The sequence below is a fragment of the Brienomyrus brachyistius genome, chromosome 18, assembly GCF_023856365.1.
Source record: "Brienomyrus brachyistius isolate T26 chromosome 18, BBRACH_0.4, whole genome shotgun sequence".
In the NCBI taxonomy this organism is placed as follows: Eukaryota; Metazoa; Chordata; class Actinopteri; order Osteoglossiformes; family Mormyridae; genus Brienomyrus; species Brienomyrus brachyistius.
Window position 1 is genome coordinate 8,508,449 of NC_064550.1, and position 259,248 is coordinate 8,767,696.

A 259,248-nucleotide genomic window follows, 5' to 3' on the forward strand; every position below is an offset into this window, starting at 1 on the left:
TTTGAGAATTTGAACACTTTCACAAATTGATATGACTGGAATTGATCTTATTCAGTTAAATGGTAATATGCTATGGCTTATTTTCTCAATTGCTCCATCTTCTAATGTGATCCAAGGACCGTTCATATTACTTTATTATTTGCAAATATAACTCTGAGGGTTTATCTGGGGAGGGGGTACAGCCTGCACCCAAGGTATTTTGTAAGGAATTGTTATAGCCGACTTTGACATTTTTAAGGTACAGGTATTTGCAATCATAATGGAGACACAAAACATGCAGCAGCAGCATATCTCAAGTACATTGAACAGTGATTTATAATGACAATAATGGGAGGAGCTACGTCCATCCTTGGAAAGGGAGTCAAGTGACCTGGTTCATTTCAGTTAATTTATTCCGCCTGTTCCTTGCTATTGACTTGCTGTTTAAATTAGTACATTCTATAAATCCAACCAGACTCCCGGTGACAGTTTGAAATGCTGTGTTACTTTTTTATCTTCTAGACACCCACAGTTGTGTTTTTCATTCTATCCTGCCCACCAAAACAGGTGCTTTGTTTTCATGCTATCTTTCTGTGTTGTGTTCATTCTGTCAAGCCCCAAAAACACTAAAAAAAAGGGAAAATATGTCCCCAATAAGCTCGTTATTTGTTGCCTAATTTCCATGTCACGTAATTCTCGTTTCTGTCGTGGCTGCGGTGATTCTCATACAGACATTGCAGATCAGAACCCAAACTGAGAAAATAACAGCTGTCAAACTGTGATAATACATTTTTATTTCAGACTGCTGTTCTCAAATCACAGTTTTGTGGTATAAGATATTAATCAATGGCTCAAATGGTGTAAAATCAGCAATATGTTGATTGGCTTTTAAATGGAGCCTTTTACGAAATTAGTGTGAATGAAGACTTTTGAAAATGGTAGCATCACTGCTGGGGCAGACGACCACACTTTTCTTAATTATGAAATCATCCTCTAAATGCAAAATGCGATGCCGTCTGAAGCATGAAGGATCAGGAACTTGGAGAAATAACTTCGGGCTTTGAAGAAAAAGAAAACAGAGAAGATGAAAAGACAGAGACATACTCACTGATGGCGAAATTGGGTTTTCACCAAGATGTCCGTGAACAGTGTAGTTATAATGAATGTCTTCACTTCAAAACAAGATTTGAGTCCCATTTTGTGATTAGCCATTAGCGGCTGGCATGACATTCATTTACTTTGGCTGAGTAAGTCTGTGTACATCAACACCTCATCACTTTAGTATTAGAAACCAAGTCATAATTTACTGTATGTTTCCAGATATTTATTACCCACTCAAGACATTTATTTTATTTAATGAAAATTAAATTCAGCCCCCAGAGGACTGATTTATATAACGTTAGGGCTGTTAGATTTAAATAAAAAAGCAAATAGTTCTACACAGTAAAGATCATAATGCAGTTTCTTTTCTCCAGAAAACACAATCTTCAGTTGTATCACAGTAATACGGTTATGTAGACAATAGTGTATTTTCAGTGAGGGGTTTAATAATCCTTCACATACAGTATTTAAAGGTATAAAAAGTGTTAAGATTAGTGGGTGGGTTACATTATTTTTTTTTTAAGTATGAAAGAAAAGATGTCATTATCTAAAATCTTTATGAACATAATTATAAATGAGAATAGACTAACCTTATTTAACTGGATGTGTTCATTTTAATGTTTTTTCATCTAATTGGTAAAGGAAACAAATGTATAGACTGTTTGTTTCACTGTCCAGGTACCTAATGACCCTGGAAGTACTTCCCCTTGGGCTGTTCAGAGCAATTATATATATATTTTTTATAATGTAATCATATATTTTCTGTGAAATCTTTATAACCATGCAGTAAAGAACCATAAAGTAATAAGAAATTGCCCTTGAAATGATAATTTGATGTAGTCTTCCTTATTAAAAAGTGTAACCCAAAACATTGACCCATTTTCTAGTTATAAATTGATAATACTGCATACAATTGTATAACCTGATAATAGTACAGCTGTAAAATTGACAAAAGCTTTTGAATCATCCATTCTCTGTACCCATTTATCCTGTTCTGGGTCGTGGGGGGGTGCGGAGCCTATCCTGGAGGCTACAGGCACGCGGCAGGGAACAACCCAGGATGGGGGGCCAGCCCGTCACTGGGCACACACTCACTTTTGGTAACACCTATTAACCTCAGCATGTTTTTGGACTTTGGAGGGAAACCAGAGTACCTAGAGGAAACTCCACAACGGCACAGGGAGAACACACAAATCCCACACACAGAGCCATGGCGCAGGCTCGAACTCAGACCCCAACGATGCCTCACTTTTAAACCGTCTTCGTTTTTTAGATTTACTTAAATTTGCTTGGCTGAAGAAATGTTTGTTGAGATAATCCTGTAAAAATTTGAGCATCTGAGCAAAGTCCTTAACCCCACTTACATTATGGGCACTGGATGGCAGCCAGCCCTGAATTCTAACCCTAAGGCTTGTTTGCACCTGTCAGTGTGTCTCATGGAGGGCAGGATGGGTTAGGCGAAGAGACAATTTCCCCACGGTGATGTGTGAAATATCACTATTCTCATTATCTTGAGTCATTCAAGAAAAGGAATATCTCCATGGAGAAAGAATGCAGTCTGAAAAGGAACGGATCTAAGCCTAATGAAATGTGTAATGAATTAACAAAATGTGCTTTTTTTTAGACAGAGAGCAAGATGAATGAGAATTAAAGGAATTGCTACAGAAAATCATCTTTTAATAATGTCAGTTAAAGGATTAGACCCCATGTGATATCCAAATCTGTCAGCTTGTTATACTAATAAATTTATACATTTAGGGAAAATTTAATGAATTTAAATTTAAATAGATAAATGCAAAACCTGTTAGGAAATGTATAAAAAATGTATCAACTGTCAAAAAATGTAACTTTATTTTTGATATGGCTAAATCTCATTTAATAGCCTATTCATAGAATTTGACCTTAAATTCTGAGATTTCTTTGGGTCTGTGCAGTGCAACAGTAAAATCAGCATATAATCCTGTTATCACAGTTAAACATTGCTCTCGCTATCTCCACTATTCACAAGGCACTTGACCCCATTGGTGCGGCCTGTTTGATGTTTGTGCATACCGATTTTGAAATAAATCTGGAATTTGTTTGATTCTTTTTTCTGGCTTATTTTGGATGTTTGTTCACGAGGAGCTCCATTTGGAAGAGGTGACCATCTTCACTGATTACCTGGAATATAGTGTAAAAAACTTTGTGAGATGGATGATAATGTTGGCAATAAACTAATATAAAGGTAACAGCAATTAATTTCTTATGGTGTAGTGGGATAGGAGAGACTGGCATCTTGCTATATGGGTGACCCAAGCCCCAAGTCCTACCTATCTGGAGCATGGCTTGAAGCTGACGCTGGGAAAACCAGCACAGACCTGCATAGCTGGTTAACAGCATGAAAAGCATAAAACATCCTGGTTAACCAGTATTTGTTGTGTTTTGGTGCTGGTGAACCAGCATCGGTACCAAACCAGCATAGACCGGCTTAGAAAGCATGCTGGGTAATGCTGTTTTTCTGAGCGGGGAGGATACCTTTATACTGTTTCAAAAATAGTTTTTCCTCTTGTAACAGGACCTGTAAGACATTTTCTTACCAAGCTCTGAAGTTGCATCAGTCCGTTGTGTAATGTAGATGATGGTAGCGTGTAATCTTTTGAGCTCTATCTGTAGTGTTAAAAAGAGAGTACAGAGAATTTTTAATAAGTAGTTGCTTTTTACTGGGGAAAACAGACCACAGAAAAATATAGTTCTAGGGTTTTACGAACATTTTATAGCCCAGAGGACCAGGAACAGAGCCCAGACAAGAATTAGCCAGCAAATACTAGGTTGACTGACTAACACAATTGTGTCTTCACAGCAGGATATGTTTTGCTATGAGTCATCGCTATCAAACAGCAATATGCCACAGCCTTACCCTACCACACCTGATGATAAACCTTCTTTTAATGTCATGTATAGACTAGTGTTTCTCAACCCAGTACTCCTGAACCCGCAGACAGTCCATGTTTTTGCTTCCTTTCAGCTCCCTAAAAGTGTGGACTGTCTGGCAGGGAGCTGGGAGGGAGCAAAAACATGGACTGTCTGCGGGTCACCGAAGACCGAGTTGGGAAACACCAGCATAAACCCACAATTATTCTTCCAGGGGCAATACTACATATAACTGTGTGCCAAAAGAGATGTGTTTGTTGCAGTTCTGTTTATGCATAGTTTTATGCATCACTTATGATAGAGAATACCCTATTAACTGAATTTAAAGTATACTGAGAATTTTTTTTATCCAGAATCAGAAGTCTGAGTAGTTTTCAGTCACTGTAATTATGAAATAAAGGAAACTTTTAGTTGAATTGCATCAGATCTACAAGGAGTATTTGTTTTCTGTATGAGTGACCAATCTATCTTTACGTAGTTATTCTCTGACATTTTGTAAGTAGGATCTTGCTGTACTATAAATTTTAAATGACTTTTAAAAAGTTTTTCTGTGAGCCTTCTCCTATCCTACCCCGTTCGGCCCCATTGTGTCACAAAGCTTTAATTAATACCATTCTCTCTGGTTCTAACAGGCCTCATTAGTCTATTAGCTAAAAACGGTGCCAAGATTACAAAGCAACAGTTTGTCCACCATTGATGATGTCAAGTTTTACTTTATCTGCAAGTACTTTGCAAGTGTTTATCTGAAAGACACTTTGAATTAAATGTTATATCTTTTGCATCTTTTTGTGTCTTTGCATTCTTCTGTAGCAGTCAATCATATTCCATGCAAGTGTGTATACAGCAGGCAAATTATACCACCAGGTTTCTCCTTTTATAGTTTGCTTTACCTAAGCAATATCCGGCTTCATAGAGCTATTCAGCTAAAGGAAGAATATCGTTAACATGTTCCTTAATTGTAGAGTAGTGGGGCAGATTATTCCAGAAGTTGCTCTGGAGTCAGCCCTGGTTTTGCTGGTGTTTGTTCTGTGGATGTGTTTCTGTGGCACGTCCTGAATGCGGTGCAATGCAGAGCCCGTCATGCCACTGGGCCAAGTTCATTCTGCATTTCTGTTCTTCATAAAGTCCTGCGTTTCAAAAAGGACTTTGTATCTAATTGATGTCAATAATTCATGATCACAGGCTGCCAATTCTCTCCTCAGCAGACACCTTCAACTTCCACAATAACAACACTCTCAATATGACGTTTTACCCCAAATGGGCCTCCAATCAAAAATGTGGACTGAATTATTAATGGCTGTTCTGTAGATCGACAAACTACACCACCCCACTGAGAGTGCAGCAATTAAGTTTCCTTTTGAATTATATCTGCCATTTCTGGATATGAATTTATGCATTATACATTACTTTTTATAAAATACTTCTGGTAAGGTAAAACATACATTTCCTAGCATTTTGATTAACTTTCTTTGTTCCAGTACAGAAATTATCCATCCATTTTCCATAACTCCTGATCCAATACAGTAAGTCTGCACCTTGTCTCAGGCAGCACAAGGCAAGGGACACCCTGGGTAGGATGCTCATCCATTGCAAGGCAGACATTCACACACCGTGCGAAACGTAGGCACACCAGTTTACCTTGCTGCATTTTTCGGACTGCTGGGGAGAATTCCCAGAAGTAAACCCCCACAGAGGGATATCACACAAACTCTACACGAGGAGTGTGATCCAAACCCACGAACCGGGAGGCGTTAGGCTGTAGTGCTACCCGCTAAGCCCCCGTAGCACCGAAGTTGGAATCGGAATAGCAAAATTGTTTCTGTCTTTCTTGGTTTTCTCTGAAATAACTCAAAGAAAGAGACATGAAAGACATGAATTCAATTAAATAGTGAGTGGGAGTCCTGAAGACTCCACAGCTGACATCCACTTGTTTCCTCCAAGCCATGACAGTAATGAACAGCGTTTTGAAAAGATTGCTGCTATATCTGTAATGCCATCTATTTCCGTCTGTGAGCCTGTGGGCGAGTATGACTGGTACAATGGCGTAGAGCGTGGTGCCGTGACTATTCCCAACTGGGAGCCACGTTTCCCATGTACGAAGTCCCATCCGTCCCTGCCCACTGCCTTACAACTGCCAACTACATGCGTTTGTCTATATGTCGTCTGGGCAGTTTACAGTCGTCTTGATCAGTCTTGGCCTTTTTTTGCTAGTGATTCTTCTTCTTAGTGGATGTGCACAATCCGACATGTTTCGTTCAAGGAGCACATTGGAATGTTATTTCCTAAGAACAATAACATTCTGTCTCATTTATTTATTGGCGTGATGTCCTTTGTCCAGCTGGGCTGGTAGGTCCAGCTTTGGGAAGTCCAAGTTATATTTCCTTGTGGGGACAATAAAGTGCACACACACACATTTTATATATATATATATATATATATATATATATATATATATATATATATATATATATATATGATGCCTTATACCAGGGGCAGGACATCTTATCTTCAAAGGGTTAGTGTGTAAGCCAGCTTTTGGGATAACCTTTTTCCAGTTATTTAAACCCAGGTGTCAGGAAATCCTCTAATTAGTAATCTAATTAAGGAGTTGCAGCGAAAATCCATACACACGATGGTCCACTCTGGATATGGTTGCCTAGCCCTGCTTTATAGTTTTACTAGGTCACTTTCACTATTAAGTCACTAATAGGCTGAAGCGATTCTCTCTTTGCCTCTTGGATACCACTTGATGTAGAATTTTTACCCAGTCTCTCTTTTCAGATCCGGTTTTTTGCATTTTTCATCAATTTTCCACTATGAAATCCTGCTTCACCATCCTATCAAGTTACCATTTTTTCCATATTTTTTGAGTGATCACTGCCATTCGATAGTTTTTCAAAAGCCCCGGTGTACTGTTACACATTCTACCTGTAAGGATTTGTCATCAATCCTAATTGAAAACAACCAGTTACAATTTTGCAGTAACGGTATTTGTTCTTTTAAAAAGAGATCTCATTCATGTGTGAATTCCCAGTTATTGTTACGGTGAGGAGTGGGTGCGGAAAATGCTCCATCCACAGCATGTCCTGTCTGCTGGGATCATTATTAATTTCATCAACATGCATGCCCAAGATTTTTAAGACTACTATTTATTTATTATTTAGGCTGAACTGAGGGACGCACTATTTACTCTTTGCCTCCTGATCTGCAATTCCATAAACCTCATCCCAAAGGTTCCAGTACATAATTTTATGTCAAATATCAACTTCGTTACACTGTTCTGCAGAGTAATTCCTTGGGACGTGGATCGCCTTTACATTCTTTAAACCTCATCCCTGAAGTTCCAGTTCTTAATTTTATGCAAAATGTCAACTTTGTTGCACTGCTCTTCAGATTAATTCCTTGGGACGTGAATCACATTAAAACACAGATGTGGAATAAAGATTTCTGCTGTAAATGACTGCTGCAACAGAATCTATGAGCCTCGCACGAGCAACAGGAAGCATGAGAATGCATTTTGTATACTACTCTCAGCGCAGCCCAGACTTCAGTTTATGAACATCTGGGGAAAATTCCCAGATGATTAAAAAATGTGGTTATGCAAGAGGCTTTTTCAAGCTATGGGGACAAAATCAGCAAAATAATTAAGTTGAAAGACAGTTGTGAGAGGGCTGTTTAATACAGAACTCAAAACTTGGTTGTGATGAAAGAGAATTAAACATCTTAATCTTCAGAAGTGGAATGGCAATGACATTTTGTTCGTGGTGTTTATCTAGACGTAACATAAACAAATTATTTGAAAGCTTACCAGTTTTTCCCAAATCCACAAAGCAATAAAGACCAAAATTCTTATATAACCGTGTTTACAGGTTGTTTAAAAAATTATTAGGCAATGACAATGAAGCATACGAAGAAAAATATCAAACGCTCAAACGCTTCATTATACTCCATAAGTAAGTTACGTTATAATGCACAGATCAGAACCAGATAACGCAGCTGCAGAGTATATCACACGAAACCTGAAACAGATCCAAGGTCAGTCCTTAAACGAGGCCCTACACTTAATGCGCAAAGTTGGGCGTGGCTTCCATTGTACTCCTCGGGCGTGACTTTTGAGAGGTACCAATATGACGTAACTTCCGGTCAGGCTTTGACGAGACGATCAGCGGCGCAACGAATAGGCTTAGATTAGAAGGAGGAGGAGGAGAAGGAGGCGAGGAGTAAATAGTGCGTCCCTCAGTTCAGCCTAAAGCAGAGTAACGAGGTTCACGTGCAGTTATCTTATCCGTATAAAAATCCTTGATACGTTTTTTCCTCCCGGAGCTTTATTTTTTTCGACAATTCGCGGGGACTGACCGTTTCATTTCGTAACAGTCGGTCGGCTCTGAACGATGCATTCCCTCTCAGTGATATCTGTCCTAATTTTGGGCATCGCCGTTCCAGCTTTAGCGAACTACGTTGAGGTAAGCATGTTGTCGCTTTGATTTATTAACGTCTGCTTTTAAAACGTCGTCTGTGCGCGTTTTGCGCAGCCTTACCTGCGTTCGTTTAAAATAGGATGTAGGGACCATATAGAAAGAATCCCCTACGATGTTCATTATATCGTTAGGTAATGATGTTCACCTGCGTGACTGACTAATACGAAGCCCGCCAATGTGCTTCAAAGGTCATTTTTTATCATTTATTTGTATGCAAAGTACATGCACCTATTGAAAAGGTGTAGTCTAAATGGTGGCTGAAAATTAACTGCTGATTAGTAGTCTGTGTTGTTGGTGTCATGGTGTCTGTCGGGCGTGTGAGGCTTTAAATAGGCAATAATCCCTTGACTAGTCAGGCTTTGAAAAACGCGTTTTGCATAGGTTTTTGCATGTCCTCCGCCAATTGTGCATAATGTCCATTGTTTTACTTAGATTGAATAATACCCATCGAAGAGGAGAATTGGATGACATATCAATCTGTGTTTGTTACTTACAGATGTCGTATGCAATGTGCCGGGTGGGCCGACACTGTATTGCGGTAATATAATTAACAACCCAGCCGCAGAGATCAAATGGAAGACGGCGGATCCGGCGCCTTATTGCTTATAATAGCTTGATGGGCATTGTAATGTGTGCGTATATTATTTCCATAAAATACGTCACTGAAATGGTTATAGCAGTATTTAATGCACCAGTCCGTAATATGTATCCCCCGAAGACTCACTGAACCGTCGCATATTTTGTTTTTCTTTTTGTCAAGTATTTTCATCTTGCTTTAAGTATGTGTGTGCACGTAACTTTTCTCGTTTTTTAAGCAGTAGGTTGCTGCATTCGTTGACATAAATCGACCGGTCCTTTAATATTTAGGTGGATTAAAGAGTACTGACAAAGCGGTCTCCCCATATTTGCATTTGTAATCTGGGGGTGTCCCACGCATAAGGGCCGAGGTCTCCGTGAATCTCATTATGTTGGGTGGGGGAACGGGTTAACATGCACGGACCTGGGCTCGTTTTATTGCTGCTTTTTGGTCACGGATAACCCGGTACTACATATGTTCTAGTAAACCGAAATCAACGAATCATTGAAGGCATCGAAACGCTAACGGTAGGTTACTTTCAGCTGTCAGTATGATGGTCAACCATTTCTTAACAGTCTGAGAGGGCTGATTGGCGGGTATGCATTAGCTCTAAGTTAAAATCATGTACTTCTTTATTAAAAATGTGTGTCTGTTTATAGAAAGGAAGAAGCCAGGTAAGAATTATAGGGTACCATGGGGTAAATATCAGTGCTGATCAGTATAGTGCACCATCAGTTTAATTCTATCCAGTCATAATATTAGACCGTAAAATTCCCATCTTGGAATGAAGCCAGCCTTTCGACTAGCCAGTTTTTTTTGTCCTAATCAGGTGGCATACTGCGGGTATTTCTCTGTGATGGTGACTGACATTCAAACTGTTTTTTCCTTGCTAGAATTTGAATTTAATCTTGCAGCCTTATGCGCCAAGTATGCAAGTGAGTTAACTGCACCCTTTTGGGGGGAGGTGAGAATTGCCCAGCTGTTAAAATCACAGGTCGCAATATGTTCTTCCAGCAAAGGAGAGATCTTCTTTGATTTGATGCTGTTTTAAAATATTTTTTTACAGCTTTCAGAGCTCCTCCATACTTTTATCCATTATCCATTTTAGATCATAAGAAAAGTTGAATTTGACACATTCAGTTACCTTTGTAAGTCGGCATAATCAAATCATATACTTTGTGTTCATAAAACAGAATTCAAGTTTTATATAAATGCTTAAGAACCCCGTTTGAGCTTGACTTGCCTCCAAGGCTTAAACTTTACCTTGAATCTGTAATGTGTAATAATTTTAAATACATTGTTAAATTAGTTCATGCATTATGCAACATGTCAAAGGTCTTATAATTCTTGCTCACGAAACAGATATTTAAGAACCGTTTTAGAAATATGTGCTTAAAATTGCAAAGTCTTTGGGAAGTTTATTTGATTGTAATATTTCTAATGAAATATGAGACTGGGATTTTCACTGTGGGAGAAGTATTTTTAAACAGGATTTTAAAATATTTTTACATATGGATTAAGTTCAGCCTTATTCTGAATTGGTAAATGCATAAATGGAGGCAGAGGTATTAACCTGAGAACTTTTGTAGCTATATGGATGAATGTCATATTACAAGTGTGGTACAAAATGTTTTATTGATTTAAGGCTTAATTTTTTCCATTTTTTTTAATTTTAACTAAGACTACAACACTCAACCCATCAGTAACAGCTGTTAAAAAGGCATTACATGACTCTCAGTGGCTTATTGTAGACATTAGTCATTGTAGTCTTACAATATCAAACTATAACCGTAAGTAGTGCTTGATTGACAAACCTTTCCCCCATGTTTTTTCCTCCCAACTATAGCATTAACTTTGTTTTTCCGTCCAAGATTTGAGATTGGGATGTTTTCTCATTCTTCATAGTCTCCTTAACCACTTCTTAAGAAATGTTTATCTGCAGTAGATAATAACAAGGAGAAATTGTTCTGGGTTACTTCCCTTTTACTGGAATATCAGTGTTTTCTCTTAACATGTGAGGTCATGTGTTTGGGCCTGGTATTTTCCCAAACCTTGAAATAGAGAACTTCACTGAACTTTATATTTCATAAAAAAAAAATTCTTGGTTCCAGACTAAACTGTAGTAATATTTCACTTGCCTTTTTAGTTTTCTACTTCTTTCATGTAAATTGATTTTGTTGAATGTAAAATAACATTCAACCTTTAATTAGCAGATTAAAAACTAGTGCAATACATGTATAACTAATGGTTCTGCCTGCAATTTGAGTATAAATATATTGAATAATTGTAAGCATCTGAGAATTCATTGTAGTGATTTCAATTACGATTTGAAAGAATTTTTGGCTTTACAATAAGTAAAAAACCAATAAATTTGTAGCTAGTAGAAAGTTTGGTGGCATGAGTTTGGTGTTTGCTGTGGAGACGTATAAATGAAGTTCTTTTGGTAAATAAGAACATTCATGTCTAACTCCTAAGTATCAACCAATCAAATCCACTGTTTTCACCAATATAGACTGATTTTTTTTTTCGTTCATGAAAATACAAATTTACAAAAAATTATAATCTATGTTTAAAAATCCTGGAGTGTCAAACCTGCTTTCCTTCAAATTCATCAACAACAATAATAATCATCAGCAGATACTGCTCACAGCCTGTTCTACTTGCTAGCTATTCAGGTCATTTAATGAAAACTGAGGTACATTTAATCTTCTGAAATAGTTCTGTTTCTTACTCATGTAATCATTGTATTTATTTACTCATTATTTACCAGTTAGATTTAAGTCTATTTAAAAATAGAAGTTCCTATTTTTTGTATATTCCTTACATTTAGGAAATACTTCTGCTAATATATGGTAGTTCAGGGTAAATACTGAGGTTATATATATATATATATATATAAAAAAAAAAATTGTAGTATGTAATCATTTATTTGGCTTTTATCTAAACTGATAGTACATCTGTTTGTCTGGTAACGTAAATGTGCTTTTGTTATTTGGACGTTAAACTATTCTGGGGTTTTACAATCTGAGACTTCAAGTGAAATATTGAAATTGTAACTATTAACGTGTTAACTGTAGCATTCACTAAGCCATCTAAGCACTGCAATATACAGGCATGTATAGTGTGTAGAACTTAAAATGTAGCCTTCTTGAAATCTCTGACATCCAATTTATTGCCTTAGACCTCATGTTTTTCGATTGTTGGAGGAACCCAGAAACGAGAGACCCAGATCGAACCCACAGTAGCGCAGTCACACCTCGGAAACCTCACTCGTGCATGGAGCCTGGGGCAGCAATGAAACGCAACCTTGGAGGTGTGAAGCTATGATTCTCCCCACTGAGTCACTACAATAGGGATACAGTATTTAAATAAAAACAGAAAAATTGGTAATGGAAGAGGTGGGGGGGATTGCTGCGCCACCACGAACCTATAATAGGGATTGAGTTGTACCGATGAAGACGGACGTTGGCATTGTTGTCATGCAATCAAAGGTGTGGGTGAGCAGAAGCTGCAGTGCAGGCCTCTAGGAATGAGGACACAAAATACTGTATAGCTGTGCTTGATGAAATGCTTAATGACACAAATAACGAGTGATTGCAGTCAGACTTTTCTAATGGTCATAGCATTTTTTTTACGCTGAGATAAACATTCTCTGTGGTAGTAGAAATGTACCGTATGCACCGTTTGAAATGCTGCCACATTATCGGCCTTGAGGAACGTTTTAATACTAAGCGCTTTAACTTTCATTTGTTTTGCAGTAAATCCGCCACAAATCTCCTGAGTGATCTGTGGTCAGTTCAGATGGGTAGACTGAGAATGTCCTTAACCCCTCCCCTCCCCCAACACATGGTAATGCAAGGGGCTTTCTGTCAGGAAGCAAGGGGGTTTTTATTTATTTATTTTGTTTATGGCTAGCAATATTGCCTGCAGTAAATTTTGATGCCCAGGCTTTCCAGTATGGACCTTCATAAAAACTTGACTGAGTTGTAGAATCCCATTTCTTGTCTAGCTACCTCATAATTCTCCTTCACTCTGCCCTTTCCTGTTGCCACAATGCTGGTGTCCTGGTGATTTTAATTATCGGAATTTTATCTGACAGCTTCCCTTGAGTAACGCAATGATCTCTAGCTATGCCAATTTCGGTGTATACAGCATTATGTCATAGACTCTTTTTCAAGGTAGTTCAAATTGCAGCACACACACACACACACACACAAGATTGTTAGTCATGGGAAATGTTCTGTAAGCCTGTTGACAAACTCCTAAAGCATGATAGATTGCAATTGTGCAAGTCTGTTCATGGCGGGGCCATTCTGAATATGTTTGTGTTAGTAAGGTTCTGCCTACCCTTACAGGAAACTTTCACAGAGCAAGACATTCCATGGACTGGACCCGAGATTAGTTTATTTCAGGTGGTTTTCTCTCTGAACTTTTGTAGTGCAAATCCTATCAAACGTTAACTACATCAGTGAAGATACTAAATTGAACTGTACACTGCGTCATATCACATCTCGTTTGAAAATGAGGATAGATGCATCATAGTATAGGGACATAAACAATAGCAATGCCCTCCTACTAGGTAATTTGTGATGGCGATGTTAGGATGATGATAGGCTTCTGCTGGGTATCGCTTGCCATTGGTCCATCTTTGGAGGTTCACTGAATGAAGCTGACGCTGCTAATGCTTGCTTTCAGTCCACTTTAATTTTCCTGCTTGGGGAGCAGAGTGTTGTGGGCTCAGCTTGGACCCTTTATTGTCATAAGCCAAAACACATGGTGTTGAGTTTTTTTGGCTCGTGTTGAATATGCTGCGTATTACCTTTAACGGCCCTGGAATGTATTTTTTCACACTTGAACTGAAGCACTAGCATTGATGAATATATTTCAATTGTGTTGTTGCTGAGCTGAACTATGCTTCTGTTAGACGTGATAGGACTGCACCATCGTGCCAAAAACACACTATCTACATGGCAGTTAGCCTGTGTGGTTATTTTATTGCTGCTGTTCAGTTATCCATGTGCATAAAATTTGGTTTTTAGGATATTGTCCCATTTTCTTTAAATTAGATAAGCAATGTAGGTCTTTTTAGGATATTTACTTTTCAGCAAGTAGGTCTATTTAGGACTTAATTGTACCCACTGTCTGTAACACTGGCTAAAGCTAATCAGGCTAGAGTAGCATAATCTGTTGTTTTTGTTGTAATACCAACTGAGAGCTCTTTTATTCTGTAGGTATAGTTACTCTTTTCTGGATCGAAATTGTGAAAAATTCATCAAATACACCAGGGATCTTTTACCCACCAGAGATCATTTACCAGTCAGCTAAGTAATGACTTTGAAAAGGTATGTGAAACACTGTATGTTAGTGTTAAATAACGTTCATTCTTGTAATGGCAGTTATATCATTTCAACTTTTCCATAAAAGCATTAATAATGCATGAGCTCACTCAGTGTGGCCAGTGACAGCATGTAATTTGAGTTTTTATGTTGCGCTGATGTCTTCATATCGAGACCGACTTGGTATTCAATGTTCATTGCAAGAGCCAACTGGACTGCCTATGTGAATAAACGATGACTTGCAATTCTGGACGTAACTCCTAATTAATGTCTAGATTTTTTTTCTTTGATTTCCTTTGTTACATTTCATAAAAACAAAATGAACCTCCACCTTATAGGAGAAAGGTAAATGAATTTTTGTGCAACTTGCTAACTCTCACACAGAGCTGCCACATATTCATGAATTTTATATCCTAGTTTTTGTTTAAAGCTGCACGTACAAATATTCCCCCCCCCCCCCCCCCCCCTAATGGATCCAGCTCACCTTTTTCTCTGTGCTTGAAATGAATCCAACGCTACTGCAAGGAACAAGGAATGTGTGAGATTAGTCATTTATTAGCACGCTGCTTGTTTTAAACAGTCGTGGAGAGATCAGATGACCCTTGGGGGGGCCATGTGCGTCATGTGTGAGGCTTCCCCACCCTTAAAGGAAATGCTTCTGCTTCCTTTTCCATTTGTATTTGTGATCTGGCCTATGAAGAGAGTCATTTGCATTTGCTGGTTCCTGCTAGCGACGTGCTTGCTAATCTGATAGCCCTGCCCCTGTTTCCTTGTTTCTGCCGGTGGCGTGTGCAGACCTGTCGTCGCTGCTCTCGCACAGATGTATTTGGACAGGTGCGCCCAAGGTGATGTCAGTCTACTTTACAATTGCAATGCCGGGGGGTGGGGGTGGGGGGATGGAAGAGTTTAAAAACAGGTGAGGGAGGTCTGCTCCCCCACACCTAAACACACCAGGCGCTGCCAAACAAATCAAGGCAGTGTTTGTTTTTTTTTTTACAGCTTTGAAACAAAAGTAGGGTCTTTGCACCAGAACTGAGGGACAGGAAGTGATGAACGACAGCGTCCTGCAGTTTCGTTTCTCTTGTAGCCCGTGATCCCTTGTTTTGTCCTTATTTCTTAGCTGGTAATATAAGTAGAATCTAATGATTGTCCATAAATCAAGTCAGTCATGGGAAATAGAAAATGGATCTTTAGATAATAGGTGAAAAGAAGCTGAAGGAATATCCTGTTTATTAGTGGAACATTTTTAAACATAAATATTTCACGAAAAATATATTTGGATGATGGGACAAACAGCAACTCAGTTTATATTATAAATGACTACATTGTAAAACGTTTATCTCCAACCCTTTTTACAATGAGCGGTACTTCTACAAAGAAAATTGAGAGCAACCAAGTTTATAGATATTGTCCACAGGAGGGGGTTTGGGTGGGTGGTAGCCCTCACGATCCTTATCCGTTTGATTGGTAATGTCTTGAGGATCATCCTGCCAATCGCAATCGACCACTGTTTCTGTGTTACTAATTAACATCACCTCTAGTCTGCTGTTTATGAGTGAAGGAGTGTCGAACAAATAAACGGTGTAAGTGAAATGTACTGCTGTTCAAACTGGTGCGCTTGCGCAATCTTACAACTATAATGCAATAGAAATAGCTGCTCTTTAAATGTTTGTCTTTCGGGGAGGTGAGTGGCTCTTCACAGATGTACGTTTTCACTCGCTGTGTCAGTAAGAGAAGGCAAGCAGTGTGTTCGCTGTCACATCCTACCCATGATGGGAGAGGTCAGCTGTGGGACAAGGTCGAAAAATATTTGCAGCAGCCAGACATTGAGTTAGAAAGTATGCGGTAAAAGTCAGCCTTGCCTGAAATAAAAAGAACTATGATTTAAAAATGTTTTTAGGCTTGAAAGGGCTGAAGGAATTTTCATCTTGATGGACAGTTGGTCTCAAATCTGTTTGTCTCGGGGTGGTTCTGGACTAACCTGCTCACTCCCTGCCTAGTCCTTGCCAAGCCCTCTTCTGCATCTTTTAGAAAATCTCTACAAATCGCATTTCTCCCATCCATGAGCACCTGTCAATTATATGCATATGTCTCTGGTTCAAAATGTGGCATCAAAGATTGCCTGTTTTCAGCTGCCCAAGAAGATACGCCGCCGCCCCTGGGGCTTCCAGCACTTTCATCTGCCCCGATTCTGCTCTTTACTCTCTATATCCAGTAGAATAAATGCCTTTGAATTTTTTTTTCATTCAGTGAAGGTGCTTGGCACCATAAGCTTGTTTTGAATGACATTGAAATACATAAAGTCTTTAGCTTCTGGGTATCTGTAGTTAAACTAAATGAGGTGAAAGAAGCAAGTTTGTCTCTATTTTTATTATTTAAGGTGCAGCTGTAGCCCGATTTATTTGATGATATTCATTGCCCTCTTTGTTTTTATTTTCCCCAAAAAGTGTGTAATGCAAACTTGATGCTTCATGTAAGCCATTACATGCCATTGCTATGAGGCATTTTGTGACCTGAGTAAGCATTATTACTGGAAGTCTGATTAGTTTGGGTGGAGTCTTGCATCATTGTGCAGCAGCTGAGTAGTTTTGTCATGTGTGTTTAACATTTGCAAGCAAGTGAAGAGCATTATGTGTTAATGACCGTCTGAGGAGTTGCCAGCATGTCTGTACAAGATTTTTATCATAAACGGTGTTGTAATAGACCTTGGTCACAGGTATGGCTGCTTGGTGTAGAGCTCTGTGCCTTTCAGCAGAATGTCATCGGTTTGAACCCCGCCACCTTCCATTGTAAAGCATGCTGTTCTGGGTCGGGCACGGCAGCCGCTGACGATGACTGGCGTTTGCTCCGTTTCCTCTTTCATCCAGTCAAATGGCTGCAGTCACATGGCCACTGCTGTGGATTTACTGCCCCTTTTTCCAGGTGTGTTGTATGTATTGGTGCGTTCCGTTCTTGTTCCAAGTGACCCGCACCAGATGCTCTTTTCTGTTGTTCACAAAGCCAGCTCAGTGACACACACACACACACACACACACCCACTGCCCAAATGGCGAGTTTGAGTTTGCTTGCTCTGAAGGTCTTTTATTGTCTGTGTCCTACCCTGCTCCCATCTATTCTGGAAAGGGGGTTCTTGCAAATGGCCTCTTACACTCTGGCCTATTGTAATCACTTCTATGTGAGCTTCTGTTTGAGCTAGGCAGGCTTTTCCACAACTTTACTGTTGAAACACTTAGATTTATCACTACAGAAGAACAATTTTTTTATTTCGTTTTATGTCTGTCTATGTTATTAGATACCTATAATGGCTCTTCAGTTCCTCTCCAGTACTCTGACCAGCACTAAGGCTCCTTGTTTTCTTCCTGTTTGAGATCTGTTTAGACAGTCGGAAGTTGGTGCCAAATGTTTCGTTTAACTAGGTCCCAAGGCACAAAGCGAGGGGAGTGGCTGTAGGCTGCTAGCACAAGCCTGGCGGACTTAAAAGTTGCATAACAAATCCAGTATAATGGGTGTGCGCCTGTGTGTGAGAGGCTTGTTGAATTTCTGTATTTGTTTTAATGCCTCGTGACTCCAGGGCTGCACCTCCACGCTTGCGTGAGTCAGTTAGGGATCTGGCTCTGAGTCTGTGTACTGGATCAGTCTGACTGCTCTACCCCCCCCAGGGACAAGAGAACTCCAGGAGAAGCCTCAGAGTCCGATAGCTTTGCTTACAAGTCCCCCCGCTACCTCGTCGGTCACACCCACATTCCTCTTGCTCCCCGCTGACTTGCAGATAACACTCTCCTGTTACTTCTATCCTCCGTGGTACACCGCCACTGCTGGGAGAGCGGTCTGTTAACACTCTGCTTCCTGTCCACGCAATCTAATGAAAACCTCTCACTGCTGCTTCAGAACCACATGCAGATGTTGAAATTTCACTTGACTTATCCGGTTTGCTCCTTGTTCCCCCCCCCTCGTTCTTTAAGTTCCAAATGCAGCAGGCTTTATTGCTTGACAGATGTTTGCGCGCCTAAAAAAAGATGATTTATTTTTCCACTTTCTGACAAACACGTCCATTTGGTCTGCTAGAGCTTCTGTATATAATGAACCATTGACCAGGAGATGCTGGAACTGAACTGGAGTTTCCGACTATTCTGCAATTACTACAAGCGTAAAGTATTTTAACAAGGTAAATTTGGAAGGGGATGTCTGTAATTTTAGTATTATAGGGTTTGAAACCAAATGAAGGCTTGGAATCTACAGAACTTGTTGCAGATGGGTTATTGCCTTGTTTGTGCTGTATCACTGCTGCTTTGCTGGGAATGTTTGTAGAAGGAGCCTCTGGAGCGGGTAGATAAGCAGCGGGAATGTGATTACAAGGCGGGAGTGGTGCTCATGGCAGGAATGGACAGTGTCTGTGTCTGTCTCCATCCGTCTGTCCGTCCCTCACATATGCCCTCCTGCCATTAAGGAGGACAGGCACAGATGATATCTGACCTCTTAGAGAACTGACAGACAACATACCGGTCACCACAACGTGAGGCTCTGTCCACGTAAATGTGCCAAGAGCTGTAGATGGGTTTTTGGCTGCTATGGCAGTAAAGAGTTGTAATAGTGTCTGTACATTTGATGTAATATTTCTGTGTTCCTGCTTATTGTGGGATAGAGTGAAAAAAGATGAGGAGGTGGAAGAAAAAGCGGAGGCCGGAATTTTGCGAAGGAATAAAAGGGACAGACAGTGTTTTAGCGTGGCGAGTGATGGAGGTTGTGGGATGTGTTTTTGGCAGTACTGCAGTTTTAATCTTTAATCTGTTTTCACAGTAAACATCTGGACTGGTGTTGTCAGGAAAACAACGTGAGCTCAGATAGGCCTAGGAATTTGGCTTGGAAAAAGGGACAGCGACGATGGATGTAAGAGCTTCAGATCTTCCGTGTTGCCTTTTTCAACATGAGCAGGTGGCGTGATCATTATGGATCAGAGAGGTTTTTGAATCCAGGTGGGAGATTGGGGGGTGTATCTTTTAACAACAACGGTTGCATAACAGGGCACACCTTAACGTTATTTAACTAAGGTATGGTATTCTAATGCGAATCTGTGTGGGGCGATTACAGATAAAGTGAGAATGTTCTGTGGCTGGCCAGGAGGAATTGTAGCTATCAGTCCCGTCTCCAGGAAGATAACACCAGCCTAATTTGGCCACTCCCTCCTCCATTCCTCATTTTCAGGTCTGCCCTCCATTTCTCACGGTTCTCATGTCTACCCTCCCTCCCTCCTTCTCTCGCTTCCCTCACATCAGTCCCTGACAGCCATCACGCTAACAAGGTCACTGAACCCCCCCCTGCCACAGCACCAGCTTCGCTGCCTTCTGAGGCTGATCTGTATCAAAGCGCTCTGGGGCCCAAATTGTTTGCCTCATTGCACCAAATTTTACTGCAGCTTCCACTCCTTCATCTCCCTACATAGAACGCCGCGGTTACTTGTCAGGTCTCTGTGAGACACAGGCAGGGAAATGGTAAGCCGCGCCGTTGTGGTTGGTGTAGGCCTGCTGGACAGAGAGTCACTTGAGATCCACTTCCCGTGTTCAGCCTTGTGTCTCTCAGAAGCATCTTAAGGGAACTGAGATCCATTCAGTAGCCATTGTCCATGTATTGCTGGGAAGATAAGCCCCTTGGCAAGCTTATAACTGTTTATGAAGTCACAATATTTTTTTTTATTATTTATTTATTTTTTAAATAAAATATGAAGCATACGTTATGGGGTTTTTTCTGCTATGCACATTTAATAATTATGGGCAGGTAGGTTTGAGCTTGAGTAACAACATCAAATCTGTCATGAACAGTCATGGGGAGTCGGTTTTTTAAGGAAATTTATTCTAACTGAGGGTAACTGGCATGGAAGGGAGAAGCTGTATATAGAACTCATTGACAGGACCTTGGGCAGGTGAGTACAGTAAACAGGATTAGTTGCTGACTTATGATGTCTACCAAGCATCGTCCCTTGCTAAATGGTGGCGTCAACTTTGGAAACGACATAAAATAGCTGAGGTGAACAGATCCTGGGAAGGTCCTGGCGTGAGGTGGAGTTTCTGCCATCTGGATGGCAGCCGGCATGTGCTGCGGCTCCATTGGGGTGACGGGATCAAGAAATGAAGAACGATGTGGAGCCAGGCTGGTGCCAGGGTTATAGGAGGGGAAAGACATGAGCCTCTGTATATTTGCGACATCCTCATCTGTTTGCGTAAACCATAAGGGAAAACCCCAGGTACTATTGGTTTGGAAGAACTGGTACCTTGAAGACCTTAATAGTAGAATAGAGACTTTATTAGCTCACATGGGCACTAATTGGGCTGCCCCCATACACGCATAGAGATGAGCGCTTGCTTGGGAGGTTACAACATGCGGCACTCGGGGAGCTGGGGGTTAAAGGTCTTGCATCAAGGCCAACAGACGTGTGACTATTCAGCCGGGGCTCGACCCGGCAACCTTCCGATCATTGGCACAGAGGATTAGCCCTCTGAGCAACACGCTGCCCACATGAAAGGCTCAAAAGACTTCATGGAGTTTGGCTTCTGGTCTTTCTTGCATAGGTTTTCATAGGCTGCGCACAGGCTAAACACAGAAAGTTACTTTTAATGTCTGCCGCCATTTCTGCTGTTACTCTACTCACATTTCATGAATGGTTCAGTTTAGTGTTGTTCACATGACTTTAGCATCAGAGGAATATGCCCGTTTTAAAAATTGAAATGCAAGTCCAAAAAGCAATGTTTTGTAGAAGTTAAATAATGAAATCTTTCCTAAGAGAGCCATTTAGCTAAATTATTTACTTGGCTTTCGTCACTTTTCCATGTACAGTAGAAGACCCTGCTCTAGATTCAGACAGCAAATGTATAGTTCAGACTATTCCCAGAATGCAAAGCTGTACGGTTTGGTGTTCAGCCAAGGGTTTCTAAGGTGCAGTCATTCCTCCAAAGCTGCGCAACCTCACTCTTGCTTTCTTTGCCTCATTCACTCTGTCCCTTTTCTTCTTTTTCAGCGGGAATAGCAGAGATTCTTTTGGGGTAGGTCGCCATGACGACAGGGGTATTCGAACGAGTCGTCATTCAAGTTTGCATAATCCACACTGGTGCGAAGCCAGTTTGTCACCACTGGATGCAAAAAGACACCTGCCAGGACTTGAGTGCTCAGAAAGTGGCAGATTACCCGACATTTAAAGAAAAGGCACTGAAACTGAGTGTGTGAGGAGGTTACAAATGAAGGCGACAGTGGCATAGTGTGTAATTTTAGAGGATACTCAAACCTTCGCAAAAGATAAGGAGTGACCGGGAAACCAAGGGGTCTGTAAATGGCTTTTTTTTTTTTTTTTTTTTTTGCGAAAGCTTGACCGCGAGCTCTTCAGGGTAGCGCAGCCTTGGCGACGGATTGCTCCGTGACCGAGTTCTCTGGGACAAAAAGGCGTGACCTAACCCTCTGGCACGGCCCGTCCGTATGTTTGTCGCACACCACGCGAAGTCACGCTGCTCTGAGTCTCTCTGCAGCTCGCTGCTTCCTCTGATGTTGGAGGCTGCAAGATGGCGGGTGAGACCAGGGCATGCTGGAAGGCTTGTTCCGAATATCCACAAAAATAAAACGCCGTCTGTCAGTCCTGGCACGACACGTAATCCTTATTTTCCTACGTGGTGAAATTCAGTCGGCACTTTGAACTGTGAACTGCAAGCCGAGCTCGCGAACATGAGCACTCGTTTAATTGCCCTGGCGTAGATCCGATTATCGAAAGGTTAATCATCTTCCTGTTCTTCACCTATAGGCATGCTTCTAAACATTGCTGAAAATAGTATTAATTATATTTCTACCCCATATCATATTAAAAATAATCAGGTCCAAGCTTGACTGGCCTATTCATTCTTTATTTATAGTCCAGCATGAGTGTAACGCAGACGTTTTGGCACTAGGTCTTCAACAGTATGTGCTTTTTGCTTAACAGTACAAACAGCTGGTTAAAACAGCCAATATAATTAACATAACTAGGTAATAATAGCTGCTAGGTTGTTAAAATAGCAGCCAATCAGTGCTTATCATAAATTAATGGCCACACCCCTGATTACATAATATAACATGATGCCAATGTGTTTTTATAGATCATAGATAGGCTCAGAAGACCACTCAAGGAATTAAACATTGGGGCATCCTCTCTGAGCTTTCGTTTTATTGTTCATCAATCTTCGAGTTGGCTTCTCCCCCCCCCCCCGCCCCTTCAAACTGAATAAGTGTCATGAGGCTTTGAGCAATGCGCAATGGAGCAGAACGTGGTCCATCCTCGGGCTTTTGTAGAATGACAGCAGTCGCACAACAGAACCTCCGGGGGCGCCAGACACTTGTGAGGCGCAGTGAGGAAATTCCTGCACTGCGTGTTTCGCTGTTCAGCGCTGCTACAAGCTGTTGCATGGGCCTGAGGATGAGCCTGGACTGTACTTTGGTTTTTCAATGTCTTGTGCTTGGCGATGGCAGACTTGTGTCTGATGAGGGAGGGGAAGGCTGATGTTCCTCACTATCTCTGTTCTCTGCCTGCCCTGCCGCATTTTCACATCGCACCCTAGACCCATGATGGGAATAAGCGCACAAGCCTCCATCATCACGTTCATCTTTGACGGACTTGAAGTTCTGTGGTATCAGTCTAGTATTTTTCCCATGTTCTTCCGCTTCCTCTTGGGGAGGAACCAATTAATAGTGTCGCTGGGGGCGGGGCGTCAGCGTTGAAGTCAGAAACTGAAGCATTTGAAACTTAACCGGAGTGAGGAAGGCTTTTTTAAATTTATTTATTTTGTTTTAATTTTATTTTTTTTAACCGAGCTGCTCGTGCTGGAGGGTGACAGTGGACTCTTGTCGGGGGAAGTCTGGTTCCGCTCTGTCCTAACGATCTCCACATAAAACAAAGGCCCGCTTTGTGAGCAGATCACAATTTGCATGACGGTAAAGAGTCCCTTGTCCTGGAGTCCATCAGCAAACATTCCAGCCAGCTCTATTTACCTGTTTCTCACTATATGAGTTAGGGCTGCAAAATTTATGGCAGAAAATCTTCATCATGATTACTCATTCGCTTTGGCAGCGTCATGCATTTGTTCAGCCTTTTAAAAAAAACTTTCTTGAACTCAATATAATTCAGCTGAGGAACAAATAAGTGGCAAAGAAGGGGTTTACAGGACTGATGACACAAAATGGGAGCATCACTGCGAAACGAAATGCAGCAAAATAATCATTTTTGTGTCTAATCGTTGGAAACCAAAATTGTAATTGAAATTTAAAATTTGATTAATTGCCTTTGAGTTTTTTTGTTTTTAGAAGGTCACATGCTGCCGTTTCCTTTCCGTTTGAAGTTGTTTGGGTTGTCTGTTTTCATCCACATTTGGCCGTCTGACTTCCACATTTTGATTTAGTCTGTTGCTCTGCCTAAACATCCATTTCGGCTCCAGGAAAACTTGTGAAAGTGGGCGGGGCAGAGACTGTGGATTAAAAGGGCTTAGTCTGAGGCCTTAAGCAGACCTCCACGCAGTGGGTCATGCCACCGGCCGTCCCTAAGCCCTCGAGATGCCGGCTCTGGCTGGGTTCACTCGCATCTCTGCGGATTTGTGCATAATGTCTGTCAAGTCGCAAGCAGTGGACTTCATTCACTGCATGAATCGCTGCGCCTCACTTGCCTCTGGCCGTCCAGGGAGGCGCTGCTTGTTACCAGGAGCTACTAATTGTTTTTTGAAATGATTATTATATGCAGAAATTTTTATTTAATGCAATGTTTCCCATCCCAGTCCTTGGGGACCCACAGACGGTCCAATTTTTGCTCCCTCCCAGCACCCTGTAGGGAGCAAAAATGTGGACTGTCAGACTGGGAGCTGGGGAGGAGCAAAAACATGAACCGTCTGTAGGTCCCTGAGGACCGGGTTGGGAAACCAGTCCTTTTAATGTTGCATTTGAACAACTTCACCTAGTTCTGTGGCATAATGCTAGAGCCCGTAATCTGTGCTACCACTGCAGTTTTGTAATTATTTGTTTATCCTTGTATAACTAGTTTCTAACACTGCCAAGTCATCACAGTAAGAGAAGAGCTGTTGTTACTCTAGTATTATTGTCATCTTGGTCGATCAGCGAGCTGTTGAGGAGTAGGATCCAGCATGTATACGCGGTCCTGAGATGGCATCCCCACAGGAGGCCCTGTGTGGATGCCAGCTACCATCCGGCGAAGCTTTTAATAGCAAACCACAGGCCGGGCAGATAATAGCTGGCTGGCAAACGTTTGTTTGTATGCTGGAAGGCCGGGTGGACAACCGCAGGGTCCCCCGCTTGCGATGAAGAAGAGCCCCGTGTGAGAAACAAAAAGCACGGTGTGTTATTTCTGTCGTCATGCTTTCCTAGCGACTTTGGTAGGCGAGAGAAGGCTGTGTGTGAAGATGGTGTGATAAGTAGCTCGCTAAAGCGACGGCTAGGAGATTTGTTTCCACTATATTTGCTGACTTAATTTTTTGCGGCTCTCTTATTATTCCTGGTGAAGTAGAAATCGCCTCAAAGCGCTCTACTTGATAACAACCTTGACAGGATAATTTTTGCTGTAATTGTGTAAACTCCTTGAACGGGCTTTAAAATGCAGCACCCTCCCCCCCCTTGTATTTTTATGTGTAACATTCTTGAATTTTTAATGAGGTTTCTTAAGTGTTTTCTCATTGGGTTTTGAGGTTGAATCCAAATTGAAAACCATCCCAATTCATTTCCATTTAAATTTCTGCCCATATCCTGCCTGGCCTGGAGAGTATAAAATGATCAATGCTATGGAAAGAACAGCTAACACAAATGTCTTATTTTTTCCTCTTGGGCTTACTGTTTTGCGGCGTTGGTGGTACAGCTTGCTAGCAAGTAACGGCATACAAAGCGCTTTCCAAACTGTGTCCTTTGATGATCGTGTTTAGGGAGAGAGTCTACCCAAGCTAAAGGTCATGAGCGCAGAGTCCTCACCCCGGTGCCACTTCACAGGCATTCCTCGCTTCCTGTGTGGCCAGGGCAAACTCTGCCCCCTCCCTTTCTCCAGTGATTTGGAGACGTCGTTGAGATGGTTATATAATAATGACATTTTCATGATTGCGTTTTCTCTCTTGCCTTGTAAAAGCACGTCTGAAGATTCCCTGAATAGGAATGACATCCTTGTATTTTTGTCAGCACCCTACACTAGTGGTTTTCTGTAGATGCTATTTCTGTATTAATAGACCTACTGGGTTCCTGTTACATTAAGTATATTTGATATAAGCCTTGCAGTGGCTTGACGGCCACTTCTCTGGCACCATATAGTCTATCTTCTGCTTTTGTATCCATGAATAATTTTGGATTTCCTTAATGTTTTGCATGTTTTTGTCCCCTCCCTATAAGTTCTTTGCTGCTGGGTCTTTATAAATGTCTTCCATTGTTCAAGCTTAGGTCCATCTTCTAACCACCTTTCCCAGTCGGGATCTTGATGGGGAGACCTGGAGCCTATCCCAGGCAGCATACACTGCAGAGCTGGGATACACTCTGAGTAGGATGCTAATCCTTTGCAGGGCTCACACAATATGGGTTATTGAGGGATGCCAATTTGCCTAACTGTGTCTTTGGACTGTACGAGGAAGACCTGAGACGCCCAGAGGAAACCTGCATGACACAGCTAAAACATGCTACCTCAACACACACAGAACACAGTGCATGTCTCACCCCTAGCGCTGGAGAGGTGAGACCGTGTGTCACACTGAACCATCGTGCCACCCCATTTAGACATTTTGGAAACGGCTTCTGCTCTGAATCATGAGTATGATTCACTTTTAATATGATTATGTCCTTCAGCAAACAACAGTTAATCTGTTATTCATGACAGAAAACCATGTGGTTTGATGTTACCATGGTTCTTTGCGGTAGCTAAGCAGAGGAGAAGCCTTCACTGAAAGGTACAGACAAGGCATATCTTGGTAGATCTGTGTGCTGCAAGCTGATGAGGTGAACAGTTTCAGTCCAAGGATCATTTCAAACATGGAATACACATATACTACAGTGCTTAGCTGGGTCAGTATGTGGTGTAATGTTGTGTTTCATGTAAAGGTGGTGTAAGGACAGCAGGAGCTGACAGACAACTGAACATTTAGCCTGTACAACAGACCCTAGCTGACCAATACAGACTTTAATGTAGACCATTACGCACGCACACACACACACACACACACACGCATCTCAAGCTCTCCCAACATGCCCTCTGGTTCCCACTGCACCCTCCTCCGCTCTGTGACACTGTAATTAGGACACCCCTGGGGAGAAGCTCCGTCACAATATTCCTGCATTATGCTAGATGCCAGTCAGGCAGCCCCCCCCCCACTTCCCTATTTCCCGCTCAGCAGTTTGCTGACCTTTCAGAGGAGTGGGCCTTGGAAAGAGCGTCGCAGAAAAGCGAGAGCCAAGCAGAGGGTGAGGGTGGGGGGCGCGATTGAGATCATTGGGCCTGTGCCTCGCTGCCCTGGCCTGTCTCCCCAGTCAGCGACTCGCCATCCTGCCGTTCTTGTCCTTATCTCCCCCGCCTTCCATGCTTTCATCTCTCTATAGAGGACTGTGCAGCCCTGCCAAATGGTCAGAGCTCTGGACGGGAGCCCGCGGGAAACGGTCTCTCGTAGCACGAGCATAAACCCTCCCAATCCGAGTGTGAACCAGCAGGCAGCTGCAGGGCCAGCTCTGTGCTTTTGTCTTTTGGGTTTTGCTCTAAAACCAACCCTCAAAGCAACGAGTGAAAGAGACATTTAATGATGGCTAGGAAACATGATGGTGTGTAGAGGTGCTGTGTGGTTCTGTGCGCCTATGATCCGGGGGGTTGCTGGTTCAAATCCATTGATTGGCAGAGTAATGTCACAGTTTGGCCCCCAAGCGAGACCAACAGACATCTAGATAGTTTGTGTGTGTGTGTATATATATTTATGTAAGTAATGCATTTGATGTAAGTTATACATTACAGTGACATTATCATAAAACTGTGCTAAGGTGGGCCAGAATATTTGATCTATATGAGAGAATAAAAATGAAACATATTACAATGATCTAAGGAAATCCAGTAAAATCTGTTCTCAGCTAAATCAAAGACCTGGCTTAAGAGATCACAGCTTCATATTTTTAAATCTGTAACATTGGGGCATCTTCTTATAGCTCCGATTTAATGGCGTGTGGTCTCTGTATGGAAGTCCGTGCCGGAAAGGGAGGGGGAAGCTGGACATTTACAGGAAACCATGCTGAATGTTCTCTACCGTCCCAGTGGGAGGGAGGCACAGGGAGGACAGTGAAAAGTGGCAGCTAGCTTGATGTTAAAATAATTCTAACAGTTACACAGATTTACAATGCCCAGCAGTGTTGCCGGTACACTATCAATCTGGGCAGAATTAGTTTGAAACTGCATGTTTTGTTGCATTGTCTCTTGCCCTTTTTGGAAATGCTTCAATGTGAGTGTATTTGCGACCCTGCCGTCTGTCTCCACGTCTGTCGGCAGGCTCGCCGCTGCGCTCACCCGCGTCTGTTTACGCCGCCAGCGGTACCGGCGTGCACGTTTTTTAATTGAATTTCATCAGTGGCAGCCGGAGTTTATGAGGTGGGGGAAGGTAGGAGATAATGAACAGAAAATGGGAGAATCGGGCAGAGGTAACTTGGCGGAGATAGGTGACGGCTCAGCCGTGATTGTGTTTGTGTAGCTGCATGCGTTGCGATCCACTGCTCGCTGCCCCGCCAGTCACTCCGGGTTGTCCATCTGGAAATTCCATGGAATGTCCTGAGTTTCCTGAATCATTCTTCTGATTCCCCATGCAGATGGTACACTGATTCAGGTAGGACAGGGGTACACAGACACAGATTGGCACTCATCAGGAGACAACTTCAGGCGTCCGTGTACATTTAAGCATCCAGAAATGAACATAAAGTTTATTGCCCAAAATGATTAATCATTTTCTCCTGACATAATGTCCTATAATGTCAGGGTTTTAAAGAAGATTACTCTATTTCCTGTCTCTGCAAGTGCACACTGCACTGATCTGGCTTGCCGGGATTTATTTCTGTACATTTAACTGGTTAAAGGTCTGCAGAAGGGCTGTAGGCCTACTGTCTGTGGGGAACAACAGTGTTATTGGCCCCAGCCCAATAAACCTCAGATACAGTGATCCTATGGGTGTGAGTCTTGCTAGTTCAGCTAGTAAATTGGCCGATGTGTTCAGTTTTTCTTCTGCTGCTTCCGGGGGGACTGACTGCCACAGGAGGCATGCGGTTCCAGGGCTTGGTATGAGCTCCTAAACAAACGGCCTGCACCCGCCCAGGGGGAAAAAAGATGTAACCATTGTTTGTTTCTTTCGCAGGCGTTGGCTGCCAATGCCGGCACTGGCTTCGCTGTGGCCGAACCGCAGGTCGCCATGTTCTGCGGGAAGCTCAACATGCACGTGAACATCCAGACAGGCCGCTGGGAACCCGACCCGTCCGGCACCAAGACGTGCATGGGCAACAAGGAGGCCTTACTGCAGTACTGCCAGGAGGTGAGGGATCTCTGCCGTCTGTGTGTATCGTCCAGATATACCTTACCTTGTGGGGACCAAATGTCCCCACAATGTAACGAATACCCTTATTTTGACCTTATAGGGACCAGGGCTGGACATGGGTTAAGGTTGTCATAGTTACCATCTGTGTGTGTGTGTCTGTGACCAGTTGGCAGGCACCTCAACTCTAATATGATCCCAGCACTGTCTGTTTAGGTGCAAAAGTCCCCTTTCCTGCATATTACGTATGAAATATGAATGTCCAGCTATGTCAAATTTATTACTTTGTTCATGTTTTTTGTCTCTTGCTCTTTTCTAAAGTGTTTTAGAAACCCATTCAGAAATGCACTGCGTTTTTCAAGTCGCCAGTTTATTTGCAGTTATTACAATGCTAGAAAGCTGCAGTGTTCCTGAGTGAAAGCTTGCTAAATCCAAACGCGCCGTATCTTTTTTTTTTTTATATATATATAAATAAAGCCGTATTTTGTGTTCAGCAAATCCCGGGACATGGGTTTATCCCGGGTTCAGGGACTCTGTTCTTCCAGGGCTGTTCTAACAGAGTCTGGCTTTACAGTCGCGCTTCGGTTCAATAGACAGGAATGTCGTTTGTCGCATGTCGGGGTGCTGTGGCCAGTAATCTGTGCCAGCTTGTTGGTCAATCTGAATATTGAATGGCATTAGCCTGACAATGCACCCCTGCCTCTGTGAATTATAATTCTACAAAGAATATTACAGTATTATTCCTCTCTCTCCTTACTGATTTGTTCATATTTTCTGGACTTGTCTTTTTGATTAAATGCCACTAATGTCGGCAATGTCCAAGTTAATAAACGCATGTGTCCGACTGACAGGTTAATTCCCTTTGTCTGCTTTTATCGTGGGTTTTCAATCTTTTTGTGTGTGTTTTTGCCGGTCAATAAAATGCATCAAATTCTTGTGCATAAAAGAGAGTTTTGTAATTGTGTTGCTGCCACATTGAAAAGGTACAGCTTGGGTAAAGTAAGGGTGCCGGAGGATTCCCCGACGTTGCTCACCGTTTCTTTTTCTCCTTTCCTGTAAATCAGATGTACCCCGAGCTTCAGATCACAAACGTGGTGGAGGCCAATGAACCAGTGAAGATTGAAAACTGGTGCAAGAAGGATAAAAAGCAGTGCAAGGGCCACACACACATCGTGGTGCCTTTCAAGTGCCTGGGTGAGAGGGCCTCATACTCACTAAAATGTGTGTTCTTTAACTCTTGTCTGATTCTCTTTATTTCTTTTTTCCTAATTCTGTATGTATATGTATATATGTGTGTGTGTGTGTGTGTTTGTGTGTGGGTGGCTCTTTGGTGGTCTTTATGGTGCCGTGCACATATTTCAGCTTGATGAGAATGCAGGGCCCACATCTGAATTGATGGGTTGCTCTACCTCACACCTGCTGTCCCTCTCCCTACTCTGGATGGAGGTAGCATCTCCACCCCATGCAGAGTTTGACAGTCCCTGGTTCAACAAGGGAGGGGCTTGCGTTTCACTTCTTTAACCAATCACATTCATCATACGACCTCACCACTTTAATTAAAACCTGTGTTTTCTGTTGAGCGGCAAGATGCACAGATGTCTAAAGTACCTGTTCTGTTGTGCAATCTTTTCGTTAAGGGTCTTGGTATAGGTGGACGGCTGCAATGCAAGGGTGTGTATTTCGTGATGCATCAATAAGACTCGAACCAGCACCCTTCCGATTACAGGCAGCAAGCCTTAGCCTACTGAGCCACACGCTGCCCTCAGCCTGACAGGTAGAGGGTTCGATGCCTCGAGTGTGAAAATGAGGTGGGAAATAAACAGACCGATGCAATGATGTCATACAGTGAAGACTGTGATTGGTTACAGAATTGAAACACAAGCCCCTCCTTGATTAAGCCAGGGACACGTTGAGCTCAGCGAAATCAGGAAATCCTCCCCGTGTTCATATGAGTTTCCTTTCCTCGGCCGAAAACATTCTATGAAGTAAAACGGCATCTCTAAATGACCCGCGGTGTGCAAGCGTGTGCTCTGAGATGGATTGGCACCCGGGGCTGGGTGTCCTTTGCCTTATGTCGTGTTTCCTGGGATGCATTCCAGGTTAGTCCCAATCCTTTACTGGATAAGCAGTAACGGAAGATGGATGGATTAGGATTAACTTTCTCAAGGGTGCACAAGAAAGGCCTTTGTGGTAGCAAGCAAAATTCCTTAAGCATTTTGCAAGTGCCTCGTGAGTTTGTCAATGTGGTGGTGCTGATCTTCCTGAGGGCTCAGAATGGTGCTGCTGCTGTTTCAGCCTTAGGTAATTGCAGAACAACTGAAGGGATAGTTTTCCTATGAAAAACTCAAGGCAGTAAAGCTGTTCTTTACTTGTTTCTCTCCCAAAACTCTGTATGACGTCAGTTAACCGTTTCATTCCTTTCAACAGTCTCTTGACACATCAGTGTAAATTCCTTCTATTGCCTCCTCATGCTTAAAGAAATCCATTGTTCTTGCCCTGCTGGGTAATTTCATAAGATACACAGTGTAAATCTCCTGTGCTCCCTTCTGACCGCGCTCCTCTCCAACTGGCAGTGCAGCCCACTTTATAAGATGAGAGAAGCCATTAGCACCTTCAGTGAGCTGTGAAATGGGCTTGACAGGCCAAGGTTAGAAGTCTGCCGGTTTGTCTGGGAAGGAACTGGGTATTGAACACAGAACCACTGGTATTCGGCTTGGAAACACGAAATCACTGCGTGCTTGGCTGTAAGAAACTTTTGATATCCATAATTGATGTGTTCAGTGCAGAGGGAAAATGAGCAGGGTAAAGACCCGAGTGAGTCTGGTAAGGGCCAGATCATTAGGGCCAGATCAGAGCATCTCCAGAATGGTCCCAGAAAGACTTGTGCGAGTGCACTGATAGTGGCCCAAGGAGGGAGATTCCACAATACACCAACCGTGGGTTGGGCAGCCAAGACTCTGCAATGCAAGATGTGAACAAAGGCGTGCTGTCTGGTGCAAACCAAAGGAAGAATTACCGTGGCACAATTCGCAGGTAATCTTAGTGATGGTTTTGGGAGGAACGTGACGAGACATCAAGCCATGTTGCATATGGGGCTGGGGGTGGAAAGTACTCGGGGGGGCCCAAATAACTGTTGCGTGGTCCTCGGCAATTCCTCTAAGCAGAGAAATATAATCTTCACAAAAATATATTGGATTTCAGTACGTTACATTTAGTAGCCAGGTGTTCCTAATCAAATGCACAAGATTAGTTTATCATCAGGAAGTGTGACTGGCTCTGTAAACACAGCCCAGAGTGCTTTTACAATCTGCCAAGTACCGCGGACATCAGCCACGACCTCAGAGAAGCCATTTGTTGTTGCTCATCAGTCTGGGAAGGCTTGTAAGGTCAACTCCTAACAATTAGAGATTTCCCATTCTGCACTTAGAAAAAGAGTGTTAAATCAAGGAAAACCCAATAGCTACATCAGTGAGCATGTTAAATATTCAAGCTCATGACTGCATAATTAGAAAAACAGTGAACAAGTACAACTGCCATTAAAGGGTAGCCAGGCAAGAATGCCGTCTCTCCAAAGGAACATGCCGGTACAATGTGGGTTTGCAAAATTTGCGTATGAATTGATTCATAAAGGTCATAGAACAATATCCTTTGGACCAGTGGACCAAGATGGAGATATTTGGTTTTTAGTGAACACGGCACCATGTACAGTGACCAAACGCAGTGTGCCACCACAAACACTTCACTTTTGGTGGTGGAGGGATAATATTGGCTTGTTTTGCAGCCACATGACTCAAGAAGACTGTGAACTTCACTTTCATACCAAAATATTCTATAGACAAATGTGAGGCCATCTGTCCAACAGTTTAAGCTGGGTCACGCAGTAGGACAATGATCCTACAACTGCAAATCAACAATGGTATGGCTGAAGAAAAAAATTAAGGTGTCGGAATGGCCAAGTCAAAATCAAGATCACAACCCCACTGAGAACCTGTGCGTGAACATCAAACATTAATGAACTGAAGCAATGCTGTAAAAGAACAGTGTCCCAGAATTTCTCAAACAGTGTGAGACACTGACATTCTTATTTTGTAGGACGACTTTCACTATAGCTAATGGAAAATCCTGTTGGCTTACTGGAATCTTTTTCTTTTTTTGCGACTAACAAGGATCCTATCCAATGACAGCCGCATTTGCCTCCTTTTGGATTTCGCGGAAATGTGGACACTGCATTGTCATTAAACAGATTCATTGCTCGCACTGCAACACCCTTATTCAGATGGTGCTTTTCTACAAAATTTTGACTACACGAGTGAGGCACGCTGACTGAGACCGACATGGGAGACGATTACCTACAATCCCGCAGCGAGAGAGAGAGAGAGAGAGAGAAAAAGCATGAGCTCAGTTGTGATTATGTGACACTCGGCAGGCAGAGTATACATAACTCGTATTGCAGGACCTCTCTTTTATCAAGTTAATTTATAAAAAAAATTTGCTCGTCTTGCAAAACACTCGTAAACCAAGTTACTCACAATCCGAGGTTTGACTGTATAACCTCAATAGGTCAATACATTGTCCTTTTTGTTCAGAAAGCAATCCAAAATAAGTATAACTCACTAATATGTAGAACCAACTTTAGCAACAACAACTTGAAGTAAATATTTCACTTAATCCTCCTTCTCCTCTCTCATCTCCCTCACACCATCCATGATTCTTTTCAAGGGTAAAGTGCAGGTTAATTTGTTTTATGTGTATTTACTTTGTATTAATTTTTATATGAATATTTTTGGGTTGTGGGTTGGGTTTGGGTTGTGGAACGAATCATCCAAGTATCCATTATTTCTAATGAGGAAAATTCGCTTTGATATACAAGTGCTTTGGATTACAAGCATGTTTCCGGAACGAATTATGCTCGCAATCTGAGGTTTTACTGTAATTGTTCAGTTGAAGTTAGTGAGGGACGCTCAACTGTCATTTATGCCCTAATAAATACAAGCATATTGTAGGAGTATGTCTGTATAAGTATGCAAGTTTGTATGCAATTGATACATGTTAAAATATGTTGATTCCTATCGCCTTGGTAGTGCTTCCTCTTTTTTTCAAAGAGTTCCCATCCGTATTACTTTTATCTCTTTGCCCCTTTTTCTTTCACTCTCCCCTTCCCGCCCCAGGGACTGGCATCTTAAATAAAGCAGCACTTCAATCCAGCCCCCACCTATCTGGCATTTTTTGAAAAATGTATTTAATTTCGACAGGGGTGAGCTTTCTCCCGTTTTATTGCGTTTTATTGCACTTTTGACTGCAGCTGTGTGAAGTGAAGTGGCCTGGCCTCTTCTCTTTGTTTACGTTTCGTTGAGTGGGCAGAAAAAAGCTAATTTCTGTATTTGGGAAAATGACGTATTTCTGTATGCGGGTGATCTGATTACTCGCAATGCGTTAATCAGAGATTAAATGCTAAAGACCCAAGCAAGTATTCGATCCATGAGAATTCTGTCTATCTGACCTAATTTTCCAAGATGACCTGATGCCAGAGATGTGGCAGAAGAGAGGGCCAGCAGAGGGGGGGGTGCCTTGGCAGTAAAGTAAGCAGTGCGGTAATTGAGAATGTTTCCACTAGGGGGGAGAGAGATGGGTCTGGTGGGAAGTGGACCTCACTGGATGTGGGGCAAAGTATAGCATATGATTTTATTAGTTTTTTATTTTTTTTTCCCCCCATTCTCCTCTTCCCAGTGGTGCATATTAAAACTGTGGTGTACTGGAGCAGGAAAGAGGGCTGACATTGAGTGTCTCTTCTCCTGCTGTACTTGTTCCTGTTAGGTACGTATCCCAAGCGGTGCAAAAGCTCTCACGGTTGCAGGCTCCTTGAGGATGGCCATAAAAGCAGATAAATATTTGACACCCTTTGCCACAACTGTCACTGGTAGAAGAGGCAGATTTATTTATTTATTTAGCCAGTGGCCTCTTTAATTGCATCGGGATTCGCCAGTTATCTCAGAGGGATTTCTGCTAGTTGCGTCAGTCAATATTAACAGGAACTGTCAAGATGTTTATTGAGCGTTCCGCATGCAGTCGATTTCTTGCAGATGACTAAATCTTTCATAAATGCATTTTGTTACATAAGTGATAAACAAACCATATGAGAAGTAAAGTGTAGGGAAGGTTTTGAAATGTAACCCCATTCTTAAATCTTTTCTTATTTGAATGCATTGTGGCCTTGTTGGACAGCAGTGCGCTAATAGTTTGATCAGGTGCACTAAAACGCATTTTAATTACGCAAACGTCCATTAGTCTGTTTGTTTTTTATTATTAAAATGGGAAGAATAAAATATGAGGTCTGAAAGTCATCCCATTGGCTGCATTTCGCTGCATTTTAATGGGTGTAGTTAAATTTAGCCAATCGGGTTTTTTTATTTTTTTTGTGTGTGTTGGAATAATATTGCATAGGCCAAACAGCAGGTGGCTAGTGGTAAAACAGCACGAATGCCTCAACCCATTACCTTCTCTGGATGTGGTACGTAGCAATGACCCTGCCCCACAGTCAGGGGGCGCATGTGGATCATGTCCCAGAAAGTTTTATTTCCGGCATGAAACGTTGCGCGTCGATTTTGGAATGTTGTGGATGTACGCCCATGTCAGAGGAACACGCGGGGGGACTGCTCGCGCATGCGCCAGGGGCAGCAGATTACAGTCCTAGTCTGGCTCCCCGTCTCTGCCATCCATTTCCTAATGCCGCCCAGTGTCCTTGTCAGGTGCTGGTGGATTATGTTGGAGATTATATGCTAGGGCCCGTGTGTGCGAAGCGAGGCTCAGGAAGCTTTTTCACAGCTATACCAAATGGGCTAAGAGATTAAAATGAAACTTTGAGAAGTAGAAAATTCTTATTTTCAATGACTGGTTGTCCTAGTTTGACTAGGATTCCTAGCTTCAACCTGTCCACCTGCCGCCCTGGGAGAATCCCTTAATCCTGTGACACCAGCCACACACTTGCTCTGTCCGAGTCTAGGATTCTCTGCCTTTTTCTCTTGGCCGTGAGCTGCGGTGACTTGGAGGGCAGGCAGACATGTTTCAAAATAGCAAAAAGAAAGCTGACATATCTCTGGATGCCGTTCAGGGAGGGCTGATGGTTCTTGTTAAAACAAATTTGGAGCAATTGTGTCCAAGGAAGTCTTTTTTTTCCCAGTGTTCATTTCCAGCAGCGGCGCTATCTGTTGGCAGTGATGCACATTTGTTTGGAAACGCTAATTGAGTAATCACTGTGTCTCCATTTGCTGTCTCTTTGATTGTATACACTGTTTGTCTCTTCTGCTTTTTCTTATGTACATTTATTTATCAAATAGGCTGAACCCTCTGGGGTCTAGGGGTAGGGAACACACTCACTGACTGGGGCATGGTTACACATTTCATTCAATAGCATAAACTTAATTCATGGCAAATTATTTCTTATTTGTTTTGGTATTAAACTCATCTTAATCTTAGTGTACTTTGTAAATATGAGATTTATGTGAAGGTTGTAATTTGACATCAAAGTATAGACATTGCAAAATGCAGTTTAGAACACTTGCAGAAAGATTTATAAAAGTACATTATTTAGCAATGGTGGAAGTTTGTTTTGATCCCACATATCTGATTGCCAAAGTCTTGGCTGCATGAAGACGACTAAATGGTGTAGGTGCAACATTCACTCATTACTATTTCTGGCTCCTTTCATTGAATCTGTAGCAACTTTCATGTGTGTCTATGAGCCATTCCCACCTGGCCACATCCCCCCCCCCCCCCCCTTTATGGCGCTGATGGGGATGTATCTGGATCGCGTTTCACCATTGCATTGTTCATCAAATTACCATGCGATTGCAATTAGAACACGCCGTAATGCGACTATAATGCGAATAGCGATCTTCAGGTGAGGGCGGCACTACACAGCCCCAAGGCAGGTAAAACAAAGTAAGGTGGCATGGTTTCATTTTTGCCGATTTTAACCTAATTTTAAAAACTTTAATACTTCCGACAATGGACGTTTTGAAAAGACGACAGATTACAGATTTAGTCAGCGTTTTTTTTTTTTTTTGTTTTTTTTTTTCATGTTTCTGTAAGATTTGAGCGAGTTATGAACTGAAATACACCAGAAAGATACGCTGCATCACCGATGATACCGCCGACCCCAGAGGGCTAAGGGTGTCTCTCAGGGACCCAGTGATGCAATCGTGGGAGTTGAACCAGTAACTTTCTGAATATGGAGTCCAAACCCTAACCCATCCTCCCTCCTCCACTCCTGTACTCCTGTTTCACTTAATCGGTAGCAAACACTAGTCTTCAACAAAATGCCCCCAGCCCCCACCTGCCCCCTACCCATTCCTGCTTGCCTTTGGTTCCATATCCTCTCCTGTGATTTATATACACTGGTCTGGGCTCCAGGTCTCAGCTGGCCTGCTCCTGCTTCCTTTCAGTGGGCGAGTTTGTGAGCGACGTCTTGCTGGTACCAGAGAAGTGCCGATTCTTCCACAAGGAAGGCATGGATGTCTGTGTGAGCCATCAGCAGTGGCACGGAGTCTCCAAAGAGGTAAGGCTCTGATTCAGACACGTCACACGTTCTGTTAGGTCTCCAATTCCATGGTTACCGTTAATTAGCATGGAAAGGCGTCCGTGATCATTTTCCCATTTTTATTTATCTCACAAGGGTGCTATTGGACATTTTTACTAATGGTTATTTGACTGATTTTATTTGGCATATAACATTTTTTCTTGCCTTTTCTAGTTTCTAGACATTTCTTCCACAGATTTCCGTGATTCACATCGGTGTACCACAAAATGTCTCTTGGCGTGTCACGAAACTCACCTCCAGGCCCGATAGACCTAGCAATCTAATTAAGGCCCCACTATTAAAAATGCTCGACTACGTTGGAAAATGTCTGTACCCTATAAAAACCCTCTTCCCGCAGTTGCTACGTGACATTTTGGCAGCTATGGTCTTGCCTTTCCCAGCCGCCGTGACAGAGTTGTCCGGGACTAGTCCTGTGTGTTGACGCCATAGGCAAGATTCTGCTGAAAACAAGTTTTGACAGTTCGTTTATATTGAAAATATTTCAGTAGCACGGAGTATCTGGCTGCTAACTAGCTAGTTTGTGTCTTTGAAAAGTAGTGAAATATTAATACAAATGTAAATATCTAACATCATAGAATGCAGCCAGAGGTATTTTTTCTGATTTAAAAAAAAATATAATAATAATAAATTCTCCTCTCTTCACTTGCACCCCCTAATCAAATTGCACCCTGGGCCTGTAGGGCAGGCAGGCCCTGCAGTTGTCGTTATTTCAGTTCTGAAAAAGCCGTATCGGGATGCAAACTATTCTGCTATAAACCTACCAGCTGAACTAAAATTACCATCACAAAGAATAAATTTGGGAACATTGCTGGTAGGTGTCAGAGAAAGACGTGACGCTCTCCGCACGTTAACGCCTGCTGAGTTACGAATTAGTCTCAATCAGCAAAAGTTTGGGGAACACCTTCTAGATACCAATGCCCCAAGGAGAAACGGGGAGATTGGGGAGTGAATGCTTAATAGTGTGTGAATGTCGGTATTCCTGACCACCCACCCCTCCCCCCCATCTTTCCGCCATTCAGGCTTGCGCCAAGAGCGGCATGGTCCTGCATAGCTACGGCATGTTGCTCCCCTGCGGCGTCGACAAATTCCACGGCACGGAGTACGTGTGCTGCCCCCCCTCCCACGTCGAGAGGCCCGGCCAACAGCCGCAGCCCTCTCAAGAGGAGGAAGACGAGGAGGGCAACAAGGATGACGATGAAGAGGACCTGATGGAGCTGGACGAGGATGAGGACGAAGATGAAGACGAGGAGAGGTGAGCTTAGGTCAACCCGCAGTTGTTCAAGCAGATTGTAAAAATGTCTGCGGCTCGAAATTGTAATTCCTTATGTTCCAGTGACTTAATTAGTCTGCTAGGTTACTGGCTTTTTTAAAAAAAATATATATATTTTTTTTTACATTTGCCCAGTGTTGAGTCTAATCAGAGTGAGAAATGAGCAGCTTCACCGGAGCATAAAACACAAACCGCGTTCACTCTAATGAAGGGAAGGGGTGACATTGTACCAAATTGGCTATCAAAACAATCGAGCCAGACTGAATAATGATGTATGTTACACCCAAAGCTGTGCATGCTGTTACACTAGAATGCTCTGTCTTTTTTTTTTATTATTATTTTTTCCCATTCCCAGTGAGGCCCCAGCTCAGGAGCAACCAACTCGGAAGATCGAGGTCGTAGAGGAAGTGGAGGACGACGAAGATGAGGGAGACGAAGAGGAGGAAGCAGAGGAGGAAGAGACGGACTACGCAGACTACGAGGGAGACAACGAAGAGGAGACTGAGTCGAAGGAAAAGAACAGAGGGAGCCGACCCGCTGACTCATCTCTGCAGGAGGTCAAAGGTCAGTGTCACGTTCGGCCTCATTTCGTCCCTGCATGTGCCCATGTGTCATTCTGTAATGCACCCACATCATAAACATTCAGTCATTCAATTTCAGCTTATTTTGCTCCATGTTTTAAAGGGGAATTCCTGCAAAATGTAATGATTCTATGCGTCAGTTTTTCAGTATTGAAATCAGCATAAAATAGCGCTTCTGGCCTTTTTATTGTAAGTAGTAAGTTAGCACAGTTTTATGTTTTATTTCCTGGTGTGCGAATGACAATACGTGCTTGGTAATCGCACACAATAGGCAGTGAGAATTCTGCCACTGTGGACGGCCCCTTACCTTTTATTGCACTGAGGGTGATGACAAACCAAACATGGGAAGTCAGTTTAGCACCAACATGAAATGAATCAGAACAAACATTACTGGCACAACTGGAAGCACATTTATTTTAGTCATAACATACTTCTGATAGAAACGCAAATGGAAATGCTAGTTATCCCTCTGCCTATTTCCGTTTACGATGCATGTAATAGTTTGCTGTGGATGTGTATTATCATCTGGTGAATAATAAAATGAATTTTATTTTTGGTTGAGGTTTTCCTTTAAGAATTGATTTTTGTATCACTATTCATGAATCTCTGTGTAGGAATACCTCCAATGACCGTTTTATATTCAGCAGTGTGGGGCGTAGTCAGTCAAACAGAGAGGCTATTGGTCAGTCAGGTACTTGCTGGCTCTCTGTCGCCCCCGAGTGGCGGGATGCTCTAACCGCTGTCCCCTGGCAGCCGTGTGCTCCCTCCCTGCCGAGACGGGGCCGTGCCGCGCCTCCATGCCACGCTGGCACTTCGACTTGAGTCGGAAGAGATGCGTGCGCTTTGTGTACGGGGGCTGTGCTGGCAACCGGAACAATTTCGACTCTGAGGAGTACTGCATGGAGGTCTGCAGGCTGATGAGTAAGTCACACGCACCTGTGCTCTCTCACACAAACGTACAGTATCATTTGGCCCATCCGAATGACCCAAACAACCAATCAGCATACAGCCCCATCACAACCTCTTATACACATGCATACAGAATCCCCGCCCCCCAAACTAGAGGCTACACTCCCATTCGTTCTAGCTGTGTGTCAGCCCCCACACTCGGTCACACCTCACACTCAATCAGCACTGCAGCACTGTCCGTCACGTCTGCCTGCTTCCCGCTGAAGTCTCAGATCCTCCAGTTCAGTCTTTTGCTGTCAATCCTTTCAGCTTGTCTGTGTGTTTGTCTGCAAAAAGGCAACAGAGATTTGAGATGTTTATAAGATTGTACCGTTTCCTGTGCAGGCTTGTGAGCTCCTTGCGAAGTGGTCTTTATGAAAATCTTTTTATACCAATATATTAAAATCCTCAAATTTTCAAAGTTTTATCATGTGCACAGCGCAGTAAAATTACATACATGTATCCTTCAGACTAGACGGATCAGAATACAAGAACGACAGATGATGATGCATAACACCACTGCAATGCAAAAATCCGCATTCTCATTCAAAAAAGTTTTTTTATTTAGGAAGGGAGGGGTATGAAGTCAGGTTAGTAGCAGCAGAAATTTATTGTACTGCATGATCTTAGTACCTCTTGAAGTTGAGGACATTTTTTGGGCAGCAGTATTTTAACGTAATCATTCTCATTCCTGTAGTCATACCAGCCATGTCAGTATCAGCTTAGCAGCCTCATTCTCCATTATTCCACTTCAAACTGAACATCTCTCATACCTGATTTGCTGCCTATCTGGTGCGAGTGTGGGCCAGCAGTACTAGACAGCCGCCCCTTTCTGGATTCCCCCTGCCCTCGAACGCCCGCTAGTGCGCGGACCTGCCCACTGCCGACGGGGCTCCTCGGCCTCCTGAGCCCGTTTGCAGGCGACGGGAAGCTAATTGGAGGATAAAGGTGACGGGCGTGAGACTGCCGGTCGTCCCGATTTAACGGCCTCGGTTCTGAACGCTCCTCTGCTCCTCTGCTCCTCTGCTCCTCTCGCACGGCTTTTTCCTCCCTCCCCTGTTTCTCGCGTATGTGTCTGCCAGTTCGGCCCGGCCTGGCCTAATTGCTGACTGCTTCTTTCTCCTCGGACACCCCGCAGTCCCGCCCACCCCTCAGCCCACCGACGAGGTGGATGTGTATTTCGAGACGCCGGCGGACGACAAGGAGCACAGCCGCTTCCAGAGGGCCAAGGAGCAGCTGGAGATCCGGCACCGCAACCGCATGGAGAGGGTGGGCAGACGTCTGGGTCCCTCCGAGCCTGTATCTCCGTGCCTCGCAATTTAGACTGATGCTTCTCCATGTCTGACTCTTTCTGGGCATGTAGCTAAGGAAGGAATGGGAGGACGCTGAACTGCAAGCCAAGAATCTTCCCAAGACGGAGAGGCAAACTCTGCTCCAGGTAGTGTGTCGGCTCGGGTGCCCCCAGTCCACCTGCGCCCGAGTGTCTCACCTGCGTGTCGACCAGGTGGCCCCGCGAAACACCAAAGCACCTGCTGCCTTTGTGCTCCGACCCACAGCACTTCCAAGCCATGGTGGAGTCCCTGGAGGAGGAAGCAGCCAGTGAGAAGCAGCAGCTGGTGGAGACCCACCTGGCTCGGGTGGAGGCCATGCTGAATGACAGGCGCCGCATCGCACTGGAAAACTACCTGGCTTTTCTGCAAGCCGACCCCCCCAGGGTGAGGGCCTGAAGCTCACGTCCACCGTCACGAAATCATTGACGCTAACTGGAAATGTCACCTTGAGGGGCCAATCACCTCCCTTATGTATATAGGGGCTGCTGTAAAGTGGGCCCTGATGGAAGAAGTCCACTGTAGTGGCATTTATCAGTGCTCATATTTTCACTCTGTTTGGCAAAAATGGCCGTTTTTACTATGAAGGGTTGCTTTGTTATTCCTAGATCGTTGTTTGGGGGACTAATAGCTCCCATCTTTTAGGGATGGTAAATGAACGCAGTTAAAATATGCGGCCTGTTTGACCCGAGTCTCTCCACAGCCCCATCGCATCCTTCAGGCCCTCCGGAGGTACGTCCGGGCCGAGAATAAAGACCGCCAGCACACCATCCGCCACTACCAGCATGTCCTCGCCGTCGACCCCGACAAGGCTGCCCAGATGAAGTCCCAGGTCGGCCCCTCCGCCTGCGCCTCTGCTGCCCTGCCTCTCCGCTGCATGGTGGTTGGATGACGCAAACAATCGTGGGAGTTCTAGGGCAGGCTTGGAAGTTTGCCTTAGATGAGCAGAGTGGGGCTATAAAAATCGAGATGGCCAAGTCAGTGTATGCAGCTGGCATGAGACTGTTAGCGTAGGAAGTTCAGAAGACATTCACTGATTGGCTGGCTGGGACTCCTCTGCTGACAGAATGCTCCTGTTCTGCTAAACACCGAAGGCTTTAAGTTCTCCACCAGGCTGAGTCACGAGTAGCTAGCAGGAATGCATTCGACGCCTGAATGTTGGCATCTCCTCGCACTGAATACATTTCCTTTCCTTTCACTTGGTTCACACGTGTTCGTAAGTCCTTGTCAGGCGGCGCTCTGCTTGTCCAAACACTCCTGCTTTGTGAAATTGGCATGTAAAATGCCCCCCAGTTCATATCTCTGTCGTCTCGCAGGTGTTCAGGATAATTCAGGCTTGTTTGGCTGGAGGGAAGTGGCAGGTGGTGATCTAATCTTCAAGGCTTGATTTCAGGGTGGGTGGATGGGTGGGGGGGGGGCAGTTTAACGTTCTTCCACGTTCGGCGTGATTCATCACCTGCTGCTGTGAGATACCATCACCATGCAAACAGATGTTTTCCGAGTTTTTGAAAGCTTAAGCGGTCTGTGACCTCACCACAGAAGCTGTAACGCGTAGAAGTGCCCAGAGTGTGTTTGTGCAGCTGGAATCCATAGTTTACATATAATCTGCTGCTTATGCATTCTACATGGGCTGAGACATTCTTGGATATGACTTCTGAGAAAACACCTTAATGCAAAAATACGCCCTGTCATCCATGGAGCTGCCGGGTAGCTGGGATACACAGGAACAGCTTCTTCGCTTTTACGGTCTCATTTGTCAAGAAATTAAATTGCATTTTAGTGCTTTTAAGTGCATTTAATAAAATGTTAAATAGAAGTGCTGCATACTGTGCTGTTTATGGGGTCTCTAGTGCCCCCTGCAGTTGGTTCATCAGTACTGCTCTTGTTTTGTTCATACTCCTGTCAACATCTCTTTTTGCAGGTGATGACCCACTTGCACGTGATTGAGGAGAGAATGAACCAGAGCTTGTCACTGCTGTACAAGGTCCCGTATGTGGCTGAGGAGATCCAGGATGAAATCGGTGAGTGCATTTATAACAGGAGGGGGGGGGGGGGGTGAAACAATCAGTTCGTTATGATGTATTTTACAGGCAGTAGACTTGCAGATCATGCAGCGATATAGTCCTGTTCTCTTCATGTGGGGATGCCTGTAAAAATTCAGGCCTACATAACTGGTCTAAGTAGTTTAATTCTGCTGGTACATTTTAAGAAGTGCTTCTATGTGATTATACCTAAATTTGTAGTCAGGCTTGTATGTTCCTGTAGCACTGCATGTTAGTAACGGCAGTATTGCTGACGCCAAAGGAAATTTATTATGTAGCTGAGGCAGTAAGTCAAGTGGCTCATTACGTCTCTCGTCTTGTGTTTTGGGCATCACTTTTCAGTGCCTCCCCTCATGCATTCAGGAATGGCCTCCAGTAGGTCTGTTGTAACGTTCCACCGCCAACCTCACAAAAGCTGCGTTTTAGGTGCTTTTGTCCTCCCTGTTCTTTAACTTATTTTCCACAAACTGCATATCAGTGCTGATTAAAGAGAGCTTGAGTGACAGAACTGGGTCGAAGCGTTGTTTGTGTGCCTGGCGGTCGGGAGACCTGCAGATCTCTGGAGGGCAGCCACCCATATGTGCCTGACGCCGTAGGTGGAGAAAGCAGCATCTTTTCATTGATAACTTGTGCATCTTGGTCCCACTCTTGCGTAGATGAGCTCCTACAGGAGCAGAAGGCAGACATGGACCAGTTCCTGTCCTCTATCTCCGAGTCCCAGCCCGATGTGACGGTGTCTTCCGAGGTGACTGTGGCTCGGGCCGGCTCGGAAGGAGAACCTTACCGTCCCTTCCAGGTCGACACGCTGGGTTCTCGGCAGGTGATCGAGGGTGAGTGATATCCAGCGTGTGCGTCGGGGCCAGGGGGGCATTCTGAGTGGCCCAAAGCAAGGACTGAAGACAACCTGAGTCTCCCTTTTGACCCCCCACTCGCTGTGTGATATTCTGAGCAAATCACTGGAGTGTAAGAGGTCTAGGAGAACTCATGGAGGCATAAATGTCTTTTGTAGTATAGGAGCAGACCATCCAAATGCTTTTGGTCCACAGTCTAGTATGATTTAGTGCAGAGGTATTGCGTCTAGACTGGGGTTCCCCATTTCCAGTCCTGGAGGGCCAGTCTCAGACGTAATAGGTGTGTTTGAGCAGGGAAATCTGCAAACTGTGTTGTAGCCTGGCCATCCAGGACCAGAATTGTGGAACCCTGGTTTAGACTCTGGTTTCTGGTTCTGATGGGTTTCAGACTTGCAGTCAAATTTATTTGATTTAAAAACCTAGTTGGTTCAGTTTGGGAATTGATGAGTTCAGGGTAATGACATGCGTAATATTTGCATGGGCCACCTCTAGCAGTCTTAACCTCTATGTACTCCTGCATCTCCACACTTGCCTGCATAATTTTTCCCCCGCAGTCTCACCTCAGCCCATTGGACCCCTTTTTGAGTCCACCCTTTTGATTCAGAGCTACCTAGCTCTGGTCCTGAAGGTGCACCTTGTACGTGGGCTCATTAGCCAATCGGATCCTTCACAAAAACCTGTTTGTTTTTATTGTAAAAGCGAAAGTGCGGCCCTCTCAGGAAATGACAGGAAGTCATCGGCAGCACCTTTGCGTTTTTTTTTTTTTTGGTGAGAAAATTGGCTGATCCATATCTAATGCGGAAATTGGCTGGAACAAATGTCTGCGTAGACTCTCATAGGAGTTTTTCTTATTTCCCCCCCCACATACAAACAAATTGTTACCCATTTTTACAGGGTGTTTGAATAATATTGGCGTTTCTGCCAAGCCTCACTTGACGATAGGGTGACCTTCCATCCTTTCTGCTTTCCTGAGTTTCCTTTCTCCCTCTTTCCTGCCCTCTCTTTTGAATTATTATTATTATTTTTCTATTTCGCTGTCCCAATGGCTAGGTCCACTTCCCGATTCCCCACGCGCCATCAAGAAAGGTTGGTGTTTCTGCTCTTCCTGTCACTCTCCTCCCACATCTGCTCCCAAGGCCTCCCCTCCCTCCCTTCGGAGAGCCTTCCTTCCATTGCTAGTTTCCCTGTCATTTCCACCCCTCTGCACCCGCCTCACTTCAGTGTGTTCTTTTGGTCCATTTCTTCCCTCTCAAGCCTTTGTGTTTATTGATCAGAACCACAGAGCAGATCGTCCCAGTCGCTTCCTGTGTTTCCCATCCAGTCTCACTGTAATGTGCCGTCTGGCAGTGAGAGCAGTTCTGTCAGTCGACTCGTATGTAAACGTCAGGATTTAATCTGAAGCAGTGATTTAGCTTTATTGATTTATTGTTTCTGTTGATATCTATATTTCCACTTCTGTCATCTCACATGCACGTCTTCATGTGATCATGACAACATTATGCAACATCACCCGTCAATCTTCAGTGTATCAATTTTGTACTGGATCTGTAGGTTCTGACCACGATGACGAGTCCATGATTTTGAATCGCGATCATCCACCTGTTTTCTGTTGTATTTAAACTGCGTAAATAAAAGCAGGTGAAACTATGTACAAGACAGGAGTACAAATTTTAGAATTTAGAGTTAACTTCCAGAGTTTGCACTTGTGATATAAATGTAATAGTCGCTGACTACTTCGATTCCCTCACTTCCCCAAGAGTCACGTTGTGTGTAGAGTGTCAGAAAAATCACAAGTGCAGCGCATGGCCTTTGTGCTGATAAAGGCCTGACGGGGTGGCATGACGTCCATCCAGCATGTCCTTACTGGGTTTGTGGCTTTCGCAGGGTCAGGGATCTCGGGCCTCGACGGGCTGATCGGTGCCGAGGAGAGAGTCATTAACAGCAAGGGGAAGATGAACGAGGACGTGGTAAGCGCCTCGCTCCCAGACCCGAGTGCTCCAAAGGGTCCCACCCCACACGCGGGTCGAGTGACAGCTTCAGTAACCAGCCCCCCAGCTTCCGGCTCCTCTCTAATGCCGCTCCCAGGACCGATGGTTGCTAATTTTTGTCAAAACTGTTGCTCCAGTATTTGGTTGGTTGATTGCTTGCTTGCTTGTTTTTGTTTTGGTTGGTTGGTTGTTTTTATTTATTTCCCCCCCGAAAAATGTTTTATGAATCAAGTTCAGTATCAAACCACATACTTGCTGCATGCTGCCTGAGATCAAGCATGGGAACGCTCGTTAATGTGCCGCCCTTGGATGTTATCTTTTTTCTTTTTTTTTCTCCCCACATCTCCTGGTGTGTGTTTTATCTGTCCACGAGAATCCACAAGAAGGGGAGCCACATTCTGTTATTTGTCCTGTTATACTATAGTTTAGTGAAGTGTCCCTTTTCACCACCAGCTGACTCATGGTCACTGTTTTACTCTGATTCCAAAGCACAGAGGTAGCTTTCTTCCACCCTAAGCGTAGTGATGCTCTTTTTAGCTACATTAGTTGGTTGGTATATTTGTTTATTTTTAATAATGTTCTTTATATGTTTGTTTTAAACAATTACGTGTATGGAAGCAATATAGTACATGTGCTGCTTCATGTTCCTGTGCCCTGTGCACCTTCCCATCATTCCCAGTGTTGCGTATATTCGCTAAGTCATCGGTGCCCTTTGACAGTCCTCGCGCTTCCTTAAAAGAACGCACGGAACGTGGTATCGCTCTGCTGTAGGACGACCAAGAAAAGTCTGTGGACATTGCTGAAGCAAGCACTACGAATTGCGAGGAGCAGAAGCTGCAGTTCTCGCTCGATACATCATCCTCCCGCCTGCACCCCTGTAAACGTGTGCCTAAGCGTGCGAGGTCTCAGAGAGTGTAACGTGGGCCTGCCTGTCTGTGTTGACAGGTGATTGATGAGTCTCTGGATGTTAAAGAGGTGATTTACAGTGCAGAGAGAGTCAACAGTGTGCATGATGATGAGCTGGTGAGTACAGCGCCCCCCCAGGCGGCAGCCTGAGGAAGTGTGGCTTGGGCTTGGAGACGTCGGGGTGGAGGATAATCATAGCTAGTAGAATATGAATTATTAAAATTTAATTCCCACTTCTCCGCTTTAGACTTAGAGCTTGGTTGGATTTGGTCAGATTCTCACTGCATGTATGCACGTTTTGTTTCATCGCCTGTCATTGTGTTCTTGCATATCTAGGTATCTAATTAATGAAGACATCCCAACGGCTGTTTTGTAATTCTCATGTCTTCTGCCAAAGGAAAAATGGTCCTATATGAGCAATTTTAATTGTTGGCTTATCTAAATCATGTAAGCAGTAGGGTTAGGTACCTGTACTATATGCAGTGCACATTGTCATCAGTGATTTACTTTGAATAGCAATGATTCTGTCTTGCTGTTCTGTTGTACCTGCACTTTCCTGTTTTTCTCCTTGGCAAGTTAATATCCTGGGCATTTTGCACAGGGTTTAGCTTCTGCTGCCTTTTTTCATTCCCATCTATGTCCGTCCGTCTTGGTCTCCTTTTCTTTCCATCCTGTATCTTTGGCTACACTTAGTACATGTCTGTCTCCCTCCTCTCTTGAATACTATGAAACGAAGGCTATCGGCCGTGATTCTCTTATTGTCACTCATTTATCGCTCTCTACAATAGGAATCATACCGGCCCCTGGGGGAGGAGTTTAGCTTTGGGAGCAGTGCTCTGATTGGTCTGCTGGTAATTGTTGTGGCCATAGCGACAGTGATTGTGATCAGCCTCGTCATGCTACGGAAGAGGCAGTATGGCACCATCAGTCATGGTATCGTGGAGGTGAGTTCACACTGTTTGCTATAAGCTTTACAATTTGTCTAAAAAGCAAATCAGTAATTGTACAGATACTTGGAAATTAACAAGAAAAGTGAAATCTAATAGATTTATGTTGATCCCAACTGTTAGTTTTTGTAAACCACAAGTACTCAGCTTCCAAACTTGCACAATACTATACAGAATATCAGCGAGCATCATCACCTGCATTGACTGTTAATTGATAAAATTAAGTTGGTAATGGCGCGAATAGACCATAAGCCAGAGCAACATTCTAGAAGCTTAACATGATGTTCTAGCAGTTCAGTGAAATTAGGATATGTCATGCATGACTGTCGATTTTCTGTAAATGTCTTTGGCTACTGCGGTCTGATACTGTCTTGTCTGACCCAGATTGATCCCATGCTGAGCCCAGAGGAGCGCCACCTGAGTAAGATGCAGAACCACGGCTATGAGAACCCCACCTACAAATACCTGGAGCAGATGCAGATCTAGCTCAGGGGGCGCTGTGGAGCAGAGAAAAGAGCAGTCGAGGGCAAACATACCACTAAACAATAACAATACTGTCCAAAAAATATTCTTCCAACATGACAATTGCGAATCGTGTCACATTATAAACCTTTATAATAAAATCTTTAAGTAATGCTACTATGGTTTTATTGTAGAACAGGTTACTTTTGTCCTCCCCCCTCTAAAAAGGCAGCGTAACAATTTAAAACTCCTGCGGAATGTGATTTGACAAATTATTCAACAGTGAATGTTTCCAGAATAAGGAAAATTACTCCACTTGGATTCATTCGGCATGTAGGGGTTTTTAAATTGCCAGACCAAGTGTGCAATTGGTTCACATCAACTAAATGTAATTTAATAAGTTGTTTAAAATTGTCAAAATGTCTAAACCTAGATTCTAAGGTTTTTTTTTTTCTTTTCATTTTAATAGATTGCTTGTATATGAAGGTTCTTTTTACTGATTTTAATGTATAGTGAAACAAAAAGGGTTTTATTTTTTCCATTCTTTGCTATTAACTACAAACTAATGTATTTCTTAATACAAATAGGTGTTACTTCATTCCTCCTTTCCCCCTCACTAAAAGCTGATGTGTAGGATGTGATGGTATCGATAGGAACACCTCGGGGTGCGTGTGTGTGTGCGCGTGTGTGCGCGTGTGTGTGTGTGTGTGTGTGTGTGTGCGTGCGCACACACACGCGCGCGAGTTCATGGGGCCACACAGCCCTCCAACCTCAAACTCCCTTACCAAGCACAGGCAAACGGAAGCCCTGTGATATCACTCCATTTCCTATTCCGTTTGGATGGTCACAGTGGCGTCTCCCTCGAATTGCCAATTGCTCAGTTTCAGTGAAACTGATTCATAAGGACCCCGGAATAGAAGAAAACGAGGGACGTTCTCGATTTAAAAGACATTTTCTGGCCTGACAGTCTTGTGTGAATATATCAGTGTCAACGCAGCAGCAGCCATAACATTTTCAGTTCTGGTGAAAGAACGGCAAGGAAGAAGCAGCATGGCACTGCATATGTGTCACTTTTAAATTATAAGCTCGTTAATTTCTGTATAATACAGGGCAGAGCTCTAATATATAACAAATAAGACATTTACCGTTGGTTATGTCTGGCAAAGGGTCATTGAGGGCTGGAGGCCTGTACAGACCAACAATCGGGCCCAGACAGCAGGTCTAACAGAGGCACAACCCGTTTCCCATGTAAATGATGCAGAGAGAACTGAATTTCTTTTCACACATAATAATGTCTTTGTATGCCTGTATAGTTGATGTCTCTGTCGTGGCTTTTATGGAAGACAACCTGTGGTGTGCATTGTTCTTCTGACCTATATAAATATATATATATATATTTTCCAGATTTGTTTTCTTTTTGTTTCCTATTTCGGATTCTGTTCCCTTCCCGTGGCAGTACCTCCTACGTATGTGGCTGTCTCACTATGCACCAAAATGGCTTAAAATCTTGTAAGTACCTGCTTAGTTGCAGGAGGAGTAAGAATGATTACAAATATACATACATTTTAAAATAAAGCAAAATTATGTCGATTGCAGAGGTGGGGGGGCGTATCAATAAATTCACTTTCTTCCATAGATGCTGTGAATTTGTGTCGGTCTGTGTTTCATTTTCTGTTGTGTCACACAAACTCCGTACATCTTCCTCTGGTTGGAGATTTCTAATGTTTGAGCCAGTACAGGCTGCACCGTGGATTAAGAACGTCTGATTTGCGGACATAAATTTGGGTTAAATACAATCGTTGATAACTAACACGCACACTGCTTCATGATACCTTTGAGAACATTGAATAAATTCAGCAGTTTATCGGCTCAAAATGCAGTGCAACACCGTATGTGTTTACCTTTATTACACTATTTACTGTATTATTTTTCTGACTTGCCTTCGAATTAAATTTAAAGGCAGACTTAGACAACGGATCTTGTTCAAAATCATTTAAATTGTTGGAAGAAAGATGTTGCATTTTGGTGTTTTAAAATGCAATTTTAGTATTATGTAGAGCTGTTGAATTACAGTCGAACCTCGTTACTACGTACAAGTCGGGATATCAAAAACATGTTCGTTATAAGCATAGAACGTTGTAACCACTTAATGCAAGATGGATGAAAGAACTCACGAAATATCCATGTAAATGATAAAACTTTAATAGAACAGCCCCTTAAATTGACTACAAAACAAACGAACACATTATTACTTGTTAAATAATTCGACAAAGCTCATTTGAATCCTTGAAATTTTCCTTAAATTACTCACGGTTACTTAGTGCCGGCCGGCGATAAACGGCAACGAAAATACACAACGGCTGGTCAAAATGGATTTTTAAAATAAACATTCGCATCCAAATTGGCATTTGGCCTGAAAATATTAATGAAATATTGGTCAAATTAAATCATAAAATCCTTTACTTCCATTATTATTCTGAATTCACAATTACCAGCAAGACCGGTATTTCACAAGGTTTAATAAACAAAGAATACGCACACAACACTTAACAAGCCATTACTACGCAGTCCAGTAACGGTCGGTCAAGGCAACTCATTTAATGTGGGAAGTTACAACGCAATAGACAAATGTGCATTGTCGGGCGAAGATCAGGTAGATACAGGTAGATGTAGCGACACAAGTTGTGGTGGGCGGGGAGAGCGCTGTACGTTGTAACGATGGTTAGTTTTCGTATTTTCTCTAGAAATTTGGATGTTGTATCGAAGTTTACGCTGTAAGGGTGTACGCTGTAAACAATGGCTGCTATTGGAATAATATATAGGCTAAAAACGGGAATTAGAAATCTGTACGTTGAAAAGGTGAAAACGTTGTATCCGGGGTACGTAGTAACGAGGTTCGACTGTATATGTAACTCCACAGGAACTTCTGTTTGTCAAAATAAGTTCTGAATCTAGAGAGTAGCAACGTGAGAGTGCTATATTCACCTAAACCATTTTACAACCCTTTAGTACCAGTCAAAAGTCGAGACATTTTCAGAAATGTACGTAATTACTATATTGTCAGCAAGGAAAGACGTGAGTGCTGTGACAGATGACCCGCCCCCAACAATCCCCCTCCGACCGAAACCCTATAGAGTTGGGATGAGTTGGATCAGAGAGTAAGAGTAAGGTAGCCAACTGGTGCCCAGAACTTGAGGAAACTCCTTCAGGACTGCTGGAGGAAGCATTCCAGGAGGCTACATCTGGAAGCTGGTTCAGAGAATGTCAAGAGTCTCCGGTGCTGTCAAAGCAAAAGGGGGCTATTTTGAAGAATCTGGAATTTGTAAAAGGGTTGCGATGTTGAACAATTTTCTTTGTTGTTGCAGTATTAGACACATATTACTTCATTGCGACAGCATGAAGTAAATAACAGCTACAATACAAACAAAGGTATTTAAAGCAGGTGTGTAGCTGCTACTGTATATGTATGTAAAGCTCTACGTAAAACAGACAATACTGTAAGTCTTAAAGTGTGAAAGTGCAAGTGTGTAGTATCTTAAGAGTATAATGTGTGGAGTGGTACAGGGTTAACAGTTGTGTAAACAACTGTAATAAGTAATGAATACATCAGCAAATATGTATATAATAATGAAATTGTTAGTTTCAGGGTTTTTTTTTTATAGAAAACCTGAAATTACACATCAAACCAACCCTACATAGAATACTGTACACTGAAAATTTTTATGATACAATAGGAGATCACTTATGCATATTTAATATTTCATAATAAACATACATAAAGCTTCTACCTGTTTATCCTGAGCTGGGTGGCTTGTAGCCGATTCCAGACAGCACAAAGTACAAAGTCAGGTTTGGCTGTAGGAGGAAACACACGCACATACACACAAGCAACTAGCATCCTCTACAATCTGATTGGTTATCTCTCTCAACCAATCATTCTTCCTCCTGCCCTGAGGACATTTTTTTTGTAAGAAAAAATCCCACAATCCCATTGCGAGCATCCTGTATGAATTAAGCTGGGAAGAATGGTTCCACTTTTTGTGTTGAGAGTATTAATCTCTATGATACATTTGGGGAAAACAGCATGGGGCAGAATACATACTGTTACTGTTAGCATACTAAAGCTGCTGAAAGTCTGAATGCTGAGCTTTGTAGTCCAGCGGAGGTGTCTGTTTTTTGCTAGCTGGTTCAATGAAGCAGAAATAACACTGAACTTGCAAATATGCCTTTGATAAAAGTGTTCCAGTGCACTTGTACAAAGGGTAAATAAAGCATCATTTCATGTTTGTCCATAACTTTAATTTTTGGATAAATGGTACCTCTAGAGGGTCATATTGGGAAAGTGATTCAAATCACAGCCATAGCAATAGTGGTATGTTTACAGCTTCCTGTTTTTATGAATGATTCCTATGCCCTGACAGGTGGGATTATCGCTATGACAACAGACTGACAGCTGAAGGCCGACTTGGATAAGCAACTGAATTTCCAAAGTACATTACAGAGACAGAACACTTATGCCAGGCATTCTCCTGATGTCTGGAACAGCAAGGCAAGTTGCTGTGTTAGAGCTGACTATTTCCCGGCAAGACCCAATGGAGTGGATAAGGCACCGATACGAGGTTTCACAGGTGAGTTCTGGGGGGCGGGGCTTGCAGGCACTGTGTTTGCTTATCAAGGTAGGCTTCGTAGGCTTTACGGAGCAGCCGATATATGGCCCTCAAACTCCTTGGCATCATCGTAGGAGAACCATTAAGGATATTCCAGAGGGCGTATGGAGGACCTCAAAATGGTTGTGGAGATTTGATTTTTGGACCACAAAAGCTACACATAAACTGGGGTCCAGACAACCCTGGCTGAGTTTCCTGAGAGAGGATGTACGATTCTCAAAAACCTGAAACACCCTATGACCCTTTGTACAATCACTACGTCCAAATACTTCACAAGATGTGTGAATTAACTAATCCAGTACTTTCTGTGCACCTCAGCTTCTTAGATACATGGAGGCCAACGAACCTGAAGATTCCACTGGAATGTCATCAGTGGTGATTGGGAAGTGACTCTTGCTGTGTCTTCAAAATCCACGAAAATCTCTTTTCTTTCATTTCATGTTCAGGGTGAGGTTCGTTGTTGTTACATCAGACCAACAGCCCTATCATCTTGGATCCAGCCCTAATGTAGTTCCCAGTCTTTTAATGTCCACGCCTTGCATCATGCTGGGGTCCAGTGCGAGTGGTGTGTGGAAAGACGGAGATGTTTTTGTGGATCGATACAGGCCACAGCATTTTATTGCTCAATAAATTCAGTTTTTCAATATGAGGTGATGCCAGGAAGGTTGTTACTCTACCACCAATGTTCCACACCCTGCTGAAATACTACCCTGGGGAGAATTAGACTGTATGAGCCCCCCCCCCCCACCTCTTTATCACTTGAAGTTTGGAAGTTCAGGACTTGATTGCATGTGAGGTTTCAAGCCCAGTACCCTCAGTTTGTCCACTAGCTTTTCTTGCACAATAAAGCTGAAGCCTGAGCTGAGCTCAGCGGAGCCAGGAATCACCGCATGGGCAGGTTAGGGTTAGGGTTAGGGTCAGGGTTAGCCGGTTTGCCGGTCCCATAATAATTTACGTAGTGACAAAATCACACTCCGGACTTAACTACATATTTTTTGTATCAGTTTTTAAATAACCTGGGGCATTACTACTACCAAATGAACAAGGAGAAAGAACTTCTCAACAGCACTCTTCCTCCAACTGATCTAACCATGCACACAAATACCTATCAGACAATCGTTTTTACTGTACTGCATTGCTCACTGTGATCAGTGAATGGGGGCGGGGGGGGGGCAGGACCACCTGGAAACAGCAGTGCCACCAGGGTAGATTCAAAGTTGGCAAGAAGAACTAGAGGTCCTGTTGGGAATTTAGAGAGTCTGGACCGATACTGTTAGTCACCGACTTTAGCTGCACCGGCCAGTAGTCCTTCAGACATGACACCTTTGATGTTTCTGAGGGTGACAGTGGACGGTGGACGGAGATGAAAAGATGAAGATATCAGTCAAGATAGAAGACAATGCCCTCATTCTCTCTGCTCAGGCGGTAAGTACAACAAAGTTTTAGTCTCCAACTATCCCATCATGCTCTGCTGTGAGACATACTGTGGGACACAGGAAGAGATGTCATCAGGATCAGCAGCTTTAATAGCTTTCCCCTTGCTGAATCTATTTTCTGGAGCCACGTGTCCTATTCATGGTTATGAGGGCATGTGGAGCCTATGGGCTCCAGGCAGGGAATAAGCCAGGGTGGGGTGCCAACCCATTGTAAAGCCCACTCACACCCGCAGACAATTTGGTAACTGTAATCAAAAACCTGAAAATGCCCAAACTCTTGCATTTCGTTTGGTTAGTGATGGTTAAGGTTAGAGCTGGGTAGGGGGTATGAAAGGTAGGGGTAGGGGTAGAAATCTCTCTACAAGCCACCCAGTTGAAGATACAGAATTAGAAGCTTTATGACTGTTTATTATAAAATATTATTCATGTATAAGTATTCTCTTATTATATCATGAAATTTGTTCTCGATGTACGGTATTCTATGTAGGGTTTGTTCGATTTCTCATTTCAAGTTTTCTATGAAGAAACCACCTGAAACTAGCATCGTCACGTGACTATCGCCACCTTGCGTCTCGTGATCCTCAGCGCGCGAGATGCTGCGTACATTAATGCTTCTCCTCCATTTAAATTAGCATTTTTATACCAAAGAACACAAGCTTTTTTTGTTTGGTTTTTCTTGATTTATTACGCGATAGAGTAGTCAGACAATAAACTTTAAAGTGTAACTATTAGAAGGCCATAACACTGAGATGTTGTTCATTCGCAGTTAACTAAATATTGTATTTAAAATGTATTTATTTATTTCTATTAGCTGTATTCTATAAATCAGTGCAATGTTTGCCATATTTAATTAAATTAAAATATCATTTCGTTTTGTCACAGGAAGTAACTGGTTGGTATCGAGAGAGAGAGAGAGACACGCCCGACGAAAGTCAGTCTGCGGGAAGGTTTCTTTCTCCTCATCTGTTTTCGCGGATCCGACGCGGTGGACGCTGCGTTTTTGTTCTTTAGATTGATCAGTATCTTATTTCAGAATATGTTCATGAAGATCTCCTTTCTGGTTTTATTTTCTCCGGTCCGGATAATATTTTTTTGAAAATTTCATTTGTTTTCCCCCGTGGACTTTTTTTGTGTACTGTACCTGTCCTGCAAGCCACATGTAGTCGAATAAATAAACCGCAAACCTGTACCTAAACATTAGGGCCGGGACTCGGGACTTATCTACGGTTCAGTACAATTCAGAGAAAGAAAACATCGCTTCATTCAAAAAGCAAGAGGACTTCATCTATTTTCTATTTTATCTGTAATTTTCCGCTCCTTTAGTTTATACACCATTTAACATGGATCCACTGGAGTCTGGAATGCGATATAGTCCCAGGTGTCCGGTATGACTTTTAAAATCTTTATATTTTGTGTCGTTTTGTCTATTACTTAACGTTGCCAGGTCCAGTCATGTTGTGATGCGTAGTCCTAGGGGTATATTTGCTAACAGTAAGGCACCTGTAACCTCAGAGTACGATTGTTTTATTGCCTTTGCCCATTACCTTTGCGTTTGTGCAGAACTTTGAAAGTTTGGCGCACACATGTTTAGGCTTCTGAATAAACCGTGTGTTTTATTTTGCATCGATTTTTAAAAATTCTTATGGACACATTGACGATGAATTGTAACTTGTCTTTATAATAGTAAACTAACGCACCAGCCGAGTAAGTATTCAGTGTTAAATGCCTACTAACAATGATTAAACAGTTTTGGATTATAGTTTCAACGGGTGCAAAAAATATGTATGAACTACGACTTTAGTGCTCCTCTGAATGTCTTAGGGGTGTGTCACGAGGAGGTGATTGTTAGGAGACACTTATGGTTGATTTCCGATTTGTGTTCAAGGAAAATCCTTCACATTGTTTTCTCCGGCCTAGTATGAAGAGGTTACACAGTAATGAATGTCTTTCCGGCTTGGGGAGGGGGCTGTTTTCCATATTCGTATGAGCTGTTGGCTGGGACTTCCTTACCCTGTGGATGTGCAGGTGCCTTCTAGGTCCCCAAACCTGTGACGTCATGAGTGACGCGCGGCTCCTATTGTCAGTTTGTTTCACTCTTGAAATTTTCGCTGTCTGACGAATGACGCTGTTAATCTGAATAGTTACAACATATGAAAACTACCAACATCTTCACAGTTTTCTCTGGCCACCTTTTGCTCAAACTGTTTTACGTGAACTTGTGCTGAGCTTTACATGTGCGGATTTACCCTTTTAAACTTTTGATCGCCTTCCCATCTAAAGGTCATTTATTTGTGGGATTAAGTCTTTTACTGTGTTGTCTTGGTTGTTATCTAATGTGGTGCAGTTTCACACCAAGGCCATTTTAAGACATTTTGTAGTAGTTGTTCATGGAGTTTGCCGGATTTATGCTGTTCTGGATGTCGGATGAGAGACATTGTTGCCCCAGTGTCGAAAAGCTCAGAATTTCTTGTTAAATGTTTTATGACACTTGGGTTGAACCAGATGATGCTCTCTAACTTTATTTAACACATACACAGTAAACAGACAATTCTGCTATGCAATGAAAATCATACTCTGTCTTGCCTCTAAACAATATACCTCCAATGCAGATTAAGGAGGAGGGCACAGAGACATCTACCACAGTTCACACCATCTCGAACATCTTGAGTGAAGATCGACATTTTGGTGCAATCTTCACCGGGATTTTACTTCAGATGCAGTCAAGCTTTATCCTGAGTCATTTCCTCAGGAGACTATACACATTCTCCAATATATATCTAAAATTATTTCTTGATATGTCCAGAAATTTCAAGTATGGTAAGTGTAGAAGGTATTTTGCTGGACCTCAGAGTGAGTTAGATTAGATTAGATTAGATTAGGGGACCTTCTTTGTGACTCACAGCTTGTCATTGGCAGTTTCACCCAGCTCACTGCAAGTATTTTACCATCATTTGGAACAGGGGCACCACCCCCAGAAACTCTGATTAAACTATACGGCTGATCCTGAAACACAACATGTAACGGTAATGAGGTACTCTGAAGAAGTAAAAAAATAAAGGAATGCAATGCAGAGATTGGGGAACTCTTGAAATAGATTACACGCAGTTACCTTCCATAGCATTCCCGGGAAACAGAGTTAAAACACTTGAAACAGTTGTGGATTCCTCTGTTTGAGCGAAGGCTTGTAGATGGACGAATGTAGTTATAATACACGTCAACACACATTGACAGAAAAACGATGACCACAGAATGTAATAAGGTGCAGGGAAATTCTGACGGTGCATTAATTATGGTACTTTAAGTTAAAAAGAAATCATTACTATAATAAATTTTGTTTAAGGTATAAATAAGGCAATTTATGAGTCGATTTTGATGATGGTTTGCACACTCAATAGCAGTGAAGGAATATGCTTTGCTAATCTTGCACCTGTTGAATCTGAACCCTGAAACAAGCTCCTCTCATAAAGAGGCATTATCAGGGATCACTGTTGCAACTGACAGTTTCCGTGCCTTGAGCAAAGACCATAGGCTTTCCTTCCATTTGGGTCTTTGAATATATTCCTTGAAGTATCGAGATAAGCAGGAGCTGACAGTGACAACAAGACAAAATAAGGGCAATTCTGTACTGGCTTAACTGGCTTTAACCTGTGGGTGGTGGGAGAGGGAGGTATGCAGGCAGAAAAACCTGTGGCTGCACATAGAGATGAGATAATACATCTCGGCCACTCAGACTCTGTGCTGACATGTTGGTTGTTTGAAGAGCTCAGTTTAAAAACAACTGCGGTATTTTATGTAAGGTTTTCTAGGAATGGTGACGCTTATCTTTTAAGGGAAAAGGTCACATGGTGGTTTTCCACGATTATTTTAGATTTATTTTAGTTATATTAATAATTGTGAGAAGAGACGTTTTCCCCCATTCTGTACCATCCCTAAAAACGGGACCTCTTGTTAATTATAATCTCTGCTGTTTTTGTTGCGAGTCAGGTGCTTTTATTCAAAGGGAGGTGCAGAGCTTAGAGGAATATTAGGGTGTCGTGAGGTTAAGTACCTCGTTTGCTGTATCTTACAAGGTACAGGTTGGTGTGTATGTTATGCTTTCTATTCTTAAGAGAGGCCGACCCGACTGGAATTCCTGTACTGGGAGGGAACACCCGTCGTCTCCGATGGAAAACTTTTGTCAGTAAACCTGTGTGCGTAGAGAACGTACAGGTTTGCTAGAATTCTTTGCTTGCTGTACTTCAGATTTCTGCAAGCCTCAATTGCTGTGTTCTACTGTAGGTTTTGGTTTTTTCTATAGCTGTTATTCAGTACTCTCTTGTAATACTTTCCTGAGAGCGATAACAGCGTTAAGGCTTTTATGCATATTGCGTACAGTTCCCTAGCAGGAACGTGGATAAACTGGTATTCTGTACTTTGTCCCTCTGAGTCACAGGTAATTGGAAATGGCACTTTTTTTATATCCACACTGTAATAGTTATGCAATATAGGTCATGGTCTACCTGTAATGTAATTGAACACTACAACAAATTACACTGCTTGAAGTAAACATTTCCTCTGGGTTATTTTTTTATGTAAATGCTAGTTGGTTTTGTCTTATGTAAAGAAACTAGGGCTGTAATGAAGGAAACTCGGAGTCAGTAGGATTATCTTGTGTTGCGATCGTTGTTAGTTTAACCTACTTATAATCGGTTTTTTTATTTACAGCTTATTTAACTGATGCTTTCATCCAAAGGAAGGTACATTTTTTTTTGTGAAAGCAGGGTCAGATTACTGGTTTATGGTCAGGTGTATATTGCAGCTTCTTTTTCAACTATTTCTATTGATCATAAGCAGCAAGGTGACTGAGCGGGGGTTACACCACCAGGTTTTGGGGTTCAGTTCCAGTCTTGCTTTTCTATATCTAGAGTTTGCATGTTCATTTTCACCATGTAGTGCTAGTTTTTTTTTCTCTGGCTGCTTCCTTTTTCTTCCATAGCCCTTCTTTAGTGAGTCATTTATCTAAAGCAGTGTTTCTCAATCTGGTTCTCAGACAGTCCACATTTTTGCTCCCTGCCTGACGGCCCATGTTTTTTCTCCCTCCCAGCTCCCTGCCTGACGGCCCTTTTTTTTTTTTTTGCTCCCTCCCAGCTCCCTGCCTGACAGCCTATGTTTTTGCTCCCTCCCAGCTGCCTGCCTGACAGCCTATGTTTTTGCTCCCTCCCAGCTGCCTGTCTGACAGTCCACACTTTTTGCTCCCTCCCAGGTTCTGGGTAGGAAAGAAAACGTGGACTCTCTGTGGGTCCCCGAGGACCGGGATGGGAAACACTTTTCAAAAGCAACATGAGGTTGAGGCAGCAGGGTCAGCCAGTCCCTGGTGCATTTTGGGTGAAGGGTCTAAAGGGTTCAACGGTACATTGGAGTGGCAGACCATACAAGTTGTCTCTCTGTCCATGCTCGGCAATGGACTAGCATCCCCTCTGGGATGTTCCCTTTTGTTCGGTGATGCCTGCGATAAGTTTGAGAGTCAAACTTAACCTACAACATACTGGATAAGTGTCATTGACATTTAATAATATTATTGTATGTTTGTGCCCTGTGAAGAACTGGCATCCTGTAACATTTACTAAAAATACACTCGATACACTTTGATAACAAATTTACTATATGTTCAGCATTTGAGTACTGTACCTATATTAGCAAGTAAGTGCCATCTCTGATTTAAAGTAACCTCTAACAGTTGTAACAGCAGAGAAAATCCAAGGCATTCTTTCTACAAGGAATATCAAATACTGCTGTTTCATGGGACGAAACAGTTAACTAGCGCATTTAAAGTTAAAGGACGGCCGAGGATTTGTCTACGCCATCACCACACAACCAGTTAATAGGATGTCACACATGCACTCTTACATATTCTTTCCATGTTATAAAGGAAACTTGTTTTGTTTGATTTTATTTTCATTAATAGTTGTTCACTTAACTTTACACTTAACACGAATTTAAAATCTGCAGTTTTTGAAATAAATGGAAAGGGTATAAACCTGTGGTGCGCACGAACTTTTGACTGGTGGGGTATTTATTATCTGTAAAAATAACAGGCAAACCTTAAAATTACCATCTGCTTTTCACCATTGAACAACATTTTGCAGCCATTTTTGTTTTTTGTTATGCAGGTTCCGCATTTTAGAACGACTAATGCAGTCACATAATGTGCCTGTTTTGAGCCACATTCTCCCTGTCTCTTGTAGGAATTGCAGACGGAATTTTCTAGACTTCATATTCCATATTCACTACGTCATACTTTCACATCAGTCCAGTCCTTTCGTTGTATTCTGGCTCTTTTGTGTCCCTTTAAGAAGTCCCTCGCTGCCGGCCATGTGTGGGTGATGTTATCAGTCCTGTTTTTTCAGGTGACACGCTGGGGTGTGTCTGAGTCACAGTGGAGTGGGAAGCTGGCGAGCCAGTTTCTGCTGTTTGCCGTCTCCAGCATTAAACCAGAAACAGAAATAATGAATGAAGCCAAAGCAAATTTTCATGGAAAGGGGAAAAAAAAGAAAACAGTTTCTCAAGATGGAAGGGGCCCTCCTTAGTTTTAACTTCCTTTATCCTTTTAGCGTGTCTTAATTTAACCCTGTCTTTTTGAAATAAAGAACTCCGGGGATGAGTCAGCTAATGCGTATTCCTGCAAACGAGCCATTTCCAGAAGATCACCGATTGGCATTTCACACACAGGTCCCTCATGGGCTTTGTCGTGTTTGAAACATTAGGCTGGGCGTGTGTTTATGACTTATGCTGTTTTGATGATTTTCTGGCATCCAGTCGTGGTTCCCCTTGTTTGTTTGTTTTCTTAATCTCGAATTCGCTGCAACGTTGTTACGTGCTTTGTCCTCAGTGTTTCAGAATTCTTTGTTTAGTGTGATTGAAATACTTCTAAAAATAAGAGCACAGTTAATTAAACTGACTTCCTGTTTCAGTTACGGAAGCGAAATAAACCTTTACCAGGCACTAAGAACAAACTTGTAATATGTGATTCTCAACTAGTAAGGTTTTTTTCCCCCATGTATTAATTACGTAGCATAAATTTACGATATCGGCTACTCAAAATTTTAGCTCAGGATTTTGTTTAGTACTTGGTAATAAATGAAGAGCTGCGTCTCCTGCAAAGCGAGAGATGCCTCTAGAGATGTTTTCAGGTCTCATTTTGATTAATTTTTCCGTATATGAATCCAGTGGTTTATTTGGTATATGCCTGACACTTGATGAGGGCTTGCTAGGCTAGAAAACGGAAGACGCAAAGAAATATGAAAGAAATTAGCTGGATAATTTTGAGCGTGATAGCTTTAACATTTCAAGTCTTTGTACTATCACAAATTCGAATTTATTTCATGGAAGTATATGACCAAGATAATATTTGGGAGGATTTCTTTTTTTCTGAAAAACACAACAATTTTATTGTCATTTTGTGGCCATTTACAGTATATTCATGAGGGTAGTAGAGGTCTAAACAGCGCTGACATTCGTTTTGAGTGAAACAACACCTAGCTTTCTTTTCCCATTGAGTCCAGATAGGACAGTAATCATGACGGATCAATGAAATAGCGGAGCCTTTTCCTTCTCTACGGTGCATCTGAGTAGCATATCCAAAATCCACTGGCCCTCTAGGGAAAATTTTAGAAAACAGGATGTGTATATTATAACATATATTAGATAGTCTTGCATTTGGAAATATTTAGCTATTCTTGGAATTGGTCATGGGAGGTACTGCTATTACCAAATAATATAAGTGGTATTTTTGCTATGAAATACAATTGTTGAATGAGATTCCAGCTACTGAATGTACAGCAGCGTGCAGCAGGTTTCAATATGTTAATATTTGTGTTAAAACACGAACGCTCAACACAACCGCAAAGCCAGCAATATAGAAACCTCTTTAAGTCTGTTTGCATCTGAAGTTGTTTGTGTGTGAGATCGCAAGCCCTAGTGACAGTAAAAACCCAGAAGAGCTGGCAACCCCAACCCTCACATTTCACGGCTTAACTTATATATAAGGTTACAAGACATTGAAAGTGAACCATATAACAACCAAAACAACTGATTACTGCTTTAGATGAAAACATAATGCAGTTTTGTCAGTTTCTGTACTGCCATTTTCTTCAGTGTTAATGCCTCCCCCCCCCACAGGACGACTGGGACACATCCGTCCAGTTCCTGCCTGCCTCTGATTCCAAGGCCCTAGAGAAGAAGGGCTCTGCGAGGAAAGGCGTTTTTGTTGGCCTGGCTGTTTTTCTGCTGGCCGTCGGCGTTATGATAGGCGTCCTAGTGTGGCATTTTCGCTGTGAGTATCTGCCCTTTTCACCAGAGGTAGGGACTTGAGTCACTGACTCGCATCTCGACTCACTCAAGTCACAGATTTGATGAATTGTGACTTAAATCTTTCCATCAGATTTACAGAGTCATATTCCACTTGTACTTGAGGGCAGATGACCTGAGACTTGGACCTGACTTGGACCCTATGACTTAGACTTGATGTTATATGTTAATTTTATAATTTGTGTATATTAATTCTGTGCAGTCTGCATTTTTCAGTTTTTTTTCTTTTTTTTTGTATTACTCTGTCTTAATGAAGTTGTATCACAACACACCCATGTAACATGACTTGGGGAGACTCTGTTGTGGAAGGCACTATATAAAAATATATTGAATTGAACTGAATTTAACATGCAGCTCACGGACATAAAAACTTTATGAGGACAACCATAACAGTGGAGACTCTCTTTTCTCTGCCTACGAAGGACTTAACCTACAACGTACTGTGGTAGTTTTTCGCTGCAACGAATTTTAATCACTGAAAGTAAAAAACTGACATAGGAAGGGAATCAAATTACATGACTCACAGCTTGACTTAGACTTGAGTCACATTGGCTGATTTGTGATTCGACAGCAAAAAATGATGAGAAGCCTTGGGCTTGACTAGGACTTGGGGGCACATGACTTGAGACTTGGACTGCAATTTTTTGACTCGAGACTTGACTCGAACTCACCAAGGAGTGTATTTCTCATCCTTTCTTTTCATCATCCTTTTCTATTCTATTGTAGTTTAGTTTCTGTTTAACTTTCATTCTACCCTTCCAGAGCCCGCAAAATTGTAAACAAATCTGCATTCTTCTCATGAAATGCTCTCAGATTTTTTCAGTGTTTATTATTTTTTTTTATTTTCTGTATTACATGTCCTTCTGTCACCCCCCCCCCCCCCTTTTAATGTGTGAAGACCGACATGCAACAAAGACCAAGTTAATATACAGTGGCTCCATGAGGATCACCAACCGGCCGTTCCTGGACAACTATGAACTTCCTGAAAGTCAAGAGTTCCAGGATCTGGCAGATAAGGTGTTACAGCATGTAAGCAGGGGACCTGGGGCGTTTCACCATTATTATTATTATGGGATGGTCTTCATTAATGGCATAAGTTAGAATGGGCAAAATAAAGTTACTGTAAGTCGCTGGTCTTCAGCTAAGTTAGTCATGAAGCCAAAGGATGTTCTGTCCATGCAGGATATGTGATGTTTTTCATATTCATGTTCTTGTTGTTGTTATTATTATTTTTATTTTTATTATTTTTATTGTTGCTCCTGCTGCCATTGTTAAGTAATTTAGTTTTCACGCTAGGCATTTTGCTGTTAGTGATATTTAGATTAATTGTGTATTTTCTAAAATAACCTGCCCGGTCAAGCACTGGTACTTTTCTGTAAGAGTAATTAATACTGGAATTAATATTACAGTGCCCATATTGGTTTCACATATTTTATGGTACTTGCAGTTATTTTTTTTATACTTAAAAGTAAGGTAGCTGTGCGCCCTGCATGCATTCTTCCTTAATGATGCAGTCAAACTTCCACAGCGTATGTTCAGTCTTCTGTGGTCATATAATCTTCCAGATTCCCGAGCCTCAATATGTGATGTATTGTCTGAATGTCTGTTTATTTCAGCTCAGTGCCGTCTACTCCAAATCATCACAGCTCTCCCCTTATTATGTTAATTCCAAAGTACAAGCCTTCAGGTAATTGTTTTTTTAATGTATGGAATCACTCTGTCACATAGCCTATGGGTTTTTTAATTGCTGTATATCTTGTGAGAAGTTTATTTATTTGCTTCAATTAATCTTAAGTTTAATCGCTCTTCATTCACGTGTAATATTTAACAAAACTCAAGGAGAGATGATTTCAGACTCAATGAAAGGTCTTCTTATTGACTTTCACTCTCATTTTTTCCATATACAGTGATCCCCCGCCTATCGCGGAAGTTCCAGACCCATCAGCGATGGGTGAAAATCCGCAATATAGAAACACCATATAAATAACCATTTTTTTTGTAGTTTAAGGCTTAAGTTGTAGGGCTTAAAACAAAACGAAAAGTTCACAAAAAATTTGCTAACAACAGTTGGACCACAAGCTAGGTATGCGATAGGTAGAGAACTGTGATGCATTGGGGAAAAATCCGCGATATAGCGGAGGCGCAATAGCTGAACCGCGATATAGCGGGGGATCACTGTAGTAAGTAAAATTTAGCTGCTTACCATATGACTTTGTCCAAAGCAACTCGCAGATATCACCCATTTATGCTGATTGCTATCCTTGCTCGAGCAATTCTGATTATGCATATTGAATCTTGATCACATACAAGAGTGGGACCCATACTGTGACCTGAACCAATGACCTTATGGTTACTGATCAGTATGCTTCTGGTATTATGACTGTGCATGTTTTCAAAAAATGTATGAAACATAAGCAAGCACTCAAAGAGCTGCAGTCATTAAATATACTTTATTATTTAAGCGAATATTGCATTAAATTTAAATTACTGTACCAAATAAGAAATGAGTTCTTAGCTTCTTAACTATCACTTAAATATTGTATGTTTTTAAATATTGTTATGGTAAAAACAGTAGTAATTGTAGTAATTGTCTTGATTTCAGTGTTAACATCAACAAAAATCTGAAATTTGATCATAGATACATGCATACATACATTTCAAGGGTGTTTAGACATTTGATATCCACTTACATGAAGTATGCTGTGCATTCATGCCAGTTTTCCAAGTTCCCTGTAAGACTTCTGAACAAACCCTGCACTCTCTGTTGCAGTGAAGGAAATGCACAGAGCGTGATCGCCTACTATTTGTCAGAGTTCTTCGTGCCGAGTGACCAGAAATCCACATCGGATAAAGCCATGTCCAACATGACCCAGCAGGGACCCTTGTCGCGAAAAAGCAACACCCCCTCCTTATATGTTGACGACATCGTGTCCGGAGGTACTGTACTGCTTGCAGCTAGTCTGTGTCTGGGGGGAGTGTGTGATCAAGTCAGTAACGATTATTTGCTGTTGAATATATCAAAGGCTTAAAATCGGAATGGGTCCGGGTACGACTTAGTGTCATACAAAATCGAAACAATAAAAAAATTCTAACGCCGATTAACTGTCAATAGGAATCGTTGCTTGATGACACATATCACATCACATGGCATTAAAGAAATGTAGGCAAATCCAGCCAGTTATACGGTAATCTTTTAAAAACTGGCACAGCAAAGTTGATTGAGTTAGGGGGAGCATGCCGTATACTACTGTTGTGCTGATATGGAAGCGATCAGTAAAGAGAACTTCAGCTGTCGGTAAAGGAAGCGGAAGACCAGTAGCCACGACATCTGTCAAAAAGGAGATGAGGTCCAAAGACGTTTGGTGGTGTGGCAGGACTCTGGCAATTTATAGTCTGGTGCTGTGTATTGTAAACTCTGCCAACTAAACCTGGAAACTGTGAAATTATTTCACTGGAAGCGCTGCCATCCAGTGAAACACACAGAATGCAAGCACTTACACAGTCAGAGACACCAGTTACTGGGCTTTCCACTTTCAGTATGAAAAGAATATGGGTCTAATAACATCTCATATTAATTCAAGACAGGACACAACATTTTTATTTTTCACATTAGGATGGATGGCAACTCTACTACCATATCAAACCCGTTCCATGGAACTAGCAGCTAGAGAGTAAGAAAAAACTCGGCAACGAGCCGTATTGTCGGCATTTTCTAGCGTTACACCCCATGATAGAAAAATTGTCATCTTTTGTATGATTTATTTATTAATATTAGATTTGACGTGCAGTACAGTTCAATTTCCTGCTCTGAATCTGTAAGGGGAATCCTAAGGGAATTGTGAATAAATGAAGGAGTGAATGAATGAACGGTTGCATTTATATAGTGCTTTTCTCAACACCAAAAGCGCTTAACAGGAGCATTGGGGAGCTACTTCTACCACCCCCCACTGTGTAGCCCCCACCTGGATGATGTGACAGTAGCCATTCTGCACCATGACACTCACCACACTGTAGCTACGGTGGTGATGGAGAAGGAGAGAATTCACCAATTAAATATAGGGGATGATTAGGAGGACAGACCTGATAGGGCCACAGTGGGCAATTTCAGCCAGAACCCTAACCCTAAGATGGCCAGGGAACTTTTATAACCTTAGATAGTCAGGTGCTCGGTTTTACATCTCATCCAAAGGACGGCACCATTTTTATAGCAGAGTGTCCCCATCTCTGCACTGGGCCATTGGGACCCACACAGACCACAGGATGGGCTAACCTGCTGGACACACGGACACCTTACACCAGCAACTCTTTAATTGTAAGAAAAAATGGAGCCTTGAATTAAAGAAATGATCACTCGACTTATCGAAATCGATAAAATATCGGCCAGCCCTAGGTAGGGAACTTATCATCACGCTTGTATTGGCACCACCAGGTTTAAACATCTGAATCATCTCGTTTTAAAGGATACAAATTATATTTATGCTTCCTAGTAGAGTATGGTATATAGGACCCTTTTGGATTATTCTTACTTTTATGCCACATCATAATTTCATAAGAATAATATAATCAATGCGTAAATAAATTTAAAGGTGGTATAAACTATATATAACAGATATGTAGCATGTAAAAGTGACTGCTTACCATAACCACAAAGACACTTTGTTTAACCAGTGTGCTGACATTCTCTTTTAGCTGTGGACTCACGCATGTTGCGGCCATCACTAGCAGGTGAGTCCCTCGGAAATTCTCCCTCACTAGTGTAATCAGCTTTGTGGTGCCCCTGTGACATTCCTCCCCCGCCCCCTGCCTGTGTGCCCGTCGCCCAGTCCGGCAGTCCTTCGCCCTCCACTGCCGGGATGGTTCAGCAGACACCTTGCAGTCTCCAGGCTTCCCCAACTCGCCATACAGCCCCAACACCTACACCGAGTGGCTGCTACGTGCCGACCCGGGCCACCGAGTCAAGCTGCACTTCGACACCTTTAACCTGGAGAATGACTGTGGGAAGGACTTCATCCGGGTGTACGATTCCCTGGTTGCCCTCGAACAGAAGATTATGGCAGAGTGAGTCCAGCTTGCTTCCAGTGGTTTGAATTAGGGGTTACCAACGTTTTGATGTCCGCAGGCCAGTTACCAGCACAACTTTACCAGTAAAATTTGCCCAAGCAATGCTATTCTTTATTTTTTTTTATAATAGTGTTCTTCTTTATTATTATTAGTATTTTTAGGATTTTTTAAAAAATTTTTTTAGGATTTTTTTAATTTTAGTATTGTGTCGTTTAGTTGAGCGTGCCAGTTACTGATATGAGAGCTTTTACTGTAGGGTGTAAACTCCATCTCCAGCTTTCCGTGGCATGATGGAATACTGGTCACGGATTGGTATCCAGCTTTGGGAACCCTTAGTCTTTAACCCTTAGTCTCCAAGTATTTAGTGTGCAGTCAGCTGACAGATTAGTCTGTCTTATGTACTACACAGCAGTGCTTCCCAGTCTGGTCTTTGGGGATCCCCAGATAGTCCATGTTTTTGCTCCCTCCCAGTTTGTGGAAAGGAGCAAAAATGTGGGGTATCTGTCAGGAAGCTGGGAGGGAGCAAAAACATGGACTATCTGGGGGTCCCCAAGGACTGGGTTGAGAAACGCAACTTTCAACATGCAAATGTAAGATAGGCTTTCAGCTTTGTTGAAGCAAACTTTTTCTGGTTTTTATCCTTGACAAAATCTTAATGATTTACCTGTTGGCCCTATTATATGGGTACCCAAGTCTGCCCTGCAAGCCCTTAATGTTTTATCTTTTTGTTTCTGTTAGGAAATGTGGGATTTATCCACCTAATGAGCCCTTGTCCTTCGTTTCCTCGGGGAACGTCATGCTGCTTACTTTGGTCACCAACGAAGAGAAGAACTTCCCTGGATTCAGAGCACGTGTCACGCAGATACCTCAGAAAATAGGTACTGAGGCAACAGACCAGGAAACCATGTGTGTTTCCCAATATGTAGAATGCAAAGATCATATTTGAGATGTTAGCAAGAGCAGTCTTGCTAACTTGCCTTCCAAAAACAAACTTGGGCCGCAATGAATCATGGGATTTGTCTCATTGGCAAGGAAGCTATCAGAACAGTCAAGTACGGATACTGATAAACACCCCATGACTGAAGAATGGGAAGAACTGTGGGAACTCTTCAGATAGGATGTCAGTCCATTGCAGGACCTACATACGCACACAGACGGTTTTGAGATGGCAGTTTACATGACTGCATGTCATGCACTTTCGGAAGAATCCTGATCAGGAAAACCCACACAACAGAGGGTTGATGTTCAAACTCTACCCATGCAAAGCAGGGATTATTGATACAGTCTATTAGGTGTAAGATATAGTCACAGATCAGTAGTTGTATGATCCGTTTCTTTTTCTACACAGAGTGTGGTGGAGCACTGACGGGGCTTAAGGGTACCTTCACGTCTCCGGATTTCCCATCTTACTACCCACCACTGGTCCAGTGTGTGTGGAACATACAGGTGACTGTTTTGCTCTTTCCAGACAAGCTACCAGTCATAATCACGATTAAAGAAGCACCAATAACTTTCTCTGTCGTCTTCCTCAGGTCCCGACAGGGAAATTTGTCAAGGTGCAATTCAAAAAGTTCTTAATGTCTGAGCCAGGACAAAGTGCCAGTGTTTGCCGTAAGGACTACGTTCAGGCTGACACAACCAAGTAAGTCAGTCTCTCCTGCTGAAGTAATATTCTATAACCCCTGATAGTATTTAGTCATGTGCGTGAGGGAATTATTGATGAATGAATGATTCTTTTTCACATAACACATTTATTTTATATGAATTCTAAGGAGCACTACTGTTGCATATCACCATTTTAGAAGATGTCTGTGTTGTGAACTGAGGGAAATCATTCAAAAGAGAAACTGTGTGAAAGAGTTCTGAAAGAGAAGTCCTCCTGGCTTTCAGATTATGTGGAGAACGATCTCCAAGCACCGTGGTGTCCGTCAAGTCCAACAAGATGGAAGTCATCTTTAACTCGGACATGTCTTACGTGGACCGTGGCTTCTCTGCCGAGTTCCAGGCCTACGAGCCCAGTGACCGTAAGTCCGAAGCCCTGACATGAATGTTCTTGTGAAGTAATGCTAAGTACATACCAGTGGAACCTCTTTAGAGAACATGGTCTATGGCCTTCTGTGAAGTGCCGGCCCTCCCTCCTATCTGCAGCCTGCCCCGGAAATTTCCAGTGCAAAAATGACATGTGCATTAATCCCACCCTGAAATGCGATGGCTGGAATGACTGCGGCGACAACAGTGACGAGAAGAACTGTGGTAAGTATGAGTCATTTGCCTTCTGCAGGCTCATATATAGGGATGAGGCACTTAGCCAGCATCTGTCTGTCTGTCTCCATCTGTCCTGTCTATTTTTCTGTCTGTCTCTGTCTATCGCCATCCTGTCCAACTCTCTGTCTGTCTGTCTGTCTGCCAGCCATTCTCTGTCTGTCTCAGAGTTAGTCCAGTCCAGTCATTAATAGGGATTTACAACACTCAATCTGTGGCCAGTATTCCACTGGTTAGCTGTTTTGTGTGGGGGGGGAGTTGATTGATTTCCAAAAATAAACTATATTTTCAATATTCAGATTAAACGTATTGCTGACTGATCTGCCAGCACCTACCCACCCCCAGTCGCTTTACCTGTCCTTGAAATTTCCATGTGGCATAAACCGCTCCATGGACATCGAAGGGTTGGAAATTCCTAGTCTATCACACTGGCAGATAGTTATTTTTATAATGCTGCTGGAAAACAAAAATTCCCCCAAGGAGTCTCCTCAGTAGAGTTCATAATTAAAGCTGAATGCATCCCCCATCTCGTTTCATATTTTTTCACCGATCTTCTTTCGGTGTCTTTCTCTCGTCTGCTTTTTCCTTTTCCTCAATCGGTGTGTGCTGTCTGACCGGGGTCCCACTTTACAGTGGAATGCAGCGAGAAGCAAATCAAGTGTAAAAACGGTTTCTGCAAGCCCAAGTTCTGGCAGTGCGATGGCGTGGACGACTGCGGGGACATGAGCGACGAAGAATCCTGCGGTAAGGCCCAAGAGGCAGACATGAGACCGCAATCGCAATGCCCGGGCAGGATTCAGGTGAAGGTTTGGTAGCCATTTAAAGCGCTCTGCCCCTTTTCACCTCTACAGGACAGTGCAAATCTAAGACGGAATTCTTGTGCAACAATGGAAAATGCATCCCTGAGAACAAAAAATGTAACGGTCAGGATGACTGCGGCGATGGCTCGGACGAGAAGGGCTGTACCAGAGGTAAAGAATGACCTATCCGGTTAGCAAGCATGGCTTCGCGCGACTGGATCTACACATGTGTGACCCCCAGCTCTGCTCTCTGCTCTGTCCAACAACAGTGGTGGCATGCACCGACACGTCCTACAGGTGCAAGAACAGCCAGTGCCTCAGCAAGGCGAATCCCGAATGCGACGGCGAGAAGGACTGTGATGACGGCTCTGATGAAGCCGACTGTGGTAAACCTACCGGCCGCCCCGTCTCACACTGGGAACTGAACTCAGTCTGCCCGATTAACTGGCAGCTGTAACCAGGTGTGGTAAACCTCACAGCCGCCCCGTCTCACACTGGGAACTGAACTCGGTCTGTCCGATTAACTGGCAGCTGTAACCAGCTGTGGTAAACCTCACAGCCCCATCTCATGCTGGGAACTGAACTCAGTCTGCCCGATTAACTGGCAGCTGTAACCAGGTGTGGTAAACCTCACAGCCGCCCCGTCTCACACTGGGAACTGAACTCAGTCTGCCCGATTAACTGGCAGCTGTAACCAGGTGTGGTAAACCTCACAGCCGCCCCGTCTCACACTGGGAACTGAACTCGGTCTGTCCGATTAACTGGCAGCTGTAACCAGCTGTGGTAAACCTCACAGCCGCCCCGTCTCACACTGGGAACTGAACTCAGTCTGCCCGATTAACTGGCAGCTGTAACCAGGTGTGGTAAACCTCACAGTCGCCCCGTCTCACGCTGGGAACTGAACTCAGTCTGCCCGATTAACTGGCAGCTGTAACTACATTTACATTTACAGCATTTGGCAGACGCCCTTAGCCAGAGCGACTTACATAAGTGCTTTAAGACTCTGCAATGAATTTTCCGATACTAGCTCAATAAAGACCCAGGCTATGAATACCATGAATACTCAGTTGGGAAAGTGCAATTTTTTATTTATTTTTTTTTTTTAAATAAGAAAAAGAGCTCAGGGTAAGGTGCCAGAAGTACTACTTCAGATATTTCTGAAAAAGGAATGTTTTAAGTTGTCGCTTGAAGACATTAAAGGATTCAGCTGTTCGGACATCTAGGGGGAGTTCATTCCACCAACTAGGTGCCAGGACAGAGAACAGCCAAGATGTGTGTCTTCCTTGTGCCTTGAGGGGTGGTGGGACCAGTCGAGCAGTGCTGGAGGATCGGAGAGATCGTGGTGCAGTGCGGGGTGTGATGAGGTGTTTTAGGTAGGATGGTGCCAGATCATTTTTGGTTTGTATGCGAGCATCAGTGTTTTGAATCTGATGCGGGAGAGAGGAGAGTGGAGAGAGTGCAGCAAAGGAGAGGTGTGGGAGAACTTGGGAAGGTTGAAAATAAGTCGAGCAGCTGCATTCTGAATCAGTTGGAGGGGACAAATGGCGCGCAGTGGTAAAGCCGCTAGAAGCGAGTTGCAGTAGTCAAGGCGTGAGATGACGAGGGACTGGACGAGTATCTGGGTAGCCTGAGTGGAAAGAAATAGACGTATCATCCTGATGTTAAAGAGGAGAAACCGACAAGAGCGAGAAAGACTGGCGATATGTGAGGAAAAGGAAAACCGATCGTCCATGGTAACTCCAAGGTTGCGAGCGTTTTAGTTGGTGAGTTGGTGGTCGTCCAAGATGAGATGTCTGCCAAGCATGCGGAGATCTTAGAGGAGACATGAGTGTCTGAGGGAGGGAAAGAGAGGATGAGTTGAGTGTCATCAGCATAGCAGTGGTAGGAGAAGCCATGTGAGGATATGACCTCGCCAAGAGTGTATAACTGACTGTGGTAAACCTGATGGCTGCCCCATTGAAGGAGGTCACCATCATGGGCGGAGTTTGGAGGGGAGCGCAGTCACTGCACCTGCCAGTCGAAATTGCAATTAATTGGCAAGACCAGCATTACACATGTTCTGCGCTGGCACTGTGCATAAGCGTTTTTTTTGGTGCCCTATAGGTAGACAAAATAATGTGAGCATCATATATGTGCGTTGGCACTCAAGGTAAGCAGGCTGCAAGTGTAAATGTCAAACTCTGCTTATGGTCACCTCCTCCTTAATGCAGAAGCCCCTGCCCAGTTTGTATATTTGTGTGTGCCATGTATGCCTGATCGCCCTCCCGCTCCACAGAGTGTGGCGTCCGGCCCTACAAGAGCTCGCGCATCGTGGGGGGGCAGGCAGCTGTGGAGGGCGAGTGGCCCTGGCAGGTCAGTCTGCACATCAAAAATATGGGACACGTCTGTGGAGCGTCAGTCATCAACAACCGCTGGCTGGTCACTGCCGCACACTGCGTGCAGGATGACAAAGACGTCAAGTACGTACCCTGTCATTACCAGATACATGCACCCTCAGACAGAACACATGTTTACTCCCTCCCAGCTACCAGCCAGTAACACTGAATATCTAGTAAAAGTATAGTCTCTTGCTTTAACTTTTACATTATACTTCAAAGGACACTCTCACTCCAGCGTGCATTGTTGTCGGGTGTATGAAATTTGATTGTTAATACACACACTAGTTAGAAAATGAATTTTTTTATTACCGTTATTTTCGAATGCTTGCTAAAAAAGGTACTGTACCATTCAATAGTCTGGACACACCTGCTTTTAATCCATTTGTCTCTGTTTTCACTATGTTATTCATACCTTGAGGCAAATGAAGTAATATATATCACATATTGTGATCACCAAGAGAAGTGTTCAACATCTCAAGTTTTAGACTCTTGGGGACAAATTGGCTTCCTCGCTCTTACTTTTTGATCCAACTCATCCCAAACCAGCTCTATAGCGTTTAGGTCAGGGGGGGATTGTGGGGGCCAGGTCATCTGTCACAGCACTCCATCTCGTTTCCTTGTTCACAAGATATTACTTCCTACTTAACCTCGAGGTGAGTTTAAGGTGTTGAAAAGCAACTGATTTTCAGTAGGTGTGTCCAGACTATTCATTGGTAAAGCAGTCGCCAAACAAGGAGGGGCTGTTCTGCATTTCCATTAAATTAAACTAAGCACCGAAAAGACTTTAGGCCAAGTTTTAAAAGATCCAGTGGAGAGTCAGTGAGGATTTTGCTCCCGTGTGTGTGACCACAGGTACTCCCAGCCCCAGCACTGGGAGGCCTACCTGGGGCTGCACGTCCAGGGTAAGATAACTGACAAATCCGCGAAGAGGAACCTGAAGCGGATCATCCCGCACGCCTTCTACAACGAGTACACCTACGACAACGACATCGCGCTCATGGAGCTGGACAGTCCGGTGACCCTCAGCCAGAGCATCTGGCCTATCTGCCTGCCCTCGGAGACGCACGAATTCGAGGTTGGCAGCAGCGTCTGGATCACCGGCTGGGGTGCCATGAGAGAGGGGGGTGAGTTTGACCCCTGTGTGTATCTATGTGTGGGGGAATTGGCACGAAACGCAAGAGTTAGCTGATTATAATAGACTCTATTACAACATTATCCATTTGACTGCAGAAGGAATTGTTTACACCTTGCTTTTCGCAAGCAAGCCCACTGTCTCTTTTTCTATAATGTTAGCATGTCCAGGGGGCGGGGTTTGGGCAGCCAGTTGGCCTTGGACCCCCAGAGGTTTATTTTCCCTCCCTACTTGGGAGTTTTTGGTTCCTCTCCTCTGTTGTCATCTGATTTTTTCTTTCTTTCTCTCGTCCTTTTTCCCTGTTTCTGTGTTTTTCTTCATGATGTTGTAATGAATCACAACAGACCCATGTAAAGAGCCTTGTGAAAGGCGCTATATAAAAATTAATTGAATCGTTTTACCTTTTTATTACTTTATTATAAATTAAATTTATTTGCATTATTTGAGGAAGCTTATGTATTACTTGCTTTGGACAGGAATGTATGCCTCTGTTACTCTCTCCTGCTGTGATTTTTAAGGACCGCAGTCGATGTTGATTAACCTGCTGTGTGCCACTCAGCCTCCAGCGCCTCGACCTTGCAGAAGGCCGAAGTCCGGATCATCAACCAGACTGTGTGCAACCAGCTGATGAGCAACCAGATCACTTCGCGGATGCTGTGCGCCGGCGTGCTGAGCGGGGGGGTGGATGCCTGCCAGGTAGGGCTGTTCACCATCAGCGTGCGCCTCTGCCTCTAATGATTGGCTGATCTGGCCCCTGGGCTCACTAACGGGCCCACGAATCTGTGTATTAGTCCATAGTGACGCTTCCCTCCTGCCCCATTCCAGGGAGACTCGGGGGGCCCCATGTCAGCATCTGGTGGCAACAGGCGCATGTTCCTGGCAGGGGTGGTGAGCTGGGGAGACGGCTGCGCCCGCAGGAACAAGCCGGGAATATACACGCGGGTCACGAAATTCCGCAGCTGGATCAAGGAGAAATCGGGAGTATAGCACGAATGACAGACTCGAGCGCGGGGGAGGGAGGGCAGACTGGAGTACCGCCGCCCAAGTGGCTGAATGCAGAACTGCAGCACTTGCGAGGAAACACTCCACCTTTGGACTGTCCACACAACCCAGAAGCAGAGGGGCCTTCAGGAGTCAGCCGTTGCGTCCTAGCTCTACCCCCCCCCCCCCAGCATTGTACACAATAATCCCACACACCGCGATTTCCCTGTTTTTCTCCCTTCTAGTGTGTGTGTGGTGTGTGTGGTGTGTGTGTGTGTGTGTGTGTGTGTTTGTGTGTGTTTGTTTTTTTTTTATTCGAAACCTACCGCATTTGAACAGTGAACTCTTTTTAAGTACTTCACACTGTTTTGTTTATTTTTTATTACTTCATGGTGTAATCGATTAAAGTAATGAAGGTGGGTACACTGATGTACACTCAGTACACTGAGTAATGAAGGTGATCACTTTTTAAATTGTCAGCCAAGTACCCATCCCAAGAGACTTTTAATTAATCACTGATCACTGTTAATAAAGTTCAGGTTATGCAGCTGCAGTTCAGTCTTGTTTCTGAGAGAGTGAAATCAGCTCATTGTGGCAGAGAAGCAATTACCTTCCATGCATATAAGGTAGGGAGGTTCCGCTATGAAATATCATACTTCCTTAGTCATCTTAAGCCATGTTTGTGGTACCTGCCTGAATGTGTGTTTTACTAAATATGCTGGTACTCAAAATAACTTCATGGGTCAGCGCATGAAATACAATGTCTCTCTTTAAAGGAGATGAAGCTGTGACATGAGATTAATCCCTTTTTTTGAAATTCCATGGATTTCATAAATGTCAAAACAGTTTCTGGTATTAATGTTTCATTTAGCGTGCAGTGGTTAAACGTTAAGTTGGTATTTTACACCAAATTGTGCCGCCGGCCAACGTTTCTGTATGGCCAATGAAAGTATACGGTCTAGAAAGAAATAAAAGACGAGAAATAACGTCTACATTATTCAGCTGGTACTGCTACAAGGTGTGGGCCTGTCGCTATGGAAACATCCAGGAGCAGTTACGCAATAGCGGACACAACCCTCAGCCGACTATTGTTTGAGAAATTCTGCTCTCTCTGCCTGTAATTTGATCTCCACGCCAGTGCAAGAAAGGCCTAGTGAGAGAATCGGTGTAATTAAGTGCCATTGTGTCCCAACGATGTGTCCTTAGTGCTCCTTTTCAGTAGCCTGTCACCTTGCAGGCCTCTTGGAACGTCACTCTTCAAGAAAGTTAACTCAATGGCAACCTTTGGCCGAAGGAGCCTTTTTTTATGTGAGCTTTTATTTGTTAAGTAAATTCATTTGTGGATTTTAATGTTTAACTCTTACCAACTCATGTTTGCACCTTTACTGTGATCTGCCTAAGAAGTAAAATTCCTGTTTATGTCTCTTGTGCTTATATTGTATTTATTTTCCCATCTGGTTTTGTGAGTTTTTTTTTTTTTTCAGAACACGATTCACCCATTTCAGGAATATGTCTTTGACTACAGGAATAATCTAGGGTCTAGGGTATTTTTCAGTTCCTTATATTTTGAATCATTTTCTGCTGCTCGAAATTAGACTTTCATCTATAATGCTGTGTAGAGATTCCATTTTGTCGGTCAACAGTTAGTGGTTTACTGTTTAAATATGTATGTTATGTATATCGGTGTTGCTTACGCTTCGCTCTTGCTGGCTGCTTGGCGTCCTTTACAATTCCAGCTCTCCACTTTATATTTTATTTGTTTAAAATAATAACTGAATGTGTTGCTTCAGGTAAGCTTGCTTTGAAGTAGAACTATGGAAGAACGTTCATTATGTTGTGTAGTCTTTGAACACATTGATTCTTAGTGCATAAACAATTAAGCGGGATATTACCGTTTCAACTAATTTAACGTTATGATTTAGACAAAGCATAAAAATAGTTCAAATAGTTTTTAAAATGACTTATACCTAGCCTCTAATACCTCAAATAGCAACTCCATAATTTAGTGACAGCTCCCTAAAAACAGAAAAAAATGTATTATTGCTGTAAAAAAATGGTATGTTATGCAGACAGTGGTGAGGCCAAGGCTTGACAATCACTGATATATAAATGCAGGCATATGTACATCTTTCATTTTCTTTTTTCTTTTTGTGAAATATGTAAATTGTATATCTGTGTTTAATGCTACACTCTCAGTATAGGTTGTGTTTATGTGGAGATGCCTCCATGCTTCCAGAAACCACCGGACATTTGTGAACATCATATCATCAGTTTGTGACAAAAAATAATTGGACAGTAGCCGCCCCAAGTAGATTTATATTTAAAGGATGTTCAGTTTTCATATCTCTTCTTTCTTAATTGCTGTAATTCGTTTTGCATGCTCAGAAGATTAAACTTAACCAGAATGTCCATTTTCTCTGTAGGAGGTAAGTTCAGACCCTTGACTGCATTTTGGAATAAAGATCACCATGCTATGTAACTTTCGGGACAGTCGTTAAATGTCAGAACACCAATAGAGACTAGTTCTCTTCAGGATGTGTACTGCACTAAATCTCCCATGCTTTGGTTATCATAAGGTAGAGTAGGTTTTCAACTAGCACGACCTAATTTTAACACTGGAGCCTGCTATCTCTTTGGATTGTAAGGGCTGGTTTGTCTAATCTCATTCTGTTTGTTTTGTGGTTTAGGATTAAAGCTGTCAGTTCAGTTTTACGGGTACGTTTATGCATATACAGCTGTCCACAGACCTCTTTATTATAAGTGTGTGTGAGTACATATTGTAGAGTATGTCGTAGAACCTGCTACTCCTGTGCTGAGGACGAGGTTGGTGTTCCCACAATGTGCCTTATTTCAGCAGGGTTCTGCAGATGCCAAGATGGTTTGCAGCCCTCTATTTGCATTAGCATAGAGATTTTAAATAAAGATGAAGTGAACTTTCCCTTTGTGAAGTAACTTCGCGCAGTGTGTTGTGGAATATTTTATAACTCTTCCAAAAATAACATAAAACATGGCATATAGCAACCATGTCAAAATACACTGTCAATAGGATTTCGGCCTGTTTTCCATCCATCTTCAATAATTCCTTATCCATTCATCCATTTTCCAAGCCGCTTATCCTACTGGGTCGTGGGGGGTCCAAACCCTATCCCGGAAGCAATGGGCACAAGGCAGGGAACAACCCAGGACGGGGGGCCAGCCTATCGCAGCCTCAGCATGTTTTTGGACTGTGGGGGGGAAACCGGAGTACCCGGAGGAAACCCCACGACGACATGGGGAGAACATGCAAACTCCATACACATGTGACCCAGGCGGAGACTTGAACCCGGGTCCCAGAGGTGTGAGGCAACAGTGCTAACCACTGCACCACCATGCCGCCCCCTAATTCCTTATCATATCTGCTTATTCATTTGCACTCTTGATTATATACCGCAAAGAAAGGATGATGAAGGAAGTGAGTTTAAATTATATCCATAAATTTAATCTGATAAGTATTGAACAGAATAAAATCGCATCAGCTTCACCTACACCATGTCAGTTAATTTACAGGCCAATAAATAGATTTTTTTTTTTAATGTATCAACACCCAGTAGTTAAAAATGATGGAAATCTTCTAGCATTAACAGTTCGGTAGCTGCTGATGAAAATCACGAAATGGGCACTTCAAGCACTAGATGCTGTCCCAGTTAACTTTTAAGGAAGAGCCCAGCAACCACTGGATCATTCCCATTCTCATACTGTGCTGTTTATGGCTTTCTAAAAGGAGAGGAGGAAATTGCACATATACTGTACATCAAAAGTTCTGTTTGGTGGACGACTACAACGATACATGGCTCTGCATGTGAGGACTTTATGACCAGTTGATCACCAAGTCAAACCCTGTGCTTGGCAGAGTGATGGCACTATTTGTCCCTTAAGCAAAAGCCTTAACTAGGGTAGGCCCCTGATTCCAAATCCAGGCCTTGTTTTTTTCCCAGATAGTCGCTTTAATAATTACTGACCCTGATTGGCCACAGAGGCTCCACACCTGGCTCACAGGTAAAGGAAGGCTGGGAAATCAGCAGTACTCAGTGTCTGGTTTGTTTCCTTGATTGAAAGAATCATTCAGCTGTTTCACATTAACATTAGTGACACATGCATGATTATAGGAGACTGACCGATCTTTGTCTAGGAAATGAAGTCCTAGCATTTCAAGAGACAGCAGGTGGCCCTCATGGCATAAGTGCTGATAATTATTTGGCAAACAGAGATCTGATAATCTCAAACAAATTCATTATGAAATATTCTGGGCTAATTTTTAAAGGGTTCTCTTTGGATCATTTGAACAAATAAATATCTTAAAATTTAAGTGATAAAGTAGGGGATTAAGGGGATAAAGTAGACCATACAAAAAATGGTGTGTTTGTGGCTTAGGTTCATATTACATTGTGGGGACTAATAAAAACATGTTTTTTGACATTGTGGGGACCATTTTCAGGTCCCCACAAAGATCTGTGACTGCAATAAAAAAAAAAAACAAAAATGCCCAAAATCTTTTATTTATAGGTTGTTTACTTATGGTTAAAATTAGTGCTGGGTGGGGGTTAAGCCCGTCATGTTGGGATTGGAGTTTTCCCCATAGAGGTGAATGGAGAGTCCCCACAAAGATATAATTACAAACTTGTGTGTGTGCATGCATGAGTGTGTTAATTTCTTTTTAAAGAGATTCAAATAACACTTGTGTCCAGCCACAATATGGTAAAATTTAGCTGAACAACTGCCTACAAATCTCGCTTTTATTCTGCATACCAAGAACCAGGCAAACTAGCATCTCTTTTACTTAAACATTTGCGGGGTAGATAAATTTCCTCATAATATGTCGACACAAAGACGTCATCCATCCTTCTATCTACCCATCCATGCATTGTTAATAACTGCATATCAACTGTGGGCGATTGTTCATTTGTACCATTGCTTATGTGTCACTAAACGGAGGATAATGGGAACGTTTTCATGGAAACTTAGATGTAAAACGTGTTTCTAGGGGTGCTGAGTTCCGTGACGGAACGGAAATGGTCCTTTCTTGTTTTCATTCCGCGATCCTTTTTCGGTTAAATTTGTGCTCTTTTTCTTAACTTCAAGGTAATTACGTTTTATTGTATTTAGTTTAGATTTAGATGTAATTTTTGTACAATAGCAAATAATAGTCTTAGCACTATCGGTGTCACATTTATGTCGATGATTAAAAAAACTCTGCAATGGCAGGCAGCTCGAAAGCAAAGGCGATGTTTTGTAACATAATGTTTTGAAGATAGCTAGGCTTCTTTCTGAACTTTCCCAAATTGATTGTTACTTTCTACAGTTATCTGCTGTTAAAATGTTTTTAAAATAATTTAGTATTTGATAGCAAGTAAGACAATATGATGTCGTTTTCTAGATATTCAACACAGAATGCTACGTTTCCGTCGCTTTCCTATTTCTATTTTGATTACTCCTGTAGACGTATTGCTGCAGGCTTTAAAGCTAACTGTGTGTATATGTTTGCTGTGTAGTATCTGTATGTCGAAGAGATATTGTTATTATACCATTGTTATTATACCAGTCTGGCATACACGGAGTTTCGTGATTATTTGCTTATTTCGGGTACGCTTGTATTTAATTTAATGTGTACTTTTTAACCTTTCTAATAACTAGTAATACTTCGTTGCCCGTTTCACCTGGTTTCCAATAATGTATTGACCAAGTCGATCCATAAATGTATTGTTTCAGTGTGTATTTGTTGCAGCTAGAATATAGTACGGCTAAATGAGAAGTGCTTCTGATTTTGGTTGTAAAATCGCATCGGGTGTTCTTTGATTTTTAAGCACAGTATAAAAGTGTGAATTTATTTCTTTATTTTAGGTTTTGCTACACGCCCGACGTTAATGCTTGGTTATATTTCTACAGTATTTTATGTTTTAGGCGTAGTTGGGGCATGGACGCTCTTGACCACATGCTGACTGACCCCCTGGACCCCGGGTTGGGTAGCGGCGGCCGGATCATGGAGGAGTGTCTACTGGGGAACAGCCGAGTCAGTCTGCCGGAGGATCTTCTGGAAGATGTTAGTTTCTGACGGAATACTGTAATTAGAGTGTTGTTTTGGACATTTCCCCCCCAAGAACTTTAATTATTCTAGTTATGTAGCTTTAATACAAGCCAAAATAAGTTACATATATTTATTATTGCATTTGCTTTTAAAACCTTTCATCTGAAATAACTTTGTAGCTTGCAGTTTCGCCCACTTATGCAGTGAAAGAGCTAGTTATTATATCTCCATCACGTTAATTTAAAATGAATTTTCCAGTAGTTTTCTCCATTATTAGCAGTTTTTTTGTCCAACTCTAATGTGAAAACTAGTGCACCTAACTTTGTATTGTTTTCAGCATAAATGTGTTTGCACTGATTTTCTTTCTCTTCTCTAAATAGCCTGAGATTTTCTTCTCTGTCCTGAGTGAGAGCACATGGTCTAATGTGCTGACGGATCCCCAACGGCAGCGTCTTCGTCAGTTTCTTCCTCAATTCCCTGATAACTGTGCCACCCAGCAGGACAGTGTCATCAGTGACCTTTTTAATAATAAGAACTTCCGCTTTGGAAACCCATTGCACTTAGCACAGAAACTCTTCAGAGGTAACTGTCATTGTCCCTTATTGCAGTGTTTCTCAATCTGCCCCTCGGGAACCTGAGTTTGGAGGGAGCAAAAATGTGGACTGTCTGGGAGGGAGCAAAAATGTGGACTGTCTGGGAGGGAGCAAAAATGTGGACTGTCTGGGAGGGAGCAAAAATGTGGACTGTCTGGGAGGGAGCAAAAATGTGGACTGTCTGAGGGTCCCCGAGAACTGGGTTGAAAAGCACCGTCTCATTGTATGGTTTATTTTAGATATTTCTTGTAATATTGTTTTTTTTCTTTGCTTGTCAGATGGTTATTTTAATCCAGAGGTGGTAAGATACCGGCAGCTCTGTGCCAAGTCCCAAAAGAAGAGGCACCTCTACTCTCTGCAGCAGTATTACCACAGGTTACTGAAACAGATCCTCATCTCCCGGAAGGTATAAGGGCTTTGAAACAATCTATAAATAAGAATGCTTTCAGATCATGTTCCTCCTCATAGATTTCTGCGGTTTTCTTCATGGCCCAGGAGCTGTTGGAGCAGGCTAGTCGTAGCGGCCCTGATCTTGCGATGAAGCGGAGGTATCCCTCCCCGTCTCGTGGCGAAGCCCAGGAGCTGCGGGCCAGGCGGCGGTTTTACCGAATACTGAGGGAGGTGAAGAGCGAGTGTGGCGACGGTACCTTGTCTTCCGATGATGATGGTGAGTTGTGTACAGTCCTTTAGGAGGTTTGCATGTTTAATTGTCATAGAAACCATTGTTCCGCAAGAAGTAACTCCTTTCTCTGTGTTTCTTTCTGGCAGATATGGGCTCATGGTCACCAGCTCCCCAATCTCCCTCATCCCCAACTCCCACAGTTTCCCTTAGAGTTCTTCCAACCCTCTCAACCCAAGACATGAAGACCACAGGTTAGTGTCCTTCCAAAGGTTACATCTATGGCATTTATGGCTGTGCTTCTCAACCTTTTTTGCACCTTACCCAATTTTTACCATGCCAGTTCAGTCGTGACTCTGTATCAAGTATAGGTATTCAATTAATGCTATGATCAAGCATGCAGTGCACTCTGCAGTTTACGCCAATCAATGCCAGTCGCTCAAATCTGATTGAATGTGCCAGTGAATGTTAAGTTAAGCAATTGTGGTTTGTCTTCTTGGATTGGTTGAGTGGTCTGTAGTTTAGTGCTAAGCATTTGCAGACCCAAGGCCTGTTTATATAGGTTAATTCTAGGATTGGGGCTGGGAAACCTGATCGTGGATCAGCCTATGACCTTGCTAGTTTTAAAATGCTTACATTTCCAGCTCTGATCATGACTATCGCTGGTTTATGGTGCATTCTACTGGTGTCCATTCAGGAAGACACTGGGAAACAGAACCTTTTTGTCTTGGCAGAGAAGCTAGAGCTGAGGGAGAAGGACCTCAGGGCGCTGCTGAGGAGGCACAGAGAGAAACGAAGACGGCAGCCGGTCAGTTCGCTAGTGTTTCCATCAGGAAATGTTCTCATCCATATTTGTCTGTAAATACTCCTAAAGTAGTTGCTGTGAGTTATCCAGTATTAAATCCAGTCTTTTGCTTTAAGCCCATTTATTATTTTGTCTTTAGCAGTTTTTCTGTAAGACGCCTTTTGGAACCTCCTAAGATGTGTCTATAAGTGTCTGTCTGTGTGTGGGCAGGATCACCCCGACCTAATGACCGCGGACCTTCATCTCGGTGACATCATGTCCAGGGTGAACATAGGCAGGAAAGGCTCCATAGCGGGTGAGTACTCCAGGTCCACCGGACCACCCGCATTTTGGGGGGCATGTATTTGTATGGAGACTGTACTGATGGTATGATTTAAAGGAGCACATTAAAGTATAAAGCAGTCATCTTATTCAGTGTCCACATACACACACACACATACACACACCTTTCTTAAAGCTTTATTCTTTATTTTCATATATATAGTATGTACAGTACCATGCAAAAGTTTTAAGCAGTCCTAAAACATGTTTAAATGATCTTCGTGTCGGCGTATAGCTTTTCTATCATGTTTGTCAAAATGTGCCCACTTCAAACCCTCCTGAAGTCACCTCAGTACTTGCAGTTCCCATGTGTTTTTGACACGACCACCAGCACATCTGCTATGGCTAATAAAAATCCCACTGATATTTTGATTGTTGACATATCCACGAGAAACACAAAATCGGTTTATATTTTGCCAGAAATGTGCATCGTTTCAAACTTCAAAATGCCAGCCTTGAGTTGGCAGGTCTTATAGTATCAAAAATTATGTAAGGCAGTGTTTCTCAGTCTGGTCCTTATGAACCCCCCAGACGGTCCACGTTTTTGCTAGGGAACTGGGAGGGAGTAAAAACGTGGCCTGTCTCGCAGGGAGCTGGAATGGAGCAAAAATGTGAACCAGCTGGGGGTCCCTGACGACCGAGTTGGGAAACACTGATGTAAGGTATAAATGTTCTTCTGCCCTTTCTGCCCCTAGCGTTGTTTGATCTAGCTGTGCCCAAAAAGAAAATAAGGGAGGAGAAGAGAAAGAAGAAGATCCGGACTATTAAAATGGAACCAGAGGAGCCATGTGATGTGCTGATGCCTTCTGAGGTCCCCCCCCCAAGTCACACCGCTGCTGCTGCCATTCCAGAGGCCCCTCTCCACCCCCCCGGGGTCAAAGAAGAGTGAGTTCATTCCTCAGCCCTTTCTCGGTTACGTTGCTTCTTCAGCGCCTCTCATTACGCCACTGTGGCAGTAAAGTTTGCCACCATCCTCATCAGGAGTTTTTCTGTTTGTGCTGTAGAAACCGGTCAGCACAGGTAAGTAATTTTGTCAGGGAAGCTTTGATTTCCTGTATTTTCGTGACGCCGATGGGGTACGATGGCTTCCTGGTTGCATATACCGTTAACATCAGCTAGAGTCAGAAAATCATACCTAGTTAGCTGGGTAACAGAATATTCTACTTCGGCATCTCCTAAATAAGGAACATATTTATTTAATATTTAGTGTAGTGAATGTTTGTGGCCGAAAGTGCCCCACTAAAACCTCAGGGCCTCATGTGTGGTTTAAGTGTTGGTAAACACCACTGAACATCTGGTCTGTGTTCCTTCCAAGAACTATTTGGCAAGACTGCCCTCCTGTCTAGTCACATCCCACTAATTCTAAGCACATGGTTATTTAAGCATGTCCCCCTTGTATATGCTTCCACTCCAGTGGATACACTGTGGGTTTTTTGTTATTTCATTCATTTTTGTGTATTTTTCACATGGAAGCACTAATTATTTTTTGCGGGTGGCTCTGTGGGTCGCACTTTTGCCTTATGCCTCCTAGGTTAGAGAGATTCAAATCGTGTCACCCAGGTCAGCGGGATTAAAACCATGCCTCCTAGGTTATAGAGATTCGAATTACACCTATTAGGTCAGAGAGATTCGAATCACGCCTATAAAGTCAGAGAGATTCGAATCACGCCTATAAAGTCAGAGAGATTCGAATCACGCCTATAAAGTCAGAGGGATTCGAATCACGCCTATAAAGTCAGAGGGATTCGAATCACGCCTATAAAGTCAGAGGGATTCGAATCACGCCTATAAAGTCAGAGGGATTCGAATCACGCCTATAAAGTCAGAGGGATTCGAATCGCGCCTCCCAGGTCTGAGGGATTCGAATCGCGCCTCCCAGGTCTGAGGGATTCGAATCGCGCCTCCCAGGTCTGAGGGATTCGAATCGCGCCTCCCAGGTCTGAGGGATTCGAATCGCGCCTCCCAGGTCTGAGGGATTCGAATCGCGCCTCCCAGGTCTGAGGGATTCGAATCGCGCCTCCCAGGTCTGAGGGATTCGAATCGCGCCTCCCAGGTCTGAGGGATTCGAATCGCCCCACTGCTTTGAGCTTGAGTTCACATCCTCACCCTTTGTATGCCTTTGGTCTGCAGTAGAAAACCATAGAACTTGAAGGAAACCTGCATGACAGTCAACTGGCATCTGTAAACTGCCCATAATATATGATTGTATGTGCATGTGTCTGTCTGTCTTTATCTGTTTGTGTGTCTCTTTGTGGTTGTGTGTCTCTTTGTGTGTGTGTGTGTCTCTGTTTGCCTGTGTGTGTGTGTGTGTGTGTGTGTGTGTGTGTGTGTGTGTGTGTGTGTGTGTGTGTGTGTGTGTGTGTGTGTGTGTGTGTGTGTGTGTGTGTGTTCCCTGCGATGGACTGACATCCCATCCAGGATATCCCCAGCCTTGTGCCTTATGCTATCTTAGATTAGCCCCTGTCTGCATCTGTGAGGCTTTCTGGAATCCTCCGTGACAGCTTCCCATGTCTCCTCCCTTTCCTTGCCACTTAGACCATTGGAAGATGCGCAGGATAGCCCTGCTGTGGTGGAGGAGATCGCCGTCAGCTTTTTCAACCTGCTGGAGGAGATCCTGAAGATAGAGAGCCTGGCTACCACCAGCATGGTATGTACACACGCACCACCCCTCCAACAAACAGGTACAGGCATGCCATTTTATACATCTACCAGTTTCAACCAGACAGTCCAGCCTGGAATGTTTATAGCATTATGTAACATACTGCTCATGGTTGCTTGGCATGTAGCTGGGTGTAAAGTATATTTAAAAAGTGCTTAACTGTCTTATGATTCAGCTGGAAGAGAAAGTACAGCAATGGCAAGCTTTGCCAGCCAGCACGCTCAACCCTTGGTTCTCAACTGCCCCCTGCTGGTCGGAGTTGGTTCTGCCCGCCCTTCAGTTTCTGGCAGGAGAAAGCAGAGGTGAATATGCCTTGCCCTCTTATTTACTGGTGGCACTAGCTGAGGGGGCACAAATACTTAGTAGTAACTCAGTCACTGCTGAAGTTCAAATCATGAACAAGTATAGTGGCTACTTGAGATAAATATGCATCACGGTTGATTAATGATAAATGAACATGAGATCAGTATTTCACCTGTATTATTTATGACTTGTTCCTTCAGTAGTTTGCAAAGGTTCACATAATTAAGATGAATAGTAACAAATATAGTAACTGCTTGAGATAAAAATGTTTAATAATGAATAAACATGAGATCAGTATTTCGCTTTTGTTATTCATGACTTGTTCCTTCTGTAGTTCACAAAGGTTTACAGAATTAACAGATACAGTAACAAATATAGTAACTGTTTGAGATGAAAAATGCATCACAATCCATTAATGATGAATTAACATGTGATCAGTATGTAACCAAGACTTAGTTTGTGGTTGGTCAATACATAAGTAATAGCATAATATTTGTATCCCCTCAAGTAAACTGTTACTGATTTACTTGTTTGCGAAAGTAGGAGATCTGCATCTATCGACTCAGACAGATCTCTCATGAATCCCACTCCCCCACCCCCCAGCAGGTGTGATGGCCCTCCCCAGTGGCTTCTCCCCCCTTGTGGAGTTCAGGGAGCGAACGCAGCAGTGGAGGTGGATCAGTGAGTAACTTTAGCCGCGAGCTCTGTGTCGGCACTCTGAACTCTGCTGGAGATGCACGTCTCGTGCAGAAAGCCCCTCATAAACCTCCTCCTATCAGTTTGTAGTTTTAAAGCCCTTTGTGTGTTTGGTGGTGGGAGACACTTGTGCAGCCTCTGGGTATAAGGAACAAAAGTAGCTCCAGAAAGGATGCAGTAATTCACCTGAGTACACATGCTGTGTGTGTGTGTGTGTGTGTGTGTGTGTGTGTGTGTGTGTGTGTGTGTGTGTGTGTGTGTGTGTGTGTGTGTGTGTGTGTGTGTGTGCGCGCGCGCGTGATAAAAAATGTATACAATAATCAGTCACTCAGGGGTTTAGCATATTCTGAGATCTCTTTATATGTTGTGCAATCATTGTTTGCCTAATTAAACAAGCAATGCGGGTGAATGACCTGGCATGTGAGCCAGTTTTTGGAAAGTCATCAGGGGATTTTCAAAGCAGCAATTGTCAGATGGAGTAAAGAAAAAACACTTTGCACAGTTGTTTGTGGAATAACTTACGGCCCACCCATGCGGAAAACCAGTCTTCCCAGTAAGTCAGCATTCATTTCGTTGGAAAGTTGAGAAAGCGTGGGGGCGTTGCAGTTTGTTGGTGTGATTTGCAGGTTCTTTCATTATGTGCAGCCTGTGCTTTTGTGATATGTGGTGAAACTTTAGACTTTACACAATAAAAAAAATAAGCCTTTGTCTTTAGGCTTATAAGCTCTGCATATGGATGTGAAGGGCACATGCAGTACTAAGAATACAGTGCATTAGAATTTATGCAAATAAACAGTAACACAGTTTTTGAAAAGTGACAAGAATTTCTTCTGGAACTGATATCCCGTTAGATGACTAGAGCACCAGTTTGAAACTCTTCTCCGCTTAATTAAATGATTTAGTTACTTGATGCGATATTGATTAGCCATACAAGGTGCACCAGTGGTTAAGTCGGCAAATACATGGATGTACTGGATGGTTACTGGGGTGACTTTTGAAGAGGGATTGAAATGGCTAAGCAGGCACGCTTTGACAGACATAGTTTTACGCCCGACAAATATAATAATTTTCCCTGGCAGCCTAAGACTTGTGCACAGTGCTGATTCCGAGCTGCGTTACTGCCGTATGTGTAACATGGTAACATGCGATGGCCATAAAAACTGTCCCGGGAAACGTCCAGAAATTCTAGTCGTCCTGACCAGGCTGCCGCCTCTCCCTTTCTCTTCTGATTCCTGAAGGCCCCACCTCAGACAGCGAGAAGGACTCGAGTGGCCTTTGCCAGCTCTGGCTTGAAAACAAGGACCAGGTGGTTGTCAAGGTAACCGTGGAATCGGAACCAGCGCGGGCCTTTCATGCTCTGATGCGTGTGCGTGTTTGACGTAGCGGTGCCTTTTTGCAGCAGGAGAGTGAGGAGCCCACTGAGCTGACCCCCCCCACACCCAGAGTGTAAGTGCAGACCCTCATCGAGTCGCCCCGGGATCGGCGAACTGCTCTACTAATCGTTTATTCTCCCCCCTACAGTTGGACGGACTACGTAGTGAGGCCAAGCACTGGGGAGGAGAGACACGTCTTCCAGGAGCAGGTTTGGGCCCCTTTTTAGCACTGCCTCAGTGTTCAGGGATCTGCTGCTCATGGTGTAGCTTTTGATCAGTAGATGGACAAATTGCTGCAAACAGCAACAACGTCGAACATGCATCAGCGCCCTCATAAGGTGAATAGTGCAATTAGAAAATGAAAGAGTAGCAACAGAGGATCAGAAGAGAGAAAGGCTTAAAATAGAAGTGCATGACACATGTACCGCATTCAGGAAGCATGGGGAATAGGCCAGCAGCAGAAATGTGGAACTTCTGGAACTATGCCGATTTCTAGAATGCGTCACTGATGACATCAGTAAAGCAATTCATAGATGGAGTAACGAGAAGCGCGTCTCCGCCCGACCTCGAAGATCAGAGCACCCCAGACATGGTGTCGTATGTCAGACGGGTGTATAACACCTGTGGATTCTCAGGGAATCGTCTTGCATGCCGTGGGCGTGATGCATCACCCAAGCGCACTGTTAATTGTGTCATGCAGGACTTGTGTGCTTAGAGGAGTGTGTCATCTCCGAAACAGTGCTGTAGGGCACGTGGTACAATGGCCACGATAGTGTGTCACATCTCCGGCGTGTGGTTTCTGACGTCCGTCGCTAACCCCTCCACTGCTCCTTGTTCCCCCAGGAGCAGCAGCGCTATGACCAGCCGCACAAGGCATTCACATTCCGCATGCATGGCTTTGAGTCGGTGGTGGGGCCCGTCAAGGGGGTCTTCGACAAGGAGACATCTCTCAATAAGGCCCGCGAGCACTCCTTGTTGCGCTCAGACCGCCCAGCCTACGTGACCATCCTCTCACTTGGTAAAGCTGATCGCTGCCTTGGCATGTTGTCCTAGTGGGTTTTTTCCTGCAGTCTGAATGTGAATCCTTGATTTGGCATCTTTAAAATGGACGCTGTCTGTATGATTGTGTTCTGCTTTTCATAGGATGACCTGAAGGCTCCCCACAACCCTGTAAATATAACTACATTTGTGCGTCGCTTAACCACGGGGATACATTCTAAGAAATGTCATTAGGCAATTTCATCGTTGTGCAAACAGAGTGTGTTTATACAAGCTTACTGTGGATGGTATTGTATACTACACACCTAGGCTGCACTTAACTTAGAAAGGGTACGCTCTAAAACAGGGGTCTCCAACTCCGGTCCTGGAGAGCTACTATCCAGCAGGTTTTCTATCATACCTGGCTTTAGATGAGCCACACCTGTTCCTGGTATTTGCCTGAGAGCAGGTGTGGCTCATCAGAAGCCGGGTAGGATAGCAAACCTACTGGACGGTAGCTCTCCATGACCGGAATTGGAGACCCCTGCTCTAAAGTAACGATAAATACAATATATTAAAGACTTAAATGAGTAATGTTGCTTGTCGTGTTATATATAGAGTATTCATTATATACTGTGCATAATTGTACTTTTGCTATACTGGCGGCGCAGTGGGTTTGTTTCTACACATGCATAATGCGCTGTGCTATGGTGTCACAAATGCGACGGCATCCCTACACCAGGGGTGTCAAATTCCTGGGGGGTCGGAGCCCTGCACAGTTTTCGGTTTCCCCTCATTTTCACACACCTGATTCAACTCCATGTGCTAATTACCACACAGCTCTTGAGCTGAATCCTTTGTGGTGGAACTGGGAAAGAGCTAAGCTACACAGCCCCCCCCCCCCCCCCCAGGAGTGGAGTTTGATACCCCTGCACTAGGCAATAGGAATAATTCAGCTCCATTATAATCTTAAGGAACCAGCGTCATATATGCGGTCCATCTTCGATCAAGACGTAGTTACGCAACGTATGACTGTATCCAGAACTATAACCAGTATATCTACTTTTAATTCATTTATCTGAAGGGTTACATGTGAACCATTACATTGTTATTGTTGAGCGACAGTTGCGGTTAATATGAATAGTTACCCAAGGATAGGAGCAAATACATGTATCTAAATGCTCCCTGCCCCCCCCAGTGCGTGACGCAGCCGCCAGGCTTCCCAACGGCGAGGGCACCCGGGCCGAAATCTGCGAGCTGCTGAAAGATTCCCAGTTCCTCGCCCCTGATGTCACCAGCGCTCAGGTGAGAGAGAGAGACTCTGGACATCGTTTGTTTTCACGTTAATGGGCAGACTGAGTCACTGCGGTGTGACTGTCAGACTTGTGAATAGTGCAGCTTCCCCCTTGTGGAGGATGTCAGGCTCAGATGTGAGACACTGTATTAACAGCAGAAGGAAACACAAGGACATGTGGCTTCATCAGAAGGTTGCTAGTTCAAATTCCATAACTGCAGGAGAAACTTTGGAGAGAACCCCTAAAAAGGGATGCTTAAATTAAAAACCTTTTTTTTAATTTGAGTCACTGGTTTACATGGGAGGGACATGGACATCGTTGTGTGTGTGTGTGTGTGTGTGTGTGTGTGTGTGTGTGTTTTTTTTTCTGCTGCACATCAGCGGCGTTTTGTGCACCCCCCTGCAGGTCAACACAGTTGTGAGCGGCGCCCTTGACCGGCTGCACTACGAGAAGGATCCCTGCGTCAAGTACGACATCGGCCGCAAGCTCTGGATCTACCTGCACCGCAACCGCAGCCAGGAGGAATTTGGTGAGGCGCCAGCGTTCCCTGTTCTACTTCTCCGTCTTAACCATTCACATGAGGACGTCGCAAATGAGACAAAAGACCACCAAGCACTGAGGCGCATGGGACGTGCATGGGGTGTTTTCTTGTTGAACTTGTCATGGTGAAAGCGAGAAGCAGTTCCCTAATTTGGGACATGAGCCAATGCGCCGACTGGTGCAGCAGTCATCATTTTCCGGTTCGTCTGGCCGAGTCGCTAAATAAAGAAAACACTCTCTCCCGCCGCAGAGCGGATCCACCAAGCGCAGGCCGCAGCCGCCAGAGCCAAGAAGGCCCTGCAGCAGAAGCCCAAACCTCCACCCAAGCCCGTGAGTCCGCGGGGTGGGGCGTCAGGCTTTCACCTCGCAGGGAATGCGCTGTGCTTTGTGAGGGCGGTCATCGGCGCAGATGCAGCCTAGAGGATTCGTTTTGCGCAGGGATTAACTGTCATTAATTACATTTAAAAAATGAAATGTACTCTGTGTAAGTTATCCAGACAGATCACAATAGTTTAATAATGATAATAATGATTTGAAGGTATTGCATAAGTGAAATTATTATGAAAGTATTTTAATTGATTGAATTGTTACTCATGTTTTCTAAGACTTCATTCATTATGCCGTTACGTCGTGATTTTTCAACCCCCCTCTTTTTTTGTTTTTATTAAAATTAATAATTGGAGTTTAGAATTTAGAATCATGACTCATGGATGTCTGATGTTGATGTGTTTGCCCCCCCCCCACTTGTATTCTGCAGAAGTCCAGTAATAAGGAGGGGGGTGGCAAGGTGCCTGGGGCCAGCGAGCCAGGCCAGGTGGTTCTGCCTGATGGGGGGACCGTGCCTTCAGTCAGTCTCCCTCCCACCCCTACAACACCAACACCCAGCACCCCAGGCACCCCCAAATCGCCCCTGGCCCCTACGGCTGGCACGTCCACCAAAACGGGAGTCCCCGACGCGGTCAGGCAAAGCCCTAGGTCAGCCCCGAAAGGTCCGGCCTCCTGCTGGCTCCTCCTCCCAGATCTGACTCCGCCCTCCTTTAAGCTGACCTTCAGCCGAAGTGCCCGGTCTGGCTTTACATTTTGTTGCACCGATTTCAGTCTCAGCTGAGATCATGCGGTTATACAGTCCAAATCAAATCTGATAATGTCATTGTTTGGGACGTTGTTTGGCATGTTCAGTTTGGTTATTTTAGTGTAAAAAAGAATACACTAATATTCCATAATACTACTATACTACCGTTTTGCACTCTTTGTACCGTTGTGTCTTGATGTAGTATGCACAAGTGATTCTGGTAACAATGACTTGAACGGATTCTGGTCTGTACCTGAACTATTAATAAACCTATTACTAACAATTAGATAATATATTACAAATGTAAGTAAAAAACGATTTTCTTACATTCAAATTAAGAAATTTATTTCAAAGATTTCTTTCTCTCGTCCCACAAAATATTTACTGAACTTGTAAATAATTATTCATAGCTCATTTCTTTACATCTGCAAGTGATTTACAGGCTGCTTTGTTAAAGCCAGGAGCAAGACAGCACTGTAACACACAGTACTTCTGTTAATATATTATCAAATGGTTTTTAGATATTTAGCTAAAATGTTACCTGATTCCTCCTGGGAATCTCATGTTATCTTATCTCGCCTCATTGTATCTCATCTCGTCTTAGCTTTGCTTTTCTTATCTAATCTAATCTACATGCCACATTGCCAGAACCAGGTTCAGGGAACCCGGCTAAGAACGGCCGACAGACAATTCGTACTTATGAATGGGCTGCCATAAAGCCTATTATATTATTAATTTGAGTTAAATACAATGGTTCATAATAACGACTGTATGCACTACTTTGACTGTATTTTATTATTTCCTTGCTTTGTTAATGCCGCCCTCTCTCTGCCGCCTCTCTAACCCATGCTGTCCCTTGCAGTGTCCTCCTGGTGTCCCCGCCATCCATCCCGCAGCTGAGCACTCTCCTCTCCGCTGGCCAGTCAGCACAGCAGGCACCTCAGGCCGCTGGGCCGCAGCCGGCAGCTCGAGTGGTGGCCCACCCGGGGCCGGGCTCCCTCTCGCAGGTGCGGGTGGTCACCGCGCAGCCCAGCCTCAGCGCCTCTGCTGGGAGCCCTCAGGCCACGCTGGTGCACCCCGGGCAGCACCAGATCCGCGTGCCGGTCACCATGACGCACACAAAAGGGTTGGCGCAGGTGAGGACCGGTCCCCCCTCCCATCTCCCTTCTCGTGGGGGTACGAGCTCTGTGATCCATCCCCCTGTGCGCTTACCTTCTCTCTGCTTCCGGTTCCGCCAGGCTGTGGTGACCCTGCCCCTCCGAACGCCCTCTAGTGGCAGCCCAGTGCAGGTGCAGGCAGCCCGTGCCCAGGCGGGGCTCACTGTCACGGGCCTGGCCTCCGCCATCGCCGTGAGCAAACCCCAGAACAGTGCCCCTGGCAGTCCGGCCCACAGCACCACCTCGCCCGCCACCGTCCTTCAAGGCGTCAACAGCCAGAACATCATCAAGCAGGTGCATCACACAGCCCCCTTCATGCGTCACTTTACATTTCATTTTAATATATTTACATTTATTACACATTTGTAAAATTTTGTTAAATTATGTATCCATAATTTAACTGTTTATCTTGTTCAGGGTTGTAATGACTTGTAATGAATGATGAAGGGACCTGCATGCCCTGGCAGATTGAAGGGGGGGCACTTTACAGGGGCCCCAGAATACATAAAATTATAGAGCGGGGTAATTTGGGGGGGGGGGGGCAAGGTGACATTTTGTCAGGGGACCTGTTAAGATGTTCAAACTAGCTTCTGGGAAATGGCCCCGGACCCCCGTGACCCTGAATAGCGACATGCGGATACAGAAGATGGATGGATGTATGGATGGAACTTCCACCTCCAACAAAAAAATGTCACCTAACCGCCAGCTGGTTGTTGTCTTATTTGTCCTCGTCTTCATCATTTTATTTGTAACGTGCATATCTGACGCCCCACGCGCTATACAGTAAAGGATGGTTAGAACAAAGACAGATAATGGAACTAAAGCTGCAATAAGACCATGCAGCCCAGCGATGCAGAAGCCAGTGAATGACCCTGTCGGTCCGCATTGCCGCCTGCAAAGTGTCATTCAGACACCGGCGTGTCTGTCTCCTCCTGGGGGTTAAACCCCATCACCCGTGTCTTTATCTCCCTGGGTGCAGGTGGCCATCACCAGCCAGCTGGGTGTGAAGTCTCAGGGCGCCGGGGGGATCCCCCTGGCGGCCACCAACCTGCGCATCCAAGGCAAAGACGTGCTGCGGCTGCCACCCTCGTCCATCACCACCGACGCCAAGGGCCAGACGGTGCTGCGCATCACGCCGGACATGATGGCTACCCTCACCAAGTCACCCGTCACCACCGTCAAGCTCACCCCCGACATGCTGAGCGCCGCCGCGGGGGGGGGCAAGGGCATCTCCCTGCACGTGGCCCCCTCGCACCCGTCGCCGCCGTCCTCCACCCCAGCAGCCTCCTCTAATGACCTACAGGCCATGAAAGGGGGTCCCTCCCTGGTCAAGGTGCACTCCGAGCTGAAGACGGGCGGGGACACGGCCATCCGTTTGATGCCGGCCCTCGCCGTCACGGTGGCTGACCAGAAGGGGCGGGGCTTCTCCACCGTCTCCTCCGACTCCAAGCCGGCCACGACCATCCGCATCATGCCCGGCCTGGGCGTCATCCCGCAGAAGCAAGGCCAGGCCATCACCGTGACGACAACCACGACCAAGCCGCCCGTGGCCACCTCTGGGGCTGCCACCGTCACCATAGCGACCAGCGGGGTGGCCGGAGCCAAGGGTCTCACTATGGGTCCGGCTGCGGCGGGGTCGCCCATCTCCATTGGCCCTGGCACTGCTACTGTTCGACAGGTGCCTGTAAGTGGCACTGTGGTGTCCACTCAGGCGGTAAGTGCACCACTTTATTAGCCTTTATTAAGCCATCGTAGCAGTGTTTCCCAACCCGGTCCTCGGGGACCCCCAGCGGTCCACGTTTTTGCTCCCTCCCAGCTCCCAATCAGATCCTCTGGGATCCCCAGACGGTCCACGTTTTTGCTCCTTCCCAGCTCCCAATCCGGTCCTCTGGGATCCCCAGACGGTCCACGTTTTTGCTCCCAGCTCCCTACAAGGGCTGTTATCAAAAAATATAAAACATTTTAGCAAACCAAAACACAAAAACTATATCACTTCCATAACTAACTGAAATAAAACAAACACAAATATCAAATACTTTACCTTTTTATACTATGTAGCTAAAGTAAAGATTTAATTGAAGTTTAATTATCATTAGTAAAACCTGGAACATGTTTTACCCATTTTAAGGAGTTTAGAACTTGATGTGCACTTTGTATTCATATTGGACTCTCTAAAGATCAGACGCATAAGACGGTTGTGCAACTTTCAGTTTGTCCCCAGGAGTAAAAATACTTACAACTTACACTGAAACTTAACCTACCTTAAACTTGATTTCAAATGAATACTGAAATTAATATAAAATGAAAACTAAACTAAAAAATCTAAATTATGGTAACACACCTGTACCAGGTATTCTCTTTCTTCATTGTTTGGTTCTGGTGTGCTGGGAACTGGGAGGACTGGGTTAAAAAACAGTGCTTTATAGGTGTCAAAGTCCAGACTTGACCTTTCCCCATTTTATTCATCATGCACCAAACCAGGGTTTTAATGAATTAACAATAACTTTGCATATAGACATCGGAATATTATAATATCGGGGAATTAATGCAAAGACTGGTGTAACAAGGGATTTGTAAGGAGTATTGGTGGTTCTACTTTGTATTTTTGTGCTTCAAACCACGATAAGCCTTGTATTGTTAACCATATTGATTGTCCGGTCTTTGTGCACCCCTGAACTAGAAGATTTGTGGGGAATTATCCTGCAAAGGAAGTTCTGCCCTTACTGGTATTACATGCCAGTAAATAGCTGTTGGTTGACATCTAGATAATGGAATCTGGGATTGGTTTAGGCGCAGATGGTACCTGGTTAATGAGTCACTGTTATGGTATGTCCTGGGGTGACCTGTGTAAAGTCACATGTCCGCCGAGCTGCTGGGCGGAGAATAGGATACGACATGAGACCCTTTACTGGGTTACAAATCGCCATGTTTTATTTTGTGCCCAAGGATATCAGTGGGTGCTCAGGATAAGAGTGAGCAGTGCTGTCTCACATGTCTTGGCCCTGATTCGATATAATGTCAGTCCTTTGTTAGAAGTCGCAGCATGAGACCTCGCTTGTCATTGCCTGGTTTTTCAGTCAGGCCTGGCGTTAGCGTGACCAAGCCGAGTAAAGCAGCACAGCTTGAGGAATGCCTGAAAATGAGGAGGTTTTTGGACAAGGAAAAGACCCGAGTTACTGAGGACTGTCGGGCACCATTGTTGTCCTCTCTTTCTCAGAGTTACAGCGCTGTGCATAATAAGTCTTTGGTAAAGAACGAAAAAGTCATTTATCTGGGTATTAAATGTATATTTGTTCAGAAGAAAATACAGCGTGACATTAGAACAGAGTATATGTAAATTAATAGTAACAATAAAAATATTAAGAACTTTTTCTCTTCTCTAAAAAATCACTGCTGTGTTGCTGGACGGTTGGATGAACACGGCTTCAGTGCCCAAACCTCTCCTTGGGGGCGCCTCATCTGTTCCAGGTGTCTGTTAAGTTTCACCACCAACTCAGTTAATTAATCAACCTCATTAATTAAATAACTTGATGAGATATGGATTAGCCAAACATTGTATGCTAGAGGTCGTGTCAGTAAATACATGGTTGCATTGGATAGTCGTTGCAAATGCTGAGGTGACTTTAGCAGAGGCTTTGAAATGTCTGGGCTGACACACTCTGACAGACATAAAATCATAGTTTTGCACCAACATGAAAACCGTTCATCCATCATTGTCTTTGACTGCCTAAGATTTTTGCACAATACTGTAGTAGAAAAATGTAAAGGCGTAAAGTGAAATGTCCCCAAACTGTCAAAGACCTCACTGAAATCCCAATTCCAATTCATAGGACAATAACCTGTCATATCCTTTTACCTGTAGGTTTTTTTTATAATGAATATCTGTATCCTGTTCTTAATTCTCTCTCTGCGATCCTCTTGCTTTGCCCCCCCCAGGGGAAGCTGCCTGCACGAATTACGGTCCCCCTGTCTGTCTTGAGCCAGCCACTGAAGAGCAAGAGTGTGGTCACCACCCCCATCATAAAAGGCAACATCAGCACCAAGTGAGCCTCCCACATTTTTTCCCCCAGTTGCCTCTAAGCCGTCTGTAGTCAGGTGTCAGCTTTGTGTACGACGGTCTGCTGTCACTTTCTCCGCAGCATCAGCAGTCTGGGCAGGAATATAATCCTGACCACCATGCCGGCGGGCGCCAAGCTCATAGCAGGGAACAAGCCCGTCAGCTTTGTGACTGCGCAGCAATTGCAGCAGCTGCAGCAGCAGGGGCAGGCCACGCAGGTAAGCAGGCGCGCAGGCATGCAGCCTCCGTCACCTATCCTTTATTAACCTGGAAAGTCACTCTGACATGCAGTGTCTCATTTTCCAGGAAGTCCTGGTCGACATGGCAACAAAGTAACAGCATCGGAATTAGAGTATAAAACGTACACACTGGAGTACAATATTTCTTTAAAAAAATAATCACATTCTTTTAGTTGCAGTATTTAAAACGATAACATTGTTCCGTCAAGACACAGTCTACCATACTTTTAAAATTATTCATTGTAGGTAAAAACCCCTAAACTGAGTGTGATTTATAATCTGTTCCAACCATAAGGAGCCATCTTTCCTTTGTAAATAGTTTATTCTTTGAACCTCGTCCTTATTTTTTTTCCTTGGCTGGCCAGCCGTGCTGCTCCTGTCATTAAACGCTCCGTGCCTTTAGTCGAAAGCAATTTGTAGTTGGTCACATGTTCAACCAGTTTTCTTGATTAATGACTAGTTTGTCAAGATGAGGTCAAGTGGTTTTAAGTTTTGCATCGGTGCGAATACATGTGAGACAGAACCCACATGCAAAATTTCACAGATGCAAATTTCCATGCATCTCAGCTTTGGAGAAAGGGTCTGAATTTAGTTTTCTATTGGCCAATAAAATATCAACCAATCAGCTGTCTTAAAACACAAAAAAATAGGTTTGGTATACCCATAGGTCAGGCTGTGTTTGCATCACCCAAGTATTCTAGGAACAGATGTCTTTTATGTTTTTTTTTATTTTATTTTTAAATGTGGCACATGTCACACAAAGATTCTGTGGAAGAGTTAAGGAAAAATAGTGTTAAGATGACTGGGTGTGTTGTGTAAGGTTAAGGTGTGTTGGTGCTGTTTCACTTCCCACAGCAATTGTGACGTTTTCCTCTCTTCTGTTCAAGGTGCGCATTCAGACCGTTCCTGCACAGCAGCTGCAGCAAGGTGCGGCAGGCAGCTCCTCAAAGCCCCTGTCCACCGTCGTCGTCACCACTGCGCCGTCCCCAAAAAGGACGCCCGACCCCCAGTGAAATGCCGAGACGCAACACACTTGGCCACTAGAGGGCGACGGCACATGCCAGATCATGGCATGCGCAAGAGGACAGCTGCCAGGCCGGGATGATCTGGGTCCGCAGACCCGCAGCTGCGAATCCCGCTCCAGCTGCGAATCCCGCTCCGGCTGCCCGCTCAGTGTTTAGCTCGCCTCACTGGAGAGGACCTTCAGCTCAACACCTGCTTTACGATAAAACGGATACAAAATGCATCTTCCATACTGGAGCAAAGGACTTTTTTTACTGATTGGTTATGTTTCTGTACTGTATAGCAGTCTTTTGTTTGTTTTTGTTTGCTTTTCTTGTTAAAAAAGAAAAATTATTTGGGCAGACATCAGACATGAAAATACTTATTATGGTGTCATCTCCTAGAGAGAAAGACCTCACCTCCTCTGTAGAATTGATAAATGCTTTTCCTCTTTAACTGGGTTCCTGTGAATGATGGAAAGGATAGTGTCCCATTTCAGTAAAGAGAAAGCAGAGGATCCTTACCAACAATCGAACTTTTGGATAAAGATATAAGCTCTAATTGAGATAAAATTTTGTCAGGAATAAATAACTGACAAATGATATAATGAAAGCTTCACAAACCAAAAGAATTGAGGTTTTAAGCTATAATATATTGTCAACTGTGGGTATGTTGTACTGAAGCAGTCACTATTTGACTCTGTATAGCTGTGTAATAATTCCTCCCCCCCTGGCATTTTTTTGCACCTTTTAAATAAATATGAAAGGACAGATTGAGTGTCTTTTGAGTTTTTTTTTTTTTAACCTCAGAACCTTTTGAGTTCTTTTCAACCGTAATCTTATTTTATGGCATGTCTGCTGAAAAAGTCATTTGCTATGTTAGGCGATTATGTAAGGTGAGGAGAAACAATGGCGTACAATGCAGACCAGTAATGTCCCTGTTGAGCCCATGGTTACGAACACAGTGGCAAATCTCTTCCTCTCTTCTCCTCGTTTCAAGCAGTGTCTATACATGCATGCAAATTGCACCTCTGATTTGCAGTCGCTGCATATACCATAAAACTGACGCAGAAATGTGTAAAATTGCTTCTCTAGACCAGAATAATGCTCCTTTATCTTACTTGAAATTTGATAGTGCTTTTAGCGACGTTATGCAATAAGCACCGAGCGTGATCCATCGCTCCTGGGTCATGGAAAGAGTTACGTGTCGCCTATTTACTTTGATTGTCACGTTGTTTCTGTTCCTGCATTGTATTCATAAAAATACGAATCCGGTCCTTCCTGTTTTATGGCTGCGACCTGATGAATGCTTAACCTTGACACAACGCAGACAGCCTGTTAGCTGATCTTGTGTAGTTTTATTACCACATCTACCTCTGAGCAAAGATCTCACCACTAAATAAATTTCACTTACTATCGAGACGCTAAGGATCACCGTGATAAAGCCGAATGCTTTCCCAAGACACAATATGCTGTTTTCATAAAATAAGACCACATTGTTTCAGAATGCATCATAGAATTACTTTAAAATAAAGCAGAGCTTGGTTCCTTTAAGAAAACTTCACTATATATCATTGTGTTATCAAGCGATATTTCTTATCTAATTAACTATTTTATTACAAAGGTCTAGGGTTTTTTTAACAAATTTTTACAATAAAAAATGTTTCCAAGACGTCCTTCCCAGAATTACTGATGACCCTCAATGGCGTTTCTCTATCCATGTATGCATCAGTCTATTCTTCTTCTGAGTCGTGGAGTAGGGCTTTCTGTGAGCTCGCATCACTGGCTGACAAGGTCTTCCGTAGTCCGATCTCCAGGTCACAGGTCTCCCTCCGCGTACACTTTTGTACGGCACTTAGAGGACCGATGAGGAGCGATGGTGAGAGAGAGGACAGGAACGGCAGGTTTACACCAACAAACGTCATGCTTGATCACATCAGAATTCAACAGAATGAAAGAGACTCTGGTGAATACTCACAACCAGACGATGGCATAATTCACAGCCACGATCATCAAAGCAGCAGCATAATGCCAGCAGAAGCACATTGTGACAAACATGATGTTATCGTGTTGCTCGAGATCCCATTCCGGTCCGCTCAGTGGGTAAAGCACAAAGCCAATCTAAACAGACAAACACAACTCACTGTCCTCCTGCTGCTGAGTATATTTGTGAATTTCAGGCCATGCTGCCTTTATGCTGCGGTACCTGGAAGAACCATGTTCCTTGAAGGATGGCTAAGCTGCTCCTGAGTAACTCCAGTACGGGATGGTCTCGTTTGAAGACCTCCAGAAAGGTACTCGCCGCCCCGCCGAACACAGCCACCAGGAGCAGGGAGTGAATGTGCATGTCCAGCGGGGGGCGATTGTGCAAGTGAAAGTAGAACAGGAACCCTGTCAGATTAAGGAAGCATTAGCGCTTTCAAGCAACCAGTACGGGTCAGCATCAAATGCTGTCTTGGGAGGGCTTTAGCTCTGTCAGATGGTAGTACAGTCTTACGGCGTTTATCAGTATGCGGACTTGTGTTCTCACATAGCCGTTTACCGTCATTTTTCATTGCCGACGTACAATTCTAATGCTAAGATCAGAAGCACAGAGGACGGTAAAAATCCCTGAATATCGTTCTTGCTCCGCCCCAAACATCAAGGCTGCATCAGTTGCATCCTTGCTAACGTATGCAATCCCATGATTCATTGCAGCCTAAGTTCATTCTTGGGAGGCGAGTTAGCAAGACCGCTCTTGCCAGCAATGCAAGTACGATCTTCGCGTTCTTGCCATTGAGAAACACCCTTAGTATCAGTATTGACCGCTGTGATTCAGTCACCATATTAACACGCTAAGCTCAGTCTCCTCATTCAGAATTCAGAGACAGAATTGGTTACTTCACCTTCGATGAAAAGGGCCAAAGCGAGTCCGAGACGGTCGACGCCCAGGGGCACAGGCAGGCTGGACATGCCTAGGAGGTCAGCTATTCCAGAAATGCCAAAAAACAGGTACATTGTGCTGTGCTGCCAGTTCATTAGCTTCACCCAGGCATTGTCCTGCCTGTCGTACAGGTGAGCGTGGGGCCCGTCCGGAACGAACTGTTCAGCCATGATACCTAATAGCAGACATCTGGTTTTAATCAACACAATTTGCCTCATCAAAGAGCAGTAAATGCATTCAATACTTATTCGTATGTGTCCGACTTACCAACAAAGGCAAAGAATATCTTCAGGGACCCTTCCACAAAATCTACCCTGTCAAAGACCAGGGGCAGCCTCTGTCTCCCTTGTAAATGGCTCCTCTTCCAGCATTGCCGGAATGAGTATTTCACCGACCACCAAAGGCCAAACAGCAGGAAAAAGCTGCCGGGCAAAGCATGCCCCTTAAAGTTGGCCATCTCTCCTCACTCCTGGAGAGAGAAAGTGGTCATGGCAGACGATGGGTTCATAACATGACAGAGTGAAATAGAGATGGATTTTGGATAATAAGCATAAAGGATGCAATAACGTGCACCTGGATCTACCACACCCCCTGCAGGTCAGACCCGGTAATCCATCTGAAGCTACGTAGCTCTGAGCCTGACCAGCACTTGGATGGGAGGTCACATGAAAATGGATTTCTCAAAAGTGAAAAACATACATGCTCAAAGGTTCCCCATCATCGGAAATCGCGCTTCAGATTCCAGACAAGTTTTACTTGCCTTGACGTATATGACCGCGGAGGTGCATCCCCCCCCGTCCCCTACCAGATGGTAACACGTGTTAAAAAAAAACAGACGGTAGTAGATCGCGCAGCACACAGGTAATACGGTATTGATGTGTTTCCCTGTGAAGTGTCAATGGCGGTTATATTTATCGATATGGCAGCCACAGCCCCCACACCAGGATGCATGACAGCACACTTTTACGGCTCTTTAATAAAACTCACTTTAATCTAAGTATAACACATCACACTCAGCAAAAGTCCCAGTTAAAACAAGCAAGTCAATATGAGATGAAATCACCTCCAGATTATAGTATTTAATCTAAATTTAAATATAACATATATATATAACCTTCAGCACAACTTCGTAAACTTAGCATAAATGTACCATCCATCCGTACAGTTTTGATACCTTCTTGTCGAGTGAATATAGGGCGATACTGAATCCGTCCCAGGGAAGAAAAAGATTTATCTCAGGCTGCACAGTGGGCGAGATTGCGATCCATGCCAACAGCATGAAATGGTTGTAAATATTATATATATTTTTTCTTAATCTTTATGAAAAATAAGACACACGGTATAAACGGCAAATAATTCTAAAATGACGTAAAAATACCTTATTTGTTATTTCCGCCGTTTCCCCAATCAATTTATAACCCGGTCCGGTGATTTACCTGATGGGAGCAGAGTACAGCGACACTCAACCCGTCTTACTGCGTACCTGCGCGCAGACTGACGGTCACGTGACATCCCCACCCACCTACCCACCTGCGGGCTACAGCACGATACTCGCGGCTTATCTGGCCGCCGCCTGCATAGATGCTAAATCGTTCAGCTTCATGCACTTTTCCCGTCATTTTTATTATTACGTCGGTCTAATGTCCATATGCATTTGAAAGCACTTTTTCGCCTTTTATATCTCCATGCTCAATTGTTGCCAGCCAATAAACTCTCTGCTGCCCTGAGTTAATATATAATGTCTCTCGAGGAAGTGTAAGCGCTGATTAAGACTGAGTAAACTTTGAACCTGTTTATACTCTGTTTCCGCCCAGAAGGGCTGCTCAGATATTATCCCAACGTTAAATATAAACATGTGCATGCCGTTTAATTTGAATAGAGTTTGCCGAGAAACGCAAATACAGATGAAAGAGGTTGCAGAAACAGATCAGCGTCAACGGACTTGCATTTATTCTAAATCTGGGGGGGAAATGGCCCAGTCTTCAAAAGCCAATTAGACTGTTTTAGGCTGTGCGTTTATTTACAGATAAACGAAGAGCAAAAACAGATAACAGTCATCACTTTATACAACAGTCAAACAACGGAATGGTTAATGGACTAGAAGCTGCGAATGCCTTCTGCACTCACAGGAATAATATTCAAAATTGAAATAAGCTAATTACGTTGTCTTGGCATGCTGCAGGTTACAGGATGATGCAGAAGAGCTTCTTCTCGCGGAATGGATTTTCGGAGGAGGGGACCTGCGTCACCAGCGGGTCTCCCTTGGTATGCGCCTCGCAAAACGCCATCAGATCAGCCGCGGCTTTCGATACCTGTACGGTAAACAGGAGACTGAGAGAGTGACTGACTGCCACCACACCCCCTGCAGGTCAGACCCGGTAATCCATCTGAGCTACGTAGCTCTGAGCCTGACCAGTACTTGGATGGGAGGCCAACTGGGAAAGCTGGATTGCTGCTGGAAGAGGTGATGGTGTGGCCAGCAGGTTAGCTCATCCTGTGGTCTGTGTGGATCCCAATGCCCCAGTGCAGTGATGGGGATACTCTGCTATAAAAATGGCGCCGTCCTTTGGATGAGATGTAAAACTCAGCACCTGACTATCTAAGGTTATAAAAGATCCCTGGGCATCTTAGGGATGGTATCCTGATGTTCTGGGTGAAATGACCCACTCTAGCCCTATCAGGTCTGTCCTCCTAATCATCCCCTATGTCTAACTGTGAGTGCACTGGTGCAGAATGGCTGCAGTGTATACAGTGGTGGAGGTTCTAGTGGTTCCCCATTGGTTCTGAAAAGCGCTATATAAATGTAACATTAATCCCTTTAACATACAAGCTATGGCAAGATGGGGCGTCAAGACTCAAAAAGGAAATGAGTACTGGGAGGAAACCCCATAAAGACACATGGGGAGGACATGCAAACTCCACACACAGGGAGCCGTGGGTGAGACTTAAACACTGGTTTCATAGGTGGGAGGCAGCAGTGCTGACCACTGCACCGCCATTATATTCAGATTGCATAGAAAGTAAATTTCATAGCGGTTGTTTTTCTTTGCATGAGCTGCTTGGTACCGTAAGACGATAAGACGAGTGACTTCACACGATCACATATTTTCCTGCATTACCATCATTCGGTCGATATTAACTTCCAGTTTTAGCTGCTCCACCGTCTTGCGAGCATCTGCGATTTTGGCCATATTATTGGACATTATGGCTCCGACCCTCTCGCACCCCGATCACGCTGTAAAGAAATACATGCTTATCAGGCAACCGAACTTCAAGAGCTTTTTCCCAACAAAGGATGCCTGTGATTCTCGCACCCCTCACTATTTTCTATACAGCCATTCATACGAAGGACACCCCTCCACTTTTACTCCTTTACACGCTATGATACCTGCTGAGGAGCAGCCACCGAAAAGACGACAGCAGTTTCACCCAAAAACCAGTTTTCCCACTCAAACACGGTGCATTCTGCCCTGCGTTCATTCACTTCCTCCCTCGTCGCAGCTTGGCATCACCTGCTGTTTTGTGGATGCGAGATGTTATGAAAGTCCGAGAAATCTCGCTGGCAAGGTCTCAGCTGTCTCTGATAGAGCTGTTATCCTCCTAGGTCGAGAGGCAAGCAAGGGCATGTCAACTGGGAGCCCCCAGAGGGCGGAACGAGCCTGAAACACAAACAACTGTGGCGACTTTTAACATGCGGCGATACACTGATATTGTAACTTGCCTCACCTGTGCCCTGTCCTCGTAGTCTGAAAATTAGAGCAGCAGGATAACTTAAGCTATTGCGCTAAAGAATAAATAAATAATACTAAAGATATAAATGATAGACAGAAATAAACACAAAGATAACTAAATAAAGACAATGCATTTTCAAAATCTATATTTCATTTATTTATTTTGGTAACATTTGATTGGGCGCAAATAGTAATGTCAGTTATTCCCGGAGTACAAATCATGCACAAATATAGTCGCTACTTGAAATGATTCATATATAGTTCATTGAAATAGTTCATTAATGATGAACAGACATGAGATCAGTATTTCATTTGTTCTGTTCATTGCTTCTTCCCTCTGTGGGTCCTTCGGTAGTTCACAAAGGTTTACAGAATTATCATATATATATATATATATATATAAATATAGAGGAAATTATAGGGATGAATTCAATAATGATGAGCATATGTGAGATCAGTATTTCACTTGTCGTATCCATGACTTGTTCCTTTGGTATATAATACGTTTGAGATGAACTATGTTATAATTAATTAATGATGAATTAACATGAGATCAGGATGTAATCAAGTCTTAGTTTGTGGTTAATAAATACATAAGTAATGGTATTGTACTATGTTTGTGCCGCCTCAGTGTTACCATTATTTTCAATAAAGCAGAAATAGTGTGAAAATGCAGATACACAGTTAGTTTTCTGCCATCCTCCCAGTCATGGGTTTATTGTCTGCGTTTTAGAGTGAAGGCGATATCAGAGAGCAGCGGCTGACGATGCTGACCTAACCTCGCCACAGGCGAGTCTTTAGCGGCTGTTCACTACCAAGCCCTTAACTCCTCGTGCCTCAGAATACACAGTCACTGGCCCAGGTTACAAAGCCAACTCCTTCTCCTTGATTTACACTGCAACAGCTCTTACAGTCTTCTCGTCTGCTGTTATACACTGGAACCGGACTTTCAGGGGTACAGTGTTCGTTTTAGCAACAATTTTCCAGGCAAAACAGACAAACAGTTGGGCTTTATGGAAAAATCCAGTATCATAATAAACCGTATTCTCAGTATACCTGATACAGTACATTTTTATATGCCCCTCCTTAGTTTATGCTAGTAGATTTGGCAAACGATTATTATTAGACTTCACTAGAATCAAGATGCATTGTTCACTTAAGTTGATGATCATCAAAATTAATAGACAGAAAGTACACTTAAGTAAATATTCTCTGTTTTACTAGCCATTTAAATTATCTTTTCACAAAACTCTCTGCGATAAGGCTGCTGTAAGACCAGCGTTGACAGCCCTCACGCATCTGGCGTGACACACGCTTTCAAAGTCTCGCGCTTACGCAAGAAATCTTACAGAAAATCTATATTATTCCATTATAAACTTTAAATTAGCTGCATCAGAAGTGTTGGGGTAGTTTGCAAACCCTACAGACCTATTTACGAGGTAATACAACTCTTACATATGCATGTAAATGCGTGTGCAGACTCGGATTGAAAATCACACACGAGCCAGCTGACCAAAGTCGGCTACCCTGTGTATAGACTAAATCTATAATGTGGTAAGTCTATATTTTGGTGATGTTCGTAACAAAGAGAAATACGATGAGGACCTCATGCTTACCCCAGAGATAAGGTGTCCTGTACTCCGAAGCTCCTGCACCTGTAATCAGTGGTCTCTTTGGAGGGATGCTCTTCACTGACTCCCAGTCACCGATGGGAAATGAGCGATAGAGGGGAGGACCAAGGAGGGACCTCCTCTCCTAATTACTGCAGAAGCTGCCCCCTTTTTTTGGGGGGGGGGGGGGGGGGGGGTTCTGTGACAGCTTCCATGCTTCAAGCACGCTTAATGCGATTGTGACCTTTTCACCATACGATGAACAGAAGATCCTTGGTTCCATGCAAAACAGTGGGTTGAGCTATAAACACTGTTATTTGTGGAACTGAAAGCAATCAGGGGATTACATGAAGAAATATTCTTATTGGTTTTCTCATTTAAATTAGACAAAATCTATCATCTGATTAAGTGTCTCAGTTTTGTAGAACATAGTTTGTCTCTGTTGTGCATATCTGTGAAGAATCTTGATGTAACAAATGAAATCAAAGGCGTAGTCACTGGAAGTAGAAGAGCCAGTGGACAGTGGGAATCGCTTTTTAATGACTGTTCTCCAAGGAATACTAACCTGCAGCTTTGGGTACATGCTACAGAATCTGCCTGGTATGGATGTTGACATTCCGTATGTTTTATTCAGCTCATCGACATGTACACCTGTGTGGAGAAAAATACTCAGATTATTTTCATATGTGAATATGATTGCGAGTATGTACATGGGATTGTAAATGGAACCTTATCCCTGAATGGGGTACAGCCTGCTTAAGAAGACAGTCCATCAGACACTATGGGGAATTTATACAATATCTAGAAAAAACCCTAAATCATGGAGACTCCACACAGAGCAGAGGTGGGATTCAAACCCCCCCCACGTTGGTGGAGCGAGGCAGCAGTGCTGCTGACCGAGACGTTATAATTAATAATTTAATATGTAACATTTCTGTTAACAATAAGTCCCCAGGGTCTGACTTCACCTCGACTGCCAGAAAGCCTTTCATATTAAAAATTCAGATTAAATACGGTGGTTCATAATAACAAAGGCAATGCAAGTTGTGTGATGCTCATGAAAACATTGCGTGGCTTCAATGGTTCATCGGCTCAAGGTAGGAGAACGTAGTTTTAAGTTGGACCATGTTGCCGTTAACACTGTCCAGACCAACCTACAGATTCAACTTAAAGACAGACTTAGAAACAGATCTTCATAACCCAGGAACTGCCTGTATATGTAAATGTAGAATATTTATGAAACGTTCCCCCTGTGACCTTCTGCATGCATAGAATGTCTGACATTGGCCGAATGGGGTCTCCCTCAGTAATCCGGCCTCGTTTGATCGTCCTGATGGTGAGGGAGGCTGCCGGGGGGGGGGGGCGGGGGGGGGGCAGGGCACCAGATGCAGCAGGCCTGGTGAGCCCACCTGCGGTAGCTTAATGTCAGCGGCCTCGTTAGCGAGCATCGCTGCATACTTATCGCTCTCCTGCATAGCGGGGCGGGGAAGCAGCGAGACCATCAGCATCAGCAACCTCACAAGCTCAGCTTCAGCCAAAACAAGCTTCGGGAGTCTGAATAGGGGTGCAAGCTTGGTCATTAAATATTAAACACTGATTTTTGCGTCAGATTATTTATTGTCCTCAGGATACAAGGCAGGGAAATATGCTGGGTGTGATATCAAGGCACACATACACCATTTTGAAAGTAAAACATATAGAAGAGGTTAGTCAGCATAACACCACCATTGGACACCTTTCCAACAGGTCGGTTCTCCATATTTCTGTCCTGATCACCCAACATCAATACCCAACCTGAATGGCAGCAAATCCCACCAGCAATGTTCCAGCCTCTAATGGAAAGCCGTCCCAGAAGAGCACAGGCTATTATAGCCACTGAGGGTTAGTCGGCTTCATATTAATACCCTTCGAGAGAGAGATGCTGGACAGACTGGTGTCCGCATACTTTTGGCCATGTGGTGCATCTCTAAATGCACAAATATTTCTATGGCAAGACTAATCAGTGTCCATTGTAATAAATTATATAGACCATGATTCCTAATACCATGTCCATGCTGAAAACTTCATTTTGATCACAATGTCTGTCAGAATAGTGTTGTGCACTGACTCTAACCATAACAATGATTGATGATAGTGATGTCAGTGCTTCTAGAATCAAGCAGTGAGGAGACGGGGACCCTGGACTTGATGGCAAAAGGTGATTGGACAGACAGGGTCACCCTGGTAAATGCCATTAGCTGACCAACCCAGTACTGGGGCCAGATTGCATCCCAAGCTCTATAGGTTCATTCTGAGGAGGAGGGTGATTCTCCTGGAAGGGAGTCTCCAGAACATCTTTGAGACACCCATGGACCCGCAGAACCCCGCTGAGGTTCTCAGCCTGCAGTAAGGTGAGGGGAGCGGCCGTCCAGTTGGAAATGTCAGCCGTTCATGTCTCCAAGGGGTTGTCAGGTCCTGGCAGACGAGTCACCACCCAGGGTGAGCCGGTAAGTGCAGGAAATGATCCACGGCCACCTTCTGCACCACCTACATCTTCACCGGATGTAACCTGAGCTGTGCCAGATACAGCAGGAGGCAAATCTGACTGTGAGTCAGCTGGTCTAGTGCAGAGCTCCAGTCGAGAGAGACCCAACCGAGTCAGGGTCCCTTCAAGGCGTCATAATCAGACAGCCATGATAGAGAGTGGTAGGCAGCCTTCAAGATAAGATGAGGGGCTGGGATACTAGTCAAAACAAGGCAAACGTTACTGGAAGGGTGATAACGGCACACATGTTCATCATATGTACCTAATTTTTGCTTCCATAAATGCAATGAAACATGAATATATTTATTGACACGGGCAGAACCTAAATTCACAAGGTGAATTGTGCATTAATACAATGAGTGCTTATTCCAGCTTATTCCATTTATGGTAACGGGTCCTGAGCCTATCCCAAAAACATGGGCACAACCAGGGTGACCCAACTGATTCTGGGCCAGATCCGCCCGCATCACCTTAAATCTGGGTGCTTGTGACATTGGGTCAGGAGAGTCTGCACCGAAATCTGTCTGTCAGAATCTGTCAGTTCTGAATGATTACGGTTGGTCTGTATACACTTTGAAGGTCCGGCACTCATTCGCCTGACCACATACTTGGCTACTTTCCAGATGTGCAGCTGATGGGCTGAGAGTCTGAGGGGCGATCGGCCCACATAGCAGGATGAGTGTGAACCGAATCCAGGCCAAATGCCATTCAAAAATCAGCACAGATCCGTAAACCGGCTCTGGTCTGGTGTCTTTTTGCACAACGGACCAATACTGGTCTGAATCTGCTTTCTGGATTGGAATCAGATAAGGACCATATATGGGACAGATTTACATTAAATGTTACCAAATGTGGCCCATATCTTCACCAGAGTCAAAAGTGAAATTCGGAGGTGCCATGAACGGGGTTAGTGAGTGACTTTGTGCGCTTGTTATCGGAAGGTTGCTGGTTCAAGCCCCACCCTCAACAGACTGAACAATGCAATAGCTGACCATGCATTGAAACCCCCAAGGTACTGCAAGTAAGATGGAGTCAGTGAATCAAAACATTCCCATGTACCTATATTTGTGCAAATGAGGCATGTTTGTTAAATGCGTCTCTGATGTATTTTTTCGAGACTGACTGATGACTAGTTCTACTCCAGGATCCTGCCTTCATATACATGGGTGGTGAGTGGCTCAATGGGCTAAGTCTCCCTGCTCATGAGCAGGAGGTTCCTGGTTTGAGCCCCAGTGGAACGGTGACAGGTCTGTGGACCCTTGAGCAAAGGCCTTTAACCCCCAACTCTGGGGGTGTTGGCTGACCCTGTACTCTGATGTCTGAACCATGGAGAGCAAGATGATAGGGGAAGAGAGACGTCTAGCTATACTTGTGCAAATAAAAGGTCGCTGTTAATATTAAGGCCTCTGCTCTAGGATCCTGTGGAGCAGAATTTAAGCTTTTATTTGCTATCCCATCTAGCTCTCGTTTGGTTGGTGGTTAGATATATTTGAAAGATAGTTAAGTATCGGAAGTTACAAAGGGTAAATTAAAAAATGACTTGTTTATTCTTCTGAAGACACCACATGCACTTTATTAAAAAGATTTGTATTTGAAATCTGAGTAATTATTAGATTTTTTCTTTGCATAATAGCATGCAATATATTTCTACACGTATACTGTCATGTTTCATTTTCCAGTTTAATTCATTTTATTAATGCACAAGCAAATTTTAAAATAGTTTTAAACTGCTATTCAAAATTTACAGTCTAACACTTGGTCTTAGCAAACCAGCCCGCTCTCTTTTTCCTATAATGTTAGCATGGGCAGGGGGGAGGGGGGGCAGGGGGGGTCAGCCAGTTGACCTTGGACCCCCAGAGGGTTTTTTTTGGTTCCTCTCATCTGTTGCCATCTGTATTATTCTGTCTCAATAATGTTGTATCACAACACTCCCATGTAATAGAGGGGGACTATAAAAAACAGAGGCTGTATAAAAATAAATTGAATTGCAGTGAACTGAAATTTGCTTTCTGCAGAAGTACGAAGACAACAAACAAAGCAGGCTTTCAGTTTCTGCATAGATTTTATTGTGATGCTCGGCCCATAACACCTAAGGTCACAGAGTCCCTTCTTTTGTGTCGTTCTGCAGCGCTAACCATTCCCGTCTTCTTCCCGGAATCTAGCACTCGCAGTAGTACCCCGAGATCTGGTCGTTCCAGTTTCTCAGCAGACCCATGGTCACCTCTTTCAGACGGTAGTAGATCCCAGAAGTGAACTTCTTCTTCTTGCCCTCCTTCTTGCTGCGTGACCAGACTGTCAGGGAGCACCGCGGGGCCACCACCAGCGCCGAGATCTGGTCGTTCCAGCCAGGGGGCATAATCGGGACGTCAGACTTGGGGTAGGCGTCCAGGTACGCCCCGGCGCAGCTTTGCTCGTTGTAGATGTTGCTGTCCTCCCACAAGCGAGCGCACAGTTTGTTCCCGTCGATGTCTACGAGCGCATTCGGTTCGGGACACTGGGCATTCAGGTCCATGAAGCACAAAGTGCTCAGGAGAAGGAGGGAGACGCCGATGTTCATGATGGATGCTGCAGTACGTGCTTCAGCAGGGTCAGCGCTTCCATAAATACTCCCCTTAAAATAAATTAATAAATGATAATGTGGCTTTTGTGTGGGAAATTTGACACCTGGAAGAAGATAAATTTGACCAAATTTCCTCTCAATGACTTTCGTATCTTATGACCCAGTGCTAAAAATTATCAAAAAGGGACTTCTATGCTATGACAAGGCATAGATTACTATTATATTTGAATATTTGTCAGGCAAAGACTTTAAAAGCAGCCAAAATTAATCCCTTATTGTAAGAATCTTGATCGATTTGGCTTGATTTATCTTCAGATGTGTTTCTCATTTATAGATTATGTGTATATTTAATAATTTTTTCATATTGTCCCTGTACAATTTATTATACTTCATTCAAATTACCCAGAGAAGCCATATTATAGTCAATTCATTGAGATTGAGTACAAGATGAAGCACAAAGGAAAACTGCACTGGATTTATAGAATATCATGTATCCTATAAGCTAGAATTGGCGCACAATGGCGCACAATGACTACCGTCCGCATTACACTGGGAATCTCTTAATGACTAGAAGAGGGAGGCATGCATGCAGGATTCATCAGGGTGACAGAACAGAAGTGTCTCTGTCAATACCACAAGACTCAGTAATATCAGTATATTGATGTGCAAATTGTTTCAGACTGAAATTACTTTACATCCATCACTCAGGTGATTGTGAGAACCAATCTCTGGTAATTTTTCTCTGTTGAAAACCCCATGTTTAATATGTAACTTTGACTAGCTTCTTATTTTTTCGGGGAACTCAGCACAGTTCAGTACAAACCTGGGATTCGGGGGCACAGATTGGTGAAATTTCAGTACTGCAGGGAAAGCAGAATTTGTTTTCATATTTATTATTACTAAAACTGCAAACAGAAGCACAATAAGAACAACTGTAAACCAAAGGGATTATGTCTGATGTTGACATGCCTGAATGACAAAACCTAACACACTTTTATTTGCACATTGTAAAAATAATGTAAAAAAAATTATTAAAAATCAAAAATCATAACTAAATCCTGTGTTCTCTACCACCAAGTATGGTCACTTTTCTCTAGCAATAAACACTCCTAAGCCATAGTTATTCATTTCCTGACAAAAGTGCCTTAAATGCCACAAGAAGACGAACTCCTGCCCCGCTCTGGTTGTACACAAACATGGATGATGTCATCTCAAGCCAGTTAGCATGTTGGGTGGGTTTCCAGCAGCATATTTGCGCTTAATAAAACAGCCAGTTTGGGTTTTACCAACTACTCTGTTTCCAGTGTTGATGTGATGTTTTGGGAACCATAATGTTCCCAACCTGTTGATTATGACAATGTAAGTATGATTATGTAACCAGCATTAGCAATAATCAACTCACAGCCACAATTAGCACGATTTTTCCATGTTGAACATCTACTTGTGAATTTAGATTCCACCCATGTCAAGAAATATATTCACTTGTTTCATTGCGCATTTTAGGTAAAGAGACAAGCTGAGCTGTCAACTGATCACCTGGTGGTCAACTGAACCGGACGGTGGGGGAAGATGCTGGATAGACCTGAATGTAGAGTGAGGGTGCGCTGGTGGCGTCTGGCAGGTCCCCGTCTGGGAAATCTTCCATCCGCACCTCTGCCAGAACTTCTCCTGCATCCTGAGGGATTCAGGGGTCATTGATCCTGAATAGCCCACGTTCCAGGATTCCATTCTGAGATGGCTGTGCCTAGCTGTGGTCGTAAAAAATGTTGTGCTTGTCACGGTGGAAATCCCTGAACGCAGTGGTGGATACCAGAGGTAAAAGGAAGCTGTGAAGCTGAAGAAGGAGGCCTTCCGAGCTTGGTTAGCTTGTGGAACTCCTGAAGCAGCTAAATGGAGTAAATGATAATGATATGCTGGACAACAATCAAAGAACGAGTTTCCAAAAGTCACCCAGTGCATTTTTGTTGTTTTTGAGATGATTCCTCATCCTACATTACAGTATTGGGAGACTCAGTCTGAGTGTAATCAACAAAGAATGCCTTCACTGCCCTCACAGAAATTCTCAAAAAACGTATCGCATGGACTGAATGAGATTGTGAAATTTGCTCTGACATGAAACTATGAGGGGCGGCATGGTGGTGCAGTGGTTAGCACTGTCGCCTCACACCTCTGGGACCCGGGTTCGAGTCTCCGCCTGGGTCACATGTGTGCGGAGTTTGCATGTTCTCCCCGTGTCGTCGTGGGGTTTCCTCCGGGTACTCCGGTTTCCCCCCACAGTCCAAAAACATGCTGAGGCTAATTGGAGTTGCTGAATTGCCCGTAGGTGTGCATGTGTGAGTGAATGGTGTGTGAGTGTGCCCTGCGATGGGCTGGCCCCCCATCCTGGGTTGTTCCCTGCCTCGTGCCCATTGATTCCGGGATAGGCTCCGGACCCCCCGCGACCCAATAGGATAAGCGGTTTGGAAAATGGATGGATGGATGGATGAAACTATGAATAAACTGATATTGCTCTGCAGCCAAATACAATAAGAATAACAACAAAATAACACCGCATGCAACAAATGCCAGTATTTTGAGTTATGCGTAAAACACACTTAGCTACTGAATGCCGTGATGCTTTCGATTTTTTTGACACTCAAATGTTGTCGCACATTTGTATGTTTTTACTTGATCGCACATAATCCTGTGCAATATGAGGAGCTCTGTACCTGCACTACATAGCAACTTGGCCAATGCAATTGGTGTCATTTGTTATCCGATAGGAGTGTATTTCCAGTGTTTACATCACCATTGTATTGTGCTGTAATACAGAGTCGTAACGGCTTACTGCTCCCAGCTATGCATTTCATTACCGTATTGAAAATAAATCTGAAATGGAAGGAGGCAGACCATCTCTTTGTGCTTGACTTCCCTCGGAGAGGATCAGAAGGAGTAGCTTGGCAATCATCCAGAAACACAACCGTTTTCACATACAGAGGTGCGAAATTAGTGATTAGATACATTTACAGTATTAACACCATGTGAATTTTAAAATGAGTAAATTTGTATAAGCTATCCTAAAGTTAAATTTTCTACCAAAATGCAGACATATATAAAGTTCCTAACGTTATTTTCTAGAACGTTCATCACTGTAAAATTTTTTTGTATGTATATGTGCATGGATGGATGTGAGAATGTGAAAGTTGAAGGGAATATTTGAAGGAATAGGTCATAATAGGCGAGTCATTACAGAAAAGTACCTGTGCAATGCACACCAATCTCAACGCGGGGTCGGAGAAGGTTGTAGCAGCTGCATGAGTTCTCTGACTCAGCATCAAAAGCTGTTGCATTTCACAACATCCCACAGCTAATCTTGGGGACAAAAAAATGGACACAGGTGCAAACAAAATGATAAGGCTGAAGGGACCTTTCAAGGAAACACAGCCCTGGGAGTATTTCCACCTGCCTTGATTGTATGTTTAATTGTATGTTTCATGCCACCACCTGCACCAAACAAACTTGGTGGATAAAAGGATTTTGATTCTGTCCTCTTTGTTAGTAGGAACTGGTTACGGCTGACTAATTCCAAGGCAGTGAGCAGACTGACCTCTCCTGGGGAGAAAGAGAACAGCAAGTATGGAGGCAAAAACAGAATAATAAGCAAAGTGGAGAGAACTCTAGAAATTGACAAATACAGTAACAAACACACTGACTTTAAACGTAGCTTGATAAAAAGATGTCACGATTCATTAATGATGAATTAACAAGAAATCACTGTGATGGAGACTTAGTGTGTAGATAATTAATACATGCGTAATAGCATACTACGACATTCTGTGCCCCCTCAAGTAAAGTATTACCAACTGATTATTCAGCACCAAAAATGATTATCCTTCTGACAGCTTGCTGCTGTAAGAGATCGCATTTTATCAATTGAAGGATTACTGTGAGTCTGCGGTTTATCTCAGAAAGCAGAAGGCGTGAAGCAAGGGATGTCCTGGACACGATGCTTTTGAAATTGTACATCCACCCATTCACCTTCCAAAAGATTTATCCAGTAGAGCATCATGCTAAGCCAGGAACAAATCCTTTAAGCACAAGGTTCACCCTGGACAGAATGCTTTTGAAATTATGCGTGCATGAATTGTTTACTAAGAACAGGCGCTGCCGTTCAAGAGGCTCAAACTACTTAAACAACAATAAATAAGGACAATCCTTGCAATTTGGACTGCATGGTCAGTGCAGGTTTTATGCTATTCGGGATCAAAAGAGTTCTCTTTTTGTAGGTTATTAACAAACAATAATAGGTACTTTATTGATCCCTGTGGTGAAATTGTCTTTTACGCCTCCCTCACTTGCCCTTTGTGGAGTAAGTTGCCCACAAAGGGCAGCCACCCGTAGTGGCACCCAGGGAGCTGGGGGTTAAGGGCCTTGCTCAAGGTACCCACAGACACGCCGAGGCAGGGTTTGAACCAGCAACCTTGCGACTACAGGCACTCAGGCTTAGTCCACGGGTTAATGCCCCATTACTGTCATATTATGGCAGAAAAGCAAATGGCAGTTATACTCAATTGAGACATAAGCAGGAAGAGCAGAGTTAACAATGTGAGTGAATAGGGAAGAAGGCTAGGAGAAGCTATGGTGCAAAACAAGTAGACCGTAACATTATTATCATTCAGAAACAAAACGACAGATTGCACTGGAGAAGCACTTCTTACTGAGCACTGTTAGAATTTGAAAGGAAAGCATTATGGTCAGTTGGATTGCTCAAGGAATCGAACTAAAAATGCAGCCTGACCCTGGATCAGCACTGTGTTTTGCCAGCAGACTATAACAGCCTGTGGCCTAAGCTATTACAGAAGAATATTACCTGTCATGCTTGCAGACCACCCTGGAGGAGCAGTGTCTCAGGTAGCAAAAGTGTTTGCGGTGCATAACAGTGCAACACAGCACCTATATGGACTAAAGTATTTGGACACCCGTAGTAATTACAGGACCTGGGCGCATAATCCACAGCCATTGCTGACATACAGGTGTATAATTAAGCACGCAGCCATACAATCTGTAGCATCAAACAATGGCAGCAGATTGGGTGATCATACTGAAGAGGTTAGTCAGCCGAGGACCGTCATTGGACGCCACTGGACACCTTTCCAGCAAGTCGGATCTCCGCATTTCTGTCCTGCTAGAGCTGCCCTGGTCACCGGCGACTGAAGTGATTGTGAAGTAGAAACACCTGGGGGCCAGTTCAGCTGTGAGGTGGGGGGGCCACACAAGCTCACAGAGAGGGACCTGATCACCCAACATCAATACCCAACCTGAATGGCAGCAAATCCCACCAGCAATGTTCCAGCCTCTAATGGAAAGCCGTCCCAGAAGAGCACAGGCTATTATAGCCACTGAGGGTTAGTCAGCTTCATATTAATACCCTTTGATTACTACCCAGAGAGAGATGCTGGGCAAGCTGCCACTATATTCTACATATTGACTTTGTTGTACTCTTTATGAAATTTTATTTTTCACATTACAGATAACATATTGTCAAGAAATGTTCTACTTGAACATAGTTGGGCCAGAATACTATTCAGGGAAGTTTGCAACTTTCAAGAAGAGAAAGGGTATGAAGCATGACAATACTTAAGTAATCAAAATACTTCAAATACTTATATATATTGCAAGCATCTTTATAGATATCATGTTCTAAATAGATTGAATTAGTTGTAAAACTTTTATGTGTATCAATACATTTGTCCTTATAGCGTATTTGTGAGGTATCTGGGAACCTCATATATAATGACTATGGCTGCATAGTACATAAAAACAAGTGGTACACAAATAACTACAGGAGCAAAAACACATGAAGTTTATATTTTCTGTCTTTTGCCAAAGATCTATAATTCAAAGCTTCTATAGCATTACACCTATTATCCATATGCCCCTCCGATGGTCCTGGTACTCAGTACAGCCAGGATATAACTTTACAAGTACAATTAATTTGGGTCCCAGTCATACATTGCTGTAGAAATTGGAACAATATCTGAATTATACATGAAAGAACCCGACGTTAAACTCACTGTCTGTCTAATGCATTGCAACTGTTATACTCTAATGTTGATTCGGGTTTTATTGCTGAATCTTCCTCTTATGTTTTGTTTTTTTTTTTTGTTAAAAATCACTGTTTAATTAAATATTAAGACCATTGATAAATTGTGTATTTCATGACATAACACGTTCTTATTAATAACACTGTTCAAAAAAATGTGAACAGCCCCATCGTGTGGACGGTGACTACATCACGTTCTTCAGGGTGAGATAAAATGGTTTTAGTCATTTTAGTAATTATTGTGTGAGTGCCAGCTACTAACACTGGGGGGCGCCCTTAAAAGCAAAAATGCGGCAGATTGTCAGTTTAAATTTTCCAGTTTCACTTTTATCGAAGTTTGTTTTGTATAATTCCACCCATGTACTAAGAGAAATGGCAAGAAAAATAATTAAGCTAGATTGATATATATACATTTTTAACAGGAATGCAGCTGATTAAAAAATCTTAATTTCAGCCAGTTTATGGCCAGTTGGAATATCTGTATGTAGTTTTTCCGCTTCTTTGCCACTTGATCTTGTTTCAGTTTGCAAGCATCTTCTTTCTTCTATAGACACCCAGATTAATGCAACCCCCCCCCCCCCCAACATGGGATGCCATTAGATAGCTAATAAAAATTGTAATAAAATTTATTATAATTTCCTTTTTCTAGGAGTGTCGCCACAAGAATTGGCACACGACCAACATAAAGATGCGGTCAGCCCATCTTTCCAAGATGTTAGGAGGATAAATGAAATATATAAAGTACAGGGTAGATGTCCGAGTCTGAGCCTTTCTGTTACTCGGAGACAAAGCATGGAGCCATGCTGAGACCTGGGCCCAAGTACCGATCTATGCGTTATAGGCATGTTTATTTAATTATATTATATAGTTTTTGTAACATTTATGGGACACGTTAATTTTGAAACAAAATGAGAAGCATAAAAACATTCAACATCTGGCATTTGCCCTCCACAGTCTAACATGGGTGATGTTCACAGTCTTCTTAGAAGTGATTACTTTGTGTGTAATTAACTGAGACAAATTGAAACTGCTCAAATGACAGGCCAGTCAATAAGGCCGATTTCTACAATTTTTAACTTGGATTCCCACAACAGCAAATCACAAATCTGACGAGATCTGAAATACATGATCACACGCCTACATGACGCTTTTTAACCAGCTGTTTCTCTTGGCATTTTTTAGCAAGAAAGAAATTTAGTTTTATCAATGTTTTGATTGATTGATTAATTAATTGACTAATGGATTAACATTTCACAATGCACTTTAAATACAAACTCAGCTGAATATCTGGATTCCACATACAGCTATCCTATCAGTGCATTTGGACACTTTGAGATTAAGGACACCTTAGTTGGTTTTTACAAATATTAATACATTCATAAAATAAGAGTCTTAAATACAGTGATGCACAGCTCACACATGTGACATCATCGACAGTGCTACAGACATACAGGTGAAACCCCTCCCTCTATTCATAAATATACAAACTGCTCATTAAAATATAGTCTTAGGGTTTAATCAATGATACAAACCCACAATGTATAATGACTCAAAGCAGCACACAGGCAGGTCATAAAATCTGAAGAGCACTCAAAAAAAAGCTATTTTTAATAAAACACATTGTGAACAACTAAAACATGTAGAATATGTTTGGATTAAAAAACTGATAATTAGATATATATTAAAAATAAACAAACTGGGGAAAATATTACCTTTAAAAGTAGTACATATCTGCAGTTACAAATAAAAATAGATTAATACATAAACAAAAGGCACAGTCATAAAGATATAAGGAGAGAACTTTCAAAGACAGATCTATTTTCAACTTCTCCTTTGTGCAACCTTTAAATATGTCTCTTTGTATACCTATGTATACACATTTTGAATATTATATCTCTTATGATGCATTTATTTGAGTGTAATGTATATTATTTGTACTTTATTCTAAGGGACGGCAAGTAGATCTGATTTTTTTCTTGGACAAGGATGAAAGAACAAAAATGGATGGAGGTGAACAGATCATTTCAGCATAAGAATTTAGCCATATATACATCAGATATTCTTGGAAACATACATGTTCTCATTTAAAAAGTCATGTGCTCAGCCGTACATGGACACCTCTGCTTTATATTAGACAGGATTATATGGACCTTTCTTTACTTTATGATCTGCTACCTAAATGACATTCTCTATAACAAGGTTACTTCCTCTTCTCCTCTTAAAACTTTTTTTCATCATCAGGAGTAAACGCATTAATAACAGACGATGGTGATATACCATCAGTTATTAATCATCAGATATGATAAGAAATAATAAGATATGAAATAAGATCTGTAATAGAATGGAAATTAGTCTGCAGTTTTGCTTTGAATATAATCCTAAAAAACGGAAAACATTTCACAGTTATACAAAGGCACTGTGCCAGACATCAATTATCAGTGCTATTTCCTCATCATTTTCCCTTTACAGTCACAAGTGTATCTCATAATACCTATTATCTATAAAAGCATTCAGTCTATACATCATCACCATGTTTTTTTTTTGGTTGACTTCTCACATTACTAGGTCTCCTTCGGTCAAATCCATGCCAGTGGTCTTACCTGGCAAAGACAAAAAAAAAAAGATCTTTAAGTTACTTGTTATCATCTAGCTGTTAAAGAATGTAGCTTCTGGGCTGGTAGGGACCTGGATTTCAAGTGAGGAATGAGTCGTCAGGCTTGGTAATACACGGCGTGTTTTATAATCCATTTTTGGCATCATTTAGAGTTTATGAGTAATGGCAAGAAGTGATTCAGTGATATAATGTAAGTAAACCCAGCAGGGATCTTAACTATGAGTAATGTTCCTGCCTTGACTCCTACCCCCTTGGAATCACCTGTCAGGAGCTCTGGAGCTCTGTCATACACGTCACCCTCCTGGCTTCACCAACTAAACTGGTGCCTTGGTCAAGGTGCCGAACAGTTCTACCACTGCAGGTTTTGTTTCCTGTTTAACAAAGCTGAACCCTTTCAGTCATGGTTTACATTCTTCAGCTGCGCCCCTATTGGCTGGTCAGTGTGCACAGACACTCTTCTTTGCTAGTGTCAAGTTTAGGTGCATGAAAAAATCATTATGCATTGTCTATAAATAATAAAATATAATCATTAATTTGATATAATACATAATTTAATATAATACTATGATACCTTCAAATCAAAATAAATTATATATTACTATAGAAAAACAATAAAAGCATTTTGTATCTTCCCACACGATGAACACACACACCCATCCCCACAGTAACCTCTGTCCAGTGGACGACACTTTGCTTTTCAAACAGCATCACGCACTTATAAAAATAGCCAAGGCTGCATCTCTTGCGTTGCTTACACCAAGGATGTGTGTTACAGTAGAGCAGTGTTTGCATCCCGGTCCTCAGGGATCCCCAGACGGTCCACATTTTTGATCCCTCCCAGTTCCCACTCCGGTCCCCTGGAACTGCCCCAGCAGTCCACATTTTTGCTCCCACTCAGCTCCCTACTAGACAGTCCACGTTTTTGTTCCCTCCCTGAACCCTGCCAGACACTCCACATTTTTGCTCCCTCCCAGGACTGTCTGGGGGTCCCCAAGGACCGGATTTGGAAAGACTGCAGTACCGAGGAAGAGTTTGCTTCACGCAGCGTCACCATTAGCACAGAATGCCATGGGACAGACTAAGGGCGTGAGGCTATATGAGAAGGTGCACGGCAGCTTGCTGAAGCCATGGCGCACCGAGGGGGCGACAGGTTTCAGGGAGGGGATTGTGTCCTTTGCCCACCAGCTTCCCTCAGTTCCACGCCCTCCCCTCCCCCAGGATCACCGCACCGCCTTGTGCTTCCCGCCACAGCAGCCGCACTGCTCGCCGCAGCGCAGGCAGGCACACAGAGGCAGATAGCAGCACATGCAGGGCACGAGAAGCGACAGGGCCAGCAGCGCCACCCAGCGTGCGCAGCAAGCCGCGTGTGGCCACTCGCCCGGCAGCTCCTCACACGAGCACGGCTCCCAGAACTCGCCCTCCGGGTCCGAGGTACAATGGTAGAGCAGGCTCTCGGCGCACCACACACAGGTCCACTGCCGCAGACAGCGCAGGGCTGGATCAGGGGCATCCTGGCAGCGCCCGCGCCCATTGTCTGAGGTGCTGAAGACGGAACGGCAGTAGATGCAGCGGGAGGTGGGGGACGATAATGCAGCGGGTGGACTGGCAGTGTCATCCGTGGGCCGGGTGGCACCATCTGTGGAAGAGAGGCCAAAAAGTCCCAGGCTGAGGCCGCAGTCCTTGGTGCAGGCCGCTCCTCTGGCCCCAGCCCCTCTCTTCCAGCTGCGTGACCGAGGCTTAGCAATGGACGTGTGAATGCAGCATGGCAACGGGGAGCTCAGTCCGGCACGCAGTGGGGACCCTGCGCTCTCCCCAGGGCTCGTCACGGCATTGGGTGCAGATATGCTGGTTGGTGATCCAGCTGAGAGCCGCTGTGGCAATTTGCTGTCCAGCATCACGGCCACCTCTGCTCCCCCGACCCCCACCCTGGCCTGATCCTTCTCGAAATGCACTGCACACAGCTCTGACTTATCCTGCAGGCCTCCTTCACCCGCGGTCCTTCTCATCTCCGCCCGTCTGTAATCCTCATACCCACGCGTGCCCCACAGATCCTTCAGGTCGCCATGGTCCAAAAGTGGAAGGGGAGGAGCTGAGAGAGGCGATGAGGCAGCTGGCAGCATGGTTGGCGTCAGTGGAGAGCGTGTGGCCGGCGTCGGTGGAGAGGGTGTGGCCGGCTTCAGTGGAGAGGGCGTGGCCGGCGTCAGTGGTAAGGGCGTGGCTGGCATCAGTGGAGAGGGCGTGGCCGGCGTCGGTGGAGAGGGCGTGGCCGGTGTCAGTGGTAAGGGCGTGGATGGTGTCAGTGGTAAGGGCTTGGCTGGCATCAGTGGAGAGGGCGTGGCCGGCTTCAGTGGAGAGGGTGTGGCCGGCGTCAGTGGAGAGGGCGTGGCCGGCGTCAGTGGAGAGGGCGTGGCCGGTGTCAGTGGAGAGGGCGTGGCCGGCTTCAGTGGAGAGGGCGTGGCCGGCGTCAGTGGTAAGGGCGTGGCTGGCGTCAGTGGAGAGGGCGTGGCCGGCTTCAGTGGAGAGGGCGTGGCCGGCGTCAGTGGTAAGGGCGTGGCCGGCGTCAGTGGTAAGGGCGTGGCCGGCGGCGTTGCCGCTGGGTTTCCTGAAGCATCGATTGATGAGGGCTGGTGCTGCAGCGGCATAACATGAACCTGTGAGCATCAGACAGGAACCTGTTTATAATACTGCACGCAGACATTAAACACAGGAAGCAATACCAAACTTACCTGCTCATTAAAACATTTTGTAAAACTGTATCGTGTTAAGGAAAATAATGCACCGTAAATTGCTTTGTTAAGCTTCCACACTTAGAAAACGTACAAATGATAATGCACAGAGGAGGAACAGTGTTTAGTGTCTCACACCTCCAGGAGTGGGGGTTTGATTCTCTGCTGAGTGTATGTGGAGTTTGCATGATCTCTACATAACATGGGTTTCTTAAAATCAGACTTGAGCGGTGTGCAGCTCAGATGCTCAGGGTTCTATGCCCTTGAACAGGAGGTCATGACCTTGTGTCCTATGTTCTTCTGGATAGGGTCCAGGCCTCCCCTCACCCTGAACCAAATAAGAAGAGGATAAAAACGTACTACAAATCAGACTCACTACCGTGCTGCCTACTGACCCCCCGTGATGCCTACTGCAACAATTACACATATAAGATAATTATACGTAAATGACCAGCACAACATTGTGCAGTGTGAGCTCTCACCATGGCTGGGGTCTGAGCGGTGACAGTGTGCTTCATCCTATAGCTCAAATCCTCTGAAGCTGGAGGGTGCACAAAGGAAGTGGAGGAGGACTCACTGGTCACTATGGTGATGGGTTTGGGTAACGTTTCTTTCCTGCTGTTGAAGGACGATTCGCTGTCCGTGCGAGACTGAAAAAGAGAGGATAGATACATGACATGTACTGGTCCTACTATGCAAAAATATTGTTCACTTTACTTTTTACCAGTGCTTAGTTTATACATACATGCAGATACTCGAAATTTGTTGAAGAAAATGAAAGAAACCCAATGTCAGCATATAGTATAAACAGATAAAGAACTTGTAGTAGGATAAGACTACTATGGTTTTAAGTTTATATTAGAACAAACTGGGGAATATGGTGATAAATAATATAATACAAATAAAATGTGTTAGTAAACATGAAATGAAAATATTGCTAGTAATAAATATAAAGAAACAGCATTTTGAGAAATAACAAAAAATAAATTCAAGAATGAGGATGCCAATCTGCGCTTAGGCAGGGCAATACGAAGAGTGCAGACACTCACAGGCTTGGACTCATCGCCAGGGTCTCCCTCCTCTGGGGCGCAAAGGACAGGAGAGGTCGCCCCTGAAAAATGAAGACTGAAAGTATGGAGTTCAAGATACCAGTATGGAGCTATGTTTCTAATGACATTTTAAGAATTTCTTGCTCAGATGATGTTCTGCCAAATCTGCGAGCATAATGTTCAGGCTTCTTAGAAAGCAACCTGAGTTCTGTGAATTAATTGTTAATGGTGCTGCCACAAAATGCCTGTACTAACAAGTCAAAACGTTACATTCCTGTTAGATTATTTATCAAACCATTCTGGATTAAGAGAACAAAGAAAAACTGGACAATAAGCAGATTCGTCTTTTTTTCAAGAATGTACATGTCTTGCACAAAAATGCAGAACTATAAATGTACCAAAATTATTAGGCACCCAAATAACAAAAGGACGATAAGAGAATGTTAGGGGAAAAGTTCCCTATACAAGAAAATGGGAACAATGAAAAAACATCAAAATTATACTTCTATGTCATTGACCTACACAATATAAAACAATGTTTTCAAAAGGTCCCTTGTTTACTGAATGAGGGCTTCAAAATCAATATCAATTATGGATTTGAAAAATGATATAATTTGTGAGTTTTATACACTTTGAATGTTCTGTTGAGGGTGACACCTTCCTGAATACTATGGCCTTAAGCACTGTCCATTCATACTTCCTGCCATCCAGACTCTGAGCAGTACCTCTGTCCATCCAGTCAATGACACTGCGGAGTCCCCTCTCGAAGGAGACGGCATCAGCCGGGCTCTGAAAAGTCAGGCCAAACTTCCTCTCCTCCACACGCCAGTGATGGAAAATCGGGTTCACTTTGTTGTACACCAGCCCCCTCTGCACCGCGCAATCTAGCACTGGCTGCAGACACGCATGAGAGTCACTCTGTCAGCCGTCAGAGGCAGGTAGACGTAAAGCAGAGGATTATGGGTAGCAGGTGGCCGAATTAGGTGTATCACAGGCTGGCTCACCGCTCGGTCCCGCAGCCTTTCTCCGCGGACGAAGTATTTGGTGTGGCCCTTGGCCTCTGGGCTCTGTCCCTTACAGATGACCACGTGACTGAGGCCACCGCCCCCCAGGGGCACCCAACCGCCACTGGAGTCATCGCGTGTCATCACCACTGCACGAACTCGCACCACACTGGCAAAGAAGTGAGAGGAATCAGTGCAGGCCCTAACAGAAATGAAAACACAGCCTGCCTTCCTCAAACTGCATTCTGGGAAAGGAGACTCCTGAGAGGAAAGCAGTCAAGAAAAGCATTTCCCTAACCTAACACGCAGTGTAAAAATACGTATTTTGCAATTCGATTTTATATATACTTAAAATACCAAGACAAACGAATGTATTTCAGAGATTTTCAATATTTCAGAATTTATTATTATGCTATTAAAAGTTTGTCCGTGTTTTAATATAAATGGCTTTGTAAAAACAGTTTAAATGAAAGCGTAATCTCATTGAGCAAACGCCTTGCTCATACAGCATTCACTACAAAACCTGGCCACACTTATCAATGGCGTCGAACAGCGCCTTTTTCTTTCAGAATGGACAGTCACGTGATCAGCTGGATCGCCTTTAAACTTCACAATGATCATTTCAACAATAATGGCAGCGCATATATTTCTTAGCAAGCAAGATCGCAACGCGAATTTTGTATGCAAACAAGCAAAAACATGCATTTTAATTAAACTCAGGGAAAACAATCTCAATAATTAAATGAAACGGTAAAATGTAACTGGCGAAGGAGTATATTATAATAAGTGTATTAGCCAATCAAGCAAGGCCCGATTTCATATTACGAATTCGCCATTATAATGTACCCAGTTTTTTTAAATATAGAATGAAATTAATCGCCAAAGCAGGAGCAAAAATATGGCAACTATCATAATACCACTATTATTAAAATTACTGTTCAACGCTTGAATCTATCCTCGTTTATCCTACTGCCCATTCTGCACACGGACACACTGCCTACAGTGCACGCATATACACCCCGGCATCCCTTATCTTATGAATGAGATGGGATGCAAATTCTGCTGATTCAAAACCAACGCGAATTTTATCCAGGAAAGCAATTAATATAATAGAGGGGTGGGAAATGATAAGATCAAGAGCGAAACGGGGATGACAAGGAGAAAAAAAATGAAAGGGGAGCTGGAGGAAAAAGATCCAATCTCATTCATAAAGTTTGGCTTTAAAAATCATAATGAAAAGCGAGAGGCGTTGATGGAATCACCTCGTGATCACCTCTCCGTCGCCCTCAACCATTCATAGCTGGCTGTTGTTCTCTGCCAGAGGTTGGAAGGAAACTAGCCATATTTTACTAATTCCACCAATATTACTTAATTCATAGCTCATTCAATAATTCGTTATTTCAGTCACTTTATCACTATTTACCACTATTTTTCTGAGCTCATTCACACTAACATAAGCTACAAGTCTGACGACAAGCTTTGATGTACAATAATTTCCGTATTTAATGCTCATTTATACAAATAATATGTGAACATTATTTTCTAACTCTTATGTCTGGTAACAGATGTGCACCGCCTACTCTATCAGACAGGCTATGTAATTATAATGGTTTCCACGTATGTCCGCATGGATTTGTTGTGATATTTCTTTCTCCTTCGTAATACCTGTCGGCCTGATCGGAATGAGTCATTCGGCTGTAATTACAACGATCTTTTGCCCGTTTCACGGGAAACGCCGACTTACTCGCGCTCCATAGCTTGGTGTCGCCCGCCGCCTCGAGCTCGCTGCCCTCCGGTCTCCGGTCCTTTTATTCACTCCCTCGCTCCCAGGACAGACATGTTCAGACACACATTCACACACACACACACGCACGCAGCCCGTCCCTTCTCTGTTGCCACTATCTGACTGTCAATTTTTTATCTTCGCTCTCTCCATCTTTATGTCCTTTCGGTGTGTCAGGACAGACTTGAGGATGTAGCAGCCATTTTCGGCTGGCAGCGGCGACGGGAGCAGCATCCTCCCTCCCATCCTTTCTCTCTCTCATCCTCTCCCAATTACTCCCTCCCTATTTCTTATTTTCCCACCCTGTACCTGGCGTTGCCCCCTCTGACTAGCGTTAAACCCGCTCGTACTGCCACGGACAGATCACCCCCCGCCCCCCCCGGCTGACTGTCACATCCACGCGGACTAAATCTGACACGCGCTGGCGCGCGCGCACATGCACCGCACTCTGCACAGGACTCATTGATGCGCATACAATCCGCCGACATTATCACGCACGGCGAAGTGCACCTTAGGATGCATGCAACGCTACCCACAAATGTGCGAATCCCTTCTACAGTGACAAAAGGACTTTATTCCACTGATTTAATCGCAGTCGTGTCCTTGTGGTAAGAATCAATTATCATATTTGAACCCTGACCCCAGCTTTTTAAAGTATGATCGTATTGGATCGTAAATCGAGTAAATCATCTATTCTTTTTTCCCTCTTTTTATTCCTTTGAAGGAATGTGGGCGGTAAATAAAATTGACGTTGTTGAGATGTTCAACTTTAAAGAGTCTGAAATTATAAAGAATATCTTGTCAGAGGTTTAGAGACATCAGTTTCCCTAACTTATTTTGCACAATATAAGGAAGAATCCCTCAAATAAAATATGCAACCTCTATACAAACAAACACACAAGACAAGAAGAGGGAGGTTGCAGTGACCATTAACTCACTCAATACTGAAAGAAGCTTAGCTACTACCATCCCTGAGTACAATAACTGATGTCAAAATACCTTGCAGCATTCCAGGCAGAAGCAATCCAGGTGGAACACATTGTCCATATCCTTGGTACTGTTCTGACCCCAAAAGCTACTTCTATATATACATATAAATTCTCATATAAGCCAAGTGTTTTCCCGAACTGTCAGAGAAAAGGGTACATCCCTGGTTGGGTTTTGTATAAACAACATTAATGTACCCCCAATGGTGCAAAAATGTTCAGTCAATTTTTCTACATTAAATGGTACATTTACCTACAGCTACTGGTCGACTGGCAGACCCTTGAGGGTACAGCCGCAGTGACGAGTGATTGTATGATCAAAAGTACAAATTGATACTTTTTCTGGCAGTGCCAGGTAAAACATTAAGAAAGAAAGCAAAGAACTTGGTCCTACAGACTAACCCACAACATTTTAAGGAGGGATTAACTAATAATAATAATAATAATACTTTGAACCCCATCCTTCTATGAATGGGTCAAGACTGGACCACACAGCACTAAAAGATCTTTATATTTTGCCTTGGGGGCTTTTGCTAACCTTGTGAGGTGAATAAAATAAAAAAAAAAGCTCTCCGTTCCATCCTGCCCATCATGTCCGCCTGACCCTCCTGCCTCCTCCCTAATGAACCCTGATGAGTCACACCTGTTGCTTGTTTCCCCGCATTAGTCTTTGTATTTAAGTACCGGTTTGTCTCATCAGCCCCAGTCTGGTCCTGTTGCCTGTGCCCTTCCCTGTACCCGTCCTCCCGGATTTGACCCCTTGCTGTCCTGTTTGTTTTCCGGCACCTGATCAGTTTTGGTTTAATGAAGCCCCTTGTTGTTCCTACACCTGCCTTGGAGCCTTTTGTCTTGTATTCCACGACACTCTCTGATACCTAGACCTGCATTGGTCTTCCAGGAGATCAGCATTTCCTTTGTTTAGCAAAACATCTGGAGATATGTGACCTATATAACCCTGCTGAATACTCAGAAGGACTTGCCTTCCTGCTTGAGTTTTAAGTTCCCTGCCCCCCATTTATGTTTTAATGGATGCATAGCTATAAAATCTCCCCCTGCTTGCGGAGACCATCCTCCAGGGTCCAGCTTAGGGATGTATAACATCTTTGCTTCAGTGTCTCTGGGAGAACATGAGCACCATCATCGGGCAGGTCCTGTGGGAGGTGAAAAACATCAAGGTCACCCAGAAACATCCACCTGAATTAGTTATCCTGCAGAATAGGACCCAGGCCCTTGTCCAATGTAACATTTCATTAGATTTCCAGAGATCATGGCAGGAAACGCGGGAGAAGCGGGAGCAGTACATCAGAAAGACTTAGACATCTAATTAAGGCTACTTAAAGCTTTAACATGCAGTAAAATTAGATCGGGGTTTTCTCAACAAATTTAGTAAAAATCTTTAAGAACATATTACAATAAATTAATGTGCAATGTTCTTATGACTGATGAGTGCCTTAATTGCAAAGGTTGATGAGTGACATCACATGAATACTCAATCCCTGCTCTACAGAAGAATTTTGCCCATATTAACATTTTTATTAAAATACACACTGGTGGGTGGGAGGGGAAAGTATACCATCTTACAACACCCCACTCAGCATAGTCCCCACTAAGCTACAAAAAATTACTGAGATTTTGCATAATAAAATTAGTTTTCATTCATCACTTTCACAGCTGCTTCACATCGATCTTTTGTGAAACAAATATATAACACCATAACACAAGCTATGTCTACAGCATTGGCTGATTCCATTGATGGGCAGGAGATTCTGGGTACCCCTCTCTTTTGCACTGTACATAAAACACATGCACAGATGCTTGGCGTTGTACCTGAACCACAAATTGGTTCAACCACCAATTCTGCTGTCTTCAGGACCTGAAATGCTATTTCCACTTTAATTGACCAGATAGCTTCCTCTGGCCGACCATTCATTGTGATGTCCAAATGTCAGGCCACCAGGGCTGATAAAGAAGGGATGAGCCACCAATAGAAAACCACCAACCTCAGGAAGGCACATACCTGGGTCTTTGTGGCAGGATATGGTGTATCCAAAATAGCAGCAGTCTTTTTCTCCTGTGGTTTGAGGAACCAATTGCGGTGTAATGTCCCAGGGAGTGTGCTTCCTGTAGACCACATGGCACCTGGCAATAAGCCCGGCCTCTCTGAGGTCATCCAGCACTCTCCTCATCCAGCAGAGTTGCTCTGATAAAGATCTAGATAGGCTGAGGTGTATTTCTGTAGTGGCCTTAGGACCTAATCCATTAGGCACTAGAAGGTGGCCAGAGCCCTATGCAACTCAAAGGGAAGAACTGTAAACTCCCAGAACCTCAGGGGTACTGAACACAGTCTTCTCTCAGGCAGCCATGTGACAGCAGCTCTCAGTGAGGTCCAGACTGGAGATGAACTATCCCAACTGGTCTAGCAGATTTTCACCTCATCAGATAACTGTTGAACATAGGCACCTCATTTATCTTCCAGAAATCATTACAGAACCGGAAGTTGCTGTAGGGGGTGGCAGACCACCAGATGCGGTGACTACAGGCTGAGGATCTCCGCAATTACTCCCAGATGCAACATTTGCTGGATCTCCTGCTCAATAGCTTGCTAGTGCACGTTGCGGGCTCTGTAGGGATGTCACCCCTGGTAAGCTGCAGGTGTCATGCTGGATGATGTTGCGTGACTGATGTTGACCTTCTCCCCGAGCAATAAGGACAGGTGCATGATCAATCCAATTTTTCAGCTGCTCTTGTAGTATAATAAAAATCCATCCATCCATCCATCCATCCATCCATTTTCCAAACCGCTTATCCTATCGGGTCGCGGGGGGTCCGGAGCCTATCCCGGAAGCAATGGGCACGAGGCAGGGAACAACCTGGATGGGGGGCCAGCCCATCGCAGGGCACACTCACACACCAGTCACTCACACATGCACACCTATGGGCAATTCAGCGACGCCAATTAGCCTCAGCATGTTTTTGGACTGTGGGGGGAAACCGGAGTACCCGGAGGAAACCCCACGACAACATGGGGAGAACATGCAAACTCCACACACATGTGACCCAGGCGGAGACTTGAACCCGGGTCCCAGAGGTGTGAGGCAGCAGTGCTAACCACTGCACCACCATGCCGCCCCTTATAATAAAAATATCTAATTTATATAGCACCTTTCCAGAGCTGAAGGTCACTTTACAAAATTTTATATCATTTTACACCTATTCAGCTGCCTCCCTTTGGGTTGGCTGACCATATAGTTGACCATGTATGGTCTTCAAATAGCAGGTGACATTATCCACAAGGACCACTCATGTCCCTGGACAGAAACATCTACCCAAATCTACTCTGGGGTTCAATTCATCAATCAGGAGCTGGGAGGGAGCAAAAACATGGACTGTCTGTGGGTCCCCAAGGACTGGACTGGGAAACAAAGCTCTATAGCAGGGGTAGGGAACCTGATCCATGGAGAGCCGGTGTGGGTTTTTGGAATGACCTCTCAGTCAGCCAATAATAAAGCAGCGATTCTCAACTCCAGTCCTTGGAATCCACTGTTATTGGCTAATTGAAAGGCCATCCCAAAAACCCACACCGGCTCTCCATGGATCAGGTTCCCTACCCCTGCTCTAGAGTATTACATGGACCCAGATGTTCACCAAGTGGTGGAAGCGGGTCAGGTGCATCATTGCATTAATCTACACTCTTGGGACCACCAGTACCTCTGTAAACTCAAAATGGTTGGTTGAAACAAAATCTTGGTTTGGATTCTGGGCCTGAAGTGTCCACCTCTGGTGATTGTAATGCTAAGTCTGTGGGCATTGATCAGTCCCATAAAACATAAAAATAAAATAAATAGCGTCGGATCAGTCATTGTGTAACTTCCAGTAATCTGTGATGTCTCACAACAAACATACCCACACTTTCCAGGGATATTCATTTGTTGTAAAATGTCATGGTGGTCCATTCTGTGACACTGCATATCATATATGATGTTGTGTCACAGCTTTAGTGATGGTGCCGGTCCCTCTGTAACCTTCCCATTGTCTCCCAGATGAAAAGCTAAAAGTAGTTTGTCAGAGTCAAATGAAATTATTTCAGAGGCAGAAAATCAGTCTTCGCTAGAACCTGAAATGTATTCCTGCCAGATCATCCAGCATGACACACTATACTCGTAGACACTCTGTGTTCCGGAATAATTTTGTAATTAGCAGAGGCACATGAGTAATGATACCATGACCTACACTGGACAAGTAATTATAGAAGACTTATAGATGGGCATGACTATTATACAATTATGACTTCTGCAAATACCTTTATATGTACTTTATCAACATATGCAGCATATATTAAAAGACTGACACATTAAAAATGTAATTTGTAACAGGACTATATATATATTTATATATTTTTTTTTGACTAAAAAAAATTACAAGTAGTAGATATTCCAAATATTGCAAAAGTAAAATCTGAACATATCACACTTTTTTCCAAATGTCAGTTTGAATCTAACAGTGTTTATTGATAAAATACAAGAGTAATACGATAAAATAATTTTGCAGTTGCTATTATTAAAAATAAAATATTTGTATCATTCAAGTATGAACCAACCCATTACTATACAGCATGAGGGGAGGCAAAATAACCGTATAAAACTGCCAGCGATTAATTCTCCCAGTTGCTAGGATACCTGGCACTTTGCAATGAAGTCACTTTTTGAACGGTATACTCCAGGGAAAATAATATGAAACTCCATTTATTTAGTTGCTTACTAGTATAATTATTGCGGCTGTTGTTATCATGTGCAGAAGCCATGTCTATATTTTAAAATAACACTAAAGGCCTTGAGAAGTTTTAATTTCCAACATTAATGGGGAATATATATATATATATATATATATATATATATATATATATATATATATATATATATATATATATATATATATTTATTTATTAATGAAGAGCTTGTTAAAAGGCACATAAGTAATTGTTTATGTAGAAATGATCAGGATGTAAAAGGCAGGACCAATTACGGTTGAAAATTGGATGTCATAGTAACCTATGAAAGGGATCAATTAATTAAGCCACACCCATTAATGACACAGGTATGTAATTATGCTGCGTGTCGATCACCTTGGAGGTCGGAAGTCAAAGCTGGGAATGACATCGCACCTGAGGAAACCACATTCAGGTACAATAAGTCAGAAAGGCATTTAGCAATACCAGATCTAGCTAGGTTCATTGTTAGCAATACCAGTTCATAATACATTATGCAGTATTTGGCACATACACTCGGCATAACACAAGTCCACAGATAGCGTTAGGACAGTACTGTGAGTACGACTGACTTAATGAGACACAAATAATGCATAAGTGCTAATAAACTACATCTAACTACAGGTTTCACTTCTGTTGAATTCTGAAGCTGGGGTAGCAGAGGTCTCTGTGACTTTCCGAGTCGGAATTCCGATTTCAGGGGGCGTTCCGGCTGAAAATTTCAGACAAGGAACTTGGAAATTATGAATTCCCAGCTTAAATGGAATGCAGCTAATAAGCACACAGCCATGCAATCTCTAGCAACTAACACTGGTATCAGAATGGGTGGCTGGACAAAAGCACCATCATAGGAGGTCATACTTTCCCGGAGTCAGTTCACTGAATTTCTACCCCGCTAGAGCTGCCCTTGTCAACTGTAGTGAAGCGATTGTGAAGGTCATAATCAGGAGCTACGCAAACTCACCAAAACCTGATCACGCAACATCAGTACCAGGTGATGGACAGAAAATCCCACCAGCAACATCCAGATACACCATTAAAAGGCAGGAAAGTCAGGACAATCCCAAGGGCCCCTGAGCGACAGAGACTCTATACCTCTGCAGCATAACTGGATTGATCTTGGTTGAGGATCAATATAATGTGCTTTTATGAGGCCCAATATCTCCAGCAAGACCTCTACCAACATCTAAAGTAAAGCCATCTCAAAATAGGCCACTATAGCAACAGTGTTTGGACCTTCATATTAATACCCAGAGTTTCAGAAATGAAATGTTGGACAAAACACAATTCATAGAAACAGAAGTTTTTCTATGGATTTTTCTAGAACATAGAAAAAAATTAAAGATGCATGTATTAGGTGTGCCCCAACACTAAAATTCCAAAGTCCACAAATAGAAATTATGCCCAAAACATTCTGGAAAAACAAGATCTGCTCGAACTGGTGTATAGGTGTGTTTGTAAAGGACAATGACCTGTATCGGCAAACTGCTAGACCTTTGTGGTTGTTTTCTGAAGCACCTGGGCAAATCATGTTATCTATGTCACTGGAAAGCACACCCCCGGTCAATTAAGTCCCAGCTTGTGGGACTGGTCACTCGACCCTCAGCCAATCACAAAACTCTCACCAGCCTCTGCGAAGCTCTTCACTTTTCTGGCTGCCCCTTTGAAGCCCAAGAGTTTGTATGCCTTGTAGATGGACTGCCATCCCAAGCCTCTGTAGTTCAGGCTAATGAACTCTGTGCCTTTGACCAAGGTAGGGCATGCCATCTGCATTTAGTATATAAAAAAATAAACCAGAGGATTCTCACTGCCTTAAGGGCCTGGGTGGATTTTAAAGATGGATGCAAGGAGCACCATACATTTACGATCACCCTCTTTAGGTTATCGACATGCAAAGCTTCTCTAAGATGAGGAACTGCTTTGCAAAACCTAAAAATAAAATCAGATGAGAGAGCCGAATTAGATACCAAGGTCAAATCCCAAGGAGATGCAAGACGTATTTCGCTTAGAGGAAAGAAGCCATGGACAGCTGAAGTGGTTCGGCAGTGCAAGGATTCCTGATGATTTAATTCATCATTTTGCCAGGTCCAGCAGAACACCATTCAACCTTTTAGAGAGAAGGCGAATGTGAGGAAGAACCACCATCCAAAACACTAAAGTGCTATTTTTATATGTATGGTGCAAGGCCTTAGCATTTGCAAACTTAAACTAGCGAATAACCTGCAATCCTGATTACTGAGATATACAAAGCTGAGAAGCAACAGTTTCACATCAGTTTTTATTAATCCCACATTTGAGAAGCAACAAACATTAGCAGCCAGTTACTGTAACAGTCAAGATCTTAATGTCAACACAGGAAAACCACTTTGACAAGAACAGAAAAGTTTTGAAAGGGTGGGAAAATTAAATCTTAAACGACAACATACAGACCAAAATGGGAAGGATGAAAGTCTAGTTGGGATTTCATGTAGCTACTCTTTAGTTCGTCCCAAATGAAAACTACATGCAGGGACCTGATGCGATATACCCGAGAGTCCGGGTGCTCTGTGCGACACCTCCCAGGCAGCGCGAAAACTGTCAAGTCGCACCCGTGTCACTGACACTTCGGGTACCACCATCATCAATCGCCACAGCCGGAAGGAAGACGCACCAAGACACCGAACTGTGGGAGGAGGGAAGGCACAGTTAAGAATTCCCCAGCAAGCAGTTCTACGAATTATTTGAATGCTTCTGCCATCAAAAAACTTGCGATTTTAGAATTATATTATTCGTGCTTAAGGACATATTAAAGAGTAAAGGACTGCAGAAATACATACATTTTGTAAAATCTAGCTTGCATTACACGTTAATGATGTCATACCCTGATCACCGCCACTTGTCCTGTCTATCTCTGCACTTTATAAACGCACGTCGCCCTATGACCCTGAGAAACACTGCTTCGTGTCACTGCATGCTGTTAATGTATATGGTACGACAACAAAGCTCCAACTGACTTGAAAACTAGTACGACAGATCAAGACTAAGCCACTTACCTCTAGGAGCGGCACAGACTCATTTCCCCAAAGCCTTTTCAATAGCTTTTACCACAACTTCCAACTTCTGTCCGCTGTCTGGAAAACCATCCCCACCCTAGACAGGCAAAGATTCCACTGTGATTCCCCAGCTTTCATCAGAGGCGGTTTTAACTTATGCAAAACAGTTTGCACATTTGAGCATGAAGTGAAACCGGTTGGTCATGTATCGCATTGGACGGTTTCATCACTGCTGTAAACAAGTTCAAATTCTGTCACTGTGATTCTACTCTACTAACTTAATTTCTAGGCATACATAAGATGTAGCAAGTCAAATGCACAAAGGTAACACAAAGACCTGTAGAAATACCTAATAGACCAAGTTCAGGAGCACGTTACCTTCTTGGAATGAACCAGGTTCCCATTCACCTGCACCTCAAACCACCCTGTTCTTGAAGGTGTGCCCTCACCAGTCTAAGGAAGCGTAGATGCACAGGTATCAGAACACCCAACAAGACAGACACACACTCCAGGTGATGACAGAGTACTGTCATAAAATGCATAAACATTTGTAGAACAGTAGAGACATTTATACAGAGAAAAGCACAAATCAAAATGTCACAGGATTAATGTTTTTTTTATATATAGTATATTTTAATTTAACATTTACACTCCCAGTTTGTAGAACGGATAGGAAAATTACAAGAATCGTCATAAAAACCCGCTAAATATTTGAAAGATTTAATATCCGAAAGATTATAAATCAACTCACAATCTCAACATCACTTTGGAATTCATCCTCAAGCAAAATCTTGAGTTTGGTGAACTAGGAAGCGGAAAAGGCAGCCATCGTGGTTAATCCGATTAGCATTATTAAAATTATAATATGCATTGTATTAAGGAAAAAATAAATAAATAAATAAATAAATAAAAACAAACTTTACCTTGGGCTTGTACCCTCAGCCACCACTGAAAGAATTTTAAAGAAGCTTGTCATCAGCAAGAATTACTTCGGCTTCAAAACTGCGATAGGTTGATTTTAAAAAGCCATTTTGCAATTAAAAAAGGTCCAAATTAAATCACTACACTGAAAACATTAGGCACTGACAACTGCACACAATATGCAAACAGCGACAGCACAGATATTTGATTAATTGAAGATGACGACTTAGAGCCATTTAAGGTGCATCAGTTCTCTATATATTCATAATAAATTCACAGGCAGCCAAGGACCGTATTCTTTCCGAGACACGGCTAAACGCAAACGAATTTTGTTTTGTTAAAATGGCTTATTAGTGAATCAAAAAAGGATATCGGCATAGTTTGATATATACTCAGACATACACCGGAACTTACGTTCAATAGCACAGTTTAGAGGAGAAAACGAAAGTACAGTCTTGTAAAGCTCAAGTTAATACGGTTAAAACATCACTTCGATTACGTACCAGTAAATTATGTGCACTTTTACAGCCATGGTGCAAAGGAAAATAGATCTTTCCTGTTATGACAGCAAAGACGATAAACAAACAGCCGGTGACTTGCAGTTATGGCGACCGCAGCCCTTTCCGTATTACACAAAACCCGCAGGGCGGATCGTTCTTACGCAAAATATGTGTGGGGGTATATTTTAATGAACGCTCAATAAATATCGCTAAAGCTCAAAAATATGTAGCAATTTGGTGTATCAAATACCCTAAAATAAAGTTATTTAAATTTAAACGTGGAATTAAAAAATAAGATAGACTGCTAAGCATAATATAAAGTGGAACTACACAGTCACCCCCATAGAAAGAAAGCGAATGGTTTCCTCACTAGAGTTCTATTCTATAATAGATACGTCATTTGATTTACATTATGCATCTTTGTGAATTTATGGTGGTTGTAATGTATTTTTGCTCGTTGTATGTGTGACCCATATTTGATTTATCCATTACATCGATTTTTTTTTTTAAATTTAGTTATTAAATGGGGCGAAAAAAAAATCTATGAAATTAAATCTCCACCAGGTGGCGCAGATCTATTTTGCTCAACACAATACAGCTTATTTAATAAGTTCTGTCAAGCTAGAAGAACCTAACCTTTAATTTTGTTTATATGTGACTTTGTTAAATTCTTTCAAGGGTTTATATGCATGATACATATGAGTAGAATTCGATCTTATGCATCCATGGTTCTGTTTATTTAGCTGTACCTGTGATTGATCTTTCTCCTAGCAGATCGTATTTATATCAGCCGTCTTGCCTGGCGAGTTGTATTTGTTTGTTCATTTGCTTGTTAACTCGCTGTTAAAAATTCGGCTTCGTTCATTCTTTTCTATTGTAGCGCCGTAAGCCTTTCTTGACATGTACATGGCTGACCTTGACGGAAAAAAACCAGCAAGAGCAAGTTAGGGATCCTGTGTAATCACATGAACTATTGTGAATTTCCTTTGAGTCTTCTACATTGCCTGCAACCATACGCAACTGGATTTTTTTTATAAACCTTGTACACACTGCTAACTGGGAGTGTACCACTGGCACGGCAACTGGTTTTGTATCCAGCATGAGCCAGCTGTCCCTTTATACCACATAATTGAGTTAAACTCCTACTGGAATTTTGCTGGAGGTAATTAAGCAGAAATACAAGCCAAAAGCATTATGTTTTATTTGTAACTACTGGATAGTGTCACCTCTATAGGTGTGGAGAATTTAAAAGGTCACGGAGGCGCAAACAAAATGTATAACAAAAAATTATAGAAAAAGAAAAAGATACAAATTCTCAGTCTAGCCTGTCAAATTCTTAACAGTTGACTTACAGTGACTCAGAATATCAGATTTTCCCCCACTGATTTAGATGACATAAAGACAAAAACACCAAAATATTCTACATCTATAAGAGTTTTCTGGTCTATTAGTTTATTTCAGGAAAAGGGGTTGCAGAGAACAAGTTTGTGCAAGTGTAGAACTCTGAATACGGGGGAGAATGAAAAATGAAAGCGAGGGCTTTGGCATCAGGGAAGGTGACTCATTGTTTATCAGACTAGTAACCTAGAGACCAAATGTTACAGTGCCTGGGGGTGCCAGATTGCATGTTCCTATAGGGCTTAGTTAACCGATTACATTCATCTGTTTGCAAAACAGCTGGAATGTAGACACATACCTGAACATGTTTTGTAATATTGGAAAGAAATGTCCAAATTTTTCCATTCATTTCGTAGCAAGTATTCAAGTTAGGAAGTTCTTCTGGGCCGTCTCAAGGACATACTCTGTTTAATTTTGTTGCCATTCTAAAACAACTTTAGCTTGTGGCTTTGCATTACTCATCCATTAAAACGTAAATTTTCACCATGAGGTTTGCAGGAGACCGAAACGGGATTTCTCTGTTATTTCCTCTTACGTGATCTATCCAATTTTCTGTCAGCTTTGAGAAGCTTCCTAGTCCCTGCTGAGAAGATGTCGCCTTCCTCTCCCATAGCTGTACAGATGATTTTGGGTGGGAACATCACTCTGTTGGCTCTTTAGGGTCTCAGCTGACCAGAGATTTTGCAACACGTTTGTACAATTACTTAGGTGTTTTTTGTTTTGTTTTTTTTTTTTTTTGCAAGGTAGCATATTTTCCAATCAATAGCTTTGATTGGACTGGGACTATTATGAATAACAATAAACCCTATTATTGGGTACCGAGTCCAAGAAGAGCAATGTTACTGTACACCTCCTGGGTCATTTATATAACACATTTAATATAAACCCAACTTGTACCAAAGTGCTGTACAGAATAAGAAGGACAGGAAAATAAGTCAATTAAATGGATAAATATTGGAATAAACTTAAAATAAGCACAAATTAAGAACCCATAAGAAGCCATTAAAGGGACCAAAAGCCAACAAATGTTTGACCTGCTTGGCTGACATCATGGCTGACAGTATTGCCTAAATAGTCGAACTCTTCACTCGTGGTTAGGGCTTTGCCATCCACCTTGTTTGTTGAAGGGTTAATGCCGAGTGGCATTTCATCTGATTTCTTCATCCTGATCTTCAGATCTACTTTGCACTGCTCTTGGGGACGGGACATCTTTCCCTACATGTGCTGGTGTGTGTGAGAGAGCAAAGCAAGGTCACTCGCATAGTCGAGGTCCTTGAGCATAAAGAATAAGGTCAATGTCATGCTGCTGGTTTGGTCATCGGTGTGCATCACATTACCCAGTCAATGACCAGGTAAGAAACCAAATGCTGACATTATGCATCCCTGGCTCACACTGGCCTTGTCCTGGAAGCTGCATTGACTGGCAGGTGAAGTTGTTATAGAAGCTCTTGATGGTGAGCGCTGCCTGCTGAGGTATGTTGTAGGCTCTCGGTATACATCGGAGGCTGCCGTGGTCTTTCTCGAAATCAATAAAGCTGATGTATAACCGTCTCTGCCACTCCATGCTTAGCTCTATGAGGTTATGTTGGGTGAAGACCTGACCAGCACCCTCTCCTCTTACAGCTGGTTAATGCTCCCTCCCAAATCGATATAAACAGTGGTTGGAGGATCTAACGTGGAACATCTACATCCTGGTTGTCATATCCAGGAGCTTTTCAGTTCTTAAGAAATCACTGCGGTTTCTTCCTTGCCCTTTCCATCTCTACTCCTTAGATGTCTGCTCCGCCTGTTGGTCAAGACGTCTTTGAGCTGCTCAGCCCAACGCACTTCCCGCTGTCGCTTGTCCGTAATAGGGGTGTTGTATGTTGCATGAGCTTTACTACAGATCATTCTCGTGATCTAGAGAACTTTCCCCTGATCTCCTTTGCTGCCTGGCAATGTTTTCCATGTACACCTGCTTGTCTGCTCGTCACTCTTTTGACCGCCCTATTGACTTCTCTGTAGTGCTGCTTGTCAAGCTCTTGCAGTCTCAGATGAATTTCCTTTTTTTCTTGCCACATGTCTTGTCTTATCCATTCTATCACAAACGCTCCGTACATAAAGTTTTAAATGTATTCATCATACACTTATCCTCAACTTTTGTGCTGGCCGTGTGAGACCAGGTGAAGCCTCTTCAGTTCATTCATATTTCATACGCCACTTGATAGCCATGAAATATTTTTCTGATGCAAAATACATCCTGTGTAGGGTGTTCCCCTGGCTGGTTCTCTGTGCTGGGACAGGCTCCAGGCTCCCCCTGCGACTTTGAGCTGGAGCATTTGGAACATCGCAGGATTGATTTCTACCCTAAAGCCTCAGCTTAGCTGAAGGAGGGGGTAAGGGAGAACACCACGTTCTTATCAAGAAGAGCAACGACGTTTCCTAAACGCTACTTTTCTATATCAACATTCCTGCAAAGAGACTCCGAGGCACACAAAGAAAAAGTACAAACAAATGTATCCATCTATCCACCCACCCACCCATCTTCCTTCCCTGCTTGTGTCTAATTTTGTTGTAAAATTATTCAGACTGCAGGCAAACATCTATCAAAACTGTAAAATCCTTTGCTTGCTGAAAAGTTCCTTTTAATAAAAAAATGAAAGATTACTTATCTGCGAACTTGACTATCAGCACAGTGAAAACACAGCACAAAGCAAACCACAAGCTGAGATATTTTACTATCACTACTTTATATAAACAATTTACATATTACCTAATTAACAATATAAGACAATCGATTTCTTTTATGTACTCAATGCTGTTTCTCAGGCCAGTCCCCAGGGACCCTCAAAACATCCAGATTTCTGCTCCTTCCAGCTCACCTGAACCAAATAACCAAGTGAGAGCAGGGAATGGCTGGAAGAGACGTGTTGGGAACTGGGAGAGAGCAAAGATGTGGCCCAGTCAGCAGGGTGCAAGGACTGGGCTGAAAAACACTGCTCTACATTAATATAAATATTCACCTAAAGCCTCCAAGATTCTCACTGTTTCTGAGTAGTATAACTAAATTAAGCGACGGCACGTTATAGTTTTATAAACAGATAATTAGGGACAAGTCCTGGCATAGAAAGACATCAGACTGCATGAAATGAGTAAAAGCTGCAAAGGATTTTGGATAAGAATGGAATGTATTCAAGTTCTATTAGTTTTATATCTATGATTTAAAACAGCCAGTAGTTAAATACTGCATGAATTAAAATGTACAAATTTTCAGGTACATTTAATATCCGTCCCTGAAATGGAAGTTAACTTTCCACATTATTTTGGAGTATTAAAGTATTCATATTTTATTGAAATATTGATGAGACTTATAGCCAGTCATCACAGTCATGTGTTCGCAGGGATTTTCTCTAAAAACATGTTGACTGCATCAATAACACACAGTAATTAAGTATGGACGTCCTAGTAACTCTAAAGCAGTATAAGGTAACATATCTCATTAAAAAGGCATGTAAATTACAAGAAATGGCTACACAAAACCAGACATGGTGGGGATTGTGGGACAGAATTGCCAAATCCCGGTAAAGGGTTAGCTTTTTCTTCATTTGGTTAAGCAATATGTTTAGCCCACACTAGAGAAATAAACTTTACTTTACTTGAGTCCAAATATGTTTTGGGCTGATTACAGGAGTTAAACAAACATGTGTGCAGGTATAACAGTAGATTAGAAGCATCACAGGACACACATTTTGGCCGACTTACTCGTCAGACGTTTACAAGATCAGAAAAATTCTTTGGGAATGCAAAGCAAAATATTGTAGTCAATGGTGAACCCATACTTGTATAACAGGTACACAGGTTACACACTACAGGCTTCTGGGTGGTTTGTGAGGATATGAAGGAAAGAGGTGCGTGACAGGACAGGCAGAAGGGGGAGAAAAACAAAGAAATAATGACGACAGATGCTGCCTATGCATCTGAGCCTCTGTGCCGCCGCTTGGATGGGGGCACTAGGCGGGCAGGCAGTTCCTGGGGTAGCCCATGCCCCTCTAGTTTGACCTCAATAAGATGGCTGGCCAGAGCAAACTCATCAGCATCTAGCATGCCGTCCCGGTCCACGTCCGACAGCTTCCAGATGCGGCCGAGCACGGAGTTGGGCAGGCGGGTGCTCACCATCCAGTCCTTGGCCTTGCTGCCGCTCAGCTTTCCTTCTATGGGTGAGAGGTTGTAGAAGATCTCATCATACTTGGGCTTGTCTTTCATCACCACCCAGTCCTCTTCCTCCGCCACACTCTCGTCGCCATCCTCATCCATTTCGGCAAAAACATCCCCCTCTTGGAAAGGACCTCCGCGGGAACCCAAAAAGACCCCCCCTTGAACCCCAGCTTGGGTGCACGCGTCTAGTTCCTCCTGATGCAAAAGGGGCATCAGCTTGGCAATATCTGTAGACAGCAGCTCATCCAAGGCAGCCAATAAATTGGGCTTTAGAGACTTGAATTTCGTGAAATCATGCACCAAAAGTTTGTCCTGCAGAAGAATCAGATCAGTTTTAGAAGCATTGCTACAAGACCGGAACATGCTCAAGGCACAAAGAATAAAAAAATCAGGGGGTTTAATACTCATATCATTAAGTTGAAAATTCATGCCAATGACCGAGAACATAGTAAAATGGAAATGATCCATCAATACTAAACTGTGATTTAAGGGAAATTCAATTTACCCATTGATTAAGGCAGTGTTTCCCAATCCAGTCCTCGGACAGTCCACGTTTTTGCTTCCTCTCAGCTGCCAGCGCACCTGTACCAGGTATTCAGTGTTCCTGATTGGCTGGGAATTGGGAGGGAGCAAAAATATGGACTGTCCGGGGTTCCCTGAGGACTGGGTAGGGAAACACTGGATTAAGGAATGGAATACTAACATAAATTTCAAAGACCACTAATATATTTAAACTTCATCAGTAAAATGTCCAGTAAAATGTGAATTGCTCATCACGTCATGTAAAACATCTCCTGTGACCTAATGCAGATGCTTACTTGCATCTTGGCACAATCCGGAAAATCTCCCGAGGAAATGTTATACTGCAGCTGGATCTTCGAGAAGATGACAGGCAGCTGGTGGATCAAGTTCTTCTTCTTATTGTCCTTTCCAAAAACTGAGGGCATCTCCTGCTTCAGGTGGCCAATTATGTGGGCATGAACCTGGCAGGGGGTAAAATTTGAGAGCAAACAGTGTTTTCTCAAGGAACCCAATCTGCTTGTAATCTTATAAGGCAGCGTCAGCCCGGTGCTCGGGGACCCCCAGACGGTCAATGTTTTTGCCAGGAGCTGGGGGGGGAACAGACACATGGATCCTCTGGGGTATCCAGAGGACCAGGTAGAGACACACTTTTATAAGACACCACCTCATAATAAGGAATTCACAATATCAATATTCTTATCCATTTTTTTTCCTAAATAGACTAGACTAGAATAGCTAATTATCTGTACTCTTTATATTAATTCATGCAATCCCTCCAGCACAAAACCGTACAGAAGTCGCATGGCCGTATTTTTAGATATTTTTTGAGCCCTGTCATTTGATACCATAATCGTAATTTCTAATTTTTATTGTGACCCTCCAGCACAAAACTGTAGACTTGGGTCAAAAATTAGAAATTAGGATTATGGTATCAAATGAAAGAGCACAAAAAAATCCTCAAAAAATATCTAAAAATACGGCCATGCGACTTCCGTACGGTTTTGTGCTGGAGGGTCACATACATGAAGACCTTTTTCCATTGTTCTGTCAGAAATCTTATTCATGTTTCATTTTACTGAGAGGTACAAGGTAACTAGTATAATCACCGACAAAAATGACCATGGATAGTTTTTTTTCTTCAGTAAGCTCTACCTAACTTCTGAATCCTGCTTTAGGGCCAAGCACTCAAGTTCCCTAAATACCGAAAAGCTTTATTTAAATAAAGTGATCCCTCACCTATTGCGGAAGTTACGTTGCAGACCCATCAGCGATAGGTGAAAATCCGCAATATAGAAAGACCATATAAATAAACATTTATTTATAACTTTTTTTTTGGGGGGAAAAATCCGCGATACAGCGGGGGCGCGATAGCTGAACCGCGATATAGCGGGGTATCACTGTATATCTATTTGTAGAATACTCACCCTGACCAGACGAGCCCTCTTTACCAAGTCATTGAGTTTGCGCAGAGCAGAATTTCGAGGCAAGCTCTGAATGTCTGCAAAGAGATCCTCCTCCTCCAGCTCAAACAGCTTCCGGTTGTCTGGTATCATCAACGGCTCCGACCAGAAAGAACCGATATAAACCCGCAGCACCTCGGGGGTCCCAAACACTTTGCCCAGTGACCACATGAGGGCGCCGTACACCCGCATCAGCTGCTGGGTGCCCACCATGTCGGCCTTGTTCAGGACGACTCTCAGCTTGTCCTCATTGCCACGCAATGCCTCGATGGCCTCAGAAAACTCATCGGATATCTCCAGCTTGTGGGCATCGAAGAGAAGGATGATGCGGTCCACACGTTCGGCAAACCAGCGCAGCACTGCTGGGAAGTCATACCCTGGGGGTGAAGCACAGAGAACGTCGCTGGCGGTGAAGCACAGACAACGTCCCTGGCAGTGAAGCACAGACAACGTCCCTGGCAGTGAAGCACAGACAACGTCCCTGGCAGTGAAGCACAGAGAACGTCCCCGGCGGTGAAGCAATGAGAGAACGTCCCTGGCAGTGAAGCACAGACTGTGCAGCACAGACAGCGTCCCTGGCGGTGAAGCACAGAGAACGTCGCTGGCGGTAAAGCACAGACAACATCGCAGGCGGTGAAGCACAGACAACGTCCCTGGCGGTGAAGCACAGAGAACGTCCCTGGCGGTGAAGCACAGAGAACGTCCCTGGCGGTGAAGCACAGACGGTGAAGCACAGACAGCGTCGCTGGCGGTGAAGCACAGACAGCGTCGCAGGCGGTGAAGCACAGACAGCGTCGCAGGCGGTGAAGCACAGACAGCGTCGCAGGCGGTGAAGCACAGAGAACGTCCCTGGCGGTGAAGCACAGACGGTGAAACACAGACAGCGTCGCAGGCGGTGAAGCACAGAGAACGTCGCTGGCGGTGAAGCACAGACGCTGAAGCACAGACAGCGTCACAGATGGTGAAGCACAGACAGCGTCGCAGGCGGTGAAGCACAGAGAACGTCTCTGGCGGTGAAGCACAGACAGTATTGCAGGTGGTGAAGCACAGATAACGTTGCTGGTGGTGAAGCACAGAAACAGCACTGCTAAGGATAATACGACTAGCTTTGCTCATCTTACAGTATATAATTCTATGGTATGGTGCTTGTCAAACCTCTTTTTAAATATTGCTTATGAAATAGAAATATCAACACTACATTTATTTAACAGATGCTGGTATCCAAAGTGATTGAGTCAGACAGTCCCTGGAGCAATCGAGGGTTAGGGGTCTTACTCAAGGGCCCAACGGTGACATCACTTTCAGTCACATGCAGAGCATCAAATTCCACTCAGCCAACACCGCACATTTAGATTTATAGGATAAATTACAGAAATTAATAATAAGTTATATTCAATTTGCACTTAAGTGGCTTAAAAATAAAATGACAACATATATGACTGATTTTTCATAAAAAATGCATCTTTCTGCTTAGAACACTAATACACTAAACAATATTAGGACAGTAAAGGGTTACATTAGTCACTGGAAATTAACTAATTCTTCTTGTGTTACAATAATGTATTTATTATGCTACAAAATTTTAACACTGCTTCGAGGCAGCATGATGACTGCGAAATGCCGCACACAGTCAGTGATGCGCGGCACAGCTCCTGGTGTCAGGAATTCTGAAGGGACGTGGACGTAATCCAAAGTGACGCCTGACTGATGAAGAACACATTGTTCAAGGCACCGTTCCAGAATATTCATGACTGAGCATACCAATAAACTTCAACTGGGCTTTAATTCGGCCATGGTGTATGGATAATCACTACTGCAACGCTCATCAGCACTGCGCTCTGTGGTTAGAGGCATCCATCTCAAAAATATGCCCCTTCAGGTCTGAAAGAAATGCTGCAGTGTTGGGGAGGTTACTCACAAAAGTAATCCATTACAGAGATGGAAAGTTCAGGTCCAAAAAGTACAAATCCAGGCCAAGGCTTTGTTTCAACCAATCAGTTGAGCATAAAGAGTCACAGTCTGTCACAGAGTATTCAACTGGTTGGTTGAAACAAAACCTTGGTCTGGATTTGTACTTTCTGGACCTGAACTTTCCACCTCTGCCAGTAATGGATTACTTTTGTCAGTAACTTCCCCAGCACTGGCTGCAAGACGATCAATGCCATAACTTAAATATTAGTATTAAAATGTCAGTGAATTACTGTCTAACCTTTACCAGAAAATATGTTTCCTAAACCAAACAGGCCACACAAGTAGTTGTCTAATAGTTAAAAAGTAGACAATGGGTGATTCATCCTGCATTACATTTTCCACTGCCTGGGAGTTTGCAAACATGCAGGAAAAGCTCACGTAGCGGGTTGGCATTTGCAGCTGTTCCTGAGCTATACCCTGTGCCCAATAATAGCCATACCAGACAATTAGGTCTACATTGCATTTTGACCTGAAACATTCTGAAATATTTATTCCACTTAAACATGAGTATTATAATGTACTGTAAATGTATAAAATAAAGTGTATTTTGAAGCTCCCAAGACCAATGAATCAAACCAGCCAGCAATCTCTAGTCACTGATATTTCAGAATGACAAAATGCACTGGCTGTGTAAATTAATAGATAAATGTTTAAATTTTTTCTTCCATTTCCATAAATGGATCCTGTGTATCGCACTAACAAATTAGAACAGATTTTGTCTGAAATCACTGAATTGGAGATATTCAATATTAGTATCATAGAATATACTCTTATGTATGAATGAGTTTAACGGGCAAATGTATAAAACCTGGATTTCAGGAGAGTGATATGGGGTGACAGTAGGATGTGACTCAAAGTTTTTCCTTTGTGGTTTCCTGGAAATCTTTGCTTTCATAATATTATTTAAACACAATTGCATATTTTGAAAGTTACGCATTTAAATTTTAGTGTTTTGTGACTGTGTGTCATATTATCGCAGAATTTCATATTACTATGAATTATTTTTTTTAAGTGGTACTTAGAAATCATATTTATCCATTTGTCATATGTGGTCAAAATGAGACACAGAGAAGAGGGAAAATATTTTATGAGGAGAAATGTAAACCCTATTTAATACGGTGCCAATGTGAAACTCTATTCCATCTAATTCAGAGAACTGTTCTTAAAACCAGTGTTCCTTTATAACTTCAATATTGAAGTATTGATCGAAAATAAATGCTGCCAGCATCCCTCAGCCTCATTGCTGACTTTTGTAGAATTTGTCAAATTGACAGCAGGGCAAAATAAGTCATAAATGAATCATCCTCATAGTTGAATGTCCCTCTGCCTTCTGCATGTTGGCTGGCTTTGAGATGTTTACATTTTTCCTCCTCTGCCTTGACCGATTTTCCATCCACACCCAGTCGATATATCTTTCTTCACCAAAGCCTTCTGTAATTCACCATCCCTTCCTTCTTCATAACAGTCACACACACTGACCATCATTGTCTTCCTGACATGAACGTGCTCTATTGCTCTGAACATAATTGAGAGCTTGGTTCTCACCTGTTACCCGAAACATAATTAGATCACTTTGCTACATCATAAATGTACACAAATTATTTCTCTCTCTGATCCCAGATTTTTTAGAAACCCTTTTAAAAATGTGATCCCATGCGTTCCCACACGTTCCCACGCGATCCCACATGATCCCACGCGATCCTACGCGATCCCACACTGCTCACCTCTGTTTACTCTCTGCTTGGCCCCAGACAGAATCCCAGGTGTATCGATGATACTGATGCTTTCCAGCACTTGACTGGGCATCTGAGCACACTGAAACCTAAGAGAGACATGAAAGGGATTCTTCATATCAATAAAAGAGCAGCAAAATAATATAATTACAGTCGACCCTTCTACACTATAGCAGTCAGGGGCAATATACTGAAACCGTGATGGGGAAAGACGCAGTATAGAAGGGTCAATTGTACTGTTATTTCTTAACCAAATGTTCAAAAATAGCTGTAAATTATACAGTACGTGTCTAAACAGTTGTTGGTATCTCTGGATACAGCTTGATACTAAAGCAGTGGGAGCTACTTTTAGAAAGAAAATCCTGGGGTCCGCAGAGATTTTGGCTCTACGGGAGGGGTGGTGGGGGTCCACCCTTTGATATATTTTGCCATCTGGAGGGGGGCATGTGGCGTTATTGTCATGATCGACTAGTAATGTCTGAAAGATTGACATGTTGATCAGAAATGACTGGTGGAGCAACTACTGAAGTTACAGTGACAAGCACTGCTCTGGAGCAATTGTTAAATCTACAGTGACAACCACTGCACTAGAGCAATCATTAAAAGTTACAGTGGTGACCAATGCACTGGAGCAATTATTAAAGTCACTTACTTGGATTTGGCACCTTAAATACAATACTACATACATTCAATGGCTTTATTAAGCTTCAGAGAACAGGGCCATCACCACATATAGCACCAATTATCCATAGAATGTATTCAATATATTTAAAATATATTTAAACATTAACAAAAACTGGACATCCTCACGAATGCATCGTAAGCATAATGAATCATCAACTAAACGTTCATTAAGAACACGAGTCTCACAGGTATCTATTTCACCAGCTTTAGTCCATTGTGTGCAAGAGGCCCTTTCATGTACAACTTCCTGCAGGAAAAACACACTCAGCATCACTGCCAAAACGAAACAATACTGAACGCTGAACATCTACCCAAGAGAACTTCCCGGTCTAATCTGCCTTTACTAGCAGCCGCGTTCGCATTGAATTAAAGATCATAAAACTAAAGAGCTAACAAGCTAAATAAATGCCATTTCTGAGCAGATGCACCTTAGAGCCTTGCATACAAAGCAGTCTTACTTCATCTAAAATATGCCACTCGACAGAATAATACTCGCTGAATTATACAGGCTGCAAAGGGAGAGGCTGTTTCCCAGAAATTCTTAAAAGCCAATAAGGAGGAGAAGTTTAGCAAACAAAGCTGCGAGCGCTGGGAGCTGGCGGCTTGAAGATAAACGGTCTGATTCACTGCTGTTGTATCACCCTTTAGCCCATTTAACTCTATTAACTCAATGCACAGCAGTTCTTATCATTCAAGAGTAATTTAACACGACTTTCCTTTAAATGCCACAACATTTTTTGCTCTCTAGAACAGTGTTTCCCAGCCTGGTCCTCATAAACCCCCAGCCAGTCCACATTTTTGCTCCCTCCCAATGGCCAAATTTTTGCTCCCACACAGCTCCCAATTCCCTATCAGACAGTTTACGTTTTTGCTCCCTCCCTACCAGGAGCTGGGAAGAAGCAAAAACATGGACTGTCTGGGAATCCCCAAGGACCGGATTGGGAAACTTTTCTCAGTCCTTCCACAAGGTAAGCCCCTCCCTATCCAGAGTACAGGAAAACACAGGCTTTGCATTCCTCAGAGCAGAGGATTAATGACATTTCTTTGCAATCCATCCCCCCTTGTTCCACTGCCCCACAGATTCCGGTTCAACCTCAGTCTCTCTCTCACATTTCCCTCCATTGGCCTCCTTGCACTATTTTCCCTTACCGGTTGAGGAAAGTGTTGCCAAACGGATTGAGCTTCCTAAAGGGCTTGTTGGGGTCGACGATCAGGGCGTTCCCTGGGATGAGGCCTTCCACATCTCCATGCATGATGGCAGTGAAGCAGTCAGTGGTCGGCTCTGGGCCCACACGGCTGCCTGGGTAATCCTGCTCCAGCAGGTACCTGGAAACCACATAATCTCAGTTTATAATCAAGCTGGTATCTACAGCTAAACAACGGAGATAGAGCAGACCACAGTCCTGCTATGTTTACAGATGACCAGATATCATTGCAGTATATCCACAACTGTTCAGATGTTTTATTTCAGGTATTTTACACATGCATGTTTAAATATATTTTAATCAAAGTTCTTAATTCGTCACATGCAGTGATACTCATACAACATACAGTGAAATGCTTGTTCTGGCACTGTGCTCTATAGATAGGGAATATATTACTGTAGGTATTACATAACAATAATGTATAATATATTATCGAAGAAATCAATGATACATTTGCAGAATTGTAAATCACAATTTATTACCCGTCAGAATCATTAACTCCATAAGTGCGAGTAAGATGCACAAAAAAGTATAGGCAATGTGATGGTCTGATAGAAGTAGACAGCAATCCAAAGAACACGGAGCACCAACAAAGGGCTTCGCTTGCCACATGAACGGCACATGCGCAAGGTTAATAATCACCTGATCAAGGTCGTCTTGCCTGTTGAGTACTGGCCCACCACCAGCACCATGGGCTTGTTGTCAAAGTCGGCATCCTCGAGATTCGCGGAGTGGAAGTCATGGAAGCCGTAATGCTTCTCGATGGGCAGGAGCTTCTTACGGTAGAGAGACCTGAGCCCTTCCGTCACGGTCCGCACCACTTCTGTCGTTTTGTCATTTTTGTTTTTACGTGCCCAGCGGGACATGATGGTCAGGGGATTGAGGCGATATGAAAGGTACAAAGGCGCCTGTTGACAGTTACCTTCTTACTGAGGTATTCGCGTATGCAGTGTCAATGTTAATGTACTGAAAGGCACCTTCTCTTTCTAAAACTATAGCAGTTATCTCTGGATTTCCAGTGTCTCCTCTTTAATTCAGTTGTAATCTCCGATAATGTGTCTTTGATGACATCTGGAAATAAACCAAACATTTCGCCTTTAAATAAATACGTTCTTCATGCCTGTAGATAAATCTTCATAGATCTCTCTCTATTGGGAGAACAAATGCCGGACGGGGAGCCCTTATTAAAGACTCCAGCACACAAACATCTGGTCTCCTAAGATCATTTGCTCATGTTAATGTCTTTGGGACGTTTCGGAAAAAACAATTCCCAGTGAAGAGATTATGAGGGAACAACCCACAGAAGGAATAACGCTTAAAAGGAGCAAACTCTTGTGACTAGATACGCACAATCGATACACACTGAGCATGCAAACATCACACAGAACTGCAGTGATCATACAAGCGGCCCAATCACAGATCTAGGAACAGCCTGCCGCAGAGGGGGTGAAGTGTGGTTAGCTATAGCCACTGGCATATGTGCATGCCTGCTATGCATGACTTTTAACTTGAAAGAGCTGCAGTCAGGGTGGGGTTAATGGGTCTACTGACAGGGTACCGGCTCAAAGGCCTGGAGGAGACTTGGTTTTGCGCCAACGAGATACTTAATGTGACGCGCTTTGGTCAAATATCCAGCTGCACTCAAAGCTATGAGAGTTATAAGGAGGGGAAGAAGTACAGACATGAAAAATACGTTCTTATGTAAAAACGAAATAAATCAAAACGGAAAGGGCAGGAGCAAGGAAAAAAAGGACAAACACTGAGAAAATAACCACGGTGAAAAGAAGGAAAAGGGATGGAGGAGGAAGGAGACCAGGGGACTAGCAGGCAGCCTTATGCAGAGAACCCAATGTAAAAAATACTGAGCTGTGAGGAGCTTCTGCAAAAACAAAAAAGTTAATCAGCACCAGCTTAAGAAATACCAGCTATATATAGTTTTTTTTTTTTTTTTTGGAAAAAGCTGAACATCCAGAAGTTCATACCTTAAAAGGTAAAAGCAATAAGTCACGGATTAGCAGGCTAGTTTGAACTTGATTTCAGAGAGCGGACACTGCAAAGCGGTGAATTTAATCTGAGAGACACTTAAGTTCTAAATAAACAGAGAAACAAACAAAAAACCATGTTCTTCGCAGTTACTGCATGGAAACAGTGCACGTTAATAACAAGCGCAAAAACAAATTCCTGTCATCCTTTGGTGTTAGAAACCCAGCAGTTTTCTTTCTTTTTCTAAGTTGCCCAAGAAAAGGATCACGATGCCAACTGAGGAAGGATAATACTTATCAGAAAACCTTTAACTTATGGTTTTGAACTGTCCACAGAATGCCTTAAAAACTAAAATAATTATTTTACAGGTACTACAGTTAATGCGGCCTCCTCACTGATTACGAAGAATAAGCGTACAATTCTTACCTGCCAACATATGTGGGGTGCCAAGTCGGGCGACAAGGAGCAGCACACGCTCACCTGGAATATTTTCTTTTGTTAAAACACTTTTAAAAGAACAAACTAGTGATTCTTTGGAAGCAAATTTTCTAAATTGAATCAGAGCAGAGAGTACACCCCTGGTAGGGCACTGAAAGGAAGCACAGCCCTTCTTCAGATTCCTCTATTTAAACACGGCACTGGGGAATGCCTTGGAAAAAGTGCGTCTGTGATTGGGGGGTGCGAGGCGGGACAGCGGGTCGGGGGGAGGAGGGGGGAGCGATGCATCGAAGGGCATGGAGTCAAGGCGATTGGCTGTGTTTACAGTGCAACAATGTAGTTGAATACAATGCATAACACTTTGCACTCTTAGAATACTAACACAATGAAAGTCATCGTTTTATGCTTCAGAAAGGGTGTCTACCATAGAGCAGTGGAATCTGTTGCCACAAGCCATGTTTAGGGGGAAGGAAAAAAAAGATTCCTACCCACCCTAGCCAGCTCTTGTGACTCATGCCACTTATTTATATTCGCTACAAGCAACTGGCAAGCGCCTCCTAGTGGCGGTGAACCAAGGTACATTCTGGATGATTAAGCAGAGAACCCACCAATGGGCTGCCAATGTCCAATGTACACGGTGGCCAATCCAGTGGTGTTTTTTGGATGTATGTGGGAGTAAATCTTCATAATGGATTTTCACCGGAGAAAAACTTCAGTAATTTCCAAAATATTCCCTTAAAAGCATCCTGTGACCAAACACACTTTTACTGCATGACAATATGACAATTTAAACAAACATATGTTTTTAAAAAGCAAGGTTTAATTTACAGTTTACTAAATGTACAGTTTTTTTTTTAAAAAAAGTTTGTCATTATACACAATAAATACAGTACAAAATTAATCTGTAGTACTATATTTCAAATTCTCTTAAATTTTTAAATGTACTTTAGTATTTTTTATTTGTTGTTTATGCTTTTTCGTAATTGTCCAAAAGATTTAGCAGAGGTACCAGAGACAAGGGGGGGGTGATCATGTTCAAACTAGAAAATTGGAATAGCTGCAAATACAGTGGGAAAAAAAGTGAGGGTTCAATGTTCGTTGCGACTTTTTCCCCACCCAAGTTTTAAATGTCATAAATGCACGTTACGCATGCTCTGTCCAGCAGGTCCCACGGCGGAATTGTGTTTGTTAGCGGGTGGCTAATCTGCGAAAGCCGCAGCACACGGCAAACAAAAGGAAATACAGCCAATCCAAGTAACGAGTACTCAGTCCACACACAGTTTCCTGTATTATATCACTCATTTTCCTGACAGTGGGCCTACAACACTCGCATTATTCTTCTGAGCTCCATTAGAGCTGGTGGCCAATTCATGGTAATGATCAATTTCTAACAGAACTTTCTAAACTTCAGTAGTGCACTATGTATATGATTAGCACAAATTAAATTTCGAAAAACTAAAACGGGACTCATTTGAGGGCTAATTTAAACCAAATTAAATAGCCACTGCAGTTTTACTATTCTTGTGCCCTCTTCTGGTCATAGGTATAAACTACACCAGTGTAACATTCACAGAATACAGAAAATCAAGTCAGAACCCAACTGCGCATCGGCAAGATTTGAGAGTAACTTAGTTAAGACAAAATTTACCCTCTTATACCAAAAGAAAAAACCCAACTGGACAGGAAAACTACAGCCAAGATGGCCTCCCTGCGATCATTGCATCATTCCTTACAAAAGGCCTGACAGAGCGTAATGGACACCAGATGGCAAAAAGGAGCAGGAGAATGTAGGTTTTGCTTCTTGGCTATGCAGCTTCAGAAGCGGTGCAGGCAGAAAGGTAAGGAAGCGACACTGCAGCAGAGAGAGGCGGCATGACAGAGATCAGACGACTGAAACGGTCAATGACAAACCGGTACGCGAAATGCTCAGCGTCATCTCCTTCCCACAAAACAAGAAAACAAAGAGGAAACATAAGCCCTTTCTGAACGCTGCGTGCGGTGATCAGTGCGATGGAAACACCTTCAGACAGTGCTCCACATTCTAAACATACTGCGAGCATGATTGGATTACAAAAAAAAAAATAATAAATAAATAAATCACATGTAAAATTGGGGCAGAGGAAGGCTCAGCGGGGACAAGGACAGAAAACGGAACCTTAGAATGGTGAAAGCAAGAGGAATGATAGGGGGCGAACAATAGAAAAATGGGAAGTAGGACACTGGAATTAGGGCAATGCTTCATTCCTTCAGTCTGAAGGGCCACAAGAGGCACCAGAGAGACAAGAAGCCATTGAGTGTGTGCAAAATACACAAAAAAAAAAAAAAAACTCATTTTCTATGACCTGCATCTCTGTTAACTACATAATGTACACTGCAAAAATTCATCATTGGAGGTTTAATTCTGCAATAAATAATTATGCACCATTTCACAATATTTGGATTTTTTTTTGGGGGGGGGGGGGGACGTCGATTTTACACCCAACCCAACTGGAGGATGTCAGCGGGAGCAGAGCTGATTTGGAGTCAGTCGGGAGGCTGAACGGTTTTTTGCAACGGCAAATGTGCAATTTCCCCCGGAAAACGCCACTTTCGGCGACAGCTATTCCTTTCCACGACACCGCGGTTCAGCGAGGATGCATCATCCTCAGAAGGGAGGGTTTCATACCATTTGATACAATGAAATGACACCACAGGATTTTCTGCTGTCTGGCAGACTAAAGCACAAAGACATGGAGTGGAAACTATAATCAGTTTCGTAGTTACATTTTGAAAATCAATATTATCTTTTTGTTTTAAAGTTTCACTCTGTGGAAACCAAAGAGTTATGTTCAAATTAGGCCTGCCTCAAGGCAGAATTTCACAGAACCTTATTCTTGTTTACAACTGATGAAAGAAACTGCTGGACAGAGCATTTAGATGTACTGTGCACGACCCTCACCGCCCCACTCAAGAAGCTCCTTGTGTCTCCCTGTTTCCTGCTGCGTCGGGCACCGTTATCTACTGTACGTCCGTGACACCAGCTTTCCGTTCTGCCCCCTGGAGGAGAAGTTCCCGCTGCCGTCCCCCTGCATGCCCTGGAAGACGGAAGGGGACGCCGACGACCCCACAGCTCTATAGGAGCTACCTGAAGGGTGGGCTTGATTCGACCCCTGACCTCTCCCCGCATTTACGCTGGCGCTACCATTACTGCTGCTGCCGGTGCACGTGGGGGGCGGGCCCTGCTGCAAGTTTAATATGCTGTCTATGGCACTCTGCAGGTGCTCGTTAAGAGAGTCGTCAGGTGGGGGGCTGCCACTGGAAAAGCTGGCGTTGTCCATGTCTGGCGAGTCCGACTTGTGCCGCTTCGACGGGACAAAGGAATCCCAGGAGCCTTGGGAGCCGGTGGGAGAAGGGGAACCAAGGCGATCGGCCGGGAAGGCCAGCTCCCTGCTCCTGATGCTCCTTCCTCTGTCACCATCCCGCTCCTCTTCCTCCCCTCCCGAGTGGCGCAGACCTTGCGGAGCCCGTGAGCGGTGCTGATTTTTGATGCTACGATTAAAAACCACCTCCACCTCGGCCAGCTCCTCTATGAACCCCGGGGGTGTCACCTTCCCCTGAGCGTTAACGCTGCCCAAGCCGCCCCCGTCACCCGCTCCGCACTGCCCCCCCGCCTTCGTATTGGGAGATCTTTGGAACCTGCTGCCCCGGTTCTCCACTTTAACACTGGCTATGACGGTCCGAGTATGAGGCGAACGTGAGCCCTGCTGATGATGCACGGGAGATTCGGTAGGGAGGGGGGGGCAGTGGTGGCGACGGGCCGAGCCGCCGGCCTCCCCCCCTGCCACACCGGGACGCACCGGGGGGCTGATGTTTGCACGGTAGGTTTTCCGTAAAGGGAGCCGGCAGGACGTGGGGGGAGGGGTCGAGGAGGCGGCCACTTGGCTCCCAGATTTCCCGTGATGCTCCAGCGTCCCATTCACTTGTGTCGACGAGGAAGATGACGAGGAAGAGGATGAGTTTGTGGCGGAGGGAAGTGCTACGTGCTGAGCGCCGGCCGCGGCCGTAGTGGGCACGCCGAGGGCAGAGGAGTCCGAGCCGCAGGTAGGAGTCCTGTTCGAGGTTGCCGTGGCGACAGCAGACTTGGACTGTTGGTGATGCGTGGGGGATTGCGGGTTCGAAGCGTGATGAAGCCGTGGCTGCGAATGGACGGGGTCCAGCGCGGTGTTGTGGACCACCTTGCTGAGTCCCGCCTCCTGCTTGATCTTCAGCTTCAAGCCGATCCGACGGCGTGCCTCGTACGTCTTCATAGGAGGCTTCTTGCTACGCTGGGGGAGGGCGTCCTCGTCCCCCTCGTCGGCGCGGCCAGACGGGGGAGTGATGGCTGCGCTCTGGCAGCCGGCCGGCGTCGAGCTCGTCGACCAAGACACGGACGCGCCGCCTCCGCCGTGTTTGATCACCAGCTTGGTGGGCGTGACGTGAGACAGGGTGGGAGCCGGTGCCACTTTCAAAGCCCCCACCACGGGCTTGGAAGCCCCCGCGGGGTTGGGATCCGTAGGTGCGGGGCGCTGGGCGACAGCTGCACTCTGGAGGGCTGCATACTCATCTGCCATCGACAAAGAACATCATGAAATAAATCCTCCATGCACTCCAAGATCCCTTCTGTTGTTTTCACCGCTTCAAATTATAGCACATTACTCATCTTCACATCAACACATAAACTGCCAAATGCAGAAAGTTCTGCCTGCAATTACTCATAGGAAAAACCATCTAAGAACCATGTATAAGATCAAGAAATGTACCAAAAGTATTATTTGAGGTTCTGGAGTAGGACATAGATTTCCTTTATGAGGATGCCATTCAGAATTATGAGAATTATTAGATGAATCTGACAAGCGTCACAAGGAGTAAAGGTGTACGGACTGATGTAAAAAGAGAGGGATGCACTAAATTCCTTTGACGATCATCAGAGCTCTCTGACAAGATTTGAATAAAGTAAACAGAGCAAGCACTAGATTTTAGCAAGAAGATTGAAGGAAATATGCCGGCATTGGTGGGGGTCTGGGGGTTAAGCAGTACACAATGTAAACATATCAGCGACAAAGTTACCCGGCCTCTCCTTGGCCAGCACACGCTCTTGGCTGAGAGCGGTCTTCTCCTCCATGATAAACATCCTGTCCATCATTACCATTTCGGCGGAGGGAGCCAGCCTCTGCGCATTAGAGAGGAGAAATGATAGCACGGCACCCTAAAGGACTGTGGAAGAGAAAACGAGAGGCGTGCGGCCGTTTCCAGCTGTACCTTAGATTCCTCAAACAGCAAGAGGCGGTACTTGTCCACCATGGCCTGCGTCCGCTTCAGCAGCTGATTGGCCACGGCCTCAAACTCCTCATCCACTACGTACACCAAGACAAAGTTACTGAATTCATGCCAGCACTTCAAAAAAACAAAATAAATGAGTAAAAATACTGATATGGGAAGATACCTTTTTTGTTATCCTGCGGGGAGCAGGGGATGCCCTGATAAAGATGGTAGGGAATTAGTCTGTGTAAGGCATCCCCAAAAGACTTGAAGGGTGAGCTGTAATCAGGGTGTAACACGGACGCCTGCTGCCTCCTTAACTGCTCCAGCATTCTGCAAAGACAGAGCATTTGGAGACGTACTTAGAATCATAACTGCAGAAAGAACAATTAGGCTTCTTCAGATTTATCGCGCATTCCCACTGCATGGAAATTTCCAATTAAGTAACGTTCCTTTAACTGCATATTTGCAAAGAACCTGTTGAAAACTTCCCTGGGCTTTTAGCGTCTACAACCCTAACATGGAAATCAATTAACCTCTCAAAGTTGCATACAACATAAACGAAATAAGAAAGCTGCTGATTCCAGTAAGACTCATGTCGCCACGTTTTGAAGTATTGACCCTTCCTATATTCGTGATGCTTAAATTATAACGTCATCCATATCTCTCTGATAAACACACACAATTTGAGTTAGTATGTACTTAGCATTTAGGGCATATGCAGATATTCAAAGCAGCAATGCTTGCACAATGCTTCTTTACAATGTTTGCAATCTTAATCTGAAACAATTTATGAAAGCTTTAGCAGTTGCTGTATTACTGCACCCGCCGCCTGGTTTATGAAGATCGGCGACCTTGTTTACCCGACTGCTCCCATCCGCAGCTCTAACAAGGCATCCACACCTCTTTCTGAATAGAACGTTAGCATTCCGGGTGCGTTAGACAGCAAAGAGCTATTTCTCCTGCTGAGGTATACCATGGGATTTTATTCTGCCGTTCGGATGTTAGTTTTTTTTTAAAAAAAAAGCTCTTTTCTCCCAGTGAATGTTGTACTGCTGCTTATTCACTGCCCAGCTCAGTTGGTTCTTCTTGTCGGATCTTTGTTAAGACCTTTGCGGCATCTTTGTTCAGGACGAGCTCCATGTTTAAACAAACAAACAAGCAAGAATTCGCCTGAGGAGGTATAGAAGTGGATCTGAGAGCGTTTTCTCATTTTTGTAGTTTTACAGCAAATTCAGTCATTTAAAGTGGGAATTCACTACTACACCAGGCAGTTAATTTGTTAGCATTATTATGTTTTATCAGAATATCTCGCATTTCCAATCACTTCACAATAAAAAGATGCAGATTTTAAAAAATGGCATTTGAATGTAGTATTTTTCTCTGCATTACTGGGCACAAAGCTTGAGGCCACGCCCAAGAGTAGTGTTATATTTTCATGTACATCGAGGGTTCCCACGTAATAGAAATGACTGTTTACAAATGTCCATTTAACCATCAAACCGGTACAGCTGATCAAAGTTGTGAATCCATAAGTAGCCGCTACCATGGATTCCAGCCACACTTAGCACATCAAATTTTACATAAACCATCACACACACACACCTGTACTCATATCTTTGTGGGGACCATCCATTCATTTCTATGGGGAAAACCCTCATCCAAAAGACCACCTTAACCACCTACCCAGCCCTAACCTTAACCATAACTAACAAAATGGTATTTTGGTATTTTTTAGTTTTTTGACTGTAGTCACACATTTTTATGAAATTGATTTTCCCCTTCAAAATAACAGGTTTTTCCTCACACTGTGGGGACATCTGGTCCCCACAATGTAATGTAAACCTCGACCCCCCCCTCCCTCCACACACACACACACACACACACACACACACACACCACAAACACAAATACCAGAAACGGTGGTTTACCAACCTGGCCTCCTTGCTGGGCTGCACTGCAAAAGGCAGCTTCAGAGCTGAAGTCTAACAGCAGAAATACACTATATCATTCAGTGTTCGTCATCTGAAAATATCTTTAACTCAAACACACACTGAGAACTGCTCCACATCACAGTACGGGACGCTTCCTCGCCTGTGTTTTGATGGAAGTGGGAACCTGCAGTGAGGACAGCTGGGAGACTCCGGAGCACAAGGCCTGTGTCTGGAGCCCTGTCGTTCCAGGAAGCCCTCCAAACGAGCTGATGAGTCCTGATTTTGGCTAAGAAGAAACAATCCAGACAAGGGTCAAGGGGATGTGTGGGAAAGGCAGTAATGTGCAGTTGACCCTTACTGTTGGGAGTCAACCTACTTTCTCGCCCAAAACCGTTACAGCGCTTTGGGGCTCATCCTCACCTGTACCAGCTGGTTAAGGCTGCCTGGAGTAACCACTTGTTTGACTGTGGCCTCAGCCATTCCTGGAGCCCCTGAGAACATCTGGAGTTCACTGGACACTGGACAGGGATGGACCATGAGAACAGACCTCAAGGAATCCATGCATCTCTTGATACTGGAGCAGAGCGCCTTACCTGTAGCTGAAGTCTTGAGCAGTACAGGCGCAGACTGCAGCAGAGGGCCTATCTGGGTCAGGTTCCCGACCCCAGACGAGGTGCTGATCTGGGCGGCAGGCATGTCTTGCTGGGGGCTGAACTGACTGGAGGCTAGGAGCTGGGCTTGGGGCTGCTGCTTGAGAAGTATACTCTGATGGACCTATACAGACAAGTCAAAGCATATAGGCAGAGATGGGATTCAAACCCAGCTCTTAGTGGTGGGCGATCTTCCCAAAAAATCATATCACGATCTTTTTAACACACAACCCTGATCCACCATCTGAATCGCGATCGTTTTCCCCCCAGCTTTGAAATGTACTGTTAAGAATATCCAGCCTCGAGCAAGTCTATTAGCACCATTAAAAAACAATTATTTCATTAAAGACATTGTTTTCAAAATGGTCATTAAAACCTGAGTTAAACTTTATTTCAAAATTGTTGTAATAACTTGTCAATAGATAACAATTACCAATTAACACAGATTTTCCAGGTATTCAGGACTGAGTCCTTTTCTGGCATCATTTCATCTGCCAAGCTGATATCGAATTGTTTTTCAAAAACGTCACGCATGAAAGACCCTGTGATACAGGCATGTGACATAATTTGGCCAATCAGCACAGCCGCCTAGTAGGAAGTCATTCTGTGGCTTGTGAACATGGATCCACGTTAAGTTTGGAAATATTGCGGGAAGACATAACAGGTCACGAAATTTCGTCAGGTCAGATCGCCCACCCCCACGGCAAACTAACGGTACCTGCTGGAGTCTGTCGAGCAGCTGCTTCTGCTGAGGTGATGGTTGGGCCACGGCAGACAGCGCTTGCAGCTGAGCGCCCACCAGCTGCAGGGTCTGCTGCTGCTCCGCAGTCAGGCTCTGCAGCTGCGTCGGCTGCTTCGTCTCCAGGCCTGACGCAGCCGCCGACTGGAACTGCACAGCCTGCGCCGGGGCCGGCTTGGGGGAACCCGAGGGCGGGGGCACCTCTGACAGGAAGGGAACGGGGTGTGACGGGGGCTGACTCTGGCCCGCAAGCTGCGGCGGGGTGTGCGACGCGTGTTGGGGAGATCCGGAAATCTGGTTGTGGATGATGAAGAGGGGGGGCAGGGAGGATGGCGTGCAGGAGCGGGAGGGGGGCTGCGGCTGGGAGGGGGGGCGAGTCTGAGGCTGGTGGTGTGGGGACTGAATCTGCTGACTCAGAACGAGGGGAGGGGCCTGTGCTGGCGACGGGGTGTCCGACTGCCTGCCCGAGGGGGGAGCTGCGCTCGCGAGGAGGGGCTGAAGAGGAGAGGCCCCCAGGACCTTCGCCTGCGGATGGTGTCCCGTTGAAGGGATCTGTGAAAAGGGATCAATGGCAACAGGGTTCAAATATCCGTAAGCTACGCCAACATATATTTACCCAGATTGTTACAACTTCAAATAAAAAATAAATAAAAAATGCACTAACATTTACTAAGCAATTAACTTTTTTTTAAAGCAGTTTATACATGACATGAACACATATACAGGTTTAAACAACTGCAAAACAGGTATTAATATTTCTGTAATGTTTTCTACATGCATATGGTAAGCATGATCATTTACACATTTTCCACATTTTTTTTATCTGATGTCTTCTGGTGATTCTGTCCTTTATAATTAACATAATCAGAGTTAATAACACAATCAAAATAAAAAAAAAAAAAAAAAACTCGTATTCAATGCTGCAGACCAGTAAAGCTACTGAAATTAACCAGTATGGAAGCAGTAACAAGCAAAAGCAGCAACAACACTAGAGTGGCAGCGGTGGCGTGGGAGGGGGGTTCGAGGACGGAAAGGAGAGAGCCCACAAAAAAAAAGCTTCATCTCTCTGTGAGATTCAGTGCTCATCAGAAAGTCTTAGAGTAAACATGTAAGAACAATACCCACAGACTGTGGATCCAGGAGAAAGAGAACATTGAGAGAAAGCGTAGTTCAGACAATACTGATTGAACTTGGCATTGTGCAGCCAAGGTTCCCTCCGAATGAAGCGAAAGGGACGTAGTGCAAAACATGGAGAACAAATTGCTGGGAAGCATGATAGAGGCACCCCATGTCAGTCCTTAATGCACTGTGAGGGCAAGGCACAATGCACCCTGACCCAGAAGGCAGGTCTGTCATCATGCACAGTGAGAACAAAATGCAGGCCTGTGCATTCTGGAAATGCACAGTTTGCTGCTGTGGTCAAGGGTGACTGGAGAGCTTGGGGGTGAAACTGGGGCAAAATCAACGAGAGACCCATCAGTGATAGCACCATTAAAAAAGAAAAACAAAAAAACAGAAGATGGTATAAGGAAGTGATCTGCGGTCAAAAGAGGAAGGCTGGTAACCATACGACCGTGCATTCTGTCGCTACCAGGCCGAGACCTACAGACTATGCAAATTTCCTAAAACGCTACGGAATGCGAAGGCAAGCACTTATCGACCAAAACCACCAGAATCGGAAGGCACTACTTCTGCCCAAAATCAAGAAAAATGGCAAGCGATGACACGTCTCGTGACGGAGCGGACGAGCCCGAGAAGCCAAACAAAGCACCAGGTGTTATTAGACGATCAGCAACTTCTACAGCAAACAAAAAAAGAAGTGCATGCAAAAGCGAGTTATTTCTTGGAACGTAAGCATGCATGCAAATGATGAATCCTGCGCTAAACCTAAACGTGAACAGAGAGCAGTACCAGGCGTGGCTGTGAGACACCTGAGGAAGAGGGTAAATATGCGTAAGGACAGAAAGAAAACAGAAATTACTAATGATGAAAAGGCAGGGGAAAAAAAACAGGTAAACTCTTAGGGAAGCATCGCTCTAGGAAAAATAAATTGTAGCGGGTAAAGGACGACTAAATACCAAGGAGGTTGCAGCAGAAGTAGCTGGAATGTTGACTTTACGGGGACTGGGGATACCACAGCGTCATATGAACAAAACAGAGGCTAATTCTCTGACCACAGACAAAAGCAGAGCAAAACAATTTTGGGAGAGCAAGGGGTAATTTTGTGGTGGTGAAGCAGCGGCAGCAAGTGGGGGGCTGAGGGAGTGGGCGTGTCTACCTGATAAACCACTGCTGTCTTGTTGGTGGGACTGAGGGAAGGGGCGGAGCTTTGCCCTAGCCATGTCTCAGCTGATAGGCTCTCATGACCTGAAGTGGGAGGAGCAGCGCTGCTGCTGACGATGACAGAAGCGGGTATTGAGCCCGACGGGGGCGAGGCAGTCTCTGTTTTGTGCTGCTGCTCCTGACATGGGCAAGATTAACGTTTCGACGTAGGAAGAGCAAAAACGGTTATAGTGAGGTCAGCTGTCGGGTCAGATCGTTCATTAGCTATCACCAAGTGTTTACGTCGACGGGAACAAACGGCAGGCGGCACTGACCTGATGCAGGAACATCTGCAGAGGCTCATGGTTCACGAACACACCCGAGGCCGGCTGGGTGAGGAGCAGCTTCCCAGGGCTGTGCTGGGCCTGGGGGACCACGGGGCCAAGAGTCGAGGCGTTGGATGAGGTGGAGGAAGATGACGGCGAGGCTGACAGTGTGGAAGAAGGGATAGGGACTGAGGCAGTGGCTGGGACAGTAAGGAGGGAGGCAGGCGGCACGGGGTGGGCCGCCTGATCCGTCGTGCTGCCAAGAACAGCGACGCTCTCAGTGGGTTGGCACTGGGCGGTCGCCACTGCCCCACTGCTGTTGCTTGGGATGCCACCAACTATCTGCTGTTGAGAGGGCTGCAAGCTGACAGCAGGGTTCAGGCCTTCCACCTGGCTCAGCATGGCTAGGGAATTTTGGATGGGCATCCCTTGTATAACCGCGGCGTGGCCAGCGGCCTGTTGGGCCTGCGACTGAGTCTGAGCCAGAGAGACGGGCATATGGATAAGAGCGGGGGGACCCATCTGACCGGGCTGTAGCTGGATGTGTCCCGAGAGGATATGGGCTGTGCCAGAATGCCCCTGTGACGTCAAGACCTGGCCCAAGTTGAGGTTCTGATTAGTGGTGAGGATCTGATTAGCGATCAGCTGCCCGCCGGGGCCCTGGCTAGTGATGATGTGTCCGCCAGGGTGCTGAGCCAAGATCTGCCCTCCCGTCTGCAGCTGGGGAAGGAGGAACTGCTGCTTCTGACCTTGCAGGACGGCCTGGGAGGGAATGACGATGCTGCCTGACTGGTTCAGCAGGTGCACGCTGAGCGGTTTTCCCGTCGCCTGCGGCGCCTGCTGCTTGAATAGAGCCTGGGGGTAGGAAGTCCCCTGGGGTGTCGGCGCACTTAGGACCACATTAGCGCTGGGTTTCCCGGCAAGGAAAGCCACATTCTGGCCCGCGGAGACCGGCACCTGCGCCTGCTGCACCCCAACCACTTTGCTAGAGTCATTCGGCAAAGAACTAGCGATCGAGAGTTGCTGCTGCTGCTGCTGCTGCTGCTGTGGTTTGTAGAGTCTGGGCTGGATGACCCCCCCCTGGGGAGGCTTGGGTTGGATGGGTGTTGGGGTGCGCTGGATAACTACGTTCTGCATGACGGCACCTTGAGTCAAAGGTTTCTGCTGGGCTGCAACTCCTGCACCAATAGTAGCACCACTGAAGCCGACCAGCCCGCCAGCGCTAGTAAAAGTAGGTCCACTGTTGTTGCTACTGCTGCTAACGCTGGGACTGCTCACGCCAATGCCAGCCCCATTGAGTGCTGGGGAACCCAAAGTGGCCTTGCTTCCTTGGATCAGAAGACTCCCGCCTCCAGCTGAGCCCAGGACCGGTCCTCCTAGGCCCCCCTGTGTGCACGCGACCCCAGCCTCCGGCCCAGGCTGCTGCAGCTGGTAGCTCCCTATGGTTTTCGCCAGGATCGGCTGACCCGACTGGTTAACAGTCATAACGGTGGGTTGTCCTATCACTTGAATCTGTCCGATTCCCAAGTGTCCAGATTGGCTCCCATTGGGCAGGGTCTGGAGGCTTGAGAGTGGCTGCAGGGTCACTTGCTGCATAAAAGGCTGCACATTGATGGTCTTGTTCATCCCCTGAGGCTGGAGCTGCAAGCCGGAGTGAGCCAGAACCGGCCCGATCATGTCCTGTGCAGCATTAGGGGGCGTTGCAGTGGAGCCAGAGGAGGGGAACATCTGACTCGAACCTCCGACCCCAACTCCTATGCCCACCCCCACTGCGCCCCCCCCGGCTCCAGAGAGGCTAGGATCGGGAAGAGTTTGCACCACCTGTGCCAGCCCTGGTAACACGAATGAGCCCAGGTCCAGTTCCTCTGCCTCCTGTAGGCTCTGCTCCGTGATGTTGGCCTCTGCCAGGCTTTGCTGTAAGATGTCACACGGTTCATTATTGGTCCCCATGCCGCCATTGTGGCCACCGCCAGCTGGTGAGCCGCCAAGGATGTCATCGTCCTCCAGGAAGTCCAGGTCCACGCTGCCGCTGGGAACCTCTGCTGGCACGCTTGTTGACAGCTGATTGGTCTGCTGGATCTCTGGCACATGGCCCTAAGACAGAACAAAAATGGGGACAGAGGCAGATGAGGTTGAGAGGCAGAAAGGAAGCAACACTGGAGAGTTAAACCATGCTTATGTCTACAAGACGGACAGGACTTTACAGAACAGCATCATGAAAACACAGATAAAAACAAAAAACACAATCAACCCTACTGGCTACCAAGGACTATACAAACAATACATTAAAATGATAGTGGTTTCAGTAAACAACCAGTAGCTCGGGAGGTGAGCGGAGTGCTAAATAAAAGGGAAGGACTGGGAAAAAATGAGAAGGAAACGTCCTGTGATCGAATGCACCGTGGTGGCTTGGCATAAAAATTTTGGCGGGGGTTGGTGTATAAAAGGGGGCTGATGGGTGAATTAGGGTGATATGGGGAAGTGGGGGGGGGTGGATTTACTCACCCCAGCACTGGTGAAGAAGGAGCTGGAGGGGTCAGCTGAGCAATCCAACAGGTCGTCGGTGTCCAGCTACAGACAAAGCGGGTGGGTATAGAGGGAACCGCCCAGCCAGAGCCGAGAGCCACAGCCACACGGGGGCGCCAGAGCACAGAGGGACAAAGGAGGCCAGAGGTGGGGTCATGATCATCGAGGGGGCGTGGTGACAGGGGGGCAGGAATTTTAAATAAAAATACGGAATAAGAGAAGGGAGAGAATGAAGAAGAAAAATCAATTAGCATTTATCAAATTCTATTTATAAGAAGCAAAAATATCAAGATTGAAATCAAGGGATGCAGTAATTTTTACTGAATAATAAGGAAAGGTGGGCAAGAGAAAAATTTTGAAAGAGAAATTGGAGGCAGTGAAAGAGATGCTGCTCGACCGCCAGGGTACGTTGGTGCTATAAGCTTGCTTAGGACCATAAACACGTATGGTCATATTTAAGGTAAACGGCAGCATACTCATAGCTTGGTATTGTCACGGGGATTGGGCACTGCAACTTCGGGGTGGGGAGGTGTTTATAATGCAGAATACAGAGGGAGGATTTGGCAATGAGATGAGATTAGGGGAAGTTGCACGGTTTTGCGAAGAAGGCAAGTTGTATTCCTCTCACAGGGACATATCACTTTAGTTCACACTTACAAGCGTTTCTGGTCCATGAAGGAAATCGTTGAGCGCCTGCGGGTCACTGTAGAGAATGAACAGACGATACACGCTCAGCATGACGCACTGCTGATTTTGTAAGTCTTTACAATAATGTCTCAGTGATAGCATACTTTTCTACACAGCTAAGATTTCAGCTAACATTTCCATACAGTCTAGCAGGAAATCTACCAAATGTAGACGTCGCTGATCCTGCAACGTTCCCAAACAACCTGCAGTCCTCATAAGATCCCAGGTACTACACATTTCTCCATGATGATAAAATATAAAAAGAGAACGAAAGCTCACCAAATTACATCTAACAAGCACCTGCCATCTTCATCATCCATGTCAACTGTAAAGTAATAGAACATGTTACAAAACAAGCTCCAACTGCATGACACAACAAGTAGAAAAAAGAAGAGAGGCCAAGAAGACAACGCTAAACGCTCGTCTGCCAAGCCTTTCCCCGAAAATCTCTCAGAGACAAATGACTGCAATAACACAGACATCAATTCAATAGTCAGTGTCATTCAGGCATTTGACAAGTGAACAGAAGGATCACAAAATACAGTTCAGACATACCATATCTATATCGTTTTAAACGTAACCTTAACAAAACGTAAGTGTAACAATATTGCAGGGACACAATGATTTGGATCATATAACAGCTTAAGGGCCAATTTCACTGCCAATTTCATTTTTAGATATTTAAAAACAAAGTTGAAATATACCTGCAAAACGAACACTGAAACTGAATATGTAGCCTAATTCATTAGTGTATTGAAAATGCCCCCCTCCCCGATAGTAATATGCAAGAACCTATAAGACAATTGAACGTCAAAAACAAACACATTTCAGAACTTAATTTACTTAGGTAATACACTACTGATTATTGACAAAAAAATGCAAATCGCATATTGCTTCATAGTAATAGACTGACTCTTTATATTAGGGTTAATAAAATCACGGTCCTCAAAGGCCGAGCACTGCCGATTTCCCAGCCTTCCTTTACCTGTGAGCCAGGTGTGAAGCCTCTGGCCAATCAGAATCATTCAATTTTAAACTAACTACCTGGGAGAACCGAAAACACGGCCTGGAACTGAAACTGAGAGTTTATTTGAAGAGCCGTGCATTATATTGAAGTTTGCATATACAAAAATAAATACATCCATAATTTCTTACCCAATACGTTTTATCTCATCCAGGTAGGGGGCACCATGGACAGAATGCCGGTCCAGTGCAAAGCAGACACTCACATGCACACTATGAGATGCCAATTCGACAAACCATATGGTTTTGGACAGTGGCAGAAAGCTGAAGTAGCCACTAGCTGAAGTAATCACCGCAAATAGAGGGAAAGCGTGTAAACAGCACGCACAGCCAGGTGTGGCACGCAAGCATTCGCACCCCAGTGCCACAATAGAAGCAGGCAGACCTATATTTCATATTTTACTACTTCATGTGGAAACGAGCCAGTGCAACATCAGTGTGCCGCGGAATTAACGAGCAAATACAGATTTGCAAAGTATGAAATCAAAGCCTTAACAGAACAAATTGCACGATGCTCAAAAGGGAATCTTCGTTAAGTTTTAAAATATCATTTCTATGGAAATGCGGGTTAAGCTTTGCATCTACTCCATGTTTATGTATATATATCGTACAGGTTTATGATCTTGAGAAAACAAAAATCCAACAAACATTTCGGATATTCTGCACTGAATTCAATAAATACTGATGTCGCATGCATAGTTGTATTTTTTGGGGGGTAATTTAATAATAAATTGCCTTATTCATGATCACTCCATTCAGAAATCATTCAGGCAACCTAATGTATTTGAGTGAAAAGTGAAGACGACATTATGTTTGATAAACCAAATGTACCCATATCAGACTTTCTTAGGTCTCTCAATACTGCTTGTTTTAGATTGAACTATTAAGTAAGCTATTGATTGAATTCTGATCAATTTTCAAAAAGAATCAGATTAATTTTTAGGAGACTGTTCTCGAACAACATCCCCCACACACACACTATCAGCGTGTGAAAGGTAATGACCCATGTACTTAGATTATTAAATAGTTTATGGCTTGTGAACACTTTACATCAATAATTAACCATAATCTATTTCTACTGGTCTTGCTAGTAAAGCCAGCACACCGAACTACATTTAGTTTCCTTCCTGTAGTTTAAAAGTGTTAGCACAAGGAAATATATACATTATTTTGTTGAAGCCCATTAATGAAAAGGACAATTGCTGGAAAACCACTGGCCTTTACTACGAAGCGGGGTTACTGGCTTATCGGGGTAACTTGTCAGATTTAAGGTACCACAGTTTAAAGGGACTTCATATTCGTTCACTTACATTTTGCCCAGACTACCTTAAATCTGACAAATCACCCCGATATGCCTGTAACCCCGCTTCGTAGTACAGGTCCCAGGACAGTCAGGAGTTCTCTGGGAATTACAATCCTGTCATAATTCAATAGTGGATAACCACATAGTCAAAAGTCACAGGACGTGCAATTTTCTCTTCTTCCTCTTTGGATAGTGACTGACTGACAGATACACAATTACAATTACAAATAACTACGGATCTGTTTTCCACTTTCAGTACTGGGGATTTAAGGGACAGGACATTAGACTTCTAGCAATGCAGTAACACACCTGAGCGAAGTAAGCACTTCACTATAAGCTATCTAAATTTGGCGCGAGTAACAAAAATATGCTCCCTTTTGAGTCTGCAGGGGGGTAGGTGAAAAACACCGGTAATTCTCACAGCCAAAGTTGACCATTCCAAGCGACAGTATAGACAACTGAAACTGGAGATACAAAAAAGGCCATTAAACACAGGCTGCAGGGAGACCACAATATTATAATACTGTGTATGCAAATCAAACACGGTTCAGACACTTCAAAAACACTGACATGCGACCTTAAAGTGACAGTCCTATAATTAAGAAAACGAACCGAAATTAAATACTTTCAATTCTTTATACAATGCATCAACAGCCATCACAAAGCTAGCCTCGAAAAATCAATTCTCTCAAATACTGGGATCCAATTTTAAATGAGCACCTGGTTCAAAACCAAGAGACTACAGACGAAGTAGGCGGAGACGAAACTTAAGAGTTGGTATCAATAAAACGCGCACTCTCAATCTCAACATAACACAAGAGGAATCGTTTGTCTGCTAGGCAATAAACATTATGAAGTCTTCGTTTTTGGAGATCAGGTGAAGTAAACATGGATAAAGATAAAGGAGACAGGAAGGAATAACTCGGCTGTTATGTGTATATCTACTGCTTGTTAGCTGTATGTAGCTTTGCAGCGCGTTATGTTTTTGTTGAACAACATCGTTTACTTTAAAATAGAAACGTATAGGTTTCATTGGTTGTGCAAGTGGTGAGCATCCACATATGCAGCGATAATACATAAACACAGCGTCTCTCTATATAAATATATAAAAGCAAGCTCAAACGCAGTACCTGTCCAATTGGCAATGTAATCATGTTCAGATATGAATACAGACAATTTGACAGACACATTGACATAATTTTTTATATGACAATAAGTTGATAGCAGAGATAACCACATATGAATATTAATGTTGCATTCAAAACAAATATGCGTATAAATATTGAGTCAGCTAGCTAGCTAATGTTAGAGTACTCTTGGACCAGGGTATGTTTTGGAATGCGTTTTTAAAATAATCCGTCAATGTGAACGTGAAGGATTATGTCATTTTGAAGGCGCTAAATGTGGGCTTTACAGTCCGCTTGGTGTATACGAATGTTGCAGCTTTATTGAAGTAATACAGATTTATAGAGAAATTACTACATTGTAACAAACTCACCCGAGACGATAGAGGTGCAGGCAGCGCGGGGTCTCCGGCTGAGGCCCGCACGGGCTTCCTTACAGGACCCGACAGAGCAACATTCAATATTGGGAGGTCCATTGCGTTTGCCTGTTCAATAAGCATACCGTCAAGTGTATATAGTGAAAACAATCGTTCTGTGAGAAAGGAAACTTTTTTACATCGTCCAATCGAAGATATACACTTCTAATTTTCAGAACACACCAGGCCTGGCCAAAAAAAGAAATTTATTTATGTCTATATTTACCATAAAAACTAAAAAGTGAAGACGAAAATAAATGTCACTATATGAATTGGTACTTGTAATAGCAAAGTAGTACTGCTTTTTTTTTTAGTAATAATGAAGCCCGAAATGTTTGTCGATAATACTTTATAAGAGGAAATGTAGTTATCATTAAGGTTTCAGAAACCTGAATAGATAAGCATGGGATGATTTGTCATTAGTACAAAAATGAATAACAAAAAATATCTTGCTCGTAATCATTTTTAATTTTTAAGTTTATTAAAAATGCTAAATATTGTGCATATTTTAAAAATATAACGATGTATTCAAATTATTTATATAACTATCTCTTCCTACGAATTAGATTAGACCATAATTCCCGAATCATGGTCTAATCTACATAAATAATTTGACCTACTGAGGGCAGGGAGTTTAAGACGTAGAGGGAATATTGTTAAGAGGGAAAAGATAAGGATGTACTGGTTTTAGCAGTTTTCACATTCCCGTTATAAACACCACAACATGTATGCCAGTTGGCTATCAGTAATGCCTATAATTGCACTGAAATATTCTGTCACTCAGGCGTAAAGGCGTGCAACCGCTTCCTGGGTCCTACCTCAGTCTGTAACAAAACAGTTGTTTTCAAGGTAAAGAAATGCCGTCGTTTATTGGTTACAGTTATTAAACGTCACAAAGAGGTGGGCGTTTTTCACTGAAGCCACACCTCTCTTTGGCTTAGTTTAAAGCTCAGTCGTTTGTCGGCAAATTATTAAGTGGGCGTGGCTTGAAAGTTGTTTATACTTTATCATTGGCTGTTTTTGAATCGGTGCGATTATTCTGTTTAATTTTTACTGGGATCTAATTTAATTTAGTTCATGGACGGAGTCATTATTGTATATTAGTTACAGTTTTTGCCCCGGTGTTACGTTGTTGTATGGTGTTATAGTTAACTCTAACTGAGTCGAATCATTACAACAAAATCCTGACTTATGATTCGGTACAATATTCAATCGTGTTTTATCCTTATTTGATTTTGATGTGTTTTCTTTAACAAGAAGCCACGAACTAAAGACCGGCTTCTTTAGGAACAGACTAGGAAGTATCATTTTAACACACTTAACATCCATTCGAGTCAGAAATATGGTGCTTGATAAATCAAAATATCGTTAGATAATCTACAAAGTTTTCATATACTCGTCCAAACCTCGAAATACGATTTGCATGATTTCTACAGACTATGCGTAATGTGGGTACAAGCAGTTGAATACAGGGTTCACATATCGCAAGCAGGTTACGTGTTACTTTATTCCTCTGTTTATAAACGTTTTTCACTTTAGATCAATCTCAGCTGTTTTATTATTTATGATTTTTATTTGGTTATTTGACAGTTGTTGCTTGAGCTGCCACTCCTCCCCTACTGAATAGAATCACAGGAAGTACAGGGTACAAGATGAGACGCCAGGCCATCGCAGCATGTGCCGTATATCCATATAACGCAGCATGTGCCGTATAACTAATATCGTTATTTCCTTAGGAAGCACTTTTGACAGTCATCTTTAAAAAGTCTAATTATATTAGGGAATCGCTTGGTTTTTTGGATATTCAATCATAATTTTTACTATATAAATTACACACAATAACACTGTCTGAATCACAAATTTCATATTGTCCCACTTTACTAAGTATATAAATTAAACTCTTTAGGGTATACTTTAGGGTATAATTTCCTGCTGAACTCAGGCATAGTAAAATTCTATATTCATGCAACAACATACCCAGAATATCATTAAAATTATGCAATATTCCGGGATAGGCTTGGGATCCCTACCGCCCCCCAAAAGAACCTTTAATTGGAATATCGGGTACAAAAAATGTACGGATGGAATTTTGTTTTACCTATGCCCCCCAATATTATCCCATACTTTTGGAATGTATTTTCTTGTTTTTTAAGCTCAATCCAGCATTTGATGCTCAATAAATCATTTACGTTTGATAGCCATTGTTCAACTAGGGTTCCAAATTATCACACATAATAAATCATGCTATACAGCGGCAAGAGCGTGATTCTCCAAACATATACTACTGCTTGAATGTGTTTACTTCAGAGAAGATGACAAATTATTTTAGGCACATTAAAACGTTATGCAATTTTCATATTTGAAATAAAAAGGTTTTCTGTTGATTTATAGTATATTTTCGTTTTAACATTGCTTGAATTTTTGGATACAAAAAATGTTTGGTTTAGTTGGTAATTAAATGTAGAAAATAATTCCCTAAAGCTCTCAAACTCGAGGGCTTGGTTCTCCCTTCTGTTAGACATTTCCCAATTAGCCATAAGCTTGGCGCCCTCTAATGGTGAATCTCACATTTCAATCAAGGAATACTGTGATTTTCAAAAACGTAATTTATTGCAATATTTACAGGCAATTACTTGACCAAAAATATTTCTATTGGTGGGCCATCAGGTTCTTGATTGCTTGAATTGGTTGTTCTTCTCATAGCCAGCAACCAGTAAAGATACCTGTAGCAAAAGAAGTCAAAAGTCAAAGTTAAATGACATTGATGTAATATGCACCCTGTCAGTCTGAATGTCTACTCATCTGCATATGAAAATTCTCAAAAATATAGAATTTTAGTATTTAATAATAATACTAAACTTTATTTGTATTGCACTTTATATTTTAGCAATCTCAAAGTGCTACAAAGTAAAAGAGTAGTGTAATAAAAATACTAACTAAATGTCTTTCTAAAAAGATAGGTTTTTAGATTTTTTTTAAAAACATCAGTCGACTGTGGAGCTCTCAGGTAGTCAGGGAGGGCGTTCCATAGCCTCGGCGCCACAGATATAGTATATATAGTATAGTATATATTTTATATATAGTATAGTATATATTATATTTAAAAATATATTTTAGAATGTTTATACCATTTTAGGGGCGGCATGGTGGTGCAGTGGTTAGGGGTGGCCTCACACCTCTGGGACCCAGGTTCGAGACTCCGCCTGGGTCACATGTGTGTGGAGTTTGCATGTTCTCCCCATGTCGTCGTGGGGTTTCCTCCAGATACTCCGGTTTCCCCCCACAGTCCAAAAACATGCTGAGGCTAATTGGAGTTGCTAAATTGCCCGTGCATGCGTGAGTGAATGGTGTGTGAGTGTGCCCTGCGATGGGCTGGCCCCCCATCCCGGGTTGTTCCCTGCCTCATGCCCATTGCTACCAGGATAGGCACCGGACCCCCAGTGACCCAGTAGGATAAGCAGTTTGGAAGATGGTGAAATAAATGATGTGAAATTAATTAAAGCACCACTTATTTTTCCCCTCTTCCCATAGCATATCACAGCATGTTCTCATACATGTAAGAGGAAGGAAACTGACAGACGTTTTGGTCTAAAATGAGGACTGGCAACAGTTGGAAAAGGGGAACGAGCCCAGTTCAGCTTCAGTCCTCACTGTCTGTCTGTTTGCACATTTGATGAATGTAAACATTCACGCGCAGCATCTGACCGAAGTGGGAGAGGGAGGGAGGGAGCGAGAGAGAGATACGGGGAGATCTACATGTGACTGTGTTTTGACCGCATCGTTACCACAGACACAGGAAGGCCAGGAGATGCATCACAGCCAGGCATGCAGTGAGGACAGGGGCGAATGGCAGGCGCGCTGGGCTCACCAGCCCGTCGTGGGGCTGGGTCACAGGCCAGTGTTCCTCTTCCAGAAGTAGAACGTTCCCAAATACGTGATGCAGCTCGACACAACCTGTGGGGGGCTGAGGGATCACTGTAAGAGAAAGACAGAAATTCATTGGGGGCTAAATAAAAGTGGAAAACATTTCCCAGAAAACATATATTAGGGGTGGCCAATCTTATCCAGAAAGGGCTACTGTGTGTGCAGGTTTTCGCTCTAACTCCCTAATTAGATTACTAATTAGACGACTCGGGCAAAGAGTCCTCACACCTGGGTTTGAATAGCTGATTTTTTAAAACTACGTCAGATGACTTAAAAAATAATGTTGTCCTTGATGTTATTGCTTATTCTGTTCTAATCTTCATTAAAAAAATTAAAAAAAAAGCTTAATTTTCTGTCATTTTTCCCCTGTGGGGTATCGAAAATGGTATTGTTCTCCTGGGTATCAGTATCAAGATTGAAAATGTAGTATTGTGACAGCCCTAGTCAAAATAATGTTACATATTTATTGCTAGTTGAATAGCTCACAAGTCTTACCTGTAAGGTGGTAGTAGTTCCTGATAACGGAATGGTGATTAGAAAAGATCTCACACTGGTAGGTGCCCTCGTGGTCAAGGCGGAGAGAAGGGATGGTATATAGAAGATCCACCCCAATGGTCAGCTCCTTGAAGTGATCCACCAATTCTGTTTTGACCTTTATGGGAATCCAACACATAGAACTGCTTGATTTCTGCTATTAGGAGTGACTGAGGATTACATTTACACATTTTTGTCATGTTGGCCATGGTAATAGATTTGATGTAGAATAATATAACTTTTCTTCTTTACCAATAATTAATAAATACTTGCATAAGTATAAATTCTCATTTTAGCTTAACTGCTCTTCTCTTGCCCTTTCGTCTGGAGAAACAGGTTCTAAAAGCGGGCTCACACCTCATCAGCAAACCGCCAGACAACCTCTATGTCAGCTGGTAAGGGGAAGGGAACATCACAGAGGATCTCCGTCCCGTTGTGTTCAACGCCTGTGATATTTAACCCTGCCACGACAGTCACACAACAAGGGTATTACATGGAACCTGCCTGATCTAATGTTTTCTTCAGGAGAACCATCACTAACAAAGACTTTTCTACATTCATTGCAACTCAAACACTTAATAATGGCCCCTGAGAGCTGGAGAATAATGCAGTGATTTTGCCACAACAGATGGATAATGAATAGATGTGTAGGAGGCAAGAATCACTGTAGATATCAAGGGCATTATGATCACCTTGGGATATTCAGTGTTAAATGGATTTTACATCTTTGATACACTTATGAAATTTGTGTGCCTGTCATTCATTAAAGTGTCTAAATGCACATTAAAGTCATCATGTACTAATCTGTAAAAGTGATGGGCATCTTGCAGAAGTCATTCATTCACTCCCTCATTCATGCATTCGTTCTCTGCTGCTTAATTGGAATCCATGCCTTCAACATTGTACCCGGCCTCCACGGCTCCCCCTGCAGGTGGTGGGCCCAAAGGTGGGCAGACCCATGTAATTGCTTTGGGCTATGCCCCGCTGGGCTCCATCGGTAGAGACCCGGCTACCTGGCACTTACCCATGAGCACCCATCCCTCCCAGTGGCCTAGCTTCAGAGCGAAGTCCGGGCAGCCTAAAATGCTCTATAATATTATTCATCATGGGGGTAAAACTCTCACCAACTGTCACCTCCGGAGACCCTACCAGGGCCAACAGTCCCCAACGACACAGGTGCTAAGATCACAGAGATACACCAAACCCTCCACTACGATGAGGTGCCGATAAATGGAGGGGTTTTCAAACAGGTGTTTCATTTAGCTGCCTTCGTGACTCACCTGGGCAGTCCAGAGAAAATCCACAGATTTTATACAAACAGGTGACACAATCGTAAGTAGCGGCAGATTCCTGGAAACCTATAATTGGAGTAAAGCACGTGGGCATTATCTTTTTTAAGTAATGAAAATTATACATATATAGTTAATGGAGGTTAAAAAAAGACTATGTCCGTATAGTATTAAGTTATTACATTATGTTACTTTATGCTGTATTATGAGGCAACATGGTGGCTCATTGAGTAATGCTGTCATTGGGGGTTTGAATCCAGCTTCTTCTCTTTGTGAGTTCTACTCATCTTACGTGCGTTTTCACCCACAGTACAAAGACATGCAATTAAGCTAAATGGCATCTCTAAGTTGCCCATAGAGTGAGTGGGTATGTGCCCTGCGATGTAAGGTACCCCTTGTGATATACTGTACCCCTGCATTGTGCTCTGTGCTGTATCCAGGAAAAGCAGCTAGAAGATGGATGTATATTAACCAAAAGTAGCAAAATAGTTTTAAATCTCTCAGGTCTTTTTTTTCCCCATTATGGTGAAGCTTTCAGATTTCTGTTCATGTATCTGGTCACCTTTATCATGCAACCTGTAATTTGATGTGTATAGCTAATGTAGTGACTGATTTTCCAGTTTATTTTTGTTAAAAGAGCAGAGCTCAAAGTGATACACATTGAGAAAATACTGTGAGAGGAGAAAATGACGGTTGTAGAAGGAAGTTAAACTCACCACATGGGGGAACACATTGAAAAGCTGAAAGATAATCAGAAAGACAATAATAATAATAATAATAATACTGACACAGGGCAGCACAGTGGGCTCGATCCACCGACTATCTGATCACAGCACAGAGGCTTAGCCCCCACTGTAAAGATGCTGTGGGTTAAACTTGTTTGCTTAAATAAAAATATACGACTGATGTGGACCCAATGAAGCCCATCCAGTAAAGCATGGATTTGAACGCACAATATGAATGATGTAATTTGTAGGCACAACACTGATCAAGGTAAAATAAGCCAGAGATTATCCACTGAAAGTAAAATCTTGCAGGATCATTTGGTGTGGGAGCAGGTGAGGCGATGGAGTTTATAAAAAGTCAAGAGAGTTGCGCATATAATGGATGGGGAAATGAAGGAAAAATGAAAATGAGCAGCAGTCACCTCTAGGCAGCCTGGAGGCCTCTGTGATAAAACTGTCTGCAGCCTTCTGTAACCTGTCCTCATAGACAAAGTCTGACAAACACATGGGAAACAGAAGAGTCGAGGCTCTCAACGGAATTCATGGCTGTATCACATCCTCAGGGCATCTACACCCCTTCTACTAAACCAGGGGTGGCTAATCTTATCCACAAAGGGCTGGTGTGTTTGCAGGTTTTAGGGGTAACCTTTAGGTCAGCTCTTCAAACCCAGGTGTGAGGACTCTTCAGCCAGTCAGTCCTCTAATTAGTAATCAATTAGGGAGCTGCAGTAAAAACCCACATACACAGCAGCCCTTTCTGGATAAGAATGCCCACCCCAGCACTAAAACTTTCTACTCTAACATCTCTCTCTTACTCTCCCCAAAACCCCAGAAAGTAAAATGACCCATGAATCAGATAGTGGGTGTTAGAATATAATTTAGAGATTAGTTGTCATTGTTGACACACCACAACGAAATGTTTTCTCTGCATTTAATCTATATGTGACAATGTGACATAGCAGGGGGCAGCTAATTCCATGCCCGGGGAGCAGTACCTCAGTGGTGCCTTGCTGGCCGAGGATTTAAACCTGCAATCTTTCAATTACGAGTGCGCTTCCCTAACCATTAAGCCACCACTGCCCACTAGGTGTTATTAGGTACCATAGTGATTGGTCGTCTCAAACTCCTTGATGAGAGGCATGATCTGTGCTAGCATGATGTTCCTCAGCTCATCCTCATAGCCTCCAGCTAAAGAAAATGATCAGCAACACACAAAAAAAACACACTGGCAAATCATACCCCTTAATACTCATGTTTACTTATTTTAGATGATGGAATTTAATCTCATAAACAAACTGTACCACTTATGTGACTAGTTTGTATAGTTTAAAATGCACTCATGTATAGCTTGGTTTTGGCAAAGCTATCGAATAAATAAAAATACAAATGAATTAAAAGGGCCGAATCTCACCAACATGCGCGGCTTGAATGACTTTCGTATTGTTGAAAATTCGGTAGATGGCATTGAAACAATGGTCCAAATTTACTATGTCATATCCAGAAAGAATGTAACCTTTGCATAGTCGACTAGTCTCATCAGCATCTACGAAGCACTGGAAACAACTGAGAACTGAATCCACAACGGCATAGAGAACCAGCCCCCATACAATCACTTTCCCCATCTGAATAATGTGAACTATCTCGGCATTACAGATCGGCAGTTCGGCAGAATAACGCTCAGATGGGATGTATGATCATCACAGTGGTCGGGGAAAGAAAGGTCCAGCATGCATATCTACAACTAGCCGTATACTTCAGACCCGATCGACGTTATTTTGGCACTTCGGATTCATATGACGCGGTTATTATTCAATAATGAAGGCTGTTGGGCAAAAGACGCGTGACAGAATACTTATCGACAAGGTGTTTTTTTGCCCTCTAGACACGGCATATTTCACCCGCTACCTTTCCCACACTGTAATTTTTACCCTCTAGTCACGGTAATCTGCAGATTGATTCTTCGGTTTCCCAAGTGTCTGGGCCCCTTCCCGTTCCGAGACCCCACATATGTGCCCACGACTGCAATAATATACGGCTGCAGACTCACGGCCAGCTGAGGCAGTGTTGCCAGATCTTAATTGTTGAAGTATCTTACCAGGAGCTTAAAATTATATTTTGAGAAAAATGATCGTACACACGCAATATCCATTCTGACAAATTTGCTTCAATAACACATACTATCATAGACTGTGCATATTATAGTGTACTATGAAACTTTTTCCTACAGAACATTTGTAAAAACCACCTCTGGGCAGAACAGCGCCTCTAGCATAGTACAACTGGGGTCTTTCTCCCATTCATTTCTGTAAGTCTGAAGGCGATGTTACGTAACTGCAACTCCGCCATGCAAATCCGCACTCGAACCGCTCATCATTGTTTACTTTGTGCGTCACCACGTATTACATCGTGCGTTGATTGGCTGTAAAGGCACGTGAGAGGACTGCACATAAACAAGCGAAGTATGTCTGCGCAGCCGAACAGAAATCTGTACCTTGTCGTGCTAATGAAATAACATAAAATGAAGGGGGTAAAATTATCGTACATTATGAGATTTTTGGAATTATTGATCGGGTAAAATTATCGTACAAATACGATAGTTATCGTGCGTCTGGCGACACTGAGCTGAGGCAACATCGTGGTCAAGTTAGTCTATTATATTCTGCGCATTCCCACGCATGCGTGTACCGGAAGGAGCCTGAATGGGCTTCAATCGGATACTGCTCCGCGACTGCGCCGCCTCTGGCAGCGCCAATGTATGTCAGTGTCCGCCCAACTACCGACAGCAATGAACGATGATAAAAAGGTTTAAAAAAAACACCAAACAGTATGACTTAACGATAATTTTATTATACACTATACTATACATATGATTATTTTTGCATATAACCTATGGCGGTAGTAAGTCGACGACGACCCGTATTTCAGTGTTGATTCGCGCATCCCAACCAGAAACCCTTCCCGTAGGTTTCGAGAGGGGGTAGGATTCGTATGTTTGCTACCAGTTTCTGATCAGTGGCAAATAATTCTAATTTTATTAGGTGGCTTGTGAGCAATGGGCCCTCGGAGAAACGTCCCCCCACCGTCCATATCGTTAACAAGTTAGGGCGGTAAGCAGGCGCGAGGAACTAGTGAAGCCGCAAAATTTGTCTGGGTCTAAATACAGTACATAAAATTGGCCAACTTGGAGCTAACAATTCGCCTTCTCTGCCGGAGGAAACCATATCGGCTAGAAATAGATAAGACACTGTTTAACGTTAAAGGTGAATATATATATATAATATCTGTTTCAGTAACAGTATACTGCTCATTAATTCAAAATGTTAACAGTAATTTCAATAGAGAAAAGCAAAACCGAGTATCAGAGAAATGAATTAAGCACCATTAGGCGAACTGTCGGTTTGGATGATCTTACTAACCACTACTTACTGACCCACAAATACAGCAGCGAAATCAGAAAGGCGATGTAGCATGAGCGCAGCCCCCAAGAGGTTTTAGTTAATGGGACTAAACGTGCTCAGATCGAATCTCTGACTCTAAATAAGCTATTTAGACCAGTTAAGAATTTTCCGTTAGTTGCTCATGATCTGAAAATTGGACTTTGGGGATATTAATGTACGATCAGAATAGCAGAGCACGCGTGGGAGCTGGGTTGCAAACTATAATTTCTTTTGCTTCAAAAATAAAGATTTCCAAGTAGGTCTGTAAATTCAGTTTGGATAAAATTAATAGCTATGGGTTGGTTTTAGGCAGCTGCAATCTACATTGCAGAAGTCTGCAAATATTTTTCGCACAGCTAGCTACGTATGTCTGCTTCAAAATCGTTAATATAAAGTTGCTAATTTCAGTTTATTTTAGATAGGAAGGAGACGTTTTTTGTTGACGTAGTGCAGACTGAAAGTACAGATTGTTTTTAGTGCGTATGTAAATTGGCGCTTTATTTTTAGTTTCACTGATTTACTGAAAATTAAGCTTTTTTATTAAAGTACAACATATTGTGTTAATTAATGTAAGACGTTACGAAATGCTTCTTTTGTATTGACGTAAGCTTCAGTTATATCTAACGAATTAAAGTAGCTAGACAACAATCTGTAATAGTGTTAGCAACAGGAGGAATATTTTTGAAAAAATGGCGACGTTGCAATTATGACACCAGTTCTTGTATTAATCGCGTACACTTTATTTCTTTTGTATACTTAGTTATACAATTTGAGAGCATAATCAGATAATTAAAGTTTGCACGTTTTTGTATTTATGGATGTACAGAAATGGAACTTCAGGAGGACACTGTATGTCAGGAGAGGTGGTGTGATGCTCAGCTTGGGGGTGAATCTGTCTGTGACCGTTCTAATTTGTGTTTGCCGCTCCATTCTGGCCATCATGCAGACGACGATAATATTTTCATTAACTCTCTCACACCACCACTACCCTCACTACCCAATTTACATGCAGAAAGAAATGCGGAAATAGCTGGAGATTATGGTGAGTGTTTGTATGTCTCTCGCTGATATTAACATTTAGAGGATTGTGTGGTGAGTTGTTGGATTTATTAACTGGTGAAGGTTTTTTTTTGTCTCCTTTTATGTTCGGATACAGTAACCGTAATTTAAAATGTTAGATACTGAAGTATAAAGAGTAGCCAGTAATTAATTATTTTTCTTTTCAGCTTCAACAATAGTGATTTCAGACACCCAGTCTGACGTCCTCCTAGGGATGAATGAAGACCCGCTGTGGATGTCCAAGACAGAGGCAGTGTGGCCTGTCAGTGTTACACCTCACCAGTGCTCTCATTGCAGTAAAGCATTTGGCTCTGTTAGTGCCCTCCACAAACACCAGCTTACTCATCAGCAAGACAGACCACATGAGTGCTCTGTCTGCAAACGGGGATTTAAGCGCAGTGATCATCTGTAAGTCTTAAACCTATTTTCTTACAGAACACTGTATTCATTGTTGTAATTGTGTGTGTGTATATATATGTATATATATATAGAGAGAGAAAAAGAGTGAGAGAGGGAGAGATCATTTAATATGTGGCTAAAATGGTTTATTTGTTTGTTTGTTTTTTTGCCTTTCAGAAATGTCCATATTTTGACACATCAGAAGAGGAAGCAGTTTAGAAGCAGTAAGCCAGCCTATCAGAAGAGCTATTGTGACAACCAGCTATTGAAATACCACTGTGCACCAAGCCCTTCTGCAAGCACTTTCTGTGATCTCTCCAAGACCAGTCCAACCCAGTGGAAGGGTCAGTTTGCAGATGGGGACCCATTATTGGGTAATTTAACAGATGGCACCAATTATCACTCCATTTTTCTCTCTCCTCCCAAAGCAGCGTCTGACACTCAACTCTGCGGTACTGGGTCTGCATGTTTAAACAGCTGTGGCGATTATACCAGCTTCACTTCTTTAGGTGACTCTGGGGCAATGAGTTTCTCAAGGTCAAGTGTAACCAAGGTGCTGGATCCTTGGAGCCAAGGTGAAAATAGAGGGTTCTGTGATGGTGATGATAATGAACCAAATCCACCTTTAGTGACATGTGGTGCTCCCAAGCAGAACCCTGACAAGAAGCCAGAATCTAACACCTTTGTAGGTCCTCAGTATGGGGAAAGTGATGTGAATATCCCTGTATCAAAACTTCAAGCCCTTGAAGAGATTCTGTTGTTTCAACCCTTTAGGGAGGAACAGAGTTTAGGAGAGAATATTCCTGCGGAGTCAGCATCTCCTAAAAGACTCAAGCAGAGTCATTGTGCCGTTATCTTTAAACAAGCACCATGTCGGTCCAGGCAGGAGTTTAAGAGAAAGTCCCCTTTGGGGCCTGAGCCTCATTCACTTTCTGTCCTCAAAGGCTCTGCTTTTTCAGAAACGATGTCAGCTCCAAATGCCATGCCTGATAATACGGACGACCCTGTTCTTAACGGTTCTGACCAAGCACAGTCTGCCCACAGTCACGTCCCGGTGATGCTCCCATCGGTTTTTGCTGCTTCCTACTCCTATGACATGGTACAGCCAGAAGCTCCCTCTGTCAAATCCCCAAAGAATGACAGCAGGAAGAGGGCAAGGAAGACGAAAGTCAAAGAGACCAATCTTCCAGCCCCGCCCCATCCACTCTCTCGTCCCAGCATGCATTATGCTCCCCGATGCCCGCGGTTGCGTCCTCTGGATCTCATTTCCCCAAGTCAGGTGGCCTTGGCCTCTTTCGGTGCCGTAAGCGCTGCTGGTCTGACCTCTCGTCTGCCCTTCAAGGTGAGCATGTAACCCAGAGCCCCTAAATCTCCTTTCCATTGTTAATGTAACACAAACATCCCAACGGGTGCCATAAACAGTAAGCTGTACTTTTTAATTACTGTAAATAACACGGATAAACAGAACTCTCATTTTAACAAACAAAATTGAGAAAATGTATGTTCTTTTTATTTGAATAGGTGAAAAACTCAGGGGATCAGCTAGATACTTGTAATAGGTAAGGATGAGGTGGTGATGCATCCATGAAGCTTTGGAGAAACATTTAGCTAATTTTCCCATAATGCACTAAATCATAAGAGAATTTTTGAGCTTAGAAATCAATAAGGGGTTTGAGATGATTCGGTGAGACTTCCTCTTTCAGCAAGCAAGCTCTTCTCCAACCTTCAGAAGACAGTATCCGGAACTTGCCACTAGGTGAATCTAGCTGGACTAGTGCTAAAGAGGATTTTGCTGAACAAATGCAGGTATAGTGACTTTTATGAGTTTTTTCACTGGAGGTTAAGGACTAGCGTGCAGTCGAATGAAAAATTAATTACATCTGTGTTATCCTTTAATTTAGGGTAAGAAAATGGGTTCAGAAGCAGGACATTTGCAGGTGCAGAAGGCCCCATGTGTGGATGACAAGATTTCTGTGATGCCCCTGGTTATTCCTGTATCAGTTCCAGTTTCAGAGAGGACACAGGTAGCTGTTGGACCTGCAGATAGGCAGCCCCATGATCCTGGATCACTGGCAATAAGCACAGTAAATCAAGAATTCTTGTGGAAAAAAGATAAAATACAGTATTGCCCTCAGGATCATAGGACTCAGGAAGATATTTGGTAACGCTTTACATTAACTGCACCTTCAAAATGCTTTTATATTGCATTCATAAAACGTTCAGTACACCTTTATAATGTATTCATTATTAAGTATTTATGAAGTATTCATAAATATCCTAACATCGCTTAACAACTGTAATATACATTAATAACAAACATTATATAATAATAAAACATTATAATTGTATAATCATGTAATGTTTGCTATTAATGTATATTAAAGCTGTTAAAGGATGTTAGGATGTTACGGTGTACTTGCATGCTGCTTATGAATGTTCTATGAATGCATTATGAAGGTGCACTTAATGTAAAACCTTACTAGATATTTTAATAAAATATAGTAAATCAGTCAGTACATTTGAATATCTTGAACATCTTCATCTACTGGCCAAAGCATTTGCCTCCATTCAGTCATTTTATTTGTGTTTCAGATTGTTTTAGCAGTTTTAATGTTATGAATGCTAGCTGCCTACTTTAAATCGTAATGTTTTTCTTAACTGCCCCAAACAGGAAGGAAAAGGACTTGGCAGTACGAGGGCTTCAAAGAAGTCTCGTAACCTTAAATTCCGGAAGACGCTGTTTATCCCCAGTCCCACAACCGCGCATAGCTACATGCCGCGTGACCTTGCAGGGGACACCATGGGTGTTCAGCGATGGTGGGCAGCCGGTGCCTACCCCAGTCAGCTGCGGTCCCCTGTCTACCTGGGCGATCACCTGCTGAACCCCAGCTTTGAGCCCCCGCCATACACACCCCCGCCCATGCTGAGTCCGCTCCGACCTGGCACCGGTCTCTACTTCAGCACCCTGCCGCCCACACAGCCCTGCCCCCCCCCTCCTCCTCCTAGCACTTACACGGCTACCCTGGGTTTGTATCAGCGTTTCCACAACACTGTAGTTCAGGAAATGTATAATTCTATATAGACAATAATTTGGCTTCTTATATAGCTATACTAAATCAAAACTGATAAATACTCAGTCACATTAGTGATTTAACCAGGGGTACAGTGGGTGAAACCTCTTAATGGTCAAATGAAAATGCTTATTAAGTATAATAAAATTTAATAATACTGTATAGTTATATTGCCCAGTGATAGATTGGCACCCTGTCCTGGATTGTTTCCTACCTTGTGCCAGTAGGACAGGCTGTGGACCCCTGCAATAGGACAAGCGGTTACAGAAAATGGATGTATAGTATGTTTGAAAATGTAACTTTTGTTAGACTTAAGAATGTGTAATGATAATTTATTATAAATGTAATTACTGATTTTTTTACTAATGTATTTATCTGGATGAATGGCTGGTCAGGTTCTTGCACCTTGTACCCTGCCCCCCCCACCCCCCCACCCCTTCCCGGGAGAAAAGCCTAGAGTCACCTATGATCAGTAGAAAAACAATACTGTCATTTGTAGCAATTTTCTGTATTAGTGAATTCCATCTCTGCTCATCCCATTAGATTAAAAGTTTGAGTTCATAATTTAATAATAAGAACGATTGGCATTCGTTATTCTCTTGTTCTTTTCAGACATGGCCGATGGGATCTCTCTTGTGATGGATGACACTGTTGTCACTATAGAACCGTGAGTTCTCAGTGCGTCGACAATCATTGTAATGTCTGCTATTCATCAGTCTTTTGAATAAGATCATTTTTAATGGATGCCTGTGAGTTCAGTTTAGTCTGTTTATACAGAAGATCATAATGGTTATTTAACCCACAGACATAGGAAAGTTATGAATGAAAATGCACTAAATGTGAATAATTGTGATGTACGTTTATTTACTCGGATTTGTGTCGGCGTGATTTCTTCTTGATTTATTTGCTGCAGCTCCAGCGTGACCTATGTGACCAGACTCTGTTGTTTGCAGGAGAATCAATGTTGGCTCTCGGTTCCAAGCAGAGATCCCTCCACTGCAAAATCTGCCGCTAATCCTGTATGATGAGCATCCTGCGCAGCTGGTTTGGGCCCCCTGGGGAGATATCGATAGCAATACAGAAACAGAAGAAAGAGGTGTGTGCATTGATGCTAAGCTGAATGCCAGCCACTTACTCTACTTATTTTTAAATGTATTTTTACTAGTCTGTTTAGTTTTAAAAGACCTTGTGTATTCTTTCACAAACAAATATTTATAATATTTATATTACAATCAGAATGGGTAGCGTTTGGTTTAGTGGGCTCTGTGCTTGTGATTAGAAGGTTGCTGGTTCAAACCTGTCTTCGGCAGAGTTGTCATATCTGTGGACCCTTGGGCGAGACCCTTAACCCCCAGCTCCCTGTGTGTTGCTGGGGTAGGCAAATGGAGAATTTCCCATTGAGAATAATGAATCTTATTATCTGCTTTATGCCCTGGGGGGGGGGTTGGGCAGCCAGCTGCCCTTTGACCCCCAGAGGTTTTTTTTTATTCTCCTTGCTCGGGAGCTTTTAGTTCCTCTCCTCTGTTGTCATCTATCTTTCTTTTATTTCTTTGTCTTTCCATTTCACTGTTTTTGTGTTGGTCTCTCTTTATGACGTTGCATTTATCACAACAGACCCATGTAAAGAGCCTTGGGGCAAACTCTGTTGTGAAAGGCGCTATATAAAAACGAATTAAGAACATAAGAAATTTACAAACGAGAGGAGGCCATTAGGCCCATTAAGCTCCTTTGGGGAGAACTTAACTAATAGCTAAGAGTTGTTAAAATCTTATCTAGCTCTGATTTAAAGGAACCCAGGGTTTTAGCTTGTGCTACACTAACAGGAAGACTATTCCATACTCTAACTACATGCTGTGTAAAGAAGTGCTTCCTCAAATTTGTTTTAAAATGTTCTCCCGCTAATTTCCACTTATGGCCACGAGTTCTAGTATTTAAGCTAATATTGAAATAGCCATTTGGCTGAAGAGCATCCAGACCTGTTAGAATCTTATATACCTGGATCATGTCCACCCCTTAGTCTCCTTTGCTCGAGGCTAAACAGATTCAGCTCAGCTAACCTCTCCTCATTCCAGACAATTGAATTGAATTGAGCTGAATTGAATTTAATTGAATTATAAAGAAATCTAAGATATACCCACAATAATTCATTCAGGCTATTGAACATATTGATTTGGGGTTGACCAATAATCACATGTACAGAAATAGCTATAAGTCTATTAAATTTCTACTTTATTGAGGTTTAAAAGCCACAATAAATCATTGAGTAAGACTTTTTTTTCCAGTGACAGCTCTGCTGGACTTGTCATGTTCCAGTGTGTTACCAGGAGGGGGCACCAACACAGAATTGGCTCTGCATTGCTTACATGAGGGACAGGGAGATGTCCTGGTATGCAAATACTTTCATTCACTGTCAATCCATTTATCCATCCATTTTCCTTCAATACAAGGATGTAATTACTGTTAATTAAGTTATCTATTTCACTAGTCATTTACTCACATGATTTATTTTAGGCTGCCCTGGAGTTACTTTTAATCAAGGAAGACTACCTTTCTTCTTCCTATCCCTTACGAAATTACCACTATTCAGGTAACGATCATGTCGCTCTATAAGCTCAGGAGAAACCCATAGAGTGACAATGGATATTAGATTTTTCATTTCAGAAATGAATGAATGAATATTCTTCATTTCAAGATTAATGCACCAAACATAAAAGCACACAGAGTCTGGCTGTTAGGATTCTGAGAGTAGCTAATGGGGTGACTGTTTATCAGGGTCAGATTACTGGAGTCCTCAGGAAAGAAGACTGTTCTGTAAAGCTCTGGTGACCCACGGCAAGAACTTCCAACTCATTCAGAACATGGTGAGAGCTGTCAGATCATAGAAACATATGACTCATTGACATACATCTATCACATAGGTCATAAGCCACCATTAATGATCATCTGAGGAGCACAAAAGGTTAATATACAGAGTCTCTCATAGTTGCAGAACAAGTCTGCGGCCCAGTGCGTGGAGTATTATTATGCCATGAAGAAACTACAAAAATTCAAGCAGCGAATCCAAGGGGCAGCAAGGAAAGATCGACTCACAGAACCAGTAAGTAAAACCCGATACGTAAAAATACACCGATCAGCTATAACATTAAAACCGCTGACAGGCGAAGTGAATAACATAGATCATCTCGTTACAATGGCACGTGTTAAGGGAGCCATTAAATATTAGGTAAGAGAACAGTCAGTTGTTGAAGTTGATGTGTTGGAAGCAGGAAAAATGGGTAAATGTAAGGATCTGAGTGACTTTGCCAAACTGTGATGGCTAGACTACTGGGTCAGAGCATCTCCAAAATGGCAGGTCTTGGTGGGGTGTTCCCGGTGTCTTGTGGTCAGAACCTACCAAATGTTGTTTAAGGAAGGCGTTAGGGTTATGTGCGCCTAGGCTCACTGATTCACATGGGGAGCAAAGGCTAGCACAATTAGTTGAAAAAGTTAATGCTGTGTATGATAGAAAAGGGTCACAACATACTCCACTGCATCTGGGGCTGCATAGTCGCAGAGCAGTCAGACCAGTCAGAGTGCCCATGCTGACCCCTGTCCACTGCCAAAACACCTACAATGGGCAGGTGAGCATCAGAACTGGACCATGTAGCAATGAAGGAAAGTGGCCTGGTCTGATGAGTCACGTTCTCATCATTTGGACGGCCGGGAGCGTGTGTGTCATTTACCTGGGGAAGAGATGGCACCCAAATGCCCTGTGGGAAGCAGGCAGTGTGATGCTCTGGGCACTGTTAAGCTGGAAAGCCATGGGTCCTGTCATTCATGTTGATGATACCTTGACACATATCACCTACCATACCACCATTGTTGCAGATGAAGTACAACCCTTCATGGCAATGGTATTCTCCACTGGCAGTGGCCTCTTTCAGCAGGATAATGCACCCTGCCACACTGCAAAATTTGCTCAGGAGTGGTTTCAGGAACATGAAAATGAGTTCATGGTGTTGACTTGGCCTCCAAACTCCCCAGATCTCAATCCGATGAAGCGTTTGTGGGATGTGCTGGACAAACAAGTGTAATCTATGGAGGCCCCACCTCACAAGTCACAGGACTTAAAGGATCTGCTGCTATCGTTTAAGCGGCAGATACCACAGGACACCTTCAGAGGTCTCAATGGGTCAGAGCTGCTTTGGCCGCACAAGGAGGCGATGCATTATCAAGCAGGCAGTTGTAGTGCTGCAGCTGATCGATGTATAGATTTGTGCTGAAATCCACTCTGAATTGGTTTTGAGATCTTCCCAGTGGTTTAGTGAGAAGGCCCGTTTATATAAACATGAATCATGTTGAGGGAAATTCCATTATAAGTGGGGTTAGTAATGAAGTGTGATTCATCCAAGAATTCACCACATTTCTGTTACAGATAATGGAATTGCCTGGAGGCCAAGTGGAGTGTTCCGTTAAACACGGAGCGTCCCAAAAACACTTAAGACCGGCAAGAGCTCAGGTTTTGCCAGCCAGGCATATTGCGTTGAAGTACGTCTGTGAGGTGTGTGGCCGGTGAGTACGTCAGTCGCGTAGGTTCCTCAGGGAGAGTACAGCCTCGCCCCTAAGATTTTTCACACGGCTTTGTGTTCGTTTTCTACATATCTTATACATCTTTGCTCTTAGGGGCTTTGAGAAGGTTAAAAGTCGCAGCGCCCACATGAAGACACACCGCAACCAAGAAAGGGAGTTTCGAGGTAGCGATTGCTTGCCTAGTCAATATTCAGGAGCGGCTGGGCTATGGTCAGGTCTCGAGAGCCGATGCCCCTTTCATTTTCATAGTTAAGGCAAATTAAGGCCTGGCGCACGCTCAAGGTATAACTGTTTGCAAAGATTAGCACGGTCTCTTATCTCCCTCACATTGTTAAACAATACAAAGGATCTGACTATTAAAATAATATTTGAAACTATGTAGAAGCAGGGTAATTGACTCATGAATTAAAACAGAATTTGGTGCATGCTATAATCCATATCTATTCCGGCTCACATTTGATGAAAAAGTTTAACCAAATCAACACTAATTCCTCCAGACCCATGTTACTATGACGAAGTACACCTTTGAGGGCACAAACCGGAATCTGCAACTCTTTTACAAGTCAAGATCTGATTACAATGCCTCCCTATTGTTTGCCATTCTTCTTATCTAATATAACAATGTTGTTCAGTTTTGTAGTTTGTTCATGTTATGAAAACATTGTTTTTGGCCTTTTTTTAAAATTAAGATTTAATTAAGATTAAGATTTCCCATGACCTTAGTGAAAATGTTTATCAAATTGATGTCATTTAAGATGTGATTTTGGTTTAAGAATAAACATTTTTATAAGATGCATATCCATAAATATTATTTAACATAATACCATTTGATATTTCTGTAAAAATTTGAACTGTGGTCTTTGTAGGCTTTGCCTGAATACCTCTCGTCTAATGGAAGTTTAAATTCCTAAAGGAGAACGTCTGTTCAGTGCTGTTTGCTACTTTAAACGTGTTGATTTTTGTGTAAACCTGTTATCACTATTCATTGTTCTCTGAAAACAAATAAATAGCAGCAAGAACGTTTGTCTGTGAATGTTAACAAAGGGACACAACATTGTTCTACGCAAGAGGGATGCTTTATACAACAATATTAACATAAAAACTTCTCCTTTGTAACCACACATTCTTCTTATGTTTCAGTCTGATGGATGTTACATAGCATATTGCTAATAATAATATTTTCCATACAACATTTTAGGCATGATGGCCAGCCGAGCCTGGAATTTACAACAATACCAAAGTTTGTAATTAGAAGCATGTAAGCTCATTGTCAAGAGAAAACACAAATAACTGAATGAGAGCCTGGTGAAAGTAGAGGACCCCGTTCAGGATGCCCCCTGCTTCTTGGGACCAGGGTTATTACCAACTAAAACTTGTTGTTAACTGAAATAAGATGTAAATATAAAGTTAAAAACTACAACCAAACAAAAACTATAAAAATATTGCTTCCAAAAGTAACAAATAAAATAAGAACAAATATCAAATACTTTCCATTACTGTTAACACGATAAGGTATTGACTCCAGTCTCATCAGATGCCATAGGCTGGTGTTTGGCTCTAAGGGTTAAGATGACTCTGTTCTCATAATCAGAAGGTCATTGGTTTGAATCCTATGATCAGCTGAGTGGTTTCACTATTGGGCCTCCCATTAGCTCCAGGGACTGACTGACCCTGATTTCTCAATATCACCCTTTGAATAAAAGCATTTAATAAACAAATGTGCGTTACAGGAGGGGAGTGGTCGCTGAACATGCAAAAACTGTTTTTTAAAACGCTTACTTATTAATCATTTGCATTAACAACATTTATGGGGGAAACCTTGCTAAAATACAATACAATTGTCATAGTATCCAATATTCACACAAATACATATAGAAGTTTCTGTATTTAATTTAAACTTTACGCACATTTCATTATTTACATATTACTACCTTTCTGAAAGTTTGTTTCTTTAAAATGGTAAATGTTTATGTAAATTTTATAATGCTGTTTATTAGATTCCATAGAATATTCCAGAGGAGTTTTAGAGGGAGCAAATCCTTCATAATTCTAACCCAAGCAGTGGATTTTCTGCCCATTAAGAGCAGCAAACTAGTTTTACAATAATGCTACCCAGCTTAGTAAAGTTTCACCAGACAAGGCTACAAAGTGTATAGTTACTACACTAGCGTAAACCTAGAATCTGTAGGAAATCTGAAATTAATTAGGTAGGTAAGTATACCGGTAAAGAGGAAATGAAAACAGGCTAGAAAAATCACTAGATATAACTGTGCTTCTCTTATCTGCCAGTTCTCTTATAATGCTGAAAATTCTTGACGTCTGCCGATAACCTTCATCCCACAACTTGTGAAGAAAGGCTGGTACGCGAACGAATCACAGGTCGTCTCCGCCCACCCAGGCCTTGTTGTCATAAGATACTAATGACTGATACAGACTTTCTCGCGTCTGCTGCGTACTGTGACTATGAACACTGCTGTTACTGACATTATCCTGCGGACCTCCCTTCAAGTTCTCCACGTAGTCACTGTTCTGATGCAGAAAGAGAACATGATCCAGGTGCTGTGGACCCAGTGTAGCCCTCCGCTGAAAAACGGAGGCTTCCATGGGGGCGAAAGCCCTGTCCGCCGGTACAGCCGTAGCGGGAATGGCGAGGTACTTCCGCGCCAGTCTGGCTACGGCGGGGAACCGGTGCTCCTTAGCGCGCCACCAGTGTAATGGCGACAGGCTACGTTTACACAGAGGCTCTGCTATGTAGTTCTCCAGCTGCTGATGGATCTCCGGCATCCTCTCGGTGGGGTCTTCGCCCAACAAGATGTCGTACATGCTCTGGGGTACTGGGGAAGCACGCTCACGCGAGGCCATTGGCACGTCCCCTTTCGGCTGATTCGCCAGGCCCGCCCCGCTGCTCACTCTGTTAGCTCCCCTATCCAGCCTACAGTCGCCAGCCTGTGTTGGGGCATTAAGGGTAGCTGGGGTCACGGTATCTTGTTGCTTCAGCAAAATGACGTCACTTTCTTCGGCAGAACCGCAGGACACCGGGGAATCCAAAGGGGCCACGGAGGCTGTGGACAGAGTGTCCCCCAATCCCAATGCCAGGTCCGTCCTCGGTCCTGCGGTAATCTCCTCCTCGTCATCTTCTACTCCTACTCTATCGTTGTCCCTTTCCCCATCGTCTACATACGCCTGAGCAGATAACAGATCTTTGACTTTGTCGTGCAGTTTGCTACGCGCATGCGGGCTAAGAAACCGTAGCTCTTTGAACCTGGGGTCTAGGAAAGAGGAAAGGACCGCTGGGCTGCCCAAGAGGACGTCCTCTTCCCTGAGCCTCCAGCGTTGCTCCATTCCCAAACGCATCTTTTCCATGACACACTGGGCCACAGCACAGCTACTCTCCGACATACGCTGGCTTAGGAGACGGGACACCCCGTGGAGGCAGGGCATGAGGGCTGAAATCGGGCCATTTGTGTCTTCGCTGAGGAAAGAGGCAGCAATGCGTACCGTCTTCAGCACAGGAACCAGCTCCTGTAGGAGACGCCACTGGTGGTCAGCCAAATTGGGGGCGGCTTTTTGCTCCTCCAGAACTGAGCTCACCACCCACTTCAGCTCCAAAAGGCTCTCGCACATGTCAATGGCTGTGGCCCACCGTCCTGGATCATCCAGCAGCAGCTGGGCACCAGCCTTGTTCGCAGCCTCTGCTTTATGGCTCAAGGCAGCAGCGGCATGCACGTCATGCTGGAAGTGCGAGATGATCCTGCGTGCTGCGCCCAGCGCCTGCCTCACCGGCTCCTCTCTGAGACCCTCCTGAACACACAGCTTAAGAGATTCTCCCGCACAGTGGAGTGCAACCCAGCCCATGGGCAGATTCTGAGCACCAGCTTGACCGGGACGAATGAAATTATGTGCAGTCTCCGACTGTCTGTCCTGCTGTTTCTGAGCGCCTTGGGCAAGTCCTGGCTGGGTCACTTCAGAGGCCCAAGGTGTGTCATGGACCACGCAGAAGACAAAGCTTTCAGGGAGGCGGAATTCAGACAACACTTCCCTTAGAGTGTCCATGAGCTGGGCATCTCCTCGTGTAGCAGCCTCTTCCTCGAACTCTGGCATTGGACGGGTCTCTAGCACACAGCGGGCTAAACGCCAGTCCTTGTCAACAAAATGCGCACTTACAGTAGAGTATAGCTGCCCTCCACCTCCCACCCCACAGCCTGCCACTGAGCGCCAGCGTTCGGTACACAGCGCCAGGCAACGAGGCGCTAAGCTGGCCTGCAAATGGTGCTTCAGGTGCTGTTTAAGGACATGGTACCGGTGCCAAAGCAGACTGCCGAGCTGAGTCGGCGAAGGCACGTGATAGTGCGGCTCTAAGCAGCCTAAAAGCAGCCGGAAGCCTCTCTCCTCCACAACGGACAGTGGCTGCAGGTCTCGGAAAACCATCTCCAGGATGAGCTCAGTCAAGAGATTCGCGCGCTTGCTACTGCAACCACTGGTGCTGCTGTCGCTGCTCCCAAAATTGTGGCTGGTGCCGTTGTTCTCGGGCTGCACGAATCCAGAGTGTGAGGGCTGAGCCGCATCTTGCTCTTGGCTAGAGACGTTTGAGGCACAACCTCCGGCGCTGTTGGCGACGCATGTGGTCCGTGCCCGTTTGGCATCCCCAGACTCAGGCAAAACATCAGCATCCTGGAGCTCCTCTTTTACCACCAGTGAAACCACCGGCTGAAGCATACATGTGGAGCCTGTGCTAGGGGTTATTGTGTTGTTGGTTGGGAAATTTGATTGTGGCACTGGGGGCAGCAATGTGCCCGAGATGGAGGCTACTATTGTGTTAGTGGGCACAGGGCCGTTATCTCGGATACTGTGTTTGCGGACGAGGTGTTCCCTCATCGTAGTGGTGCTGTTGTGGAACGACAACTGCTTCTTGCAGACGTTGCACTCCACATGAGTCTCACTCAGCTGTGTGTAATAATTCCATACTTTGGACTTGCGCCGATCAACTGCAGCGCAATAAACCGGACGTCCCACTCCCCCTGTTGCCCTGTCACCCCGCCTCTTCAAGCCTGGGCCGTGACTGCTGGACAGCGAGTATGCTGGGAAATTCATGGGTGATGGAGGAGGAGGGGACACCACCAGCTGGAGAATGAACAGATGCATTTAAAACTGAATGAGTTTATCAGCCAAGATCCACGACTCCAAATGGATTTTTAATTTTCCGTTTCTCTCATTTATTAACAGAGACTTGTTTTACCATCATTACACACTGATTTGTTAAAAAAAATTACAATTAAAAATCTGACTGATATTGAGGAATAATAATTTAGCAATAAATGAATCAAGTTGTCTGTCATAACTTGTACTAATATATAAGTATTTATATTATTATTAGTAGGAATAGTATGATGTGCGCTAATAGCTATTTGGGTCAGATTCAACTGCAGGTCTTAAACTCAGTTTCCGGTGAACCGTTTGTACCTGATTTCCTTCCAGGGTTTTAATGTATTTATCTTTTGGGCTTTATGATTATGAGCACGAGTTCTGTATGTGTGCAACCTTTTATTTCACAGGGTTCATTGATACAAACACAACTTAAGAAAAAAAACTGCACACACGTCCCTAGGGGAAAATGCATGACAAACTGGGTGGTTACCTACCTTAATAAGTCAATTGTTTTATGTACTATCACTGTGCAATATTCACCTTACTGCCAGAAATTGTATTTACTCGGTTTCCTTGACACGGTTGTCGTACTAACTGCAATATACTTCATCTATTTGTTTCTCTAAATAGTCCGCGCTAGCATGCTGGCTAGGTCAGTTCGGAGATCTTTCTTTCTTATGGCGATCAAAAGATCCATCGAAAGGCATCATCTTCGAGTCAATTAAATAATGAAAAGTAATGCAAGGGAATGTAAAAACTAGCGTATTTAAAACAAACCAAACAATAAAGCTCTGTCTAAATCGCCGCATGCAATGACCTTTCAACTGGAAATGATTAGGTCGGGTCCAGGGCTATGCTCATAAGTGTGACACGGACTTTAAAACGCGAATAAGTCGGGGGTAGTGAGACTGTTGTGTTGCGAGGCAAATTCACCTATGCTACCTAAACTGTTCCAAGGATCTGTGTTCTATCAAACGACTTCGACGGAGGCAAATATACTAAATCCTACTAAAAACATTTAACTGCATACCAACAGAAATTAAAGCGCTGACACAATTTGCACTCCTAATAAACTGTCTGTAATAAAGAAATTACATGTCATTAATGCCGTGGAGCATATTTTATGCATGCAGTAGATATATGAAGACTGGGTAATTTGACGTTTGGCACAGGTAGTGGGTCAAGGCAGCAGTGTTGACTGACTGTAGAGGGTGGTGTCTTTCGCCCATGTCCCTTATTCCTGCACTCGCGTGACCAGGGCGCTACGTCGTTCCGCTCGCAGGCTGATGTGTCAAAGCTTGCTAAGCCTGGACCTCAGATCCCGGGGGAAGTCGATGCTCCACGGCCACAGCGCGGTGCAACCGGCCAAACGCCATGGATAACTCGGGAAAGGAGAAGGAGGCGCTGGCCCTCATGGCCGAAGCGGAGAAGAAGCTGAAGTCTTCGCAGTCGTTTTTCGGGACGCTGTTCGGGTGAGCCTGCTGCTCTCCCCGGTTCGCCTCGCCTCGGATAGTTTATTGACGCAGCTTGTTTTAGCGGAAGGCTAGGAGGGAAAACACAACCCGTCCCGAAGTTAAAATCCATCTTTGAACTAGAATTAAAGCGGCCGAGAGGCGCCTCACGTTCATTTATGCCTTTAACTGATTGCAGATACTTTGCCAGTGATCACCAAAGCCCGTCGTTAGGGTGCAGCAATACCTGCTTTTCTCCAGCCCAGAGGAGGAAGGCCCTGCTTTGTCACAACTTTAATGTTATTAATGCTGGCATGAATTTACAGCACAGTTCTCCCGTCGCAAACTTTTTAGGTAGTAGATTGTCGATTATATTAGTAACTGTGAACTATTGCAGTGGGTAATTGTAAGGGGCCTTGTCACTAGTCAGGTTATATATATATAAAAAACTACTGTAGTTGGGTCGAGTAGTAAATTCTATATAAATGTTTATAGATCTCATGAAAGTTAACGAACAACGGGTTTTTAAAAAACAATGACCCTTGTGATGATGGTAGGGAAAGTAATGTTGTGGTGTGAGATCATAACGTGAAACGGTCTCTTTTCGGGTCCGAATGTTTTGACAGACGCTCACCCGAAAATGTTTGGCTGCCTTTTATTTTATTTTATTAATCAAGCCGTGTTTAAGGTGTTTAAACTCAACTTCTTTTTGGAGAGGCATGCATGGACACTTATTTAAAATATTGAGGTTGCCAGCTGCTGTAAGTCTAAACTCCACATTGTCCATTTTTGTTTGTTCAGGGGCTCGTCGAAGGTGGAGGAGGCTTGTGACATGTACGCCAGGGCTGCAAACATGTTCAAGATGGCGAAAAACTGGAGTGGTAAAAAGCGAGCCTATATTACCAGGAGGGAAATGCTTGTGTTGTGCAAGTCCTTTAGTGTTTGGGGAAACTGTTGTGGATAGGGTATGCTTTCAGATTCTGTCAGCCTCTCTGTGGTTGGTTCGTTGGTGGGGGAGGGGGATTGTTCAGGTCTTTTATCAGTATAAATTTTGGAGATTTGGGGTGTCAGCTTTTGTTGTGCTGCTTGCTCCAGGGGCCGGCAATGCCTTCTCCCAGGCTGCACGACTTCACCTGCAGATGCAGAGCAAACACGACGCAGCCACCAACTTTGTCGATGCTGGCAACGCATTTAAAAAAGCTGACCCGCAAGGTAAAGCTGCGAAATAAATGCTTACAGCTCCAGCCAAACGGTCTGTTTAGTGTCTCTGTGCCAAAGGAGCTGCGTTATTCTACTTCTTACCCGTAATTTATCTGTACGTTTTAGTTTACATATTACACTATTAGAATGTACAGATTCAATTGGGATCGTGTTGTATTTTTATCACGTCATACATTCTAGTTCTTTGTTTTACTTATATTTTTTTCTGGCCTATATTGTGTGGCATTTGTTGCTGCTGGATTGCTGGTGTGTCCTACCGTCCTTTGCAGGGTGGTGCCTGCCTTTTCCTGTCCTTCCTAAGACAGACAGGCTCATCCTGACCCTGTACTGGAAAAGCAGTTAAGGATGTGTGGAAATTTCTGTTAGCTGTAAATTGATTATATATGTTTTTTTTTTTCTTCTTTTTAACAGAGGCTATCAACTGTCTGAACCGGGCAATTGAAATTTACACAGACATGGTCAGTAACGTTTTAATGTGCCCTGTTTGTTCGCACGTTCTTATTAATGTACCGTTGTTTCTATTTCTATATTTGACCTTAGAGGGAACTATCCTGCTTGCGTTTTTGTGTTTGTTTTTCATTTAGCGGTGCTTTCATTGACTTTGTGTGGCAGCATTTCTGTTTTCCCGTACGCAGATCGACTCCAAATCCATTGTTCAGTTTCAGTTTTCTAGGCGTAATTCAGTGACCTGCCGTCCTGTTCGTTACACTGACAACGAGGTGAAACAGTGTATCTTCTGTGCAGATCACGTTATGTCTAGCTTACGATTTGGCTGTTAATGTCAATTGCCTGAATGCGTGTTTACTTTGCATGTGTCTGACATTCTGTCACCGACTGTATTGTTTTGTGTCTTTCTACGATACGACAGGGTCGTTTCACCATTGCAGCGAAACATCATATTTCCATAGCTGAAATCTATGAGACTGAGTCAATGGACATTGATAAGGTCAGTAAAACTCACGGAAAGTGCCTTAGTTTTTATACACACACACATAATGTAGAGTGAAAAAGTAAGTACACCCCCTGTTTTTTTTGGTTTTTTTTTTTCCCGTTGGAATTGTGCCCAAACAACTGCACCGTTGACTCATCAGTCCACAGCACCTTGTTCCAAAAATGTTGTCCCTCGTTTTGGTGTTTTAATGGCAAACTTCAGTCCTACATTGATGATGTTTGCTGACATTCCATGCAGGCAGAAATTGTGCTCTCTCTCTCTCTCTCTCTCTCTCTCTCTCTCTCTCTCTCTCTCTCTCTCTCTCTCACTTGACTCATGCATGTTTACATGGATTGTGACAAGAGCTGTCTGTAGATCCCTTGATGATGCCCCAAGGATCTTTGAGATTTCTGGATGCACTTTGTGCTCTGCTCTTTTGCTGAATTTTGGTAGGATGGCCTGGCCTGGACAGATTTGACACTGGTCTGATTCCTTCTCCTTTTGTAAAATGTTTGACCAAACAAGATCAGTTGTTTATGTAAGGAGTAACTCTCAAAGATACTGTCTAATAATGACCTAATTATTGGGCCTGGTTTGGTGCGCCAGATTATAATTTTCACATTTCACCAGAAATTTTGAATACATTTTTATTTTAATGGTAAAAAAAATGTTTATGTGTGTAGTGTTCTGTGCAGAAGTCTTGGGCTGCTAAAGAAAATTTCTATTTAAATTTTTTCTATTGTTGTTTTTGTTTATGAGAGTGTGAGCTTAGCCATTTGAAAACCTCTCCTAAAGTCACTCCAGCATTTTCAGGAACCAGCCAATATGCCCATGCATGTGTTGATTGGAAAGCTAGCATGCTATATCTGGCCAGTGAATATCGCATCACATTATACATTTTTTTTATTTTTTTTATTCTAAATTGTTTTGAGCAAATGTACTCTTACTACACGGACTGGCTTTAAGCATTTTCCTTGGGGACTCAAGATTTTTGCGCAGTGGTGTATGTGTGTGTATCAAAAATATAGCTATTAACTTTTAAGCTTCTTTGTGACCGTCCAATGCATGAAAGTTAAGGAGCATTGTAGCATTCAGTGTTGCACATTTGATATCGTTTATCTTCGTAGGCAATCGCTCATTACGAGCAGGCGGCCGACTACTACAAAGGTGAAGAGTCAACCAGGTAACATGGGAGACCTGGTTTAAAATTTACCGGCATCTACTGTGATGCTTGTGCACATGTGTAAGTGTGTTTATGCTTTTTGTGTGTGTGTGTGTCTGTCTCCCAAGCTCTGCCAACAAGTGTCTTCTCAAAGTAGCTACCTATGCTGCTCAGCTGGAGCAGTATCAGAAAGCTATTGAAATCTACGAGCAGGTGAGCATTGATTCCATACTCTTAGGCTTATAATGGCCAATTGGACATTTTTTTTTCTGCAGTATCGCTGCCATTGTTTTTGTATAACCAGGTTGGTACCTATGCGATGGACAGCACCCTGCTGAAGTACAGTGCGAAAGACCATTTCTTCAAGGCGGCACTCTGTCACTTTTGTGTGGACATGCTGAACGCTAAGGTCTGCCTTTGCACCTTACTGGAACGATAATTGCTGTTTTTTTCTGATTTACCCACAAAATATAGCGCACAATATCGTCCAGTATGCTTATGTATGTATGGGTGGAAGGATGCTATTCATTGATGTAACATTTCAAGAGAGAATTTTGCCAGCGTTGAAATCTACAATGAGTTAGTAACCGGAAATGGGGCCAGTGTTGTTTGTGATGTAAGTTGAGAGCTTATTTAATATTTATGTGATTTTATCTTTAGTATAACTCACTGTGGCACACGGTGTCGAACGGATCACGTGTTGCTGGGAGACATAAATGACGAACGAACGTTGTCACTGACTTCAGTGCCATTTCCACTTCTCTCAGCTGGCTCTGCAGAAGTATGAGGAAATGTTCCCAGCCTTCTCAGATTCCCGAGAGTGTAAGCTGGTGAAGGTGAGCATCTGTTTGTCCTCCTCTCTTCCCCCTCATCTATTGTGCCATGTTTTATGAAGTTCTAACCTGTGACTTTTTTTTTTTTTAATGGCAGAAACTCCTTGATGCTTATGAAGAACAGAATATTGATGCCTACACTGACTCTGTGAGTTTTTCCCTCCTTTTGTTTACGTTCTTTTGCTTTTTTATCGCAGCCTTTACTCGTTATCACCATCTTTAAAGTCTTCAGAAAAGATCCCCTTGTAAGATCTTGCGTGTTTTGACTTGCCTTAGTACACCGTACAGTAAGTACATATTATACTTGTACGTCCTCTTTGTTATTCTGTCTAAAACTTTGTGGGGAAAAAAATCCACTATAAGGAGCTTTTGCAGAGAAATTCATCAGATGCTAAAGACGGCTTGTCTCGTTTTTACTAAAGTTTTACTAACTCGTTTTGTATAAAATCGCCCAAGTTAATCAGAAAATGCACATGTTGAATTGCGAGTACTTCATTATTCAGTGCTAATACGTGACATAGGTTGTAAATCACTTTTCAGTGATTTTGTCATTGGTCGGGCTTTGCAAAAAGTGTTTTTTTTTTTAATCTGTTGGTTGTCTGCAAAGTTGTTGCTGCCCTTTCAAGAAGTACTTGCACTTCTTTGTATAGCCACTAGAGTGCATCATAGAATGGCAGAATAGTATTGTTTTGTGTTTTAGGTTTATAGGGCAATGCTTTTGTGCAAAGCAGTGTACCGGTGAAGCAGATAATGCGTAACAAACATACTGCTTTGCTTGTGCCACTGTAGTGCTGCTAGGCTAAGCGCCCGTCAATTGCCCCGAAACAGATGTGCGGGGGAAAGGGGCTATATGAACATCACACAAATCCTAGGGTTACACAAATACGCCCTAGAGGGAGTTCAAGGAACTGATCGCAATGTGCACAACACAGAAGGCCATCTGGCAGACTGCATCACAGCACAATAAGTCAACGATGAAAAGTGCTAGGGGATCAGGTTAATTTGCAGGACAAACATTGAGGTGTTCCCAGAAGAGATGTCTTGATTTTTCTTGATAGTTGTGTCCTATTCTGCGGATCAGACTGAGTTCACAAATAGCATTACAACTAGATATAGTACGATATTTTTCTTGTTCCGGTCCCAATACCAGTCATTACAATTGAGTTTCTTCCAATACCAACCGCAAAACATTGTAGTCTGCAAACCTTGAATGATATGTTTATCACCACTTTGCATGTCAAATTATTTTGTTGTTAACTGTAAATACATGTTAAAATATGCAAATTATCTAAATGCATGCCCCTGTATGCGCAAAGTTACTATTGTATACCCTGGGACTCGTTATTAAGAATGCTAAATATAATGGCAAGGAAAACTTAAAAAGTTACTGTGAGAAGTGGGAGATTGCACTGGCACTATAGCGGCTAATGTGGCTGATGTGGATGATGTGGATGCCAGGAAAGATGTGTAGCAAACCCAAGTCAGGACTTCTACCATTAATGATAATGTGCACATGCACTAACAAATATTATTCATTACTAAAATTTATATATTTTGATTTTGTGATCCAAATTATAGCTGTCACAATTACATGATGATGTATTTGCCGATATGGCGAAAGGCAGACGGCACATATAAGATGAGGGTTCACATAAAGGGAGTTTCGGTTCTGGGGAAGTACAACACATTAAAAGTGAATGAAAATGCCATTGTCTGTCTTTGGCGAAGCAGAACTTCATCACCACAGCACAACTGCAATGCAAATGTATATTTAAAAGAAGAAATTCAGGTGTGACAGACTCGCCCAGTAGTGTGAGGATAACAACAGGAAAGTGCCATTGAGCCTCTTGGAGTAGCGTTACCTGTCATTTTAGTTTAATTTAGTTTCTGCGATTCCTCTAAGTCTAAATAATGAAACAAGGGGCACTTTTCCACCGCACCAGGTACAGTGCGGTACTTTTGGTGTACAGTACTTTTGCTTTACCATTAACCCGACACCTGCGCATGGGATGGTGAACCTGTTGACTGATGCCAGTCATTGAGACATGGTGCGAGATCATGCAGAGTGTTATAGAGAGTCCAATACCTGTGGCCGGATGGCGAGCGCTGATGTCATGGGGTTCTGTAATGCTTGGCGCACAATACAACAATCCCCTGGTCTGTCTTGGGCGACCAGAACCTTCATGGCATGAGTGGGTGCCCTCACGTGCCCATCGAACGACTGACACCTGTGTGCGGCGCATGCAGGGCAATTGCACGATACGACCACCCATCCTCATGCAAACCCACGATGCGACTCCTGTCAAACTCCAAGTGTTGGTAATGTTGTCTAATACACCTACGAGGCATCCTCTGTGTCTGGTGACTAGGCATGCCAGCTCCTTGCAAATCGAATCATTTACATACCCGTCACTGGTTTACATGTCTATCAAATTACGTGTATGATTACTTTTGGGTTCTTTTTTTTCAATGCGTGTATTTTAGTGAAACTTTAACCCCCACGCTATATTATTTGTACAGAATTGAAAGTAAGAAAAAAGGCTTATTTTCATACAGCTGACTAGTGACGTAAGAGTTGGATGTCCATAACATGCGATGCTGGTATTAATATCCCACATGATCCTGCCCTATAATGTACTACAGCCATTTTTCGAATTCAGCACAAAATACCCAGCCTCACACTGTGATGTCATTTGGCACTGGTACCAGTTTTTACACCAGTGGAAAACATTCTCTAAGTACCAAAATTTCAGTATCTGGTGTGGTGGAAAAAGAATTGTAATGCATTATGAAGGTGTGTGTATATATAGTGGATTATAGAAGAGAGCTTTCTAGAGAATTCATAATGCATAATAAACAGGGCTATAGTTCTGTAATGCTTTATGCCTTTTTATAAATAGTTATAGCCATGTTCGTAATGCTTCACAGGTACATTATTATGCATTATGAAGGTATCAATAATGCACTGACAACTACTTTGTGTTACCTCCTAACATTTATCAAATCAAAACTTTTTTGTAATAGTGGAAGTTGCGTGTCCTAGTTGTCCTAAGCCGCAATGCTTGCACTGTATGTAGTTACACTCTTGCGAGAGTGGGAGAGATGGAGAATGGTGCAAAGACAGATGACCAAGAATACTCCACCGTGGTAGTGATGTTCACCTCCTGGTTGAACAACTGCACAGCTGCAACATTTACTCAAATCTCTTGTCAGTCCTCATGAAAGTGACAAGTGCTTTGTCCATCCTGGCAGGAGGATCTTTCTGGAGTATTCTGTGTCAAGGTCCTTAACGCAGTTTGCTAACATTGCAAGGCAATCTTGTCCCACGGTGCTGACTTTATTAAATTTCTCAGCACACAAGACTATAAGAGGAGAGTCGATGCAAAGTTTTATCGTGTGGCTGGTTTTCCAAGCCTGTACACATCTTGCCATTGAGGCTCCTGCTGGACATGAGTAGATGAGAAACAGGAAACAGCAACACAGCATCAACGTGCGAGTTGTGTGTCACTCATACAACCAAATTCCTGACTTTGGTTCAGCCCATGATTCTTTTATTCTGTGTAATTACACCTTGGCACAAAAACCGGTGGAGTTACCTCACTAAGATGCATACCTCATGGGTGACCATTTTGTTCTTAATGGTGTAATTGTGTGGGTTTTAATTGCATTGTTTGGAACAATACATTCCTACATATTAGTCTACATGCTTGTTTTGACTGTGCAGTTGGTTTAATTATTTTATCACAATGTATTCTAAACTTTCAGTCCATGTTAATATATTGTTGGTATTTTATACCATATCTATTGATGAGGCATATTTGTTTGTGGGATTGTTTTGAATAAAGTGTTAAAAGCGTCTGTCTGCATGATGTGAGAATACAGCCGATAGAGCAGGATACTGTCGAAAGCTTTGGTGTTCGGAGCTGTTCATTTTTATCTACCGCACCTGAAACATTAATTCAGTTTATCTAGCAAAAATATGTATTCTGTCTCTGACTCTTGTGTATTTTCTGCTTATAGGTAAAAGAATTTGATTCCATCTCTCGGCTGGATCAGTGGCTTACCACCATGCTTCTCAGAATCAAAAAGACCATACAGAACGAAGAGAGTGACCTACGTTAGCAGCTCGCCTTCCTTTCTCTGTCACACAGTCCTTCCCTACACACTGCTACAACCCCCCCTGTCTTCCATCTTTTGTATTTTTCTGATATTTTTCCCTCCGCTATACTCTTACAGATTATTGTCTTCATACATGCTAGTATCTCACAGATTTACATGCCTCTCTTTGCTTTTCTTCTCTCCACAACTGTGCTCAGCAATAACAAATCGCAAACTCCTTTCTGGGTCGTTAAGATGATGAAGCCCAGGTTCATATACCAAGTTACTTTAAGTATAAGTATAATTCACTGTTATTTTATGATTATTTAAACAGTTGAACTTTAAACTCCGAATGGTAACAGCAACAAAAATAATTTTAAGAATAAATAATAGCATGAAATAGAATGCTAAATGGGGAAAAAAGCATTTTCAAAATAAAACCAGTTATCTCAATGACATCCACTCTGTTCTCAAATGTGGAAGTGTCTGCATCATACATAAAATATATAACTAACACACTGGTATCATATTTTTAGGTTGACTGATTATATAGTGTGCCAGCAGCAAAAAGAGTAATTTTTCTCTTTCTGGCAATATCAAACAGCAACTGAGAATCCTGAGAGAACCTGTAGTTTTTCAACATAATACACTTTCTGCACGGTCAGTTAAAGAAAGCTGACTTTCACGTCAGTCATGTTTGTAATGAGTTTGTCCTGTTGACATTTCAGCCATGCTAAGCATTCAGATCATTACAGATTATTTAGTAATTTTAAAATAATCTGATAAATGAAAAACAAATGGAAAAAGTATGAGACAAACCTTCAGCAGCTAACCAAAAAAAAAAAAAAAACATGAATCACTGATACCAGTGTATTGCCCACCCCACTTTACAGTTACGTTATCTGTGTTATAGGAAGAGATTTTCGATATATATTCACTTGTCGGTAGTCAGGAACATGGTAAACGACTCCAAAGTATTGTGAGGCAAGAAGATGAATTACCAGCTGAACTGTCCCAGTGCGTAGCCTACTTCCTTGAACTGTCAACAACCTCATGCCTACAGCTAGATAACGAACTGAAAAGAACTGGCTGTGACAGAGGTCTCTAATCATCTACTTTTCATGATGACATCCATAAATTGTATTCTTTGGGGTTAGGGTTGTGTATTTTTTTGGGTTCAATATGACCCATGCTAGTTTTAAAGTGAGAAGAAAATTGTCTCAACAGTTCAGTTGTAATGTATTGACTTTGTGGGTTAGAAGAGGTATCACCAAAAAATTTTAATAGATTTTTTTTTTTTTTGTGCATTTTTTATGGTCTACCTCTGTTGCCGTTTGGGGGCATATTGCCCCCAAATTTAACGTCTTATTTTTTCCTGCAATAAGCAGTATATTTCAGAACTTTTTCATTACTAACGACCATCCCAACCCTTTTTCCAAAAAATGCTGCGGTTAGCTTAAAATAATTTATCTCATGCAAATAAACTGTGCCAACTTGTGCCGAAGAGATTAAATTTTATGAAAAATATCAACATTTTCAAATTACATCATTTTAGTGCTTTAAAAAAAGGTGTACCTTCGAACAAAATATAATTTGAAAATTGTTATGCTTTATTATAAACTTTATTATAAAGATCTCTTTAGGACAAATCAGCAGTTTCTACATGTTTTATGGTGTTTTTGTGGATAAGGAACCCAAACCCAAATTTCAGAAAAATCCTGTTCAAGTGAATGGAGGGGTCAATTTGACCACAGACAATAACAGAAGTACACATTTTTTTAGATGACTTAAAAAAACTAATTTGAAAATCTTTATTTTTCATAAAATCTGTCTCTTGCAGAAGTTGGCACAGTTTATGCACAAGTATTTGTTTAGGTTGACGACCGAAAATGGTGTTCTGCAGACCAGAAATGATGCTCTGTGGGCCAAATTTTTTTGTTAGGGAAGGGGTTGAGGGAAAGGTCTATTGTGGGGGGAAATGCAAGACGTTAAAACGGGGCAGTGTGCCCCCAAGCATTAAAGTAGTATTTACAGTATTCTAGAATACACCAATGGGATAATTAGTGCTTTTCTAGTTGCTATCTGAGGTATATTATAAAGCCTGTCACACCAAATCATATTTTGTTCTAGATCCACATTGAATTGTACCGGATTGTGCTTTGCAAAATAAAAGCTGGTTTGTATGGCATTAGAAAAACACAAAATGTTATTGGCCCTGGAATAAAACTGCCATGAAAAACCACAACTGCTATTTAATTATGATGCAGTGGGAATGGCTCTGTGTGTAATAGCAGCACAAAAAATTTTAAATCTTTGCCATCTCGCACTACAGTCAAGATATTACCTGTTTATTTGAGGGAAATTGCATGAATATTGCAATTGTTAGATGATACATCAAAAAGAACTTTAAAACATTTTCTGTTCTTGAGTGCTTCTCAGATCAAATCTTGCAGTATCCAAGTGAAAAAATGAATATGACGTTTCTGAAATAGAATACACCATTGTTCTTTAAAACAACACTTAAGTAGATGTAACTTTTGCTTTAATTACACCTTTCCCGATAGAGAACTATTTGCCTTTTATTCTTTACTTGGTTCTCCCAGCTCGGTACAATTGCTTGGTGATCATTGATGGACTCGGGATTGTAGATTTGGGTATGGAGGTGTGGGATTACCAGGTATGTTTGGGGGGAGGGGCTGATTTGGTCCTATGCCCTTGAATGGACTGGACATTTTTTAGTCAATCCAAAGATTTTTTTATCAGATTGAGGTCGTGGCTCTGATCAAGCTGCTTAGTGCTGTTGATCCTTTAGTCTACTACAGTTTCTTTGGGTTATTGTGATGCTAAAGGGTGAGCTGTCCTCTAGGGATACACCGATCCGATACCTATATCTATATCGGATATCGGTCCGACGATGGCTTAAATAGGTGGATAGGATATCGGTAGCATTGGGCCGATCTATTTGATGAAATTCTAAAGTTTTTCTGTATTCGTACACGTGCGGAAGCTACGTCAAGCGCGCAAACTCCGTTATGCATCAGCGGCGCGCAGTTAAACCCGCACGTTTTGTTAAGGAAACCTACAAGAACAGCTGTAAGTATGGAGGGAGCTAACAAAAAACTGTCATCTGTGTGGAGGTGTTTCACGGTTGCTACGCCAATAAGTTCCACGGCTGTTTGCAATATCTGTAAAGCCAATGTTTCGCGGGGAGGCATCAGCACTGCAAAGTACAACACAACCAACTTAATAAAGCTCCTCCAGAAGCGTCATGCCACACAGTGTGAGGAGATGAACAAAGTAAAAACAGAGGACTGTTCGAAGCAGTTAACTCTACAGGCAGCATTGCAAAGACGTGCGAAACTCCGCAGCGATAGTGTAAAAGCGACAAATATAACAGAAAAAGTCCTCGATTGTTCTGGATGAGCAACCCCTCGCAGTTGTAGAAATGAGGGATTCCGCCGCCCGAGTGAACACTTTGAACCATGGTACAGTTTGCCATCACGGAAATATTTTTCTGAGATAGCTCTACCCGAGCTGTACAAAAATGTATGCGAATGCATAGCAAAAATGTTAAAAGATGTACCATTGATTAGCTTCACTACTGATACCTGGAGCTCTGACGTAGGCCCCTTAAACTGCACACTGATTGGACGCGAGATACGAACCTCAAAATGCGGTGTTTTCATTTACACTTGTATTGTATACTGAAATTTTAATTCCTGAAGATTGCTGCACCTAAAAGTATACTTATAACATTACTTACATTGGAATTTCTGTTACTTTACTGTTACCAGGTCGTTAGTATTATGTTAATAGTAAATCCATCCATTTTCCAAACCGCTTATCCTACTGGGTCGCAGGGGGGTCCGGAGCCTATCCCGGAAGTAATGGGCACGAGGCAGGGAACAACCCAGGGTGGGGGGGCAGACTCACACACCATTCACACACACATGCACACCTATGGGCAATTTAGGAACTCCAATTAGCCTCAGCATGTTTTTGGACTGTGGCGGGAAACCGGAGTATCTGGAGGAAACCCCACGACGACATGGGGAGAACATGCAAACTCCACACACATGTGACCCAGGTGGAGATTCAAACCCGGGTCCCAGAGGTGCGAGGCAACGGTGCCACTGCACCACCATGCCGCCCCGTTAATAGTAAATAATTCAGCTTATACGTATGTGTGCATATTTTTTACATTGTCTTCCAAAATGAGGTATTTAGGTCAAGTTTGTAAGCCCGATGTCTCCTTAAATATAATCTCCATCTCCCCTCCAAAGTGTGACATACATCTTATTAATTGATCATCGGATCGGTACTCGGGATCGACCGATACCCAAAGCCCCGGTATTAGTATCGGTATCGGAACTGAAAAAGTTGGATCGGTGCATCCCTGCTGTGTTCTCATCTTCATCTACCTGGCAAAGGATGGCAAGCTTTCTTCAAGCACCTCTCAGTATTTTGCACCATCCAGTTTCTCTTTTAGGAGCAGGGTTCTTCCAGTTGTAAGATTTGCTGGGTCTTCATCAGACATACCCTTTTGCATTGTAGCTTGAAATTTCAGAAACGGGAGAGCCCAGCACCTTGACCACTTGACTGCGTAATTTGTTATGAATTTTAGCAAAATCTAAATGAGCCTTTTTTTAAAAAATCAGTTTTCTTTTCCCCAAAAAAGAAGAAAATGCCATTTTAATTAACTGTCAATCCTTTTTGAAATGTTGTTTTCACTTGCGTGTGGGTGGTCAATGAAAAGATAACACACCTTTTTGCTTTCAGTATGTAATTCATCAAAGGGTGTTAATTCGGGAAGGGGGTGTTGACATTGTACCCACTGTATGTTATTGTTAGTGCTATGCTTCTGAGATTGTGACGACATCTGTTTAAGTGGCACGTGGCAATTCACAAAAATTGGAAGCTACATACCAAACTTTTATTGTTCGAAAAGTATTCCATTACATCATGAAAGCAATTGCAGGGACCATCCCTGAGACTTCTGGGGTTCCTCCTAAAGCTGTGTTGAGAAATTGCTCGACAGTGGTGTAGCCAGAATGTTGTTTTTCTGAGCAGGCATAACTTCAAATCACAATCCATCTCTAGCCTATACAAACTATATGGCCCGCAGAGACAGAATCTGTAATGAACGATAAAAGCACACTTTAAGCCTAAGTTGTAAAAAACACATACCCCATCACAACAAACACACAATGCTGCAACAACACTAGCTTCTTTACCATCCAACAATTTAATACAAAATAAAAATTAAACTTTGCATCAAATCTTTTAAGTAGATTTAAATATTCATTCATAGGAAAGAGGTGATTAGCATATAACAAAATGACTACTAGTTTATGCAAAAAGGTTTAGTCACATCAAAAAGGGCATTTTTTGCCATTTTTTTCCCCTTCATATTTCAGGTAAAGTTACCCTAGACAAGGTCAGACCCACAGCTGTTCACAACTCCTGTGATGGTGCATAACACATCAGATGAAAACACAGATTTCCATAGGTGAATTTTCATGAGATTAAAATACGCGAATGTGTTGGCTGGAAACCAGCCGCTACTTCCTTCTGAAGGTTTGCATCGCTTCAACTAAAATGTCAGAACCAAACTTGAAATAATATCTCCCACGGCAACGACAACCAGTGTAATAAATAGGGCAGACCAAGAGACGAGGACCAATCAGTGACATCTCGGTGGAGGAGGGGACATCGAAGTTGGCGCAAGGTAAGTGGCAGAGAGGAGAATCTTCCTATTGGTTAGTAGTAATGAATGAATGGATGATGGATGACTGCAAGTTTTCCGTGCATGACTCATTAGTAGTGATGGATGACGTTGAATATGAGTCTTGTTGGTAGAATTTTTGCATTGGGTGGGGGGGATTATGGATGTTTTGGGCGGGCCTAAGCCTTCTGTCCATTGACTCTGCCCCTGAAGTAAACATACAAATACGACACCAAAATGTTACTTAAGTACTAAAAGTTATCCAATACAATACTACTCAAGTCAAAGTATCTGATTTTAAAAGTAGTTATGTAAAAAGCATAATACTGTAGTGCTGGAGCAGGGAATATTATAAATAGCCCCTGGTGTAATTTTAAATGCTTGTGTTTTTCTAATCACCAATACGGACCTTTTGATGGACTTTTTGAGATGTGATGCACTGTTTGGTCTTTTCTAATCACTGATACGGACTTTTAAGATAGGATGTATTGTTTCATGGTGATGTCACTGATATGGACTTCATAATGGAGGGGGGCAGTGTAGCACCAGTGCATGCTGGGAATATTGTAAACAGACTCTTGTCAATGTAATTGTAAATACATGTTGTATTCCATTTTGTCACGTGTCTTTGCCTGTGTCATACGTGAACCCTGTCCAATCCTCGCATGTCTTTAATCATTGTATGAATTACCCACTGTGTATTTTTACTGTCCAGCATCCGACCTCACTCTGTTTCTGCCTTATTTGCGCTTCAGTCTTTGGTTGGAGCCTGTATCCATCCTTTATTGGCTTAATAAAAGGGCATTGATTTCCTCTTTCCGTAAGTCTTCTTGTTTCTTGCTGTTACTGCCATGGCTCAGTCTGCCAGACACTACAATTCACTCAAATCCCTTGATCTTACAAAGAGCACCCCGTCCTTTCAAATTCATTCAAAACAGGATTTACTATTGCATTGTAAGTTACAGTGCAGCACAATAAGGAAAACTGAGTAGCATACTTTCCTTTTATTAAAAAAAGGTGGTGAAACTTGCCAAGCCTGCTGGTACAGGCTAGCAAAAATAAATTTTTGTTTTGTGGAAAATGGACCAGATATAAATATGAATTATAGGCATTTTGCGGGCTGGAACTTTTAGATTTCTTTTAAGTAAAACCCTTGTCCTCCACTACAGAAAATAGCTGATTGTCCAATGGAATCATCACCATTTTTTCAGTAGTAGTTCTCATGTCGTTAACTTTAATTGATGAAGACTTCATAAAAGACAATATGTAATGTAAAATAATAATAAATAAACTGCTCAAGAATCATGACAGAAAATCATTATCTCAACTGAGTGGAAAAAAAATTGAGATTCATATTTTGCTCAGAATCATCCTGCTCAGGAGCATTGCATGAATGTATATTGTGTGTTAATTTTATACAACAAACAAAAACCCACATAAATATAATAGTCTATTGCTGGCACCACCAATTCAGTTTCTTTTTGTATATACATAACTAGTTCTCTACCACCTGTGACGTCCTACCGGCCTGCCCTCCCCTCTGCTTGTGACATCCTTCCGGCCTGCCTTCCCCTCAGCCTGTGACGTCTATCCTTCCTTCCCTGCTGCTGTACCGCTGTTCATCATTCCATCAGAAGCAGCACCAGCACCTGTGTGCCGTCACCTGCCTGCCCCCTGCACCCAGACTCGAATCTTAATTTTTGCACAGTGTAAATTAGGATTCTGCCATCTTTCACGTTTCAGTATCCCTGCCGGCCCCTGGAGGATGGGCTCCTCCTTTGAGTCTGGGTCCTCCCAAGGTTTCTTCCTTCTAGGGAGTGTTTCCTTCACACTGTTGCCTCTGACTTGCTCTCTGGGGGCTTTGGACAGGGACAATATTACGTGATTCGAGAGAATTTTATGTGAAAGTGCACTATACAAAATAAGATTGTATGAATTTATCATCTTTCACCACACCGTTGCTCCAAGACACTTAACAAGAGCGTGTAGCAATTAATTGTTAGTTAAATTTATATGGAAAAAATAGCAGAAAATCACATAAGAGAAGAACCAAAAGCGTATAAAGAAAAACCACTGGAAGTCCAAAGTGACTGGTCGCCAAACACCTCCCACCCCACCTCTCACCCTGCCTCCCCGCCTCCATAACATAACATAACATAACATAACATAACATAACATAACATAACATAAAACAGCACATAAACCACTATCAACATCAGCATAACAATCATTATAACAGCTTGTCATTTGATATCCCACATTGTAGACTATGGTCGCACAAATTTACCACTCGGTTATCAACCTGACAGACTGACACTGAATAAAAACAAACTGAAATCCCTTCCAAAACATTTGACGGCCATTTGATTCTTCATGTTCTACAGCCACATAAAATACTGTTATAAAATATTGTAATAGAATTTTACATTTTGTTAAGATTTTTGTGATTCAATACAGCATAAATTGTGATGACAACTTCTATACAAATATATACATTTGATTATCAGACAATTTTTTGTTTAAAAATTGTTCATTGGGCCCATAAGCAAGTTCTTTACTCCATCTGCTGCAGGAGTGCTGGGTAAACGTCACGCAGGTTGGTTGGTGAGGGCAAGAGTAAAAATGTGCTGTTAGCAAACGAGCAGAGGACTGTTGATGTTTTTCCACATCGTGAGTATCTTCTGTGGATTCCGGTTATTCATCAGCAGAAGGTCTTTGTACAAACATACGTTGGTGTCGTCGACCTGCATGCCTGTCTCGAAGCCCGTGAGCATCTCAGGTTCCACTCCAAGTGCCTGCAAGCAGATTCCTGTGTAGACATCATCGATGGGGAAGAAAGGGATGAACACCGATATCCTGTGGAGAGGCTTTACCAGGGAACCTGACAGCAGGAAGCCGGCACCAGTGGCATAAGCTGGGTATGAACCATCATAGAAGCTTGGAGGGACGTAATATTTCTCCTGAGGGTCATTAACTGGGTTTGAATCGGTGTTAAGGTGACCAGCGTACAGCTTGGCTGCCTTTTCAGGTGTTAAGGACTGCAGATAGCGGAGTATAGCTGCTGTATTTATGAAGATATCATCGTATCCACTGAAGATGAACGTTACACGTGGGCATTGTGTCAAGATCCACTCCAGGAAGAGAGCATCTTTCAAAGCCCGGTTGTAGAAAGTCTCTTGAAATTCCCATTGCAGAAGGTCGCTAAAGTATTTTCCCTCGAAGTCCAACAGACGCTGCAAACTGGGCTCCTGTGTCGAGCTTGTGCCCAGGAGAAATATGGTACGCACAGTTAAATCTCCATATGACCCCTGCCGACCCCATGTGTTTCGTATCGCCTGACGCTGCAAAAAATTGCCGGACTCCGACTTGATGGCAATTAGAAGATAAGGTCGCCCCTCCCCGTTCAAATTCTTGCATTTGTTTGGCTGATCTATCACAATTCGAGAATCTCTGCAATTCATTCCTACCAAAAAATTCTTGTACATTTCTGGATAGGAGTCAAAATCTCCTATGTTGGCACGCATCAGCTCAAAAGTCGAAGGACTGCACTTAGGCCTGCTGAACTTATTTCTCGTCATGTTAGACGTATTCATTTTATCTAGCTTTTGCAATAAAGCATTTTGACGTCTGCTCCAATATGAAGATTTCTGCGCGAAGGCTTGCCTGAACGCTTCCGACACTGTAATAACAACGTTGTTGTCCTGGTCAGGTTCAAACTGGTCTGTGGCAGCCTGTTCAAGAGTAGTGGCTTGTAGCACCATCCCCAGTGAAACGTCTCTCTTTGATCTGAGAGAATAGTACAGGAAAACTGCAAGACCGCTCATGAGCGTTATGGCAAGGATGATTTTTTTAAGCCTGATCATTCTTAGAATCATAGTCTTTGTTGCAGGAGGATGTACAAGTTAAGAGTGGGGCACTTGACCTAAAAACAAAAAAGAAGTCATAAGATTAATAGCTCCTTCTTCTGATTACAGACTAAACTGCAAAACATCAGACATGCATCCATCCATTTTCCGTACCCACTCATCCTTTCTGGGGCTGCAGGGCTCTGGAGACTATGGGTGCAAGGTGGCGAATCCCATTGCAAGGGCACACTCACAACTTGATAACTCTAGTTCATCTTAGCATGTTTTTGGACTGTAGGCTGTGGGGGGATGGGAGGATTCAGAATATTCAAAGGAATGTCCTGACAACACAGAGATAACGCACAAACTTTACCTGCCTGTTTCCGGTCGTTCCCAGCGTCTCATGTAATATCTTGGCGGGGAAAGGAATAAAACTCTCGGGATCGTGTTACAAGATTGGTAAAACCTTTACTTGCCAAAACTCACAGCACATACCAATGTGTCTTACACCAATCACCTCATAGACTGAAGGGCGGGGCTACTTGGCTCCCAGAACCAATTACATCACTGTGATATGAAGAAAACTTAACCCATTAAACCCTGTCTATTACATCTCCTGCTCCACTGCATTCTTGTGTACTGCTGTCTTAGAAATTTTGAATCTGGAAGCAACCAGCTGCTCAGCATAGCCATCAGGCAGCAGAACCAGGATTTAACCAGGATTTAAAAATGCAGATTTGTTTTATTACGCCTGTCCATGCTTCAGTCTTCAGTCGGTCACTGAGTGTGTTTGTGTTAGTTGCTGTTTTTGCGGTCTGCTTTTGCTTCCAGTTCCTTGTGATTGGTTTCCTGCTTGTTCCCCTTAAGAGTCAGAGTCTGTTTTGCTTATGCTCCCTGCCTGTATAGACTCCCTGTATATTTTGACCCCTCATGGTCCCTTTGTTTCTCTAGGTTATAATTAAAACCCCTTCATATGAGCTGCACTGCAGATCATCCATCCAGAATGCCACTCCAAAATACCCCGCATACATCCCCGAAAATAAAAAAAATCTTGATTAACCAGCTGCATAGCTCCGAAACTCAGATTTCCCAAAAGGTGCTTAAAAGGCTGACATTCTGGTTCCTGAACTAAAGATAACACCTGCACCAATCAAGTAATCAAAACACCAAATACCTGTCATAGTTGTGTTTAGAGTGGTCTTGGGACTATCTGGGAGACAACTGGATTGAGAGATACTGCCACAGGAAGTCGACAACAGAGGACAGAGTTAGGTGGGCAGAGTCATATAACTATCATTGCGGTGATTTATTTTTTTTTTGCTTATGATTCCTACTCAAACTATATGTTATTGTTTCATTCTTAATGACCATGGATAAGAGCCATGTGACTTTGGTGATCCAATTGGCAGCGAGCTGAGAGAGTCCTGTGCCGTTATATTAACCTTCCCTGTGGATATTAACCTTCTCTGTGGAACTGGCATTTACACTTCTTTATATACATTATTCATGAGGATCTTTGTTGCTCCTTTGTCATGCATTTAGGGGGGGGGGGTGGGGGCCCCTGGGCTGAAGTCAGTGTTGGGGCCCTACCTACAGCATAAAATTCTGCTGTGACAACCACGAAGAAGGCAGGGCCCTGCCCTACAACTTGGGCCACTTGGATACAGCCCAGGTCGCCCCGTGCGTAAGTCAGTCTTTGACTCTACCCTGGAAAACCAGAAAAACAGCCATAGTAACTTACTGGAACTGGCTGAATACACTGTTAGAAAAAAAGACACATCTCTAGTACAGATTTGTACCCCAAAGTACAAATAACATCAATGTACTTCCAATGGTCTATTCCTGTACCCTAAATTACATTAAAAGGTATATGTACCTACAGCTAGGGTACAGTTGGCAGACTCTTGAAGGTACAGCCCTAGTGACAAGTAATTGTACCCACAAAGGTAACTTTTTTTCTTACAATGTACATATATGACGGTTAATAACTATTGTGAAGCTTGGTGGACGATTAGAAAGCCAGGAAATTTTCATAAAAACATTACTGTACATTATTTTCAAATGTATAAAGTAACGTACCATACAATTATGATGTCGTTTATTAACGGCGCATGGCGCAACCCTATCAAACTGGTAGTACAAGATTTTAAGCCGGCCTGGCAACCATGCTTTACACAGTGAAATGTTTTGCGTTGAACGCATTTACCTGAAACTTTTAATCATCATAATAAGCGACAATTAACACAAATATTTCACCGCAGTCATTAGTCATTAGTCGAAGTCATTAGTCGCTGAAGCGACTAAGTCATTTGGACGGTCGGTGCAAAAGAGTGATTCTAGGATTCGTATTGTATGGTTAAGAAATTAATAAACACTCCATCAAATAATATTATAAACGAAAAACTCACCGTATAAGACTCACTGTGTGTCATAAGATACACGTAGAGGCACAAATAATTATACAAAAAAATTTAAACGAATGACCTTGGTGCAGTAGAGGAAATTTGTGTTTACTTACTTTTTTTGCTGTTCTTTGTCTTCACTCCAGAAAGGAAAGATAAGACTGCCGGCAATGAAGACTTCGCCAAACGTCTTTGCTCGTTGGTTTATTGTATATGAATAGCTGTTAGGTGTACGGGGGTTGGGCTCTAATCTGCCCTCCTGCCACGAATTGCCTCCCAGAACGTAATCGCTCTTTTTAAAGGTAATGTCGCATCGCTTCTCCTGCACGGCGGAAGTTCATTTTCTTCCCTTACGTAGAGTAAAAAAAAAAACTCACAATACTTGTTTATTGCATTTTACAATCAAAGTTAAGATTAACAACCTCCCGTAAAACGCTGCAAAAACAGAAAAAAATATAGAATTTCAAAAGCTTTCTTAATAACTCTATTTTTAATCCAAAAACATTATAAAAAATTAACAGTAACAGTGCAATAAATACAAATTATGGGCAGTAATTAGTAAATCAAGATTTCAAAAATTTTTTGTCATCAAATTAACCAAAAAAAATCAACATAGTTAAACATTCTAAACAACCTTTTTTTTTAAAATCAACAACAATAAAAGTAACAGCAATAACACTGTAATAAATAAAAATTAAGCGCAGTTATTAGTAAATCAACATTTCAAAATGTGTGCAGTCATCGAACAATGGATGCAGTACCAGACAAATCAGCATGTTCCACTACTAGGAAGCAATTGTGTTGACATAATTTAACACTATTTACAAGTTTTACTATTTACAAATTACTCCACATCATTTTTATTTATTGTAGTGTTACTGTTATTTTTTATTGTTTTGGATTAAAGACAGAGTTAAGAAAGTTATTGAGATTCTATATGTTTTCTATTTTCAAGACAATGGACAATCTCGGGAGTGTTTTCCAATCAGAGTTGAAAACGACCCCCTTGCCTAGATTTTTTTCCTTATTGCCCAACTTCACACTAACTGCTGCAAGTTTGGTGCCTGTAGGATCTTCTTAGCCTGAGGTAGACGGGGGGCATTCAGTGATGGAGTGTCCTGCTGTAAAATGCCCCCCCCCCGCCCCGCCTACATTTTGTTCCTTATGGCCGAGCACAAAATAATTTCTGCACCATAAATAAGGGACAAATATCAGTGACTGGCGCAAGTTTGGTGTAGAAACTGTCACATTTGCAACGTTTTACAGGGAGATGTTAACCTCAACTTAAGGTTTGACTGCATAATATCATAATAAACAAGTAGTGCGGGTTTTTTAGTCTGCTAAAGGCAAGAAAAATGAGGTTACTGCGAGCGGTCTTGAGTCGTGTGACAAGAAAGCGCCCCCTGGCGCTGATTCTACAGTTTTCGAACTGCAATGTACTGTTGCTGACAATAATAATGACTGATGATAATAATAATAAAATAATAATAATGCCATCCTTGGTGTTCCCTGTCTTGTGCCCACATAACTGATGAGTACAGAGTAAACTTTCCTACACGTAAAAGTCTTAATCTATGAAATGGTAATGGCTGTTAGGGTTATTATGGTGTCATCCATTCATTTTCTGGAACTGCTCGTCCTATTTAGGGTCACAGAGCACCCAGAGCCTATCCCAGAGGCGTAAGGCAGGGGACGGCCCAGGAGGGCGCGCCAACCCATCACAGGGCACCTGCGGGGTCACCCTGTGGGTGGGGGGGGGGGACCAGAGTAACCTGAAAGCCAGGATGACACGAGGAGAACATGCAAATTCCACACACCTCAAGCCACGGCAAAGACCGCAGACTCGCACCCGGTGTCAGCGGAGGCTTCAATGCTAACTAATCATGTTATCATGATTTATGAAGGAAACTTTCTTCAGAAATACTTGGCATAGTCAACATTTATAACCGGCAGACAAATATTTTGCTTGGAAGATTTCACCCCAAATCACCATTAATTTTCATCCAGCCACTTACTGTAAAACATAATTGTTTGAATCATTATAAATGTTACTCAGTTTCAAAAGTTAAAACACTGGACACAAACAGAGTGTCGGTAACCACTTAATTTTTATTAAACACGAATGTGACGACCTCCCCAAAATAACCTCAATATGAGCTAAATGTGATGCTAAAAATGACACTAACTTACAGCTTTTTACACAAACTTAAATCCCAGTTACAATGCACACAACAATTGAATATTAAAATTCTAAATATATTCTTCTACTGATTGATATCGCTTATGTCTATACAAACCTTAAAAATAAATAAAAACAAAAGCCTTGATTTAAATATAATGTGGGGGAAAAGCGTTACACATCTGACTCATGTTTGGATGTACTGTAGTATTATGTAACATCATGTATAAAAACAACAGCTACTAGTAACATCCACTTCCTGGGTAAATTCACAGTCTCCAGCTACATTACTGTAACAGCATGCTCAAAAATCGTGTGCTACCATTAGGAATGTGCATATGGAGCAATAGTGCTCCATCAGTAACATGGTTTTATCATTAAATATATATTTTTGATTTAATTTTACTTTCCCCGATCATAGGTGTTGTGCGCCATCTAATGTCACATTAAAATCGGATATTTCAAATGAGGATCAAAACCAAAACACAGCATATAAATACATTTATATTGAGCAACCGGTGGCTGCTACAGATACTAGTTTAGCTACCAAATCAAAGCTAAACGTTAAGAGGAAGCAACTAGGCATCATTAAGTAGTGGCTGACAGAAGTCGTCACTCTACCAGATAAGAATATTTTCAAACACTCCCTTGCATACACATACCAATGCATCATGAATATAAAAATATTCCATGTTTATAAATATTAGTGCTATACGTAACCTTGATTTCTCGTAACATTCTTGTAACGTTCTTGTAACATGTACCATTTCTATACTCTTCCCTTCGTCCATGTGACCCCCATCTGGCCTCGCATCACCCATGAGTTACTTATCGTAGAGGTCAAGAGGGTACTGCTCTTTGTAATGCTTTAGGTGTTCCCACATGGCCTCCTTCTGCTTCTCTAGGTTGGGGGTCATCTCCTGGTACACGTCGGAGAAGAGGAGGTCCAGGCGCGGCTTGTGCCGCTTCTCGGCCCTCTCGAAGGCCTCCATGACATGCTTGCGCGACTGCTTCCTCCAGGCCTTCTCCTCCTCCTCACCCCACCAGCTGCGTGCCGTCATGTAGTGGCGCAGCCGTGAAATGGGGTGGTCCTGCTTGTCCCAGTAGTTGACCTCGTCCACCGATCGGTAGGCTGAGCTGTCGTCACTGGTGCTGTGATGGCCGATCCTGCCAGTGAACGGGGGGGGGGGGGGGTACTCAGGTTAGACTGTAGTACTGTTGGCCGAATGAAGCTTCATGAACCACTTGCTGTATTTTCTGTCCCCACTAGATGGTGCTCATGCTTTGAGCCATATTTTGAACAGAAAGCACCACCTAGTGGGGTCAAAAAATACAGCAAGGGTTCATGAAGCTTCATTTGGGCATCCCTTTAAAGAAAATGCTATTCATCCATCTGTTCATTTTGAGCAATCATGATTTTGGATGCGAAGGGCTTAACTTGTCTGCTTGATTTAATGATTTTCATGATGCTTTTAATATCTGTCTAAAACCACTGCAAAGTTTATTTACAGCAGCTACAATCCTTTCTAAAAAAAAAACATTTTGTTGGTTGTCACCCAACTGGTCCATTAACTGATTTTCAGTTACAGGTCTGTATTCTAGAAATGCTACCAATGATTATTTACGTATTTTACGCTTAACCCTTCTGTTTGTACACACTGCCCCTTGGAATCACATCTGCCCCGGTCTCTGCCCCGGTCTCTGCCCCATTCATTCTTGTTGCTGTTCTGTGAACTCACTAATGCAACAACGTCCTTTCTAAAGAGAGCTCTACAAATTATTCTAGGTGAGTTTTAACATTCTACACACTTGAAACCCTCCAGAATCCCATTCATAAAAGTTAAAACGGGGATGTAATACTAGATCCTGTGGAAGTGGCAGTTTCTCACAGTGGAAGCCACACAAACCAGATTTGAGCAGGCAACACAAATACAGTAGAGGGTGAGTTCAGAACAGCTATTACATGCAGATACCCACTTACATTCCACCTGCTTATCGAGTACAGGACCACAGAAGGGCCTGGAGCCTGTCCCAGGAAGTACAATGCACAACGAAGAGCTACACCCTACATGGGATGCCAGTCGCTGAGTTGTACATGTAAATTTAATCAATGTAGTTAATTTGCAGATTTGTTCAATGCATCTTTTGCTGTATATGAATCCATGCATTACCTGTAAGTCATGGCTTCGATGAGGAAGGGCTGGTTCTCTGCGATGGCCCTGCGGCGAGCCTCCTTCGTGGCATTATACACGGCAAACACGTCATTGCCATCGACACGGATGGACATCATGCCGTATCCTGGGCCCCGGGCAGCTGCAGAGGTACAAAGCGGAGGCTACAGCTCATCTACGGGCGCTTTTCCACTGGTATACAGGAACCGAGCCGTAACCGAGTCGTACCGGGAAGAGAGTCTAGTTACAGCGCGGTGTCAGCTCGCTTCAGTTTTCCACCGCAGAAGGGTCGGCTTGGTAAAAGCATTGCCGGTTTTGGAGAGTGACAACGATGTAAAACCGAAAAGACGCTTATCTACTGTTCACACGGGGTACTTCATAATTTACTATGTGCTAATTTCCCGATTTTCTAGCACAACTGTGAGAATTGCCATGTTGTGTTAGTAACAAATGCTACCAGAATCAGCATTCGCTTGCGTACATTTGCATTATGAGCCCATTTCATTCAGTACATTTTTAGTAGGACTTTGGAAATTTTCAAGTTCGGAGTTTTCGGGAATGCGGCAGTTCATCGCAATGTGTGATACTACTGAAAATATATAGAATAATAGAACATATTACTTCAGATAATCAAGTGCTGAACACTGGTATCTCCATGCATTTCAACCAGTCAGAGGGTGGCGATTATCTCGATTTGGTCACGCTTTCAGCCCTGTTAGTAGGGCCGTGTCAGCGTGGTGACGTCTCGGGTACGGTTTGGGTTCGGCTCGCATACTTTGCGATGGAAAACCCCCAATTCGCGGGAAGGGTTGAGTACAGCTCAGGTACAGTGGAATAGCGCCATACGACACGCACAGGACGCTCAGTCTAGGATGTAAGGAAGGGCCAGCGCGGCTCACCAATGCCGTCGCCCCGGTACTGCTCATTGGTGGGGGTGGAGATGGCGTAGCCATTGTTGCGGCAGAAGAAGATGATGGGGCACTCCAAGGTGGCGGAGAAATTAAAGCCTGCGTGGGCGTCTCCCTCGCTGGCCGCGCCCTCCCCAAAGTAACAGATCACGATACGGTTGGAGTTCTCTCTCTTCACAGCGTAGGCTGCCCCCGCCGCTAAAAAAAAAGAGTTGGGGGGGGGGGGGGGGGGGGGGGGGCGGACACGTAAGAACCATGCGAGGAGTCAGTAGTTGGGTGTCCTCAGGTCATGGAAACAGGGAATGGAGGAAGAACGAACAGAATCGGGAGCCACCTTGGGGGATCTGGGTGGCCAGAGGGGACGAGATGGTGACAAAGTTCAGGTCCTTGCTGCCATAATGCACAGGCATTTGGCGACCTTTGCCCAGATCGTCAGCGTTGGCATAACACTGCGCCATGAACAGGTCCAGGGGGAAGCCGCGGAACATCAGCACACCTGCAGGTAACGATCAGAGTTTAGGTCAACTGATGAGCTGAATGGTTCATGATAGCTAAAGCGAACAGGTCAGCAATTAACCTGCTGCTTTTTTCATGCATACTTGCACACCATACTTCCTCCACCTAATTTCAATTTGAAAGAATTTCTATTGTACAGTATATTTCTATTTTTATTTCTATTTTATGTACAGTACACATCTATTTCTATTTTTACTTCTATTTTATGTACAGTATACTTCTATTTATATTTTTATTTCTATTTCTGTTCTAGTTAAGTTTTAATTTTTCTATCGTATTTCTTCTATTCATATTTCTTACGACAAGCTTAATTCTCTTTTAGGTCACTGGCGGTCGTGTAAGCATTTCACTACATATCGTACTGTGTATGACTGTGTATGTGACAAATAAAATTTGAATTTGAATTTTAAAGGCCGGGGGACAGACAGCATAAATATAACGTGATGAGCAATTCCAGGTATTAATGCAGTATGTAAATATGCAGGCGAAAAACATCAACTGAACTGTCTCAGGTACTGTCAGAAAAAAAGTACCAGTTTGTACCTTTGAGGGTACAAACGCTTGCCTTTGGGTCTGTACCCTCAAGGATCTGTCAATTGTACCCTAGCTGTAGATAAGTGTACCTTTCAAGGAACCGAAATAGACTTTGAGGTATAATTTTTGTACCATTGGAGGTACATTAATGTTGTTTATATGTCAGGGAAGAAAAATGTACCAGTGTAGGCATAGGAAAAATGCCCATGCACTATACCTGCTTCTCTGTACTGGCCAAAGATGATGTCGTTAGGCTCGAGAGCTGCAGCGCTGCCAACGTGAGTGCCCTCCTCACCGTAGTTTGTCATGTAGAACGAGATGCGGCCCTGTAATTCACCAGCACACTGTCACCGCCGGTATCACCACGCAGCGTTCATGTGTCCCTTAACACCCGGGAGATCCGGCTCTCACCTGCCGCTGAGACTCATACAGAATGCGGTCCATCGTGTTCAGGAGCGTCATCTTTTTATAGCAGTTCAGCACCATCTCTTTCGAGAGCTGAGAGCGATAAGGGCGCAATACAGGCATGGAAATGAGATGATTCAGTGGACAACCAACCGACAGATGAGGATGGAGAAATCAACATGTTACACCAAGGTCAACCCTAATGAAGACGTGGGCACCTCCCATTGCCACCCAAAATCAAAACGAACGAAATATGTATTATTATATTTTCCCAGCCTGACCATAGAAGAGGCACAGTGTGGCTTGGGCACCACAGTAAACATGTCAGGCATCCGATGGTCACCGCAATCAAAATATACTGCAGGCACTACTGGGTGCACCATACTTTGGGCTTGGTGTTATACCTTGGGGTCCTCGGCCTGATTGATAATCTGACCCTGTCTGTCCATCACTCTGTACACGGGGATGCCAGAGATCACATTGGGCTGAATGAACTCCAGGCGATCGACGAACTCGGCTGAAGCTCCAGGAAACTGTGGTTTCTCCTCCAGAGTGTCAAACGGCTGCTGATGTAGGGCTCCCTGGGACAACGCAGAGGCAGGCGATTCAGCACGACTTCATTCATTCATACATACAATAAATTTCATTGCACTTCTGTGCAATGACAATAAAAGAAATTCTATTCTATTCAACTAACATACCTTTATCAATCGCTTTTGTTATCCATCTACTATATTTTGTTTCTAATTTCACGTTCCACTCTCTTGTTACTGACTGCACTGATTTATATAAAAGAATAACAATTTGTGCCTTTGCTTGTCACTGGGTCTGTACCCTCAACGCTCTGTCAATTGTACCCTAGCTGTAGGTAAATGTACCTTTTAATCTAATTTAAGGTACAGAAATGGACTCTGAGGAACATCCCCAAGGTACATACAAAATAAATGTACCCCCAATGGTACAAAAAATGTTCCTCAGAGTCCTTAAAAGGTACATTCAGCCTCGAGGGTAGAGTCCCCAGTGACAAAGGTGAGATAATGTGAGATGGCTGTGTGATAGTAGATAAACAGAGTTTAAATAAATAAAAATGTAATAAAAATAAATAAATATCAAATTGTGGTGAATGGAGAGTTATATTTAGCCGTTTTTCGTGTGCAGATATAGGAACCGAACATGAGCTCTAAGAGGTACGGTAGGGAGTCAAAGGCAGTGACACCTGATTCAAAGAACGGTGACCTTGTTTTATTTCCAAACATTTGTCCCCGCCCCTGAAACTGGCCAATCAGCAAGCAGAGAAATACGCGAGCAAAGAAATCTCCGTAAAAAAATACGAACATTATCTACATAATATGTAAATATAATATCATTATAGTTCTGTGCGCCGATTCAGTCCGCACGGATTCATTCACCACCTTCATTTACACATACAAATGGCGAATACCTAAAGATATCCCATTTCAAAATAAACCCTTCAAACGTATTAAACATTTAAAACCGACGAATGTCACATTTTTCTTTATATGACTGATTACACTCTTATACACGGTGCTACCGGTTATTAACACTAAGGCGAAACAATGCAATTCAGCCTTCACGGTACATATTGAATTACAACGAGTGTACTGAAGGTGATAGGACCATGAACGTGGAAAAATACAAATATGGTTGTGCCATACTCACATTAACTCTGAAAGCCCGATAGTGACTGACTCCGAGGCACTGGGAGCCTTTGCTCCGGCACAGCACGCCGAGCCCGGTTTTGTAGAGTGCCCGCAAACCTCCGACAGCCGCCATATTCACTCAGGCTACTCCCGTCGGCGCATCACATGTCATGCGGAAATTTTTGTACTGACTGGGTCGTCTGAAGCCACGGGCCTTTTATCTCAGACAGGTTTTAGAACCTGCTTTCCTTTCTAGAATATTCTGTCTTATATACGCGTGTGTGGACACGTCCTGCGGCACATTCTATACCCAACCTATCGATAGACGTCGTGTGTCCCTTCCTGGTCCACGAATGTACTCCGGGTTTTGATGCATGGTCAATTGTTGTCCATCCATCCATCCATTCATCCATCCATCCATTCATCCATCCATCCATTTTATAACTGCTTATTCTCTTTACGTTTGTCGGGGGTGGGTGCAAAGATTTCTGCCTTATTAAATCAATTGTCATGGTCATGTTAGTTACCATTATGTCTGTGATATATTTGTATTTTCATAATATTATTAAACGCCGTTTCATAAATACATTGTAAGAACAAACGTGTAATTTATGTTTCAGTGGCAATAAACGTGTTACTACTAATGTCACAGTATGAACATCACACACAAACTTCTTAAAATAAGCAAATAAATTATGAGTTACTGCTTGTGGTAAGAGAGGACGAGTTTATGCAAAACTGAGATTAAATGTCAGTACGTACCCCTGAATTTATGCAGTATAAAGAGAAAATCCCTGCCTATGAAATATAATGCTAAACATAGTACTAAAAAAAGAATTCATGGAGCTGGTAATGTGCTATTGGTTAGATCCCTATCAGTACCTAAACTTGAAATTTTGAAATTGCAAAAATGTAACTCACCACAAGATGGGACCATCGGACTGTTCATAGCACAGTACATTTTAGTGTGGGGATTGGGGCCGCTGGTTGGGCAGAGGCCTATTAGGTCAAGAAGGACCTGATAATCGACAATTACAGAAAGCAACCTAACCCTAACCCCCCTACTTCCCTGGTGAGCTCCCCCGACACTTGGTGACTCCGTGACTAGCGCTGTTTCCACCAGGTTGGGTTCAAATCCCGTCTCTGCTCTGTGCATGTGGAGCATGTTTATGTCTTTGTGTGTGTGCGCATCCTGTTATCGGCTGGCCTCCTGTGCAGGATGTGTTCCTGCCTTGTGCTGCCCTGATAGGTTCGAGGCCCCCGGTGACTCCAGGTGGACAGATGGATGGGAATATCTCTGTCAGATACATAAATAGTTTGAGATGGTGTCTTACAGGTAGGAGTGATTCAGAGATGCATTTTTAATCAATCTGATGTGACACCCTGTGTTACCCACATGTTCCCTTTAAATGCATTTTCTATTGGTTATACTGGGAGTGTCATTGCACATGAATGTTTGTATGGTCAGCAATGTTTCTGCTGTCCCAGACTCAGGCCCCCCCTTTTTGAACTCCAGCCCTCCAAAAAGTTCACTTGCTCACCCAGTAGCTCAGAGTAGGGCCAAGGTCTGCGTGGAGACCCTGCACCCGCGATGGAACTTTGCAGGACATCAAACCAGTTTACAAAGGAGAGGCAACTAGGTGCAGCAAATGATGGGTTTAGGAGGTGCGTTAGTTATTTATCGGTATGAATTTATAGGATTATTTTAGAACTTAAGAGTATGTGGTTCCTCTCCTCTGTCTGCCTTCCCTGTTTCTGTGATAGTTTTGTATAAATGATGCAGGATTGAATGAAACACACCCTTGAGGCGACTCTGTTGCGAAAGATACTATGTATGTTGGATTGAATTACGATGTCGTTTGTATTCATCGGACAGAGAACATTTGGGCACTGCTTTCAGGTGGAGATGACCTTTTACGATTCTCCCAGGCTTTTTTTTTTTTTTTTTTACCATTTTTTATACTCATACAAACATACTTCATTAGATAAATTTTGCCTTTGGTATCTTTCAGTTGTTAGTCATGAATTTCACACAGTGGCCATGCATATGTTACACTGTATTTACAGATAAGTTCTAGTCACATGTTTTGTGTGCCTGGGTTTTCAAGTTGCATCAATAATTAGTATTCTGAGTTTAACAGAAAGTTAACAGAAATGAAAGTAGAGACTGCTACAGTTCTCTTTGTTAAGAACACATTCACATTTTAAGATAATATTTCAATATTAAGTATTTACCACAAAAATATTTGGCACGTGCAGTTCTATATATTATAGAAACCAATCTGAAACCAATTTTGTTGATTAGAATACTAGTTTTCCAAATATGAATTTAAATCATTGACAAAAAACAAGGAAATCAAATGCTTTCTCTTCCTCTCTTTCAGTTGTAATTGTTTCCTTTCCTAAGCCTTATTTGTAAAAGGAATTCAAAGATAATTGTGTTTGCTGCACTTTTTCTGTGCATATTCCTCAAAGCGCTCCGCCCCCTGTGGACCGGTGAAGTTTTTTTTACCCACGATGCATCCAGCAGGAATGTTCTCTGCCTTTCCAGTCACCGTGCACTGAAGTGCCTTGAGCACTGATGGAGCAGAACGGAGGCTCTGTAGGACACCGTGGTAACACAGAGGAAGCCTGCTGGCAGTTATCACATCCTAAGATGGCAATGCAGAATGGAATGGGGGGGGGGCTCATTGTTACAGTAACTGGAATAATTTATCCTGAAATTGGGTCAGAAGTGGGTTTGCAAGTGAGCGTGCACAACCACGAATGGATGTGTACTTTCTGCTCACGGGAGACAGAGAGGGGGTGGTATCCACCAGCCCTAAGCACTGTGCAAACTGGTTTCCATTTTGGGAAACCAACTGTCTCCCACTGGGGCACATGGAAGCAAGAGAGACTGAATTGGCTTCCTTTGTGTTTGTGAATAATAACCACAATTGTCAAGTGGCCTATGCAAGCTCCCCCAGCATGGGCTCTCAATATATTGCATTTTGAGTATCCAACCATATAATTGAAGAAAGGGTGTGAAAACTAACCATACAGCACTGTTCTGGATTGGAAACCAGCTCTCTAGTTAGCATATAACTATTTGGCTTGTTATTCACAAAGCCGCACTGTACAGCATCGCAGTTCGGCCGTTGTCTGTGGGACGCTTCCACTCTGCCGAAATTTATCACAGGGCAACAATTTAGACAACAATGCCCTTAAAATGCAAGGGAATCATACAAAACCCAGCAGTGCGGAGAGCGAGACCAGAAAGAGCCAGGGCTTGCTTGGTTAATACAGAACATAGGATGGAATGAGTGAAAGACACACTGGGAAAATGAAAAATCACCGATTAATGAAGAGATGACTGAAGATAGTACAGAAAATCCACATTGAACTACATGCAATAAATAAACACCTGAACTACAGTTTAATGTCACATATTGATATGCCGTTTCATAAATATATTGTAAGATCAAATTTATGTTTCAGTGGCAATAAGCCACCTCTTCCCAGCTCTACCTATGTGGTTTCCATTATAAACAACTGTATTTATATAAAAATGGATCTTCCAAAGACATAAAACTCAGCATAATACATTCCTCTTATTGCCAGAAGACACCGTTGTGTTTAAAACGTGCAGTTTGCCTTGTGTGTCACTTTGGACAAGCTATCAGCCAAATTAAATAAATGTACCCTTTATTGTCTCATTATCTCAGTTACTCAGCAGGTCATATGTATAGAAACCGGTTATTATAATTTCCTTGTAAGGCTTTTCTTAAGCTTTCTAAGTATTTACTTGGGAGGAACTGTAGTCTGTAATTCCTAAAATACGTATCTGATCAATAACATTTATGCCACATTACATTTCAGTCTCCTGGTACACTTACCTGTTAAATCGTATATACAAAAAAATGTAATAAAGGTAATGTAATAGAAAAGGCTGAAAAATGTCCTCAAATATACCTTTCCAAATTCATTAAACTAGAACGCATTGTTTCCAGTTTTTAATGACTTTTTCTGTTATTGACTTTCTGTTTCTATTCTGTTATTTCCCTGCTATTTCTGTATTACCAACACAAACACTTCTTACAATATAATGCAATATTTTTTTTTCAGTTGAGTGTTTGCTCCAGTATTTCTTTAATAGTCTCTATTTTTTTCTGATCTATGTCCACCTTCACAGAAGTGATTCACAGAAATGATTCACAGAAGTGATTCACAGAAATGATTCACAGAAGTGATTCACAGAAATGATTCACAGATGTGATTCACAGAAGTTGTTAGAGTAACACTACAACCATACACCCATTTGCTTGTGATCAGGCAGTGTGTTCAGCTCACCTGACTGAGCACGGTCCTGTGTCTGAATGAGATGGATTAGCTATGCAAATTAAGCAGCATTCTCTACTGTCTGTCTTTTGTGATGTTCTGCAATATCCAGATGTTCATTGTCAGGTATTTTTACTTGACAACCATATTTCTTTTCCGCCTCATAATAATGTATGTTAATTGGATGATACAGAATTTATATGTGCATTATTAGAATAGAACAATGGTTGTTTATTCATCCACAAAATTGGCGCGTTGGTTCGTATTCCAGCATGCTCTAATTGAGAGATACTGACACACAGGTATGAAAGAAAGGATTCAAACTCGCAACCTTCCAGACATGGGTACAAATCCTTAAAATACTGAGCTACACATCAGTCACATTACTGACCTACATTATGATTCATTATTGTCATAACAGCATGATATTAGAGATCAGTGAATAACAGGTTACACTACAAGTTTTTATTACTGTTTTAGTGGAAAACCTTTGGTCCAGTGAAATGTAAGCCATAAATATCAATCCTTTATATTGTGAATCATATCCTCGGCATGCCTTTCAGTCCACTCCTTTGGACTCATTTTCAAGATAAAATGAGAGTCTTGGATCGGAGGGTACTTGTATATTTACAGGTTTTCGTGTGCAGAGAAGTAAGAAGTAGGGCTGGAATGTGTGTCTTAAGGGGGCTTTCCCGACAGGTAGGAGACGAGGGCAGCGACAGCACAGACGTATGTGATGATGCCGAAGATGATGGACAGCACGGCCAGCCAGAACGCCTGACGTGAGGCCAAGCTGGCTCTCTGGAAATCCCCCTGTGCCGAGGCTTTGTTTGTCTGAGCAGGGAAGCCATTTTGGAATGTGGCCAGTCGGAGAGAAACAAAAGCAAAGGCAATAATAATGGTGAATATCATCAGAAACATTTCATCTTTTAATACTCATCCGAATGAGTTACCAAAACACACATAGCCAGAACCTGGAATTTATGCAAGCTATTTTTTTCTGATTCACTTGTTTTTTTTTCCTCTTTATTGACAACTTAGCAGCTTTTACTGCCTCAACTTCTATGGTGATTTTTATGGCAAATTATTACATGACAAATGATTGGGTATATTATGTTATTGTTGTGGATTTCATAATAAAAATTGATTTTAAAACAATCCCAGTATGCTTGCATATGCATGCAGGTGCTGAGTTGCTTTTAGTGTTATCGTTTATTAGATTAGTTTTGTCATTACAGTAACGGTGGCGGATCTTTGCGATCCCGGATCGTCATCATTTACCTTCTGTGAAAGGTAGAAAGCAGCAATCCCTAGTGGCCAGAAGCAGCAGAGCATGGCGAAGACGGCCAGACCCAGGTAATCTTGAGGGATCACGAGGGAGAAGCTGCTTTCAGTCTCCGTATCGCTGTAGTCATCACTAGAGGACTCCTGCTGAGGCAAAAGTGGGCAGGGGGGTTAAGGTTCATGTCTTCAGCGTGATTTCAGCAGCTCCAGATGGTCATTAAAGTGCGTCAGTACTAGCCAAGCCAGTGATGGATGTGCACCATGATAGGAATTATTCAAACTATGGCTGGCAAAATGATTACAAAAAACAATAGGTAGATGCTGCAGCCGTGGAAAGCACATTGACGTTACTGTGATGCTGGCCTGCAGCCATACCTTGCTTGAAAGTCATGTCACTAAATCTCTCATAGTATGTGACTGTGTTCCCCCGTGATGTACAGGTCAGGGTGTCCCCAGTACTCTGTTCTCTGCTGCCTAGGACACCCTCCAGGATCAGCATGTCCTTGTACTAGATGAGCGGTAAAGACCATAGATGGATATTGCCTAGTTATCAACTTATACAGTGTTCACAGAAAGTCTTGGGACGCTTGCTTCATTCTGTAAAAACTATGCAAATTTATTAGTTTCATAACATAAGTCGATTGACAAGCAATGTTTAACATATCCTCACACATCTTCCACACAGACACTTTCTTTTTATTAAGTGTCTTTTTTTTGACTTATTTATTCTGTTTTGCTTTTGCCATTTTGCCATTAATTGCAATTGTAATCACTGGCTCCCAAATGGATACTAAACACACATATTTGGTATTTTATGTTATTGTAAATGTGTCACTGATTAAAAACACCCAATGGGACTGCTTGTTAATAAACATTTTCAATTAGAATAGCTCTGTTAGGACTATAATTTGGTTTCAGTTTATCACTGCTGTTTTACTTAAAACTACTGGTTGTTTGTAACGTGAGACGTTCTGTAAGCACCGTGTAACCTACACTTTTGCATTGCCATCTAATACAATATAGAATACATTCACAGGAAAGTATTCAGTGTCATTCTCATTATTGCTTTTACTATTGCTTATTATTGAAAAATCCGTTTTCCAGTTACATTCACTGTGATGTGCAGCCAGTCTTGGGAGTATAAAACATCAGGTGAGTAAGCAAATTTAGTCCATAACAGGGTAACTAACGTTCACAGAAATATAAGGAGATTTTGAGTTAGAGAATGATACCTTCTGGCCTGTTACAGGTCAATAATAAGTAAAGATATGCATACCACTACAGGTCAATTATGCATTCGTGTAGTGATGGCTAAATGAAGTTTCATGAACCATTTGCTGTATTTTTTGACCCCACTAGATGGCGGTCTTGGTTTGCTTTGATGCATACATTGAGCCCCTTTTTGAGGTCAGAAAATAAACACATGGTTCAGGAATGTCTTTTAATCCTCAGTCTCCAGCCAGTCCTGGTTAGTCCTGATCAGTTACCTCCTGACCGTGTTTTCATTTCCTAGCCTTATGCAAGGCATGATACTAATAATAACGACAAGCATGAGGATTAAGTCATACTGGACTCCCTCCAATGGGCTCAACAGCAACAGGGAGCATGAGACAGCAGGACAGTGTCAGTCACCATTAATGGAAACTGAAACAACATATCAGAGCTTTTATGGCTGTGTTTGGAAATATTGTTGATATGAGTCCTTTTTGGCTTTAGCCATTGCACTGAATATATTTATGACAATTTAAGAACATTTGTTTGTTTGTTATTCATCATTAATATTCATTTTAAATGTGTTGATAGCCATTTGTAAAAATGAACTTGTACACAAAAATAACACCAGCGCCGACTCAGTATAAATATCACATCAGCAGGCGCAGGAGCTAATGAGACGTTTTTCGCCCTGAATTCTAATGCAGCAGGGCTTTAAACTGTCCTCATATGCAGCGATTCTGCAGCTGAGAGTGTCAACATGCGCTTCCTGTGCCATTATCTCATGCGGGATAATCCCTGAAGGGATGAAGCTAGGAAAACATATTAGTCTTCTTTCCCCCAACTCAGTTGCTTTCTAAAGTCTTTAATACACTTAAAGTCAACACATCAGGTTTCTGCTTTTCTCCCGCAGAAACCGAGCGACGCCACATGCATCCCTAATTATCCTTCCCTCAAATCCCCATTTTCCTTCTCACCTATTCCTGTGTGTTATTAAAGCCATGTTTGCCTCCTGCACCGATACTGTATTACTGTTTTTCCTTTGCTAAATTAGCAATGGATATTCTGTCAAAATTTGTATCATTTTCTCTTTTAAATTCAGGCTTTGTCTTGTAGCTACCCAATTTCTCGCAAAGGTATTGTCTTGATAGCAGAAACATGGGCGATTCCTGTGTGTCCCACTGCCAACAGGAAAGCCTGCCTTCCAAAGGAGGCACTTATTCCGCAGTCAGGCATCTGCTCCTCGTCCGCAATGCCAGTTCTGTTCCGGAGCCCCCTACTTATCCTTGGTAAACGGCACAACTAAAGCATCAGTCACATTTTACACCAAAGCACTTCCAAGCACCTTTTAAATCACCTTTAATCCCTTTCATTTTTTATTTATTTATTTATTTATTTATTTATTTATTTATTTATTTGCTGTGCCTACATTTGTGATTTACACCTGGTCACATATAGTTAATTTCCTTCATACTTCCTGGAGCACTATAATATCCCTTACCAGAGGTTCAGCCAGCTAAAAGAACACGCTTTGCAGAGTATTTGAACTTCCCCTTAATAACAAATACTGCAGTTTTTGTATGATGATTTCTGATTTGCTAGAGCATTCGCCTTGAAGCATACATGCCTCCACCCCGCCCCATTGTCCCTGCCTGTTCCAGTACACTCATATCTATATCTGATCATGCTGTCAGCAGATTATGAGCTGTGTCTCAAGGTGTCCATCCATCCATCCATTTTCCATACCGGCTTCTCCTATGCTGGGTCAAGAAGCATTTGGAGCCTGTCCTGGAAACTATGGGCACAAGACAGACTGGCAACACCATTCACATCTGTGGGCAATTCGGCAACTGTGATTCACTTTGGCATGTTTCTGAACTGTGGGGGGAGACCAGAGAACCCTGTGGAAACCCCACGACAATTCGGGGAGAACATGTATACTCCATGGAGCAGGGCAGAGACTCAAACTAAGGATGGACAAAACGATACATCATGAACCATTTGCTATATGTTTCGAACCCACTAGATGGTGCTTTATGTTAAACAAATAGCGCTCAAAGGATGCCCCAACGCAAACCAAGAGCGCCATCTAGTGGGGTCAAAAATACTGTAAATAGTTCATGAAGCTTCACTTGGCCATCACTAGTGATAGCTGACTCCATAGTGAGGGGGACAAGGGCTGTACCTCAAAAGATGGCACCAGATCCTCCTCGTCCGTGCAGTAGCCAATGCTGTGGTTATCCCTCGCATCCTCCAGCAGTTTCCTTTCCAGTGTGGACCCAGGACCCATGTCCACAAAAGCTGTCTCCATACAGTGGTTCCTGTGTAGTCCTGTGGAGCCTGTGAGCCCCCACGCGGGGCCAGCGGGGTAGAGGGCCTCCGTGTCGCACGGCAGAGAGCGTGCGTCTAGCAGCTGCTGCTGACGGTGCTCCGACGGAGCACGGTCCCTCCTCCAGGACGGTGTGGGGATCATCTTGGCTTCCTCGCGCTTAACCATGATGACCTTAAGTAACCCGCTACCGCTGGAGATTTCGTTCTTTTTCTCACTCAGAAGGGGCTGGTCCAGTTCATCCGGACTCTCCATCTTATGGTTACTAAGGCAGCTGCTCTCTGCTAGTGTATGTAATATTGCCCAGTGTGTTTTATAACTGCAAGGTGAATCCTTAATGCTCTCCCTTAGTGCTCTCCCTTAGTGCTCTCCCTTAATGCTCTCCCTTAGTGCTCTCCCTTAGTGGTCTCCCTTAATGCTCTCCCTTAATGCTCTCCCTTAGTGCTCTCCCTTAGTGCTCTCCCTTAGTGCTCTCCCTTAGTGCTCTCCCTTACTGCTCTCCCTTTCAGTCTGTCGCCTCGTTTGCCTCTCTCTTCAGTACATCTTGGATGTGACAAAAACTCTTCTTTGCCACATTTGTCTTGCCATGGGTGTAGATGTACTTCTATTTATCTAAGTCCATCAGTGCTACTTTGATTTCGCTACCAGTACCTGAATTTAGTTGCTGGCACTACATTTTAACGTTAAATTAATTTGAATTTATTTTTTAATTACTTTTAAATATTCTTATGGTCAGAATTATTTCTTTTTTTTTGGTAATAAAATATCCATGAGGGAAATAAAACCAATAATTATGTAGGTTATACTAATTGACTAAAATTTATTTCATGTCATATCATTATTTTTAATGTCAGTTAGTGAATTATAACTCCAATAGTATCAAATTTGAGTCCTGACAGAGGATTATGCAAACAGGCAACCAGTTACCCAGGTCTGTTGTTTGTTTTGGGGGAAGACATGATGAGTGAAGCGGGCAGGTGTCCTATGGCGATGTGTTTGCTAGCAGCAGCAGGCTAGCTATTTGGGGACGTGTACTTTCAATTTCGGGTAGCAGCGTGCGGGGCACTGCAGGGCGTCGTCGGCAGGTGCTGCGGGGAGCTCAGCTGGCACAGCGCACTGCAATCGAAAGAGGGATCATGTGGCAAGGCGAACTGGCTGCACATCTGCTTTACAGTCATTCCTCAGCCCGACGTGAAACGGACGAGTCCTGCTAAAGACGTGAAACACCGAATTCCCTGCATCAACGATTAAGTGATTCATGACCGCAGGACTCGAACGCAACACTGAGCCAAATAATGAGAAAAACTTCACTCTCGAGAACTTGATGGTTTCTCTTGTATGGGGGTAAAAAACGACGAACACAAATTAATGTAACAACGTTAATTCCCGTCTCATCCTCTAAAGTTTAATATTTATGTTTTCATTCGAGTCTCCAAGATCTTGGCAAAGCAGGCAAATATGAATCATACAGCGATGTAATAAATTAAAAGGTATAATTAGTAAAATATTAAAGCACTCTCAGTATTGCCCCACAAGCACTACAAATTTGTAAGTGAAAGCTAGTGAATTAGTATCAATTACTGTAAATGAGATTCAAATGTATTAGTGGTTTTGGCAACAGTAGCGCAATTAGCCAAGGCAAGTTCATTTATATGGTACATTTTCAAACACAGAGGTCTTTCAAAGTGCTATACACAAAATAAGATCAAATAAAAGCAATGATTAAATGGACATTTTTAAAAAGTAAATGAGAATTAAAATAACAGTAATTATAAAATATAAACAAAAGACTAAATGTTCTGAGCCTGGTTTCAATCCAGATTTTATAATTATACCTATAATTTTTCATCCAGTTTTCCACTACAAGCAAGTTGTTGACTAGGTGACTCAGCAGTTGTCTTACTTCATTTCTTCAGAGTCAGAATAACCTTTAAGTCACAGCTCCTCACATGAAAAAGTTCGGCTTTTGATGAGCTGAGGCTTGGAAGCCGTAGTGCGGTTTATCCACTAAAAGCCACTGGTTCTAGGGATGCAACCTGGCTGAAGCAGCCGGCTGCTTTGTAAGTGATCTGAACAGGGATCTCAGCTTTGCGGTGTGTGAAAAACAGGGGGTCATCAGTAACCTCTCTGACAGACTGTCCTTATCACCTGAACACAGCACTGCAGTCTGCTGCCAGTGATTGCTTTGCTTGGCTTTACTCTACAGTGCAAACAGCATAATCAATACTGGCCAATTCTCTGTTCGAAGTACAGAAATTATAATGAACCATGTTTCTTGGGAGGTCCCTCCATGGGGAAAGCTTTTCAACCATCATTACACATTGTGTTGCATTTCCTGCATCAAAAAATGTGCATTTCCTTGTTTTGTGCATGTGTCTAAATGTATCTTAGCAAGCATCTAAATGTGTGTATATAATATATACAGTGTATGTTTGCTTTTATAAACCATAAAATACATATTTCTTTATTTATATTGTTCACTTAATTTCATTGTGTGTTATTTAACCATCCATCCATCCATGTTCGGAACCAGCTTGTCCTATGCAGGGTTGCCTAACCCAGAGGCTATGGGCACAGGGCAGGGAATAACCAAGCCAAAATATTCAACAATGGTCTGAAGATAGTGGCACAATCAAAATGCATAATCTGCTGAGAAAAAAAGTACAACTATAGTTTCAACCACAGGAATTTTAAACATTTGGCAGTATCCAGTTCCGGTAATTTCATTCAGTCGGCGTCTTCTATTTTAAAAGCCATATTCACTAAGCGTCTGCTAAAAGTATCTCCATGCAGACTGTTGTATTTCTAATACTGCAATATGTTTGATGTTGATTTCCATCCAGGTCTTCTCCCTCATTCATGTATCAACAAAAATTGAAAATACTGAAATTGAAAGGACTCTCATCTATTTATTCATATCGTTAATATCTCACTGAAGCAAGTTCCATTGCCTTTTATAATAATCCTGCAAATGTCAAAGCCTATTAAACTGGAAACAAAACGTATTAAATCACAGGTCGTTAATGTTGACCAATACCAGTTAACATAATCGGAATCATACATATTCAGCATGACCTTCATATCACTCATGCATCATTAACAAGGACTGATTAAGCATGACGTATATTCATATGAAGAATGCATAAAGGTATATGTGCAGGAATGCATCACTTATGTTTACTACTCAATGACCAACTGCCCAGTAAATAACTTTACAAAGCTCCTTATGGGACCACTTTCTCTTACATTATCAAGTACCATTTAATGACCGTAATAAATCACTGTTCAAGAATAAAAATTTATTACCATTGACCTCGTTTTTAATCAATAATACCAAATCTGCTTGGCAATAAAAATACGTTATCCACAAAATGCTTCATTTACGATTCTGACTGAAAATGATCTATAATGGTTTGTGAGCGATCTGCCTCATTGTCTCTGCTGCCTCAAGCTACCCAATACTAAATAAAAAGTACATTTTACTGTCATAACTGTCCTCCCAACTTTCCATAAATTCAAAGAGCACAAGATCAGACCCCCTATTCCATCTTCCAATACCTTGTCCTCTTGATCTGTTCACCCACGGGGCTATTTACAATGATTAATTAATATGGCTAATTATTCTCGTTACCTTATTTCTGTTACATGGATGAGAGATCTGGACAGCTTTTATTGCACATAATTTTCTGTACAAAATAATTATATCCGACAGACATATTTATATACTTAAATTTTTTTGCCTCACTATGCAGTTCTCTACTACAGTCCCCAGTGTCTTCACATACACTAAGTTCAGTTGCATACCTCTGTGTGGAGATGCTTGCCGCTCTAATGTAATTCACATTGGCGCCCCGCCGTCAGAACCATGCTGTGATGACATTTAGCTCTTGACTTCTTTTGCTCCACGCCCTCCCCCCATGCTCCACCGGCAGATGCTCCCAACATGATGACAGACCACCAAATCCCCTCTCTATTCCCCCCACGTACAGAACCAGCACGCTTATCTCAGGTGCACCACAGTCCTTCTCTAGTTCTTGAGAGCCCTATAAAATATCCAGTCCGTGGGAGTTTAAGCTAAAAGGACAGTGTTGTGCATCACTGCTAACATGACGCCAGCAAAGCTACTTAGTTGCCTGTCACGTATAATTCCCACACCTCTGGACCTTTCTGTCATATTTTATAGGTATGATTTGACAACATTCTCATCCTGTTATTTAGTATATGATTTTTTTCTGTTTAAATGTTGTTTTTGACAGCTTTGGTTGGGTTTTTACTACATTTTTAATAGTTTTTTCGAATTACTTTCGCTCAAAAGGCACTTTATAAAAATGAACTGAATTTGCAATGAGTGCGTAGTAAGGCTTGGTAATGTGATGCAAAAGCTTAAACGTTTAGGAAAATGTGTCTTCATTTTCAAAATTCTCTTGATCAACAGTCTGGATGCTTCTCATTTTCAGCATTTGGCTACATTTGTCTTGGGCATCTTAAAATAACCATGCTGTACAGGAAGAACAGCTTCTTTATATAATAAATCACCCACTTTGTTCTGGTTTAAGATGGCGAATAAACTGAACATGAGAATAATCATGTTCCGGTTTTATACTTCGCTGGTGTGCTGTGTGGTCATGAACATACAGAAAACCCCGCAGAATCCCTCTTAACAATGGGCTTCTACTAGCCACTGTATGAGTGCATGTGGGCCAATCTCACTTAACAATGGGCAGTGACACTAAGCAACGGTTTCCAGTAGTGATGACAAAAGCAACATCTCAAGACCCATTTGCTGTATTTTTTTTACCACATTAGATGGTGCTCTTTCTCTGCTTTGGGGCATGCTTTTAGCCTTTTTTTTTAACAGACAGCACCATCTAGTGGGGTCAAAAGTACTGCAAATGGTTCATGAAGCATTATTTTGTCCATCACTAGTTTCTACCAAGTCCTACCTATTTACAATAAAGTTTGACTGCCCAGGGGACAAGAAAAAGAAGTAAGACAAGAAAAAGCTAGATAGGTGACCAAAGTAGTTTACCTTGCTAAATGTGCTGGATATAATGCTGAATTAAGTTGTTAACTTCCCTTTGTAATTCTTGCAGATTTTTCTCCAGCTATTAAACTAGTTAATATGGCAAATGCAATACATCAGTGACTCATACTGTGTCCCCACATCTTCATAATCGTGGATTCCATTATGGCGTCAGATCAGTGATTTAAATTGGTTTCTCAGAATTTTCTATTGCGTGTTTGTTCAAGTGTGCCCAACCTCACACCCCTGTGCTTCTACGGTCATGTTTCACGGTGACTTTGCATTGAATAAGCAGTTATCAAATACAGAGGATGGATGGATATAGTCTTAAAATTCTATATAAAATAATTCTCACCAAGGACTTAAAAAAACTATTCTAAAAAATTTCAGTAACATTTTACTTGAGGGGGCAAAAAAAAAAACTTACTTAATGTATTAATTAACCAGTAACTAAGTGTTAGTAATGTACTGATCCCATGTTCATTCGTTATTAATCAACCATCATGAACAGTTCATGTATGTCATGCAGTTACTGTATGTGTTCATGATTTGGACTTGAGTAGTAACTGAGTTACTAAGTTACTTGCGTTCTACTTCCCATTGTGCAGGATTTTCGTCTGTCAACTTACTTGAGTTTGAAAATACAATATACAAATAAACTGATTGATTGATTGATTGGTCGATTGACTGATTGTGCCTCCTCGAGTAAAGTGCCACAAAATTGGCTTGCTGATTTACTCTTAAAGCGTTGGCTGTTTGCTGCTGGGCAGAAAAAGAGACACAGCACTGATGGTTCACTGCTGGGATTAATGGCTTGGACAGAGGCCATTGTGCTGGGAAGGGTTACATGCTCTGCTGAAGCTGTGCAGACTGTACGCTCCAGCAGTTCTTCACAGAAAACTGTCCACTGAGTATAAGTACTGTAGGTCCTTGCTGTAGATATAATAATTTGTGCAGTACAACGGTCACATGGCAACTACATGCAAGATGCCCAGTTACTTATAGCTTGTAAAAGCTAAAGCGTGATGACTTCACACATTTAATCATGTGACTTATCTTTCCCTTATCTTTCCCTGTGAACACACTTTGTTCTTCAGTATTTTTTCTGAGTTTACCTTTTATTTTCACCCCTGGTGTCAATGATCACACAATCGCTTCCTCTGAGTTTTCTGCAATCTCGGGACCCATTTTTCACATGGTAACTAAGGAATTCCCATTTCTGACCACTTGTTAATCACTAGAAGGGAGCAATTGGAGGCTTTTTTTCAATGATCTCTACAGTTTGATAATTTGAGTTATTGCTTAGGTAAAGTGTCTTAAAAGAAATGAGTAAAATCTGAAATTTTCGTAAATACATTTTAAAATGGTTTATAACTCTTCAAAATGGGTAATTCATAGACTGTTTATATGTTCCACATAATTCAGTCGTTAATTGGAGATCATTTAATTAAACGACAGAAAAAATATTGATTCTGAATCTCCCCAGTTTTGTGCCAACAAGCATCCGTTTTGAAGCTTACCGCAGATCAGAACAATCACAGTTGTTACAGCAGTGTTACAAATGTTTTCGAAATATACTCCAGAACAATAGTTTTGAAAATTGTCAGGTGGAACACAGCTTGTATAGTATTTGCCCAATGTGCTTTTTATTTCTAAAACTATAGATGAGTTTACTTTACCCCAAAACTGAAGAGTATACTTTATTGCACATGCCAGGCTGCTTCATCATCTGTATCTAGCTATTATTTGGCTTAGCGTTTAATTAGCCTTTTTCACCTATGTGCCGGGTATGCTATATTTACAGTCAATACAAATTATAGACAAAGATTGTGTTTAAGCCCGGGATGCCAAGTGAGCAAATCCTTCATTCTAAGTTTACCTCTAATCTGTTTATTTATCTTTCCCATTTCCCCTTCCATATTCTTAGAAATACATACTGATCGTTATAAAAATTTCTCTGTTTAGCAAGTTCTACAAAAACCTTTACGTATAGACCCAAACAGCACAGTATATACATAATAACAAAGAACATCGTTCTTATTCTGCCCGTAACAGATTTAAAACTGTTGTTGGTGATGTAATCATAATTGCACGCTGCTACATTCACGGTGTCTTTGTCGGTTCAGAGACTGATACTGAAAACATGGAAAAACAATGGCACGGTGAAAAACATTCAATACCTGGGGAAAAAGTCAGAAGACTTGAACTTACCTGTGCTCCAGCTGAATTCTAACCTCTGTGCAAATCTCTTCTCATCCTGTCAGATCAAATGATGCAGTTTACTGGTTTGGTCCCTGGTTATTCTGGCAGTGCTCGGCTAAAGAATGTGCGAAAGTGCCCGTGAAGCAGCTCTGAAAGCTGCTGTCCGCGTGCTATGCGGTACGCCCCCAAGTGCGGTGCGCGGCGCGTGCAGGTGGACCTCGCGTGCTACGGAGCGCACGGTCTGTTCGTCACTGGGCACGTCGAGTCATGACGTGAACTAGTTCTGATGTGTTTGTAAAAGGTTCCCCATCTTTGCAAAGACTTTTTCCGGCGTGTTTGATTTCTTTTGAGTTCTGCTTTTAGACCTTTTCCAGCGTGGCTTTAAATGTCCCACGTCGCACCGTTTTTGTGACTTTTCAACTACATCACAGCACCCACCTCTCTATCTCTCTATTCTTTATATCTCCTTCACTATCCTTCTATTTTTCCCTTTCTCAGTGCTTAGCTGTTACGCTTCTCTCCCAACACTCACTCACAGGGTCCTAAAGCCTGTGCACTCCCTCCATACAGCCACAAACAGTGAAAACGAATGAAATGAACATCTTTGTGAGCCTCCGTTAGTCTCTGATTGTTTTGTTCTTTTGGCGCTGATTCTGGCTTGCGAGGGCAGTGCGGTAATGCGCCTGAACTCAGGGGCTGCTGAAGCTTCTGGGTGTTTTATCATAAAGGTGTGCTTGTTCATTCGGGGAAGCGGCTGTTCTGGGTGCACGTCCAGATGCAGTCACGGTCTATGAAATGTACCGTGTGCTCGCTATCCCCATAAGCTCTTTAATGTCAGCTTGACCTGGGCGACCCACTTACCTCCGAGCCACTGTTCTGTGCAATTAATATTCATGTTCAAAAATAGACAAAGGCAAATAAAACATCCCTCCTCAACAGAAACCTCCGTGTTTTATAGGTTCTCGGTTTGTTCCAGGACTTCGGTTTCCCCCCACAGTCCAAAAACATGCTGAGGCTAATTGGAGTTGCTAAATTGCCCATAGGAGTGTATGCGTGAGTGAATGGTGTGTGAGTGTGCCCCGCGATGGGCTGGCCCCCCATCCTGGGTTGTTCCCTGCCTTGTGCCCATTGCTTCCGGGATAGGCTCCGGACCCCCCGCGACCCAGTAGGATAAGCGGTTTGGAAAATGGATGGATGGATGGGTTTGTTCCAGGGGTGCCATAAAAGGGGGAGGTCTGTAACATAATTGGATTGGTCTGGATTGGGGGCGCAGTGTGATAGGCTTAATGGGGTCCAAAATTTCAAGCAACACCCCTGTCCATGAGTCTACGGAGAAGACAGAAATGCTTATCCGGACAGTTCATGATTTATTACAGGAGAGCTGTTGGCATTGTTTTGGAGTAAGCACCTTGTTTGCCAGATTAAAAATAGCTGCATGACATTTTCATACAGTTTTCCTGCTCTCTCTTTATTCTGCATATCATCTGCATCCTCGGGGTTTTTCCGATTCAGTCCTTCTGTACCTTAAGTGGTATTGCTTCATGTGCCTTGAAAAGCTGTTTCCCTAATTCTGACTGTTTCATACTGAAACAGTAGGAGATGCAATCTTGCTGTATGGTCATTTAAAGTTGCTGAGCACGAGAGAGACAGACGGAGAAAGACAGAGAGAGAGAGATCATTGACGTGCATGAGTACACAAGAAAGTCATCAACTCAGACGTTGCAAATTGTGATCAATAAGTGGTAAACGAAGAATCTAGACAGATACTTACAGATCAGAAGATTATATACCTATAATACATATATAAAACTTGAGAGGTATGGGATGGCTGACAGAATTTTACATTCTAGACAAATCAAAGTAACTTCCCCTTGCCGAAGCTGCTAATGCTGCTTAGAGCTGAATAGATACTGTATTTCTATTTGTTTAGGCATTTCTGTAATCAGATCATCTTTTTCTGAGTTGGATAGGAATGCCTGAGGGTACTGAAAAAGCAGTTGGGCACTGGACCCCCTCCTGCCCCCGCCTGTGCACGGCTTCTAGCTTTCCAGCTCCGGTTTTAAAATTGGATGGCAATTATATTGTCCTGTGATGTCCTCCTTTATTTTTCTGCGTTGAATTTCCTTGCAGTTTTCTTGTTTATCGTTGTGCTCATTGTGGCGAACATGTTATGAATGGTGCTATATAAAAATATACTAATCTTAATTAAGCCTTACTGAGGTTTGGATTTTACGTAAAACGGAGACGGACGTACTAGGGAACACCACACATCCCGAAATGTTTTTATTGGAGAGCGTTATGACGTGTAACAATTATAAGTGACGCAGAAATTGTAATTTTCTGTGTATTTTGGTGAATACCACATATCCGGGGCTTTCCTCATATCGAAGAACACCTGGGGTTTAGCCTGGATTCGTAATCTGTCCAAGCGTTCACAGTCTGAGAGTCCGGTTATTAAATAATCTGACCTGAATAAATTTTTAGGGGTTAGTTCTGAATGCCCCATTCCAGTGATGTGCAAGTCCGATAACCACCTGTAGTAGCATAAGTTAAAAATACAAATTCCCGTCCTTCATAATTCTCTGTACTGCAGTCTTCTCTTTCTACCATGCACTGGATGATGATTTCCCGTCTTATTTAGGGAATAAATATCAGTATTTACATCATTATTATGTTTCTCAGTTAAGTGCCAAGGATACCTGTCACTCAGGGAAAGGATTTCAATTGCATTGAAGACGCAGGATTGACTGTATTCTTTCAAATCTAAATATGGCTTACTTGACTGTCATACATTTTGAATGATAGCGGGGTAAAACTGTCACTCATTGCTGTGGTCTTTCTGTTGGTTTTCAGCAAATGACGTTTTACATTCTCCTCTATTATTAATGTACTACAAAAAGTATACTACTTTAGTAAGGATATTTTAATAATAAAAAAATACCGTTAATCTTCATCGTGAAATGGAGGTGAGTATGTATTGGAAAATTTATTAAATTCACCGAGTGCAGCCTTACTATGTGCAGACATAAATCAATTACGAAATTGCAAGGTAGAAAATGATTTGCTAGAGCATGCAACAGTAATTGAATTTCTGAAAATATCCTGTACAGATTTGCATAGACAACAATATGCTACTCTAAAGTATATTTAAGACAATTATTTTCTCTGTTAATTTTGCATCCAGCATCCAAATATTTTTGGATCTGCATGCATCCTACACCTGTAACTATCGATTGGTGTAACAGACCTCAAGAAGAGCGTTTCTCTGCTTCCGTTCTGCTCACAGCCACGAATGAACCTGGCTGACAGTGAGAATCGCTGGACGGCGGCCGAGGCAGCTGACCCACCCTAGGGAAAGTGAACCAATTTACGTTCTATCAATCAGCCTTCTCGCCGCAGACACCTAATGTGTGTTGTTCAAATCTCCAACTCAGTGGCAAAAGCTCCAAAGAGTTACACAGTCTTTCTTGTTCGAATGAACATATAAAATTAGTCCCCATATCCCCTCCTTTTTTAAAAAGAATTTCACTTTGCTTAGATATTTTGAACTGCATCGCACGGTCCAATCTAAATGAAATGTGAAATGGGACGCAGGTTCCTCGTGCATTATTTACATTTAATGACTGCTGTCTGTGTTGAAGTCAACCCATAACATCTGACAGAGTGACTGTGCAAATAAAACATGTTCTAAGTAAAAGGTTGGTAACACTACATTAACTGCACCTTCATACTGTAATGCCTTTATTATGCATTCACAGAACATTCATAAGCAGCATGCAAGTATACCTTAGCATCCTAACATGCCCTAACAGCTTTTATATGCATTATTAACAAACATTATATGATAATAATAAGCATTATAACTGTATAAATGTATAATGTTTGTTATTAAAGTAGGCCTATCCCTATATTAAACCTGTTAAGGTATGATAGGATGTTAATGCACACTTACATGCTTCTTATGAATGTTCTATGAATGCATTATGAATTCATTATGAAGGTGCAGTTAATGTAAAGCCTTACCAAAAGGTTTTAAGGTACCATACATACTTTTCGTAAACCTCTGCCTTTATCAATCAAGTTTTATATGGTGCAGTTATGGAAACTGTCTGAAATTATGCTGCACTGGGTGATTAATAACTACATGCAAATATGGTTTAATTAACATGCACGTGCTGTTCCAGGGGTGCCATGGCTAATGAATATGCACTTCTGTGTAAAATGCTTGTCACATCCTTACCTGTTGTGTAAAAGGTTACATCATCTCTCCGAATGCCCTTGCTTTCTTTTCTAATGACACCCTGAATGTTGCTAAAATAGTATCAAATTGAAAAGTGAGGAGCTGACTAGAGGTGTACATTAAGCTTATTCTGCATATCACATCTTTGTTTATCTCCAGTATTTCTGTAACCTTTTCCCTGAAAGCTATAAATAAATCAAATGCTTCCCATTGGGATTAAAACCCAAAACCTTGCACTTTACTTACAGCACTATTACCGTAGTGTGATAATAGGCTGGGGGTAAATGACAACAGTGGCCCACTGTGAAAGAATACTGGTTTAGTTTGAGGTTATTGCTAGGGTATAGTGATATGTGAGTCAGGTATTCTGCCCCACTAACGCAAAACACAGTAACTACGCTGAGATTGAAACTGCGAAAAGGTGCTTCTGTAGTTTGTTGGCTGTCCAAGATGCTGGAATATTGCTGGTGGGATTTGCTGCCATTCAGGTTGGGTATTGATGTTGGGTGATCAGGTCCCTCTCTGTGAGCTTGTGTGGCCCCCCCACCTCGCAGCTGAACTGGCCCCCAGGTGTTTCCACTTCACAATCACATCAGTCACCGGTGACCAGGGCAGCTCTACCAGGACAGAAATGTGGAGATCCGACTTGCTGGAAAGGTGTCCAATGGCGTCCAATGACGGTCCTCGGCTGAATAACCTTCAGTATGATCACCCAATCTGCTGCCACTCTCTGATGCTGCAGATTGTATGGCTGTGTGCTTAATAATACGCCTGCATGTCAGCAATGGCTGTGGCTTATGGGGTCAGTTCCTATTTTTGCCCATATAGTGTTTGTGGTGAATATCCCTCTAAGCCTCTAGCTCTTAGATAGTCACAGTGCAGTTCTCTGTTCGAGCTACATGTAATACATTCATTGATCTTCCATAGTTGCTTGTCCAGGTAAGGACTGTGATTAATCAGGTGCCAAAGGAGGGTTCTTGGGAGCGGCCGAGTTGGTTGGCAGAGGGTGGTTAGCTCCATGCCCTTCCACTGTTTTAAAAGCACTTTAGAACAACACACACCAACACCACATTTGAGCGGATGAGGTAAAGCATGAGGTCTTTTCTCACCCCAGTTCTCTGTTGGCCATCTGGAGCTGGGGGGTCCGAGATGATGAGCTGGCCGTCCGGTTGGGGTCTGGGGTGGTCGGGCTTCTCTGCTGCTGTGGGGACCGGGGTGGTCTTCTTGCCTCCACGCCAGAGAAAAAAAGGGATCTATCTCCGGGGTCTGGTGGTGGATTGTCCCTCTGGGGGTAGTAGTACCTGGATCTGGGAGTATAGAGTATATATAGAGGGAGTGTGAGTGTGTGGCGTTCATTTCTGTGTGTCTCCATGTTGGGCGAATGTGTGAATATTTCTTTATGTGTGCATGAGGGTGGGAACATATGCTTGTGTATGTGTGCGCCTGTTTGTCTATGTTCATATGTCAGGTCAGGTCTTAGACTCCACCTGAAATAACATCTCTGGCTCCCCCAGGGGTGGGACCCTATTCCCCCCCCCGCCACACTCCTCGGCGATGGATGGGGCCCCTGGCCGCCAGTGCATTGGTGGTTCTCACTGTCCGGTGCTGGATGCTCGGGTGAGTACTGGCTCACTCTCGGCAGTTGCTTGTCGGGGGCAATGATGATAGACCAGGGCAGATGACCCACATGATTTTGGACTGCGGGAGCACTCAAGGAAAATGGAAATTTGATGATCAACAGAACAAATCAGAATAAAATTTACCTTCAAGAATACGGACTTAAGGATGTGGGTTGCTGGTTCGTGCATAGAACAGGCTGTATACATCAGCAAGGTAATTAATTATAACTGGTGCTTAAAATATTAAGCTGTATCAGTGACTTTTATGTATATCAAAGTCTGAAAAGGCAAGCTTTATAAATTACTTTGGATAAAAGTGTCTAGCAAGCAGCTAAGGTGAAAATATGAAGTGTCAAAGTGGCAGTTAATGAACAAAACATCACAGCAGGCATCTGCCAGGATGAAAACCTGTGTACACTCTTTTTCAGCTACAAGTGTGTGCCTTCCAACCCCAAAAAATGCGATTAAAATGCCAAGAACAGTAGGAAGATTTAGGAACCGCACAATAACCGAAGCAGATGCAGTGAATAATAACAGTTCAGGGAGTTTTAGGAGGATAACTCATCTGAATTCCAGTCAGGGATGTTGACATCATTGCCGCAACATTAACTTCAAGCCTAAAAAATAAACAAGCCAGTTGTTGCTATCAGAGATAGGGAATGCAGAAGGCAAGTGAGAGCTCTTCAAGGGAAATTACTTTCCTGGGTGGGGATGACGTGCAATGTTGGAAGGGGGGTGTTATTACAAGGTAAATGAAGGAAATCTGGGACAGTGCACCATGGGGAGGGGTAAATGCACCAGGGAGGAACATGCATGGTGGACACCCCAAACCAGACACGTTTTTCTTTTGAGTCAGCAGCTGAATGTGAAGGTTTTGAGCAGTGTCCTCCACATTAGGCTGACAGACTTGCCATCCTGAAAGCCTAAATGATTTATGAACACGAAGAACTAGAGAGAAGGGAGAAGCCAGGCAGAGACGTATTGCCTGGAGAAGCAGGAGAGAACATGCTCTTCCACATTATTCATTACTCATGAGGAGTGGAAGCAAAATGGAAATGGAATGGCTAGTTGGTGGACATATTTTTTATCTGGCATTCCATGTCTTTCCGTCTTCCATGTGATCTGTGCTTATGCGTTTACCAGGAGTTTAAGCCATTAATTTACCAGTCAGCTCTACACTCATTTGCCTTCAGAACTGCCTTATTTCTTCATGGCATAGATCCAACAAGGTGCTTGAAACATTCTTCAGAAACTTTGGTCCATGTTGGCATGACAGCATCATGCAGTTACTGCAGATTTGTTAGCTGCACCTTCATGATGTGAATCTTCTGTTCCATCCCATCCCACAGCTGATCTATTGGACTAAGATCTGGTGACTGGAGGCCATTTGAGAACATCGTCATGTTTAAGAAACCAGTCTGAGATGATTTGATCTTTGTAACATGGTGTGTTATCCTGCTGGAAGTAGCCATTAGAAGCTGGGTGCACTGTGGTCATAAAGGGATGGACATAGTCAGCAACTATACTCAGGTAGGCTGTGGCATTTAAATGATGCTCAATTGGTACTAAGGGGCCCAAAGTGTGCCAAGAAAATATCCCCCCACACCATTACACCACCAGCCTGAAATATTGATACACAGCAGGATGGATCCATGCTTTCATGTTCTTTATGCCAAATTGTGACCCTACCATCTGCAACCAGAAAATCTAGACTCCATCGGCCAGGCAGTGTTTTTCCAATCTTCCACTGTCCAGTTTCGCTGAGCCAGTGCCCACTGTAGCTTCAGTTTCCTGTTCTTAACTGACAGAAGTGGCACCCAGTGTGGTCTTCTGCCACTGTAGCCCATCTGCGTCAGAGATGCTTTTCTACATACCTTGGTTGTAATGAGTGGAAGGAAGTGTATACATACATATTCAGGGTTTCGTTTTAAGGGATCCACCTTGTTGTTCTATTAATGGAATGATTTTTCAATGATAAAGAACGCCGAAATCAGAACGTATGACGAGCCATGTCTCATTGTAATGATTTAATGAAATACTTATGCATTAATAGTATATAACAATTCAGTTAAAGATTATAAATTAAGTCTGTCATGACAGAAAGACGACATTTTGCATGCATATAATCAGGAAGGCAAAGATTCTATGAGCTTCTTTGCCCGTTAAAATGTTAGTTACGTTAGTGTCAGTTTTCTTAGTTGACCTGAAATAGCCAGTCTTCTCATCAATAAATACAGAGCACTACGCCATACATATTTAAATAGGAGCATTCAAAATTTATATTCCTTGGGTTTGACTTGGTACAAAGGGGCATAGGGTCACTATCTTTCTTTGTATGCAGTTTCTGTCTCTTATGGATTTGCAATAATTCCTTTCCGTTTGAGGTGAAATGGGTAACACAGAAATAGAAATAAGCAACAAACTTAAAAGCTAACAGTTTGGAACGAAATCTTCCCTGATGTTCAAACTTCTTCACACACCTCTACAACGTGCATATATCTGATTCTTTATCTCTCAGTTTTATTTAAAATCACTGCTTCACTCACCGCAACCTCTTCTGGTCCAAATAAATATAATAGTCATTGAGACAGGTATACGTTTTGATGGCTTCTTTATTTATATGTACAGTGGGTTTGTTTTACCTTTTCTGTGGGATCACAAATGCCACCACTAACAATGACCTGAATAGGGTTTAGAACACATTACCCTGTTCCCATGTCAGCTAGGAAGAATATATAAGAATGTAGATATGCTTAAGAATAAAATGTCCAGCATCATTTATAAACACTAGATAAAATCAGTTGAAAAGCCAGTCCTGCTGTCCGATCGTACAATATCATTTCACATTCATTTTCATCTTTAAAATAACAGCATTTCAGAGTGGCATGGAATGGACTTTGCTCACACAAAACTGCTATTCAGCACAATCTCTGACCTGTGGTGCTGACTGGCGTGAACAGCATCCCTGAATCAACATAAATCTTAGAGGGATCAAGGGCGAGAGCTGAAAGGAAGGGAAGACTGAGAACCCGTGTGCAGTTACGCAACGATGTGTGGGCCAGGTCCCCGGCAGGGATTGCAAATGCATGACGTTTTATGAAAGCCCATAAAGAACATGCATGGTCCTCAGAATGCATTTCGGCTTGGAAATCAATTATTAGATATATCTAGATGATTGTACCATGAGTCACTTTCTTGTGACTAGCTTTGGAGCAGGAGAACACGTCGACAGATGGTTTCCAAATTACTCGGCCGTTTGGACCCTGAACCATGACGTCTTTGCACTAATGGGTCAGTAGTTATGGCTGATCACTGGCCAACTTCTCCTGACTGACCTCCTCTCGCCTATTCCAAAAATGTGCTAATTTCTTTCCACCATCAGCCAGGCTGACATTCATCCTCTCAGAACTACCTATACATACTTGCCACGTACTGGTTAAAAATATATAACTACCACCTATATAACTATACACACTCACACACCATTCACTCTCACACGCACGTCTACGGGCAATTTAGCAACTCCAATTAGACTTAGCATGTTTTTGGACTGTGGGGGGAAACCGGAGTTTTTATATATATAAAAAGCACATAAATCAAATGCTTAATTACTCCTATGTTGTACACTGAAGCAAGTTTACTTTAGATTAGCTGTTTTTTTAACAATAGCGTTCTTGCTCCATTTTTCGCTCATACTTGTCAGTCATCATCCTCTTCGTCTTCATCTCCCTCAGCATCCTCCATCTCCTCCTGAGATTCCCTCTGTTCTTCCAGTGCAGCCTTCAAAGCCTGTTCCTCCTCCAAACTGGGGTCAGCAGCTTCTGTGATGTCTGGCCCGCTTGGGTATTCCGACTGGGGTGGGGGGGGCAGTGGTGGATTATATTCCTCTGCTAGAAACTTCGAGCCCCAACCTATGTATATGTTTTCAAATGTCCTGTGGGGAAAAAAAAAGAAAGAAAAAAAAGACAATTACAGAGAGAACGGTTTGTGATGACACCTTCTCCTAGTGCTGTCTGTTTGGCACTACAGCCGTGGGAAAAAATGAGAGACTACTCTATATTTTTAAACAAATTTTCAGAAACCAGCCAGGAAAAAGGCGGAAGTGACTTTCTAATGCCAGAGATGACCATTAACTTATACAACTGTTTGTCATGAATCATAAGATGACATCAAGTGACCTTCGAAAGGAATGGGAAACGTTAAGCACAGGTGTGAGGTGCACTGCTAGGACGGTTTGTATCAGGCTCCTAGAAGCAGGACTGAAGTTCCATAAAGCGAGGAAGAAGCCCTTCATTAAAGACAAACAGAGAAGAACCAGGTTGCAGTTAGCAAAAATATATGTATTATTCAGCGGCCATAAATTGAGAAATGAGTGAAATAAGAAACTGTGCTGTGGACTCTTCATTTCTTCTGCGACTGTATTAACTGGACTGAAGTTCCAGAATCCTTCAGAAACCACATTTGCAAAGAACATTTCTGTTACCAACAGTATCTTACTTCCCACAAGCAAATGCATAGGCTCCCGGCCAAAGGTTGGAACGCAGCACGGCGATGGCGAACTTGGAGATGATGCTGGAGGACACCTTACAGCTCCAGGGAGGGGTGCTGTTGATCTCTAGGGCAAACAGACGGCATACAAGGGAAATAAAACTGAAAAACGTCTTGGTAACACTTTCTATGAATGCAATGTCTATATAACAATCCATCCATCCATCATCACCACTTAGTCCCCACTGGGGGCAGGGGGGAACCAACCCTGGGTGGGTGCCAACACACTTCAGGGTGCACACACTCAAAAAGGGCCAATTTAAACATGCCAAATAGCCTACCCTGCACGCTTTTGGACTGTGGGTGGAAACCAGAGCCCCTGGTGAAAACCCACGTGAACAAAGAGAGAGCTCGCAAGCTCCACACAGAAAGGACCCAGGATCAAACTCAGGACCTTCTTGCTGTGAGGCAGTGGTGCTAAACTCCGCACCGCCCCTGTCTATAAGAATCTACAAACAAATTTACAACATATTGTAATGCATTCATAAAGCATTATAAACATGGCTATAAACATTCAGAAAAAGGTACAGCACATTATAGCTATGTTTATTATGCCTTATGAAAGCCTTACGAAGCTCCCGTCTATAATGCACGAAAGATACCTTCATAATGCAGTACAAGGCATCCTTAATTCTGATACTCACCATTACAATGTATCGTGAAGGTATCTTTGGTGCATTTTGCATGACAGCTTCATTGGAGCTTATGAAGTATTATGATCAGCACTGTAATGCCTTATGACTGCCAAGAGAAGATGCTGTAATGCTTTATTCTTATACCAACCAATGACGTCCAATGACGTGTCCAATGACGTGTCCAATGACGGTCCTCGGCTAACTAATCTCTCCTGTATGACCACCCAATCTGCTGCCATAGTCTGATGCCGCAGATTGTTTGGCTGTGTGCTTAATTATACACCTGTATGTCAGCAATGGGTGTGGCTTAGGTGGCCAGGTCCTGTAATTGCCATGGGTCTCCAAATACTTTAGTCCATATAATGTATGTCTGTAATACCTCAGTAGCAGTACTAATCAACTACTTTACTCTCTTCCCCGTCCATGTCTGCATACTAACTGTGCCCAGGAACAAACAACAAAATATCATGATGCAAACCTTGCATTATTATTAAGCCTGCAGTAATGCAGCCCACATGGATTGGAAGAAGAACAAGGCCGAACCTGCATCCTCCGAAAGCGGCGTGAGGAGTGGTGGCCCCACTTCTGGCTCTGGCTCATCTGGCTCTTCCTCCTTCTCCTCTTCTGGTTCCTCTTCTTCCTCAGGCTTCTCCGCCAGATTTATCCAAGTACAGCGACCCTGAACAGGGAAATCATCCTGACTGCCTTAGCAGTAAATCGCACGAGTCTATAACAACATATCTGTACATATTTGCACATCCTGAAAGCACAAGTTTTAGTCTCGCAAGATGTTTTTTAGCAACCATTTTTAGCCATCCCTCCTGTGGTACCTGTGGCAGAATGTACTGGATATGATGCACCCAGTTGGACAGGGAGTTTGCCAGCTCGGAAATGGGGATTCCCTCAAAGTCTGGGTTCTCCTCGAAGCTGGCACGGGAGGAATCCTCTTCCTCTTCACCTTCCTCCTCCACAAACTGGTAAAACCCCAGTGGGCTCGCTTGTGTGCTCGCCGAAATGCGGGCAATCTGGGCCCGCAGGTAGTTGGCTTCATTGCCGGGGAATGGGGGATAGCTGACTATGGGGGCGTCCAATCTTCCAGTGAAGAACTTGCGGATTTTGCGAGCGACAGTTATTTGGGCAGGAGTGACAGGGGGCAATCTCACCCACGGCAGGCCCGGCTCCCTACATACAAAATAAGTGAATTTATTGGCACCTGCTCCATTGTCCTCCTTTGGAACCACAGGTGGGGGCTTGTAGGTAGATTTTGGGAAGGATATGATCTGAAACACAGAACAATGTGGAAAAAAAATAAAATGCATCCGTAAGCATAATAACTACCAAATTATAAATTTTTGCTTCTGCTTTTATTGAGACTGATATATAAATGTATTGTACATGTTTTTCCAAAAACAATCACTTATACACATATACAAATGTTCATGTTATTACTATATACCTATACATTTTTACAATATATAATCTACTTAAACTTCCAATAAAGTGTTTTTTTTTTATGAAACTACACTTTCAATAAGAAGTTTTCTGATGTAAATTAATTATTTTTCTTCAGCGACCTTAACATTTGAATATTTCTTGTATTTAAACCTTGTATTTCAAACTTTTTTGAACAAACAAACACAAATAAAAAAATGAAACATTGTTAAAAGGCAAATATTCGCAGCCTAAATCATGAGGAAAACAGCAAGTTCCATTGTGAATCTTTTTGGAATAAGTCAGCTTTTCATGTGCGGATCGTGTTATATTATCTGATTGCTCTTGCAAAGACTAAGTAGATTGTCGTTTGATTTGACACACACTTCCTGTTTTTGAGGGACTCCAGCATCACCATGGATGTGTGCCTTGGGTCATTATCAGCCTTAATCTTAAATCGAACCGAAACAAATATTCTGCAAAGATTTACCCAAACTTTGGCCTCTGTCCTGAGAGGTTTCACAGTCCCTGCTGACAAATAGCGTTCCCGTAACACATTGTTACCAGCACCTTTGTTTAAAATAAGTCTTGTTACCTGGATGATGTACTGCACTGCAGTTTGCCTCAGAAACACAGTCTTTGGGATTAGTGTGTTTCAATTTCCATGCCAACAAGGAACGTCCTGCTGTCTTCTATTTATTAAATGCCACTGTAGCTCTGCACATTTTGTGCACTTCCTCTTTACACATTGTGCAGCTTTTCTGACCACTGTTAATCTCACCCAGATCCTCTTTTTAGAGAAATGGCCAGCCACATTTACTCCCTTGTCACCAACCCAACAGCACTTTGCACAATACTCTAAAGGCCATTTAATTCCCTCGTGTAATATTTGCCATTGCGCTACCTTTAATTTTTCATTAACCAAAAGTAACCAAAGTGCTGTCTTTGTGCTTATACCTTCTCTTTCAAAACTGACGTAATAGATTTCATTTAAAATGATCAGTTTAAATCTGATAATTGTAATAAATCTTTGATTTGCCACTGATAGCTTTAAAGTAACTGCTAAAGTGAGGTAATGCAATAATGCAATTCTGGGTATGGGTCCTTTTCCCAAATGCCATACTGACTAGTACCTTTCCTACAGACACCGTGATTACTAAATCCAGGTTCATCCCAAACCGACTGTTTACCTTGTTAAGCTCCAGTTTTACCTGCCTGGCAAATACAACCAAATGGTGAAAGATGCAATGCAGGTAGACAGTACCACCTAATGGACAAAGAAAGTACTACAGTTTTGGGTTTTTTCCCAGTCTATACAAGTTGTACAGGAAAAGAATTCTTTGCGTAATTTTTGTAAACGCTTTTGCAAAAGACCAACAAGGACAAGTGTAACTGCAAGCAGCATTCTGGGACAGAAAAGCCCCTCTGAAGTGGGGGAAATGGACATTTTAAATGATACACTCATGTTAACCCAAGCATGTAAATGATGTTATCTGCTAAATTAATGTAAATTAAACAGAGGCTGATTGCCTTGTTAAATACTGTAAGACTCTACACTGATATATTGCAGCAGTCATTTTCAGCCAGCATAGAGGCCTGACTAGAGGAACATTTTTCTGGGTTTAAGGAGAGAAGTACCAGGTTTATACACTTAATCACACATCAAGGACAATAACAAACACATTCAAAACTACACCTCCAAAGACATGTACTGTATAGACGTTCTCCACCTCAGCAGTGCGGGCCTCCTCTTCATCCACTCTGCTGTCCTCTGCTTCTCTCTCCTCATCTTCACTAGCTTCATCCAGGGCATCCTCCTCATCCTCCTCCCCCTCTCGGAACTCTACCTCTGCCACCAGGTAGCTACTCTCTGTGCCCAAGATCTTCCCCCAGAACCTGCAGCGCTGAAGAGGCTGAGCGTCCACCAGTTGCTTGAGTGCCAGGAAGACCCGGTATGTCTCCTCCCTGCCCAGGCCCACTCCAGCCTGCTCCAGGTAAAAAGCCAGCTCTGCCACATTGGGGAGAGGAGACTCCATCTTGAGGACCATAAAACAGGGACAGTGACTCAACCACACATATTTGGACGGTACTTAGTAGTGATTATGAAATGAAGATTCATGAACCACTTGCTGTATTTTCTGACCCCACTAGATGGGGCTGTCTGTTCAAAAAAGGGCTCATAGCAAACCAGGAGCGCCATCTACTGGGGTCAAAAAAGACAGCAAATAGTTCATGAAGCTTCAATCAGCGATCAGTAGTACTTCCTAATTTTGACTGACACAGAACATACAGGTTAGCCATTATTTGTTATACACCTGTTCCTCTTGTGCTCCATCTTCTCCGCCTTTGTGAGAGAACAGCACCTTTTGCTGCTCGGCTGTCACGTGGGGTGGAGTGGTGACGTGGATGTCCCTCAAGGTGCTCTGGGTGTCCTGCAGCCCAGCCCGCTTAACCTCACGACTCAGGTCCTCAAAAACATCTACTACGTTCTCTGGACGCTCCTCCATTACCTTGGTCAGCAACCGGGCCAAGTGATCATATCTGGGGAAGGAAATGATGCCTCACTGCAAGTGTTTCTATGGTATCACACGCGTTGCTGATCAAAGCTCAGGTGGCTTACATTAAAAACTTTCCAGATATTATTTTAAAACACAATTCTATTCCGGTATTTCCCGTTAGAATTTGCTGGTGGGGGGCGTTCTGTAATATATGGTATATATGTGTGTGTGCGTGGATTTCCTCTGGCCGTTAAATTAATGTGCATGAGCCTAGCGCCTCTCAGTGCGCTTGGCTGCATGGGATCGGCTCCGGCCTCTGAACGAAACATTAAAAATCTTGCGCTCGTACCAGCTTGGTGATATTATGATAGTGCAAGTTTGCCTGTTTTCTTGGCAACGAGAAGTTGCCGTGTACCTTCAGCGTGCATTAATTACATTAGCTACAGTAGCAACTAGTTATCCAACAAAGAGTAAATACTCACAGATTAAGATTACTCTTCGTGCTGTTCGTAAGCATGAAAGCTTTGAGGGATCTCGCTGCTTGTTCCTTTTCATTATTTAACATTTCCTCTGGCGGCTCCATCATAAGGAAAACAATGGTCTATTGCCACAGCAGTTTATCGACAGTTAAACTACAATATAGTTTACCTAAGAAATAAAGCTTCTGAATACTTTGGATTTATTATGGTGGTGTTACATGAAAGTAGATAACTAGGCTATTGTATTGATTTTAATGCTAAGTCTAAACCTTAAGTTTCTCAGCGACAGCGTAATAGAGTTTCAACACAATGGAACTGTTGTTAGGGTAAACAACACCGTTGCTGAGGCTCGAGCCTCACTGAAACTCATCATGTGCCCATTTTTCCTGCCAACTGATTCCAAGCGCAACAACGCATGCGCGAATCTACTTTACATCACTCGTGTAAGTCGTCATAAAAGTCTTGCTGTCCTCCCATGCTGTTGATATTTGTGTTTATTATAAATAACTGAGTTGATTGTTATGTTGTATGTATTCTTGCGGACTCCGAATTCCGTAAATATCGCACCTATCATATTTTACTATCACACTCGACGGGACACGTTTTATTTGATGTGTTGCTTGTTGGGACTACTTGAAACTGTGATCAATGTTGAAATTGAAGTAAAAAAACAAGATGTACACGGAACTATGTTCTACGATGTTTTACGTGGAACTAAACTTGTTTGACAATACATTCTTACACTGGCATATAATATATATATATAATATATATATAATGCAAGATAATGGGCAAAGATTCACCGAGACACACTTTAAAATCTTCTGGAAAGCCTTCTTAGAAGAGTAGCAGCTGTTATAGCTGCATAGGGGGGGACCAACTCCATACTGATACCTATGGATTTAGAAT

General features: G+C 42.9%; 17 protein-coding genes and 5 long non-coding RNA genes across 42 annotated transcripts; 7 read left to right on the plus strand and 15 right to left on the minus strand.

Moving 5' to 3' along the window:
* Window positions 1–835: 835 nt before the first annotated feature.
* On the minus strand, window positions 836–8,047 carry LOC125713480 (uncharacterized). The gene is made up of 3 exons (XR_007383605.1): window positions 7,799–8,047; window positions 3,657–3,726; window positions 836–1,037 (listed from the first exon to the last, which is right to left on the minus strand). It is a non-coding gene; the product is annotated as an uncharacterized LOC125713480 (long non-coding RNA).
* Window positions 8,048–8,148: 101 nt separating this feature from the next.
* LOC125713477 (amyloid beta precursor like protein 2-like) lies at window positions 8,149–50,466 on the plus strand. 4 transcript variants are annotated; one of them, XM_048984647.1, is made up of 18 exons: window positions 8,150–8,453; window positions 28,739–28,912; window positions 29,977–30,106; window positions 37,354–37,466; window positions 38,528–38,760; window positions 39,134–39,342; window positions 40,113–40,280; window positions 41,446–41,576; window positions 41,671–41,745; window positions 41,864–42,022; window positions 42,339–42,467; window positions 43,557–43,656; window positions 44,334–44,507; window positions 45,579–45,614; window positions 46,413–46,495; window positions 47,462–47,539; window positions 48,211–48,366; window positions 48,754–50,466. In XM_048984647.1, exons 1-18 carry the CDS (start codon window positions 8,382–8,384, stop codon window positions 48,853–48,855), a joined length of 2,322 nt encoding a protein of 773 aa, XP_048840604.1. In that variant the 5' UTR covers window positions 8,150–8,381; the 3' UTR covers window positions 48,856–50,466. The 4 variants fall into 4 exon arrangements, with proteins under 4 accessions (XP_048840606.1, XP_048840604.1, XP_048840607.1 ...); XM_048984649.1 differs by lacking the exon at window positions 47,462–47,539 and having other exon boundaries at window positions 8,149–8,453; XM_048984648.1 differs by lacking the exon at window positions 45,579–45,614 and having other exon boundaries at window positions 8,152–8,453.
* Window positions 50,467–50,737: 271 nt separating this feature from the next.
* LOC125713478 (uncharacterized) lies at window positions 50,738–54,147 on the plus strand. Its single transcript, XR_007383603.1, has 3 exons — window positions 50,738–51,484; window positions 53,253–53,459; window positions 53,817–54,147. It is a non-coding gene; the product is annotated as an uncharacterized LOC125713478 (long non-coding RNA).
* Window positions 54,148–55,827: 1,680 nt separating this feature from the next.
* Window positions 55,828–78,373, plus strand: LOC125713476 (suppressor of tumorigenicity 14 protein-like). Its single transcript, XM_048984646.1, has 19 exons — window positions 55,828–56,319; window positions 63,092–63,245; window positions 64,179–64,309; window positions 64,897–64,967; window positions 66,051–66,217; window positions 67,970–68,005; window positions 68,104–68,338; window positions 69,080–69,219; window positions 69,690–69,787; window positions 69,874–69,983; window positions 70,232–70,365; window positions 70,490–70,594; window positions 71,237–71,347; window positions 71,455–71,574; window positions 71,673–71,789; window positions 73,679–73,862; window positions 74,634–74,905; window positions 75,473–75,609; window positions 75,739–78,373. The coding sequence occupies exons 1-19, from the start codon at window positions 56,275–56,277 to the stop codon at window positions 75,898–75,900; spliced, it is 2,529 nt and encodes an 842-aa protein (XP_048840603.1). The 5' UTR covers window positions 55,828–56,274; the 3' UTR covers window positions 75,901–78,373.
* On the minus strand, window positions 71,883–72,314 carry LOC125713479 (uncharacterized). The gene is made up of 3 exons (XR_007383604.1): window positions 72,193–72,314; window positions 72,033–72,112; window positions 71,883–71,955 (listed from the first exon to the last, which is right to left on the minus strand). It is a non-coding gene; the product is annotated as an uncharacterized LOC125713479 (long non-coding RNA).
* A 2,746-nt stretch (window positions 78,374–81,119) lies between the features above and the next one.
* Window positions 81,120–100,437, plus strand: nfrkb (nuclear factor related to kappaB binding protein). Of its 4 annotated transcripts, XM_048983676.1 has the most exons (27): window positions 81,120–81,513; window positions 81,817–81,970; window positions 82,336–82,537; window positions 82,827–82,954; window positions 83,044–83,215; window positions 83,317–83,421; window positions 83,902–83,975; window positions 84,183–84,267; window positions 84,989–85,178; window positions 86,829–86,940; window positions 87,128–87,254; window positions 87,859–87,936; window positions 89,190–89,269; window positions 89,351–89,397; window positions 89,473–89,533; window positions 90,168–90,342; window positions 91,501–91,607; window positions 92,003–92,126; window positions 92,388–92,467; window positions 92,895–93,112; window positions 94,072–94,345; window positions 94,448–94,660; window positions 95,346–96,080; window positions 97,796–97,834; window positions 98,303–98,409; window positions 98,506–98,641; window positions 99,550–100,437. In XM_048983676.1, the coding sequence occupies exons 2-27, from the start codon at window positions 81,845–81,847 to the stop codon at window positions 99,673–99,675; spliced, it is 3,921 nt and encodes a 1,306-aa protein (XP_048839633.1). In that variant the 5' UTR covers window positions 81,120–81,513; window positions 81,817–81,844; the 3' UTR covers window positions 99,676–100,437. The 4 variants fall into 4 exon arrangements, with proteins under 4 accessions (XP_048839633.1, XP_048839635.1, XP_048839637.1 ...); XM_048983678.1 differs by lacking the exon at window positions 97,796–97,834 and having other exon boundaries at window positions 81,122–81,513; window positions 89,354–89,397; XM_048983680.1 differs by lacking the exon at window positions 97,796–97,834 and having other exon boundaries at window positions 81,123–81,513; window positions 87,862–87,936.
* Window positions 100,438–101,001: 564 nt separating this feature from the next.
* tmem45b (transmembrane protein 45B) lies at window positions 101,002–104,137 on the minus strand. Of its 2 annotated transcripts, none has more exons than XM_048983682.1 (6): window positions 104,023–104,137; window positions 102,854–103,055; window positions 102,549–102,761; window positions 101,870–102,054; window positions 101,642–101,784; window positions 101,002–101,517 (listed from the first exon to the last, which is right to left on the minus strand). In XM_048983682.1, exons 2-6 carry the CDS (start codon window positions 103,041–103,043, stop codon window positions 101,397–101,399), a joined length of 852 nt encoding a protein of 283 aa, XP_048839639.1. In that variant the 5' UTR covers window positions 103,044–103,055; window positions 104,023–104,137; the 3' UTR covers window positions 101,002–101,396. The 2 variants fall into 2 exon arrangements, with proteins under 2 accessions (XP_048839639.1, XP_048839638.1); XM_048983681.1 differs by having other exon boundaries at window positions 103,965–104,120.
* A 376-nt stretch (window positions 104,138–104,513) lies between these two features.
* gng8 (guanine nucleotide binding protein (G protein), gamma 8) lies at window positions 104,514–108,048 on the minus strand. The gene is made up of 4 exons (XM_048983683.1): window positions 107,934–108,048; window positions 106,099–106,186; window positions 105,706–105,821; window positions 104,514–104,898 (listed from the first exon to the last, which is right to left on the minus strand). The coding sequence occupies exons 3-4, from the start codon at window positions 105,787–105,789 to the stop codon at window positions 104,770–104,772; spliced, it is 213 nt and encodes a 70-aa protein (XP_048839640.1). The 5' UTR covers window positions 105,790–105,821; window positions 106,099–106,186; window positions 107,934–108,048; the 3' UTR covers window positions 104,514–104,769.
* A 4,446-nt stretch (window positions 108,049–112,494) lies between these two features.
* LOC125713063 (syncollin-like) lies at window positions 112,495–114,940 on the minus strand. The gene is made up of 3 exons (XM_048983851.1): window positions 114,594–114,940; window positions 113,835–113,871; window positions 112,495–113,062 (listed from the first exon to the last, which is right to left on the minus strand). Exons 1-3 carry the CDS (start codon window positions 114,737–114,739, stop codon window positions 112,610–112,612), a joined length of 636 nt encoding a protein of 211 aa, XP_048839808.1. The 5' UTR covers window positions 114,740–114,940; the 3' UTR covers window positions 112,495–112,609.
* Window positions 114,941–119,999: 5,059 nt separating this feature from the next.
* On the minus strand, window positions 120,000–128,644 carry LOC125713509 (sprouty-related, EVH1 domain-containing protein 1-like). The gene is made up of 7 exons (XM_048984713.1): window positions 128,231–128,644; window positions 126,487–126,655; window positions 126,208–126,376; window positions 125,483–125,544; window positions 124,916–125,083; window positions 124,287–124,358; window positions 120,000–123,881 (listed from the first exon to the last, which is right to left on the minus strand). Exons 1-7 carry the CDS (start codon window positions 128,239–128,241, stop codon window positions 122,928–122,930), a joined length of 1,605 nt encoding a protein of 534 aa, XP_048840670.1. The 5' UTR covers window positions 128,242–128,644; the 3' UTR covers window positions 120,000–122,927.
* A 7,640-nt stretch (window positions 128,645–136,284) lies between these two features.
* Window positions 136,285–138,629, minus strand: LOC125713533 (uncharacterized). The gene is made up of 6 exons (XR_007383612.1): window positions 138,477–138,629; window positions 137,976–138,000; window positions 137,804–137,857; window positions 137,431–137,505; window positions 137,053–137,149; window positions 136,285–136,682 (listed from the first exon to the last, which is right to left on the minus strand). It is a non-coding gene; the product is annotated as an uncharacterized LOC125713533 (long non-coding RNA).
* A 3,952-nt stretch (window positions 138,630–142,581) lies between these two features.
* Window positions 142,582–154,284, minus strand: ehd2a (EH-domain containing 2a). Its single transcript, XM_048984749.1, has 7 exons — window positions 154,050–154,284; window positions 152,283–152,711; window positions 151,585–151,761; window positions 149,743–149,840; window positions 146,012–146,424; window positions 144,884–145,048; window positions 142,582–144,377 (listed from the first exon to the last, which is right to left on the minus strand). The coding sequence occupies exons 2-7, from the start codon at window positions 152,504–152,506 to the stop codon at window positions 143,820–143,822; spliced, it is 1,635 nt and encodes a 544-aa protein (XP_048840706.1). The 5' UTR covers window positions 152,507–152,711; window positions 154,050–154,284; the 3' UTR covers window positions 142,582–143,819.
* Window positions 154,285–154,859: 575 nt separating this feature from the next.
* On the minus strand, window positions 154,860–172,526 carry LOC125713526 (BRD4-interacting chromatin-remodeling complex-associated protein-like). 2 transcript variants are annotated; one of them, XM_048984734.1, is made up of 15 exons: window positions 172,287–172,526; window positions 168,742–168,787; window positions 168,433–168,478; window positions 167,755–167,820; window positions 165,259–167,343; window positions 164,940–165,122; window positions 162,641–163,213; window positions 161,866–162,046; window positions 161,693–161,790; window positions 161,433–161,558; window positions 161,274–161,323; window positions 159,523–159,671; window positions 159,339–159,433; window positions 159,147–159,249; window positions 154,860–158,643 (listed from the first exon to the last, which is right to left on the minus strand). In XM_048984734.1, exons 2-15 carry the CDS (start codon window positions 168,780–168,782, stop codon window positions 157,055–157,057), a joined length of 5,385 nt encoding a protein of 1,794 aa, XP_048840691.1. In that variant the 5' UTR covers window positions 168,783–168,787; window positions 172,287–172,526; the 3' UTR covers window positions 154,860–157,054. The 2 variants fall into 2 exon arrangements, with proteins under 2 accessions (XP_048840691.1, XP_048840692.1); XM_048984735.1 differs by lacking the exon at window positions 164,940–165,122.
* LOC125713534 (uncharacterized) lies at window positions 171,385–177,175 on the plus strand. The gene is made up of 3 exons (XR_007383613.1): window positions 171,385–171,665; window positions 173,113–173,177; window positions 177,123–177,175. It is a non-coding gene; the product is annotated as an uncharacterized LOC125713534 (long non-coding RNA).
* spaca6 (sperm acrosome associated 6) lies at window positions 174,920–181,123 on the minus strand. Of its 2 annotated transcripts, none has more exons than XM_048984751.1 (9): window positions 180,212–181,123; window positions 179,902–179,988; window positions 179,223–179,294; window positions 178,792–178,815; window positions 178,067–178,144; window positions 177,144–177,247; window positions 176,748–176,904; window positions 176,197–176,303; window positions 174,920–175,051 (listed from the first exon to the last, which is right to left on the minus strand). In XM_048984751.1, exons 1-9 carry the CDS (start codon window positions 180,420–180,422, stop codon window positions 174,992–174,994), a joined length of 900 nt encoding a protein of 299 aa, XP_048840708.1. In that variant the 5' UTR covers window positions 180,423–181,123; the 3' UTR covers window positions 174,920–174,991. The 2 variants fall into 2 exon arrangements, with proteins under 2 accessions (XP_048840708.1, XP_048840707.1); XM_048984750.1 differs by having other exon boundaries at window positions 176,114–176,303.
* A 223-nt stretch (window positions 181,124–181,346) lies between these two features.
* Window positions 181,347–192,354, plus strand: znf541 (zinc finger protein 541). Of its 11 annotated transcripts, none has more exons than XM_048984746.1 (17): window positions 181,808–182,060; window positions 183,064–183,279; window positions 183,464–183,704; window positions 183,873–185,037; window positions 185,217–185,254; window positions 185,399–185,501; window positions 185,597–185,719; window positions 186,367–186,721; window positions 187,379–187,433; window positions 187,720–187,862; window positions 189,049–189,152; window positions 189,278–189,353; window positions 189,539–189,627; window positions 189,750–189,863; window positions 191,181–191,317; window positions 191,429–191,499; window positions 191,833–192,354. In XM_048984746.1, exons 2-17 carry the CDS (start codon window positions 183,066–183,068, stop codon window positions 191,862–191,864), a joined length of 3,060 nt encoding a protein of 1,019 aa, XP_048840703.1. In that variant the 5' UTR covers window positions 181,808–182,060; window positions 183,064–183,065; the 3' UTR covers window positions 191,865–192,354. The 11 variants fall into 11 exon arrangements, with proteins under 11 accessions (XP_048840699.1, XP_048840696.1, XP_048840697.1 ...); XM_048984747.1 differs by having other exon boundaries at window positions 183,873–184,039; window positions 184,127–185,037; window positions 191,429–192,354; XM_048984742.1 differs by lacking the exon at window positions 181,808–182,060 and adding an exon at window positions 181,347–181,557 and having other exon boundaries at window positions 191,429–192,354.
* A 58-nt stretch (window positions 192,355–192,412) lies between these two features.
* On the minus strand, window positions 192,413–197,372 carry si:dkeyp-117b8.4 (E3 SUMO-protein ligase ZBED1). Its single transcript, XM_048984748.1, has 2 exons — window positions 196,975–197,372; window positions 192,413–196,456 (listed from the first exon to the last, which is right to left on the minus strand). Exon 2 carries the CDS (start codon window positions 196,424–196,426, stop codon window positions 193,709–193,711), a length of 2,718 nt encoding a protein of 905 aa, XP_048840705.1. The 5' UTR covers window positions 196,427–196,456; window positions 196,975–197,372; the 3' UTR covers window positions 192,413–193,708.
* A 355-nt stretch (window positions 197,373–197,727) lies between these two features.
* napaa (N-ethylmaleimide-sensitive factor attachment protein, alpha a) lies at window positions 197,728–206,634 on the plus strand. The gene is made up of 11 exons (XM_048984752.1): window positions 197,728–197,952; window positions 198,733–198,812; window positions 199,027–199,143; window positions 199,564–199,610; window positions 200,021–200,098; window positions 201,211–201,266; window positions 201,374–201,458; window positions 201,550–201,654; window positions 202,013–202,081; window positions 202,176–202,226; window positions 206,099–206,634. Exons 1-11 carry the CDS (start codon window positions 197,855–197,857, stop codon window positions 206,198–206,200), a joined length of 888 nt encoding a protein of 295 aa, XP_048840709.1. The 5' UTR covers window positions 197,728–197,854; the 3' UTR covers window positions 206,201–206,634.
* Window positions 206,635–212,825: 6,191 nt separating this feature from the next.
* LOC125713452 (N-acetyllactosaminide beta-1,3-N-acetylglucosaminyltransferase 2-like) lies at window positions 212,826–218,487 on the minus strand. Of its 2 annotated transcripts, XM_048984589.1 has the most exons (3): window positions 218,265–218,487; window positions 215,921–216,045; window positions 212,826–215,823 (listed from the first exon to the last, which is right to left on the minus strand). In XM_048984589.1, exon 3 carries the CDS (start codon window positions 215,774–215,776, stop codon window positions 214,532–214,534), a length of 1,245 nt encoding a protein of 414 aa, XP_048840546.1. In that variant the 5' UTR covers window positions 215,777–215,823; window positions 215,921–216,045; window positions 218,265–218,487; the 3' UTR covers window positions 212,826–214,531. The 2 variants fall into 2 exon arrangements, with proteins under 2 accessions (XP_048840546.1, XP_048840545.1); XM_048984588.1 differs by lacking the exon at window positions 215,921–216,045.
* A 1,750-nt stretch (window positions 218,488–220,237) lies between these two features.
* LOC125713292 (2-oxoisovalerate dehydrogenase subunit alpha, mitochondrial-like) lies at window positions 220,238–226,881 on the minus strand. The gene is made up of 8 exons (XM_048984294.1): window positions 226,542–226,881; window positions 225,266–225,442; window positions 224,868–224,954; window positions 224,674–224,782; window positions 223,741–223,902; window positions 223,398–223,604; window positions 222,499–222,640; window positions 220,238–221,494 (listed from the first exon to the last, which is right to left on the minus strand). Exons 1-8 carry the CDS (start codon window positions 226,653–226,655, stop codon window positions 221,152–221,154), a joined length of 1,341 nt encoding a protein of 446 aa, XP_048840251.1. The 5' UTR covers window positions 226,656–226,881; the 3' UTR covers window positions 220,238–221,151.
* A 3,942-nt stretch (window positions 226,882–230,823) lies between these two features.
* Window positions 230,824–243,553, minus strand: LOC125713522 (synapse differentiation-inducing gene protein 1-like). The gene is made up of 4 exons (XM_048984729.1): window positions 242,899–243,553; window positions 235,521–236,780; window positions 232,121–232,267; window positions 230,824–231,673 (listed from the first exon to the last, which is right to left on the minus strand). Exons 2-4 carry the CDS (start codon window positions 235,917–235,919, stop codon window positions 231,518–231,520), a joined length of 702 nt encoding a protein of 233 aa, XP_048840686.1. The 5' UTR covers window positions 235,920–236,780; window positions 242,899–243,553; the 3' UTR covers window positions 230,824–231,517.
* Window positions 243,554–250,792: 7,239 nt separating this feature from the next.
* On the minus strand, window positions 250,793–258,789 carry rsph4a (radial spoke head component 4A). Its single transcript, XM_048984685.1, has 7 exons — window positions 258,343–258,789; window positions 257,678–257,903; window positions 257,093–257,398; window positions 254,762–255,211; window positions 254,475–254,610; window positions 253,246–253,363; window positions 250,793–252,682 (listed from the first exon to the last, which is right to left on the minus strand). Exons 1-7 carry the CDS (start codon window positions 258,444–258,446, stop codon window positions 252,448–252,450), a joined length of 1,575 nt encoding a protein of 524 aa, XP_048840642.1. The 5' UTR covers window positions 258,447–258,789; the 3' UTR covers window positions 250,793–252,447.
* Between the last annotated feature and the right edge of the window lie 459 nt (window positions 258,790–259,248).

Excerpts from the sequence above, each read along its gene's own strand:
- LOC125713477 (XM_048984647.1), top strand. The coding sequence starts at position 8,382 with ATGCATTCCCTCTCAGTGATATCTGTCCTAATTTTGGGCATCGCCGTT. Across the intron at positions 38,761-39,133 it reads GAAGATGAAGACGAGGAGAG|TGAGGCCCCAGCTCAGGAGC; the intron begins GTGAGCTTAGGT and ends TCCCATTCCCAG. Across the intron at positions 41,577-41,670 it reads ACCGCAACCGCATGGAGAGG|CTAAGGAAGGAATGGGAGGA; the intron begins GTGGGCAGACGT and ends CTGGGCATGTAG.
- LOC125713476 (XM_048984646.1), top strand. The coding sequence starts at position 56,275 with ATGGATCCACTGGAGTCTGGAATGCGATATAGTCCCAGGTGTCCG. Across the intron at positions 71,575-71,672 it reads CGAGAAGGGCTGTACCAGAG|TGGTGGCATGCACCGACACG; the intron begins GTAAAGAATGAC and ends GTCCAACAACAG. Across the intron at positions 71,790-73,678 it reads CTCTGATGAAGCCGACTGTG|AGTGTGGCGTCCGGCCCTAC; the intron begins GTAAACCTACCG and ends CCCGCTCCACAG.
- nfrkb (XM_048983676.1), top strand. The coding sequence starts at position 81,845 with ATGGACGCTCTTGACCACATGCTGACTGACCCCCTGGACCCCGGGTTG. Across the intron at positions 87,937-89,189 it reads GCAGCAGTGGAGGTGGATCA|GCCCCACCTCAGACAGCGAG; the intron begins GTGAGTAACTTT and ends TGATTCCTGAAG. Across the intron at positions 96,081-97,795 it reads CTGTGGTGTCCACTCAGGCG|TGCCCAAACCTCTCCTTGGG; the intron begins GTAAGTGCACCA and ends ACACGGCTTCAG.
- tmem45b (XM_048983682.1), bottom strand. The coding sequence starts at position 103,043 with ATGGCCAACTTTAAGGGGCATGCTTTGCCCGGCAGCTTTTTCCTGCTG. Across the intron at positions 102,762-102,853 it reads GATATTCTTTGCCTTTGTTG|GTATCATGGCTGAACAGTTC; the intron begins GTAAGTCGGACA and ends GTCTGCTATTAG. Across the intron at positions 102,055-102,548 it reads TTTGGCCCTTTTCATCGAAG|GGTTCCTGTTCTACTTTCAC; the intron begins GTGAAGTAACCA and ends TTAATCTGACAG.
- gng8 (XM_048983683.1), bottom strand. The coding sequence starts at position 105,789 with ATGTCCAATAATATGGCCAAAATCGCAGATGCTCGCAAGACGGTGGAG. Across the intron at positions 104,899-105,705 it reads TTAATATCGACCGAATGATG|GTATCGAAAGCCGCGGCTGA; the intron begins GTAATGCAGGAA and ends TTTACCGTACAG.
- LOC125713063 (XM_048983851.1), bottom strand. The coding sequence starts at position 114,739 with ATGGAATCCTGGAACGTGGGCTATTCAGGATCAATGACCCCTGAATCC. Across the intron at positions 113,872-114,593 it reads CACCCTCACTCTACATTCAG|TACTGAAATTTCACCAATCT; the intron begins GTCTATCCAGCA and ends CTTTCCCTGCAG. Across the intron at positions 113,063-113,834 it reads TCTGTGCCCCCGAATCCCAG|GGGAGTATTTATGGAAGCGC; the intron begins GTTTGTACTGAA and ends ATTTATTTTAAG.
- LOC125713509 (XM_048984713.1), bottom strand. Across the intron at positions 126,377-126,486 it reads AAAGGCTGCGGGACCGAGCG|CCAGTGCTAGATTGCGCGGT; the intron begins GTGAGCCAGCCT and ends GCGTGTCTGCAG. Across the intron at positions 125,545-126,207 it reads CATTGACTGGATGGACAGAG|GGGCGACCTCTCCTGTCCTT; the intron begins GTACTGCTCAGA and ends TTCATTTTTCAG.
- ehd2a (XM_048984749.1), bottom strand. The coding sequence starts at position 152,506 with ATGTCCCGCTGGGCACGTAAAAACAAAAATGACAAAACGACAGAAGTG. Across the intron at positions 146,425-149,742 it reads CAAGCAGAGAGTAAACAGAG|GGTATGACTTCCCAGCAGTG; the intron begins GTGAGCAGTGTG and ends CTTCACCCCCAG. Across the intron at positions 144,378-144,883 it reads CGGATTGTGCCAAGATGCAA|GACAAACTTTTGGTGCATGA; the intron begins GTAAGCATCTGC and ends ATTCTTCTGCAG.
- LOC125713526 (XM_048984734.1), bottom strand. The coding sequence starts at position 168,782 with ATGGATGATGAAGATGGCAGGTGCTTGTTAGATGTAATTTG. Across the intron at positions 161,791-161,865 it reads GCTCAAGACTTCAGCTACAG|TGTCCAGTGAACTCCAGATG; the intron begins GTAAGGCGCTCT and ends ATCCCTGTCCAG. Across the intron at positions 161,559-161,692 it reads GCCTTAACCAGCTGGTACAG|CCAAAATCAGGACTCATCAG; the intron begins GTGAGGATGAGC and ends GTTTCTTCTTAG.
- spaca6 (XM_048984750.1), bottom strand. The coding sequence starts at position 180,422 with ATGGGGAAAGTGATTGTATGGGGGCTGGTTCTCTATGCCGTTGTGGAT. Across the intron at positions 179,989-180,211 it reads CATTCAAGCCGCGCATGTTG|CTGGAGGCTATGAGGATGAG; the intron begins GTGAGATTCGGC and ends CATTTTCTTTAG. Across the intron at positions 179,295-179,901 it reads TGAGACGACCAATCACTATG|ACTTTGTCTATGAGGACAGG; the intron begins GTACCTAATAAC and ends TGTGTTTGTCAG.
- znf541 (XM_048984742.1), top strand. The coding sequence starts at position 183,066 with ATGGAACTTCAGGAGGACACTGTATGTCAGGAGAGGTGGTGTGATGCT. Across the intron at positions 189,153-189,277 it reads AGGGACAGGGAGATGTCCTG|GCTGCCCTGGAGTTACTTTT; the intron begins GTATGCAAATAC and ends GATTTATTTTAG. Across the intron at positions 189,354-189,538 it reads ACGAAATTACCACTATTCAG|GGTCAGATTACTGGAGTCCT; the intron begins GTAACGATCATG and ends ACTGTTTATCAG.
- si:dkeyp-117b8.4 (XM_048984748.1), bottom strand. The coding sequence starts at position 196,426 with ATGAATTTCCCAGCATACTCGCTGTCCAGCAGTCACGGCCCAGGCTTG.
- napaa (XM_048984752.1), top strand. The coding sequence starts at position 197,855 with ATGGATAACTCGGGAAAGGAGAAGGAGGCGCTGGCCCTCATGGCCGAA. Across the intron at positions 199,144-199,563 it reads TAAAAAAGCTGACCCGCAAG|AGGCTATCAACTGTCTGAAC; the intron begins GTAAAGCTGCGA and ends TCTTTTTAACAG. Across the intron at positions 201,459-201,549 it reads CTATTGAAATCTACGAGCAG|GTTGGTACCTATGCGATGGA; the intron begins GTGAGCATTGAT and ends TTGTATAACCAG.
- LOC125713452 (XM_048984588.1), bottom strand. The coding sequence starts at position 215,776 with ATGATTCTAAGAATGATCAGGCTTAAAAAAATCATCCTTGCCATAACG.
- LOC125713292 (XM_048984294.1), bottom strand. The coding sequence starts at position 226,655 with ATGGCGGCTGTCGGAGGTTTGCGGGCACTCTACAAAACCGGGCTCGGC. Across the intron at positions 225,443-226,541 it reads ATCGGGCTTTCAGAGTTAAT|GGAGCCCTACATCAGCAGCC; the intron begins GTGAGTATGGCA and ends GCGTTGTCCCAG. Across the intron at positions 223,605-223,740 it reads GGCCACCCAGATCCCCCAAG|CGGCGGGGGCAGCCTACGCT; the intron begins GTGGCTCCCGAT and ends CTTTTTTTTTAG.
- LOC125713522 (XM_048984729.1), bottom strand. The coding sequence starts at position 235,919 with ATGGAGAGTCCGGATGAACTGGACCAGCCCCTTCTGAGTGAGAAAAAG. Across the intron at positions 232,268-235,520 it reads ATCTGGTGCCATCTTTTGAG|GAGTCCTCTAGTGATGACTA; the intron begins GTACAGCCCTTG and ends TTGCCTCAGCAG. Across the intron at positions 231,674-232,120 it reads CTTTCTACCTTTCACAGAAG|ACAAACAAAGCCTCGGCACA; the intron begins GTAAATGATGAC and ends TTCCCTGCTCAG.
- rsph4a (XM_048984685.1), bottom strand. The coding sequence starts at position 258,446 with ATGATGGAGCCGCCAGAGGAAATGTTAAATAATGAAAAGGAACAAGCA. Across the intron at positions 253,364-254,474 it reads GCCGCTTTCGGAGGATGCAG|AGATCAACAGCACCCCTCCC; the intron begins GTTCGGCCTTGT and ends TGTTTGCCCTAG. Across the intron at positions 252,683-253,245 it reads TATGCATTTGCTTGTGGGAA|GACATTTGAAAACATATACA; the intron begins GTAAGATACTGT and ends TTTTCCCCACAG.